At 38.0% G+C, this 243,194-nt stretch overlaps 3 protein-coding genes across 18 annotated transcripts; 2 read left to right on the plus strand and 1 right to left on the minus strand.

Moving 5' to 3' along the window:
- Window positions 1-19,958: 19,958 nt before the first annotated feature.
- Window positions 19,959-65,482, plus strand: C17H2orf88 (chromosome 17 C2orf88 homolog). Its single transcript, XM_008516516.2, has 3 exons — window positions 19,959-20,094; window positions 32,718-32,930; window positions 64,698-65,482. The coding sequence occupies exon 3, from the start codon at window positions 64,853-64,855 to the stop codon at window positions 65,138-65,140; it is 288 nt and encodes a 95-aa protein (XP_008514738.1). The 5' UTR covers window positions 19,959-20,094; window positions 32,718-32,930; window positions 64,698-64,852; the 3' UTR covers window positions 65,141-65,482.
- A 4,391-nt stretch (window positions 65,483-69,873) lies between these two features.
- HIBCH (3-hydroxyisobutyryl-CoA hydrolase) lies at window positions 69,874-168,840 on the minus strand. Of its 2 annotated transcripts, XM_008516521.2 has the most exons (15): window positions 168,574-168,840; window positions 162,046-162,088; window positions 160,925-161,207; window positions 152,382-152,519; window positions 151,327-151,411; window positions 143,820-143,900; window positions 127,335-127,387; window positions 102,417-102,495; window positions 93,782-93,927; window positions 91,736-91,822; window positions 87,435-87,493; window positions 86,635-86,716; window positions 76,130-76,249; window positions 73,783-73,816; window positions 69,874-70,959 (listed from the first exon to the last, which is right to left on the minus strand). In XM_008516521.2, exons 4-15 carry the CDS (start codon window positions 152,514-152,516, stop codon window positions 70,844-70,846), a joined length of 1,077 nt encoding a protein of 358 aa, XP_008514743.1. In that variant the 5' UTR covers window positions 152,517-152,519; window positions 160,925-161,207; window positions 162,046-162,088; window positions 168,574-168,840; the 3' UTR covers window positions 69,874-70,843. The 2 variants fall into 2 exon arrangements, with proteins under 2 accessions (XP_008514743.1, XP_008514742.1); XM_008516520.2 differs by lacking the exon at window positions 160,925-161,207.
- A 10,320-nt stretch (window positions 168,841-179,160) lies between these two features.
- On the plus strand, window positions 179,161-209,672 carry INPP1 (inositol polyphosphate-1-phosphatase). 15 transcript variants are annotated; one of them, XM_008516523.2, is made up of 7 exons: window positions 179,323-179,575; window positions 197,437-197,509; window positions 199,520-199,787; window positions 202,065-202,125; window positions 204,497-204,697; window positions 207,092-207,266; window positions 208,840-209,672. In XM_008516523.2, exons 3-7 carry the CDS (start codon window positions 199,584-199,586, stop codon window positions 209,399-209,401), a joined length of 1,203 nt encoding a protein of 400 aa, XP_008514745.2. In that variant the 5' UTR covers window positions 179,323-179,575; window positions 197,437-197,509; window positions 199,520-199,583; the 3' UTR covers window positions 209,402-209,672. The 15 variants fall into 15 exon arrangements, with proteins under 15 accessions (XP_008514747.2, XP_008514745.2, XP_070437770.1 ...); XM_070581667.1 differs by having other exon boundaries at window positions 179,344-179,575; window positions 204,481-204,697; XM_008516522.2 differs by lacking the exon at window positions 179,323-179,575 and adding an exon at window positions 185,869-186,420.
- Window positions 209,673-243,194: the final 33,522 nt, after the last annotated feature.

Below are 243,194 nucleotides of genomic sequence, written 5' to 3' on the forward strand. Positions count from 1 at the left end.
TCCACGTAGAAATTTAGGAAGAAGTTGTCCAAATTTTGCATAAGGACAGCTCAAAAAGATATATTAACCAATGTAATTGCTTCCAGTTAGATAGAGAAAGCTAAATTTATTATAAAAAATTTCCTACAAAACTGTTTGGAAGTACCACAAGCCATTCCCTGTGATTTAGTTGGGAATTATTCCTGCTGCCTAAATGGGAACTCCATCCTGTAGAATATGGATATCCCCTTAAGGAAACCTGAAGTGATGGAAGTGACTGGATTCAGGGAGATGAGTCAGGGAAGGTCTCAAACAAGATGTTTATCTTGGCAGCCTGGATATGAAGCCCATAAGAAATGTCTGGCAGTGGTCTCTTGAGATCAGAAAGAGAATGGGAGATTAGGAAGTTAGAATAGGAAGCAAGTGAGGCAGCAGGTAGTGGAGGCTAGGTGGCCCATCTGTGAGTTTTTTCCTTCTGAACTCCTTACAATTCTTTATAAAATTCCATGAAGGCCTCATTTCAAGATAAAGGAGAAGAAAATATTTTCTCCTAAAAAAGCTTAAACTTAATATTCTACTTCTCAAAAAAAATTCAAAGAGGCCTAATAGATTGACTGGAACTCTAACTGAAATTTGCCTCGCTTTCTCAAATTCTTACTGGAGAAGGGCAAGGCCTCGCCCCTCTCAGAACTCTTACATGAGATTGCTGCTTTCCTTAGTTTCTGATCACTGTATAGATGCTGGTTTATAATATTGTAGAAGAAATGGAGGAAGAAGGGGTATTAATAAGAGGTGTTTTTACAATATCCTTGACATAACTGTGAAATTGTATTTCCTGCCTTTCAAATTTCATTGATTTGTGTTATATTATAATGCCAAGGCCAAGGGAAAAGGTAGGTGTATTGTGAGGTATAGGAAAACCAGGCAATCAGAGTTAGAATTACCGTCAGCAAACTAGGAGTGAAGGAGTTTGTGGTAACGAGGCATTCTAGCAGGTGTGAGTGTGTGTCCAGGTTCCACCAGCCTGTGGTGTAACGCTCCCTTGTGTTGCCAACATTACAGTGCCTGCGGCACCCAATCTGCCTTTAGCCTCTACACTATTTTCTCAGGGTTTTTCTGACAGTGTCCCAAGAATGGTCACACAAGCTCCTTCCTTATCAGGCCTCTATGCCACCACGTCTGCTGACAGTGGTCTCAGGAGATCCTGCTTGGGGTAGCCAGTTTCATTTCCAGAAGTCCAGCAGACCCTCCACTGGGATCTTGGAGAGGTGCGCTCTTCTCCACTTGGCCACTCTGTCCTACGAGGAACAGACCATTCCCCCCACTCCCCAAGGCCTAAGGAATCACCAGGCCTAGAGCGGAGGAAATAATCCCCACTCACCTGCAAGCTTAGATGTCTTCCTGAGTCCCTGTGAGCTACCCCAGGATCTGCCTCTGCCTAGAGTTCTCAAAATACAACTGTCCCTTTTCTTCTGAAAAAACTGTAACTTCAAGGTGTAGACTTGCCCCATGAGCCCCAGGGAATATTATAACAAAATACAGTAGCCCAGCATCAGAAAATTTGGGTCGTTTAGACGTCCATGGTGCTGCCACGAGTGCTACTTGTTGAGGGTGTGATTGATTGGCCCAGGGCAGTGGCTTTCAAACTTTAGATGTATCCGAATCACCTGGAGTTTCTCTTAAAACAGAGATTGCTGGGCCCCCACTCCAGAGTTTCTGATTCAGTAGGTCTGGTGTAGGGCCTGAGAATTTCCATTTTTACAGGTTCTCGTGTGATACTGATGCTACTGGTTCAGGAACCACATTTTTAAAATCACTAGCCTAGTGTATGATAAGATCTAGAGAAAATCACAACAAAGTGCAATAGCCCAACATCAGAATGTCTGGGTCACTTTGTCATACATGCTGCACCTGTAACCATCAGTTAATAAAAGTATATTGGGCCAACAAACGTTAAGGTATTTTTAAGTAAGGTGAAAATTACCTTTATCTTGAAAATTGACAATATTCAGAAAAAATATCACATTATGAGATGGCAAATCACCTAGAAAACTGCCAAGCATCCCCATGGCATCACTGTATTCAAATTCTCACAGAGAATAAAGAGCATTTTTTTCCAGACATATGAAACAGTGGTCTTTGCACCTTGCTCTGACACTGCTATTTCAACTTGGACATCAAGGAGTGAGTTAAGTATTTTTTTCTTTAAAGGATGTTTAATTCCTTGAAGTCCTGGATTTAGCTCAGGCTCTGCTTAGATGTAAATTGAAATCAAAGTAACAATAAAGAGAACTGATAATAATGACATCAAATAAGGTGAACAAACACAGTAGTGGAGAATATAATAGAATGATAAGAAAAATAACAATTTATTTCCTTCTCTTATATGACTATGTAACTTAAATAACATCAGTATTTGTTATCATAGTTTCACTTGGTCTCAAAAATGATCTAGAAGTTGTAATCAGTGATATTTAAGAAGATAAAGTTGGGGAATGAAATGCTTCTGGCCATGTGTTACAGCTGTTAATGGATGCTGGCAGAGCCATTTATCGTCTCTGAGAGCCATCCTTAGCCTCTGTTACACATGTGTAAGTCTACCTAAGGAGGAGGTTAAGAATATGGGGCGTATAATTGAGGTGGAGAGCTTGCAATGGCCCCAGGTGCTAGCCCCCAGAGCACTAGAAGCTCAAAGACAGGGTGCAGGATCAGAACAGTTTCTTTATGACTCCTAATCTTTCCAAATTGTGTTGGTAGAGAATTGGAGAGCAGAGATTCTAATTCTGTGTTAAGGGTGGGTGATTTAGGCCTCTAGGAGAGCAGAGAACCCCTCAAAGCACAGGGAAAGGTCTGATCTCAGCGTGGGCACAGCAAGGAGATTAGTAACAGCAAGAATACAAATTGAGGGATGAATGGGAGCTGCCAGCTGACCCAGATGTCTCATCAAAATGCTTTCAAAACAAAACAAAACAGCACAACTTGAATTGGAGTCTTTTGCTTTGCTTCTTTCCACCCCAGAAATGAAATCAGATTCCTTCTCATGGCTGAGCTCCATTACTGGTAATCGAATTACTGAGTAGTACATCATCACAAATAGAAGACAGGGCTTCCGAGTGCCCAGTGTCCATTAGCCATCAAGTGGTATTGCATTAATAAACACAAATAGAGGTATGATATTACACTGTAAATGCATTTGGAGGATTTTTATCATTCTAACTTAGTGAGTGTGCCAGCATCATTTCTTTCAACTCTAGGTAGGCTAAGCTAGGTATTTAGAGAGATTAAGTCTTTCAGGACCAGCCTAGGTTACCATTTAAGGCACATGTGCAGGCAGTCATAAGCCTCCCTGGGTCTTTAGTGTTTGTCCTGAAAATAGACTATATGTGTGTATGTACATATGTATAGATAGGTAGATAAACACATCATGATCAAGAAATAAGGTTCATATCAGGAATATGTGTATCTGTGTGTCAATTCCCACTTCTGCGTAAGTCATCGTTTCAAGCATGAGCATGGTATATCCCTCCATTTATTCAGGCCTTATTTGGAACCTTTAGTAGAATTTTGTAACCTTATTGGTAACCTTTAAAGAGTACATTTTTCTTATGTATTCATTATTGATTTATGTAGGGGGACTTATTCATGTTTTTGTTACCATTGTAAATGATATCTTATGTTCTAATTTTTCAAAAGAGGAACACTACAGATTTTTACATGCTAATCTCATATACTACTTCTCATTTCTTTATTTTGAGGGTTGTCTTCTATTGGCCAGGACCTACAGTGTTCTGAATCAATAATAATGAGAATCTTTATCTTGTTCCTGAATCTAAAGGGAATACTTCTAAAGTTTTTCTAGGGAAGTTTTGAATTAGCTTCTGCCAGATACCTGGGGACATTATCTTCATTATGTTACCATAAAAGGGCCACTTTAATCCAAGTTCAAGACTTGAGATCTCTTGGTCTACCTCAATAATAAAAATCCATGCTGTGATACCACATAAGTGCTGATTCATTTCTAGTTAACTCTTAGACTCAGAGTGTAAATCTTTGAGATCCCAGCTTTTTGTGAGTAGTGTCTGGTATTAGATTCCTGACCTTGTGTGGTGCTGGCTGTTTTTTTTCCTGATCTCCTCACCCTAGTGAAGTTATCAAAATGAAAGTTCAAATTTCCTAGGATTGATAAACACTTTCAGGACAAAAGAAGATTCTGTATTGGCTTATCTCTTTAGTTTCTTCTGTCTCCCTCAGGTTTCACCTGGTAATTCCTTACAATCTTGTCAGCTCCTCATTAATTTTAAGAAGATTTAAAAAAAATAATTTATTCAATATATTTAGTTGTTTTCAACAGTACTCATCCAGATAGTATAGTTTGCTATATCAAAAGAAAAAAAGTTCCTCAAGAACCTTATTTTTTAGTTTTAATTTTATTGCATATGAGAGAATATAGACTGTATGTTGGATCTTTGGAGGTATAGTATATTACTATTTTTGCATGCATCCTCTGAAGTTTAAATAACATAGTATCATATTTCTTTAACCTAATGAACCATTTACAATGATTATTATTACAATTATTGCTGCCATCTTATGGCTCATCTTTTTACTCCAGCCATTGTTGAAGCCACCACCTGCATACAAGCATAACTTGAGAGCACGTTGTCTCAGCTGCAGTATGGATCTCTTGCTTTCTACTCCAGAGTGTTTCTAGCACCACTGTCTGGCATACCTGCAAGAACCTCTCACCGTTGCAATATATGAGAGAACCAAAAGTGCAGACAAGAACTATGGACAACCCTTGATCAATGGAAGCATAGGAGCTAGAGGACAAATTTTCCTTTTTTCCATCCCTTGGGTAGATATTCCTGGAGTATGTTCTACATGGCTCCTCAGAAGTCCCTAGTAGTTTGAGCTCCAGTTGCCCACCACGGTGATCAACTTGAAAATACAATCCTAAATTGCCTTTCCCTCCTTCTCTGTTTCACTCTTTCCAATCCCCTACTCTTGCTCCTGGGGATTCTTTTCCAAAGTAAATTGCCTGCGTACTAGACCTTGATTCAGGCTCTCTTCTTGAAGGAACCTAAGATAAGACACCAGGCTTTCTTCCTGAGTTTTGTTTCTTTATCTCCTTTCCTACCACTTACTGGATAATCAAATTTGCTTCTGCTGTTTTGAAAGTTACTCATTCTACTTTTATTCTTCTGGTGATTACCCCCAACTTACTGAAGTAGGAGGCACTATCTAAAGCTCATCAATTTCTCAGTCTTTCCCCAAACAAACCAATAGTCTTAACTGTCTCTTAATACACTTTGACCTACATCTATACACCCCAAGCTCCTCTTTGCATCATTTAGCATTTTAAATTTTAAATTTGATATCAAATTTAAATGGGTCTATTTGTAGTAATTGCTTATTTAAACATTAATAAAGTACACAATTCTTTACTCATTCACACATTAGCTCACTGCCTGCTCCTGGATTCTGCATTCTGCTCCTCTGCCTTTGGTATTTCCCTCACTGATTGAGCGTTCCTCCCCATCTCCAGGCCAAAGCCAGGAGAGCAGGAAGTGGTTCACATGCCTGCTTTTCTCACTCTCTACCTCTCCTGCATTTCCTTCCCATTAATTGCCAGGTCTGAGGAAAGGGAAAGATGTTGTTTCATTTCTCCTACACTATAATCTTCTGCTCAAAATTCTCTGGTAGTTTCCCATCTTAATCAGAATAAAAGCCAAAATCCTGAAGCAGGCCTGTAAGATCCTACATGGCCTGGCCTCTTGGTTCCTCTCAGATGCATGTCTCTAGCTCTTCCACTGTTCACTCCTGCATTCACACTGGCCTCCTTAATGTCCCTTGAGCCCCCAGGGACACTGCATTAGGACCTTTGCCACACCTATTAACATCTTTGGAACACAATTTGGGACACATAGACTAGTGAGTACTTAAATATTCCTCAAAATATAATGAGATATTATCACTTTGTTAAACTGAAAAGTAAAAGGCACATCATTAAGCAGAACACAAGTACATGTAGGAACAAAAGGCAACTGTCATCAGAGCAACTCAGAACTGCTAAGACCTGAGTCTTAGACCTAGAAAACATTGGACTTGAATCTTAACGTAGCCCCTTACTTGCTATGTGACACTGGGAAAATTTCTTAACCCTCTAATCATCCTTATACATCGGATGAGTACAGGCAGTCCTTGCTTTGTACAGTTCCAATATGTACACATTTCAGTTACCATGGTTTAGCTAAATAACATCGGTTCCCCAGCAACACAGTTCAAATTTTGGTTACCACATATAGTAACTGTGAGTAATTAGACAAAATACAAACTTTGATACTAGCTCTTCAGTTCTCCAATCACTATGTAAATAATAGATGCACATCGTGGTCAGTAACCAATCACATCACTTTTTTCAGAGTCTGTCCGTGATTGGTCACTGTGCATCTGTTATTCAATTCACACACAGACAGCAAAGTCTATAGTTGTGTTGCCTTCTTGGCAACCTGTGATAAACCCCTGTGACATTTTACAAAAATGACTAACCAAAAGAAGAAATTTGCCAAAAACATTAAATTCAGCAAAGAAATGAAAAGTAGTGATGCTGGAAATGAAATTCAAATCAAACATAAATGGAGTTATAGCAGGAATAGCTGACCATGGGAAGGTTGACATTGCTGCCGTTGGAGAGACCCCAGACCTGGAACCAGAGGAACTTAGTGAAGCCTACCTATCCACACACTTGAGGAAGGTAGTTGTGATGAAAAAGAGGAAGATGGCCCAGAGGAAGTGATGCTGGCAAAAAACTTCACATTAAAGCAAGTCTCAAGGTATTTTATGACAATGAAAGCACAGAGGATAAAATATGATACACTGATGTAAACTGAGAAAGAAGTGTGACAATTTGCCAAGAAATAGAAAAGATACTTGCTCTATAATGTAAGTTAAATGACCGGAAGGAGGCTGGAACTGTTCAAACTACTCCTAATAAGTTTTTTTACAAAGAAATAAAACACTTTAGTTCTGTATGTTTCTAATGTTTTAAATTACAGTATGATAATTTACTAGGTTTACAAATTTGTAAATTTCCCAGTACATTTAGAATCAACAGTAGGATAATTTTTAAAGTTTTGAGAAAACTTTTTTAAAGTCATGGAACAATTGTAATTTTTCCCATTGATTAGTAAGATCTCTGCACAGGAAAAAGAGAGTGATGTCAGCAACATGGCAGAGTGAGCTGTTACCTTTGTCTCTCCCCCTTCAAACAACAACTAAATGGTCATTCAGTGATCGATGGCGGATACTCACACAGCACAAGATGCCTGAGATATCCACGCAGCTATATATCTGAAGGTGGATGGACTACCCCTGGGGAGGTGGTGGAGATAGATGAGCACTCTTCAGCCCCCCAGCAGTCTTGTGCATTCATGCAACTGCTCTCCTGGCTAGAGCACCCATTGTACCACTGCAGCTCGAAGGGTAGGCGCACACCTCAGTATGACTGCGGGAACAGGTGATGGCAGCCCTGAGCCCCCGCACTTTCCCATCCAGTGGGAGAGCCCACAGTGCTGCCATGGTCCCAGGAAGTGGCTCAGGCTTGGATCCAGTGGACAGGCCCCACCCACCAAGCACAACAGCCGGTGTAACCTAGGAAGAGATGGTGGCAGATCTGCGGGCACAGACAAACAACTTGCCAGCTGCGAGACTGCCAGTAGTACTGTGGTGACCCCAAAGGTGGGATGCTTATACAGGAATGTGGGAGCTGGCAGTGGCAGCCCTGAGCACCCATATGATCACTTTCCCATTCAGTGGGAGAGCCCACAGTGCTGCTGTGGTCCCAAGGAATGGTCCAGGCTTGGACAGGCACAGTGACCATGGATCATGGCAGGCTCAGAGTACACAGCTCCTGCCTCACCACCAGTGGCAGCAGGTGGAATCCGCTACTAGATACTATCACTATGCGAAGGCACAAATCTGCTCCATCAAATAGTATGAAGAGGTCTGTTAATACTCTAGACCAGAAGGAAAAAGACAAACACCCAGAAATCAATCCTGAAGACACCGAAATTTACAATCTAAATGACAGAGAATTCAAAAAGCTATCGCAAAAATAACTCGAGTGACAAGAAAACTCAGAAAGACAGTGAAAGCTGGAATGAAATTAATGAGCTGAGGGAATTCTTCATAAAAGAGATTGAAACTATAAAGAAAACCAATCAGAAATATTGGAAATGAAAAACACAGTGAATGAGATAAAGAAAAATCTGGAGTCCTTAAATAACAGAACTGATACTATGGAGGACAGAATTAACAATTTACGGGGCAGAAATATAGAAATGTTTTAGGTGGACAAGAAGAGAGAACTAAGACTAAAAAAATGAAGAAATTCTCTGAGTAATATCTGACTCAATTAGGAAATGCAACATAGGATTATAGGTATTCCAGAGGGAGAGGAGAGGGAGAAAGGAGCAGAGAGTTTGTTCAAAGAAATAATAGCTGAGAACTTCCCAAACCTGGGGAAGGAGCTGGAATTACAAGTAAAAGAAGCTAATAGAACTCCTGATTACATCAATGTAAAAAGACCTTCTACAAGGCATATATTAGTAAAATGGGCAAAAGTCATGACAAAGAAAAAATATTAAGGGCAGCAAGGCAGAAGAAAATAACCTAAAAAGGAACCTCAATCAGGCTTTCAGCAGATTTCTCAGCAAAAACCTTTCAGGCTAGGAGAGAATGGAATGATATATTCAAAATCCTGAAAGATAAAAACCTTCACCCAAGAATTCTCTATCCAACAAAAATATCCTTCAGATATGATGGAGAAATAAAAACTTTCCCAGATAAACAAAAGCTGAGGGAGTTCATCACCACAAATCCTCCCCTACAAGAAATGATCAAGAAGGCCCTCATACCTGAACAAAAGGGGGGGGGGGTGGTTTACAAAGCCTCGAGCAAGGAGATAAATAGGCAGACAAAATCAGGAAATTGCAACTGTCTATCAGAACAGATTAGCAAACAATTATAGCATTAAAGATAAAGGGAAGGAAAAATCAAGAATAAATATAATCACTTCATTTTAACCACAGACTCACAGCACAAAAGAGCATAAGTTGTGATAATAAATTAGATGGGAAAGGGGAAAGGGAGGGAACCTGCTTAGACTAAGTAGATAAGAGGCTATCAGAAAATGGACTATCTTATCTACAAGATCTTTTGTAAACCTCACAGTAACCACTAAACAAAATATCAGAATAGAGACACAAATGATAAATAAAGAGAAACCCATCATAGAAAGCCACCAAACAGAATTGGCAGTCTGAAATACACAGGACAAGAAACAAGGGAAATACAGAACAACTGGAAAACAAGTGATAAAATGGCAGCATTAAGCCCTCATATATCACTAATCATTCTACATGTAAATGGATTGAATTCTCCAATCAAAAGACACAGAGTGGCAGGATGGATTAAAAAAGAAGACCCAACAGTATGCTGCCTCCAGGAACACATCTCAGTTCTAAAGACAAACACAGGCTTAGAGTGAAGGGATGGAAGATGATACTCCAAGCTAATGTCAAACAAAAGCAAGCAGATGTTGCTATACTTATATCAGACAAAGTAGACTTCAAGATAAAAAAGGCAATGAGAGACAAAGAAGGGTCGTATATAGTGATAAAAGGGACATTCTATCAAGAGGACATAACACTTATATATGCACCTAACATAGGAACACCAAAGTACATAAAGAAACTTACCTAAAAGGAGATAGTAACAAAAACACAATAATAGTAGGGGACCTTAACATGCCACTTATATCAATGGATAGATCATCAATACAGAAAGTCAACAAGGAAATAGTGGCACTAAGTGAAAAACTAGACCAGACAGACTTAATATACATATATAGAACACTCCATCCAAAAACAGCAGAATATGTGTTCTCAAGTGCACATGGAACATTCTCAAAGATAGACCAAATGTTGGGAAACAAGGCAAGCCTCAGTAAATTTAAGAAGATTGAAATCACATCAAGCATCTTTTCCAACCATAATGCTATGAAACTAATCAACTACAAGAAAAAAGCTGGGAAAGTGACAAACATGTGGAGACTAAACAACATGCTACTGAACAACCAATGGATTATTGAAGAAATTAAAGAAGAAATCAAAAAATATCTGGAGACAAGTTAAAATGAAAATACACCATACCAACTCATATGGTATGCAGCAAAAGCAGTCCTAAGAGGGAAATTCATAGCAATACAGGCCACCTTAACAAACAACAAAAATCTCAAATTGGGCAATCTTAAACTACACCTAATAGAACTGTAAAAAGAAGAAACAAAGCCCAAAGTCAGCAGCAGGAGGTAAATAATAAAAATTAGAGCAGAAATAAATGAAATTGAAACCAAAAAACCAGTAGAAAGCATCAATGAAACTAAGAGCTGTTTCTTGGAGAAGATAGATAAAGTTGACAAGCCCTTAGCCAGACTCACTAAGAAAAAAAGAGAGAAGGCTCAAAGAAATAAAATTAGAAATTAAAAGGAGAAATTACAATGAACACCACAGAAATGCAAAGGATTATAAGAGAATACTATGAAAAACTATATGCCAACATATTGGACAATCTAGAAGAAATGGATATGTTCTTAAATTCATACAGCCTCCCAAAACTGAATCAAGAAGAAATAAAGACTCTGAATAGACCAATCACAAAGAGAGCAAAATAGTAATCAAAACCTCCCCAAAAATAAGAGTACAGGACCAGATAGTATCTCTGGAGAATTCTACCAGACATTCTAAGAAGATTTAATACCTGTTCTTCTCAAACTATTTCAAAAAATTGAAGAAGATGGAATACTTCCTAACACATTTTATGAGGCCAATGTCACCCTGATCCCAAAGCAAACAAGGACAACACAAAGAAGGAAAATTATAAGCCAATATCGCTGATGAATATAGATGCAAAAATCCTTAACAAAGTATTGGCAAACTTAATACAGCAATATAGTAAAAGGATCATACACCATGATCAAGTGAGATTTATACCAGGGATGCAGGGATGGTTCAACATCTGCAAATCAATCAGTGTGGTACTCATTAACAAAATGAGGAATAAAAACCACATGATCATCTCAGGAGACACAGAGAAAGTATTTGACAAGATCCAACATCCATTTATGAAAAAAACTCTAAATAAAATGGGTATAGAAGGAAAATACTTCAAAATGATAAAGGCCATGCATGACTAACCCACAGCCAACATCATACTCAACAGGGAAAAACTGAAATCCATCTCTGTGAGAACAGGAACAAGACAAAGGTGCCCACTCTTGCCACTCTTATTCAACATGGTACTGGAGGTTTTGGCCAGAGCAATTAGGTAAGAAAAAGAAGCAAAGGTATCCAAATTGGCAAGGAAGAAGTGAACTATTCTTCCTCACTGTTCGCAGACAACGTGATTTTATAAATAGAAAACCCTAAAGAATTCATCAGAAAACTACTAGAAATAATCAACAACTACAGCAAAGTTGCAGGGTACAAAATCAAGTAATAAAAATCTGTTGCAGTTCTATACTCTTAGTGAACTAACAGAAAGAGAACTCAAGAATACAGTCTCATTTACAATAGTAACAAAATAATAAAATATCCAGAGATAAATTTGACGAAGGAGGTGAAAGACCTATACACTGAAAACTATAAGACATTCTTGAAGGAAATCAATGATGACATAAAGAAATGGAAAGATATCCCATGCACATGGATTGGAAGAATAAACAATAAAATTGAAAGAATAAAAAATAGTTAAAACGTCCATACTACCTAAAGCAATCTACACATTCAGTGCAATCCCAATCAGAATCCCAATGACAATCTTCACGGAAATAGAACAAAAAATCCTAAAATTCATATGGAACCACAAAAGACCTTGAATAGCTAAAGCAATCCTGAGAAAAAAGAACAAAGCTGGAGGCTTCATGATCCCTGACTTCAAAATATACTACAAAGCTATAATAATCAAAATGGCATTGTACTGGTACAAAAACACACATGCAGATCAATGGAACAGAAATAAAACCACACATCCACAGACAGCTAATCTTCGACAAAGGAGCTAAGAACATATAATGGAGAAAGGAAAGTCCCTTCAGTAAATGGTGTTGGGAGACTGGACAGCCACCTGCAAAAGAATGAAAATGGTCTAATCAAAATGGTTTAAAGACTTGAACGTAAGATGCGAAAGCATAAAACCAGAGGAAAATATAGTCAGTACACTCTTTGAGATCGGTATTAGAAGGATCTTTTCAAATACCATGACTACTCTGGCAAGGAAAACAAAAGAAAAAATAAACAAGTGAGACTTCATCAGACTCAAGAGCTACTGCAAGGCAAAGGAAACCAGCAACAAAACGAAAAGACAACCCATTAACTGGGAGAAAATATTTGCAAATCATATATCCAACAAGGGGCTAATCTCCAAAATATGTAAAGAACTCATACAATTCAACAACAAAATCAAACAACCCAATCAAAAAATGGGCAGAGGATATGAACAGATGTTTTTCCAAAGAAGATATACAGATGGCCAGTAAGCACATGAAAAGATGTTCAACATCACTAATCATCTGGGAAAAGCAAATCAAAACTACAATGAGATATCACCTTACACCTGGTAGAACTGCTGTAATTACCAAGGCAAAAACCAACAAATGTTGGAGAGGATGTGGAGAAAAGGGAACCTTCATACATTGCTGGTGGGATTGCAAACTGGTGCAGCCACTATGGAAAACACTATCGAGATTTATCGAAAAATTAAAAATAGAAATACCATACGACCCAGCTATCCCACTCCTGGGTATTTATCCAAAGAACTTGAAATCAACAATTCAAAGCAACTTGAGCACCCCTATGTTCATTGCAGCCTTATTCACAATAGCCAAGACATGAAAGCAACCCAAGTGCCCATCAACTGATGAATGGATAAAGAAGATGTGCTACATATATACAATGGAATACCGCTCAGCCAAAAAAAAAGACAAAATCATCCCATTTGCAACAACATGAATGAACCTTGAGGATATTATGGTAAGCGAAATAAGCCAGGCAGAGAAAGACAAACACCATATAATCTCACTCATACGTGGACGATGTACTAACACACGGACAAAGAGAACAGATTAGTGGTTACCAGAGGGGAAGGGGGTTGAGGGGTGAAGATAAGGGGTAAAGGGGTGCATTTATATGGTGACTGGCAAATAATAATATAAAACTGAAATTTTACAATGTTTTAAACTATTATGACCTCAATAAAATCTTTTAAAATAGGTCTCTTTACACAGTCTTGGCTTGCAGTCATTTTTACAGTCCTGCACCACCATGCAAAGGGAAGACCGCCTGTAGAATCAAAGAATGTACCTTACAGGGTTGTAGGGCAGATTAAATGAAACATGCATGTTAAGCACTGACCATGAGGTCTGGCGTGTATTAGGCTCTAAATGAATGTTGTCTATTTTATGCGATTATTACCAGATGCCTTATCTTTCAGGATTTGGGAGAGTTGGTGTGGTTACATATGACTTATTTTAAAATTATAATTGGATGCTTCATTATTTATTATTTTCAAAAATATATTTCAAACTAAATATCTAAGCATTTTCTCCAGAAACTTTCGTGATAGCTATCTCCCTCTCTCCAAAACCTCCACAAAACGTATGAGTCATTCATGGAAGCGAAACACTACAACATTCACGGGCACTTCCATTAGGAAAGGATTCAGAAGGATTCAAATGTGTTACAAATAAGGCATTATTGTTTCATTTCCTTATTTTATTTTTGTCTATCTCTGGGTTTTCCCTTTAAAAATAAAAAGTGTCAAGTTCTTTTAAAAATATGCCTGTAGGGATTAAAGAATAAGTAGCACCTGAAGCTCTTTTGGGGAACTGCTAGTGGAAGTGCCTACAATGACGACAGAGAGGTGGACTTTTGACAGGAAGCAGCACAGCCAAACTGCATCTTCTGTGGGGGTTAGGACCGGAGAACAGCAAGGGAAACAAAGAGAAAGGTAATTATGTGTGTCTTATTTAACCATTGGTCCTATATTGAAACTAGTGGCTTCAAATACCCAAAGAATAATTTTTTTCGCTGCACAATGCTATGCTTTGTGATGGAAGAAAGCTCTGAAGACGCTGCCTGTGGATGAGTGAGAACTTTTTGACTGGCACATTGTGAGTTCTGATGCTCTTGAAAAACAATGTCTCTGTGCGGAATATAGATAGGCTACTGAATTGATTGATAAACTGAGTGTGACTTCTGTCAGCTCTTGTCACAAGAGAGAAGTAATAACTGTTTACCATTAAAACCGTCAACTGCTTGTGAATAGTTGTGAAAGAAGCAGTTGAGCTAAGACTGCAACCTAGTGGTGAGTTTGTTACTGAAAACAATTGGCTGCATTCATTCTAGGCCATTGATAAATGCTGCCTTTGAATCCAAAGTGAGAATGAACAGACAAGAGAAGCGTGCCTGTGCCCTTCTTGTGAAGACTCATCTTCTAATCGTGTTGTAGTGGAGAAAGGATGGCTGCAATCGGATCCCTGAAGCTGTTCGTTTTATGTAGCTTTTTCTACTTTATCTGAAGCTCCTGTTCACTTCTCTCCGTTTGTCTCTTCAAAGGTGAAGTAAGACCTTGACAAGACCGCTGTAGCTTATCTTCTCACACTAGTTGGACTAATTTCTTCTATTTCCTTATTTAATCAGTTCCACTTTAGGGCAAACTTTTACTTGCTTTTATTTTTGTGGTTGAAGCAATTCAGATCCTACTGTTCTTTAATCCAAGTTAAGTTTTTCATGTAACGTGATTCTAAATATCATTCTTATTATTCTTTGACTCAACAGTGATGTTCAGCTTTTTACAGTTTGTTGTAGCTTTTATTTCTTAGAAATGCTTGTTACTAATTGTATTGATTACTATTTCATATTACATTGTATTAATATGGAAAAATTTGACATAGTAATGCTCAGGCTTTGTTCTTGTTAAGATAATCACCTCCCTTACACAAATATATAATATCCAAGAAAAATCTCTGGATGAGAATTTGAATCTTTTAATGATTTTATATCTTAATCTCATTTTTAAAGTCTACTTATACCTTACCTCAATTTTCCTCATTTCTCATGAATCCTTTTTAAGCATGCACTTAAAAATTAGTTTAACCATTGTTACTTGATTTTTATTGTCAAATCATCCTTGTTTCCTAGCACTCTGATTTTATTAACTTATATTATCCTTCCTTTCATATAGTTTTATTTTACCTAAAAAAACTTTACCTGTGACGTTTTTTTCTTTGTTTGCTCCTCTCAAATCTCTTTTTCTGGGAAAGCTTGGTATTTGGGTATGAGGTCTGGTTATTCTGTATGCAGTAAAATCAGTTTTGTGTTATCATAAGCGTTATCAAAAGAAATACCATTATTTTAAAATTTTTTCCACCTCAGGTCTTCTGCATTTAATTCAAGTGCATTTTCAGGAAATGTCTTGATTCTTTCAAATTTGTGTGCTTCTAAATTTTGGAGTGTGTGAATCCATAGCATTGCCAGAGCAGAGAGCTTGTGATCGCAAGACCCACCGCAGCAAGTTGATGCATGAAGCCCAGCTCGGCCAGGGAGACGATGTCCTCTACACAATTCAGAGGAGTTTTTGTTTGCAGTGTCGCCCTAATGAAACTGTTTCAGATTCTCTAGTGGTCTTTAAATAGCTTTCTACAAAGTGCAAATTTGGACTTGATTTAAATGGGATAAACCAAGAGATCAGCCACTCCGTAATCAATGCAGATATCAATGCTGGAATAGCGAATTGTCTGAGAGAGCTTTCTCTTTTCCTACCACTCTCTTGAGATCTGTGTTAGGAAATCTGTCACACAAAGATCATGGTGGCTGGCGTGGCACTTAACAGGAAATTTCTACTAAAATAAAAGTTCATGGGGCAAAATGCATTTCTACAAATTAGTAAGTGTAATACTGAAGGAATCGAAATAAGTCCCCCCACCCCATACACTTAATTACATTTTGGACGGAGGAGTCAAGTTAGTACAACAGCATGGCAAATGTCAGAGCTATTGATTTCAGCGGATTCCTTCTAGAGAGCTATACAAAATATATGACATGAGATATTTTTGATGACCCCCAAAAATCTTTTTAAAAACAATAGTGTCTTTAATAATTCAGATTTATTAAATGAGGAGATATATATATACACACACATATATATGTATGTATACTGGGAAGACTAATTGTATAGTTAAGATTTTATAAACAGAAAATCATGTATAAACATATATAAAAATACCATAGTGATCCAAAAGCATCTTTACGGTGTCCTTAAAAAAACGCTTAATCCTTGAATAAATACCTTAATTCTCATACATGAGAGAAACCCACAAGGTTTATTTTTCAGGACTCAAAGAGCTATTTTATCTGGCATTCTGAATTTATCTAAAAAGAAATTTAAGGTATACTGTTCTATATTATGTCCTTCTCTAACAAAAAAATATCTTCAGTTGATGGTTAATATTACTTAAAATCCATAGTAAAAGCTCCCGCACGCATCATTGTTTAAGGGCACATTGGAGTAAGTTACAGAGTTAGGACTTTAGGTAAGGCAAGGCAAAGCAAACAGATTTTGGCCTACAAAATCACAGATTGGGGGAGGGCAAGAGTGTTAAGAGAAAGGCAGGGAAAGTAAGTGGTTTTTGTTTAAATGATAGACATAAATAAATGACATCAAAAGAACTGTCATCCTCCTTTTTTTTTTTTTTTTGACTTTATAGGTTTAAATACACAATAGATGGCTAGAAAGAAAATATACACACTCCTCAAGTTTCTGATGTATTTGTGTATTTGGCCAAGGGCGTACATGACAGGCTTAGTGGAAGCTAGCTGGCCATGCGTCTCGGCCTGTCTCTGCAGCTTCTTGTGACTACCAGAGCCCCCGAAAGAGGGAAATCCGACTGTTAACACTAGCTGCACAAGGTATGTCTTTCCAGATCCGGGAAGCTTCATTTTGTCCTGTACTTTTTATACCAGGGACATATATTACTATTTAGAAAAAACTTAGGCAGTATATGCCCTTATTGGAAAAAACATTCAGGCATCTGGGACTCTGGTTCTTTAGCCTAATTCAGCAGTGAGCTCATGAAGAAGAAAAAGCAGAATGAATGCCCATGAGTGGTGTCCTGACTCCACCTTTCTTGGGTCCTGGAAAGCCTGCTTTTCTCCCCATACTCTTTCCTCCTTCAACCCATATTCCCAAATCACTACCCAGAGCAATAAATCGATGAGATGTAGAGAAGTGAATAATGAATTTATGGATGATAAGTCTTGGTCAAGCTCAGTGCTTGTGCAGATCAGAGAAAGATGGTAAATCTTAGAGCTATCTAAATGTACCTCTTATACTACTACAAAATAAAAATACATGTGGAAAAAAGCACCATAAAACTTATTCACCACTCATGATCAGCAAGAAGGTGATTCAAAATGAGGTAAGTTTTTTCCTGGTACATTCTGTCAGTCACATCTTCTCCCTCCTTACCTATGAGCATAATGTTTTGGATGACACTGGATAGAATAAGTCAGAACTGAGTTCCAGTCTCAGCTAGCATTTCTCTTTCTTCTTGCTACTCGGCGTTGATACATGGGCCCGTAAAGTCAGTATCACGTGGGGACTTGTTAAAAATGTAAAATCTCAGTCTTCATCCTATACCTATTAAATCAGAATCTGCATTTTAAATGACCTCTAGGTAATTCACATGGCATATTAAATTTTGAGAAACACTGCTTTATGTACTTCATAACTGGATCTCTCTTCCTTGGTTTGTCTTCAGTCAAATGATGAGGTTGACCTAGATAATGTGTAGGAATTTAAAACTGGAAGGAACCTATAAGAAGGATTAGTGGTTTAAAGCATGGATTCTGGAACTGGTATGTCTGGGTTTGATTCCTAACTCTGCCACTTACTGTGTGACCTTGGGTAGATTTTATAGCCTGTGCCCCAATTTCCTCATTTGAAAAATTAGGAATTATAGTAGTTTCTACTTCATAAAGTTGTTGTGAATAATTGAATTTAATATATGTAGAGCATTAGATTAGTGCTTGGTACAGAATAAGAACTATACAAACATCAGCTCTCACTATGAGTTACAATTCTTGATTGACTAGCATTCTAGAACATATGACTGACTTGAAAGTACTAATGAGAGCATTCTATTAGTGTGAGTTTGAGAAACTGAGGAAAGCTCCATAGAGGAAGTGGGAATTTAAAATAGATTTATGGGATAACTAAATTTGGGAACAATTAGAGACAAAAGCACTACCGGCATTCCAGAAGAAACAGACTTAGAGGCAGGAATAAACACTTGGAGAGTGACAGAGGAAAGCAGGGCTCATGTCTATGAGGTGCCAGGAATTTTGAGGAAGGCACAGGGGGACTAGAGCAGAAGGCTTGTTAGGCAGTTAAAAGACTAAGATTGGATCCTCTTAATTCAGACTAAAAAAATGTCAGCTTTAACTGTGAGGAATAGAGAATTATTATATATATATATATATATATATATATATATATATATATATAATTTTACTTTTATTTTTTGCCGAGGAAGAATCTCCCTGAGCTAACACCTGTTGCCAATCTTCCTCTTTTTGTTTGAGGAAGATTCGCTCTGAGCTAACATGTATGCCAGTCTTCCTCTATTTTGTGTGTGGGTCTCCACCACAGCATGGCTGACAAGCGGTGTAACCCCATGCCCAGAAACCAAACATGGGCCACCAAAGCAAAGTGAGCAGAACTTAACCACTAGGCCACGGGGTCGGCCCTTATGTATGTATTTTTGCTGGCAAATAGAAAAAATGAAAACATTAATAAACAGGATGGCTCAGTAGAAGAGAGCACAGAAGGAATAAGAAGCAAGATTTTATGCGACATGGAGAATATGTAGGGGAGAGGCAACTATAGCTCCAGGGATTGTAAGTCTGAAGGACCAGGAATGTGATGGTGCTTTTAGCAAAAAGGAAATATTAGAAGCATAGCTGCTTTGAGGAAAAAATCTATTTGTTTTTGGAAGTATTGAGTGCAGGTGATGGCAGTATATCCAATAAATGATTTGGCAGATGCCGTAGAAATAGCTCCATTCAGAACAGGGTCAATCATACTTTCACCTTTTATTCTTGTATTACTGAGCACAGTACTAGCCTCAATACAAAACAAAGGTAAAACCTTAAAGATCTGGGGGGTGGGCCCAGTGGCGCAGCAGTTGAGTGCCCACCTTCCACTTCAACAGCCCGGGGTTTCCCGGTTCGGATCCTGGGTGCGGACATGGCACCACTTGTCAGGCCGTGCTGTGGTGGGTGTCTCACGTATAAAAATAGAGGAAGTGGGACACAGATGTTAGCTCAGGGCCAGTCTTCCTCAGCAGAAAGAGGAAGATTGGCAGATGTTAGCTCAGGGCTAGTCTTCCTCAAAAAAAAAAAAAGATCTAAAATGATGACATAATTGTTTTCTTTAAATAAGTCAAATTCTCAGAATCTGTCTACTAAATGCTTTTAAAATGAGTTTCAATTAAATGAATTGTAGTATTGGTTTTTTATGCATCAACAAAAAGAACTTGAAAGAAAATGAGTCTCAGATCCATTATTCTGTTATTTTGGTCCCTAGACAACATTTATACTCAGTCTCAAAGAAATTAAGAACAAATGAAATATGTAGCTTTCAGGCTTTTGTAAACACACCTAGACATAGAAGGCCAAGATCTTAATCATTTTGTCCAGGAAATAGCGTAGCATGATTCAGTGTCCATGAGAGTGTGAGCCATCATCAATAATGTTTACCAGAGTCTCTTGCCTTTAATGAAACAGGAGTAGAAAAATTGATTGGGAGATGGCATATGTCTTCATAATACTGATCATTGGGTGGAAAGTGCATTTGTGAGCAAATCTAGTACTGCCTAGCAACTGTTTCTAGGCAAAGGGTGTCTGGGAGCCAGCTGTTGTTGCCTTTCAGGAGCCACCAGACTATTTCTACACACTTCGTAGGATATCTGTTTTGAATGATTTGGATTCCAGATTTAAGGTATAGTTTTTCTTAGCAACTGTTAATACCAAATATTTTCCTTTTTAGTGATTGACATAATAAACCTAATATTATTACTTTTTATCTATCTTTGAATATAACATAAGTGTACAGATTTTAACTATAATGGAATATGTCTGAAGCCAGGAGCTTTAGTGTTTTTAAAAACCATTCATGTCCATTCCTTTTAGGCCTGCCACATTCTTAAGTGGTCTAAGACTATACCCAGATTTACGCTCACTTCTGAGAGCGTAAGATGCGGTGTGAAACATGTCCCAGACACTTTAAACTTCTAAGTCTCCTCCTGGAAAATGCTTCCTGGCGCTGCTGTGTAGTCACTACTCCTACTTCCTCTACTGATCATGATTTATTGTCTTGACCTGGCCCTGCAGCAGGACATAGCTCAGCTAATAGCAGCGAAGCAGGAGTTTCCAAGGAACTAGGGAATGTGCCAGAACTTGATGAGGGGCAGACAGGCCATTTAGTGGAGCAGAAGGCTCTCCAGGGAGAAGTGTGCTCAGAAAACTTAGAGGAAGGTAGTTTCCACCGTAGCCTCCTACTGATGGAGTACTTCCTGATCGCCCTGATACTTCCTGTAGTTCACGCCCTCTGATTCTGTCCAGGCCTGTTCCCAGAGGCCCCCGCACTTCCAGAGTACTCACTTGCATCAGTCGGCCATCCGTTCGTTCCTTTATCCCCATGGCTGCTCGGAAACCTCACCCCCTTTGCTTGCCCGTTTTCTTGCTGCTGTCCAGTCTCTTAACTCAGTTCCACAGGATCCTCCAAAAGCCCTATTCCTCAACCTATGTACAGAATATTCTGTCACGTCTTTATTTTAGTTGAGACCCCAAGGACCCTACTTCATTTTCAACCCCACAGAGACTGCTGTTTGTCCTTGACCATAACCTCATAAACCGGAACCGGGAGACAGGTTAGCATCCTCTTTAGCTGCCTATGCCACTCCCAGGCCTTTCTTTTTTATTTTCATGAGAAGCCCCTGTTCATTTGGGAGATAATATGGCATGTACGATCATGGGATTGGGGTTTGCACTCTTATTTTGGAATGTTGAATGGATCACCTAACCTTTCTGAACTCAACTTCCACATCTGAAAAGAGGGGATAAGAATATCATTTTGCAAGGTTATGAAGATTAAATTTATTCCTTCTTTTCACAAATCTTTACTGATTCCTACACACCAGGAATTTTTCTAAGTACTGAACAAAATAATTCCTTCCCTCATGAAGCTTGTAGTCTCATGAGGCAAGAAACTCTTTAAAAAAGTAAACATATACGTATACATAATTACAAAATCTAATATGAAAGAAAATGTAGAGTGCTGTAACAAAGGATTCATGGGAGGTATAACTTAGATGGTGGAGAGGTGGTCAGGAGGAAAGGCCTGAGGAGCTGACGTTTACTGTGAGAATGGCAGGATCAGTAGGATTTAGGCGATGGAGCAAGGGACGGAGAGGGCACTGCAGATGGGCAGTGCAACACGTCCAGAGACTGAAAGAGGCCATTGTGAGAGGGAGAGTGTGTCACAGAGCGTGGTTAGAGATGTGGGCTGGGGACAGAATTTATGGGACCTGAATATGAAGGCCAGATGAAAGAGCTTTAATTTTATTTTAAATGCAATGATTTTAAGCAAGGGTGTAACATGATTTATGCATTTAAAAGATCTTTCTGAGGACAGCACTTGGAACACAGTACTTACTTGGTAAATGAAGTTAGATTCATATGGGCCCTGCTCTCCAATATTTATTGAGCTTAGTGCACCTGGGTCGCGGTTTTTCCCTCTGCTCCAAAATCTTGCCATCTCCCTTTGATCAGCTCAGCAAACACTCTTACTTTAGAGCTGACATCCACAACTCCAAGGGACATTCCAGAGATTCTCTAGACCAGGGGCCACCCTGCATGTGAAATCTTATATGCCAATAAATTACTCTGACCACAATTTCTGTCCTTCCAGTTCATACAGCCCGTATATAGGTCTAGGCTTCCAGAGTGGCAGGAGATGAGGGTGGAAAGATAGGCAAGAGCCAAGTTGGGAAGGGTTGCTTTGAGGCTAAGGAACTTGAAACGTATCCTGTAAGAAAATGGAAGCAGTACTGAACATGGCACTTGCTATCCCCTGTGCTTGAAATGCACCCTCAGCCCCGAGCCTCCCCGGCATCACCTTCAAGCTCCTAGTCGTCCCTTAGAGTCTATCTTGGCTCTCATCTCCTCTCGGAAGCCTTCCCTGGCGGTAGAAGGTAGGTAATCACGTTCTACGTTGTGTAGAGCTCTTGGTGTTCTTACGCTCTGTAATCACATGCTTATTTTTGGTCTCTCCTTCAAGTCTGAACTCTTTGAGAGCAAGAACCTGTGTTCTTACTGTATCCTCAGTAACTGACATAAAGGATTTCGTAAAAACTTGATTTCATGAAGTTTTCTGAGTTCTCAAGTTCCATTGAAAAATAAAGTTCCCTAATAAAAGATTGGCAAATTGAAAGTAAAAGATTGGCAATTTCCTCATGTAACATCTAAAACCATGTTACTTTGCTAAAGTTTATCCAGGTATCTTTGCCCTAAAAATTGGCACCAAATTCTAAGAAAACATCTTACTTTTACTAATTTTAATTTTTTGATTCAAATATCAAAATATATAAGAAGAATGCATAGAAGTCTCGTTCCTACTCCTTCCCACCCTTTTTCCTCTAGCTGCTATAGATGATCATTTTTATTAGTTTATTTTTTGTCCCCCAGTGTTTCTTCATGCAAATACAAGAAAATAGGAGTGTATTGTTTCCCCTCCTTTCTTTCATAAAAGATAGCCTAAAATATACACTCTTTTATTCTTTTTTTTTTTAAAGATTGGCACCTGTGCTAACATCTGTTGCCAATCTTTTTTTTTTCTTCTCCCCAAAGCCCCTGGTATTTAGTTGTATATTCTAGTTGTGAGTGCCTCTGGTTGTGCTCTTTTATTCTTCCTTTTTTTTTTAACATAAAAATGTATCCTGGAGATGTTTCCAAGTCCGTAGTTGATAGAGATCTTCTTTATTCTTTCTTGTGGATGCGTCGTTTTCTATTGTATGGATCTACCATGATGTATTCAGCTAGTCCCCTATTGCTGGATATTTGTGTTCCAATCTTTTGCTTTTACAAACAATCCTGAAAAGGATAACCTTGCACAACTGTCATTTCATATTAGCACAGATAAGATATATGCATATACATGTATATATGTTATATATGATATCTATATCTGTCTATATTCACTATCTGTACTTACGCATACTTACACACACATGTGTGTATATATATATACACATATATGGGATTCCTAGAAATGTGATTATTATATCGAGAATAAATGCTTCTGAGATTTTGGAAGATATTTCCAGAATGATATTGAGTCTTCCTATCAAAGAATATAGCATATCTTTACATTTATCCAAGTTAACTTTTTAAAAGTTTTATTTATTTTTTTTGAGATATGATTGACATGTAACATATTAGTTTCAGATGGACAGCATAAGGATTCGATATGTGTAAATATTGTGAAATGATCATCACAATAAGTCTAGTTAACATCTGTCACCACATGTAGTCACACATTTTTTTTCTTATAATGAGAACTTTTAAGATCTGCTATCTTAGTAATTTTCAAATATGCGATACAGTATTATTAACTACAGTCACCATGATGTGCATTATATCCTCAGGACTTATTTATTTTATAACTGGAAGCTTGTACCTTTTGACCCCCTTTACCCATTTTGCCTGCCCTCCCCCCCCCATCTCTGGCAACCACCAATCTGTCCTCTGTATCTGTGAGTTTGGTTTTGGCTTTTTTTTCCAGATTCCACAGATAAGTGAGATCATACAATATTTGTCTTTCTCTGTCTGACTTATTTCACTCAGCATAATGCCATCAAGATTCATCTATGTTTCATGATTTATTTCTTTTTTATGGCTGAATAATATTCCATTGTGTATATATATATATATATACCAAAATTTTTTTATCCATTCATCTCCCAGTGGATACTTAGGTTGCTTCCATATCTTGACTCTTGTAAATAGTGCTGCAGTGAACATGAGGAGACAGATATCTTTTCAAGTTAGTGTTTTTGTTTCCTTCAGATAAATACCCAGGAGTAGATCATGTGGTAGTCCTATCTCTAATTTTTTGAGGAACCTCTGTACTATTTTACATAGTGGTTGTACCAATTTACATTCCCACCAGGAGTTCGCAAGGGTTCCTTTTTCTCCACATCTTCCCAAGTTAACTTTTCTATCCTTTGTGAGTATTAGAAAGATTCTCCTTTATGTTCTGGGTATTTCTTATTAAAGTCCTAAGTATTTGTCTTTTGTTGTTATTGAAATGGGGTCTACTTGTTCCATTATTTCTGTTATTGTTTGTGTGTCTATATATATATGTATGTTAATTCTGTGTATTAATAATCTTATGTCCTGCTACCTTGCTGAATTCTCTCATTAGTACTTAGTTTCATTTGCTACTTCTTAAATTTTCCAGGTGTACAATCATGCCATCTTCAAATATAGAGATCTTTTTTATTTTTTCCAATTGTTATACCTTTAATTTTCTATAGTGTTGGAGGTATTAGGCAATCAGTTAGACAGTTTGAAATAGTCGTGGTGATTGTGGGCATCTTTGTCGAGTTCCTGACTTTAGAGGGAATATCTCCAGTGTTTCCCCGTTAGGAAATATACTAGCCTTAGGGCTGAGGTAAAATATGTATAATCATATAAAGGAAGTTTTCGTCAACTCTTATTTTGAGTGCTTTTTTTGAAAAAATAAGAGTAAATTTGATTTTTATCAAATTCTTTTTCAAGGACTATCATATAAACACAGTTTTTCTCCATGGATTTATTAATATGCTAAAATACATGAATAAATTTTGTACTATTGAACTATTCTTGCATTCTTGCACAGGTGGTGGTGGGAGGAACCCCACTTGATTAAGACACGTTATTCTCTTAATGTGCTGTTTGTTAATATTTTATTGACCTTTTGAATTGATAGTCATAAGTAAAATTGATCATCTTTTTTGCAATGGATCCGACTTTAGTATCAGTGTTATAATTTGTAAAATAATCTAGAAGTTTTCATTTTTCTAAGATGTGGGACAGTTTAAATAGTATTAGAATTACCTACTCTCTAAAGATTCCTCTGTGAGACTAGAGAATGGTACTTTTTTAGGGTGGAAGAGATATTTACAACATATATAAGCAACAATTAAGTTAATTTGCAACCACTTCTTTAGGATTTCCCTAATTCAGGCACACCGCTTTAGTATTATCTTACCATGTTAACCTTGATATTCTTAACTATGCTTATGCTGCTACAACCTAATTTATCAGTTTCAGTGGAAATTGAGCTCTCTAAAACTTCTGAATCTGCCAGGAGGAGTTTTGGTTGATTACATTTTCCTGGAAAATTATCCATTTCATCTGGGTTTATTTATTTTCATAGAGTTGTGCAAAGTAGCTTCAGAGTCCCTTTTGTTTCTGTGATTATTTCTATCTTCTTGTATCTTATATTTTTTGACTATTTGGCCTGTTTTGGATTGGAAAGTAAATTAAAGTGTCCTGTTTTTAGTGTTTCTGTTTCTCCTTGTATATTCTGTAGTTTTTACTTCATTAAAGTTATTGCTAAGTTATTTGGTGCATAGATATTCATATCTTATCTTCCTTGTGAATTCTTACCGTTAGCATTAAAAAAAAGTCTTGTAAAATTGCTGTCTGGTATGAATTCCACGTTCACTGATATCAAAATCACTGCCTGTGCTTTCTTTTTATTTGTATTTGTTCGTCCTTTTATTTTTATCTTTACCGAATTGCATTGCCTTAGGAGTGCCTCTTGTACATAGCATAGGGCTGGGTTTTGCTTTACAATAGCAGTATGACTTGGCTCATGCACACAAACCCCCAAAGTCACATTTTTTTATGTTCCACTGGCTAAAGCAAGTTTCATGACTGAATCCAGATTCAAGGGGTGGGGAAGTAAAATCCACTCTGAGGGATAATTTGCAAAATACTGTGGCCATTTGGTCAGGGAATGGGATCTATTCCAGGGAGTGAGGTGGACTGCCTGTGTAGGAGCTAACTGGGCAGTGGAGAAGAGATAGATGCCTGTAGGCAGATCTCCTCCCTGAGGAAGCTGTGCAACAGGGAGACGCTCTTCCAACTGTGCAGCAGATGCATCTTTTACCAGGGCGTACTTAAGAATCCATAAATGTACTAGAAGAGAAAGCCAGCATTTGAGCATGTGCTCCCTGGAGAACATTGATGGCCATTGAGTGTTAGCCACAGAGGCAGGGACAGCCAACATAGAGGAATGCAACTTTCTTCAGTCAAGGAGGGAGACATTTTTCTGTCCCCTCATCCCCCACTTTTGCCCCAAATACAGAGGAGCAAGAGAGAGGATGAGGAGGTGTCTGGGAACCAGACCCTTGCCTTCTCACTCTGAGCTCATAGAGCCATCGCTTTAGCCTATGTTAAGGGAAGGTAGGAGAAGAGCTACCAATCAGAGTAATGTGTTTCTGACGGTTGGAAATGGCTGAATGGCCAAGATAATTAAAGGAGTCTCTCCACAACAGAAAGGAGGAATTTAACAGAGCACAGAGTAGGGGCTGAGGAAAAGAAATAAGAAGCAGAGGTGGAAAATGCAGGAAAGAAGGGAGCATAAGTAATGGAGCAAGGTCCTCAAGGAAGTTGAAAGGGTTGGAGTCAACAGAGTCTGGACTTGAACAGGAAGAAACAAATTTCATCCTCCAAGAATGGAGGAAAAAATGTTAAGAATGGTTATGAACATAGGTGACTACGCACACAGGAGTCTGGAAAGCTGATAACCCCAATTTTTTTTTTAATGAAGCAGGAAATAAGGATGTCTGATGAGAATGAGGACAGCTTGAACAGTGAGGAAGGTTTAGAATGTTCATTGAAATACTAATGTTGAAATTGACCTAAGGTAGATAAGTAAAAATAAATTAGTTTTTTCTGTACTAGCAACCAGTTATAAAAGAGGACAAAAATAACAATAGACCATCTGAAAAAAAGTTACATAGATTAAACAATATCTGTTTTTAGATAGAAAGTTTTAATATCATAAAAGTATGAATTCTCCCCAAATTGAGCAAATGTAAGACAAGTCTAATTTAAATTGGAATAAGATTAGTTGCAGGGAGAACTGGATAAAGTGCTCTTAAAGACCATGTGGAATAATAAACGTGAACAAGAAGACCAGTAAGGAACAACTTGCCTCTCGAGATTGAAGCATATCATGACCTCCTTATTGGCTTTGGTTTTGACTTAGAAAGAGACAAGTCAGCGAACAAACTAGAGAGCTCAGAAATAGATCCCAGCACATGTGGATATTTGATACATAACAAAAATGATATTTCAGTTAAAAGGGAAAAGATGGGTTATTTTTAAAATGGTGCTGACCCAACAGCCTATTCATCTGGAAAAAAGCATATCAAGATAAGTTCCAAACTGACTAAAGAAAGAAGAAATAAGAGATTTTGTGTATATGCCAGTATTCCTCAAGTTGTTGATTAACCAAGACAGGACTGAGAACCTATAAAGGAAAAGACACACATAATTTAAAAAATTAATCCATTTATAAAGGCTTAAGTGTAAATCAAAAGGAAATGAGTGTTGTGCTTCAATAAAAACTTTAGGGGCTGGCCCGGTGGCGGAGTGGTTAAGTTTGTGCGCCCCACTTGGGCAGCCCAGGGTTCACCAGTTTCTATCATGGGCGTTGACCTAGCACCGCTTATCAAGCCATGCTCTGGCAGGTGTCCCACATAAAATGGGGGAAGATGGGCACAGATGTTAGCTCAGGGCTAATCTTCCTCAAGAAAAAAACAGCAACAACTGTACTTTAAAAAAGGGAATATGGAAGACTCTAAACATCAGATCATAAAAGCAGAGTTTTTTAGCAGAAGTTAAATTTAACCTACTTTTTAGTATGTATGCAGACCCCTCAAACAAGCAGCGTCATTAAAAGTTTAGTAACATCCTATTTCTTGCATTAATTCATTTGAAGTAAATTAAACAGTGTTTCACTTATTGAATAGGAACCAGTAAGAATTTGTTTTTATAATCCTACAGAAATATCTATATATTTTAAATGTTTTATTATGCAAACTGTAATCACATTACTTTTAATGTTATTGATTAAATTATAAATTCCCGAGGGGATCCACGGTCTCATAATATCATTAAAGAAGTTTACCTTTTTTATTCTGTCTCCATGGGTAGCATCATCTCCAGTGTTATGCAGGCACTGGGGTGGAGAGGAAGGTGGAACCGTGATCTAAAAGAGTGATGAAGCATAGCAGAGGGTGTGACCACAAGGCAGAAGCCTCAAGAAGCAGGAGAAATGCTCATGTTTGGAGACAAAAGTGGGTGGGAGAATCTTATATCCATTTTAGGGGGAGCTGCAGGAGAAGGGCTATCCTGGGGGCAGGGCCAGGGGCAGGTTTACCTTAGGACCTGGAGGTAGAGAGACTTCTATGACAAGATGAAGATGTAGGATGTTGATTAGAATGGGATTAGGATTCCAAAGGCTGCAGTGAAAGGGACTGAGATGAAGGACAATGGTGGCATTCACCAGATCTGAGAAAACAGAGGACAGGCCAAAGGGAACTACAGAAGTCTGGGGTGGCATTGAGCACTTGCCTTTCTCCCTATGCATGAGCATTGTAATTAGCAGTGATTGGTATCCACTCAATTTGGTACAAATTCTGTTGATGTTGTAATTGCCTAAGGGTCCCAGGCAGTCTGGCCTGTCATGGGTGCTTGTGTCCATGGGCCTGGTTGCAGTGGTGGAGCTAAAGGGCGTGACCTCCTAGGAGGTTGATGGGAGTTCTAGGTTAGTGAGTACTGTTGTAATGAGCCGTTGTATTCTCACTTTCTATATAAATCACTATTAACAATGGTATTTTTGTGAGTATAAAATATTCACTCTTTGGTCATGAGCTAAACTGTACTCAATTTCTGGAGATCTTTGGTTTTCTTCATTGAATTCAGGACATGCCCCATTTTGATTTGTGAAGTAGGGCTGTGAGAGTGTTGCAGTTCTGTCATATTTGTCTGTAAGTAGGACTCATTTCTTTGAGCTCCCTTTGTTTTGAGAAGCTTGGTATTCCAAGTTCTCTTGTCCCTAAGGTCCTGGGCTGATGACTGCTTTGTAACCGCTTTCTTCTAGCCAACATGACGTAAATTAATAGAGCTTGCCAATAACATTCAATATCTCAGACTGAGAGATCACTTTAAGAAAAAAGGCTGAATTCAGTGACTCACAAAACCAGACTTTTGGCATACTTGGGAGGGGAAAGTATCAAGGAGGCTAATGAAGAAAAAATGTGAAAAGGTTCAAGTTGCAGTAATCCATTCTTAAGAGCCATTGTTGGCCCCTTCTGCATGTCTGCTCTTTAACTTTTGAAACAGCTCTCTTTATCTGAAAACATTAAGCTATTATGAACTAGAATTTGCCAATGCAAAACTGGAATAATTTATGAGTTGAGAATTTCATTGCGCATAAAACTTTATCGAACCCTTTCTTTTAATGATTTAGTTTAGAGTTGCGACATTTCTTTAGATCCAGGCAGTTACACTGACAGTGGAGGTTCATTTCTGAAGATAGAACTATGAACTTTTTAAGAAGGACAATCAAGAAATAGTTGATCTTTTTCATGGATGTAGTTTTGATGTGACTTTCAATCTCAGGTTACTTTGATCTTTTTGATTTCTGTTTCTTAAGTAAGTTGCTTTGCAAACAACTACATATTCAAAGGTCTCAGAGTGGGCTGATGATATGGCCATTTATGACATCATTCTATGATCCCCACACTCTCCTCCTATTTAGGGTTTCCTACTTGCCTTGATGGCACTAGTCGTAGAAGAATGTTTTTTTAAGCCATAGGCATATCTGTCCATGTTCCTCTTTGGGGATCCCCCACCTCAAAATGCCAAGCCCAAAATATTAGTTTCTCGGCCATTTATTTATAGTTCTTATGAAACTTGTATAGCTCACCATATCGTGTGCTGAAAGGGTACACTTTGAAATTTGTTTTCTCCAATGATGTTTACAAAATATGATTAAATGAAACTTGTGTGTTGATTTTTGGAATAGGAAACAAATTGGAACTTTAGGATATACTTCTTTCTCACTTAATGCAAGTATGACTAGGCCTTTCTGTTCGACCTACACTGACTAGGTAAAATGACATCAAGGCAAAATGTTTTATGTATGTTACTAGCTCTCTTTCTTCAGCTGAGATTTCTTTTAAAGAGGAATAGGCTTTGAAAAATTAAGTATAGATATTAAATAATAATTACAAATGGATTCCAGCATGAGGGATGTTAAATGTTTGAGAGATTCCAAGACACATAAAGTGTATTAATCCCATGGATAAGTAACTTTTAATTCTTAATAGAACAGTAAAATTTTCTTAATGATGCCACATGTCCATTTGCTGTTACATAATAGTCTGGTCATGCTTTCTTTAAATCAGAAAGAAAAATTTCCTATTCTAGATTGTTTCTCTAAATGTAACCATAGTTCTATTCATTTAAATTCTGTAAATTTATAGTCACCAATTATAGAAAAAGTCAATCCTATTTAATGTTATGTGAAATAAAAATCATGTTATGGAACACTATGTATAAGAACCACTATATAAAATATGAGTGTATAGACATTTACTATAAATTTTATAAAAGACTAACAGGAAATATATCAAAATATTAAAAGGTTTTATCTTTGAAAGACATACTGGTTTTTTTAATTCTGCTTAATCTTAAAAGAATTCATAGTAGAATTAATTTAGCTTCTGGTCAATCACTTATAGTCTTAAGCATAAAGTTAATAAAACACTGATATGAAGAATGCTAAAATGTAACTTTTGCTTGGTCTTAGATGATTCATTAGAAAATCTTTGATTTATAGAGGAGCAAATAGTCTCAAGAGACTTGGAAATTTTTAAGCTTCACAAAACCAAGGCTTTAATTCAATTCTAGATTGATTATTAGATTATTAGATTTGATGGATTAGATTATCAGATTTGATTATTGATTATTAGATTAGATTATTAGATTTATAATTAAACTTTTTTCTTGAAAATATACATGATGGAAAAGTGACAAATATGAGAAGGAAAAACAATTTAATCAACTGTCAACGGTTTTCTGAGTTCCCAGGCCATCTTCTGTCAGTAGTAAGGGTGGTTTTCTGACGCTGCTCCTTACAGTTGAAGATGATTCTAAAATAGGACTTGTGGCTTGCTGTTCTCACTCTTGCTAAAGTTGTTAAGGGAACTGCCAGGTATCCAAAGTTGTCTGCCAGTGTTGTCAGCGGCTGTCACATGTGCAACAGGAGGGGGCCGGCTATGGAGGAGATACTATATTTTAGTTGCTCCTGAGAAAAGGCTTCAGCTCGTTCCGGTCACGGTGCTGGAGCCTGAGGGAAGACCTTACGCCAGCCACTCCCTGCCTCCAGAGATGATCAGTAACACTCCTATCGAGACATAGTAACTAGTCATTTTGTTTGCCTTTATCAGCCCCACATGGATGGTCCAATATGGTTGAATCCAGACTGTAGTTTATACCAGTCTTTACTTTACTTTATCTAAGTGGCACAACTATTAATTTAATAGACCTTCCATCTAAAATTATACTTGATTTATTTTCCATAAACAACACATCTAGGCTTCTCAGGCCGAAATTCTAAACATGTAGCAAGTGGACTCCAGGCATAACCATTCCATTTTTACTCTGGTCATGTCTTGTGGTCTTTGGTCTCGTGGAGAGAGCTGTTAGACTCCCTGTAGAACAGATTGTTAGTTTTTATTTTTGTTGCACTTTCATCAGCCTTTGACTCCTGGGGCAGGAATCAGTTATGAGATAAAATGCAGAGCTCAATATAGACCCCCCCCCCCATTACAGATGTTTCTGCAGAAGCAAGGACTGAGCAGGAGAAATATTCTCTTATTGTATAAGAAAATATTTGCCCATACATTAAAATAGGAATGTGTTCTGGACTTACTTTTGGATAAACAATTTTTTTTTTTTTTGTCTCAGCCTCCAAAAGGAAAAGACCTGTAATCAGATGATATGAGCTTATTATGAGGAAGCAGGAGTGACCTTAGAAGACTATTGATTCTGCTCTCTAATCACTGCCAGGAAAAAATGGTATCTGGTCAGCTATTCCAGAACCAAGGTCGTTATTTGGTAGACATCTTACTTGGTTTGTAGTTGACAGGCCTATTAATCAAGTTTCCTCAAACTCATTGCTACCTCAGATGCTCCCTGTGGTACAGAGGACGTGAGATTTAAATCCAGAGGATCTCTGGATCAAGATGGCTAACTGAGCACACGTGTTACTTCCCCCAATCCCACCTTCACTTGTCTACGCCTGCTGCCTAGTGGAGTGGAGGGTAATTAGGATAGGTTGTAGGAAAGAGAGAAGTTATTTTCTTTGAAAATCTGAGTAGTAATATGAGTAAATTTTGTATTCTAATACAATAACTTTTTAAAAATTAGCTGTGCATATGCTGGTTTTATGATAACTTTGTTTAAGCAGAATATTCTTCTCCTCAACCACCCTAGGCAATGAAGTAGTTGGGAAAAAGTGGAGTGGAAATCTTTTGAAGGAAAACCAGCCCTACATGTGGAACATAAACATAACAGAAACTTGTAATTAAAACTGTGTGAAAAGAAGCTTTGGAAAAGAAAGCATAATTGCTTATAGAGACACAAAGGAAACATCTGAGAGAAACAAGTTCCACTCTGATATCTGCTACCACATTTCTGACTGCTGAGGTAAGGCAGTGGGCTTCACACCTTTTGTCTTCTTTGTCAGTAAAATTGGAATGATAATATCCCCATGTTTACTTAATGAAATACCAGGAAAATAAGATGACTATTTAAGAGCCTTGTATAAGATGTATTGATAATAAATATAATCCAAACTTAAGTTCTGATAGACATATCAGAGGATTCCTTTGGAGTTTTCTTACTTAAGATCTTGGGCACATGGGAACAATTTTTGTTAGGAGACATTGTAATGATGATCTTTCTTTCTTCCTTTCTTCCTTCCTTCCTTCCTTCCTTCCTTTCTCTCTCTCTCTCTCTCTCTCTCTTTTCCTTTCTCTGTCTTCCCTCCTTCCTTCCTTCCTTCCTCCCTCTCTCCCTCCCTCCCTTTCTTCCTTTCTTCCTTCTTTCTTTCTTTTCTCTCCTTCTTTTTGGTGGGGAAGATTGGCCCTGAGCTAACATCTGTTGCCAATCCTCATCTTTTTGCTCAAAGAAGATTGTCACTGAGATAACATCTGTGCCAATCTTCCTCTATTTTGTATGTGGGATGCTGCCACAGCATGGCTCAAAGAGTGGTATGTAGGTCTGTGCTTGGGATCCAAATCCACAGAGCCCATGAACTTAACCAGTACACCACTGGGCTGGCCCCTGAAGATATTTATTGTCTGAAAAAAATTGTAGTAAATTCATACTATACTAAATTTATACTATACTATAAATTTATACTATACTAAAAATAGTAAATTTGAATAATTAAATATTTGAGAGTAAATTTATTTTTTTAATTCTACTGGAAATGAAAGAATAAAAGTTCTTATACAAGCAAAGACTGTTAAAAAGTAAGCAAAAGAGTGCATTGTAATAAATTAGAGTAAGCTTGTTTCCAGGTTGAAGCAGATTACTAGATCATCTTGAGGTAAACATCATCCAACTGGTGTATTTTTAACTTTGCATTTTTAGAAGTTTGATTTCTATTAGGTCATCCACAGGATATCAAATCCTACAAAATTTTCTCCTCCCTTGTGATTTATAAATCTGAGGTCTTGGCCTGGAATTCACAGCTCTCCCTAATGTATTTACCACATCCTTTAGTTTTCATCTATTTGACATATCTGAGTTCCTACTAAGTGCCAGGCACTCAACTAGGATTGAAGATACTTAACTGAAAAGATGTTATTTCTGCCATTTGAATGATGATACATAAATAGAAACCATTCATTACAATTAAGTATTTATTATTGTAGACACATATATAAAATGTAATGGGAAGATGGGGGAAAAAAATCTCCTAAATCAATGTTAGATTATGACTCGTTCCTTTGCCACTAACTGTGGACTCTTGTTTCCCCATTTTCGGAAAGAATATGTAAGAATTTTAACCAGTCACATTATACAGAGTTCCAGTTTGCATTGTGTATGTATAATTATTTTAAACCAATGCTTTTTAGGATTAGGATTACATCTATTACATTTTTTTGGCCATCATTTAGAAAGGGAGCATGAGAGGCTTAGAAAAAGCTCTGAGATCCATACAGAAACCATACAGCTGGGTCACAGCTACCAAATGAGACTCCTGATCACTTCAGGTTAGCTTTCCACCTCTTGTCTGTGGGACAGAAGAGGTTAATTGATGATTCATAGCAAAATAATAATTGAAAAGCTTGCTTTGTCTCCTTGCAAGATATTTATTTGAAAAACTTAGTTCTGCAATTCAATAGGGAGAAAAGGCTTTATTCCGGTATAAATAAGAATATGCCTCTTAAAAACAAAGTTGAATTTAATTTATGCCTAATATTAAAATTATGGTACTTGAAAGTAAAAAGAAAGTCAGTGATTAAATATACCACAAGTTTTCAACAATTCTTGAGATAAGAATTATTTTTTAACTGGATTTTTTTATTTTATTTTTTTAATTAATTAATATTTTTGAGGAAGATTAGCCCTGAGCTAACATCTGCTGCCAATCCTCCTCTTTTTGCTGAGGAAGACTGGCCCTGAGCTAACATCTGTGCCCATCTTCCTCTACTTTATATGTGGGACGCCTGCCACAGCGTGGCTTGACAAACAGTGTGTAGGTCCACATCTGGGATCCGAACCAGCGAACCCCAGGCCACCAAAGAGAAACATGTGAACTGAACTGCTGCACCACCAGGCCAGCCCTGAGATAAGAATTATTTTATTTAGGCATTTTCAATTATTATATGTAATTAGATATTTCTGAGTAGGTGTTATTGGTTCTCAGCTGGGCAGATTTCTGGAATTGACAAAATATGTAGACTTTCAAAGGCTAAAAAGAATAATAAAACTTACATTCATTGAACACACAATAAGTGCCAGATGTGGTTCTGGTACTGAAGAGCATTTCCAGTTTTGGAGCTACCATAAGTAATGATGCTATGAATATTCTTCTTTCTTGGTACACATTTGCACACATTTTTATTGGGTATGTTACTAGGAATGTAATTTCCAAACCATATAATAGACGTATATTTAGCTTTAGATGATAATGCCAAACATTTTCCAAAGTGATTGTACCAATTTTCCCTCCCATTTGCAGTATATGAGAATTCCAGTTGCTCATCATCCTAACCAACACTTGATGTTTTCATGATTCTAGTTGGTGTTTCTTACTGTGGTCTTAATTTGCACTTATGTAGTGACTATTAATGTTGAGCATATTTTCATATATTTATTAGCCATTTAGAAATCCTCTTTTGTACTCACTAAAGTTTTTAGCCCATTTTAAAAATTGAGTTATCTGTCCTTGCCTTGCAGAAGTTCTTTTTATTTTATACATGAGTCTTGTATAAGATATCTTTATTGCAAATATCTTTTCCTGTGATATGGTATGCATGTTCATTCTTAATGGTGTCATTTAATGAAAAGAAGCTCTTACTTTCAATTTAATACTATTTATCAATGTTTTCTTTATGCATATGCTTTTTGTATTCTATTTAAGAAATATTGGGGCCAGCCACATGGTGCAATGGTTAAGTCTGGCATGCTCCACTTTGGCAACCCAAGTTTGCACATTCAGATCTCAGGTACAGACCTACACCACTCATCAAGCCATGCTGTGGCAGTGACCCACACACAAAAAGAGGAAGATTGGCACAGATGTTAGCTCAGGGCTAATCTTCCTCAAACAGAAAAAAAAGAGGAAGATTGGTAACAGATGTTAACTCAGAGTGAATCTTCCTCACCCAAAACAAACCAAAACAAATCAAAACAAAAAAGAGAATATTTCCCTGCCCAGGATCATGAATAAATACTAATATGTTGGCAAGTTTTTTTTCAGTACTTTAATATTGTCATTCTGTTGTCTTTTAGCTTTCATCAATTCCGTTGAAAGGCAGCTGTCAATACCATTGTTGCTCCTTTGAGGATGATATGTCTCTTTTTCCTCTGCTGCCCTGAGATTTTTCTGTTTGTCTTTGGTTTTCAGCAGTTTTACTATAATGTGCTTAAATGTGATTGTACTGGAATTTATCCTGCGTGATGTTCATAGAAGATCTTGAATCTGTGCGTTGATGTCTTTCATCAATTTTGGAAAATTCGTCACCACTATCTCTTCAAATATCTTTATGCCCAATTCTCTCTCTCCTCTTCTTCTGGGACTCTAATTTCACCTATGATAAATATTTTCATCTTGTCCCTTAAGTCTCTTACATTTTTTCATCTTTTTTAAATTCCATGATTCAGTCTGGATATCTTGTGTTGTCTAATTTTCCTCTGCACTATTCCTCTCATAAGATGTATCTAGTCTGCATTCAATATATCTGCTTGAGTTCTTAATTTTAGTTATTTCATTTTTCACTTCTTAAATTTCCCTCTGATTTTTTTCAAAAATAGATTCTATGTGGCTTTCTATTTTTTGACTATATTAATCATAATTATTTTATAATTTGTGTCTGAAACTCTTATAGATCTATTTATTTTTCCCATTTTTCTCTTAGTCTCTGGTCCTTGTCCTCAAAGCATGTATGATAATTTTTAATTGAGTTTTAGACACTGTGATTTGAAAATTATAGGAATAATTTGAGACTCTGGATGATGCTTTTGCAGCCCCTTAGGCTGGCAAAGACTACATAATGGATTGAGCTAATCAAAAACTGGGTTTAGTCTTTGTGAGAGTTGATTTATTTCCACTTTATTCCTGGTTTAATCTGGTTAGTCCTGGAGTGTACCTCTTCAGCAGTTCCAACTGAAAGTCATGGGTGTTTGTTTGGGGCCCTCCACTTTGATGGATCCTGAATTAATTATTTTCTCCCAAACTCTACAAAATGGCTGAAAGTCCTATTCAGCTTCTCAGCCTCTTGGGTGTTGCTTACAAATTGGCAAAGTCCTTAAGTGGATATTCTGCATAAAATATCAGACTCACTTCTCAGCATTTCCATTCAAATCAGGATCTTGGCTCCTTGAGTCTTGGCTGCCTTAATAGTTCTTGGGTATTTTCAGTCTGATTTTTTTTTTTTTTTTACTTTCTATCCAAATTTTATAGTTGTTCTCACTGGGAGAGTTCATGTAATACAAACTAGTCTGCTATAATCGGAAGTGGAAGTATCTTGTTATTTATTTGTTCCAGAAGTATTTTTTGTGCCCACTATATACCAGGTACTATTATTCTAGGCACTGATAGATAATATTTAAACACTGAATAAGTTTACTCTTTTCATGGAGCTCACGTTCTAAATAAGGCAGATAAGATAAAAACAAATAAGGTAATTTTCAGTAGTGATAAAGGCTATGAAGGAACGAAGTGTGATGTGTAAAAAAGTAGCTAGTTATAGAGAGAAGGCTACTTTAAGATAGAGTAATCGAGAAAGTCTTCTCCAAAGAGGGGACATTTGAACTGAGACATGAAAGATGTGAAAGAGACAGCCAAGTGAAAAACTAGGAAAAACAGAAGAAACAGAAAGTATGAAGGCCCTGAGATGGAGAAGAGGAACATGTGGCCAGGACTCAGAGGGAGAGGAAACTAGTTGTACAAGAGGAGATTGAAGAGATAGTCCAGGCAACAGCTAGTGAACTGTATATAGCAGGAGGAGGGGAAATATAAATGGAAGAACTGAAAATGACTCCTAAATTTCTTAGCCACTATTTAGCCACTATTTATTGAATTAGAGAAGACCAAAGGAGAAGCATATTTGGAGAATGGGTATCAAGAGTTCTCATTTAAGTTTGAGCTGCCTTTTGGGCATCCGAGGCAGGACATGTGAATTTGGGAGCTACTGGCATAAGGACGATGTTAAAGCAATGCAAATAGGTAAGCTCACCTGAAGAAGTATTGTAGAAAAAGGAGAGAAGAGAACCTACACAGGCACTGGGAGACAACAATATTTAGGAATTAAACTGAAGAGAAGGAGCAGCTAGAGACCCAGGAAGAAAACCAGCATCATGTAAGCTAACAGTGTTTCAGGAAGAAGGGACTGGTCAGCTCTTATGAACACACTGAAAATTAAGATGTGAACTAAAAATTGTCCATTGAATTTGACAATACAGAAAACAGTGGTGACTTTGACAGGAACAGGCATCTTAGAGTGGTGGGGATAGAAGCCAGGTTAGAGTATGCTGAAGAACAAATAGGGACTTCCACTTCTAGCAAAATGCAGACTGAACTAATACACAACTCATCATTCTCTACACACCTAGGCATGCTAAATTCAAATAACAAATTTAAATATATAGTGGCCTCACAAGAAAGAAACAGAAATTCCCAGGTACCTCCCCAAAAAGAAGACACTGAAAACTAGAGTGGTATGCACAGGAGCTGACACCAAGCCGGGGGTTATGAGTGGGGCAAGAAGGGCAGGGGGTCATCACACCCAGAAATAGACCCTAAAGCCTAGGAGCTGAGGTTTTAGTTCACTCATCAAAATAAGAGGAGTGGTCTTGGCCTTATGCAAGGAAGGAAATAGGAGCTGAGATCCATGCAATTGATAACTGTAGTAAAGACATTCTATTGTGCCTTACCCTAGTTAGAGTCACTATTTTCTGATCTCTTACTTAGACTTGGAGAGTCAATCTCAGTTCTTAGATCAGGCTGGTTAGGAATCTGGGATGTTCACTGGAGACTTTGTGCATTGAACTTCCTTGTACATAAAGACTGGGTAATCCTAGATCTGATAAAGTAACAATGTCCCAATTATCGAACTCTTTTTCAAACTGAGCTAACCATTTTCTAAGCAAGAATTCTAATTTAAATATCTGATTGCATTACCGGTTGGTTTGCTTATAGCTATTCTTTCATTTTTTCATGACTCTCCTATCTCTAGGGCTGGCTCTATGTAGGTATTGCATGTGTGATGTGAAATGTAGGGTCTGTGGAACAGATCCTTGCTCAGAAATATAGAGGCCATGGAAAATATAATTGTTCAGAATACTTCCCCATCAACATATTCAAGTCTGATATTCTGCCACCAGGGCTTCATCAGTTTTGATAGCAACCCATCTTCTTTCCAGATCTCAATATCTTGGCAATGGATACTTCCCATCAGAGTGGAGGGGTTAGGAGTGGGATAGGAGGACTGCTATGTGGAACTATGGCCAGATTTAACAGGCCATTGTGTGGACAACTGAGAGCTTAGAAAGCAACATAGATAATAGAAGGAACACTAACTTTGGACTCAGGGCTGGGTTCCAATTCAAGTTCTACCACATATTAACAGTTACCTTATCTTTTCCATTTTCTCATATTTAAAACAGAAATTATATATACCTCACAGTGCTATCGTGGGGATTAAATGAGATAGCACGTGGAAGACTGTTATGGTTCCCAGCACATAGTAGGTGCTCAATAAATAGTAATTATCATTATTATTTCTAAGTTATAGTAGTTCCCCACTCCACCAAATGAAGTTAGCAGTTAAGTGAAATAGCACAAGCCATAAAATCTCCCTACGTGGATAGTTTCTTATGTTGAATTAGCTGGAATTCTTTGAGTACCAATTTATACAACATTTGGTAGTTGATTTGCTTTTTAGGGAAAAATCTTGAAAAGATGCTAAATGACCTCCTTGGCCAAGGACCACAGCAGGGCTCTCTCTGTCCTTGTGGATGGCACACACAGTAAGACATCAAGATAATGCCTGTGGTGCGGGAGTGGATGCAGTCCAAAGGCCAAGCTCGCATGTATTCATATTGCAAAGCAACTCATAAGATTATAGAATCTTGGCTTTGGAGGAATTTTCTAAGACGGTGTGGAATATCGCTATTCTTTTTAGAAATCTCCATTATAACATTCCAGATAGATCATCTAACTACTGGTTTAAGGGGAGGCTCACTATTTCACTAACCAGTCCATCCTGTTGTAAGCTCTAACCAATAGACAGTCCTTTCTTAATTAAACCCACATCTGCCTGCCATCTGTCTTCCCAGTGGTTGTAGTACTGCCCAGCAGAGCAATGTGGATTAAGGACAGTCCCTCATATATGCGAATACCCCTCAGATAGCTATTCTAATTCCCTGAACTTCTCCGGAATAGACATCCTAATGTCTTTAATTATGTAGCTATGCCCATTTTCAAGGTATATTTATCAAATATTTAGCTTTAATTTAAAATTATAAGCTAATAAACAAATATGCAAAATCCAGAATTCCAGGGGAAACTGAATTATTTTGATCAAATCAGGACAGATTGTTTTAACAACCAGAGTATTAAGACAGTGGAAAGTGAGTCATATTGAAAGGCACACATGCCCTAAGTAAAAAGCGAAACGTGCAGTACACTATGATGTTTGAAATAATAAATTTTGGAGCAATGATTACTGCAGTATTTATCAGGTTTTTAACAATGTCTTATATCCACATTGTATGCAAAAGAAATTGGCCTCATCTTAATGCCAGAAATGGTTATCAAAATAAACTTAGGTAAAGAAGGCTTGCAGACGCTCGGACTCACGGGCCTAAGCAGTAATGTTTTTTTCTGCTTAAAATGGGATGAAATCGTAGAAAGCACCAAAGCAGAGACACAAAGTTCAACAAATATTTAATGCCTTCCATATGCCGGGTGCTAGAAATAAGCACATAAAATACATAAAGCACATGGTTCTTGTCTTCATGACACTTAGAACCTAGAGGGGAATACAAATATAGGTGACTGTAAAAGATAACAGTAAAAAAAAAAGGATGCTCATTTATTTCCAGGCGTTTCTACCTCTTTGGGGATTGTTCAATCTACTTATGCAAGAGAAACATAGAAAATGTTGATGGTGATTTAAAGATTCCAAAATGTACTTAATTAAGTTTAGTGTAAAAATCTTCAGACAGATCTTCTATTGGTACGATGAGGCTTATGTACTGACAAACGCACATCAGTAAACCAAAAGACCAAAACTCAGACTGCGGAACTTTAAGGAGAAATAAAACACGTGGGAAGAAGAAATAGACGGCGCAGTCGACAACCTGTGTGGTCGTTAATATGATGAACAGAATTGTATTACACAGACGTGGCCGGAAGCTGCTGGTCCATGGAACTCTTCTGCTCGGCGTTAGGTAAACTCTTTCTGGGAACGTCTTCCTAGTTTGTGTGTCCAGACGTTTGATGACATTTGGAGAACCAGAATGACTCTAGAGAAGCCTAACAAATGTGAGTAAAATAAATCCTATGAGAAAAAGTTAGAGAAACATTTTTCCTCAAAAAGAGAAAGTTTGAGAGCTGATTTTATTCCTGTCATCTCTACGAGGAAGATAACGTTAATCACGTCTCATTTCAGTGACATAATACATAAGGCTAGAACAGCCTAACGATGGCTTTGAAAATATATTTTGGGCATAAGAACTTTTAAACGTATCATGATATATATTAAAATATCAAGACAGGAAACTGTCCTGGTAGGTTTGCATTTTCACGTGTTTGGCTGCTCAGGTGTCTGATGATTTGCTCTTGGATTCTGGGCAAATGTTAACAAGCAGAGGTCTTTCACGACGGTGTGATTAAGGCTTTCAACAAGATTTTGAAGCCCGCCATGGCCTGGGACAGACTAGAAGTAGTGCAAAGGGTGCCGGGAATTTCAGAAGAGGCTGACACCATTTTCATACCTCCACAGCTAGGTCATCATCAAGAAACAGGTTTGCCTATCTTGGCCTACAGGAAGTGTCCATCAGTGCGCCATTTCTGCTGCTGAACTTTTAAAGCTTTGCATCCTAAAACCCTAGTCTAGGTTCTGACATGAAAATGTGTTTGTCACCTACTCAGAGGAGATATCTGGGTCTCTCAGTCAAATCTAAATAAAATCCTAGCACATACAAGATAAGTTCACTGCTTTGGAGAGACCATTTTAGCCTGTACATATGAAGACTCGCACAGAAAACCTGGATCAGTGAAAAATATCCATGGGAAATAGCCATGTTTTCCAGTAAGCAGCAAAAGGTGGTTTTTTCCCTAGACTAGTAAACTATTATGAGAAATGAGGAGGTAGAATTTCAATTTTTATATGCATAAAACAAAATTATTATTTATTTCTCTATTTCAACATAGCTTTATCATTATGAAAGTCAAATTGTCAAAATGAGTTTTCTCATAGGTCATACCTATGTGCTGTTCCATCAGGGTTCATACTCCCTAATGGTATATCATAATGGTATTATTTTCTCTCTTTCTTCAGTCTTTTCTATTATTTCTAGACCTTTTCTGTGACATTCATAACTCTCTAACATACATGCAGGCTCCAGCTCACTGGTTGGCCTGAAGCAGAAATGGAAGCTAGAGGTGCTCAGGGTTTAAGGGGGGAAATCAGTGGAGGGGTCTACTGCCTACCCCTCTCTAAGCTGTCTGTCTGCAGTGGGAGTGGAAGTTTAGGGTGCTGGGAGTGGAAATGGGATTTCTTTACAAGGGAAAGGGTCTGGGGGCACCTTGATTTAATTCTGTTCATTGCAAGTTTCTATTCGGCATGTAATCCTCAATCCAGTTCAATACCTCTCCTCTGTCAGCAGCATGGGCTCTGGGATCAGATTGCTTATGTTCAAATTCTAATATTTTCTCATTACTATCTTTCTTATTTTTTCTTTCCATGCCTTTTTGGCAAAAAGAAAACTCGCTAAACACTTGGTATAGCCCAGACACCCTGACGCTAACCACATTCAAGTTAGGCCATCTTTGGGGTCCTTCCTCCTCTCTCCCACTTTGTTCTCTGGCTTTTTAAAAGTTGTGATCAGCACACTGTCAGAATCCTACCGTCGGTCTCTGCCGCCATCAGTTTGGGGAGCTCTAGGTTACCACCTCTCCACCTTGTCCAAGCCGGGGTGAGAGGATGACAAGAAGACAGCAGTGCTGGGCACTAACTGCCAGTTCCAGGCTGGGGTGGCTGTGAGAAAACCAGCCTCTGCCAGCAGCAGAGGCAGAGGGCGCCACGCTCCCAAGGCCTCTTCCCTCTGGGTCTTACAATCGATGATCGATCGCACCATCTTGGCCAGAAGCATGGCCCCCAGTCTGAGGGGAGGCTAAGACCCCGGTCACCTTTTGACGTCCTAAGGCCGGAGGCAGGTGGCCTCTCCAGGGAGCTTGGAGAAGCAGCTGCTCCCGCGGCCGGAGCTGGTGCATGGCCTGCAGCCGTCCCAGCCCCGGGGGGCCCTGCGGTCCGGGCCGGCCAGTGAGGACGGCCTCAGCGCGGGAGGGCCGCTCCTCGGTGCCTCTCCGCCTCGGCCTACCCGGGGTGACGGAGGGACGGCCCGTGTCGGGTGCGGCTCACTGGGAGCAGAAGCCAGCTGGGCGCTCGGGGCCCTGTTGAGGCCTCGCTCCCCTAGCCACCCCGTTCTCAGACTACAGAGGCGAGGGGAACTGACACTTGGTAAAGATGATCCCATGGATCTCTGAACTGAGTGAAAGGCAGGAAAGGAGGTGTGAACAAGTGATTTCTCTTCTGGGGGAGGCCAGAGACTCATCCCTCGCCGACTGCTGCTCCGGAAACTGAAAGAAAAAAGTACAAATTTCTCTTTTTCCGTTCTCGTCCTTAGCGCATCAAGGACTGAGACTGATCTCTCAGTGTGGAACTCAGAGGTCTCTTATGGATTATTCCAGCACCAGGTTGGTAAAGCCTTAAAGCTGGGGAAGGGAGAGGACAAGCAAATGACATCCCTTACGTGAAGAATGAGGCCTAAAGGTGGAACTTTGAGTCTGATCATAATTATTTAGCATGATATGCCTGAAATACGTAGAACTAAATATTTTTTATCTTAGTATAATCAGCTGGTACACATTAAAAATTGATTTCAGACAGGGGCTGGCCCCGTGGCCGAGTGGTTAAGTTTGCGCGCTCCGCTACAGGTGGTCCAGTGTTTCGTTGGTTCGAATCCTGGGCGCGGACATGGCACTGCTCGTCAAACCACGCTGAGGCGGCATCCCACATGCCACAACTAGAGGGATCCACAACGAAGAATATACAACTATGTACTGGGGGGCTTTGGGGAGAAAAAGGAAAAAAATAAATCTTTAAAAAAAATTGATTTCAGGCAGATCAATTAATATGTGTATTCACATTCTACGATTGTCGGAATATACCCACTCCAATTCCATTAATCATATTATCATGAAGAAAAATTACACTTCCGGGCCACTGTATTTGTATATAAAAGTTACCTTAGTTAATTTAAGTTAAAAATAGTTAAAAATAAGAATGCTTGATTCATTTAAAATCTAAAAGATTCTGGGCTAGATTTTATATGATTTATGCCTCCCAACTCCCCTGCAATCCCGGTATGTTCTTCACTATGTTCCAACATCGGGGTCGTCTACAGATGGTGAGTGTAGTAGGTTCCAATCTTTCTTTTCCGCATTTAGTTTTGCTGCTGACTCTGGGCCTCAGTGGCCTCATCTGGAACATGAAGCAGTCAGGTGACGTTATCACTAAGGTCACTAACCCATTGTAGAACACGACTACAATGGTGGCCCTTTCGTAGGTCCCTTGGGGCTTTTACTATTGCCCGGAGTCCCGCTGGGCAGATGCGGGCATCACATGCAGTGTGCAGGGGCACACACCTGAGTAACGGCCCTGTTTTGAGATAGTGACCTCAGTGCTTTAAAGAGTGGGAAAATGGCCTTTTAGATGCGTTTTGTTTTAAGGAGAAACAAGCCTGAAAAATGTTCTTGAGGAGTTTGGGGTAGAGAAGTATAAAATGGATGTGTCCGTTTAACGTTTAGGTGCTTCAAGCACTTCTGCTCTGCATACTCAGGGTGCACGCTAGTTAGCAAGAGCAGAGCCCTTGGCCCAGCCCCGCAGAATGTGGGGTGTGAGGTCACAGCAGGTTCGGCTGCTCAGCCCGCACGGAGCGCCAGAACCCTTGGCCGGGAGGGCGGCCGGGAGGCCTCGGAGCGCAGAGCCCGGGAGAGGGAGCCGCCAGGGGCTCAGAGGAGGGCCCAGGGCAGAGAGGTGACCCGCTCGCTCCTCTTTTCTTCGAACTTTGGGGGTCTGATTCCTGCTGGGGAGGCGGCGGCACTCTGGATAGGGCACTGGCGTGGCCGGGAGGCGGTGGCCGGGACCGACCAGCCGCACAGCCCAGCTCCGCCCCGCCGCCCCGCCGCCCCGCCGCGGCCCCCGGCCCCCGGCCCCGCGTGCAGCCCGCCAAGGGCTCCCCTGGAGCCGAGCGCCCACGGCTGCCACCTGCGGGTCCCGCGGGCCGGGCGCGGGGCGCGAACCCGCGAGGAGCGCGCCGCGGGCGCGGCGGCGGCGGGGGAGGGGCCCGGAGCGCGGCCGAAGGACAGCCCGTCCTCCGAGGCTGCCACTTGACTGAGCCGGGCGCGGGCGCGGAGGCGGCGCCGCTGTCCTTGCCGCCGTGCGCTCGTCTCCGTCCCGGCCTCGGCGCCCGGCCCCTGTCGCCGAGCAGCCCCAGGCAGCGCCGGCCGCCCCAGGTGCGATGGGCGCGCCGCTGCCCCGGCGGTGGGTCGGGTAAGTGACACTGGGAGGGGGCGACGGCGTGTGCGTCCGTCGGTCTCTGCAGGTCAGCTGCGCCCGTCCGATCGCTCAGTGGCGGCCCCGGGGAGCTCCAGGCGGCTGCTCCCGGACAGCCCCGTCGGCGGCCGCGCGCCCCGAGCCGCCCGGCTCCGGCCCCCGATCGCGCGAGGCAGCCCCCGCCCCGCCGCCCCCGCGCCCACGCGAAGGGCATCGCCCCGTGGGGCGCAGCTTCGCCCTCCTTCCTCCGTCCCACCTGAATGCAAGTTTTCAGGTGAAAGAATTGCCTGTGGACATTTAATTTGTATGCCAAGCTGTCAGGCTTGTGTTCTGAATGGCATATTAGCTTGTGCGCTCTTTATAGCTGTGGGAGGCGGAATTTTGATGCAAGTGGGAAGTAAATCGGAGTAGACGGGTAAGACCCTCCAGCCGTTAGCGAAGGGCTCTGAGAAGCAAAGCAGAGCAATTGGAGCTGTTTCTCGTATGTTCCGGGGCTGCCCCCGCCCCATCTTTTATGGAAGCCGGTTCACATAAAATTATAAACTAGCAAATGTTCTCAACAAAGACTCCATCTTTTTAGGATCTGGGGTATATGGTGTTTATCTTAGGGAAAATTTTAGTTAAGGATTCAGAGGAATAAGGAATCCACTTTTTTATGACAAAGTGTAAATCACATCCAGACGAAGAGTTGAATATACCTTTTGTCTTTGGATGAGGTTTTCCAGTACCTGATATAGCTACGATATGTAGAAGGGAAATGACATTATTTAGGTATTCTGCTTGACATACTCAGCAGAATGGCTTGAAAAAACAATAACTTCAGTTTTTAACTTGCTTGTTTTGCCCTTAAACAAAAATTACTTATTAAGCCTACAATCTTATAGCAAAAGAGTGCTTCAAAATCATAGACCAACCTCCAGTCCATTTTAGTATCTCCTCCACAGCGCTCCTGACACACCAGCTGCCTGCTACTGGAGCGCCTCAGCCACACGTTTTTGTTCTTGTGGGCAAGGCCTTGTTTACACGGAGCTGACAACTGCTTCCTTGGACCTGTTTCTCATTAGTCCTACTTTTGCCAATAGCCCTCCAACTTGTAAAATTATTTGTAGAATTTTTCAGCAGAGAAGATCTGAAACTTTCATCTGTCTGAAGAGTCTATGGCCAAAAAAAAAGTTAAGAAATGCAAAGTCTAAAGTGGTACAGAGTATGACTTTTGTCTCCTTTACTTGACAGCCTTTCAGACCCCCGAGCCTCAGCTGCCTCATGGGTGAAATGGGGAGGATAAGAGACGCTGTCTAGCCATAGGGTTATTGCAGCACTGAATGAGCTAATGTCCAGAAAGTACTTAGTATAGTCGCCAATTTCCAGTTTGTTACATATGTTTTCATCTTGATTGTGGCATTGATCTTGTTAATTCTACCTTGCGGTTTTGTGTCACCTGCACATTTGGTGAGTTTGTTCCCCATTCAAGTCATTGATAATACGTGGGACAGGTCCTTTTGTTGTGGTGGCACATCTGGAAGCCTGTGGTACAGTAGAAATGGTCCTGGACTTTTGGGGCCTGGTTTTGGAGCCTGGCCCTGACACCTGCTAGCTTTGTGACCTTAGAGAAACTTCTTTTCCATACCAATAAAGTGAGGGTAGTGGGCCCGCCCCACGGTGTAGTGGTTAAGTTCAGTGTGCTCCACTTTGGCAGCCTGGATTTGTGGGTTTGGATCCTGGGCACGGACCTACACCACTCATCAGCCATGCTGTGGCAGCAACCCACATATAGAGTGGAGGAAGGGTGGCACAGATGTGAGCTCAGGGCTGATCTTCCTCAGCAAAAAAAAAAAAAAAAGAAACAAAAAACAGGGTAGTAACATCTACCATTCAAGGTGCTTGTTAGGACTCAGAGTAATGTACAGTATTAAAAGTGCCAAATCTGGTGCTGGGTGGGAATCTAGACGGCCCTCAGTAGATGCTGCCCAGACAAATTAATGAATCAGCTGAACTCAGCACTGTCCTTCTTCTTTATCAAACTATTCTAGCCCATAGATCAGTCTTCTTCATAAGGACATCGTGAGAAAAATTTTAATCAAATGCTTTGCTAAAAATAAAGATCTTGCGTGTTTCCTGATCTGTCACAAAATTAAGTGACGTTAATTTAAAATGACTGATGCTTTGTGAACTGCTAGCTCCTAGCAATCCCCAATCTTTTTTCCCCCCTAACTGTTCTCTGTTTACTGATTAAATCTTGGATTTTGCCAGAGATTGGTATCAAACTAACTGGTCTGTAATGCCTAGGAATTGTAATTCTTTTTTTCAGTTTTGAATTTTAAAAATATGGGGAAACAAGTGTATTTGAGTCTCTAGCCTCTCGAGACTGCCCTCCTTTGCCATGTTTTTCCAAAGGTTGTCAGAATATCTGTCTCATGTTGCAGGTTCCCCCTGGAATATAATTCCCCAGAATTTGAAGACATAAATTCCTTTAAAGTCACTTCTTCTGCTTGTACCTTGGTTCCCTCTAGGTGAGATTTCTTGTCTTTTCCAGCTTAAAGATCATTTGCTTTTAAGAAAGCAAAACAGTTGCTGAGCAGTTCTGTTTCCTTTCTCTAATTAATTAATATACCATCTGCCCTCGGATTGGGGAATTCTTTTTAACTGGAGCTGGTTTTCCATAGTAAGTGTACTGTGAACAGCGTGCAGCAAGTCAGTGGTGGAGAAACGCAGCCAATCGTGGCATTATAATGTTGAAAGTCTGGGGAGTGATAACTAACTCTAGTCAGCATCTGATATGGGAAGAGCCTGCACTTTAAAACGAATTTATTCTTTATAAATTCAGAGTTAAGAAGTTAAGGATGTTTCACAGATGACTGAAGGTAACATAAATTAGTGAAGCTGCATGGGTGCCAGACAGAGGGAGTGACCAAGTCTTGTGACCTGGGGATGAATGCCCAGCTTAGACTATTGTCATTCAGGACAGTTCACATTTTGCGCTAACAAAACACTGGCCCAAACACTACAAGTTTGTGGCCTTTGCTTGTAAGCGCCCCGAAGGAGGCAGAATGATGTACAGTTCACTGTTTGATTCCCGACATCTAACACCCTGTGAGGCACACGGATGTTTGATAAACAGCCCAACTTTAATTAGCATTGATTAGCTGCCTCGATGTCGAGAACTGTTCTGTGCAAAGTAACAAAAGGAGAAACGAGTACTGCACTTGAGGAATATTTACTCTCATTTGGGGAGACAGGATTGTAAATGAAATAGACTGGACATCAGTTTGAGGAGAGAATTCTGAGTGAGGGTTGGAGGAACCCCGGGAAGTCTGCAGGACGAGATGGGGCTTCCCTGGCCTTGAAGACACTACACGTTTCTTTAAGCAGGGAAGGGGGAAAAGGTGCTGGGCAGAGACAAAGGGAGCCGGTGTGTCCCACTAAGGGAAGGCGGGAAGGAGAGAAGGAGCAAGGATGTGTAAAGTAAGGATAAGAAAGTGATGAGAGAGGAAATTTCCTTGGATTAGTGAAAATTAAATCCAAAAAGTAAAAAGAGGGCTGTAAAACATGTTTAAAGTAAATGTACCTCTGCCTCCACCTCGCTGCACCCCCGCCCCAGTGTGAAGCACTGTGCCATCAGCTACAGAGAATAGACACTCTACAGTGACTCCTTAGGAGTGTGGTGGATGTATCATGAAAGAATTTTTAAACTGTAAGTAGCAAAACCTTCTGAAGTCCTGCTTCTTTGCCTAGAGTCCAAGTGGATTTGGACACTGTGTTTTCCCCTAAGAATAATAGTTCTCCACGTAAGAATAATAGTTCTTTTAAGTATTCAAAATTACATATACTACTGCCTGACATTTAATTCAGTGCATAGCACTTAAACACTTCTAATTTATTATTTATGCCTCCCACTTGTTCTAAAATATTTGAAGTGGTGTCGCTACATAACATAAAGACTAACTAATCTTGACTCTGGAGGGAAGGAAAAAAACTCCTCCTCTATCCTCTTAGGTTCATTGGCTGGGCCTGCAAATAAAACTGATAATTAACAGGAGAAACAAACATTTAATTACCTAGGTATGCCTGGGAGTTCACAAAGAAATCTGATTCAAGGACACTGTCAGAATCGGGGGCTTATAGACCCTCTTAACAAAGGGTGATAAAGTGCAGGATAGAGGCTGGACAAAGGAAAAGGGATTTGGGGCTCCTGGTGGAGGTTAGTTATGGGAAGGTGACTAGGAAACGTATGATAAATAAGGGTTCTTTAGTAAGGTTACGCAGATCAGAGTTGTCTTAGGGGTAGGAGTTGTCTCCGGAGTTGTTCTCTTCCTGGGATGGGAGGAGGCCCCACCTTGACAAAGGGAAACTTGCGCCCTGCTTTTGGACAAAAGAGGGGAGGGCAGGGAGCTAATTCCTTCAGCCGCAAACAACCCTTATGCCAACGTGGCATAGTTTGGGGTGGCAAACTCTGATCCGCTTCAAGTTCCTTAACGACAGGAGGTAAATAAAATTTAGTGGCTCAGAAAAATGTCAGTGAAGGTAGTTTGATCAATTAAAATGACTAAGATTTGGGTATTTTGGACCAAGCTCAAATTAGAAACTACTTAGTAAAGTTCAGGCTTGAGTAAGGCAGAGTCTCTACCCTCCGTGAACTCACAGGCTTGTGAGAAGGACTGACACATACACCATCTGCCCCAACGGAGGGGATCCGCATTCGTAGTGTAATGTGATTACACAGGATCTACATTTTTAGGATTGTTTTTGAAGTATGTGGCTTCCACCTTTGAGGAAGATTTTGAAATTGGGGTGTCTGATGTTTCTCCTGGGCTGGGCCTTTGCGAAGGGCATTGGGAAGACTGTTCGAACCAGGGGGTAAGTTACCCGACAGTCTACTCAAATGTCAGCTTTTCCTTCCTTCCCACAGCTTCTTCACCCCTCCTCTTACTCACCATCACTTTAGTCATGGTCTGGTACTAACAGCAGAATAGCTGCCGCATTTCCACTGTCTTCATGTTTTTCCTTCCACTATCCACGGAGGAATTTGGGGCAGGTATTATTACCCTTTCTTTAGAAATGAGGAACCAGTCTCAGAGAAGCAAAGAAAAATGCCTATGGTCACATTACTAGTTAAATTCCTCTACCTTTATCTAGTCAAAAGACATCTGAAGAACTCTCTGTGGAGAATCTATAGGTTTTTCTGACTTTTCTGAGTGCTAAATGACACAAGTTTGCTGTCGTGATATCAAGTTGTTATGTTTAAAAGAACCTTAGTCAGCATCTTGGATAAATTACCAGTCTGGCACTTAGAGAAATGAGAAGTGGCTTGACCAAAAATAATTTTGTTTACCAAATCCTAAAATCTAAAACAAGTTTTCCCTTCCTCCTGTGCATATACCTTTAGGATGAATAAAAAGCACACTTTGCACCGCGTATAGAAGACTGCTGACCCCACAGCCGACCTAAACTAGAGCGTAAGATTCACGAATATTGAAGTCAATCACAGATGATAAATACCGAGTTTACGGGAGATGCAGGAGTTGCTCAGCTTTTTAATATTCTGACTTATTAGTAAACCCTCATCTTTTGGAACCAGGTCCATGGAGGGCATCTACCACAACCCCTCACAAACTTGTTCTTGGTTCTGACAGAATCCTGCATTAAACTCTCTCATCTGACTCAGCATGACAACTTCTTCTTTCTTTTTTTCTTAGTTAGATAGCCGGTAGTGCTGTTGGCAGCTTTTACTTGCTAATTCACTGCTAGCACCTGGCTATTGATATGGGGCCAGTGCTGTTCTCTCTCTTCACAAAATGGTTGAGTCTTTATTAGGATTAAATCTGTTTGAAGCAGCTAAAATGTATTGCATTAAATTATCAGTTTGGCTTTTTTAAAATGACGTTTCTGATGATAAAAATAATATGTGCATTTGAGAAAATCTGGGAAACAGAGAAGCATGAAGAAGCAATTAAAATGATCTAAATTCCACCATCCAAACAGAAACTCTGTGGATGTTTTCCTGTATTTTATTCTATTCTTTTTAAAGCATATATATTTTAAAAATTGGAATCATATATGTATATTATAGTTTTCTGCTTTTAAAAACTATCAATTCTGAAGACTGGGATGAATCTTCTAATCTTTGTAAAGTTTGTCACTGTTATTTTAGGAGGTACAGTGTAATATTTTCAATGTTTGGTGTCATTTCTTTAGCTAATGATAATTATACTTTAAATTATATGATATTACAAGGCAGGCTTATAACAGTCTTGAAAATATTTTCAGTGAATGGAAATGTAGGAAATTAATAGTTTAAATAACAAACATGTACATGTTTTTAAACAATACTTTTGTTATTAAAAGCCTGAGTTTTTTGTTTTGCTATGGATAAATAAACCATTTGACCAGTAATTTAAAAAGTTAACATATGAGCATTTCCTCATGTCACTAAATATTCTTTTAAAAAGTTACTTTTGTATTATGAACTACCCAAAAACTTGGTGGTTTAATATAACAAACACATTAATTTTACAGTTTCTGTGGGTCAGGAATCTGGGTACAGCTTAGCTGAGTGCCTCTGCCTCAAAGCCTTTCACAGCCAGGTTGTCAGTGGGGCTGCGATATTATCTGAAGGCTTAACTGGGGGACACTCCAGTTCTTTGCACACAGAAATTTCCCTCAGCTACTTTCCTCATGGGCCTCTCCATAGGGCTGCTCACAACCCAGCAGTTGGCTTCCATCAGAGTGAGAGAAGGAGTGCAAGACAGAAGTCATAGTCTCTTTGAAACCTAATATTGCAAGTGACATCCCATCGCTTCTGCTATAGTCTATTGTTAGAAGTGAGTCATTAGTCCTACTCTAAAGAGGAGAGGATTAAACAAGGGATGGGAATTCCAGGAGGCAGGGATTATTGAAGCCATTTTAGAGGCTATTTACCATAGTTATTTAACACTTCCATGACATTCCAGGATATAGGCATATAATAACAAATCTCTTATTGTGGTCCAGTTAGGTTATTTTTTCTTATTATAAAAAGGCTTTCATGGGGCCAGCCCCATGGCCTAGTGATTAAGTTTGGCATGCTCCACTTCAGTGGCCCAGGTTCAGTTCCCAGGTGCAGATGTACACCACTTGTTGGTGGCCTTGCTGTGGCAGCGACCCACATATAAAATAGAGGAAGATTGGCACAGATTCTAGCTCAGGGAAAATCTTCCTCAGCCAAAAAAATAAAAAATAAAAAGAAAAAAGGCTTTCATGAAAATTTTTATACATAAATTTTTGTCTGCAACTGATAATTTCTTTAGGATTGATTTCTGAAAGTGGGATATTTGGGTTAGGGCTTTTAATGTGAATTGTTAGGCTAATATTGAACCAATTTACACTACTAACATCTGTGTTTGAGAGTGCTCATTGCACCCCATTCCCCTTAAGACAATTCTTTTGAAGAATGAGTTTGTAAAATAAATTGTTCCATAATTAGGAAGTTTATTTGAATTAACATTTGTCATGAAATCTGAAAGGAAGGCAATGTAATGTAGCAGCAAAATCCCTGAAACCAGAATCAAATGATGTGAGTTCCAAAATAGGCAGTGCAATTGGTCTCCCATACAATGTCATCAAGGCCACAGGCTTCCCCAGACAGGATATTTAAGTATACAGTTATACATCAATGTATTCTGTAAAATTAGGAGAAATAATTTCTTTCTGTTGGATAAAATAATTATAAGACACCAGGGAAAGAGGGAAGGGAAAAATAGAAATGAGATATGCTCAACAGAAACAGAGATAGATGGGTAATTTACTCTTAAAAGCTCCAGATACTTGGTTATCACTTGTAACTTACGGCTGTTCACGCTCTGTTGCTCTCTTTGTAAGAATATAGGACTTTCTTTCAAATATCTAGATGTAAATGTCAAATGGTTAAATTATTTAAATAAATTAACATTTACTGAGGCCCTTCATTATGTTGGGCACATAGAAGTGAGATCCAAAGGTGAATAACAATTACTTATTACCCATCTTCTTTCAGAACGAATTTAACTGTATGGCCATGTTCCTGCCTTCAAGAGTCTTTTTGCTATGGCACAGACTTGTAAACAGGACAGAATGGGAAGAGTACAGTGAAGGAGACAAATATGTTATGGAAACCCTAGGGAGTGACAGAGTCATATTAAGTAGCGAGATGGCCTTTACACAGGAGGAATACCTGAGAGGGACACTTAAGAATGGGTAAATTCTTAGAGAAGAAATCTGTGTGAAGTAATACTAGAGAGAAGAAAAAAAAAAATGCTAAGAAAGCCCTTTTAAAAGAGAAAGCATTTTACAAATGTGAGACAGGAGTCTCTGGGATAAATCATTGGTTTACCATATAAGGATGATTGAAACATGATTTTCAGATTGCAGGCTTAAGGACTGAGCATTTATTTTTGCATTAGTTTTGGTTTCACGTTCTGATTCAAGCTCAGATGCCTAGTTTCAGCTACAGCATCTAAAGAATAGTCCAGTTGTAACGAACTAAAGACAATATTCTGACATTGTTACCTGGTTCTCCTCTAGGACGTGGCATGACTAAGAAATGAGTGTAGAATATAAAGTTTAAATGTTTTACAATCTTAGTGGTGATCTAGATCAGGGTCAGCTTCCTCTGTAAGTGGAAGCAGCCAGGCCTCTCTGCCTACTTGGTCTATTATCTGGGAGGAAGAAGATGGTAAACATAGTATAAATTCGTAAACTGCAGTGCCGAACAACCATGGAACAGTAGTCTTCTATCTTTGATAGCAGCACTATGGCTAAACCAGCCGCAGGTTGATGACACACGTATCTCACTGTGTAGGTATTTTGAGATCCTATGGACAATCAAGAGATGTGCTCAGACTAATAAGGAGAGTGTTGTTGGGGATGGGGTATTACTAATCTAGTTCTTTGGGTAAGGTTATATAGCCCTCTCCCCACTCAACTCCCCTTAGCTACAAGTTCAGGAAAAATACTGTTAAGGACAAAGGAGACTCACATCCAATTGCCAAACTGATTTCTCTTTTGCTGTCATTCCATGTCAAAGCACTCTACAAGTTCCCAAAGGAAGTGAGAAATAAATAGTTAAAGCCCCGGAACTGGCAATTACAGGTAGGAGGTGGCTTCTTGCTCTTCTGTAGGGCTAGAAGAACATGACCACTTAGTTTGGGCTGATTTTAGGCCAGTGTAAGATCAAAGGAAACAACACACTTATCACAGGAGGCTGGATGTCACTTGAAGAGATGGAATTTTAGACTGATTTTAAAACTTGATGTGACTGGCTCAAGCAGACAGTCTTTTATTTTATTTTGAGGAAGATTAGCCCTGAGCTAACATCTGCTGCCAATCCTCCTCTTTTTGCTGAGGAAGACTGGCCCTGAGCTAACATCATGCCCATCTTCCTCTACTGTATATGTGGGAGGCCTACCACAGCGTGGCTTTGGCCAAGCAGTGCCATATCAGCACCCAGGATCCAAACCGGCGAATCCCGGACCGCCGAAGCAGAACAGGCGCACTTAACTGCTGTGCCACCAGGCTGGCCCCAGACAGTCTTTTTAGGTATAAATATATCAGTCCCCTGGACTTACGTCTCCCAGAATGTTCTCAAAAACTATTTTGTCTATTTTGTTGAAGTAAAAATGACAGTGAAATATGAAGATGTTAAGGGTACAATCTCACAAGTTTTCACAAATGTATACACACATGTAATCAACACTCAAGATAAAGAACATTTTCATTGCCCAGAAAGTTCTTTCATGCCCCCCTCCAAGCAGTTCTTACCACTCCCTACCCAAAGAGAATCATTGTTATGATTTCTATTCATGGGGTTAGTATTGTCCATTCTTGAAATTCATATAATTGGTCTTTTTTATCTGTTTCAACATGTTTCTGAGATTCATCCATGTTGTTGCGTGTAGCAGGAGTTCATTCTTTTTTATTGTCAAGTAGTATTCCATTTCATGGGTATCCCCAGTGTGCTTATCCATTCACCTACTGACGGACATTTGGGTTGTTTCCAGCTTTGGCTGTTGTGAATAAAGCTGCTATGGACATTGGTAAAAAGTTTTGTTAGACATGTTTCCCTTTGTCTTAAATACCCAGAAATAAAATGGCTGGTTCATAGGGTAAGTGTGTAGTTAACTTTGTAATACACTGCCAAACAGTTCTTTAAAGTGGTTGTACCATTTTCCACTCCCCCCAGCAATATATGCTTTCCATATCTTCACCAACACTAGGCATTGTTGGGCTTTTTAATTTCAGCAATTTTAATGGGCATATAATGGTATTACATTGTGGTTTTGAAACACATTTTTAATTTACATACAGTAAAACTGACTTTATTTTGGTGACTAGTTCTGTAAGTTTTAATATATGTATAGATTCATATAGCCACTACCGCAATCAAGATACAGAACAGTTTTATCACCTAAAAAAGCTCCCTCCTGCTGCCTCTTTGTTTCACAATCTGCTCGTACCCCTAACCCCTGGTAACCACATCTGTTGTCTGTCTCTATAGTTCTGCCTTTTCCAGAATGTCATATAAATAGAATCATGCAGTATGTAACCTTTTGGAACTAGCGTCTTTCAAATGACATAAAGCCTTTAAGAGTCATCCATGTTGGTATCAATATCTCTGTTTTCAAATTTTGGCAATTAAGAAGAAAGCTGTGATAAACATCTGTGGTAAAGGTTCTTATGTGAACACAAATTTCATTTCTCTAGGTAAATAGCTAGGGAGTGGGACTGCTGGGTCATATGGCAAGTGGACGCTCCAACTTTATAAGAAAGTGCTAGTGTTTTTCAGATTGGCTGTGCCATTTTGGATTCCCACAGCAATGTATGAAAGTTCCAGTTGCTCTGCATACACACCAGCATTTGGTATTGTATTTTTTTATTTTACCCATTCTAATAGGTATGTAGAGCTATCTTACCATGTTTTAATTTGCATTTCTCTAATAGCTAATGATTTTGAGCACCTTCTCGTGCACTTACTTGCCATCCATGGGTGGTCTTGGGTAAAAAGTCTGTACAAATCTTTCATCCATTTTTTAAAAATTGGGTTGTTTTCTTACTTTGGGTTGTTTTGCTACTGTTGAGTTTTGACAGTCATTTATCTATTCTAGATGGAAATCATTTGTTGGGTAAATGATTTCCAAATATTTTCTCCCAATCTGGGGCTTGTCCTTTCCTTAACTGTGTTCTCCTCAGAGCAAAAGTTCAGTTTTTATTTAGTCCAATTTATCATTTTTTTTATGGTTCATGCTTTTGGTATCATATCTAAGAACTCTTTGCCTAACCCAAGATCACAAATATTTTCCATGTCATTTGTAAAAGTCTCAAAGTTTTTTTATTTTATGTTTAGATCCATGATCCCTTTTCTCTTAACTTTTGTATAAAGGGAAATGTATAGTTTTTTTGTTTTTGGGGATTTTTTGGTATATGGATGTCCAATTTTTCCAATCCCATTTGTTGAAAAGACTATCCTTTTGGCATTGAATTATCTTTGCACATTTGTCAAAAATTACTTGACCTTATTTTTGTGGATCTATTTCTGGAATCTATTCAGTTCCATAGATTTGTGTGTCTAGCCTTTCACCAATACAGCACTGTCTTTATTACTGTAGCTTTATAATCATTCTTAAAATTAGGTGATGCAAGTCTTCCAACTTTGTTCTTTCTCAAAATTGTTTGGCTATTCTAGTTGCTTTCCATTTCCATATACAATTCAGAATCAGTATGTCTGTATCTATAACAAATCCTGCTGGGATTTTGATTGGAATGTTAGAACCAGTCCGTCAATGTCTACAAAACAGCCTCCTGGAATTGTGCTGAATATGCATATCAATTTGGAGAACAGACATCTTAACAATATTGTCTTCCAGATCCTGAACACGTTTTATCTCTATTTAGGTTCTTTACTTTTTCTCAGTAATGATTCATATTTTTCATGTACTGCATACACAATACACCATGTAGTTTTCTTTCATATGTTTTGTTAAATTTATCCCTAAGTGTTCATATTTTTCATGCTCTAGTAAATGGCATTAATTTCATCTTCCAATTACTCATCACTTAAGTATACAGAAATATAGTTGATTCTTATATATCAATTTTATAGCTTGAGACTTTGCTAAAATTATTAGTTCTGGTAATTTATATAATCTTTAGGATTTTCTACACATATAATCATGCCACCTGAAAATAAAGGCAGTTTTCTTTTTCTGACAGTCGTTATGCCTTATATTTCTTCCCCCCCCTCCAGTACAATATTAAATAAAAATAGTGATAATGAACATTGTTGCCTTGATCTTACCATGGGGAAAGAGTGTTCTGTCTCTGACCATTGTTTAACATCAGTTTGAGGAAGTCCCTCCTATTGCTAGTTTGGTGAGAATTTTTATCATGAAGGGTAGTTTTATTGAATGCTTTTTCTGCATCTATTGAGATGATCATCCGATTTTTCTTTTTTGTTAATATAGGGAATTATATTTATTGACTTTTGAATGTGACATTGCATTTCTTGCATTCCTCGTATAAATCCCACTTAGCCATGATGTTAACTATTTTACATATACTGGATTCAATTTGCCATTTTAAAAAACGGTGTCAAGGTCTATGTTCATGAAGGATATTGGCTTGTAGAGTTTTCTTTTCTTAACTGTCTTTGTTTGTAGCAACAGGGTAATCCTGACCTAATACAGAATGACTTTGGAAATGTTTCCTCTTCCTCTATTTTCTGAAGAGTTTGGGTAAGATTGGTATTATTTTTCCCTGAAGCATTTGAAAGAGTTTGGAGCTCTAGTTTAGCCATTTCGGCATAGCCATTTGGGTTTCTTTTTGCAAAGGTGTAAGTTACAAATTCCATTTCTTTGATATAGGGCTGTCAGACTTTCTATTTTCTCTTGTGCCAGTTTTGGTAATTTGTATTGGTATAAAATTGTTCATAATATTCCCTTGTTAGTCTTTTAATATATATAGGATCTGTAGTCATGTCCTTTTGTTCACACACATCTTGGTAATGTGTGTCCTCATTTTTCTTGATCAGACTAGATACTTATTTTATTTATATATATATATATATATATATATATATATATATTTTTAAACCAGCATCAGTTCCATTGATTTGCTCTACTTTTTGCCCTTTTTCCTTTCTTCATTGATTTCTGCTCTTATCTATATTATGTCCTTCCTTCTACTTACTTTGGGTCTAATTTACTTGTCTTTTTCTAGCTTTTCAAGGTGAAAGCTTAGATCACTGATTTAAACCTTTCTTCTTTTCTGTTACAATCATTTAAATCTATATATTTCCCTCTAAGCTTTAAAGATGGATTTCAAAAATTTTGATATATTGTGGTTTCTATTATTTAGTTGAAAATATATTTTAACTTGTGATCTCTTCTTTGCCCCATGGCTTATTTAGAAATGTGATATTTAGTTTCCAAGTATTTAAGGACTTTTCTAGATATTTTATTTATTTTTTTAAAGATTGGTACTTGAGCTAACAACTGTTGCCAATCTTCTTTTTTCCTTCTGCTGTTTCTCTCCAAATCTCCCCAGTACATAGTTGGTATATTTTAGTTGTGGGTCCTTCTAGTTGTGACATGTGGGACGCTGCCTCAACGTGGCCTGATGAGTGGTGCCATGTCCGCGCCCAGGATCCAAATCAGCGAAACCCTGGGGCGCTGTAGTGGAGCGCATGAACTTAACCATTTGGCCACAGGGCCAGCCCCTATTATCATTTATTTATAATTTAATTCTGTGGTGATTGGAAAATATACTCTAAGATTTCAAGCTTTTAAAATCTCTTGCAACCATCATGCAGTCTATCTTGATGAATACGCACTTGACAAGAATACGCATTCTACAGTTGTTGCGTGTAGTCTTCTGTTAAAGTCAGTTATCTCAATTGAATCATAGTGTTGTTCAAAACTTGAATTCCATTTTTTTTTCTTTGGATATTCTCTCAGTTACTGAAAGAGTAATGTTACTTTCTTTCTTTAGTTCTGTTAGTCTTTCCTTCATGTATTTTGAAGCTCTATTATTAGTTGTATACACATTTATGATTATCATGTCTTTCTCATCAACACATTAAAATATCCCTGTTTCTGGTAATACTCTTGGTCTTGAAGTCTGCCTTGTCTGATACTCATACAGCCACAGCAACTTTTTTATGCTTCCTGTGTGCATGGTGTATCCTTTTTAACCCTCTTGCTTGCAACTGTATATTTGTATTTAAAGTACATCTCTTATAGGTAGCATGTAGTTGGATTTTTTTTAATGATTTTTTAGAGCAGTTTTAGGTTCACAGCAAAACTGAGCATGAAGCACAGTTACACTGTTCCCCTCGCCACACAGCCTGACCCACTATCAACATCCCACTCCACAGTGGTACATTTGTTACAATCAATGAACCCACATTGACATATTGTGAATGCTCAAAGTCCATAGTTTATGTGAGGGTTCACTCTTGGTGTTGTACATTCTATGGGTTTTGACAAATATATAATGATATATCCAACATTATAGTAGCATACAGAGTAGTTCACTGCCCTAAAAATCCTCTGTGCTCCACTTATTCCACCCTCCCTCCTCTCTAACCCCTGGCAGCCACTGGGCTTTTTACTGTTTCCATAGTTTACCTTTCCCAAGATGTCATATAGTTGAAAAGATTGACTTCTTTAACTTAGTAATATGCATTTAAGGTTCTTTGTTTTCTTTTTATGGCTTGATAACTAATTTCTTTTTAGCACTGGTACCACTGTTTATCCATTCACCTACTGAAGGCATCTTGGTTACTTCCAAATTTTGGCAATTAAGAATAAAACTGCTATAAACATCCATGAGTAGGTTTTTGTGTGGACATAATTTTTCACCTCATTGGGGTAAATACCAAGGAGCATGACTGCTGGATCTCGTAGTATGTTTAGTTTTCTAAGAAACTGCCAAACTGTCTTCCAGTGGCTGTAGAATTTTGCATTCCCACCAGCAGTGAGTGTTGCTTCACATCCTCATTAGTATTTGGTGTTGTCCGTGTTGGGACTTTCGCCATTCTAATAGCTTGGAGTGGTATCTCACTGTCGTTTTAAGGTGCAGTTCTCTAACGATATACGATGATAAACATTTTTTCATATGCTTTTCTGCCATCTGTATGACTTCTTCAGTGAGGTGTCTGTCCAGATTTGTTGCCCATATATATTTCTTTTTTTTTAAAGATTTTATTTTTTTCCTTTTTCTCCCCAAAGACCCCCGGTACATAGTTGTATATTCTTCATTGTGGGTCCTTCTAGTTGTAGCATGTGGGACGCTGCCTCAGCGTGGTTTGATGAGCAGTGCCATGTCCGCGCCCAGGATTCAAACCAACGAAACACTGGGCCGCCTGCAGCGGAGTGCGCGAACCCAACCACTTGACCACGGGGCCAGCCCCTTGTTGCCCATATTTTAATCAGTTGGTTTGTTTTCTTATTGCTGAGTTTTCAGAGTTCTTTGTGTATTTTGGATAACAATCCTTTATCAGATATGTTCTGCAAATACTTTCTCCCAGTCTGTGGCTTGTCTTCTCATTTTCTTGACAGTGTCTTAGAAGTTTAATTTTGGTGAAGTCCAGTTTATCAATTCTTTCTTTCATGGACCACGCCTTTGGTCTTTTACGTAAAAGGTCATGGCCAAACCCAAGGTCATCTAGATTTAACTATTAGATGTTTTCTTCTAGGAGTCTTATAGTTCATGTTCTATATTTAGGTCTGTGATCCATTTTGAGTTAATTTTTGTGAAGCGTGTAAGGTCTAGACTTTTTTTTTGACATGTGGATGTCCAATTTTCTAGCACATATTGAAAGACCATCTTTGCTCCATTGTCAAAGTTTAGTTGACTATGTTTGTGTGGGTTGGATCTTATTTTTTAACTAGTCTGCCTTTACTTGACATTTTTAGTCCATTTCTTTCAAATAATTTTGATCTGTATGGGTTTATGTCCGCCACTTGCTGTTTGTTTTCTAATTGTCCCATTTTCTCTTTTCCTTTCTGTGTTCCTCCTTTTCTGCCTTCTTCCGGGTTAAGTGTGTCTAATTCCTCATTGTTTTTTATGCCATACTTACATTATCTTTTTAATGCTTCCTCTGTTCAGTTTAAAAAAAACCTATCTCCCCTCCCATTTTTCTGACTGGATATACGTCTAGATTTATGTTCAAGTTCACTGATCCTTTCTTCTGCATGTCCAGTAGCCCACACAATGAGCTTTTCACTTTAGTTTTTTTTTTTTTTACAATTTCCATTTCTTTGATGATTATTCACTCTTTATGATCATTTTTCCTTTATGGCCTTAAAATATATTTAAATAGCTACTTTAAAGTTTTATTAAGTTCTGTTAATTACCAAATGCTGGGTCATCTTGGGGTTTGTTTCTAATAACTGGGTTTCTTTTTTTCTTGATCATTGGGCACATTTTCCTGCTTCTTTGCATGGCTAGTAATTTTTTTATTGTATGATGGACACTGTGGATAATACCTTGTAGGAGTCTGGATTACGTCATCTTCCTTTAAATGGCATTTAATTTTATTTTGTGTTCGAATGGGACTATTTGTTTGAACTTAGTCCAATAAGGCCCACGGGCTGGCTGCCTGTTTTTGCAAATGAAGTTTGATTAAAATATAGCCATTGCCCATTTGTTTACATATTGTTTATGGCTGCTTCTGCACTACAATAGCAGAGCTGCGTAGTTGTGACACAGACCATATGGCTCACAAATCTAAGTTATATGCTATTTAGCATTTTAACAAAAAGTTTGCCAACTCTTCCTTTAGGAAACACTCCTGACTCCTACTCACATTTCTAGAATAGTAGCTAAATGCCTGAAGTGTTCAGTGAGGTTCCTCCACTCAGGCTGCTCTGGAACTCCAAGGATTCCCCAGCACTGTCTAACTTCTGGTATCACTGTTCAATTCTGAGTCTCAGAGCAGGTAATCTTTTGCTAGGTCTTGCAGATGGTTTTCCTGTACATGCACATCCCACGCCTCAGACAAGTACTCTTGATAAGACCTTATGCAAATTTCTGCCTCCCTCCCCACAGCTCCCTCTTCTCTTGAACTGCCATCTGCTTCAGTAACCTCTTTAGCTCAGCAGAACTGCCTCTCTGCTTAGGCTCAAACTCCCGAGATAATGCTGGAAGATGCCCCAGGCAGAATCTCAGGATGATCAACTGTGGGGTTTAACATCCTGTGTTTCCTTTCTCTCAGGTATCACAGTACTGTGCTATCTATTGTTCAATGCCTGAAAATATACTTACCCACATATATTTTGTCCAGGTTTAAAGTTGTTTTGGTGAGAGGGCAAATCTGGCACTAGTTACTTTGTTATGGTAAGATAAAGCTGCTTTTGCAAAACCAAAGATCTTAGAAAACAGAATATTCTGATGATTCTGCTCATGGCTTTTAATTTATCTGATACTCACTGAATTCTCTAAGTAATCATTTTCAGGTTAACTATGTCTAATTACCTTGACTGTCCCTCATAGTACAAAATAGATACTATGTAAGTCATTACATGTTGGAGATGCACAGCCAGGACAGTTCCTGTCTTCAGGTAGTTCCGCCTAGTAAAGCAGACAAACATCACACACACCCCTGTTCCCCTTTTGAAATACATCTCTGAGCAGGTAGCAGGGCATCAGAACTAAAGGCAATTAAAAACAGAAGGCTAGATTTCCTTCCTACCCTCCACATCATCCTTATTAGGGTAGAGGTAGAGAACAAATGTAGCATTATGGGAGAAATTGCATAGAATTTATAGAAATCTAAAAAATGTATAGCAGTAAGACCTGGGGAAAGATCACCTTTTCTGGACTTTTACTTTAGTTACAAACTATTAAAACATGGATTAAGTGCTAGTTTTTACCTTCTTAAGATCAGTGGTTTCAGAAATAAATCAACTGAATTTTATTTTATGAATTTTTAGAGCTGTATTTGGCCCAAAAACTAAGATATAATCAGGGACCATAACCTCATTCATAGAGACTTTGCCTGCACTTTCTTATGACTAAACCTCCCTCCGGTGCAGTTGCTTTTTATTGTTTTAGTTTCCCTTAAGTCCTATCTTAAGAGAAATTCTTCAGTGACAACACCCAGTTGGCAAGTGTAGAAGGCACAACACAAGCACTGCAGCCTACTTACCATCCAATTATCAAACACGAGTAAGAATGAGATATTTAGGGGGAGAAACTTTTAACCTTTAGATTAATCTGAACTTTTCATATAATTTCACAGGGAGTACCTAATTCAGAAGAAATGAATAGCTTTGCCAGGTCTAACTTGTGTTGCTTAGAATTGGCACTAGTGTAAAGACCGTCATCCTGTTCCACTTGTAAACATCTGACCAAGGGACAAACCTGACAACAATAACAGCACAAGTTGTGTAGGTTCATGAGGTTGGAGGCAAGAGCAAATTTTGATATGCTTGTCTCCCTTAACAGTATAGGTCAGAGGTTGGCACACATTTTGTATAATGGGCCAGATAGTAAACATTTTAGCCTTTGCAGACCACACGGTCTCTGTCACAAATACAGCTCTGTTGTTGCAGCACAAAGGTAGCTACAGACACTACGTAAACAAGTGAGCATGGCCGTGTTCTAATAAACTTCATTTACAAAAACAGGCAGCTGGAATTTGGCCTGAAGGCTATAGTTCACTAACCCGATGAACATTAAACTAGCAAAAGTTTGTGTTTTCAGTTTTATAAAATTTTCAAGATCTTGAAAAAATGTTTTCCTGTTTTGTAAATTGCCCTTTTTACTGAATGATTATCTTTCCTATTGATAAAAGCTGTTGTTGCTGTTTCTACATGCTACCTGATCATACAGTATTTTGTATTCTTTAACTTCAAAATGAAAACTTCCCTTCTCTTGACAGATAAACATTACACGTGAAGAGTGGTGAAAGGGAACACTGATTTCCGAAGAGGCCTGCAGAGGAAAAGCTCTGGTTGGTATCACGTGGACAAAATCAGCGTTTTCTGAGGATGCTGTTGAAGTAGTCTTTGCTACTGCTTTCCTTCTCTTCATAACATGGGCTGCATGAAATCAAAGCAAACTTTCCCATTTCCTACCACATTTGACAGTGAGAAGCGGCATGCAGATGAAGAAAGGTTTATGTCGGAAGAGAGATTTCTACCTAGGATGGCTTCTCCAGCTGAGGTCAAAGAGGAAGTGAAGGAACCTCCAGGGCCCCAAATTGTGGTCTCTGAATTTGCACAGCGCCTGTCCCAGGAAATCTTGAGTGATGCCTTGCAGCAGTGGGCAGGCAATAACATCAAGTATTACGACATCCCATACATTGAGAGTGAGGGGCCTTGATGCTCTAGGATGATGACACTTTGTTGAGCTGTGGATACAGCTGGTGCTAGTTTAAACACATGAAACAAAAGCAAAAACTGCTGTGAATAAATACAAATAACTCCATCTGGATGTAAAAATATGTCTATGATAATATCAAGAGTGTAGGAAAACCTAAAATGAAATGTGTTTTAAGCAGTTATAAGTTAACAGCGGTTTCTATCTGTTTGGTCTTGGATTGAAGTCATTTAAAGAGCAACCTTTGTCCTGTGGCACCATACTAATCAGCTGTTATGTCTCACCACTTTCTTCCTGAGGCAGCGATGGTATCACCAAAGAAATAAAAACTTAAAAGTGCCCCAAGTTTCCAAATGGTTAAAGACACTCATTTAGAATAACTATTTGTTAATTTAACAAAATATCCAAGATATGAAAAGAACTTTTCTTGAAATCCCTCGGCAAGGGAATGTCCCTCAAGCCATGGCGATTAACAGTGGCTCTTGTTTGTCAAAAACATTTGTATCAAGGATCCCTCCTCCCTAATACAAATGATGAAGCACTAGGAAGCAGTCCATATAGAAGAGGTCAACCTTGAACCCTGTCCTTAATAAGATATTTATTTTTGTAGATGAAAAACATAACTATCACCTTGAACCTCAGGGCCCTAACTAACCACAGCTGTCACTGGATGACTCATACTTTGTCTATACAGCATCTTAACAAGATACAATTTACAGAGGTCATGACATTAATGTTTATTGCATTAAGAAGCCTAGTGAGAGGCCAGCCTGGTGGCGTAGCAGTTAACTTCGTGCATTCCGCTTCGGTGGCCCGGGGTTTGCTGGTTTGGATCCCAGACGTAGACCTAGCACTGCTTATCAAGCCATGCTGTGGAGGCATCCCACATACAAAATAGAGGAAGATGGGCACAGATGTTAGCTCAGGGCTAATCTTCCTCAAAAAAAAAAAAAAAAAAGCCTAGTGATATAACTATACAAGAAAACAAGTATAGGTACCTTTTATAAATAGCAAACCAGTAAATTCAGAATAACAGAAGCCCTAGTCAGCAAGGTAGAAAGCAGAACCTGTTCTCAGTGCTGAGTGTGTATTAAGCTTTAGGGTCTCATAGATGCAGAGGGCTGGTATATGGGCACTCATTCCCTTTTTTTTATTGCCCAGTGGAGCAATCACCATTCAAATTACTGTGGGATCAGATTATACATATGATTTATCATTGTATTATAAAACAAAAGATCAAACACTCCTCCAAAGAGAGTACTCTTGTATTTGTTTTTTTATGGTAACAATGCCCATGGGGTATTTACAACCATATACTATACTATTTTCAGAAATTTGGCTACCTTTTTTGGGAAGCTATTTTAACTGTCACAGCTCACATCTCTTTAAAAAATAAAAAGGATTAAGTACTGATTGAGATCAATAGTAACAGAAAATTTGGGAGTGAGGGAAGATGATACTGAAAAGACATAACTTGAGAAAATTCTAATCTAGAGACTCAGTTCCAATTTTCCTACTTCATCAAGATTTGCTACACATTGAGTTTAACTGGAAAGGGGAATTATTTAAGCCCACGGACGTTAGTTCCTTTTATTAAGATAACAGATCCTTGTCATTGAAATCCAAAGGCAGGCAGAAAAAGGCTGTGACCTCTTTAATGAGCTAAATATGTATTTGGCCTTGTAAGCAGGCAGAAATGCTACCTCTAATTTTGACAATTATACTTTGAAACCCACAATCAAGTAGAGTGAATCCTCCAAGTTACACGGGCAAGGACAGTTCTTTAAATGAGTGATGTGCCATCCTTCAGTTGCCTTTGGACACCTGGTCATTCAACTTTCATTTCACCTAATCTCAGGATTTGTACTGTCCTGTTGTACTTACAATCTAGCAATTTACAAAATAGAAAAACCACTACCACTGTTCATACAAGGATCTGAGGTCATAGGCTACGAACAGAAAGTTTCCCAAAAGTGCAAAACATATTTCCAGCTGATGAAGAAAAATTTAGGTTTTTGAGTGTTTATACTAATGACTCAGACCAAAGCCTAGAAGTTGCCATTTTTCATTCATTTTATATCTCACATAAGGACACTTTTGCTGCAAGGTCATTTGCTGTTTAAAAGATATAATTAGGTATATAAAATAATACATATTATGCTGTGAACACAAAGCCATATAAAAGCAGCACATCACACTAAATTTTTCAGCATACATAGGGACATAGACTAATGACTTTTGGTTATATCTCAATATTTTAACCTCAGGTTCCTCCTTTGCCTTGAGCCCCTCTTTCTCAGGGGTGTAACAGGGATGCCTGTCAGATCCATATCTAGCTAGAATTCTAATCTCTTTTGCCACCCTCTCTGACACTATGGCACTATGGGTGTGTAGCTGAGTACCATTCCCTCACCCCAGAATCATTTTAACAGAGTATAATATCTTATGACATACAGAGACTTATCTTGGAAATATATGCTGTATTCTACGTCAAACCATGGACAAGGAACTACAAGGAATGCATGTTCAGTGAGTCAGTGACTAAACCAAGTCGTGGCAGGCAGGAGAAAGAGCTGGCTAAACACACTTGTACTGCATGTGATACTTATCAAGATATAATTTAGTCTTGATGCGAAGAAAGATGAGAACTTCTTTGATAGGCTGAATTCAACTTCTATCATACCTTCATATTTAAATATCGGATTTACTTCATTTGGAAGGTCCTTCATGAACAATAAAAGAGTAGGACTGTTTGAGAAGGAAGGAGACATATAAAACAAAAGACTGAAAGAACCATTAGCTATTGGAAAGGGAAACATTTGTTCCAACTTATATCACAAACAGATGAGATAAGAATAGTGGCCAAATTATAAGGGAAAAGAAAGTGGGGAAAAGGCAGCCCAAGAAACAGGACTAATGTCAGGCTCCATCAGAAGATGCACCTGCAAAAACAAGTTTCCAGTCTTTTCAACTGAGGGAAAGGACACAATAGCAACTTCCTTTCTTCACCACACTGACACAGGCCCAGCCACTGAATCTCTTCCCTCAAGAACATCCAGTGCAGGGGCAGATAAGCTGGCACCCGCACAGCAAAGGACCGGCCGGTGGCCGCTGTAGAAGTGGCAGGTCATCAGAGGAGATGCGCTACTTCCTCATTGACCAAGACTCTCAGAACCCACACGTGTGCTTCACTGCTCCCTCCCCAGTGAACTGTCTTGTGTGCCATTACCTTTTGGTTACATGCCTTTGATCCGAGAGTTATCCACTGTCAGCTGCCTTATCAGTTCTTTGCAAATTACCTATGGTTATGAGCACTTAAAGCACAATTTTGAAGGAGATAAAAATGATCTTAGTCTCAAAGGAATAATTTGTGTCAAACTGCCTTATTAGTATTAAAAATAGACATACTGGATGAATAGCATGATACCCATATATCCTACTCAATATCATTGGCATCTTACGAGATAGGGGAACTATACTTTCATATTACATAGTTTTAGAAATCAAAAGTTAGAGACATATCATAAATAAAGTCAAGGAACAGTAATTTAAAAATAAAGTTCTACCAAACATATTGGTTGCTTAATCATAATGCCCTCATCCAGTACTTGTGTGACCAAATAGGACACATCTTCCTTGGAGCTGTGGACACGAACTCAGATGCGCTCCCTACATCTTACCTTGTAAAACTCAAGTTTTGTTAGCAAATCCTCTTCCCTGTAAGACTTAGCTATGAAATGGTATATTTTTTTCCAAATATTTTTGTGAAAAGCTTTTTTTGTAACTGCACAATAAAAGTCTAGTTGCAATTAACAAGCTATGAGTTCTTATTAAATAATTGAAGTAAGCAAATGCTTTTCAACATTGTGTACTTCCAAATCTTTTAATATAACGGACATTTTCTGCATTTGTAAACATGCAAAGTGAATAAAAACCCATTAATACAAATAATCTCTTTGATCAATCAGGTCCAATTTAGGAGCTTTAAGAATATAAAAATGCTTCAGGTTAAATATATTAAGAACTGAGAAAATTTAAAGCAATTCCTTCTGGACTGCAATTTCCTCATCTGTGAGAAGGGTGCAGGATATAATCTTTGATGTCTTTTTCAGTTCTGCTGCTTTTTGTTCTTACAAACCTGAAGTTCTCTTAGTTTGAGGACTTTGGGGTGAAGGGAAAACTATAACAAGTTATAAAATAAATGATAAGCTGACCTTTAATTTAAAAATTATTCTTACCTAGACTTTAAGGTCCCAAGTCTGGAACACCTTGCAGTTTCCTGTGAACCTTAAAGAAAACTTATTTTGCCAATAGTACCAATTACTGAAAGTATTTCTAGTTTGAACAAAAGTCCTTGTTTTCGATGTCTTTCTCCTGATTTGAACTGTGTAAGGATAAATAACTGTTATCACACACAAGTTTGATGTAAATTACAGAAAGCAGAGTGTCTCCATCTTAAGAGACTGGAATTTCCTAATTCCTCATTCTGCCAGATTAGCAAATACTGTGAACAACGAGAAATAATGCATTCACTTCCGCCACAGGAAGGGATTCTGATTAACTTTAGGGAAGGCCTAGGTTGGGTTAATAACACTGGAGGGACAAGCTTATAAAACCTTTTCTCTTTGCCTGAGACTTCCAATGTTATCAAAGGAACACTTCTGCCATAGTATCTCATAATTACTTTAAAATATTTATACATGGAGAAAATTCTACTATGAAGCATTAACACAGTATCCAACAAGATTTTAGGATTTTTATTTTTTATAATCTATACATGTTTATTTAATCAACATATAAACCACATACATACAAATCACTATCCAAAGGCAAAACATGAAGCTCCCATTTCAATTAGATATACAATCATGCGTGGCTTAACGATGGGAATACATTCTGAGAAATGTGTCGTCAAGTGATCTCGTCATTGTGTGAACACTGTAGAGTGTACTCACAGAAACCTAGATGGTAAGCCTACCACGTACCTAGGCTATATGGTACTAATCTTATGGGACAACCATCTTTTTTTTTTTTTTTTAAAATATTTTATTTTTCCTTTTTCTCCCAAAGCCCCCAGTACATAGTCATGTATTTTTAGTTGTGGGTCCTTCTAGTTGTGGCATGTGGGACACCCCCTCAGCGTGGCCTGACAAGCGGTGCCATGTCCGCGCCCAGGATTCAAACCGGCAAAACCCTGGGCCGCCGAAGCGGAGTGTGCAAACTTAACCACTCGGCCATGGGGCTGGCCCCCAGGACAGCCATCTTATACGCAGTCCATCAGTGACTGAAATGCCCTTATGTGGAACATGACTACTAACTCAAGAATCTCTAAAGACCTTCAAATTTTCCCATCTTTTAAAACGGGTTGGCAACTTTTTCTGAAAAAGTCCAGATAGTAAATATGTAAGGCTTTGCAGGCCTTACAATCCTGTTGCAACTACTTAAAGCAGCCATAGATAATATGTAAATAGATGAGTACAGCTATATTCCAATAAAGCTTTATATATGGACACTGATATCTGAATTTCATGTAATTTTCACATATCATGAAATATTAGTCTTTAATTTCTTTCTCTAACCATTTAAAAATGCAGAAACCATTCTCAGCTTGTGGGACATATAAAAAGAGGCAGCAGGCTGGATTTGGCCACGTGCCATAGTTTCCCAATCTCTGCTCCAAAATAATACCTTAAAAATCCAGTCACCTCAAAATTTCAAATCATTGTGTCCCAGAGATTTAAAGTGATTATTCAAATCTTCATCAGTAACTTCTTTTAAATCAGCTGGTTTCCACTTTGGACTCTGGTCTTTATCTATTAAAACTGTCAAGTGAAGATATAAGAAATGTTAGTACACATCTTTCTGGTATTAGATTTTAATTAATGAATTGACAGAAACTACCCTGTACTAGGCATATTTTTCTATAGCACATTTTTTTCCTGCAAAGTTTAAATTTTTGTATGTGTTCCTCTTTTCTTCTAAATTAGGCCCCCACAGAATTTGGATAGATAGCAATGTACTGATGATGACCCGTGTGGTAACTTTCTAACCTGCTAAGTCTGATGCCTCTAGCTGGAATACAGCCTACTGAGTGAATCCAGTAATTTAAGCCATAGAACTCTTTTTTTCTTCTTCAAACAAAATTGTAAATGAAACCTTCCCGTTATAAACAGCTAAAACCAGAGCTGGTGTGGTTTAAAGGGAAGGTGGGGGAGGGTGGAGGGCCCAGATCTGTCTTCTTAACCTCCTCCACACTGAGTTGAAAGGAAAATTACTTACGGTAGAGGGAAGGGGACTTTATGCATAATTAAATGTGGATACTGCCATTTTGCTGAATCCTCTAGTTCACACACCTCTGAATTAAAATACCAGACCACCTCCAGGTTATCATGAAACTTTACTTCTCTTATTTCGGTGTAGTCATCACTCAGTGTAGCCACATAGTATCCCCACAGGATTATAAGTATGAGGCAATCTGTAACCTCTCCTTAAACAAGAGAGGGGAATGTCAATTTCTTGGTTGTGATAGTATATGATAGTTATACAAATGTTACCATGTAGCAAAAGGGTGAAGGGTATGCAGGATCTCCCTAGTTATTTGTTACAACTGCATGTGATTCTACAATTATCTCAAAAAATTTTTTTTAAAAAAGAGGGAAAGAGCCTATACTTTGTATAGTGGTGGTAGAATTTCAACCATGCTTAAAATGTGCATAATTCTTGTGAAGAAAGAAAATATTTAAACACACAAGCTCTTCAGTGAACCTAAAAACAAAATTTAGTATTAAATGGCTAAATAATTAAAGCAGCAATCTGGGAGCCAAGGAAGCAGGCTGCCTCAGGAGGTAGAGGGAAGGTGGGCTTTGTGCATAATTAAATATGGATACTGAAGGTTTTTAAGGTTTGGCTGCCTAACTACGAGATTCCAGTATCAGATCAGTGGTGGTATTGAACACTGATGTTATGATCCCTGCCAATCTGAAAGTTTTACATTCCCTGGACAGCATAAATAAAAACAATCCTGGAACACTCTTTCTACAAGAATTCCTTCCAGCCAACGCTATCTACCTCCTTGACAGTCCACTGAAGGGTAAAAGGAAAGAGAGTATTAATCAGATCTGCATGCTGTTTTATTTCAAAGTAACCTTTTTACCTAGCATAGATGTAACAAGTTCTTGCCATGTAGGCAGCTCAGGTTTTTCAGAAGTCTCATGAGGCACCCACTCAAATTCCATTTGGTAGCTCTTAGCTCTGCTGAGATTTTTTATTTCCTTCTATAACCAGGAAAAAATTTATTCTAGATATTAAAAGTAAGAATTTTTGACAACTATCCCCCTAATTTGCTAGTTTATCTAATATGCTAACATATTTTATAATTAGCAAATTGTAGCAAACATTTCGTTATGTAAGAACACCAAACAGTTTTACCCAGAATAGATACTGCTTTCTGAATAAAGTAGCTTGATAAACACCAGTGTCATGAATCAGAACTTTGATGCTGGTTGGTTTCAACTCTTTTTCTTTCAAATATCTGACAGTAAATCTAAAAACAATACTATCCTTTTTTAAGTTTAAGAAGGGCTGCTATAACATATAATGCATACTTTAGAAACATAACTCAAGTAACCCAACATAATATAACCTCCTAAAATCAGAGTTCAAGGCTCGGATCCACATGCAGCAAGGATTTGTATGGAATTAGTGGAAAAAACGCATATTTTACTTGGTTTTTATAAAACAAATAGCAGTCTCCTCTGTCTCAACTCCATGTGTCCTCTAAAAGGATCTGAACCCACTGCTTATTTCTGATGATGTTGTGTCATGATAAAAATTAAGAGAATTCTACAACAGTGACCAGTGTTTATAGAAGCTTACAGCTCAGAGAACATAACCTTCTATTCAGATAATGTGCTATATTAAGTGATCATTAAAAACACAAGAAAATTAGATATGCAAAATACATGCAGAGGGATGAAACTTATACAACATAAATAACTAAGCTATTATTTATAGGGATATGGGCTTATACATAAAAAGAAATTACTGCAAATTTGCTGGAAACAAAAAAAATCAACTACTTCACTTGCTTTTTCTAAATATGCTGACTTTGGAGATGAGAAGCAAAAACAGAGATTAATAAGAGCATTAGCAGATGTTACTAATTATGTCATATGGTTTTCCTCAATGTCAGTGTTTAACTGCTCAGGTACAGGCAAGGACTGGCAGGGTTTGACACTGCTCGGGTTTTGCCAGGTCAGTCCAAAAGAGAGAGGAAGGGCAGGGGGCTTGCTGCCTCCCTCATTTAAGGGAATAAATGCACCTTTCAAAGGCTTCAGCAGCAGAATGAGTTCACAGGCTCACGCTGCGCTTAGCAGAGGCAGTCCATGGACTGTAGGAGTAGGATTACCTCTTACGTACAAATCAGAAGGCAGTGACCAGGTTATGTGAATTTTTTAAACAATATTGCTTTCAAAGATTCATCTTCCCTTATATGCCAATTGGCAATATTAAAAAGAAAAAACTTTGCAATCATTATAGAAGTTTAATTTTCACTGATAAAACTATCATCTTTGATTAACAGTATATGCTCACAAGTCCTATTTCCATAAATAGCCAGAAGGAAAAAAAAACTATTTGTTACTTACGTGCCCTAACGCCTTCATAAAAGTCATGGCCTCTCTGAAAGAAAATTGAGATTAAATGGAGAATTTCTAGGCATCTGTATTCCTGGTGAGCTCCTCTCTCTCCCACCCACTTTAGCCTCCCAATCCCATGGCCACAACCTGAACCATGACATTCAAAGTCTGGACCACACGGCCTTTCCCCACCCTGTGAGCTCTGACCTCATCTCTTTCTCACTCACCAACCACCCCCACCCCACTCCATCTACAATCTCCCTGCAGTTCCTCTATCCAAGCTTTGTACTTGCAGTGACGCTGACACTTGCACAGCTCACTCCCTCGCTTCTTTCAGGTTTTCACTCAAAGAACATCTTCTCAGTGAGATCTTCTCTGGTCATCCTATCTACAGGTTCAACCCCTTGTCCCTCTATATCCCATATCCTCCTTCTCACTTTTTCTTAGTACTTATAACCGTGTACTATATATTTTACAAATTTATCTGTTTACAGTCTATCTCCCCCACTACAAAGTTCCAGGAGGGCAGGGATTTTTGTCTGTGTTGTTTACCTATGGTATTCTTGGTGCCTCTAACAGTGCCTAGCACATAGTTAGCACTCTTATTTGTTAAGTAAATAAATAAATCTCTAAAGTTTTTTTGTGTGTAAATGGTGCTTTCAGACTTAAATCTTTAACCCACACCTCTTGAGTTCTAACTCCTAAATGCATTTTTTTGCTCACACCCATCATCAAGGACTATCAATTCTATCTGCTACATATATCTCAAATCCATTCACTTCTCTCCATTGCCACCACCCTAGTCCAAGCCACCACTATTCTGCAGCTGGATAACTGCAATAAACTCTTACCTGGTCTCTACATCCCACTCTTGAACCCCTCCAATGCCATCTCCATTCAGCAGCAAGAATTACCTTCTTAAAACAAATCAAATTACCCGCTGCTGAAACTCAAGAGGCTTCAACATACTCACTTCTCACCCTTCCAGTCACAGATGAGCTGACATCGCAGAGATGTCTTCCCTGACCTACTCTACTAATTTAAAGCAGGCTTCCCTTTGCCTCCCTGACTCCAGCCTGTCCCTGCATCACTCTCTTCTTTCACCAACCCTGTATGTTTCCTTTAGAGCACGTACCACAATTTGTAATTATTTCACTTGTTCTTTAGAGTCTCAGTAGCCTATAAATTCCATGAGAAGAAGGAGCATGAGCACTTTCAACAACCTAACACTCTGCACAGTGCCTGACACATAGCTAACATATTTGCTGAGAGAACGAAGGAAGGGGGAATCAGTCTAGATAGTGCACTAAATGTACAGTGAGAAACACAGACTGCGTGAGGTATGCTGGGTAGTGGTCCACAGGGCCTGCACTAGTTTCACACACCATGTGTCTGTCACTTAACAGCTGCACCACCTTATGCCACAGTTTCCTCATCTGTAAAAGGGAGACAATAGTACCTATCCTTCTAGAGAGAGTGTAAGATTTAATGGAGAGAATGCATACAAAGTGCCTAGCATATGAGCACTTGCTCATAATGAACAACAGAACTCAGCTGCCGTTTACATCCTACCAGGAGTGACTTTAACATACAGCCAACAGAGCTTTATTTATGGTTAGACAAACTATCTTAATAAATATTTCAAGGCATAAAAGTCCATTAGGGATGTCTGCTTTTTAGTTATTAAACAAAGTATTTCCTTTAGGCCATAATTTTATTAACCTAAGGGCCCTGTACACAAGACACAAAAGGGACAGTTCTGCTTTTAAAGAGTTTATCATCTGGAAGAAGAAATCACTATGACTCTGAAATGCTTCATAAAATCAATAATATTCCATGTGATTATTGTCTATTTTAAGTGTATTTACAATGGTACTTTCAATGCTAATCTATTAATTAAAACATGTAACAGACCAGTAACTTCTATTTGTACTTTATATATTTTATATATATATTTTATATATATATATATATACACACACACACACACACATTTAAACACATTCCTCGTTTTACAAATGAGGGAATTCAGCTTTAGAGAGTTTATGCTTCTTGCCCAAAGGTCAGAGACCATGCCCAAAAAAATGGTTAACTTCTATTTTGAATTCCACACATGGTTAGAGGCCTCCTTACACTTATACATGCAAATGTAACTGCTGTTTCATAAAGGCTTAACAACAATCTGGGAGCAGTACTTCCACACACCTTAAACTAACTGGCCTGTTGTTTTCATAGAGTAGATTACAGGTAGTTTTAATTTTCTTGTTTATAGTTTTCTGTATTTTACATGTTCTACAATGAACGTGTATTACTTTCATGAACAGAAAATGACAATACTTTAAAAAACAATTCTTACCATACAAGATTGGCTCAACCGATATTCCATAGTTAATACCTCTTGCAAGGTCTTTGAGGAGCCCTCCATGAGTTGTCTTAGTGTGATCTTTAATGATGTTGGAGACATTTTATTAATTACCTGGTAGAAAAAAATTTTTACTGGTTTTAGTCCAATAGCTCCTTTATCGTCTATAATAAACTAGCTGCGTTTTGATATAAATCATATTAAAATTTGCTCCTTAACAGTACTTTCATATGACAAAGTCTCATAAAAGTAAGAGTATGCCTTAGCCTAACCCTGCCAAACACCCTGCCAAGGCACCAAACAAGTTTTCCAACCTGTTACAATAACAAAACAGATCATTCCACAAATGCAGTAAACTTTACACCTATCACTTAAGTAATAAATCTACATTTTGTAGCTTGCCAGACATAAATTATGTTCCCAGCTAGGTAAGCAAACTGTGATTATGCTTAAATAAAATTAATACATATATTTCAAGCCACTAATATATCAGAGGACATTTCACTTTACAATATAAAGAAGGTGAAGTGGTATAAATACAGTAGGTCTTCCTTCGCACTTTGTGACTCTTTGAGAATGTCTTAACTACAGTCTTCACCTGTAAATAAATCCACTTACCTTGGAAATAAGGAGAACAACAATTCAAGGTACTATGAGGTGGTCTTCTATAGTACTTAAATAATTAATAAACAAGAATTATAGGCCTGACTCCTTGCCTACAATGCTATGCCACTTCCTTTTGCATTAGAATGAGTTTAGCAAAGTCACTGGACACAAAGTCAATACACAAAATTTGATTTCAATTATATTCATATAGATCAACAAACAGAAAATGAAATTTTAAAATAATACCATACACTATTTGCAACAACACTCATCAAATATCTGGCAGGGAATAAATAATTCCTTATTTCATAGGAATACACCCAATGAAAGATGTGCAAATGCAAGTCCTCTATAAAGAAGATTATAAGACATTGTTGAGAGAAATTAATGAAGACCTCAATAAATAGAGCAACATACCATATTTATGAAATGCAAGATTCAACAGCTGCTTTGCTTTTGGAGTCTGGAATTTTGTTACATGCTAGGCAGAGAGTACCTAATAACCACTTTACAATGAAAGCCTTCAGATGTGTTGTCTCAACTGAATGCTGGAGGAATTAAGCAAGTCCTGTGTGATTCCACTGAGAGAAAACTCTTGGAAACTTGCAGCTGGTTTCCTCCAGACTACACCCCATGTGCTTTTCCCTTTGCTGATTTTGCTTTGTATTCTTCACTATATTAAATCTTAGCCATGAATACGACTATATGCTGGGTCCTGTGAATCCTTCTGGAGGATCACCAACCCCAGGGATGGTCTTGGGGACCCCTGACATAGAAGGCAAAGATCCACTGCCTTTTAGCTTCCCATGCTGTTGAGAAATCTGAAGCCCTAGTATGTGATGTGTTTTAGTCTCTGAAAGCTTCAGGAGTAGCCAAAGATTTCCTAAACTGTACATAAAAGAACTAACTGCAGTGGAAAAAAAGGAATAAGCTAGATTAGTCGTGCACCACTTAACGACGTTTCAGTCAACAGCAAACACATACGATGGTGGTCCCATAGGATTAGCACCACACAGCCCAGGTGTGTAGTAGGCTGTACCATCTAGGTTTGCGTAAGTGCACTCTTTGATGTTCGCACAACGACGAAATCACCCAATGACGCATTTCTCAGAATGTAACCCCGTCGGTAAGTAATACATGACTGTACATTAAAATTTAAAATTTTCGTTCATTAAATGATACCACTGAGAAAGAGAAAAGGCAAGTAACAGATAGGAGGTAGATGTACATAGTACATCTAGTGGATAAAGGATTATATCCAGAATATATAAATAATTCCTACAAATTAAAAGTAACAATAAAAAAGATTTAACAGCCACTGAGGAAAGGATACCCACACGGCCAATAAACACATGTATATTACACATTATAATACTACATATGTAATATAAATAATATATATTAGCCATCATGGCAATGCAAATTAAAACCACAATGCAATGCTATTTTACACCCACCAGAATGACTAAAATGAAAAAGACAAATATCACTAAGTGTTGGTGAGAATGTGGGGCAACTTAGTACACGACTGTAAACTAGTACAAACAAATTTAAAAAACTATGTGACAGTAACTACCAGGATGAATAGACACATTGTTAAATTAATGAAACAAAGAAGCCATTAGACTGAGGTGGTGTCAATGCTTTAGCAGCCTACTAGCAAACCAAAACCTAATCCTGTAATGCCTCAAAGTTAAGAAATCAAAATCTAAAGACAACCAATCATAAACAGCCAACTAGACTTTCCCAAATAACGCAACCACTTCAGCTACAACCAATCAAACAATTTCCCTGGTTTGCTTACGTCTCTTCTGTATAAGTCTTTCCCCTAGCTCCTATCAGTGGAGCTTTTCTAACCACTTTCTGTTTGGTGCTGCTGGATTTGAATAAATGTTGGTTCAAGTAAACTCTTAAAATTTTTAATATGCCTCAGTTTATCTTTTAACAACACACCTGATGAGTGCAGTACTACTCCTGGGTATATACAGAAATGTGTATCTAATGGTACCAAAAGACACAGACAAAAATGTTCATAGCAGCACTACATGTAACAGTCAAAACCTGCAAATAACCCCAAATGTCCATCGATAGTAGAAACGAATAAATAAAATGTGACCTATCACACAAAGGAAGATCTCGTAGCAATGAAAATGAACAAACTACTCCTATGTACAACATGGGTGAAACTCACAAGTAAAATGTTGAACAAAAGAAAACAGACACGAAACTATATGATTTCATTTATATAAAACTCAAAAACAAAATCTATGGTGTTAGAAGTCAGTATAATGGTTATCCTAGGGGAGAGGTAGTGACTGGGAGGGACACGAGTGGGACATCTGGAATGCTTCATAATTTATTGTAGGTGTTGGTTATATTCATGTTGTGAAAATTTCTGAGCTACACATGTATGACTTATTTTTATGTACTTCAAAAAATGAATTCTTAAACTATACACCACTCAGGAAAAAACTCACTGAATTCAAGCTCTTTAGTTTAACACAAGGTCCCTTCACAATCTGGCTCCAATCATCTTTTTGGTCATATTTTCTGACACTTTATCTCCTTGTTCCCCACTCTGCATGCTCCAAACATTTGTCCTCTGAGTATGTGTTTTATTCTGTTTGGAATGCTCTTTGCTACTTGGCAACACATTTCCATCTTTTAGATTCTGCTCAGACACCTCTTCTGTGACTGTTTCAGGCTCCCTTTGTCATTTTCTGTACACCCACAATAATTTGTGCCTCTATTTTAGAGGTACATACCATACTGTATTACAATTGTTTATGTCTATTCCACTAGATCATGAACTCTCTGAGAACAGGTACCAGATTTTCATTTTTGCACCTCAGTGGCCAGCACACTACCTTACCCATTCATTCACTCATCATTCCTACAATGTGAAATGCTCTGTGATAGGTGTCTGGAAATACAGGAGTAAGCAAGCTTCTCAGGAGCTTATAGTCTGCCATAGACAGCATTCAGTAAAGCAAAAGACAGAAGCAGGAGAGAGACATGAACACATAATGGGATAGGGACAAGCAGAGAGATGTGCACAGATCTTTATGGACTGACAATGCCATTTTTATGGAGTTTTACAACATTGCCACTAAAGATCTGAAGCTGTGTTGTGTTGTTTTAAGGCTTAAATGGGAAATACCTCTTAGCATTTGTACTTTGGTTTAAAGGAATTAAACAAAAGGTAGAATTTGATCCACAGTAATAAGTTACATCATCTGTGATCTTAAAATCAAGCAATGTAAGCCACTGTTATATCCTGTTAAACAGGTCTCTGATTTTTTAACTTGTTTAAATGAACCATAGTTAAGAGTTATGTTTTGCTATGAATTGTGATTATTTTTCTAAATAATCACCCTATACATTATGTACTTTTATCTATAAATCTTTTCCAGAAGTGTTCAGATTGACAATAAACCAATAGAAATACAAAATACCTAAACTGAACAAGTCAGCCTACTTCATTGAATACTGCAGAAATATGTATTTTTAAATATATTTTCACCATTCTGAAGAGTCAGGTTATTATATAAAGACCAAATAGCACTTTAAAGAAATGGGCACCAGTATTTCTCTTTCCTCATCTACAGTAGAAGGCTTAAAGCTAGTCCAAGAAGAGCGCTTTCTGCAACCTTATCTTAAGGCTTGTCCAGTAATTTCTTAAAACCATTAACAATTTAAATAAAACGAAAAGATAGTATCTAAATACACACGTACTCCTATTTCGTGATATCCTAAATGCTCATGATAGCGTTTAAGGTCACTAAGATCCATCAGTAGACTGGAAAACTCTTTTCTCTTCCTGTCTACATAAATTGATGCATTTTCCCCTTAAGGTTTACTGTACTCTTTCCCCAAAGGCACAATGTCTCCATCAACACTGCCATTAAAGTAGCCCATTACTCTTAATAGCAATTATCAGCATACTGTAATGGGTACCTTCAGCAAATATAATGCCCACTTCTATAGGTCAAACTGTTTTTTAACATAATTTGGTATGCCATTTTACTTTTTTAAATTAGCTTTATTTAAGTATAATTTACATATAAAATTCACTCATTTTAAGTGCACAGTTCTATAAGTTTTGATAAATGAATACGGCTGTGCAACTACCCCCACAATCAAGATACAGAACATCTCCATCAACCTAAAAAGTTCTCCTTCCCTCAACTCTACCCGTGGGCATCTGATCTGTTTTCTGTCCCTATAGGTTCTGCCTTTTCTGGAATTTTATAAAAATAAAATCACATAGTAAGTAGTCCTTTGTGTTTGCCTTCTTTCACTTGGCATAATGTTTCTGAGATTCATCCATGCTGTTTCATGTATCAGTAGCTCGTCCCTTCTTACAGTTGAGCAGTATTCCACAGTATGAACATATCACAATCTGCTTACGCATTCAATAGTTAATAAGGATTAGGCTGTTTCCAGTTTTTGGCTATTATAAAGTTACTATGAACATGTGCGTACAAGCATCTGTTGGATATATGCTTTCATTTTTCTTGGGTAAATCCTTAGGGGTGGGATTGTTGGGTCTTACAGTAAGCGTACATTTAATTTTATAAGAAACTGCCAAACTGCTTTACTGCCCAGTAATGTGTGAGTTATAGCTACTGGATCCACATCCTTACCAACACTTGGTGTTGGTACTGTCAACTTTTTAAATTTTAGCCATTCTAATGGATGCACAGTGACAGCTCACTGTGGTTTTAATTTCTATTTTCCTAATGATTAAAGACCTTGAGAATTTTTTCACCTGCTTACTGGCCATTCATCCATCTTCTTTGGACGAAGTGTCTAGATTTCCCATTTTCTAGTGGTGTCTGTATCATTATTATTAAATGGTAAGAGTTCTTTATACATAGTGGATTAAAGTCTTGTTTTCAGATATATGTTTTATAAATATTTCCTCCCAATCTGTGGCTTCTTCATTTTTTGACAGTGTCTTCCAAAGAGGAAAAGTGTTTAATTATAACAAAGATCAACCTATCAATTTTTTTCTTTTGCAGCTCCTGCTTTTTGCATTAAAAAAAAAATAAATCTTGGCTAACCCAAAGTCACAGATTTTCTCCTATGTTTTCCTTTAGATGTGGTACAGTTTTAGCTCTTACATTTAGCTGCATAATCCATCTTGAATTGCACAGGGTGTGAAGGAGTTCAGAGCATGTCACTCCAAGATATGCCAAAGTGGCATACTGATTATTTTGTTAAAGGCGCTTGAGAACAACTAGGTGTAAGAAGGGCACTCCGAGCCTTCTTTTCTTCCTGAAAGCAGGAGATAAAACTCCCATGTGAAATGTACCTGCCCTGTACCAGGAGGAAGGAAGACATCCTTATCACAAGATGGAATTTGGGGCCAAGAAATCTGTACAAACCTTCTTAAACTAACCCTTATCTTCCTAGTTACTTCTCCACTATTTACTACCCAAGCCCAAACTCCTTCATCTTGTCAATTCTTCACAAATTTACTGTTTTTCTTTCTAAAAGGTATAAAAGCTTCCTGCTCTGGTCACTTATTCAGGTCTTCATTCTCTTGTACAGAATTACTCTCTTCTTTCATGTACATGTAAAACTGTAATAAAATTTGTATGCTTTTCTGTTAATCTGTCTTATATCAATTTAATTCTTAGGCCCAGCTAGAGACCCTAAGAGGGTAGAGGAGAATTTTTTTCTCCCCTATAGGTGCACGGTAAAAGTCAAGTACCTTTTTTTTTCTTGCATATAGATGTCCAACCATTCCAGAACTACGTGTTGAAAAGATCATCTTTTCCCCAGTGAATTTCCTGGAGAGTTCACAGCAGCTTTTACTCTAGTATTAATAAACCTCCACTACTAAAGTGTAAACCTTTTGGCTGATGGGAACATGAACTCTTCCCAGACGTGTATGAGCCTTGTTAACTGTTCAGACTACTGCTTTCCTGTGATTCTTTCCCTGGTTTCACGGAGTCCTACCCAAAACATGTCAAAAAAGTTAAGTCAATCTTAGGGCTCTCTTGCTTGTTTTTCTCCTCTCAGAAATCAAAGCCCTGTGCTGCACGCACTGTCCAATGTCTGCAAACACTTGTTTCATACATTTTGTCCAGTTTTCTTGTTGTTTACAGCAGAAGAACAATTCCTGTAGCATTTAATTCTTCATGAATGTCACTTTATTTTTAAATAGTACAGCATATGGGTAATTCTCAAAGATTACAGAAAGATTAGTAATCTTTTAATTTTTCTTTTTAATATTTTGCTGCTCTTCTTTCTTAAAATCTATGCCCTGGTTATCATTCTTAGTTTTCCATTTTTTCCCCCAATTTTTCAGTGTATGAATTCTTTAGACAGGGCTGTCATGTTCTTGCATGCTAACTTCAAGTATAAAGCTCAGTTTCATTTACTCTTCACAAAGTGAATATTTTAAAATCAAACAAATACATAAATTTCATATTGGTGATTAGAAAGAAGAAATTCCAAAAAATTTTAAGAGTTTTGTAGTACTGGAAAGAAACTTACATGCCCTCTAAGCCTTTAACACAAGAGGCTATCCTCTATCAATAACCAAGAAAATACTTCGTATCCCAACCCTCCAAAGGACTGTAACCCATTTAAATTCCTTCCTTGGCTCAGTGTCCTTGCTGAGAGTCTAACGGGGGGTAATAAACTCCTCTATTCATATTCCTTTGATTATTGATATCACTTACAATTCTGGAAAAGAAATACTTCTCTCTCATTGGCCCTGAAGAACGTTCTTTACTTTGGCAAGCCTGCTAGTTTCATTACCAGAAAAGGGAGACTGAAACAGGAGAGGAGTTGCTACAGCTCACCACCACAGGTCAAAAGCTCAATTAAAAAATGAGCAAAGGGCTTGAATAGACATTTCTCCAAAGAAGATACAAATGGTGAACAAGCATATGAAAAGATGTTCAATATCACTAATCATTAGAGAAATGCAAATCAAAACTACAATGAGATAATACTTCACAGTCGTTAGGATGGCTACCATGAAAAAACAGAAAATAACAAGTGTTCACGAGGATATGGAAAAATTGGAACTTTTGTACACTATTGTTGATGAGAATGTACAATGGTGCAGCTGCTATGGAAAACAGTATGGAGGTTCCTCAAAAAATTAAAAATAGAATTTCCATATGATGTAGCAATTCTAATTTCAAGTATATATCCAAAAGAATTACAGGTAGGTTCTCAAATAGATATGTGTACACCCATGTTCACAGCAGCATTATTCACAACAGCCAAAAGGTAGAAGTAACCCAATTTCCATCAATGGATGGATGGATAAACAAAATGCATTATACACATACAATAGAGTATTATTCAGCCTTAAAAAGGAATAAAATTCTGGTACATGCTACAACATGGATGAACCCTGAAGCATGCTAAGGGAAACAAGCCAGTCACAACAGAACAAATGCTGTATGACTTCCCTTATGAAAGGTATCCAGAATAGTCAAATTCATAGAAACAGAAGTAGAATGGTGGTTGCCAGGAACTGAGGAGAGGGGGAAATGGGGAGTTGCTGTTTAACGGGTATAAAGTTTCAGTCTTGCAAGATGAAAATGTTCTGGAGATTGGTTGCACAACAATGTGAATATACTTAATACTGAACTATACACTTAAAAATGGTTAAGATGGTAAATTTTACATTATGTGTATTTTACCACAATTAAACACACTCATACACAAAAACGTGAGAGCACTGCAACTGGAGTCTTTGGTTAAGGTTTCCCTAAGGTAAGCTGCCCACGAGGGCACTTAAATAGCCCATTAGCTTACATGGATTATTTGGTACCATGAACAACCTACACTAAAAGAGGTACTTAAAAGATCTGATTAATTCCAATCTTAGGCATTAAAAAAAAAAGTTTTATTAGAACTTTGAAGGAAAATCTAAGAAGAGAAAATGAGAAGCCATAAAAATAAGGTACTATAAAAATTCCATCACTTGTAAAGAATTAACAGCCTCCCTATATTTGTTATTTTTTTAACCCCATATGTTGGCCTATAGTGATTATCAGTAAAAACTTCAAAAATCTAAAGAAAAGATTTCTAAAAATCTACGTTATTTAATGTTGAGCAAGTATGTTGAAAAGATTATGTTCTTGCCCATGGACCATCAGGAACCCCTAAGACATAGAGTAGATGGTTGCAACTTGGAACATAAACATAGACTAGATCCTTGGGACGTGCAGAAGGAAGACAGGAATCCCTGAAGAGCCCATGGGGGTTAGGACCAATCCAAGAGGTTTACTGACACAAATATTAGAATGTTCTTTAAGATTTGATCCGCAAATCTTTCACCAAAGCACTATCAACTATCTTCTCTCTCAGTATTTTTTGGTGTATGTTTCTGGTTGACATAATTAAAATGAATCCTGTATCTAAGCTCTGAGGGAAGCTCAGTGGAAATTTCTTGATGCCCACATCATGTTATTTCCAGCAGATACTAATATTTTAGAGCCACATTCACACATGAGAGGTACAGATCAACTAAATAAAAATGAAAACCTGTCCTTTGAGTGAAAGTGCTTATGGTGATCCTCACTGTAATGGGTGACTTGCCAAGTACTCTTTTCTGAATGCAGAACAGTCATATTGCCAGAGGAATGGAAGGAAAATTGAAAGACCATATGAGTCCTATCCCTCAGTTTTGGGGTAGGCCAGTGATTTAAAATAATATGGTTCATTGCATATCTTTATTGCTTTAAAGTGACATCATATAGCCTATGATGTAATGTGCTGCATGACTATTTTCAAGTGAAATTACTAAGTGTATACTTACTTGGGCTCTACTGCTAAAATCAAAATAACAGGAATATTAGTTTCTCTATTACTCTGGAAACAAGAGAACCAACTTAGAGTCAGAATCCTCGAAACATAAAATTATTATCTACATTTATGCAAACATTCCTAAAAGTTGTTAAGAGTTACATTAATGTACTTTTGTGAGTTAGGGAATTATATGGCTGGTCTACCTACTCTAATTTATGTCTATCCTTAAAGGTTACTAGAATTCCAATACTGAATAAGATCCTAAGACACAAATTAACTTGGGATTTCCCCCTTAAGAATACAGTAACAATGGGAAATGTTTTCATCTTTACCAGAATTTACCTAAATGTTTTGTCATTAAGTTTCCTGACAAGTGAAATGTTAGAATTCAACCTATAAACTGAAAAATAAAGACAAGCTAAAAACATCTTTTCTTTTAAGTATAAGGAAACACGTTTTTTCTTTCCTTATCTAGAAGTCTGTAAGACTCCAAGTTTCATAATCGTTTGACAGTTCCAAGAATGTCAGTAACCCAATGTGCACTCATTTATACAAAAAAGGCTTTTCTTTTGCTGTTACCAATTGAGTCACATTGTCAAAAGATCAGTGTACCTAACACTTAAGACTCAGCTATAGCTGTAGATAGAGCCTCTTGTTAGTTTAAAAAGGATCACTTTTTTATTAAACCTTTATTAAATCAGTATATGCTTAGAAGACCATATACTGATCTGCTGCATATTAAACAGAACTGATAGGTTAATGTTACAATTGCAATATGTTATATGGTGACTATTCTCCAGTGACCCAACTCTTCTAATACAAACGCTTCTCCCACAGGACAACGGGGACTATTGGAGATAAAGCATACTTACTAAAGTCCTTCTCTGTCACATTCAAAGGACAAAAAACAGCTTAGCTTTATCATCCAGCAAGTGGACCAGGCACTTTGGTAAAGGTGTTGTGGAACCGCTTTCTGATGCTCAGCTAAGTTCAGGCAAACAAACTGTGCAGTGGGCTATGTCACCACCACGGAGCTCTGACACCCCTCGGAGAGGCTTCTCTATCACAAGAATTCACCATGCTCAGGGTTGAAATGATCCATATATTACCTTCAACTGCTCTAGGGCAAAAGATGAACCATCTTGCCGTAAATTTTCAATAATCTGTTCCACAGTATTGGCCGAGAAACAACTATAAAAAAGGAAACAAAAGATTTCATCAATGTGCAAGCAGTTTCTTCTTTCCAAGACAGCAATGAGTCTAAACACAGGCTTCCCCTAAACCCCATTTCAATAATGAAAAATTTTACAGGATGATGAACTAGAACATTGCTTCTCTGGGTAAGGGTTTACAGTCTACCTTCACTAATGCAAAATAAAGGCTAAATTTTTGCTTTTACTTTTTTGCATCTATTATATGTAAATAAATATCTTAACTGCGAAAAACCGATGCTTCTAAAATGCAGAGATAGTTGTCTTATTTTCCAATAGTTTTCCTCCCCTTGTGTCCCCTATGCCAGTGTGTCAACCTCTGAAATCACTGCACAAAATCTTTTGCTGATTGGCTTGATAAGACCTTCAGAAAAGATGACTTTACAAAGATAAAAGATAAGTTAATTCAATTGTTATCTTCTAGCCGCTCTTCCCCATTAAAAAAAAAAGAAAAAGAAAAAAGATGTTTTGCACTAAAATGAATCAGCATGACAGATTACTTAAATATAATGAATTTATTTCCCCCAAAAAGAGTGGGCAAGAAGCTACTTTCAAAGAAAAGTGAAAATAAAAGCACTATGCTATCTGATCTCAGAATTTGGTGCATTATCAAATACAATATAACTACAATGTTAGCAAATTGAATTTAATATAGTCTTTCCAAAGGGAAGATATAATTGAGATCTCTCTTTAAGTACCTGTTTATTTTGTCCATGTGTTCCTCAAGTATAAAGGACTTGTCTCGATCAATCTTGGACTGTTTGAAAACAAAAATATTTCAATTAATTTGAGGTAACTCAAATCTTTTCAAAATCCTTTAAAATTTCATATTTAATGATACACTTTGTGATAGATTATCACTTTCAGTAAAATTACAGCTAACAGTCTCATAAATAACTACCACCGTATGTTCAAAATTCAGACAGTATGTATTATTCCAAACTAGCTCTTAAAAGTGTCAAAGGCAAAAAATGTTCTTATATTTTTATTTATACATAATATATTATCATTAAAATGTGTTAATAAATGTAGGGATCGTAAGGATGTGAGAAGTCATCTTGCCCAAATTCCCATCTAACACAGAAATTCCTACCACATTCCTGTAGTGCTGACCTCCAGGCAGAGAAAACAGTACTTCAGGAAGGAACTCACAAGCGCTTGAGCAACTATAATTAGGACTTTTAAAAAAATTCTGGACCAAAAGTCAGCCCTCTCATGTTTATAGTTCAGTTAATCCCTCTTCCACCTTCATCTTTTCTCACACAGTGCAGTTTTGTGTCCCCTGACAATCCAGGTCCTTCTTATGCACAAGTTCCAATTTATCCAGGTCATTCTTAAAGTGTGGAAACACATACCTTAGCTACAGGAATGGCTGAATCACAGCAAAGTACAACAGGGCCCCACAGACTCTTGTTTGTTTTGGATACAATTCTTTTACTAATAGGACAGTTCTGGGTTAGGTTTGGAGCAACCCTATTATGCTGCGGATTTACACTGAGTAGGTAGAATATTTTCTTTTAACTGGTGCCACTGTAGGCTACACCTCTCCCAACCTGTCCTTATGAATTTGGTACTCTGGGTTGAAATCCAAGATTTTCACTTATCTCTACTGTGATATTGTGATTTAAAATAAGAAATATCCATTTGGTCTTTGGCCATATATTTGGTCTTTGGTTCCTGGCTCACAGCTCCCAAAACCCTTGAAATTTCCTAAACAGAACATCTTTTTTATAATATTTGGTCGTTTGGTCTCAGTTCCTGGAATAAAGGTGAAATGGTTGTCTTTTGTTATTCATAACAAACTCCTTTCAACCACATCATTATTTATATTAATGGCGTGACTTCTGGAAAGTCCCGAAAGATGGGGGCTGGTTGCCAAGGGAACCAACCACATAATTAAAGGGTTGCAACCTTCAGTCCCATTCCCCACCATCAACCCATCCTCCACCTCCTCATCTCCCTCCCTCCACCTCCAGTGAGGGAAAAAAAGATGGAGACTGAATTCAATCATCAATGGTCAATGACGTAATCAATTATGCTTATGATAAATCTTGCCTATACCTCCATAAAAACCCAAAAGGATAGGGTTTGGAGAGCTTCATGGATTGGTGAACACATCCACATATGGGGAGAGTGGTAGACATCAACTTCATGGGGACAGAAGCTCCTAGGCTTGAGACCTTGCCCTATGTATCTCTTCATCAGGCTGTTGGTTCACATCCTTTATTGTATCGTTTATAATAAACCAATAAACATTAAGTGTCTCCCTGAGTTCTGCGAGCCATTCTAGCAAATTATTAAATCCAAGGAGGGGGTCATGAGAACCCCGATTTATAGCGGGTCAGTCAGAAATACAGGTGACAACCCGGAACTTGTGATTGGCATCTGAAGTGGGGTCAGTCTTGTGGGACTGAGCCCTTAAGTTGTGGGATCAATCTAATGCTAACTCCAGGCAGATAGAGTTGTATTGAAATGAGTCTCAGGACACCCAGTTGGTGCTGCAGAGAATTGCTTCATGTGTGGAAAACCCATATATCTGGTGTGAGAAGTGCTGTGAATGCAGTAGTAATGTGAGAGTACAGGAAAATACAAGGACTGCTTTCTCCATCCATCTATTAAATTTCACACTGTTACTATTAAACAGATCACTCTAAACGTGAAGGGTTTTTTTTAATCCATATTCTTTTACCTAATTTATTTTCTTACTTTCAAATCAATTTAATCAAAATGCTGTCAATATTCTCATCCAGATCACTGAGAAAAATACTGAATAAGACAAGGCCAAGATGACTTTACCTACAGACTAACACTACACATTTAACAGAACTCTTTGGTAAGGCCCTTCAACCCCCGTACTCTATAATCCACCCCATATTTACCCAATTTGACAACATGAGACACTATCAAATGTTTTGATGAAATCCTCACATGCTCAGTATTCATATTTATTGCACTGAGCATTCAGGGACCCTGTCAATATGTACTCATGTTCTTCAGTTCAGGGTAATTTTTTGCACTATTTCTCTAAATACTCCTCCCCCCTCAACCCATCTTCTCTGTTACGAATTCCTAATAATTAGATATTGGACCTCCTAGAATAATATCTCTAATTTTCCTCTCTCTCCATTTTCAATCTTATCATTTTAGTCCTCTTAGAGTCTCCTCCAACCATCAATTTTAATCTAATCGGTTGCGGGCTTTTTTTCCCTTTTGCTATCATACTTTAAATTTCTTTTTATTCTTTGACTACTTACTTCTTTTTATAATATCCATTCTTATTTCATAGATGAAATATTTTCCTCTGATCTGAAGACAAGCTTTTGTTGTTGTTGTTGTTTTTTAAGTTTCCTTCTTCTCCCAACATTGTCTGCTTCCTTTGAGTGCCTTTTTTGTTTTGACCAATCTCTGTTTTTTTATGCCTGGCAATTCGTGTTTTCCTGTGTGAAGCACTAAAATTAAGAAGCTTTGTCTGTAATGTCAATTGCAGTTCTAAGATTGCCAATCATCTGATACATGATAAGATGATCAGGCAAGGACGTGGATGTTTCATTGTAGGGGTCCTCGAATGTCAGTATCTGGAGGTTTTTTCTTTTTCCTCTAATGTATTGCTTGGGAGGAGGATGGTACAGGGAGCTGAATGTTTGTGTCCTCCCCAAAATTCATGTTGAAGCCCTAATCTCCAATGTGATGGTATCTGGAAGTGGGGCCTTTTGGGGGTAATTACATAAGAGGGTGAAGCATTGTGATGGGATTAGTGCCCTTAGAGGAAGAGACCTGAGAGAGCTCACTTTCTCTCTTGGCCTTGTGAGGATACAGCAAGAAGGCGTCCATCTGCAAACCAGGAAGACAGCCCTCACTAGGAACCAAATCAGCCGGGACCTTAATCTTCGACTTCCCAGCCTCTAGAACTGTCAGAAATAAGTTTCTGTTGTTTAAGTTACCCGGTTGTATGGTATGTTTTTTATAGCTGCCCAAACTGACTAAGACAGATGGTATGTAATGATTCTGGAAGTTGACTAGGGAAGGAGGCTAGAGGTCTTCCCATTTAGTATGCTTTGCCTCTTTTAAGTAGAGTACCTCACCTACCTCTGCCCTCAGTCAGCTAGGCCTGTCTGAGTTGGTCTAAGAAGTAAGACTCTATTTTTGCGCCAGCGTATAAGAGGGTACCTGCTGTTACAGGAGGAGAACTTTTGGAGGCCTATCTGCTCCTAATAAAAATTTGCAGAGATCTTCCTGTTTTTCTGCCCTACTCCACCCCCTAGTCTTCAGAAGGACCTGGTACCTTAAAAGGGTCTACAGCAAGAACCGACTTACTTCTTATTGTCTTCTCCCACTGAAGGACAAGATTTCAGTGTTCTTAGGTCTAAAGTAGTTGCCCTCATCCTTCTGCTTTCAAGCTTCCAAAATATTGACATCTCATGCCTGCCACTGTCTCCTTTTCTGTTCTGTCTGTTTTTGTGGACTCATGCCTTTTTATTCCTTTATTACAATTTTAGGGCGGTTTTAGGAGGGAGTATATACTCAACCCACCATGTTTAACTAGAGATCATGCAGCATGTTTATAGATTCTTTGCTCTTAAAAGAAAATTTAAGTTAGGCAACATAAGTAAGGAATTAAAAGTAAACATTACAATAAACTTTATTATTATATTTAGATACATACCAGAGTTTCACTTTAGCAGCTGCACAAATAGCATCAACATTGAACCTCCATCACAGAAATGTCCTAGTCTGTTATAAAAAGCCCTTCCAAAGGCCAATCACAAGGCTACGCAGTGAAGTTCAGCAGCAGTGAGAAGACAAGCTGTGCAGCTGCACAGAAGTCGTCTTGAATCCTAACCACTGTGAAGCGCTGATCCTCCCCATCAAGCTTTAAAGTAAATAAATCCCAGTACATTTATTTACATCTACTAAGTAGAATATTCATCAACTGCCAAGTTTTCAGTCATTTCCACTTTCCCACGAATTAAAACTGAGGTTAGAAAAGTCACAAGATTACCTTTGTATGGTAAGTTTCTAAGACATCTGCAACATTTTCACTTGAAGGAGCCTTCAGGGCTGATAAATCTTCTTCTAACGTGTCCAACTAAAGGGGGGGAAGAAAAGGAAAAACAAATTTTCTTTTTAGAAATCTTATATTCTTTTTTAAAATCTCTGTCTTAAAATTATCATGTGTTCTCTTCAGCTGAGTCAGTGAAGAAAATTTTCACTGAGGATGAATGTGCACACATTCCTACACAGCAAATGGTGCTTTGCAAGGAATGGATAAAGATGGAAGGGACTAAAGAGGAGAAATAGAGACATTCATATTTGTTTCCCTCTGGCTATTGTGCACTTGAAATGTAATGCAACCAAAGATCTGAATTATAAGTTTTATTTTAATTAACTAAAATTGCCACATGTGACTAATGGCTAGCATAGTCAATGCACAGCTCTATAATATGGCCACACTTCACTGTCCACCTATATCCCTCACACACCTATCCTATGCTCAGGCAAACAGGACTTTTTTACTATTTCCAAAACATAGCTAATGCTTTCCTGCCCCTATGGGCTTGCTCATCAATGTTTCCTCTATCCAGAATGCCTTTTCCTGACAAAACTCATCTTAAGGTGTAGCTGAGCTGCAATCTCTATGAAAAAACTTCCAGTCCTTTCTTGTAAGTAAGCTCTTACTCCTTTCAATTCATTGAGTACTTTCTTTGTATTCTTTTTTTACATTTATCATACTTTACTCTGTCAGATGAGACACATGGTTATTTATTCAGTACCCATCTCTAGCCCCATCCCCAATGTGTATTACTCCTTTTTATTATCCTCTACAGGCCCTGTGAATGGCAGGCTACACACTACAAATATTATTATTAGGCAAGCTGACAAAGAGGGGAGAAGAGTGTGGATCAGTTCCTCTCCCATGCTTAACTAAATCCCACCGTAACCACAGGTGTCCCTCCAGAGTAGATAATGGAGCGCCCATGTTTGCTTCCTGTTACATCAAGGGAGGGATGAGACAGCCACCTACTCAATGTGGCTGAAGATGCCCACAACACGAGAAAGATTTGAAACTTCAAGCAAATGTGATGAAAGCCCTCATAACAATGTAAAGGGGACAAACTCCATACATTTTTCTAATGTTCCTTCTCCTATCTCAAAACACACCCCCCCAGGTTCAGATATTCATTTGGAGATCCATGTGCTTCCTGGGAAGCTGGCTTCACCCCACAGTTCCAGGGACGGAGCACATTAGCTAGGATAGGCTTGTCAGTGTATTCCACCCACTCACATAGCTCAGGGGTGATATAGGCCAGCCAAAGGAGAATAAACCCCAAACCTCTTGCTGGGAATTCTGAGGCAAAAGTACCTGAAATTGGGTTTTCTACTACATTTAGCACAAGGAGCTTCAACTACTATGGTAAAACTGCAGGTCCCATTTTTGGAGATGGGAAGACTGGGGGCAAAACACGCTAAATTCAAGCTAGGATTTAAACCCAGGCTGGCTGGCTGCATGTTCTTTGCCACTATGCTATCCTGTGCTAAGAAAAATTGGCTACACTGTTTAAAAAAAAAAAAAAGACAAAGATAAGTAACAGCTGTTCCTTGTCACAGGCATCCTTATGAAAAGTTTTTTAAGAGTATATTTTACAAATGCACTAGGGAAACTCACAACCAAGAGAACCTTTAAAAAATGCCTTTATAAAATAAAAGCCTATCTTTTTATATATAAATTTAGATTTTTAAATATTAGACTTTCTTAAAATAGGTATTAATTTTTTTCAAAAAAACAGACCGTAATTATTCATTAAAAAATACTTACTGAAGGTCCTGGGCAAACAGCCTTGAATCCAGATACAATCATCTCCATTTTGTATATAAGGAAACTGAGGACTGGCGACCTTAAGCACCTTCCCCAAGATCACACAGCTTCAAGCAGATCCAGGATTCAGATTCACATCTATCAAAAGCCTGTGATCTCAACCACTCATACGCCTCCCTGTGCAATATGAGTTATTCCAACAACACAAAATGCAATCATCCAAGCAGTTACCTTTTCAGAATCTACAAAGTGCGTGGCAATGCCTGCTGTGTACACATCTCTTCCTTTTAGCCTGAATCCTGTTAATCCAAGGAAGTAACCAAGTTTTCCTTGAAGTCGTGGCAAGAAATAACCTCCACCCACATCAGGAAATAGTCCTGTAATTAAATAACAAAAAGAGATAACAATGGTTCAAATAAAAGAAATGAATATAATTCTCTTTACTTTAGATCAGATACTCATTTCTCTCTAGAGTTTGAATCTCTGTTAGAAACATTATTAAACTAAGTACTATACAATGCAATCAATATCACAAAAGACTTGCTATAAATTAAGCTAACAATTTGGGTACTTAAAATTTTCATGTGTCATGTCTATGGAAGTCATTAAAGTATTTGATGGCAAAATGTTTTGTACATAAAAAGCAATCAATAAATATTACCTAAATTTTCTCACCACTAATTTACTTTTTAAGAATCTCTGAAATAGGTAAAAATTGAAAAATACTTGCTTTCCAAATGATAGCATAGGAAAAAATATACATAATCTAAGGCTATTATATGAAAACTGATTATCACCATTTAAATCATTTTCCAAATAGCAAATTAGCTAAAATTCACAATATTTAAAGGGATGCAATAACCATTAGTCCTACTAAACAAACAAGTTTATACCTTATAAAATCACTTGCTTGCATTTACTCTTCTTAACCATCAGCATTTTTTAAGTTCCCTTATTCCCTCCACAGGTAATAACTGAAAACAGCATATATGCAAATACTTGCCAGTACACTACTTTCTAGTGTTTAAGTGTTTAAGAACTCCTTAAACAACTGTGACCCTCTAGTTTTATAATCCATATCTTTTCTAAGACTGCTTCATTTAATTACGTTTAGATAAAAACACAAGAATTCAAATCCTTTCCAGTTCTACTTCGAAACTCGAAAGAACTGGCAGCATACTGCTATAAACAGAAATCTCTCTTAGCACCCCAAATAAGATAGGTCTAAGTTGAATTCACGACCTCCCCCTACTGCCATCATCCGCATCTAGGGGGTCACCCACACCAATAAAGGGTGCAACCAATCTAGCCTCAACATCTTCTCTCGTACCACCCCTTGAGCCCCCAACAGTGACTATGTCCTGTTGATTCCTCCTCCAAACGGTTCTCCATACGATAGCCAGAGTGATCTTTTTAATAACACAAGCCATTCTACTGCTTAAAACTCTTCCATGACTGCCCATTTCTTTTACATTAAAACCAATACCTTAATCAAACTCTTCAAGGCCCCCAACTATTCCCAACATCCTACGTGCCTACCTGCCCCAGAGCCTCGGCGGTACTCCGACAAGTGAAAACACCCTCAATCCTGAAACACTTTCATCTTTCCCAGGGCACCATATTCTCTCTTTCTGCTCCCTGCCTCAATGGCTGCTTCTTTCCAGTCCCCCTTGCTGGTTCCATTTCTTTTGTTTGACCTCTACATGCTGTTGTGCCTGGGCTTGTTCTTAGAGTATCCCCTCCTCCCTATACATGCATTTCCTTAGCTCTTATGGCTTTAGATAACATCTATATGCTGATTAGTCCCTGTTTTGGACTGAATTGTATCCCCCCAAAAATTCTTAAGCTGAAGCCCTAACCCACAATGTGACAATTCGGAGATGAGACCTCTAAAGAGGCAATTAAGGTTAAAGAAGGTTATACGAGCGGGGGCCTAATTCAATATGACAAGTGTCCTTACAGGAAAAGGAATAGAAACCAGGGACACACACATAAGAACAAGAAGGCAGCTGTCTACAAGCCAAGGAGGGAGGCCTCAGGTGGAACCAAACCTGCCAATACCTTGATCTTGGGCTTTCAGCTCCAGAACTACAAGAAATAAATGTTGATTAAGCCACCCAGTCTGTGCTATTTTGTTATAGCAGCTGTAGCAGACTAATATGCTCCCAAATCTATATATCTAGTTATGCCTTTTCCCTTGAATACTCAACTCTTAGATCTGCATTCTAGACATAACCACATGTATAATAAGCAAGTCAGATATAACATGGCAAAAACTCAACTCTTGATTCCCACCCTCCAACTACAATACTTCTTCCCTAACTGGCCTCATCCACCCAGTAACACAAGCTCAACATCTTGGAGTTATTCCTGATTCATCACATCAGAAAGCCTGTGAACTCTAAAACATCTTTCAAAACTATCCACTCTATTCCAATTCTATACCTCCACATTACTACAAGTCAAAATCCTCTCTCAATACCTGTGCTATCCAATAGAATTTTCTGTCTTGATGAAAATGTTCTATAATCTATGTTGTCCAATAAGGTAGCCACTGGCCATGGGTGGCTATTAAACACTTGAAATGTGGCTGGTGTGACTGAGATACTGAATTTATTTTATTTAAATTTAATTAATATTTAGATAGCTATATGTGGCTAGTGGCTACAGTATTAGACAGCATAGCTCTACATTAATGTAATGACCTTCTAACAAGTCTCCCTGCTACAACTCTTATACCCCTATGATCCATTTTCCTCAAAGCAGCCAGAAAACGTAAACCAGATCATGCACTCCTTGCTTTAAACTCTCCCACAGTTTCTCATCGTATTTAGGTTGAAATCCAAGCTCTTCACCAGAGGGCCCTGTGTACCTCTTTGAGAGCCCCCATGTACCGCTTCAAGAGCATAGTATATCACTTCTGCCCTTTATTCAGACAGTTGCCTCTATTTGGTTCCTTGAACAGGTGAAGTTCATTCTTACTTTAGAGTCTTTGGACTAACTTTTCTTAATGCCACAATATTCTACTCTAAGATATTAATAAAGCTACTCCTTCTTGTCATTCAAATCCCAGCTTAAAGGACAATTCCTTGGAGAGCCTCTTTAACTATCTAATCTAAAGTAACCAACCAGGACATTTATGCTTTGGACAAGATAGAGTGACAGGGACCAGACTTACCCTCCAACCTGAAACAAGTATAAAAACAGATGCAATATACAAAATAATGGTTTTCAATATACTGGACCATCAGGCAATAAAGGAAAGTGATCTCTGAATATCTGAAAACAAGATAAATCCTGTAAGAGCTCCAATTTAATGCCTTGAAAGAATTTCCAGGCCTAGCACAGTCCTTGATTTGAGGGGATGAAGCTAAGCGTCCAGGGAGATGAAGGCAGCTAGAATTCTCAGAAGAGAGTACCACAGAGGACAGAGCTGCACAGAGAGAAAACCCTGGAGATCTGCAGTGGGTCTCTTACAAGTACTCAGCTTGGTACTGATCAATACATGTACATGAAGAAACTACCTGAGGCTAGAGAAAGAACCACAAGAAAAGAATACAGAGAACTGTACTGGGACCCCGCCAAGGGCTGCGAATAGTGCCTGTTCCCACAAGTCAGACTAGGAAAACTCGTGATTCATGGGGCACTGAATAGAATACAAAGGGCTCACTTCAGCAGTAAAAAATAATTAGTCCTGGCCTGAGCACTACTCCAACCCTGCACTTAAAAAGAAATTTTCAAGACTTCAAAGGATCAAACTGTTTCCAAATAACTTAACTTCATCCCAGAAGTAAGCTCAAGAACATTTATAAGAATACAAAAATATCCAGCATCCAACAAGGTCAAGTTTATAACATTTAGAAGCCAATCAAAAATTACCAGGCATCTAAAAAAGCAGGAAAATAATACCCAAAATGAAGTGATAAAACAATCAAAATGGACCCAGAACTAACAAAAACATAAGAATTAGCAACAAAGGACATTCACACAGTTATAATTAAACATATATGTTCAAAAAGTTAAGTAGAAACATGGATGATTAAAAAAAAAGACCCGAATGATACTTCTATAGATGAAAACTAAGATGAATGTATAAACTGAAAAATATCTGAACGGGATTAAGGGCAGATTAGACTTTGTAAAAGAAAAGATTAGTGAACTTGAAGACAGAGGAACAGAAACTATCTAAAATGAAAAAAAAGAAAATTTTTAAGAATGAACAATGCATGAGTGAGCCTAACGTAAATTTAAATGGAGTTTCTGAAAAGGGAGTGGGGATACAGAAAAATATTTGAAGAAATAAGGTCAAATTAAACCTAAGTAGCTCAATAAACACAAGCATAAGAAACATGAAGAAAACAACACCAAGGCACATCATAACCATCTAACCCACAACAAGTGACCAGTAGAAACCCTTAAGAGCAGCCAGAGAAAATAAAAAGATACAGAGGAACAAAGATAAGGAAAGACGAGAGATTTCTCACAAGAAACAATGTAAATGAGAAGACAGTGTAGACACATTTTTAAAGGACTGAAATTTAAAAATCAGAATAGAATAGAATCCTATACCCAAGTCTTAAATCACTGACCTCAGCTTTCACCTTAGGAGACTAAAGAAAGAGGAGGAGATAAAACCTAAAGTAAGAAGAAGAAAGGAAGTAATAAAAATCAGGGCAGGAATCAATAAAACAGAAAATAAATGAAACCAAAAAACTCTTTTTTTGAGATCAATAAAATCAATAAACTTCTAATTAGATTGATCAGAAAAAAAGAGAGAAGACACAAATTACTAATACCTAGAATGAGAGAGCCAGATGTCCCTACCGATTCTACACATACTAAAAGATAATAAAGGAATATTATGAACAACTTTATGCTAATAAACTGAAAAATTCCTTAAAAGACCCAAGCTTATGCAAGAAAAAATAGATAATGTTGTGAAGAAGAAATCGATAACTTGAATAGCCCTACATCTATTAAAGAATTTGAATTTGTAGTTAAAAACCTTCCCACAAAGAAAACTCTATGCCCAAATGGCCTCACCAGTAAATTCTACAAACAGAGAAAAAATGATACCAATTCTACACAAACTCTTCCAGAAAATGAAGTAAGGAGTGGCATTGGTGCTATAGTGGTGAGCATAGCTGCCTTCCAAAATGAAGGTAGGATGTTCCAAGAAAACCATAGACCAATATCCCTCATGAACACAGATGCAAAAGTTCTAAATAAAATTTTAGTATATCAAACCCAAGAATATAAATAAGTATAACATATCATACCAGAGTAAGATTTATCCTAGCAATGCAGGGTTAGTTTAATGTTGAAAAACCAATCAAAGTAATTCACCATTAACAAATGAAAAAACAAAAACCAATGATCATCTCAATAGATGCACAAAAAGAAACTGACAAAATCCAAAATCCCTTCCTAATAAAAACCCTGGGTAATTTAGGAAGAGAAGAAAACTTCCTCATCCTGATAAAGGACATCTATTAAAAACACTACACATAACATTATACTTGAGTGGTGAAGGACTGAATGTTTTCCTCTAAAATCAAGAACAAGGCAAAAATGTCCACTCTCAACCTTTCCATTCAACATTGTATTAGAGGTTCTACCCAGTGTAAAAAGGCAAGAAAAAGAAAAAAAGGCACCCAGATTGGAAAGGAAAAAGTAAAACTGACTTTATTTGTAAATGACATAATTATCCATTTAGAAAATCCAATGCAATGTATAAAAAAAAAAATCTAAAGAACTAATAAGTTTAGAAAGTTTGCAGGCTACAAAGTCAATGCAAAAATCAATTATATTTCTATATATTGATGTAGTGTAAGGCCTGAGTGACAGGTGGCTTTTCTTTTTGTAAGTGCCTGCATAACTTAAGCTTTGATTATCAAGGCATCCATTTCAAAGAAGCATCCACTTCAAAGAGGGCTATCTCAAATACATTGCCAGCCACAGGACTAGATGAAGAGCCCACCAGCCTCCCTGCACTGAGCCTCCTGTTTTAGAGATCTTTGTTGATTTCAATAACTGACCATTTGGGCTACTTTTTTTTCTTCCCCATGCTGCAAATTCCTGCTCTTATGTTTTAAATTCACCAAAAAAAAAAAGACTGAGCCCATGAAACCCTAGACTCCCCACCCTCTGACCCCAATAAAAGCAGAAGCCCAGGCCCACGCTCACCTACACTCTCTCTACCCAAGACCCAGCTGTGTGGTTTATATGCTCCAGGGCTTGTAAATAATAAATAAACTCTTTTTTTCTTCAAAGTTTCCTAACGGTTTTTGCTGAAGAGCCTCTTGCAATCATAACTAAAATGGTCGGTCCAGTCGTAATCTTGTTTTGAAGAGGAAGATGTCTGTGGGATGTTCCGGGGGGGGGGGGGGGGGGGGTGCGGGGGGACGGGGGCCAGGTGAGTGTCCTCAGGCATTTCTAGTTATAGCATTACTATTGACAAATAAAAATGGCAAGCAATAGGATATATTGGAGTATATGAGGAAGCCATTTGGTATAAACCTAATTCGGCCTGACTTTTTTTCAAAAGGGCCTGACTGTGGCTATTGAGCACGCATTGCATATCTGCTTAGACATTTCCTATGGCCAGAACAAAGGCCCTTGAGATAAAGGTGCAACTTCCCCCCACATTACCATTTCCTTAGGGATAAGCATTTTTCCTTAGGCTAGGAACTGATTGCTGCACTCACCTCCCAGCTCACCTGTGACCACCCAGCTGGAGACAACAGACTGCCACCCTGCTGTGTTCACAGAGACAGAAGACCTACCTGCTATTTCCATCAATCGCTGTGCCGACAGAGCAGTCTCGCGACTATTGTAAAAGGGACATTTCAATCCTATGTGAAACATCCTCTTTGAGGGTATATAACCACCCTTATACCCCCACTTCTTTGGAGTGCTCTGTTCCTTTGTGGAAAGACTCTCCCGGGTTATAATCCTCAGATTTAAGCTCAGAATAAACTCACCCAAATTTTCACTTATAGATTGGATATGGATTATTTTCGTCGACACTATCAACAGGCTGAAACCACATAAAACAATTGGTAACAATCAATCAGAATTGAACTTTTTAGAAATATCATTTACAATAGTGTGGGGACTGGAATTGGCCACCCCAAGATATGTCTCTTTGGCATGATGATTATTTGAGGCTAGTTACTTTGCAGACAGGAAAGCAACTGAAAAGTAGAATTTACTTACCCTTTGTAAGAGACACTTACATTGTAAAGGAACTCTCCATCTGTAAAGATATCTCCCTCTGTACCAGGAAGAAGGGGAGATGACCTTGTCTCTAGAAACTCTTAATCAATGCCAAAGGCAAGGACTTAAATCTGCATTTTGTTTACTGTACTTGTGTGGTAATCTCCCATGATCGACTCCCCCTCCACCCTAAACATCCTCCTTTGTCTTTAGATATTTAAGTGGTGGTTTCGGCCATTTTGGCGAGTTGCTCAGCTTGCCTGACCTCGCCCATGTATACGTGTTATAAAGCTTTGTTTAATTTTCTCCTGCTATTCTGTCTCATGTGAATTTAATTTGTTTTCCGGCCAGACGAATCCACATTTGGGTAGAGGAAATGTCTTCCTCCCCTACAATAGCATCGAGTAATACGAAATACTTAAGGATAAATCTGACAAAGGATATGTAAGACTTATACACTGAAAACTATAAAAGCTGGCTTAAAGAAATTAAAGAAGACCTAAATAAATGGAGAGAGATACCTTGCTCATAGGTCTGAAGACTCAATATTGTTAACATGTCAATTCTAAATTGATAAACTCTAGTCAATCCAAATCAAGATCCTAGCAGCATTTTTGTTAAAATTGACAAATTCACTCCAAAATTTATATAGAAATACAAAGGATCTGTATAGCCAAAACAACTTGGGGATAAAAAAGATAAAAATTGGAGGATTATCACTACCTGATTTTAAAACTTACTATAAAGCAACAGGAATCAAGACAGTGTAGTGTTGGCACCAAGATCAAAGGCAGTCAGTGGAGAAACAATAGCTTTGTCAAAAACTGGTGTGGAAAACAACAGCCAAGACTTGAAGCAACCTAGGTGCCCATCAAGGGACGAATGAATAAAGAAGATGTGATATATATACATAATGGAATACTACTCAGCCATAAGAAATGATGAAATCTAGCCATTTGTGACAACATGAATGGACCTTGAGGATATTATGCTGAGTGAAATTAGTGAGAGGGAAATAGTCAAATACCATCTGATCTCACTTATAAGTAGAAGATAAAAACAACAAACACACACAGCAACAGAGATTGCATTGGTGGTTACCATAGGGGAAGGGAGCAGGGCAAAATGGGAGATTAGGTACACATGTGGTGATGGATTGTAATTAGTCTTTGGGTGGTGAATATGATGTAATCTACACAGAATTCGAAATATATTATGATGTACATCTGAAAGCTATATAATGTTATAATCCAATGTTACTGCAATAAAAAAAAATGGTGTGGAAACAACTGTTGACCTCAAAATGCAAAATAAACTTTGTTCTATACCTTTGATCCATACCTCACACCATATTCAAAAATTAATTCAAAATGGATCATAGATCTGAATGCAAGAATATTTCCTCTAATAATCCTTTATCTAAAATTAACTAGTGTCTCCAGTTAAATATTCTTGCTTTTGAGTTTAAGATACAATTACTGAGCTAATATAAACTTTAGATATCTTCCTATTCTAATTTCTCTTTAAATGTTCTTTCATTGCCGTATCTCACATAAGATTCTGTCAATTCCTCCAACAACAATGTAATCTGAAATGTATCAAAAGAAGATGATTCTAAAAGTAATTAGGAAAAATTTTGAGTTTTTACCTATTGCTGTTTCTGGCATTGCAAAAAGAGACTTTTCAGTAGCCACTCGGAACTGCCCATGAACTGAGACACCAACTCCCTAGAGAAATAAGGCAAAAACATGTTTAAAATTACTGTAAGAAGTAAAAGCAAAATTACACACTCAGAAACATTATAAACTAAGTAAATTATCTTTATATTCCACAAGAATTTCTTTCAGGAGATAAGACTGGAGGGAAATGCTAAACCGCACAATTTCAGAAGTTACTGGCCAAAAAACATATGGGTATCCCTGAAATCTGGAATAGATTTGTTTTAGCTAACATGTTTTCATTCAGTTCTGTGTTATGCTTCATGACCTCTTCCCCAATTCCCTCTCATTTCAAACTAGCTGCAGAATTACAGAATACTGACTGTTCCCAGAACCACTGAGTGTTGTTGTTAAGTGGAATCAATCACCAAAAAGGCACAAAAAAGTTATTCTAGTGAATTTCGGTAGCTTTAAATAGAATTTTAATGCATTTTATTTATTCACACATTTCATCAAATAAAATTAGCAACATCATTTTTCTCAGATAAACATTTAATGGGGCCAACTACATAACTCTTAAAAAACTGGTTACTAAACAAGTTTTAGAAATAACAAGTACTAGAAATAAAAATTTCTATTTTCTAAAAATAAAAAGATTTGGCTGAAAGCCTCTCTGACTTGTTGAATGTCATTAAAAAGGGCACACTTAACAGTCATCTTTGAGTAAACATATTTGAATAAACAGACATATTTGAATAAAATGAAATAACAGGTATCCACGTGATGACAAAGTATCCAAGTTTAAGTCAGGGCTCACATTGTAACATACATTTCCTACGTTATATTCTTTCGCATTACTCAGAACTTCTACTAGATTGTTTTAGTTCTCATTCTTAATCCTTTTTAACAAGTATATTCTATCTTTGACACCACAGAGTTAAAACAAAGTATTTGGAATAATGTCAGGCACTTAAGAGTCCTATAAGTGTTAGCTAAATAGAAAGGGCTTCATTTCTATTTGATTCTTCTAATTTTTCACTATTATTTCCTCAAATCGTTAAGTGTTTTCACACTCAGTTCAGCCATTTAAAAGTTCCTGAAACTTGGAAAGCTTCTAGCAAAATACTCAAAAACACATGTAATTTCTTATAAATTTTATGTTCTATAGGCTAAGCTTAAATTTTAAAAGACTATGTAAATAAACATGGAAGTGAATAAAATTCTTCAGTCACTACCTACATCCTTTGGTATCAGCATTTGTAAGTTAAATCTACAATATTTAATACTCTGTACAAGAAATACCATCATGGTATAGGTATTCTTTTAGGACACAGTCAACTGATAATATTAACCCAAATTAGATTGTATATACTTCAAGATGATATGAAATCTTACAAATTTTAATAAAAATAAAACATTAGTAATTTTATTAATAATTTCTTGTTATTATTTTAAGAGCCTATGCCTCACATTCTACTCTCCACTTTTAGTTTATCACATTGTAGCTCAAAGTTATTAGTGTTCAGGAATGTCTTGCTAAGAGAGAGTTGGACTGGATTCTCAGTTCCCCAACTATGTTCTTTTGAGTCCTAGGGCTCAGAAGAGCTGTCTCCATCCGGGGCTGCAAAGCAGGTAAGATATCCAGGCCTCATTGACTGATCCTGACTCAACTATTTGTTTTTGTTAGTACCATCAAGTCGATTCTGACTCCTAGCAACCCTGCCTAACTGAACCAGACCCTGCCAGGTCTTTTTGTACCATCCTTTCACCTTCTGCACTATACGTGCCATGTACTCTGTTGCTATTCACAAGGTTTTCGTGGCTCATTTTTTCAGGAGTGGACGGATCATTCCTCCTAGTCTTAGTCTGGAAGCTCTGCTGAAACCTGCACACCATGGGTGACCCTGCTGGTATCTGAAATGCCAGTGGCATAGCTTTCAGCATCACAACACGCAGCCACCACAGTATGACAACCAACAGACAAGTGGTATGGTTCCTTGACTAGAAAACAAACCCGGGCCATGATGGTGAGAGTGCTGAATCCTAACCAATAGACGACTAAGGCTAGCTGCCTCAACCTTACTCCTCTGGTTATTGCCTCCTACCTCTTTTAATTAACTATGAATTCCACAATCAGCACTTGACTATATTCTTCTTGATTAAATATTTACATATAAAAGGTAAAGTCTGACCACAACACCCAATCCGAGTCTCATCTCTCCCCAGAGATACACAGCTATTAATTTGGTATGTAATAAAGATATATACTTTCAGATTTTTTTCCCATATGTATCTGTAATGCGTAGTTGCACAAATGCAGATATTTATCTGACACAAACACACACATCAAACTTATTCCACAGCCTGCAAGGCTCTACCTAATATTGCCCAAGCTACCTCTCCAACTTCATCTCCCACCACTCTTCCCATGCTCATTCTACTAGCCACAGGACCTTTGTGGCAGTCCTCCAAGATCCCAAGCCTTTACAATTTCAATTAATCATATAATTTTAAAGTGAGGAAGACAGAGTAGAGAAAGCCACTGCCTGTCCCATCACTGCCCTTTCTCTATAGGAATCTGCTCTGTCCAGAGACTTTGCCCATCCCCCAGCAGTGGCTGAACCAGGGATGGGCAGCAGACCCACGGGCAGCCAATTGAGGCTAACTAGAACTCTAAGGCCTAGGGAGAAAAGGGGGAAGAAAAGTGCAGTAGACAAGATTCTTACTCTTAGGTATTTAAACTAAAACACAGTGGGCAACTGTGAGTCCGATGACAGCCAAAGAAGCTTAAAGGTCACTTGAAGTTTGAACTGAAGAAGACGTGACAGCCAAGAGAAAGCTGAAATTATATGAGGTAACAACCAAAAAAGCTGAGAAGGCTGCATGCAGCCTATACAACATAGAGAACAGAGGAAACATACAAAACGCAGCAGCAGAGATAGAGAGACAGAACAAGAAACACAGTAATTAAATTTGCCTTAAGTGCACACTTTCAGGCGAGTTTCCAGGAAGACAGCAATGCTGTGGTTTTGTCTTTGGATTTCTATTTGATCCCTGCACTTGTTTAATAACTACTCCATTCTCTTTTCTGGATCTGTAGGAGTCAGTCTCTGTTCTTTTCAATTTAAAGGAAGTCTCTTCACCACATTTTCGATTAGACCCAGACGTATACCCTGTCATGCTTCAGCAGCACACAATACGAGCCACTTTAGTCATTTGGCCTCTAGTATATATTCATCCCAATAATGCTCTGTGCTTTTTCTTCCTAACATTGCTCTGCCTGACTAGCCATTCCCATTTTACCTTCTGGGACTCTCATTTCTTTGCAAAAGAGCCACCAAACAGCCCAACTTCTCTAGAGGACCCTCTCTACCTTCTGAACTCTACCTTAAAAAGAAATTTATTGGGGGGCTGGCCCTGTGGCCGAGTGGTTAGGTTCGCGCGCTCCGCTGCAGGCGGCCCAGTGTTTCGTTGGTTCGAATCCTGGGCGCGGACATGGCACTGCTCATTGGGCCACGCTGAGGCAGCGTCCCACATACCACAACTAGAAGAACCCACAACGAGAAATATACAACTATGTACTGGGGGGCTTTGGGGAGAAAAAGGAAAAAATAAAAAAATCTTTAAAAAAAAAAAAAGAAAAAAAAAAAAAGAAATTTATGGGGCTGGCCCCGTGGCCGAGTGGTTAAGCTCATGCGCTCCGCTGCAAGCGGCCCGGTGTTTCGTCAGTTCGAATCCTGGGTGCGGACATGGCACTACTCATCAAGCCACGCTGAGGCAGCGTCCCACACACCACAACTAGAAGGACCCACAATGAGGAATATACAACTATGTACCGAGGGGCTTTGAAGAGAAAAAGGAAAAAAAAATAAATCTTTAAAAAAAAAAAAAAGAAATTTATAAGCCTCATATTCTTTCATGCAGAAACTATAGATCCTGTAGTCATTGATTCAGTTATTTTCCATTTATTTTTGTGTTACACTTTTATTTTGTATTATATTTTGTTTCAGCCATGGCTGATAAAATGAATGAAATCAAAGACTTCAAGATTTTATTAAGAAGCTATTAAAGCAAAGCTTTCAAAATATGAGACCATTGACACAAATATATTAAGAGTCAATTTAAAAAGACTTTTATCAAGCCACCTGACTTGGAGATAAAGGCTGATCCATGTTGAAAGGGGTGTAGCACCCTCATGGCAGATTCATATCTACTTTTCGTAACTTACATAAAAGAATCCATTATAGGTTGCTTGCAAGAAGTCCTCTCGAAACTTCCAAAATTTACTGTTATATTCTATTTAACCATTAATCTTAGCTGGTACTCCTTTGCTAGACTAAAAAGGCTTCAAAGTCTTCAAGTTTTTGTACATTGTACATTGGGGGAACTAATGGTTGTACAGATTTACTCCCCAAATGTGATACTTTATTCCAATTCCTAACTCTCCTCAAATACTCTTTCTGCATCCTACCAAGCACAGTAGTCAATCTCATTTTTCATCTAATTGGATATCTCACCAGCACTGGACAGAGCTGCTCACTCCCTACTTCAGGCAACTTCACTTGGCTTTGAGACGCCATACTCTCCTGGTTTTCCTTCTCTCTCTCTAGCAGCTCTTTCTCTTTCCCCGTCATCACAATGTTGACCTGCCCCAACGATGAGATGTTATCCCTCTACTCCACTTCATCTCTACTATTCTTTCTACATTCATTCTCTAAGTGATCTCTTCCAAGAGCCCCAGGATTTTAAGCACTATCTATAACACTACTGACTTGAATCATTTCCCCATTTCTGATTTCTCTAGACTTTATACCTAGTTGTCTATTTAACATCTCCACTGGGATGTCTAATATGTATCTCAACCTTCAAACATCAGAAGTAAATCTCTTGATTTCTCCTTAACCATGCTGCTCCCTCAGTCTTTTCCATCTCAGTAAATAGCACCATCATTCATCCAGGGGCTTAGGACAACAATCTCAGCAGCAACCTCTTTCTTTCAGACCTCAAATCTAACCTATGAACCTGTCTTAACAGCTCTAACTTCAAAAGATATCCTGGATTGGGTCACTTTTCACCATCTCCACCATTACTAGCTGAAGCCACTATCATCTCTTGCCTGGACTAGTTCCTCTTGCTTTTGTTCTTGCCACAATCCATTCTCTACACAGCAGCCAAGTAAGCCTATTAAATGTAAATCAGTTCATGTCATTCTCCTGCCCAAATTTCTCCAATGACTTCTCATCACATTAAAATATTACAGAAACGTTTCATCATGGCTGATAAGACCCTGCCCGATCTGATCACTCTCTATCACCGATAGTATGGTCTACCATTGCCTGCCTTCCCCACTTTCACTACAGTCAGCTGCACTGGCTTTTTTTCTATTTTTATTCTTTCTTAATTGACATATAATAGACATTCAAAAGTACACAAACTAACAAATAGTAAGTATACAGATCCAGTCAGTTATCCCCAAATGAACATGCCATGTAACCAAAACCCAGATAAAAATTATCAGAAATACCTTTATACACCCTATCAGTCACAACTCCCTCCATCCTTCAGGTAACTACTATCCTGACTTTTAACAAATTAAGATTAATTTCTTCTAGTTATGATCTAGATATAAATGGAATCATAGAGTACATATTTTTTATCTGACTTCTTTCAGTCAACATTATGTTTGTGAGATTCATTCATGCTGTTGTAATAGTAATTTTTTTCATTGTATAGCATTCCTTTGTATGAATAAACAATTTATTAATCCATTCTACTGTAAATAGTTAATTAGATTTTTCTAGTTTTGGGCTTTGCAAATAATGAGTCAATGGCCACTCTTATGCATATCTTTTGGTGCATAAGTGTATACATTTTGGTTGGGTATATATCAGGGAGTAAAATTGCTGGGTCAAAGAGTACTGATTCAGTCAATTTTAAAAGATAATATCCAACAGTTTTCCAAAGCAGTAGTACAAATTTCTACTCCACCAGCAACATATGAATTTGTTATTCCATATCCTCACCAATACTTGAAACTGTCTTTCACATTTTAGCCATTCTAATGAGTATGAGTTAGTATCTCCTTGTGGTTTCAATTTGCATTTCCTTGATGATTAAGAGTTGAGTGCTTTGTCATGTTTACTGGCTATCTGGATATCCTCTTTGGAAATGTCTACTCTACTCCACTGCTCATTTTTCCATTGGATTTTCTTATTGATTGGCAGAAATTCTTTATACATTCTGGATAAGATTCCTTTGTCAGATATATGTATTCCAAATGCCTTTTTTCAGCCTGTCATTTACTTTTTCTCTCTCTTAATGATATCTTGGAATGGACAGAAATTCTTAATTTTAATGCAGTCTACTTTATTATTTTTGTCTGTGGTACATTCAGGGTACTATTTAAGTAATCCTTCTCTACCCTCAAGGTGTGGCATAAGCATATGTTCCAAACATTCAGGATTTTCTAGTTTTCTATTATTGATTGCTAACTTAATTCCACTGGGGACAGAGAACACAGTCTGTAAGGTTAATCCTTTGAAATACATTGAGACTAATTCTATGGACAATTTTGGAAAATGTTCCATGCACACATAAAATGAACATGAAATCTGCAGTTACTGAATACATGTTAACTGGATCGTTTATTGGACGTTTAAATCATGTGCACACACGTGTTATATGTACATATCCTGAGTATGTCTCTGTTTCACCTGTTATTGAAAGAAATATGCTCAAATCTCCTAGGATTGTGGTTCTGTCTATCTCCCTTTTTAGGGTTCCCACTTTTTTGCAAGATAAAACATTTTTAAATGTTAGAAAATATCACACCAGTAGAGTTATTTCATATAGGAAGAAGTTCATTCCCATGGTTTCTCAGTTTCAGTACTAGTGTCATACTGTATGCTATGGAACTCATCAAATAATTCAGTTCAGCTTCATATTCAGTTACAAACAGAGTTTCAGATTAAGTATTTATAAAATATCTTTCTAGAGTTGACTACAGTCAATAAAATTATTTTCCGAATCTGATCTCAGTGATTTTAAGAGGGTGAAAAACTGAATAAACGAAAACTGGAATTTAGGGCTTATCAAATTGGGCCCCTATATGCTACACCCTTGGAATTAGAGTGGCCTGGATTCAGACCAGCTCCCACTTGGAGTGAAGCTAAGCTTCAAATTCTCCTATTCCTGACTAGATTGAGATGATCTAAAATTGCAGTTTAAGGTGCCCTTAGTCTAGACACCTACTAGAAACAAAAGTACATCTTCCTTGGAGGAAGATAATGTCATCCTAGGGCTCAAATAATACTCAAGTAGAAATAACTCAATTAGAAATAACTAGCATTCAATTAGAAATTATCCAACATATAAGAAAAGACCACATGACTAAAATCAAAGAGAAACAATACACAACAAAAACAGATTCATAGGACATATAAATTTAGATTGGTTAGGGGCTGGCCCAGTGGCACAGGGGTTAAGTTCGATTGCTCCGCTTTGGCAGCTGGGGTAGGCTGGTTCGGATTCTCGGCAAGGATGTAGCACCACTCATCAAGCCATCCTGAGGCAAGTCCCACATAGAAAAAACAGAAGGTGCCCGAGTGATTAAGTTCGCACGCTCCACTTCGGCGGCCCAGGGTTTCACCGGTTCAGATCCTGGGCGCAGACATGGTATCAGGCCATGCTGAGGCGATGTCCCACATGCCACAACTAGAAGGACCCACAACTAAAAATATACAACTATGTACCGGGCGGGGCTTTGGGGAAAAAAAGGAAAAATAAAATCTTAAAAAAAAAAAAAAAGAAGGACTTACAACTAGGATATACAACTATGTACTGAGGCTTTAAGGAGAAAAAACAACAAAAAAATAAATTTATATTGGTTATATCCAACCATTTTATAACTCTATAAAAGGTCCTTCTATATCAAGTAAAAGTTTTCACCATAAAATGTACCTTCATTTGATATTAAAATAGCTGCATCAGCTTTCTTTTAGTTAGTGTTGGTATCTTCTTCTATTCTTTTACATTTAACCCTTCTGTGCCTTATATTTTACGGTGTCTCAAGTCCTCTGACATTTTTTTTTTTTTTTTTTAAAGATTGGCACCTGAGCTAACAACTGTTGCCAATCTTTTTTTTTTTTTCCTTCTTCTCCCCAAAGCCCCATAGTTGTGTATCCTAGTTGTAGGTCCTTCTAGTTGTGGCATGTGGGACGCCACCTCAGCATGGCCTGATGAGCAGCACCATGTCTGCGCCCAGGATCCGAACCGGCAAAACCCTGGGCCGCCAACACAGAGGGCGTGAGCTTAACTACTCAGCCACACGGCTGGCCTGTGACACTCTTATTTTTACTTGGATTATTATTAAACAATCGTCATTGCAGCACTGTGCTGATACTGTGTAGATAAAGTAAAATGAATTTGATTCATATTTATAATCTACTATAAAGACTGCTAAGATGGATAAGCATAAATAACTGAACAAAAATAGAATATATGAACATGAATTCATACTCTGTCACAAGAATGACAACATACTTATTTAAATTTTGGCGTCTTTTAAGGCCAAACTTAGGCAATCTAAGACTTCTCCTTTTTAATTAAGCAACATAGCTAGATGAATTTTCAGACTGTTCAAATGGGAAGAAAAGCTGGCATAGCTTTATTTAAGGCTTTTAAAGAGACCTAATTATAATCACTTAAAAAGCATGATTATGGGCTGGCCCCGTGGCCGAGTGGTTAAGTTCGCGCGCTCCGCTGCAGGCGGCCCAGTGTTTCGTTGGTTCGGATCCCGGGCGCGGACATGGCACTGCTCGTCAAACCACGCTGAGGCAGCATCCCACATACCACAACTAGAAGGACCCACAACGAAGAATATACAACTATGTACTGGGGGGCTTTGGGGAGAAAAAGGAAAAAAATAAAATCTTGAAAAAAAAAAAGCATGATTAAATCCTTCAAACTGCAAATATGTTAATCAGCAACTAGAAATAAGCATTCACTTTTATATTTCCAGGTAATATTACTACTCTAGACAAAAAGCAACATTAATTTTTTAAAACTGATAATTATAAGACTATTCAAAGGTAATTTAAGATATAGTCAACCACCTCATGATTTATATTAATGGTGAGATTAATCCCCCAACACCCAAACAAGGACACGTGGAACAATTTAATTTGGTGCTTGAAAATAAAATGTTCCAGATAAGAGTACTGTATCAGTGTTAAATATCCTGATTTTGATGTCCTTATTCTTAGGCAACACATACTGAAGAGTTTAGCAATAAAAGGTTATCATGTCTTCCAACTTTCTCTCAAATGGTTCAGAAAAAAATTATTCACAGATAGATATGGGGGAGAAGAATGATAAAACAAATGTGGAAAACGATAACAGGGAATACAGATTAAGGATGTATAAGAGTTCTTTGTACTATTCTTGCATCTTTTCTGTAAGTTTGATACTGTTTCACAATTAAAAGTTTTTAAAAATTAAAAATAAATAAAAAATAAATGTTGCAAAGTAAACAGAGCCAACAACCACAGTTAAGAAAACAACAAACTCAAAAAGGCATACAATGGGGTGATGTGACTAATGCTTACACAAAGAGTCATGTATTTAAATTCTAATCAGAGAGAATGAGCAAACTCTTGCCCAGAATGAACACTGCACCACAGTATCAGGGAGTACGAGTCTTCTCTCACCGTCATTCAGGATTACAAATGGTGCTTTGAAATAGGTATATATTTTTGTTAGAAAATCAAATAGATTCTTCACTATATATTATTTCACTATGGCATAAGAGTTAATATTCTAACTATAAAATAAGTTTTATAATGTATCTCTGGGAGCACATGCGTTAGATCAGCAGTCTGATCAGCAGGTTCCACAGTAAAAACAGACTTTTTATTATGCTTCTCACATTAACAGTAATAGGCTAATACTGTATATTAATGGCTACTAATATATTGATTATATAATATTAATGTATTTTAATAGACTAATATACAGAGATCAGCAGCAAACACATTTGTTTATCCTGCTTTGGATGCTGTAATTCACGTTACTTTTGGACGGAAATTATATTCAACAGAAACAAACAATTGAAGTAGAAATATTTATTTTTGTAATAACAGTCTACCATTCCTGGAGGTAGTTTTACCTTAAATTAAAAAAGCCAGGGAGATATTTGAAAATTGTTACAAGAGTAAATCTTAAAAGTTATCATCAAAAGAAAAAAAATTCCTTAACTATCTATGGTGATGGATGTTAACTTACTGCGGTCATCATTTTGCAATATATACATATATCAAATCATTATGTTGTAACACCTAAAACTAATACAATGTTATATGTCAATTATATCTCAATTAAAAAAAAAAGTCAGGGAGTAGAGATATGAATTCTATTGCATCAAACATTAAAACATAAATTTGAAATAACTTAAAAATACATACCTCCTAAATTCTCCTAGATTCATACTCCAGGTTTTTACCTAAATGAGCACATTCTCCCAATATATGCATATTTATTCATGAGTTATATTTATACATGTGTCACCAGACTATAGCATATAACATAACACATATTATATTTAAATATCTATATGTTTAATAGAAGTTTAAAAAGAGAAGTTCTAAGAAACCATTGTCTTATAGCATATACTCAAGAACAATTATTATAGCAGGAGTACTCCTAATTGACTTCTGATTTACCAAGGATTCCCATTAACTCTGCAAAACATATTAACTAATATCCATATTAACTAGCATTCTGAAAGCTCTGCTTACTTTTTCACACACTTCATACCTCTCCGCTCTGCTGACTCTGGAGTTTACCAAATGTCAGTCATATTTATTTCCAATCTGTTTATGCCAGTTGTACTTATGGTAAGTATGTACTTTAAATATTATTAACTGTAAACTGATAAAAGTATAAAAATAAAGAATTGCTTCTATGAGAACTAGGTTGAATACTCTGGAAAAATATGAAAAAGCTGTCACTAAAAACAATTTGATATAGGGCAAAGAAAATGGTTATTACAAGTGACTTTTTATTCTTGGTAATAATATTAGTATTACTATTCTAAAACTATTACACACATTAGGACAAAGCAAATTTGTAACAATCTTAATGTTATTAAAAAAATGAGATTTTCAACATACCTAAGAGAAAAAAGATACAAATATTAAAGAAGTAAAAATCTAAATTTGGAAAGGAAATATTGAACTCAGGATGTATTTTCTCTTAAAAATAAAATACATACTCTTAGTTTTCTTCACTGAAAAGGACTAAAAACAATTATTATCTTAAGTAGTGCCCAGACTGTGACTGCTCACCATCATTTCCTACTGAAAGTAACCAGGGGTACCTTGGAGAAACAGCTGACTTTAGCTGTGGGAAATGAAATGTACAAGATGAATCTAGAATACATTCTTTACCACAAAGGAAAGAAATTGTCAAAGATTTCTGGGTCATAGAAGCCAACCTGAAAGTGCCCATTACAAATCTACTCTTCTGGTTTGCCTCCTATCTTCTGGGACCCTTCTTTTCAGTGTCTTTTATAGCGTCCTTGTTCTGCCCCTGGCCATAAACATTGGGGTTTAGGATTCCATTCTGGACTTATCTTGACTGTAACTCTATTTCTGTCACACTGATACCAGCCTAGGGCAAAGTTGACGCGAGGGAAGCCATATTGTAACTTCGAATGACCTCTCACTAACTCACTCACACCGTCTATGTTTTAACTTACACATAGTCTAGGTGATGAATATGCATACTCTGTAGATTTTATAATCCTGGCTGACACATGCACCTCCCTATAGTGACAGATGATAACTTTGTTCTTTTGAGTTTCTTAGGAATATGAGAATCTCCTCAGAGATGAACATCTATGCTGGCATTCATCATCGATGACAACTGAAAGACCTGGTATGGCATCTCCAGTTGTCAATGCCAGATGGTCAACATTCCTGAGCCCCTCCATCATAGCCCACTGTAACTGCTTAAATTTTGTGCTTGTTTAACATGTCTTTGGGACATGAGTCCACCACCTTCTTATTTTGCTAGCTAAGTGAAAAAAATCCCATTCTCGACCACTGACATCTTACCATCGACTGGTTTCAGGTTGCAGTGAGCAGAACAAGCTCTTGCTCAGTTACAACAGTTCCTTGCATCATCTCTTCTACTGACAAATTTTCAACACAGGGCAGCTCTGCTATAACATAATGAGTTCCTGAAAAATTCTCAGGTTCTGCAAAACTGCACAGAGCTTAAAGGAAAAACAGAGTTTTGTAGTCTGCTCAAAACTCATGCAACTTTGTAACTGAGTGCTAATTAAAACTATAAATGGTCCCAGGGACCTGATTTAGACCACTAAGCTGGGCAGCTCAGTATGAACAAAGAATATCACAGCATATATTTAAAATGTACAAAAATAAAGTAGAAAGAATGGCAATACTTTAATCAGAGCAGGTGCTGAGACAAAGCAGGTAGAAGTGCAGCTATGAGTCAGTAGGGCTGCCGTTAAACATGCAAGTGCCAAGAGTTGGGGTTCACCTTATGGTGGAGGTCACCTAAGGAATAGCATTTGTTTGTTAACGTTCTTAAAATACAAGAGAATTTCTATTCACAGCACAGCAACTGAGCTATCCACTTTTTTTGTTTAGTTGACGATTATATATCTGTTGCCACTATCCCATCTCCCCTTGCCAAGAAAAAAACTGCATATAAACCAATACAACCTTTGCATTACCCTAACATCATTTCCACATTTACCAATGTCTTATGAGCTAATCATGTTATAGAAGCACACACTGTAGACCATACTGTGCCTACATGTGCCCTGAAGTAATACCTCTTGCCCAGGCAGCACCCTGAGTTTCAGACTTGCATAACTGACAAAATACTGTTATTCAGACAAAACACTCCCACATGAATAGCCCACAGGCATTTCACTTAACAAGCCCCAAATTAAGCTCTCTCTTCACCCTCCCCTACCCACCCCCCAGCCACTCTTCCTCTCAAATCTTAGTAAACAGTCCACCATTCATTCCACTGCCCAGTCTAGAAACGTGGAGGTCATCCTTGCCTCTTTCTGCCCTTCATCTCTCAAATTCAATCCATCAACAAATCCCACCAAGTCTCCTCCTAAACATCTCCCTTAAGTCTATCTCATTTTCTGCCCCTTCATTATCTCTACTTTAGCTCAAGATCACCATAATCTCTCACCTGGATCCTGCAATAGCTTCCCAAATAATCTCTTTACCTCCAATCCTAACCTCCTCCAATCTACCCTTCCCACAAGAGAGTTATCTTTCTAAAATGCAAATCTGTTCAAATCATCAACTCCGCTAAAAATACTTAAATGGCTTTATTTATCTCAGGATTAACTACTGATCTGGCTTCTTGCTTACCTCTCTGGCCTCAGAATTTAACCACTATCTCCTTCATGCTCCAAAATCTAGGCACAGTGAACCCTCCCCAAACATGCAGTCTCTCCTCATCTCATTTTCACATATACTATTATCTTCTGATTCCCACACTGTCCTTCTACATCACTTACACACTTGCACCAACCATACTGCATTCCTCCACTATTCCCAACGCGTTCTTTCCTGGCTAATTCCTCTTTCTTTAAGTCTCAGCTTAAATATAACTTCATCCAGGATGCCTTCCCTACACCACCCCCAACACTAAACTACTCACACATAGACACACAGCTGAGGCTGGTACTCTTTCATGTATTTCCAGACCACTCTTGTATCTGCCTCTCTAGAAAGTAAGCTCTATAAAGAAAGAAAACTTCTGTGCTTTTGCTCACTACTTTATCCCCAGAGCCTAACCAGTATGTAGCACATAGCAGACATCCAATAAGTTTTGCTGGTTGGGTAAAACAGCTGAGAACAATCTCAAATAACGGCTAAAATCATTAATGAACCTCTAATTAGTCTTAAATGTCATGAGTCCATATATCCACAGGAGAATGAGATCATTATATGGGCGGGGGGGCTCCTTTCCCCCTTTCTTCTCTGTGAAATAATCTGCCTCAATAAGGAACAGAGCCCTCTAGACTACAAATCACCCAACCCCATAAGATGGGGATGGAATGGAGGCAGGGTAAGAATGGCACAGGGGAGAGGTGCCGCCACTTGACTGAAAACCTACGGTGCTTTCACAGTTAAAAACAAAATGAACCAAAATCCTGGCCAATATGACCACAGGAAACGGCCTAGGAAAAAGGAAAAGAACTCCCTGAGGATCTGAGGATCTGCAAGTCTGTGAAAGTTACCATGAATATCCATATGCCTGAAAAGTCAAAATTCTATTTCCCAGAACTCACTATCTTAAAGGGGGGGGGGGGGGGTCGTGGGCGCACTAGTGAAGCCAAGTCCCTAGTAAGGAAACAGAAGCACTTCCAACTGTACATAGATATCCCTGGGCTAAAAGTCAGGGGAAAGAGAGTAGAGGAAGCTGGAGAATAAACAGCCCCATTTAATAAGACAGACAAGGAGTAAGATGAAGTTAAACAGCACAGGAACATCTGTTAGAGGATAATCCATTGCATCTTCAAAAATATAACCCAATGCTCACCTATGAAAAAGGCTCACTGAGGGGCCGGCCCCGTGGCCGAGTGCTTAAGTTCACGCGCTCCGCTACGGTGGCCCAGGGTTTCGCTGGTTCGGATCCTGGGCGCGGACATGGCACCACTCATCAGGCCACATTGAGGCGGCGTCCCACGTGTCACAACTAGGAGGACCCACAACTAAAATATACAACTATGTACTGGGGGGATTTGGGGAGAAAAAGCAGAAAGAAAAAAAAGAAAGGAAGAAAAAGAAAAAAGAAGATTGGCAACAGTTGTTAGCTCAGGTGCCAATCTTTAAAAAAAAAAAAAAAAAAGAAGGAAAAAGGCTCACTGAGAACCTAAATGACCCTAAAAATTTACTGAGAGATTATACAACTAAAAGCAATCCTAATTTTCCCCTAATAAGGCAGAAGGAAACCTAGATAGAATCCCATGGGGGGAGAGGGGACCCTACCCTTCTCAATCAAGAAAAAGAAGATATCCATCCACACTCGGAGAAAGTTCAACAGTGAATACAGATAAAAATGAATGCATATAAGCACATACTCTACACACTTAGAAATCCAAGGGAAATTTCCACTCCATTCTTCTTTTCACAGCCCCTGCTGTGTTACTAGTATTTCAGTCTTGAAGGAGGCGCTTTTTTCATATCCTTCTTTGTCTAATTATTCTTCTTCTCTTAGTATATTTTATTTCTTTCTAAGACAAGTTTACCTGTCAACATAGTCCTTTTATTTTCACTTCCCAGAGCAAGTGCAGTACCCTTCTTTAGCCTCTGACTGGTCATCCTTTACCTTTGCACATCCACTTCAAGTCTAGTTTCATCACACTCGAGACTGGCTGCTTCCACCCTAAACTCCCAAAGGACAAGTAGGAATCACAGAGCTCAATTCATATGTAACTTATATTCATGTATCTGAAATCAGATCACTTTGATCTACACAACAGGCTTAGCAATAAGAATATCTATCATTAGACAAGAACACTACAAGAGAAGAAAATTACAGGCCCACACTCCTAATAAACACAGATGTGAATATCCTCAACAAAATATTAGCAAACCAAACTCAACCATACATTAAAAGTATCATACACCACGATCAAGTAGGATTTATTCCCAACATACAGGATGGTTCAAGATACACAAATCAATGAGACATACCACATTAACAAAATGAAGTATAAAAATCATAGAGTAATCTCAATACATGCAGAAAAAGCATTTGACAAAATTCAACCTTCTTTCATAATGAAAACCCTCAACAAATTAGGTATAGACAGAATGTACCTTAACATAATAAAGGCCATGTTATCACAAGCCCACAGCTAACATTATATTCAGCAGTGAAAAGCTCAAAGCTTTTCCTCTAAGATCAGGGACAAGATAAGGATGCCCACTCTTGCCACATTTATTCAACATAATACTGGAAGTCCTAGCCAGAGTAATTAGGCAAGAAAAAGAAATAAAAGGCATCCAAATTGCAAAGAAAGAAGTAAAACTGTCTCTGTTTGAACATGACATGATACTATATAGAGAAAACCCTAAAGACTCCATCAAAAACCTGTTAGAACTAATATTGCAGGATATAAAATCAATACACAAAAATCAGTTGCATTTCTATCCACTAACAAACTTTCAGAGATAAATTAAGAAAACAAATCCCACTTACAATTGAATCAAAAGAATAATACACCTAGGAATAAATTTAACCAAGAAGGTGAAAGTTCTATACACTGAAAACTGTAAGACACTGATGAAAGAAATCCAAGAAGACACAAATAAATGAAAAGATAGTCCATGCTCACAGATTGGAAGAATTAATATTGTTAAAATGTCCATACTACCCAAGGCAATCTATAGACTCATTGCAATCCCTTCAAAATTCCAACGTCATTTTTCACAGAAATAGATAAACAATCTTAAAATTTGTATGGAATCACAGAAGACTCCGAATAGCCAAAGCAATATTGAAAAAGAACAAAGCGGGAGATGTCATACTTCCTGATTTCAAACTGTATTACAAAGCTGTATTAATCAAAGCACTACAGGCATAAAAACAGACATACAGATCAACAGAACATAAAGATGCACGTTTTCGACAAAGGGGCCAAGAATATACAACAAGGAAAGGATTGTCTCTTTAATAAATGGTGTTAGGAAAACTGGATATCCACATGGAAAAAAATGAAACTGGACCCTTATCTCACATCATACACAGAAATCAACTCAAGATGGATTAAAGACTTTAATGTAAGACCTGAAACTACAAAAGTCCTTACTATTGATCTTGGCAATGATTTTTTGGATGTGACAGCAAGAGCAAAGTCAACAAAAGCAAAAATAAACAAGTAGATTACATCAAACTAAAAGCTTCTGCATAGCAAAAGAAACCATCAAATGAAAAGGCAACCTATCAAATGGGAGAAAATATATGCAAACCATTCAGCCTATAAGGGGTTAATATCCAAAATACATGAAGAACTCATATGACTCAATAACAAAAAAATAATCTCATTAAAAAGTAAACAAGGGACTGGAACATTTTTCCAAAGAAGACATACAAAATGGCCAGACATACATGAAAAGGTGTTCAAAATCAGTAATTATCAGGGAAAATACAAATCAATATGACAATGAGAGATCACCTCACACCTGTTAGGATGTCTATTATCAAGACAAGAGATAACAGATGCTGGTGAAAATGTGAAGAAAAGGGAACCCCTGTACACAGCTGGTAGGAATGCAAACTGGTGCAGCCACTATGGAAAAAAATATGAAGGCTCCTCAAGAAATTAAAAATAGAACTACCATATGATCCGGCAATCCCACTTCTGGGTATATATCCAAAGGAACTGAAATCATTATCTTGAAGAGTTACCTGTATTCCTATGTTCCCTGCAGCATTATTCACAATAATCAAGGTATGGTAACAACCTAAGTGTCTCTCCATAGATCAAGGGATCAAGAAAATGTAATGTGTATATATATAATGGAGTATTATTTGGCCTTAAAAAAAAAAAAAAAAAGAAAATCTTGCTGTTTGCAATAACATCAATGAACCCAGAGGGCATTATGCTAAGGGAAATAAGCCAGAGAGAGAAAGACACATAGTGCATGGGATCAGTTACATTTGAAACCTAAAAAAAAAGTCTAACTCATAGAAACAGAGAGTAGAATGGTGGTTACCAGGGGTTACGGGGTGGGGAAAATAGAGAGGCTGGTAAAAGGATACAAATTTTCAGTTACGAGATGAGATGAATAAGGTCTGAGGAGGGAATCCTTCCACAATGTATTGCATATCAAATCATCGCACTGTACACTTTAAATATAGTATAATTGTGCTTGTCACTTATACTTCAATAAAGCTGGGGAAAAAAAGAATCTATCATTAGACATTATGTCTAATCATAAGAATGATTATGATTCTTAGCTGTATCATAAGAATGTTCCCATTCACTGGACAAAGGTTGGCCATTCTAAAATCATTCTTTTTTTATATAGCTAAGCTACTCAATTAGTCCTTGAAATTGAAGTGAACATCACTGACAAATTGCGTGCAGGAGCAAATACATGATCAATGTATTACACATAGTCCTTCCTACCTTTACTACATGAAAAAAGAACATTGTTTGGTTGGTGAATTGTACTCTTTACAACAGAAGTCTCAAGTATGGGCAAGTGAAATGTTAAAATGTAAAATTTAGAATTTTTTCCAGGCTTTGTTAATGACTTAATATTTGATCTTTTGAAATCTTCTTGGCTGGCTTTCTCATTTAAAAATGAAATACAGGTTTCAGTGTTTTCATTACACAATGTAAACACATTAAAGAGTATTATAACAACTATTTTTTTTAATTCAAGAGATTTAAATGACATGGGGGGAAGAAGTGTACCAAAGTAAGCTAAACTCAAAAGTTTCTTTAAAAATCTTCTTTAACTTAGTTAATAAAATTATTTCATCTCTTCTTTCATAAGCTCTCAGGTTCCATTAAGTAACTAAATGTTGTTTAAGAAAAGCCAAGCATTTTATTATAATAAAAAACGGTTTCTTAAAATGTAATCTGTTCAACTGTCACTAACCACAGCAAAAACAGAATACCTTTTAAAACTGAACAAAGACATACCTTGTTATGTCTTACAGACCTTTGCAATACATTAACATAATTCACTCTTTTAGGACTGTTCATTCTTTTCTAAGAAAAGGACAGAACATGTCTCAATGACAACAATCAGTGGCAACACTTAATCTGATTCAGTAGCCTCCATTTAACTGAGCACTAGTCAATTTTCCAAGTGGCTGGTTTGTGTCCCAATAAAGTCATGTGGGTATAATACATGCTTATTGTTTCCATTCCAATTCCCAGTTCTCTATTCATTAGAACATACCCCTTCTAAATATGCCTTAAAACTTTTAATTTTCCATTATATTGATTACAAAAGCCTTTTGCTAGCAGCATCTTGAGGACACTGGGAAACTCAAAAACAATACCATATTGCACCCATATGTTGAGTTGGTTTGGGGGAGCTAACTTTGTTTCTGTTGTAAAATGCATTAGGAGGAGAGAAAAGGAAAGAAGGGAGGGAGGGAGAAAAGGAAGGTGGAAGGGAGAAAAGAAAGAAACTTTGAATCCAATTCAGGGAAATGGGGGTGATACTACATGCACAGAATAAAAATTTAAGGATTTTTCTCTCTTCTATACCTACTTAAAATTAATTTTAATTTTTTAAGCAAATTTGCCTTTCTGTTGTATATTAACTGGAGAAAATATGACCAGATGTTTAAAATAAAGGGTAAAGGAAATTAAAAATTTGTTTTCTTAGGAAACATAATGAACTATTCTTTGAAACTGCTATTCACAAAAAAAATTTTTTATCCAGTGTTTTCAGAAATGCTGGAATGACATAATCTTACCTAATTTTGGTCAACCAAGTGGAGAACCATTCAGAAACACTCATTTTTATTTTACCGTATACCAAAATACTGAGTAGAAGTTCAAATTTCTGAAATCTGAAACATAATAAATAGAACTTAGCAATCCCCTCTACAAAGTGCTGTGCTCCTCTTTATGGTGGATAAAAGAGACAGTAAAACTGTCATTTTCCTTGCTGGAAAAAATGTTTTCTATAGCAAAAAAAAAAAACAAAAAAACATGCTCTATAGCACCATCTTTTGGATTGTTCACATTTTCCTAAAATTCTTTCCTACATTATAAGAAACAATTCATTGATCAGAATCAAGATAGAGAGATAATTACTATTTGTACACCTTTTCTAAAGCCATATTTGCCCTATCTTATTCTCATACTTCCATATTAGGATTAAAAATTTATCTATACTAAAAATTATGTGTAATACTAAAACTCTACTAAAAATCCTGAAAATAAAGGCTTTTTGGATAACACACTCTGTGTTCTCAACACCTTAAGGTAGTGGTTCCTAAAGTGAGGTACCCCTACTAGTTAGAAATGCTCATTCTTAGGCCATACTTCAAACTGACTAAACTGGAAATGGGAGTGGGAGGAAGAGTCTGTGCCTTAACAAACCCCCCAGGTGATTCTAGATATGAGCTAACCTGTGAGAATCAATGTCTTAAGGGAATTCTGAATAAAGTCCACAGGTAACACTGAACCACACATTAGCTAAGAATCACTAGTAAATCAACAGTTCATCACCTTAGCTTCATACTTGGATCACCAGAGAGCTTTAAAAATGCCTGGGTCCCACTCCAATATCTGATTTAACGCTTCTGGGAGGTGAGTAAAGCCTGGGCACTGGAATTTCTAAGAGACTCCTAAGTGATTCTAAAATGTAGCCAGGATTGAGAGCCACTGACATGCAGGATTACATTTTCAAAAGCTAGAGTTCACTAAGAATCTTAGATTCAGCAAAGTTTGTAAAGGAGACATGAAAAGTTAGCCTCCCAAACCAAGATACATACAAAATCTCACTACAAAAAAAAGGGCTGGTTCACATCCAGTCTATACATTTTTCTCTTTCAAACTCTACACAAGATGTTCATATCACTATTCAGAAAAGTCTTTTAATAAACAATTTATTAAATATGTACTGAGCATTCCTAGTTGTTATGCGAAAGTTAAAAAAAAGGCATGATGATAATCCTTGCGGTTACAGACCATTCAATATAGGGGAGCAAAATTTACTAGCCCAAAATGTGTCTCTATGGCTTGATTTTTTTTTATTTCTCAGGTTGTCTTTAATAACTACTCCCACTTTCCCTCCACTCCCCCATCTCTGTCCTCCACTCCTAAAATTACGTCATTTTCAAAACGTTATATAAATGGAACCATACAATATGTAACCTTTGGCGATTATGCTAGTTCAGCATAATTCATCCAAACTGTTGCTTGTATCAATAGTTCCTTCCTTTTTATTGCTGAGTGGCATTCCCTGGTATGTATGTATCACAGTTTGTTTAACCATTCATCTGTTCAAGGTCATCTGGGCTGATTCCAGTTTTTGGTTATTATAAATAAAACTGCTATAAACATTTGTATACAGGTTTTTGTGTGTGAACTTAAGTTTCCATTTCTCTGGGATAAATGTATGGCTTGATTATTTTTAAGAACAAAAGACTCAGGAAGAAACTTCAACCTTATCCCTAACTACCTAAAAGAACTTAAGATAGAAGGCCTCTTCTAGGAAGGAGCTGTCACCATAGCTAAATATAGCATAATGTGAACCAGGTGTGGTAGACAAGGAGGAACCTAGTAAGGCCCATTTGATCAAAGTCCTCTCCATGTCTCTCTGACTATGCAAGGCATGGCAATCATTTGTTTACCAAACATTTGCTGTTCCATCTCCACATGAATTGCCTTTCTCCCCTTTGAAATCCCAAACCACAACCCCCAATATCCTCCTATGTCTTTAGCTTAAGATGGTATTTAAGGTGGTAGCTTTGGCAATTTACTTAGTTTTGTTTGATTTTCTCCTGTTATTCTGTCTCATGTCAATTTAATTCTTAGTCAGAAGAACCTGGAAGGATAGAGGAATATTTCTTCCTCTTCTACACCATCTAATACACTTAAGCATATTTCATATTAACTAGCAATTAAAGTATAAAAGCCAAATTTGGAGTACAGATTGAATTTATTGAGTCAGTGGAGGAAGAAATCACATCTAATCATAGTAGTATTTAAGACTGTCAAAGAATAGTGTAGAATTTCAGTCTTTAAGGATGAATTAGATATAGAGTATATATGGGACATGTAGGTAGGCAGACCTGATGGGAGAAAAGATACACAGATTTTGGGGGTGGGAGGGTTGACAATATGTAATACAAAAGAAGCTTTCTTATTGAGGGGTTCCTCATCTGAACCACAGAGCGCTGCAAATGACTTGACTATTTTTTCAATTTTCCCAAAAACAGTACATAACTGGTACCATTCTAGAAGCGCAGGACAGAAATAGGAGAGAAGTTAACCATTACATTCAACGGATGCCTGAGAACACTGGTTCTCACACTTAACGTAACTCAGAATCACTTGGAGGGCCTATTAAAACACATGCCGCTGGGCCCCACCCCTAGAATTTGACTCTAGGGGTAGGGCCCAAGAATGTGTATTTCTAACAAATTACCAAGTGCTGCTGAGACTGCTGGTACAGGGATAACACCTTGAAAACCATCGCCTTAGGGCACTAAGACAAATCTTGGTGGTATTCTGGTTAAGAAAGGCAAATATAAAGTATATTTTCTTTTTTTTTTTTTTTTAAAGATTGGCATCTGAGCTAACAACTGTTGCCAATCTTTTTTTTTTTCTGCTTCCTCTCCCCAAATCCCCTCAGTGCATAGTTGTATATATTTTAATTGTATATAGGTTAGTTGTGGCAATGTGGGACACTGCCTCAGCATGGCCTAATGAGCAGTGCCATGTCCACGCCCGGGATCCGAACCAGTGAAACCCTGGGCCGCCGAAGCAGAGCACACGAACTTAAAACCACTCGGCTACAGGGCCGGCCCCTATAAAGTATATTTTCATTTTCATTTTTAAAGTCATTCATACTCTTTAAAGTAAATACAGAAAACAGACCAGCAGAAAGAAGCAGCATCATCCTTACTCCCTCTATTCAAGACAACATTATCTTTGTTTTACTGCAGTCTTCTCTTTAGAAATAAATGGAGTATTCTTGGCTGTAACATACATAAGAATGTGTACAGACACTGTACCAACCTATACATGTCCTGGAGGGCAAAATGCATGGCCAATTCATCCAGATGTGGTATGCTAGGGCAATAATAGTTCTTCTCAGGCTCCTATGAAAAGAGGAAAGTTCTGCCCACTGACAGCACGAAAGGGCAGTTCCTTGATCCTTTCATATCAAAACCACTCTTATGTTATTAAATTTGAGCGATCTCTTGGTCAACTAGATCAAACATTTACTGAAACAGTTCCAACAACGGTATGTCAGCAATATATTTTCCAAGTCCTTTCATTTCTGAGAATATTTTTCTTTACATTTATACTAAATGACAACTTGGTTGGGTAGAAAACTCTTGGCTCTTAAGTATTTCACAACTTCCTCAATCCATTGACTTCTGGCAATTTTTTATTTTGTTATTATACTAATAACAAAGTCTGAAACCAGAATGACTTGACATTCCTTTGTACGTAACCTGTAGTCACTAACCACCTCTTCATCCCCACCTTGGAACACTTGAGCAGTTGTTTGTTTTTTCTTAAAGCCTGTAATTCAAAAAAACTTCTGTGAACTTTTGTCTAGGAATGCTGATCTCTTTTCATTGATTTTTATCTGGAATGCTGTGTTTCCTTTAATTATACATACCATGGGTTTGAGAGTTTTTGTTTTTAATTAAATAAAAGAAAGTCGTCTTTAATTATATCTGATCATCATTTCCATTCCAAATGCTTGATTTACCTTCCATGGAATATTTATCATTCCTTTGTTGAGTTCCCAGTATCTTTCTTTCACATTCATTACCTCAAAACGTTCATTCTCATTTTTATCCTAGTCTTTTTTTGGTGAGAGCTTCTCAGGTTTTTCCTCCACAGATACAACTTTATTATCTGTAATATTAAATTCAAATTCTTCTAATCTATTGTCTTCAAAGTGGAATGTCAGTTCTGCTACTGCATTTTAGTGTCCAGTCACCCTTCCTTATGTTATCTATTCCCCTTTTCAACCTGTTGCCCTTTCAACTGAGCTTGTCTCCTTATGGGCTATCTCTCCTATTTTACTGGGGCCATCTTTTTACATGTTACTATGTATGCCCCATACTTTTTGTTTTCATTTTTTTCCTGGTTCTTTTCACATTCACAGGGCAGCTCTTCCTTCAATGCTTCAGATTATTTTCCTTCCCCTTGTTCTGCAGTGTTTTTTTTTTTTTCAAGGAGTTCTTATTTTCCCCATGTTAATACTTTCTTGACAAAGCACAGTCAACTCATGCTTAGTACCTGCCAACAAGCAGAGAGGTATAGATTACCCTTAATCCTGTTTCCTAACCATAGCTGCTAGTGGAATCCCTTCTCAAAATGATATGCAAGATCCAAGCAATTCCCAGTGCCCAAGAGGCTTCACCTAGTGTGGTTCTACTAGAAAAAGAGGGGACTTCTTGTATTTTCAGTGATTAAATCTCTGAAACAACGAACAGGTGGAATTTTTTAAATTCCACCCTTTGGCCTCCTACTACCTACCTACATCCTATATTTTGCTGGACTGAAGTCCCATTCTGACCTCTCACTTTAAAGGTTTGTCTTTAATATAGTCAGTGCCATATGATTTTATCACTTTTTCTGTAATTATTTCACTTTTTTCTCCAACTCCCTATCAAATTATTCAAGGCCAATGACATTTAAGACTTCTTTGTAATAAAACAGATGCAAAATAAATACTTGTCAACTGATAGAAATGTAGTTTCAGAGAACTTCATAAAGTATCCAAACACTTTCACTAAGGTGAGATTTTGTGCAACAGATACGCTTTAGGGAACCACATCCCCACTATTCAGTGTCTCAAAAAAACTCAACATTCCAGTTTCTTCTCTAAAGTCGGAAGCAATCAGCTAAAAAGTAAAAAACAGCTCTACATTAAACAAAAAAAGATTCTATCAGTTCTGTTGGCTTAAAAAAGTGTACTAATTCAAGAAGCTAAAATGGCATATAACATAATTAAGAACATATTCTTTTTGGGTGGAGCTATTCTAAAATGGCTATAAGCACGTATTATATCCCAAACCTGCAAGGCTCCATCCAAAACCCAAACATGATTTTGTTACACAGAATTCTATTGTATTACACCCATCCCCTCACTTCAATGATGAGAGTAAAACAGTCTACTTACCCCACCCATTGTAATTCCATGAATAAGTGCAACATACGGCTTCCGGTAAGAAGCTGAAAGAAATAAGAGCTGTACTTAGTTGCAATGTTTAAAATCAATTCACTTTTTCCAAAAATCACCTTACACAAATTCTGAGTATTTTCCCTAAGAAATTTTTGCAAGAAATATCAAGACTAAATGTATGACTTGTAAAATATGTTTTTTTAAAATGTCAATCCATACACAATCCTGATCATCTATTCATTATTGTTTAACAACTTAATACTTCAATTTGAAATGAATGAAAGCCTTGTAAAACTCAGCTATTGAGAAATATAATTGACATTTGCCTTACAAGCCACTGATGTTTATGTAAACAAATGGGACGATTTTGTCTTTTTTATGGCTGAGTAGTATCGCATTGTATACATATACCACATCATCTTTACCCATTCATCTGTAGAATGGCTCTTGGGTTGCTGACACATCTTGGATATTGTGAAAAGTGCTGCAATGAAAATAGGAGTGTATAAATCTCTTTGAATTGTTGATTTCAAGTTCTTTAGATAAATACCGAGTAGTGGGATAGCTGGATCGTATGGTACTTCAATTTTATGAGAAATCTCCATACTGTTTTCCATTGTGGCAGCACCAGTTTGCATTCCCACCAGCAGTGTATGAGGGTTCCATTTTCTGCACATCCTCTCCAACATTTGTGATTTTTTTGTCTTAGTAATCATAGCCATTCTGACAGGTGTAAGGTGCTATTTCATTGTAGTTTTGATTTGCATTTCCCTAATAATAAGTGATATTGAAATCTTTTCATGTGTCTGCTGACCATCTGTATATCTTCTTTGGAAAAATGTCTGTTCATCTCCTCTGCCCATTTTTGGATTGGGTTATTTGTTCTTTTTGTTATTGAGTTGTATGAGTTCTCTATATATTTTGCAGATTAACTCCTTGTCATATATACGATTTTCAAATATTCTCCCCCAATTGGTGGGTTGTTTTCTCATTTTGTTCATAGTTTTCTTTGCCCTGCAGAAGCTTTTTAGTCTGATGCAGTCCCATTTGTTAACTTTGTCTTTCCTTTTCCTTGCCTGAGCAGACATGGTATTCGAAAAGATGCTGCTACGACCAACGTCAAAGAGTGTATTGCCTGTTGTATTCCACGAGTTTTATGGTTTCGGGTCTTACAATCAAGTCTTTAGTTCATTGTGGTTTAATTTTTGTTTATGGTGCAAGATAATGGTCTACTTTCATTCTTTTGCATGTAGCTGTCCAGTTTTCCCAACCCCATTTAGTAACAAGACTTTCCTTTCTCCATTGTACGTTCTTGGCTCCTCTGTCAAGATTAACTGTCCATAGATGTGTGGTTTTTATTTTTGAGCGTTCAATTCTGTTCCATTGATCCACACGTCTGTTTTTGCACCAGTACCATGCTGTTTTGATTACTGTGACTTCGTAGTACATTTTGAAGTCAGGGTGACGCCTCTAGGTTGTTCTTTGTTCTCAGGATTGCTTTGGCTATTCAAGGTCTTTTGTTGTTCCATATAAATTTTAGGATTATTTACTATATTTCTGTGAAGAATCTCATTAGGATTCTGACTGAGATTGCATCGAATCTGTAGATTGCTTTAGGAAATACAGACATTTTAACTATGTTTATTCTTCAAATCCATGAGCATGGAATACCTTTCCATTTCTTTATATCTTCAATTACTTTCCAAAATGTCTTAGAATCTTCAGTGTATAGATCTTTCATCTGCTTGGTCAAATTTATTCCTAGATATTTCATTCTTTTTGTTACAATTGTAAATGGGATTGTATTCTCGGCTTCTCTTTCTGCTAGTTCATTATTAGTGTATAGAAGCACACCTGATTTTTCTAAGTTGATTTTGTACCCTGCAACTTTGCTGCAGTTGTTATTTCCAATAGTTTTCTGATGGATTCCTTAGGGTTTTCAATATGTAGAATCATGTCACCTGCAAAGAGAGAGAGTTTCATTTCTTCCTTTCCAATTTGTATTCCCTTTATTTCTTTTTCTTGCCTAGTTGCTCTGGCCAAAATCTCAAGTACTATGTTAAATATGAATAGCGAGAGTGAGCACTCTTGTCTTATTCCTGTTCTCAGAGGGATGCCTTTCAGTTTTTCACCATTAAACAAGATGTTGGCTATGGGTTTGTCATATAGAGCCTTTATTATGTTGAGGTACTTTCCTTCTATACCTATTTTATTCAGAGTTTGTATCATAAATGGATGTTGGATCTTGTCAAACGCTTTCTCTGCGTCTATTGAGATGATCATGTGATTTTTAAACCTCATTTTGTTAATGTGGTGTATCACACTGATTAATTTGCAGATGTCGAACCATCCCTGAGTGACTGGTATAAATCCCACTTGATCATGGTGTATGATCCTTTTAATGTATTGGTGTACTTGGGTTGCCAATATCTTGTTGAGGATTTTTGCAACTATGTTCATCAGCAATATTGCCCTGCAAGTTTCCTTCTTTGTGCTGTCCTTACCTGGTTTTGGTATCAGCGTAATGTTGGCCTCATAGAATGAGTTAGGAAATGTTTTGTCTTTTTCAATTTTGTGGAATAGTTTGAGAAGGATGCGTATTAAGTCTCCTTTGAATGTTTGGTACAATTCTCCAGAGAAACCATCTGGTCCTGGACTCTTATATTTTGGCAGGTTTTTGACTACTGTTTCTGTCTCTTTACTCATGATTGGTTTTTTTCAGATTCTCTATTTTTCTTGATTCAGTTTTGGGAGGTTGCATGAATCTAAGAATTTATCTATTTCTTGTAGGTTATCAAATTTGTGGGCATATAGTTTTCATAATATTCTCTTATAATGCTTTGTATTTCTGCGGTATCCATTGTAATTTCTCCTCTTTCATTTCTGATTTTATTTATTTGAGGCTTCTTTTTCTTAGTGAGGTGGCTAAGGGTTTGTCAATTTTGTTTATCTTCTCAAAGAACCAGCTCTTACTTTCATTGATCCTTTCTACTGTTTTCTTAGTCTCTATTTATTTCTGCTCTAATTTTTATTATTTACCTTCTTCTGCTGACTTTGGGTTTTGTTTGTTCTTTTTCTAGTTCTGGTAGGTGTAGTTTAAGATTACTTATTTGAGATTTTTCTTGTTTGTTGAGGTGCGCATGTATTACTACGAATTTCCCTCTTATAACTGCTTTTGCTGCATCCCGTAAGAGTTGGCATATTGTATTTTCATTTCATTTCATGCCTCCAGGTATTTCATAATTTCTCCTTTGATTTCTTCGCTGATCCAACGGCTTTTCAGTAGTGTTATATTTAGTCTCCACATATTTGTGACTTTCTTAGCTTTTTTCTTGTAGTTGATTTCTAGTATCATAGCATTATGTTTGGAAAAGATGGTTGATATAATTTCAACCTTCTTAAATTTATTGAGGCTTGCTTTATTTCCCTATATATGGTCTATATTTGAGAATGTTCCAAGTGCACTTGAGGAGAATGTGTATTCTGCTGTTTTTGGATGGAATGCTTTCTGTATAAGTATTAAGTCCATCTGATCAAGTGTTTCACTTAAATCTACTATTTCCTTATTGAATTTCTGTCTCAATGATCTATGCATTGATGTAAGTAGGGTGTTAAGGTCCCCTACTATTATTGTGTTACTGTTAATTTCTCTCTTTAGGTCTGTTAATAGTTGCTTTATATACGTTGATGCTCCTGTGTTAGGTGCATATGTATTAACAAGTGTTATATCCTCTTGGTGGAAAGTCCCTTAAATCATTATATACTGACCCTCTTTGTCTCTCATTGCCTTTTTTATCTTGAAGTCTGCTTTGTTTGATATAAGTATGGCAACATCTGCTTTCTTTTGTTTGCCATTAATTTGGAGTATCATCTTCCATCGTTTCACTCTGAGCCTATGTTTGTCTTTACAGCTGAGATGTGTTTCCTGTAGGCAATATATTGTTGGGTTGTGTTTTTTAATCCATCCAGCTACTCTGTGTCATTTGATTGGAAAATTGAAAAATTATACATTTAGAGTGATTATTGACATATGAGGACTTAATACTGCCATTTTATTTCTTGTTTTCCAGTTGTTCTACATTTCCACTGTTTCTCTTCCTTTGTTTTTTCTGACTGCCATTTCAGTTAGGTCATTTTCTGTGGTTGTTTTCTCAGTTTTCTCTTTATTCACGAATTATGGTTCTGCTTTGGTTTTTCATTTAGTGGTTACTGTGAGTTTTGTATAAAAGATCTCGTAAATGAGATATTATGTTTTCTGTTAGCCTCTTATCTCCATTAGCCTAAGCAGGTTCCATCCCTTCCCACTTGCCCTTCTGAGTTGCTGTTGTCAAAAATTATGTTTTGTGTTGCAAGTATGTGACTAAGTTGAAGTGTTTATAGTTATTTTTGATGGTTTCCTTCCCTTTATATTTTAAGTTATAATTATTTGCTACCCTGTTCTGAAATAGAACTGCAGTTTTCTGATCTTGTCTATTTATTTCCTTGCTAAAAGCTTTGTAGACTTTTGCCTTTTTGTTTCAGGTAAGAGAGCATCCTTCATCATTTCTTGTAGGAGAGGTCTAATGATGATGAACTCCCTCAGCTTTTGTTTATCTGGGAAAGCTTTTATTTCTCCATCGTATGTGAAGGATAGTTTCGCTAGATAGAGTATTCTTGGCTGAAAGTTTCTGTCTTTCAGTATTCTAAATATAACATTCTGCTCTCCCAGCCTACAAGGATTCTGCTGAGAAATTCACTAAAAGCCTGATAGGGGTTCCTTTGTAGGTTTTTTTTCCTTCTGCCTTGCTGCCTTTGCTATTTTTCTCTGTTGCTGACTTTTGCCAGTCATATGCCTTGAAGAAGGTCTTTTAGCACCGATGTAATTATGAGTTCTATTGGCTTCATGTATTTGTAAGTCCGGTTCCTCCCCCAGGTATGGGAAGTTCTCAGCTATTCTTTCTTTAACAAGCTCTCTGTTCCTTTCTCCATCTCTTCTCACTCTGGAATGTCTGTAATTCTTATGTTGCTCTTCCTAATTGGGTCAGATATTTCTCGAAGAATTCCTTTTTTTAAAAATCTTAGTTTTCTGTACTCCTCCACCTGAAACATTTCTATATTTATATCCTGTAAATCACCAATTCTTTCTTTTTTAAGGATTCTGGATTATTTTCTATCTGATTGTGTTCTTCATATCCAGAATTTCTACTTGATTTTTTTATAGTTTCAATCTCTTTGGTGAAATATTCCTTCTCACTAATATCATTCCTGAGCTCAGTGAACTTTGAGTTTTCTTGTAACTCGTTGAGTTTCTTTATGACAGGTAATTCTCTGTCATCTAGATTGTAAATTTCTCTGACTTCAGAGTTGATTTCTGGAGACTTGGTCAGTTTCCTTCTGCTATGAATTGCTGCTGTAGTTTCTCACAGTGGTTGATGAACTAATCCTTTGCCAGTGTATTTGTAGTAGTATCAGGTTGCAGGTTCCACCTGCTACCACTCTGGGGAAGGAGGAGCTGTGTTTCTGACCCCACCCCATCTGCTAGAATTTGTGGGGGTATGGTGGGCACTCGCACCACCCAGGAAAGTGTTCACACATGAGCTCAGGGCCACCACCACCACTTCTTACAGTTGCGCTGGCCACCGCACTTGGTGAGCAGGGCTCCTTCATGGAGCCCAAGCCCTGGGCCATTCATTGGAACTGCAGTGGCACAATGGGCTCCCCTACCAGGTGGGAAAGTATTCGCACGTAGGCTGAAGGATGCCACCACCTATTCTTACAGTTTGGCCAAGGAGCATTCTCACTTGTAGGACCACCAGGAAATGGTAGAGGAGTGCTCACGTATCTCCACTACTTCCAGGTGGCCCAGTCCATTCATGTTCAAATGTATAGCTGCATGGGTCTCTCAGGCATCCTGTTGTGCTCTTTGGGAATCCTCTATTGGTCAGTGAATATCCATTTAGTTGAAGTTCAAAGAGGGAGAGATAAAGGGAAGAGCTCACTCCACCAGGTTCCTTACATCACTCCTCCAAACTCTCTTTTAAAACTTATTATAGGTTTTCTTCCATCTCCTTTCTGAGACTTGAAACAGTATATCAAGAACTTCCTGAAAATGTCATCACCCACATACACACACATGAAAATTGAGCACGTCACAATAAAAAAAAAAAGAGAGAGAAACCTTAAGCTAAGGATGGCTAACCTGAGTCCTTAATGACATTACTGAGCTGCCACATCAGTCCAGGACTACCAACCTCTAGACTTCTTGAGCAAATAAACAAACCTTTATCTGTTTAAGTCACTGTTAGGTATTCTGTTACTTGCAGCTAAATTCTTTCCTAATTATATATGTAGTAAAAGTATAAATAAACAACAGATTATCCAGATGTAAGATTAACAGTTCTTATCTCTGGATGATAGGCTTTATCAGCAACTTTTATCTCTTTTCCTTTTTGCAGTTTCCAAATTTGGTCTCATTAACATGTAATAACTGTGTCAACAGAAAAGCTATTTCCAAAAAATTCACTTCTAAACTATAATTTTTCTTGATAAGAATTTCATGAAACACAAAATAATATACAAAGGTCTCTCAGGAAGTGAAAGGCAACTGTTGCACAGTTGAGATGTGCTGTGTTAAATATACAGAAATTAGGTAGAAAAATTAGTCAAGCCATATAATTAGCCAACCTATGCCTTAGAAAGACATGTTTGAACCATACTCTCTATAAATAATGAGTAAGTGGGTAATGAAATCACTTTTCCTTACACTTTATAGTATACCTGACACTTGGGGGGAAAAAAGCATTTCTATAAGCCAGAAATAGTCAATTAGAAAATGTAATACGAAGATAGCCATTAAATGTAGTAACAAAAGAAAACAAACTACCTAAGAATTAAAACAAAAAAAAAAGAAAAGAAATAAGATCTTTATGGGGAAAGTTACAAAACATTATGAAAGGAAATGAAAGTCAATCTCATGAAAATGTTCTAAAACTGGTTTACGGTGACGGTTGCACAAGTCTACCAAAAATTATTGAATTCTATACTTGGAATGGGTGAATTTTATGTTATGTAAACTATAATTCTGTAAGTTTCTTTCTTTAAAGTCTACATGAATAAACAAATATGCCACACTCATGGATGGGAAGACTCAATAGAAAAGATATCAAATCCCCCCAAATTGACCTAAAATTCATTGTCAGTCCAATCAAAATCTCAATAGAATCTTTTGCGGAACTAGACAAAATAATTCTAAAATTCATATGGAAGACGAAAAGTCCAAGAGCATCCTAGCAACCTGTCCCACCAGACAGAGACATATCTTAAAGCTATAATAATTTGGACACTGTAGTTTTAACATAAGTACTACAGACAAATAGACCAATGAATAAGGTAGCCGAGAAAAGGACCTGGCCAAATATAGGAACTTGAAATATGACAGAGGTATCATTAAAGTTAGTGAAGAAGGCACAGACTTTTCAATAAAAAGACATTGCAACATTTGGCTTTCTAGCTGGAAAATAAAAGTTAGATGATGTCACATGCAAAAAACCTCCAAGTACATTAAAGAATTAAGAGTATAAAGAAATAAAATATTCAAACTACTAAAAGAAAATGGAACATCTTAATAACCTCAGTGTTATTAAGTGGTTTTTTTAATGCAAAAATCAGAAATCATAAATGGGAGAAGAATGGAAACATTTTTATTTCATCTCATGAAATAAAAACCTGTATATACCAGAAGATGAGTGAAAGTAGCAGACTGAGAGAAATGTACTTGTAATGTATATAATCTATAAAAGTGAAGAATCCAGAATATATAAATACCTGCAAGATCAGTAAGAAAGACAAATAATCCAATAAAAAGATGAACAAATGATAAAATTGAAAAGAAAATCTAGATGATTAACAAAAGAAAACAACTACTACTTAAAGCCACAATAAGATATTAAATATGCGAAGTTTAATGACAAAAAAGGATAAAAACACATGTAGAAAATGAAGTCTTGCACTATAGAGAAAAATTTGGAAAAAAAATTGAAGATGTACAAACTGTATGACTGATCAATTTGGCTTCTATTATTTCTAGAGAAACTTTTGCACACGGAAATTAAGAGGGCACATATAAAGGTGCAACAACGTATATTAGCAAAAATTTTAAATGACCTGAAATATTCATTAATGTAGAATAGATAAGTAATGTGGGGTATATTCACAATATTAAACAATATAGAACAGTTACATTCCATGTTATTAAAAACAAAACATGGAGGCTAGCCCAGTGGCATAGTGGTAAAGTTTGTGTGCTCTGCTTCAGCAGCCCAGAGTTCACAGGTTCAGGTCCTGGGTGTGGACTGAGCACTGCTCGTCAAGCCATGCTGTGGTAGCATCCCACATAAGATAGAGGAAGATAGGCACAGATATTAGGTCAGTGACAAGCGTCCTCAAGCAAAAAGAGGAAGATTGGCAACAGATATTAGCTCAAGGCCAATCTTCTTCACAAAAGAAAAAAACTTATGGAATGGTATATATGGTAAGAGAATATTTATGTAAATTTCAAAAACACAAGGTAATACTATTTTTGTTCGTAAATATATAATAAAAATATAAAGCATGACCTAGTAGGATACACTACAAATTAATGACAATGGTTGCCTCTGAGGAGGGATAATGACTGCTTCTGGAGAAAGAAAGAAATGGCAGTGAGGAACGGTAATTTTACAATTTGTAGGATTATATTCTTTTTAAATCAATTTTTAAAACATCAAGCAAAAATAAATATGAGTGCTTATTCATTCTGGGCTGGTGGGTACACAAGTATCCATTATATTATTCCCTGTCATCTAGCCTGAAACACATGCTTCACTAAAAGTAAAAGTACTGCTTCACTTCAGGTGCAATCTGGAATGTCAACTATAAAGAAATTTTCATCCCAGAACTCCTCAAGAATTAAGAAATCATACTTCACTTTGTAGAGAAAACTGAGATCCAAGTTTTTTGTTGTCCAAGAAAACTAGCCATATGATCAGAATCCATGTTTTCATATTGAGTGTATGACAAACAGTAGTTTACTATAGCCTACTAATGTTAACATGTGAATTGTTCTGAATGAGCAGTCAGAATAGTTTATTCCTGGCATATAGTATACAAAAGAATAAATAAGAATGTCTATTGATTCTGTGTCAAGATGGCAGTGTAAGAGTATGCTGAACTCACCTCCTCCCATGGACACAACAAATTTACAACTACTCTTGGAACAATTACCCCTGAGAGAGAATTGAAAACTGGATTTAAAAAAACCCCTCAATAAGAGAGAGTGCCAACTGAGGTGGAAGACGCAGAAATTCCTTTCTTGAGAGCAAAATGCCACCTTCTAGCCGCAGCACTTCATGGTCGGCCAGGAGCAATCTTAAGGTAGGAAGCTTTTCCTGCAGGAGTGGGGGATCTGAGAAGGGGAGCTTTACAACAATAAGCAGATTTTACACTGAGCACAACTGAGAGAAGTGTCATAATATCTGGCTTTGCTGGCTACTAACAACAATGGGAAATAACCCCAGAAAAGCTATCAAACTTAAGGGAAAGAAAAGCCTGCTCTTAAAGGGCCCACACACAAATGTATCCATTTCAGAAAGTAACCTGAAATCACCAGAAAGAAAGGTGCACAGTCCTTTGGTGAAAAGTGACTCACTTGACAGGCTCTGAGCCCATCTCAATGAGAGGTGAGACCTCTCCAAGCTGGGACCACCTCCCCAGGGACTGAGACACTGGTGGCAGCCATTATTGTGACCTAGTACAGGGGTGCTAACCCAGATGCTGGCTGATGCCATCTGAGTTATTTCCCTGGCATGTTAGCACAGGAATATGGCCCAGCTATTACAGCACTAATTTAATCCAGCTCACCTAAGGCAGGAAGCCCACCCTGGGAACTGGCCCCACCAAACAGCAAGACCTCAGGCAACTTGTGGGCCCACATAGGTAGGGTGTGTGGGACCTCTGCAGTGGGGTGTGTAGGTGCGCCTCTCTGGAGCAGGGCGTGAGTAAGGGGTGGGCATGCATTTGTAGAGTGTGTGGGGCCTCTACAGGGAGGCAAGTGGGTCCACTTCAGTAGGGCGGGATGTATGCATGGGGCAAGACTGTGTTGACAGGGTGTGTAAGCCTTCAGATAGCGGGGCTTGTCAGGTGCAGCAGACTTATGCCTCTCAAACAGCCACATAGGGGATCGGCCCCACCTTGCAATGCCTGACACAACTGAGTGTTCCCACACTTGGGGCCTGCGTACCCAGTTGCACTACTGAGAGCTGATAACAGCCCTGCAGGCTGGAAGCCTACAAAGCTGTAAGCCCTGGAGCCTGGCAACCAGCCACAGTGGGGGCCTACTCACTTAAGAGAAAAACTGTAACAGGAATGTGCTATTAGACCTTGTAGCCAACTGTGCTGAGGGGCACCTCAAGCACAATAAAGTGACTGAAGGGACCACAGCAGCCAAATGCAGCTGAGCATTACAACCAGCTGGCCAGGGGCACAGACTAGCCTTCTCAGGCACCTGCAGCAAAAGAAAGTCTGCCACAACCAACGGACACATGTAGCCCACACAGAGGACAATCCTGGAACATCTGGAACTGGTGACAAGAGGGAAACACACTGCTGTGCCTCATAAGTCATCTCTTTCTTATAGCCAGATCATCAAGATTAGGAGACATAGCTAATCTACCTAATATATAAATATAATCACAGAGAAAGAGGCAAAATGAAGACACAAAGGAACATATATCCTCAGAAAAAGAAATAAACAAAACAGAGATAAACAATCTACCTGACAAAGAATACAAACTAATAATCATAAGGAAGCTCACTTATCTAGGGAGAAGAATGGATGAACTCAGAGAACTTCAACAAAGAATTGGAAAATATAAAAAAGAACCAATGAGAAGTGAAGAATACAATAATGGAAATGAAAAATTAACTAGAGGGAATTGATAGCAGAGCAGACAATACAGAAGAATGTATCAGTGAACTGAATGAAAGATAAGAGGAAATCATGCAAACAGAACAGATAAAACAAGAAAGGATTAAAAAGAACAAGGACAGTTTAAGGGACCTCTGGGACAACATCAAGTGCCCTAACATCCATATCATGTGTGTCCCAGAAAATGAGAGAGCCAAAGGAGCAAAGAAGCTATCTGAAGAAATAACACCCGAAATCTTTGCTAATCTAAGAAAGGAAACAGATATCCAGGTACAGGAAATACAGAGAGCACCAAACAAGATAAACCGAAAGAGGCTCACAAAAAGACACATTATAATTAAAATGTCAAAAATTAAAGATAGAGAGAGAATCCTAAAGCTGCAAGAGTATGGCAACAAGTTAGAGACAAAGGAAATCACATACGGTTATAAGCTGACTTCTCAGCAGAAACCTCACAGGCTAGGTGGGAGTGGCACAAAATATTTAAAGTGCTGAATGGGAAAATCCTACAGCCAAGAATACCCTACCTGTGAAGGTTATCATTCAGAACAGAAGGAAAGATAAAAGAGTTTTCCAGACAAGCAAAAACAAAAGGAGTTTAGCATCAAGAAACTAGCCATAGAGAACTGCTAAAGGAACTTATTTAAGTGGAAAAAGAAAAGACTGCATACAGGAATAAGAAAATTATCACAATAAAAGCACTGATAAGACAAATATACAATAAGGGTAGCAGATCAACCACCTATGAAACTAATATGAGAGTCAAAAAACAAGTGTACTAAAATTATCTATTGCCATAAGATGGTAATGGATACACACGCACAAAAAAGAGTTTAGAAATGATGTCCAAAACACAAAATGTGAGAGGAGGGGAGTAAAAGAGTAGAGCTTTTAGCAAGAGGACAAACATAAGAGACCATCAACTTAATATAGATTGCCATATACGTAGGTTATTATATAGGAACCTCATGGTAATGACAAACCGAAAACCTATAATAAATAAAAAATTAAGAGAAAGGAACCCAAACATAATACTAAAGAAAGCCATCAAATTACAAAAGAAAAGAGCAAGAAAAGAAGAAAGGTACAGAGAAGAACTACTAAAAAACACAGAAACAGAGTAACAAAATGGCAATAAGTACATTCTTATCAGTAGCTACCTTAAAGGTCACTGGACTAAACTCTCCAATCAAAAGGCACAGGGTGGCCAAGGAGATAAAAAAACAAGACCCATATATATGCTGCATACAAGAGACACACTTCAGACCTAAGGACACTCACAAACTCAAAGTGAAAGGATGGAAAAAGACACTCCATGCAAATGGCAATGAAAAGAAAGTTGGGGTAGCAATACTTACATCAGGCAAAATAGACTTTAAAACAAAAACTGTAACAAGAGACAAAGAAGGGCAATACATAATGATAAAGAGAACAATCCAACAAGAGGATATAACACTTGTAAATACGTATGTACCCAACATAGGAGCACCTAAACATATAACGTGATTATTAACAGACATAAAAGGAGAAACAGACAATAATACTAGGGGACTTTGGGGCCAGACCTTAGGCCGAGTGGTTAAGTTCGCATGCTCTACTTTGGCAGCCTGGGGTTTCCCTAGTTGGATCCTGGGCACAGACATGGCATTGCTCATCAGGCCTTGCTGAGGTGATATCCCACACCTACAACTAGAATATACAACTATGTACTGGGGGAAAAAAAGAAGAAGAAAAAAAGAGGATTAGCAACAGCTGTTAGCTTAGGTGCCAATCTTTAAAAAAAAGAAAAATGGTAGGGGACTTTAACCCTCCACTGACAACAATGGCTAGATCATCCAAACAGAATTTCAATAAGGAAACACAGACCTTAAATGACACATTAGACCAGATGTACTTAGCAGATATATACAGAACACTCCAACCAAAAACTGCAGAATACACATTGTGTTCAACTGCACATGAACATTCTCAATGAGAGATCACATATTAGGCCACAAAACAAGTCTCAATAAATTTAAGAAAACTGAAATAATACTAAGCGTCTTTTCTGACCAGAATGGCATGAAACTAGAAATCAACTACAGGAAGGAAATTGTAAAAGCCATAAATATGTAGAGACTAAACAAAATGCTACTGAACAGGAACTCAGGCCACAAAGAAATCAAAGTAGAAAGAAAAACAATACCTGGAGACAAATAAAAATGAAAATACGACATGCCAAAATTTAAGGGATACAGCAAAAGCAGTTATAAGAGGGAAGTTTATCACCATAAAGGCCTACTTCAACAAACAAGTGAAGTCTCAAATAAACCATCTCACAGTGCACCTAAAGGAACTGGAAAAAGAAGAACAAACAAAGCCCAAAATCAGCAAAGGAAGGAAATAAAAATCAGAGGAGAAATAAATGAAATAGAGAATTAAAAAAATAGAAAAAAATCAGTGAAACTAAGAGCTGGTTCTTTGAAAAGATAAACAAAATGAACAGGCCTTTAGCTAGACTCACCAAAAAAAAAAAAAAAAAAGAGAGAGAGAGAAGGCTCATATAGATAAAATCAGAAAAGAAAGGGGATATTACAACAAACACCTCAGAAATATGAAAGATTATAAGAGAAAACTATGAAAAGCTATATGCCAACAAACTGGATAATTTAGAAGAAACAGATAAATTCTTAGAATCATCAAAACTTCCAAAACTGAGTCAAGAAGAAATAGAGAATCTGTATAGACCAATAACCATTAAGGAGATAGAAACAGTAAAGCAAAACCTGCAAAAAATAAAAGTCCAGGATGAGATGGCTTCCCTGGTGAATTCTACCAAACATTCAAAGAAGACTTAATAGCTATGCAATCCAACTCTTCCAAAAAAGTGAAGAGGATGGGAAGGATCCTAACTCATTCTATGAAGCCAACATTACCCTGATACCAAAACCAGGTAAGGACAACACAAGAAAAGAAAATTCTAGGCCAGTATCACTGATGAATATCAACACAAAAATCCTCAACAAAATACCAGCAAATCAAATACAACAATACATTAAAAAGATCATATAGCATGATCAGGGAGGATTTATTCCAGGGATGCAGGGATGGTTCAATATCTGCAAATCAATCAATGTGACACATCACATTAACAAAATGAAGAATAAAAATGCCATGATCATCTCCATAGATACAGAGAAAACATTTGACAAGATACATCAATTTATGATAAAAACTCTGAATAAAATGGGTATAAAGGAAAGTGCCTCAACATGATAAGGGCCACATATTACAAACCCACAGCTAATATCATTCTCAATAGAGAAAAATTGAAAGCTATCCCTCTAAGAACAGGAACCAGACAACAATGCCCACTTTCACGACTCTTATTTAACATAGTATTAGAAGTCCTAGCCAGAGTAATGAAGCAACAAAAAGAAACAGAAGCCATCCAAATTGGAATGGAAGAAGTGAAACTGTCACTATTTGCAGATGACATGATTTTATATATAGAAAACCCTAAAGAATCCAACAAAAAACTTTTAGAAATAATAAATGAATATGGTAAAGTTGCAGAACACAACATCAACATACAAAAGTGACTTCTATACACTAACCATGAAGAATTAGAAAGAGAAATTAAGAATACAAGCCCATTTACAACTGCAACAAAAAGAATCAAATACCTAGGAATAAATTTAACCAAAGAGGTGAAAAGACTGTACACTGAAAACTAAAAGACATCATTGAAAGAAATTGAAAAAGACGCAAAGAAATGGAAAGATATTCTGTGCTCTTGGGTTGGGAGAATTAACACAGTTAAAATGTCCATACTGCCTAAAGCAATCTACAGATTCAATGCAATCCCTATCAAAGTTCCAATAACATTTTTCACAGAAATACAACAAAGAGTCCTAAAATTTATATGGAACAACAAAAGACCCCAAACAGCCAAAGGAATCCTGAGAAAAAAGAACAAAGCTGGAGGTACCATACTCCCTGACTTCAAAAGATAGTACAAAGCTATAGTAAGCAAAACAGCATGGCACTGGCAGAAAAGCAGACACACAGATCAATGGAACAGAATCGAGAGCCCAGAAATATACCCTCACATCTGTGGACAGCTAATTTTCAACAAGGGAGCCAAGAACATACAATGGAGAAAGGAAAGTCTCTTTAATAAATGGTGTTTGGAAAACTGGATAGCCACATGCAAAAGAATGAAACTGGACCATTATCTTACACTACACTCAAAAGGGATTAAAGACTTGAATGTAAGACCTGAAACCATAAGACTTCTTTAAGAAATCATAGGCAGTATGCTGTTCAACATCGGTCTTAGTAGTGTATTTTCAAATACCATGTCTGACCAGGCGAGTGAAAAAAAGAAAAAATAAACAAAGGGGACTACAACAAAGTAAAAAGCTTCTACACAGCAAAGGAAACCATCAACAAAATGAAAAGTTAACCTAACAATCAAGAGAAGATATTTGCAAACCATATACCTGATGAGGGGTTAACAGCAAAGCTATATAAACTACTCATACATCTCAAAAACAAAAAAAAACCTGATGAAAAAATGGGTAGAGGGTATGAATAGACATCTTTCCAAAGAAGAAATACAGATGGCCAACAGGCAAATGAAAAGATGTTCAACATCACTATCAGGGAAATGCAAATCAAAACTACAATGAGATATCAACTCATGCCTGTCAGAATGGCTATAATCAACAAGATAAGAAATACCTGCTGGAGAGGATGTAGAGAAAAGGGAACTCTCATATACTTCCGGTGGGAGGGCAAACTGGTGCAGCCACTATCAAAAATAGTACGGAGATTCCTCAAAAATTAAGAATAGAACTAGCAAACGATCCAGCTATTCCACTGCTGGCTATCTATGCAAAGAACACGAAAAGACTAGTGCATAAAGATATATGCACTCCTATGTTCACTGCAGCATTATTCACAAGAGCCTAGACTTGGAAGCAACCTAGCTGCCCATCAAGGGATGAATGGATAAAGACAATGTGGTATACATACAAAATGGAATACTACTCAGTGATAAAAAAAAAAAAAAAGAAAAGGATGAAATCTGGCCATTTGTGACAACACGGATGGACCTTGAGAATATTCTGCTAAGCAAAATAAGTCAGAGGGAGAGTCAAATACCACATGATCTCACTCATAAATAGAAGATGACAACAAAAAACACCTAGAAACAGAGATTGGATTTGTAGTTACTAGAGGGCAAAGCGTGAGGGAGGAGGGGAAAATGGGTGATTAGGTACTTGTGTATGGTGATGGATGGTATTTTGTCTTTGGGTGGTGAACATGATGAAATCTACACAGAAATCGAAATATAATGATGTACACCTGAAATCTATATAATGTTATAAACTAATGTTATGTCAATTAACAAAATGAATATAAAAATGTATTTAAACAAATAAATAAAGTCATTACCAGTCTAAAGAAGGCCTAGTGATTACATTTTTAACAATTCATACTATGTAGCTTATTTCTTGATTCCATTTTGAAAGCCCTCAGCAGAGCACACATACCAATATAATTGTTCAGCATATATTCTTCTCTGAAGAAATCTTGAAGTATCTTCTGGTTTTTATTTCCAATTTCTGAAATTGCTACCAAAAAAAGAAAGAAAAAGAAAGAAAGGAAGAATTACAAATCAAAAGAAGTGTTTTACAGTCAATACAGGCAAATAGAACAACTTTAAAATATTGTGATATTAAGCAACAGGGGGAAATTCTAGAATAATTTATTAAAATTTTGAGGTTGCCCACACCACAGATAATATTACAGTTAGCCCCAGATGCATAGTCCAATGTCAAAACTTCTGGGCAAAAATGTTATTAAGAACTTCTTAGAAAGTGTTACACTTAAATTAGAAGTTATATATTGCTACCAAAAGCATTTTCTTTTGTTTATTGAGGAAGATTAGCCCTGAGCTAACTGCTGCCAATCCCCCTCTTTTTGCTGAGGAGGACTGGCCCTGAGCTAACATCTGTGCCCGTCTTCCTCTACTTTTTATATGTGGGATGCCTAGCACAGCATGGTGTGCCAAGCGGTGTCATGTCCGCACCCAGCATCCGAACTGGCGAACCCTGGGCCACCGAGAAGCAGAATGTGCACACTTAACCACTGCACCACGGGGCTGGCCCCAAAAAGCATTTTCTTTTGATTGTTTTCTGCAGCACCTGAAAAAACATTTGCTGGATATACACATCCTCTGGGAATATATCTTAACACAAAGTACATTTATACATACATACACAGAGAAATATATGCATATGTGTGTACACACACACAGTTCTATAGTATCTTCCATCTAGTTAGGTGTTTCTGCCACATTCATTTCACCATGAAACGTTTCTTGAGCATCTACTAGGTACTATGCACTGTTTTAGGTGTTGCAGATAATAAGATGTCAGTGTAAGATGGGTGCCCTGGAGTTTAGACTAATAAGACAGACAGACTATTAAAATACACTCTTTACGCTATGCCCAGTGTAAGGCTGGGATACTGTAGGAACGGAAGCATGAGAGATAGAATTAAAGGAAGGCTTCCCAGAAGAGATGAGTGTGAGCCAAATTCAAACAATAGGTAGGGATTTCCTAGTAAATGACAGGAAAAAGTTCCGAGTAGAGGAAGGAACACCAAGGAAGTCACACAGGCAAGAATGAATGAAACCAAGAAATACACAGTTTTAAAGGACTAAAGGAGAATGGTAAAAGGTGAGGATAGAGAGGTAAATGAGATAGTAATATCCTTATTTATTAATAATATCAATGGCAATATAACTTCTGAAAGTCATTGCCATAGCATACTACTGCCCAGCTTAATAAACACGTGCTCAGTAAATATCTGAATAATAAATACTAGCAAATAGTTTCATTTCTATTGCAATTTCCCATTATCCAGAGTTCACATCTACTGTACTCCTACTCTAGTCAATGTCAAGACTACTTTCAAAGCTTTCTCTTCCATATACTGTAAGCTTAATGCCTTTGCTGTCCTTAAGCCCTATGAGAATTACCGACTAAAATAAAAATTAAATCCATAATATACATATTTTTTCTTTTATGGGAAAGAGTTTCATAAAAATTGTGGACTATTTGCATTTCTATACATCAACAACAAACTAGCAAAAAGAGAAATCAAGAATAAAATCCCATTTACAATCACAACAAAAAGAATATCTAGAATAAATGTAACTAAGGAGGTGAAAGACCTATACACTGAAAACTATAAGACATTGTTGAAAGAAACTGAAGAAGACATAAAGAAATGGAAAGATACTCCACACTCACGGATGGAAGAATTAACCTAAAGCAATGTACAGTATTCAATGCAATCCCAACAACATTTTTGAAAGAAACAGAACAAAGAATGCTAACATTTGTATGGAACAACAAAAGACCCCGAACAGCCAAAGCAATCCTAAGAAAAAAAAAACAAAACAAAACTGGAGGTGTCACACTCACTGAGTGCAAAATATACTACAAAGCTATAGTAAGCAAAACAGCACGGTACTGGCACAAAAAGAGACACACAGATCAATGGAACAGAATCAAGAGCCCAGAAATAAACCCACACAAATAAGGACAGCTAATCTTTGACAAAGGAGCCAAGAACATACAACGGAGAAAGGGAAGTCTTTTCAATAAATGGTGTTGGGAAAACTGGACAGCCATGTGCAAAAGAATGAAAGTAGACTATTATCTTACACCATACACAAAAATAAACTCAAAATGGATTAAAGACCTGAATGTAAGACCTAAAATCACAAAACTCTTAGAAGAAAACATAGGCAGTACACTCTTTCACATCAGTCCTAGCAGCATCTTTTTGAATACTATGTCTCCTCAGGTAAGGGAAACAAGAAAAAAATAAACAAAGGGGACTACATCACACTAAAAACCTGCACGGCAAAGGAAACCATCAACAAAATGAAAAGACAATCCACCAATTGAGAGAAAATATTTGAAAATTATATCTGATAAGGGGTTAATATCCAAGACATATAAAGAACTCATACGACTCAACAACAAAAAAACAAACTGATCAAAAAATGTGCAGAGGAGGAGTGATGTCAGCATCATGGCAGAGTGAGCTCTCCTCCCAAAGATACAACAAAAAGGACATACATATTCCAACAGAGGACATCCATACAACAGAAAAGACATCTGAGAGACTGACACAGTCATACGTCAGAAGGTGGAGGCACTGGAGCACTCCGAGGAAGTGGAGTGGATTGAGGTAAGAGAATGCCTCTCTTCCTCATGGAAGGACAGTGACACAGTCACAGCGAGGAAAGTGGGGAGGCCCTCCAAGGGAACGCCATAGATCCTTGAAGTCCCTCACAGCCTGGGGAAAAGTCCCTCACAGAGGGGAATAGCTATCACAGGGGTGTCTGCATCAAGCCAACACCCTAAGAGACGAGATAGCAAGGGCAGAGTGAGACGCCCCTGAGATCATGCAGGAGAAGAAAGCACCATTCCCACCCACCCACTGCTCCAACGCCACAGCACAGCACCTTGGAGCTGTCCCCTCAGTTCGCAGTGGGTGCAGAATATACAGCTCTTGACTCCCAACTAGTGGCCCAAGGTAGAAGTGGCAATCAAATACTACCACAATATGGAAGCACAAATATATGACATCTGGTAGTATGAAAAATTACATTGTATCTCCAGACCACAAGGAAAGTGACAACTACCCAGAAATCAATCCTGAAGACACAGAAAACTATAACATAAAGGACAGAGAATTCAAAATAGCTATCCATGAAAAACTAAACGAATTAAAAGAGAATACAGATAGACAATTCAACAAGTTCAGGAGCTACTTCAAAGAGAGATTGCAACTATAAAGAAGAACCAAGCAGAATTATTGGAGATGAAAAACACAATGGATGAGATAAAGCAGAATATAGATTCCCTGAACACTTTAGCAGATATTATCAAGGAACGAATCAGCAAGATCAAGGATAGAAATTTAGAAATCTGAACAAGGAGAAAGAACTAAGACTAAAAAGAAATGAAGAAAGTCTCCAAGAATTATCCAACTCAATTAGGAAATGCAACATAAGGATTACAGGTATTGCAAAGGTGAAAGAGAAGGAGAATGGAGCAGAAAGCTTGTTCAAGGAAATAAAAGCGGAGAACTTCCCAAACCTAGGGAAGGAGATGGAAATTAACATGAAGGTTGCCACCAGATCTCCTAACTTTGTCAATGCAGAAAGAACTCCTACAAACCATACAGTAGTGAAGCTGGCAAAAGTCAATGAAAAAGAAAAAATACTAAGGGCAGCAAGGTAGAAGCAAGTAACTTAGAAAAGAACTACAAAGGAAAACTACAGGCCAATATCGCTGATGAACATAGATGCAAAAATTCTCAACAAAATATTGACAACCTGAATTCAGCAACACATCAAAAAGATCATACACCATGATCAAGTGGGATTTATACCAGGGATGCAGGGATGGTTCAACATCCTCAAATCAGTCAATGTGATACACCACATTAACAAAATGAGGAATAAAAACCACATGATCATCTCAATAGATGCAGAGAAAGCATCTGACAAGATCCAATAGACATTTGGATAAAAACTCTTAACAAAACAGGGATAGAAGGAAATTACCTCAACATAATAAAGGCCATATATGACAAACCCACAGCCAACATCATACTCAATAGAGAAAAACTGAATGCCATTCCTCTGAGGACAGGAACAAGACGAGGGTGCCCACCCTCACCACTCTTATTCAACACTGTACTGGAGGTTTTCGCCAGAGCAATTAGGCAAGCAAAAGGAATAAAAGGAATCCAAAGAGGAAATGAAGAAGTGAAACTCTAGCTGTTTGCAGACAACATGATCTTATATAGAGGGAACCCTAAAGAATCCATTGGAAAACTATTAGAAATAATCAACAACTACAGTGAAGTTGCAGGGTACAAAACCAACTTACAAAAATCAGTTGTGTTTCTATACTCCAATAACAAGCTAACAGAAAGAGAACTCAAGAATATGATCGCATTTACAATTGCAACAAAAAGAATAAAATATCTAGGAATAAATTTGACCAAGGAGGTGAAAGACCCATACAGTGAAAACTATAAAACATTGCTGAAAGAAATCAATGATGACATAAAGAAATGGAAAGAGATTCCAGGCACATGGATCGGAAGAATAAACATAGTTAAAATTTCCATACTACCCAAAGCAATCTACAGATTCAATGCAATTCCAATCAGAATCCCAATGACTTTCCTCATGGAAATAGAACAAAGAACCCTAAATCCGTATGGGACAACAAAAGACCCCAAATAGCTAAAGCAATCCTGAGAAAAAAGAACAAAGCTGGAGGTATCACAATCCCTGACTTCAAAATGTACCACAAAGCTATGGCAGTAAAATAGCATGGTACTGGTGCAGGCACAAATCAACAGAACAGAATTGAAAGCCCAGAAATAAAACCACACACCTACAGACAGCTAATCTTCAACAAAGGGGCTAAGAACATACAATGGAGAAAACATAGTCTCTTCAATAAATGATGTTGGGAAAACTGGGCAGCTACATGCAGAAGAATGAAAGTGGACCACTATATCACGCCATACAAAAAAATTAACTCAAAATGGATCAAAGACTTGAAGGTAAGACCTGAAACCATAAAACTTCTGGAAGAAAATACAGGTAGTACACTCTTTCACATCGATCTTAAAAGGATATTATTGAATACCATGTCTTCTTGGACAAGGGAAATAAAAGAAAAAACAAACAAGTGGGACTTCATCAGACTGAGGAGCTTCAGCAAGGCAAGGGAAAGGAGGATCAAAACAAAAAGACAACCCACCACCTGGGAGAAAATAATTGCAAATCATATACCCAACAAGGGGTTAATCTCCATTATATATAAAGAACTCACACAACTCAACAACAAAAAAACAAACAACCCGATCAAAAAATGGGCAGAGGATATGAACAGACATTTCTCCAAAGAAAACATACAGATGGCCAACAGGCACATGAAAAGATGCTAAACATCACTAATCATCAGAGAAACGCAAATTGAAACTACCCTAAGATACCACCTTACACCCGTTAAAATGTTCATAATCACTAAGACAAAAAATAACAAACATTAGAGGGGTTGTGGAGAAGATAAACACACACACACATACAGAAAACAAACTGGTGGTTACCAGAGGGGAAGGAGAGTACATGGGGAGGGGAAAGGGGTAAATGGGCACATGCATATGGTGAGGGAAGGCAACTAGACTTTTGGTGGTGAACACGATGCAGTCTGTACAGAAGCCAAAATGTAGTGATGTACAGATGAAATCTATATAATGTTATAAACCAATGTGATTTCAATAAAAAAATAATAAATTACCAAAAAAATAAATTATTGACTATTTATAGATTTTTAGACTAACTCTAAAACTCTGATATATCTTCCTTCAAAATATTCCAAACGTTGACTTCTTTTTCTGGTTTTTAAAAGAAAGATGTGATACCTAGTTTTGTTACTCTGAGGCTTTCACTGACATATGCCCCAAAAAACCCCTCATCTATTGTATTTTAGTCAGTCCTTATCACTGCTTACCAATTTCAAGAGGAAAAGAGTGTAAACTGTACTGCTTGTGGAATGAAGCTCTTTTACCTCAAATATTCTTAGGTTTCCTCTAATCTTATTCTAATCAATTAGCTCCATATAAATTAAAATTAAATGACATTCATACCATTTTAAAAAAATTTGCTGGGTGCCGATTTATTGTCTTAGATTATGATCTTTAAAGAAACTAAATTTCCTGGAATTGCCATTGCTTTATACATGTAACTAGAATAATTCTAGAATTTGTAACTGTATTTCTAACATCAGTATAAAATTAGGCCTAGATGCAAAAATAGCTCACAGTCAGAAGAAGTTCAAATCAATACACAAGGCTCTGCCCTTCAGTAAACTGACCAGATTATATGCTCAACTCCAGAGAAAAAGTTAATTCCAGGCTGATACACAATGTTTTAAAATTATTCATGTTGTGGGCAAAACAATAAATTCAAAAACGATTCGGTTAACAAAGATTTGTCTGAGTAATCGAAAAATTTTAACTGCAATTTTACGATTCAGTAACTTTAAATTTAATAGGTATGTGAAACTATGTCCTGAATCAAGCTTATTTCTTCTCATTCCAAATATACTGGTTTACATAAACTTATAAATTTGGTAAATAGATCAACGCAAACAATATTATCTTACAACACAAAAGAACAAATATACAAAACAAAAACATAAGGAAAAAACCATCCCTGGACACTACCAACTCCACAAGAAACAAAATACAAAATGTAAAAAATAGTTTTCAGTATGTATAAAATACTGACAACCAGTGGTGGAAAAATAAGTACATGACTTTGATCCTAAGAACAAACATTTCTTTCTTTTGTCTTTAATAGTTAAATGTGTACAGACAGATCGACCTAAATGATTAGAAAGGAGAATTAATCTTTTTATCTCAGCATGTTTATTTAAACACATGTTAGTGACAATACAATAGGATAAATGCTATAATTAGTACATTCTTGCTTTGGGACCATAAACAGTGGGAAAGCACAAAGTCATAGAAATATGTGACAGCATGTCATGTTTGGAGAACGGCAAGTCACTCAACATGGCCAGCTTGTCAGGTGAGGTGACAAACTGAACTGCTTAATATCAGCCATTCTAAAGTAAAAAGTGGATTCACCTACCGTTAACTGGACATTTTGTTTAGAATGAGTCAGGGAGAAAGATAAGATATTTGAAAGGAAGTAAGTAATTTTAAAAAATCACTCTTCTCCTCGTTTTTTCTAATATTAACTACAAAAGGTAAGTCTTTAAATTTCTCCTTTTTCTAATTTAGCTACATAAGAATGTATTAACTTTATAACAAAAAAATTCTCAAAAGTAAAGCAAATTATGAAATACTACAAAAATTTGCTAACAGTGTCTCAGTTTTATTAGGGAAAAAAAGCATTTAGGTGAGAGGGAAAAAAGTTTTTACCTCTGATATCACCCCCAGCACAGAAAGCCTTCCCTCCAGCTCCCTTTATAATGATCAGGAAAGTTTCAGGATCTTGTTCCCACTTCTATCCAAATGCAAAAGAAGATGGTATAAGCATATTATAAATACAAACTCATTAAAGATAACCCATATGTACATATACATATATATACACACATACACGTGTATAGAGAGGTATATATGGATATATATATAAAGCACAAGCTTTATAAAGCATATCTAGAAGAAGGGATCCCGACTTCATTTTCTTTTCTGACATAAATTAGAGGCAGTTACAACAAAGTTGTTAGATGAGTACATTTTGTGATTCAAATTTCATGACAGCATCTGAAATCTTTGCCATGACAATTTTGAGACCAAGATGAAAAAATATGAGCTTAATGATATTATGTTACATAAGCTTATAAATCTGATGACTACATCAACCCAAAGATTGCTGATAAGAGAGCATTACCCTTTCTACTGTGGTGATATAGGGGTCTGTTGTACTGACATATTTATAAGCAACAGCGTGAAATCACCTATAATGATCAAATCCAGAAGTGATCTGGGGTAAGGATAGCTAATAAATAAGCAGGATGAAAGAATCAAGAGTCAAAGAAAATTCAAAAGGCTACAACAAAGGACCAAATAAAAAATTAGTTAACCAGACACAGAAAAATTAACAGAGGCTCTATGAATTCTACTCGCAATTAAAAACATATGCAAAAGGAAGAGACATAGCTGGACAGATGCGGTTGTTCAAAAGGTTAATGCAATACTGGACTACATTAGTAAAAATATAGTATACTAACATGGAAGTTTCTATTTTCTTCCACTCTGGTGCAATTCTAATCTGGAACACTTGGCTTCTTTCTCTGTCTCACAATTATTAACAACATATTATAAGGTGTCCCAAACAGACACAGCGGAATGGAAAAGAGACTCATCAAATGAAGAATTAAGGAACCAGTGACCAAAGGAGAACTATTCTTCGTTCTACTAAGATATACTTTTAAAACGATCCATATAATTGCTTTAAGAAAATTACAAACCTTTAGCTGTGTATAAATCTGCCGAATCATACCGACAGTCAGTGTATTTAGTAACTTTGGTCTGTTTAGTGTTATCACTCCTGCACAACCTTTTCTTTCCAATAGTACTTCTGCTGCATCTGTGTGCTTTGACATTCTCTGTGTAAACAAAGAATAACTTTAGGATAAAATTTATTAAGTTTTTGTCACATGCCAAGACCAAAACATATACAGTGAATGCAAATCTTTCACACAATGGTACATTAAAAGTTACGTTAACAATGGTAACCAACTGAATGAATAACTAGATACATCTGCCAAAGATTTCTAAAGTCATTTAGACCGTAGATGGACAATTCCAAAGAAAATACATACCTCTTAAGTTTAATTTTTACTTCTGAGTAAACTGAGTCAACTATTTAGAATAGCACTCAATCCCAGAATTACCTGGACTATGAAATGCTCTTAAATCTTTTCATTTGTTACTGTATACCAAGCATTATGTTAGGTGCTTGGAAAGCAAAGATGAACTGAGAGGGCAAATAATTCTGACTACAGCAGATACTGACAATGTGGAAAAAAGTGATATTTGAGCTGGGCCTTGATGTATGCCAAGAAAAAGGGGGTTGAGAATCCTAGAAAATAGCACATGCTAAAACATAAGCACTGAGTATTTGGAAATATTAAGATGTTAAACATGAGTGGAATAAAGGTTGGTTGAGAAAATGATGGGAAAGTAGGCAGCATAAGTAGTTTGAGGCCAGATTATAAAACGACAAACTTACATATCATATAGCTGTGAAGAACTTGCCTATACACTCACTCAGGGCCTCATACATAATAACAATCATCAGGTCTCACTGCTCGTGTAATATAAAAGACGACTATAAAACCTGGGAGGAACACATTTTAAACTACATAGCAATTTCTCAGGACTCTGCTATACACATCTATTAGGGCTAATAGCACCACCAGACTTAATACATTCCTTTATCTAAGGACAATGCTTTAAACCTCACATTGGGACAGTGTGCAACATAAAATTCAAAGTCAGCTTAAACTGGAAAATTTTACCTGGAGAAAGCCAATTAAAATCAAACACGCTAATTAACTAAAATCTAATAAAGCCCAGAAGTCCATATTTTGATGACATTAAGCAACATCTTTACACAATGTTTAAGTCCTCTTTTATAAAATAATGTTGCATATTTAGAGCTAATTTTTCTTAAAATTCATTATCAGATAAAATAATTTATATTCACTTAAAAGGGTTACAGGAAAGGCTGTTAACCAACAGAAAAGGTTGCATCTCTTCAATTCAAATTAAAACTTAAAAACTCTAACTACAGTAAGATATATTTTTTAACCAAACTGACAAATATCAGAAAGTTTGACATCCTATAATGTCTAAATTGTGAGGAAACAGACATACTGTGGGAGAATGAATTATTACAGAACTAGGAATACACTCTGACAACACGTTTTTAAAAGCATACACACTGACAGTAATTCTTGTTCCAGAAATTTACCCTGTAGGTATATTTACATACAGGCAAAATGAAATACACACAAGGATAGTCACCACATTGTCATTTGTAACGGCAAGAGACTGGAAATGACCCAAATGTTATCAGTGGAAGACTAGTTAAATAACAGTCATTCATACATATGCATGCTATGGAGCCTTTAAAAAGAGCAAGGCAGCTACCTCTCCATACGCTGTTATGGAATAATCCCAAGTGCACAGTGTGTTTACTAGGCTGCCCACCCACTGTGTACGTGGACACAAACAAACTTATATAGAAAATATACTTCTAGATGGTTACATAAGACATTGCTAAAATAGTTGCTCCCACAAAGGAAAATCAAGCATCCGAGAGACAGAGGTGGGAAGACTTTTTACTGTATGGCCCCACCGAACTTTTTGAATTTTGTACCATACATATTTACTTCCTATTCAAAACAATATTTTAAATAATTTTTTAAAGGGCAATAGATTAGGTTTAAAAGGTACTAAGCTATATGACTTAGAAAACTGTATTCTTCATTGTCTTATCTTACTGATACTAAGGAAAAATTTTTGATAAAAGAAAAGAATACACAAAAATCACAAAAGAAACCAGACTTCCAAATGTCGTTTCATTTTCTGTAATGTTGATGAAATATATGAGCCAAGTTTACTGACCTGCTAAAGGAGAATAGATCCAAATACAGACAGAACCCAGGATACAAGGAACTATAATTTACGTCAACAAATACAACTGCAGTGGCCACATAACCGACAACAAATAACCTTTAAAAGCAAAAGCACTTACAGGGGAAAGTGTAAATGGAAAGCAATTTGGCAATGTGTATGAAGAGTCTTTTAAACATTCTTACATTGAAGAAATAATTCTACTTTAGAAATTGATACTCAGAAAATAAGCCAAAATCTAGTGAAATATTTATATTAGAGTATAATCTTGTTAAAAATATATATACATACATAGAAAATAAAAGAATGTCCATATATACATCAAATTATAAACAATGATTTGGGGCCACCTTCTTTGTGATTTTCCATATTTTTCAAATTTTCTACCATAGGCATAACGAATATTTGGTTACTCAGGAATGTCTCAAAGAACAAAAAAGGATATTTCATACAATTATTTACAATATCAAAAATACACAATAATTAATATATGGTACTCCTATCATTTAATCCATGTTACTCATATGACAACACTGTATGGTTACTGAAAAACATGTTTGAATATTCAATGGTAATAACAAGTTTCATAATATGATGCAAAGTAAAAAAGAAGAGTCAAAAACAGCAAATATGAATACATGCAATAAATCAGAAGGAAATATACCAAAATGTCTAGTGATTAGACTTGGATAGGATTGTTGGTTATTTAAATTTTCTTCTTTGTACTATGATTTCTGAATTTTCAGCAGTGATCTTTCACACAATTTTAAAATAATTTTAATGTTGTTTTTAGAGATTATACCCATTTCAATACACGACCTTGGTCATTCTGCAACTTTTCAGAAAAATATTTTTGAAAATGAGTGTAGCAAAATATAACCTAAATGATTTAGGGAAAGGTTTCAGAATTAACATTGTTAAGAAAATTAGGTTAAAAGTTAACACCTACTAGTTAGTTCTGGATGATGTTTCTGGTCCCTGTTAAACTGAACAGCTAGAATATTACAAAAATTTCTCATTTCATAGAATTTAGCAGATAAATTCTACAATTGAGGTTCACAAGTTTGGATCCCCGGTGTGGACCTACACCACTCATCAGCCACACTGTGGTGGCGACCCACATATAAAGTAGAGGAAGAATAGCACAGATGTTAGCTCAGGGCTAATCTTCCTCAGTAAAAAAACAAACAAACAAAACTGAAGATGTTCACAAAAGAGGATATAGGGATGGCAAATAAACACATGAAACACAATATCATTTATCATTAGGAAAATGCAAATTAAAACTACAATGAGATACCACCATGCACAGATTAAAATGGCTAAAATCCGAAAACAGACAATAACATGCTGCCAAGTACACAGAGCAACAGGAACTCTTGTTCACTGTTGGTGGGAATGGAAAATGGTACAGCCACTTTGGAAAACAATTTGGCAAACTCTTGTAAAGTTATACATAGACTTACCATACAATCTAGCAATCTAGGTATTTACTCAAGTGAATTAAAAACTTATATTCACATAAAAACCTATACCCAAATGTTTAGCAGTTTTATTCATATTGTCTAAAAACTGGAGGCAAACAAGATGCTCTTCAACAGGAAAATAGATAAACTACAATGGAATATTCTTTGGTGTTAAAAAGGACCAAGCTATCAATTCATGTAACAACATAAATGAATTTTAAATGCACTTTGCCAAATGGAAGAATCCAGACCCTCTATAATGTATGATTCCATTCATACGATGTTCTGTTCTGTAAAGAACAAAACTATAGAGGCATAACACAGATCAGTGGTTGGAGGTGGGAGAAGTGGTTGACTACAAAGGGGAAGTACAGGAGAATTTGTAGGGTGATGGAACTGCTGTATACGGTCTTGGGGTGGTGGATGCATGATTTACGCATTTGCCAAAACTCACAGAAACATGCATAACAAAGAGGGAACTTTAATGTATACAAATTATGTTTTTTAAAAATCAGCCAGGATGTGAGGGGATTCCAACATGGAATGCAGATGGTGACAAATAAATGTAACTGAAGTACTCATGTATGATATAACCTCACTGAAGTGATCATGGTGGTTGCAGTGGCAGCAGGGTTGCTGACCTAAATAATTTTGGAAAACAGTGGTTTGATTAGAAACTCTAAGAAAAAATACAAAAGGAACTGTACATCAACGCTCTAGTTGGTAAATCTGTTTCTCCTAGGGGGTGGTTAGCAATTCTGAAACTGCTTTGCATGTACACTGGGATTAAATAAGTAACAGATGGTGGACAGTTACAGATAATCAAGACAGGAAAGCTAGAATAAACTCTGCCTTGGATTAAAGTCAGAGACATCGGTATGAACTCATGTTTAGCTTAATATATACACATAGATAAATACAGGAACAATTATAGATATGTACGTATATGTAGGTTAGTATACAGTACACATGTGTTCTAAATATATATATATATACATACTTTACCCTAGCTCTATTCCTGGAGAGAAAGCCATGACACTCCAGTAGCAAAAAGTACTCCCAGAGCTCAGATCTTGATTTTTAAAAATTAAAAGGATGGGGTCATATCAAAGAGAAACAGGAGCCAAAATGAAGGTATTCCTAATGGCCAAAGTCAGAATAATCTGAGTAAGAAAACAAATAATAGGATATTAGATTGTAACCCAAAGAATAAAATAAATATCCATGAACATAAACAAACTTATGGACAAAGAGAACAGTTTAGTGGTTACCTGGGGGAAGGTAGGTGGGGGGTGGACACAAGGGGTAAAGGGGCACCCTTATATGGTGTCTGACAAATAACATACAACTGAAATTTCACAATGTTACAAACTATTATGACCACAATAAAAAAATTAATCAAAAATAAATAGATATCCATGAGTCCACATTGATATAAATAACTGAATAAATAAATAAATGGAGAAGAGAGAATCTTCCTTACAGAAGAACTCCAAATAATGTATGTAGACAGCACCCTTCCAGAAGGTAGAGCTTAGTCCCCTCAACTTTTGAGTGTGGGCTGAACTTAATGACTTGCTTCCAAAGAATAAAGTATGAAAAGGGAAAAATGGTAACTTTAGAGCAGAAAACCCTGACAAACACCACCTTAACCAAGTGATGAAGGTAAGCGTCACCAGCTATGTCGTGTGGATGTCATGTACTCCCCGATGCATGTGTCAAAACCCACAGATACTCTGTGGTATGATGTGATGAGAAGGCGGCTTTTCCTTTGTGATATTCTTTGCAAAAACCTTTTAACCATAGTCTAATTACACAGTCCATCACAAGCCCAGATAGAGGATATTTTACAGGCTACCTGGCCAGTACTCTTCAAAACTGTCAAAGTTATGAAAAACAAGACTGAGAAACTGTCACAGACCAGAAGAGATTAAGGAGACATGACAAGGAAATGGCAACGTAGTGTCATTGATTGGATCTTAGAACAGAAAATTAATGAAAAAATCGGTGAAATCCAAATGAAGTCTGAAGTTAATATTAATATATACCAATAATCTTGGTTTTGACATGTATCATGATAATCATATAGGTTTGCTAAGGCTGTCCTGACAAAGTACACAAACTAAGTGGCTTGAACAGAAATTTATTGTCTTTCAGTTCCAGACACTCTAAGTTTGAGATCCGGGTGTTGGCAGGACCACACTCCCTCTGAAGGCACTGGGGAAGGATCTCTCTCCACCACACTCGTTTCTCCTCCTCTGTTCCCTCAGGTAACACAGCACAGCTAAAGGCATGACATTTTCTCAGTCAACTAAGCTCAAAATGTTGGTCTTATCTTTGATTTCTACCTGTTCTCCTTCCCTCTCTACCAACAACTTGAGGCTGTAGCCAAGTACCAGAGAATCTATTTCTAAAATGACTCTCTTATCTATCCGTTACTTTCCATTCTCATTGCCCTAGCCACACAGCATTATTATAATTTTCCTTTTTTGCAGATTTCCAGGATCTTTGCCCAGTGGTCTATACTTCACACTGCCATCAGAGAAATTTTGCTACAGCACACTCCTAATCTTGTCACTCCCAATCAAAGATACTCAGTGACTCTCCATTAACTTCAAAAACATCCAAAATTACTTGACATAGGCTTCAAGTCTCTCCACATCTGCCCAGGTAAACTCTCTAGGCCCACTGCTGCACTGCATTCCTTATAATGGATACTCACAAAACCCGAATGTAACCTCCATTCTCCATCTTGCAGTTCTTGCCACCAAGAATAAGCATATTGTGTAATAGAAAGAAAAGAGATTTTGGAGTCAGATGAACTTAAACATTAGTTTTGCCACTCACTACTGTACACCCTCAGGCAAGTTACTCTCAGAGCTTCAATTTCTGCATTTGTAAAACGGAGATAATATAATCACCTCTTAGGGCTACTACATGAACTTCCACTACTTCCCATCTCTACTTGTTGAAACGCTTGATCATGCTACTAGGCCCAGATCCAATAAATTATTCCTCCAGAAAGCTTTCATTGGTTTCAGAGTCAACATCAGCCTATCCCACTTTTGTTCACTTTTGTTCACCTCTAATTTATGTATTTGGCCTTTTTACCACTCTTTATTAGTACATATTTCTATCTCTTTCATTAGACTATTCATTTCTTAGGGTCAGGAACTGCCTTTTTCGTAGTAGTATCTCAAAGTGCTTAGTTAAGTTCTTTGCATACACAAAACAAACACTTAATAAATGTCTGTTCAGATGGCACAGATTATAAATTGGTTGATACTGATTCTAGACCATCATCTGGACATACAGCATAAGAACATGCTTGCTGTCATGAAAAGGATATGTGCAGTAGCATTTCATGGGTCCAATCCGTATACCTTCATACTGAAAAGAACTACTTTCTGAAAGAAAAAAGAAGTTTTCTCCATGTCCAAGTCAAAACTATGTGGACAAAATGAACTTTTGCACATTAAATTAAAATGCTGTGTAAGAGTTTAAAATGGAAGATTATAGAGAAAGAAAAGTCTTTCTGTGAATATCTTTGTAGTAAAAATACATCCAAATCAGCCTATGGATACAAATGAGACCTCATTAATAGGTTCCACTAGTTTGCATTAGCTTGACAAACCCCATCTGCAGAAATGCAGAACCTTGGCCTCCATTCAAGGATCTTGGAAAGGTCACAAGAAATGTCACACTATTGTCACAAATCAGTCCTGTCTACTTCTCATAAGTCTGCCTACAATACTGCCATTGATGCCATATTTCCATGACTCCACTATGAAATAAAAAGGGATCTTGCTCTCTATTGGCTCTCTTAGAAGGGTCACAGAAGCACTATTTGGGATACAGCCTCTCTCTCTCTGAAGTACATGTAAAAGCCAACACTGGGACCTAGAACCATTTGGCCCTCAGGTTGTCAATGAGAGCCCAGTTTATCTGCCTTCTCTCAGTGTGGTTTATGCCCCAGTTCACCACAGCCCCATGTGATCTGGATTCTGTTATGTCGTTCTATTCTGTGTGCGTACATCTAAATAGGAATCATTGACATCGTTCTAAGTTATTTTTCCAGTAAACTCCTCAGCCCCCATGTATATCAGCTGATGAAATTAAGTAAAGGTAGGAAAGGATATCCCAGTCTTCAGATGTCCATCTCCACTTAGGCTTACCTGAGAAACAAGTCCGCAATAGTCCACAAGTCCATACATCCACAATAGCCACTTAGTGCCCACTCTACCAGAGGCTGTAGAGTGCAGGAGGTAAGGCTATGGAGCCAGCTCACCTGGATTCAAATCCCATCTCCTATTTACTAGCTGTGTGACATTGGGGCATATTAGTTAGCCTCTCTGTCCCTCAATCTCTGATCCATTAAATAGGGATAAGGCCATAATCTCTTAACAACAACAACAAAAAAACCCTTGGATCTAGATGCATTTCAGAATTCAGAAAACTTTCTAGATTTTGAAAGGAAACACAGCACACATTACATACTATATAAAACACTTCAAGTGGAGTCTAGGTCAGTAAACTGTAATCAAATGCTTTAATACTTCTGCACCAAAACAGTAATATTTCACTAGTTAGGATAAAGACAAAAAGAGCTTCAAGTACGTTAGATCAGATTTTGTCATCAAATCAAACTTTTAGTTTTGAGGTTTCAGAATTGCAGATAAAAGATCAATAGTTTTTACTCCATACAACTATAACAAGAACTAAGTGAGCTCATCCATACCAAGTACTTAGAATAGCACCTGGCATACAGTAAGTGCTATATCAAGAGTGACTTTTTTCATTCAAGGTACTTGTCAGGCTGTATGAGGATGTCTTAGCCCATTCGAACCACTATAACAAAAATACCATAGACTGGGTGGCTTATACAACAAATATTTATTTCTTACAGTTCTGGAGGCTGGGAAGTCCAAATCAAGGCACCCACAGATTCAGTGTCTGGTGTGGTTCCATTTCCTCATTCATGGATGGCTTTCTTCTCACTGTGTCATTCCTCACAAGGTAGAGGAGGTGAGGGAGTTCTCCAGGGTCTCTTTCATAAGAGCTCTGATAACATTCAAGAGAGCTCCACTCTCCTGACCTAATTATCTCCCACAGGCCTGACCTCCAAATACCATCACACTGAGGATTAGATTACAACATATGAATTTGGGGATGACACAAAAATCCAGTCTGTAGCAGAGAAATACAAAAATAAAAATTATTTCTACCTTGCAATGTGATAAACTAAGGACATCTAAGCTTTGTAAGGGTACTATTAGTACAATTGTAGCTAACATGTATAAAATGATTATTATATACCAAGCACTATGCTACATTTTTTTAATGTATTATCTTATTTATTATGCATAAGCACTCTAAGGTGGATGCTGTTATCCCCATTTTTATATATATCAAAAAGGAGGCTGAGAGAGGTCAAGTAATATGCCCAGGATTAAGTAGTGTACCCATTATTAAACCCAGCCATTCTGATTTGAAGATCTATGCTCTTATCCATAACCTTATGCCACCTCCCACAAGTTATGTGTGTCAAGTCCTGACACTATAAAATTGGGAACAATGAACCAAGGTCAACAAAACATGCCAGTACTTCTACTTCCCTAGCAATGACATTTTAAGTTACACATCATAATCTAATAATGCCAGCAAAACAAAGTCCCAAACAAAGCATTTGTATTAAAGAAATCTCAGAGCTATAACCAAAGTTTGATTTCTAAAGACATTCACAACTATTTACATAAGGGAAAAACTGGAAACCAAGTAAATATCTAACAATATAGTAATATTTTAAAAACTGTCATCTACACAAAACCATCACACAGCCAATAAAAATAATTAAATAATACTTATGACATGGAAAAATAGTCATGACAGAAGTTACAAAAAGAGCAGGCTACAAAACAATAAACACAGTACAACAAACACAATAAACAACAAACACAAAACAATCAACAAAAACTTCTAAATTTGTTGTTTTAAAAGTGTTGTTAGGCTAGGAATACAAACTTACCAAGTGTTGCAGTATGACATGAGTCCTTCTGAATGAATTAAACCTGAAACAAACGTAGAATACAATGAACACAATAACGTGGGTACTCATATCTCAATGTATAAATACTACATTCCCTTTTGCTTTAGCCTCTTCTAAATGATATTAGAAGTTAAAAAGAAAAAAATTTAAAAAGGTTTAACTCTCATTCATTGCTGGTAGGAACACAAAACAGTAGAGTCACTTTGAAAGACAGTTTGGCAGTTTCTTACAAAACTAAAACATACTCTGACCACATGATCCAGCAACTGCACTCCTTGGCATTTACTCAAATGAGCTGAAAATCTACATCCACAAAAAAACCTGCACATGAATGTTTATGGTGGCTTTATTCATATTAGCCAAAATGTGGAAGTAACCAAGAGGTCCTTCAATAGGTGAATAAACAAACTGTGGTACAGCTATAAAATGGCATATTCCTCAGCAATTAAAAAAAAAATCAGCTATCATTCCACAAAAAGGCATAGAGGAACCTTAAATGCATACTGCTAAGCGAAAGAAGCCAATCTGCAAAGGCTATACATTGTATGATTCCAACTACAGGACACTCTAAAAAAGGTAAAATTCTGGGGACAGTAAAAAGATCAGTGGTTGCCAGTGGTTTGGGGAAGGGACAGAGGGAAGAAAAGGTGGAGCACAAGAATATGCAGCGCCATGAAACTCGTCTGTATGACTGTAATGGTAGAGACATGTCATTATACAGTTGTCAACATTTTCTGCTCAATTTTTCTGTAAACTTAAAACTGCTCTAAAAAATAAAGTCCATTAATTAAAAAAAAAAGTATGATAAGGATGCAATAGGCATTCTCAGACACTGCTGTGAGATATGTAAATTGGTATTGCCTTTCCAGTAGGTAATCTGGAAACATAGATCCACACCTTTAAAATGATCATACCCTTATACCTAACAATTCCACAAGCATTTGTATTAAAGAAATCTCAGAGCTATGACCAAGGTTTGATTTATAAAGACATTCACAACTATTTACATAAGGGAAAAACTGGAAACCAAGTAAATATCTAACAATATGGTAATATTTTAAAGACTGTCATCTACACAAAACCACCACACAGCCAATAAAAATATTTAAATAATACTTATGACATGGAAAAATAGTCACGACAGAAGTTACCAAAAAAAAGCAGGCTACAAAACAATAAACACAATACACTTCTAAATTTGTTGTTTTAAAAGTGTTGTTAGGCTAGGAATACAAAGCTTAAGACACAACTTGGCAAAAGTTATCAGTAATAACAAAAGTCAGAATAGTGGAGGGTGGGGGAAGCAGAGGAGGAGTATAAGGAAACATGGAGTGTTAGAAACTCTCTATCCAGAGGAAGGTGAGAGGACTGTAGACACACGTAAAAGTTCACTAAGCTATAGACTTCAAACAGCACATTTAAGTACTTTATGCACATTGTAATTAAAGAAGTAAGTAAAAGAAACATAAGGGAGGGCAATGATTAGAAGGGGCAAGACCAGGGATTCTGGATGTTGGGACTACCTTGTTTCTTGATCCAGGTGCCAGTGAAACAGATATGTTCAATGTGTAAAAATTCATCAAATTGTATCTTTATAAAGGGCCTTTTAAAAATCTCCCAAAAGAAATCACTCTTGCCCTTGAGAAACTCAGAGAACAGTGAGAGCAAGGCATATCAAAACACTGTAGTTAGACTATACTGGGATGCATACTAAATAAGAAGAGAAATTTAAAGATGTATAAAGAGAGGTCAAAGCCGGAACAAGTAGCGGGAGCAGCCGATAAGGACTATGTACTTGTGTAGATACATATACTATCTGATGGAACTGATAAAGTGCCAATTTATTAACTTTTCAAGAATACTTTGAGACTTAGGGGCAATAGTTTAGCTAAGGCATGTTTTCAAAAGGCAATATGACCATTGTTACACTTGTAACCACATCTTAGATAACTGAATTTATAAAAAAAAAATTTGTAACCCAACTTATTTTTTAGAATTTATATGACTTCCCTTTCATATTACATTCAAATTGAATACTACTACAAAAAAGAGGGAAATCACTAATTTGCTGAAATCAGTCACACTTTTCATTCCTAGACTAGCATATTTTGAATTTGCCTTACCACAAGTGAAATATTCTTCTCCTAGCCCAGTAATTCCACAACTTGTTTGCTCATTAGAATCACCTGAGGGCTCTTGTGAGCATTCCAAAGCCCAGGTCACTACTGAGACCAATTAAAGCAAACTCTGGAGGTGGGGCACAGGGATTTCGACAGTTTTTAAACGGATTCCAAAGTGCAGACAAGCTGTCATCAAAATCACTACTTTGTAAAAAGAAAACTGAAGTGACAGATCCTAGCTTACCTAGGAATCTCTTCTAAACAGGAATTTCATATAGACTTTTAAGATGTGAACTATACTTACCCTGAAGCACCATTTCTGAAAAGTTTTTTCAACTTAACTCAATTTCACCTTTTTGGAACTTTTTTTAAGTATCAAAAAATGTAAGCATTAATTTCTTTAGATCCAGAATAACTTTGAATTCCTTAATGAGGCCAGTACCCAAATGCCAGTTTATGGTTAAAGACGGTGCTGCCAGACTGGCAACTCTTATAACAACAGTTTAAGTACTACGTACAGCATAAAGAATAAAAAGAGAGAAACACAGGCCTAGCTTCAAGTCCCAGTTTTATTAGTGGGAATTTTATCTCATTCAAAGAAAGTTAACCTAAACCTACCAAGTGCAAGTGTGAAGCACTATGCACGGCATTTATAGGTTACAAAAATCCCTGATTACTACAAAAAAAGAGAAAATAAACCTAAAGACAACAAAACTCCTTGCCACATTTCATATAATCATATTGCTTCTATTTGTTCCAATTCATACTCAGCTGTTATTTAAAATCTTATATTAACTTATATATCTCAAAGTATTTCAGTATTCAGTCCCCAAGTAATTCTGAATTCCTGCTCTTCTCTTTCCCTCCCATTGGCGTCAAAACTGCCATCTGGTGGAGGGGAAGAGAGCATGCACATCCCAGCTACTGCTAATTTACTAATTCACTTCATCACCTGAAGGCTCCTTTCCTTCAGGTCATGGTCAATTTGGCTGCTGGGAGCAGTTCTCAAAGTGTGTTTCCTGGACCAGCACCATGGGCACCCCCTGGGAACTTATCAGACATGGAAATTCTTGGCCCCGGGCTAGCCCGGTGGCTCAGCAGTTAAGTGCGCACGTTCCACTTTGGCAGCCCGGGGTTCACCGGTTCAGATCCCGGGTGCGGACTCAGCACCGCTCAGCAAACCATGCTGTGGCAGGTGTCCCACATATAAAATAGAGGAAGATGGGCAGGGATGTTAGCTCAGGGCCAGTCTTCCTCAGCAAAAAGAGGAGGACTGGCAGCAGATGTTAGCTCAGGGTTAATCTCAAAAAAAAAAAAAAGAAGAAGAAGAAGAAGAAATTCTTGGCCCCATCCCAGACCCAGTGAATCAGAAACTGTGGGGTAAGGCCCAGAAATCCATGTTTAACAAACTCTCCAGGTGATCTGATACAAGCTAAAGTTAAAAACAACTGTTCTAGAAGGAGGAGAAACTTATAATTTAGGAGATTTTTGCAATTATCCAATAAAACACACATGGGCTTACAAAATTAACTTGATAAAACTGTTTAAGAAGATGATATAATAAAAACAGTGCCTAATGAAGATTATTACAGCAGATGCAGGCAAAGTAAAAAGTGAATAAAGCAGAAAATCAAGGCCAAACAATTCAGGTATGAACTGACAAACAGCAGCTGTGGAAACAGAATGATTTATCAAGTTATTATGAAGTAAAAACCCAATGGAAAAGAAAAGAATTATGTCAAAAATGACTCCAGGATTTCAAGCCAGGATAGCCAGCAGAATATAGGTACTGAAAAGGTTGGGAAGGAAACTACCTGGTTTGTAGAATGAATGAATTCAATTTTGAATTTCTTGAGTTTATACTGCCATGAGTAGAAATATTCAACAGCAAGTAGAGAAGAGAGAATGGAGCTTGAAAGAAAAGTTAGGACACGTCAGGAAGTCACATGCAGAGATACTCACTGAGGCATAAGAACCTCTCAGCTCTCTAAGAGGAATAATTGAAAAAGATGCAGTTGAAAACTAGTGACCTAAAGGCTACCTGGGTCTATAAATGTGTTTTGCTTAGTCAGCAGTGCTTTAAAACTGCAAACATTTAAAAATCGAGATTTCAACTAAAAGTGCAGTTTTCCAGCTTTTCCAGAAAAATTGGTCATTGTGGAAACCCTGGGTCTACATTCTCTAATGGCAACAATTCCTGGGGCCGAGAAGCTGCCTCATTTAGGGCATTCTCTGTAGCTCACTAGGCCCCCAGGAGTCCCCACTGCTGCCATCTAGCGAGTATCACTCAATTGCCTCTGCTTTTGGGTTTGTGACTCCCAGCACAGAAAAAAGAAAAACCAGAAAATCAAATATTAACCCTTCAGACACAACTAGATAGAAGTAAAAGAAAAAGAGGCAGCCCCCAAGAAGCAAGAACCAAAATAATGTAGTTCGCCAGAGTAGAGAGCAGATGGAAAAAGGAATGAGCACTATTAACAACTCAAAGATCAGCCTCTTAAAGAGGCTTCCTGACCCCATCTTCCTTCCTAAATCTGGCTCTCTCATAATTGTACTTTTCCTTTGAGACACTTATCAGAATTGGCAACAAAGTATTACTTTTGCTTAAATATTTGTTTCATGTCTGCTCTCCTTTCAGACTTGACCGCCTCCATAAGAAACAATAAGAACAACAAGTCGTCCAGGTTGGCTACAGGATAACAGAAGTGCCTAGAACAGCACGGCCCAGAAGCTAGAACATAACAGTAAGTATTGTTGAATTCATGAAGTAAATTGGAGCCAAATCTTTGAAAGCCAGGCTGGAACGTTTTTATTTAATTCCCTAGGTAGGGGGGCACCTCTAAGAGATTCTGAGCAGAGGACTGGCAGGCACTGAAGTAAACGTCAACAAGATTAATCTGGCAGTCAGGTGCAGAACCTATGCCAAGAGGGAAGAGGTAAGTCCACCCCGAAAAATGAACAAAATGAACAAACGCTAACTTTGAGAAGACTGCTAAAATTCAAATGAGTAGGAAGAGATAAGGATTTAGAAATCTAGAAGGATAGCGCCAAGAAGCTGAAAGTGCTGATGAGGAGTAAGGGTTGCATTTATGTGCAAATTTATATTTGAGACGCAAATGAGACATTCAGGTGGTTGTGACTAGCACTAGAGCTCAGGATAAGTCAAAGTTAAACATACAAATTGGAGAGTTATCTTCAGAGAGAGGTGTTTTATTTGGGAACAGAAAAATGTCCAAGGGCTGAATTGGCACTAGAGCAAAAAGTAAGCAGTGGAGTGGTCGGAGAAAAGCAAGACAATGCCAGAAAAGCCAAGGAAGGCCGAAGTTCAAGAGGGACTACCCAACCATGTCAACCACAGCACAGAACCCTTATTTCCTCGCAGAAACACTCTCTGTGGCCCCCTGTTCCTTAATACACTTGTAGGCTAGGCTGTCGTAGACTGGACGACCTTGATCTCAGGCCTCCGCTTTGCTAGGGTAGCAGCCACTCCACAGCTAGCCCTGAAAAAGGCATCTCTGATCAAAGCTTCCAAACTAGTCCAGGACTCACCTAACCAGTCGGCACCTTGAAATGTGGGGTGGAATAAAGCCATCCTGCACTCTGCGAATGACCGATTCTTTCCCAAGTCAGTTAACTTAAACATGTCTTCCAATTTCTTTCTGAAATAATTTGGTATCTGCTCACAATTTCAAAAAAGCAGCAGCAATGACTCAATGGACTGATTTTCTTGGTATTTACCAAGGCTCTCCGTGAGCTAAGGAACCCAGGAATTTAAGCTGTCGCGGAAATAAGGCGGTTCTCCCTTAAAGGGTCTCAGCTCTACCTGGTAACCTAAGGCGGCAGGCAGCAGGTGCGAGCCTGACGCAGCCCAGCGCCCTCAAACGACCGCGGCCAGATTTCCTCAGCTGAGCTCCAGCTGCATTGAGCAGCACTTTCAAAAGTTAAACACGATGTGTGCACGCTTACTCCAGCACGCCACGTTGCGTGTCCGCAACACTAGGCTGAAATGTCCGGACACCTGCAGGACGGCTGGAGCCATCCGATGGACCGGAACGGTAAAGCCGCCCCACCAGCGCAGGGGCAACACTGGCCACGCACAAAACACGCCACGAATTCCTCCACCTTGAAACCCTGCGTGTCCCCCAAACTATCCTCAACTTTGAAGAAAGAAATAGGGGTCAAGGCTGAGTAGGAGCGAGAGGGACAGAACACAAAGGTGGTGCTTCAAAGAGGTGGCCAGAAAGAGTAACGGCGAGACACCGAGGAAAGCCGGGGCTCGCGTCCAAGGGAGACTCGAAATTTCGAGGAGAGGCCGTCCCCACCCCGACGCTTTTCCACGTCGGCGAGCGCAGCTGACGGGCGCGCCCTCGGCCGCTCGCTCACTCACCTCGACAGGAGCCTCCACATCTCGCCCGACCGCATCACCAAAACACGAGACTAGAGCAGCCCGACACAGCCTACCCCAATGGCTCCGCGCACCTCACGTCGGACCCGCCCACCGCCGGCGTGCACCGCCGGACACAGATGCTGAGTCCTCCAGGGGGCCAGAGCGGCCCACGGCGGGATTTTTCTGCGGCGCGGCGCTGAGGGGCGGGGCGAGAACCACTGGCTGAAGAAATGGGTTGAGGACGGGGGAAGGGAGACGGGACGGGGCGGGGCGGAGCCTGGGCCGCGGGGCGGGGGCGGGGGCGGGGCCGGGGCGGGGCCGGGGCGGGGCCGGGGCCGGACAGAAGGCGCCAGCAGAGAGCAGAGTCGGGCCGGCTGGGCCGAAAGACTTGGCTCTCTAGTGGGGCCGCTGGGGAAAAGACGTAGTGGTCTAGGCTTGGCCTGCTTAATTTGACTAGCAGGGATTGACCCGAAAGACTTCTACGGAATTTTAATTAAAAATGTAAACCTAGTATTCTTCTCTTTGAGAATCAAACAGGTGAAATATACTTGATAACGGGAGGACATCGATGTGCTTTATTCCTAACCCAACACAGCAGAACTCCTTTCACATTAAGACTGAGCTATGTCCAGTTTTTTGGAAAAGTCATAACTTCTCCATTCTTCCTCAGTGATGGACAAGAATTGTCTCATTAAGAGGTGCTATTACGTCTCACCAACTAAACTAAAAACTACTGTTATCAGTGAAAGCATAATTACATTCAGCAAGTAGCTAATGCTTAAACAAATCAAGATTTAACCTATCCACTAGGATACACTGTTGATTCAGAAGAATGTTCCTCTGCATCCAGATACACCCAGATGTCCAGCAGCAAACATTTCTTCACCACTAAAGTATTGACACGCTTATCAGAAAGAAGGAATTCAGTGAGGAATTTTGAAAAGAAAGAAGTTAAAGGGGTTAGTCTTAGTTCCTTGACATTTAAGAAGATATTGTCAAGTTTTTGATCAAAAGTTACTCTTCCTACCTAGGTCACATATAATCACCAAATACCCACTGAACAGGTGACAAACGAAGCGTCACAGAAGGAACTCCTGATCTGTAAAGCAGTTTTGCTTTTCTGGTTTTTGGATTTTTTGTAATTTATACTAGGAACTGTAAGGGGCTAGAAATATCAGAAGAAAAAAAGAGTAAATGATTCTGCCTTTGTGAATTTTATATTTCACAATAAGATACTATCTTTATCTCTAACAAGTGACTGGAAATGCCTCCTTGGATAAGATGGTCAGGAAAGGCCTTTCTGGGCCAGTAATATACAAGTGATAACCTGAATAAAGTAAATAAGATGATTGAGCCAGTCCTAGCCTGTGGTCTGGTGGATAAGACAGCCATGCATAACGATATATTATTCTCTCTAGGTAATTACTGTGACAGAATGTTAAATTGAAAGTTTTGACTGAAGTGTCAAGATATGATAAATATCAGATATCAAATGAGTTGTGAGATGGATCAAAATGCAATTTTTATTTATTTTTTTTTAAAGATTGGCACCTAGGCTAACAACTGTTGCCAATCTTCTTTTTTTTTTTTTAAGGATTGGCACCTGGGCTAACAACTGTTACCAATCTTTTTTCTTTTTTTTTTTCTGCTTTATTTCCCAACCCCCCTCCCCCCCACCCACCCCATACATAGTACATAGTTGTATATCTTAGTTGCAGGTCCTTCTAGTTGGGGGATGCGGGATGCCGCCGCAACGTGGCCTGACGAGCAGTGCCATGTCCGCGCCCAGGATCTGAACCCTGGGCCACCGCAGTGGAGCGCGCGCGAACTTAACTACTCGGCCATGGAGCCGGCCCCCAAAATGCAATTTTCAAGGAAAATACATATTAAGTTTCCTAAGTCCTTAAACCTCTGACTCATTTCAAGGATGGAGAAATTTTGAAATGTTATAAAAATGATTTTAGGAAAAGCAATTTCATACAATATTGTGCAGATTCTAGCTAAGAACTTTGGAGAAAGTATCACAAGTTGGGCTTTGAAGGATACGTAGGTTTTTTGCAAATTCAGTTTTTAAATGGCTATGGGACATCGCTATTTGACATCACCATCTGACATTGCCAGCATGTCTCATTCAGTGTGCACAATAAATGAACAAATCATCTGACCCAGCATATGTTATTGGAAAGAGCTTGGTCCAAGACTCAAATCTTCTCTGTCCCTCTAGCTTCATGTGCTTACAACATGTGTCACACAAGGTCTCATGCTTAGACGTGCCCTGCTTTTGCTTTAATACTCTGCTCTTAATTTTTGAATAAGAGGCCCTGCGTTTTCATTTTGTACTAGGCCCTGCAAATTGTATAGCTGGTCCTGTCTGCCCCTAGCACACTGCTAGTTTCATGAGCTTGGGCAAATTATGTAACACAAGACCTTTTTCAAATGTGTTTATATCATTTTGGACTGAGAATTCTAGGTGCGGACAATCCAAAGAATGGGAAAAATTTTTGCAGATGATATTTTTGATAAGGAGCTTGTATCTGGAATACATAAAGAACTATTAGAACTCAATAATAAAAAAAGATGAATAGCCCAGTTCAAAAACTGGCAACTGGGGCAGGCCTGGTGGCAGTGGTTTAGTGTGCATGTTCTGCTTTGGTGGCCTGGGGTTCGCCAGTTCGGATCCTGGGTGCGGACATGGCACCACTTGGCAAACCATGCTGTGGCAGGCGTCCCACATATAAAGTGGAGGAAGATGGGTACGGATGTTAGCTCAGGGCCAGTCTTCCTCAGCAAAAAGAAGAGGATTGGCAGCAGATGTTAGCTCAGGGCTAATCTTCCTCAAAAAAAAAAATTGGCAACTGATCTGAATACACAGTTCTCCAAAGATATACAAATGATGAATAATCATATGAAAAGTTGCTCAACATGATTAGCCATCAGGGAAGTGTAAATCAAATATGTAATGAGATATGACTTTACACCCACTGGGATGGCTATAATCAGAAAGATAGATAATAATAAGTGTTGGTGAAGATTTGGAGAAATTGGAATCCTCATACACTACGGGTGGGAATGTAAAATGGGTGGCCATTTCAGAAAAAAGTCTGGCAGTCCCTCAAATGGTTAAACACAGAGTTACCATAAGACCTAGCAGTTTCACTCCTAGATAGATAGCCAAGAGAAATGAAAACATATTCCACACAAATGTCTACAGCAGTATTATTCATAATAGCCAAAAAGTGGAAATAACACAAGTGTCTGTCAGCTGATGGATTTTTTTTAAAGTGGCACATCCATACAATGAAATATTATTTGGCAATAAAAAGAAATGAACTACTGATACATAATAGAACATGGGTAAACTCTGAAAACTCTACGCTAAGTGAAAGAAGGCAGTCACAAAAGACCACATATTGTATGATTCTATTAATATGAGTGTCTAGAATAAGCAAATGTGTAGAGATAGAAAGTAGACTAGGGGTGACCTATGGTTCCGGAGAGGTGGTGGGACAATTGGAGGGTGACAGCTAAAGTGTATGGGGTTTTTTTCTGGAGTAATAAAAATATTCTAAAATGTATGGTGGTGTTGGTTGTACTATACTAAAAGCCATTGAGTTGCATACTTTAAATGGGTGAATTATATCTTAATTCAAAAAATAGGAATTCTGGTTGCTCCACATCCTCATTACCGTTTTGCATTGTCAGTCTTTAACTTTAGCCTGCTGTTGTGTATGCAGTGTTATCTCATTGTGGTTTTAATTCGCATTTCCCTGGTGTCTAACGATATTGAACACTTTTTCATATACTTATTATCTTCTTTTCTAAAGTAACTGTTCAATTCTCTTGCCCATTTTTAAATTGGGTTATCTTTTTTTTTAATTGGTTGATGTAGTCATTATCTATTGCTGTTACAAGTTACCCCAAAATGTAGCAACTTAAAACAACAAACATTTATCACTTCTCACAGATTCTGAGGCATAGGAATCAGGGGGAGATTTAGCTGAGTAGTCCTGGTTAACAGTCTCTCCTGAGGTTGCAGTCAAGGGCTGGCTGGTACTGCAGTCATCTGAATGCAGGAGGACCCACTTCCAAACTCACTCCCAGGCTGTTGGCAGGCTTCAGTTCCTCACCACTTGGGCCTCTCTCTGGGGCTGCTCACATGTAGCAGCTGGCCTCCTCCAGACCCAGTGTTCCAAGAGGGAGAACCACCAAGAGAGAAGCCGTAGTATTTTTTGTAACCCAATCTTGGAAGTGACATACCATCACTACTGCCTTATTCTACTGGTCACACAGACCACTCCTGGTACAGTGTGGGAGCAGACTACACTAGGGTGTGAGTACTAGGAGGCAAGGATCATTGAGGGCTGTTTGGAGACTGTCTACCACTCTTGAATTTTTTTTCTTCTCTCTTTGCCAATCAGTTATCAAAACATACCAAGTATTTCTTTGAAACATCTCTCAGATTTGCCCTCTGCTCTTAACACCCCACTGCTACCATTCTAGTATCCACATGTAAGCCATTCCAGATCTAACTTCTCTCTTCTCCCACAACCATCACACTCTCCATTTCACTCTGCATTTTACTGACAACAAATCTTTCTAAAATACCACTTTTGACTTATTATTCAGCTGCTAAATAATCTCACAATTGTCCATAGCTGTGTTGTCCAATATTAGACACATGTGGTTATTGAGGCCTTGAAATGCGGCTAGTGCAACTGAGGAACTGATTTTTTTTTAATTTAAATTTAACAGCTGAAGCAATGTAAAATAATTTATATATTGAGCATGTGTTAAAATGATAATATTTTGGATATATTGGGTTAGGGAAAATATATTATTGCAATTAACTTCATCTGTTTCTTTTTTTTTTCAATGTGACTATAGAAAATTTTAAATTACATAGGTGGCATTATTATTGAACAGTAGTGGTCTATAACACTGAGTTCATCTGAGTGACTTTTGAGGCAAAAGAAACAGGATACCACCTTAGCTGCCCAACCGTATTTCTCATTATCTGCTCTCATTACTGTCACACATCTCACCTAGATGTCCCTGAACACATAATGTTGATTTTCTGCCTCTGTGCCTTGGCTCACTGGATTCCTCATACCGGAAAAGCCGTTCTTTCACCCTCTTCTAAAATTTCTCGTTCCCGAAGGCCTACCTTAGGTCTTCTCTTCCTGCAATAGTCTCTTACTCTAACCTGTACTTGGCTCTCCTTTCCTGAATTTAAATAATACTTCTAATCAGTATCATAGTTCATCACTCACTTTTTGCTTAATTGTTTGTTGAATTCTAGTTTTCTCTCTCAAACAAGCTGTACATTCCTTGAGGCTAGGAACTGCGTCATATATGTTGTCCGAATCTTTCAGAAACCTAGGGCTGGGAACACGATAAGCCGGCATACAAATTTGATATACTAGTTAATTAATTAAGAAAGAGATTTTGCATACAAATAACCCTGTGTATTTTAATCAGTGTGAACTTGGCATTAGTATGGAAAAATAAGATTGCAAAATTTATTTCTCAAAATACAGATGCTCCCTGGATTATGCACACACAACGTGTGAAAGATTATCCAGAGGTCCACAAAGGGCTAAATGGCAGGGAAGTGACCCCCTCCTACTTTCCCTTCTTGGAAATCAATGATTTGTAATCAATGAAGGGCTCTGGAGAGTCTGCCAAAATGTCACCACTGTCAGGTTGAGGCCCCTTATTGCACCCAACTTCCCCACCCCCTTTTCCCCAGGTTCCGTGACGAATCAGGGATCTCTGCCAATGCTAGGAGCAAGATGCTTACTCCGACTGTCCCAGTAGCCCACTTTTGGAAGAACTTCTGGAGTTGTGCCTTTTCTTAACTTTAACTGGCCTGGGGCTGTGCTACCTGTGGTCAGCTCTACCCTGCTTCCTTGCTCGTGGGTTGGGTTGGAAGTCTTAAGTCTCACCCCTCCTCTCCTTTCTTTCACACATCTTGGTAGGGTGCTGAAACTGGCTCATTTCACCTTCTTTTCACACCTAAGTTGACTAAAATTTTGTGAAGTGGGAAGAGCATTCTGACGTCAATGTTCTTCTTTGCCAAAGCCCCACTGCAAGATCCTGGCCTACAATGATCTCATTGGTCTCCACCTCAAGGCTGTGAATGTGGTGGTCTCAGTGTACCCCTCTGGCCAGAGCTAAATGCAGGATGCACAGAACTTAGACCACCTACACAAAGTTCCAGGTGTCTTCCCAAACAAAAGAAACTGGGTCATACAACTGGAGGCCAAGACAAAAGGCATCATTTGACTATTACTAACAAGAAGTGCAGAAAAAAGACCTTGATCCAATGACTCCAGAAGCTAATGTTAATCTCAACTTATGGATTCCAAAAGGGTATCAACACCCTTTCTTATATGGAACAAGGTGGGCAGTATCAGATACTGTGGGGCCTATGACTCAACAGCACTTCTCTTAAGGCATTTACCATTTTTGCCCTTGTATTATAGTCACAGACAAGTGGCCTTATGGACCCCAAGGTTTTGGAGATGCCCCAGATTGAGTAATGAAATCTGAATCCTTTCCCTTCCCTCATGCTCAATACACAAAGCAAGTTAAATAAGCCTTCTACAAGTGAGTAGCCACAGTATGGCTGTATGATTGTTAAGATATTGAAAACTCAATTAGTAAATACCCACCGTGCACTGTCAGCCAACCCAGTCACCCTTGCCCCAAGGAGCCCCAGGTGGGCGCTCTTGGGGAAATCAACCCAGTGCCTGCCAGCCAGCTGGCCACAGCTGTCTACACTAGACCGTATCCCCATGTGTTCACAGTGGGCCATGTCCTTTTTAGGAAAATAGTACCTCTGGCAATAGAGATTGCATACGAGAAGGCATCTGCCTGGTGGCTATCAGGCTGCTCCTCCCTTGGCTGGGACTGCCTGCTGCAGGCTGGCATGCCTAGAGTTGCCCTCACAGCACTGTGGTGTACCACAGCTGTTCAATATTTTGAGTTTTACCCTTACCCTTTTGTATGCTTCTGCTAATCATTGTGTGCAACTCAGCAAACAGGACTGGACCTTCTTCGTTATAGCAGAGTTACTGAAAGGATCACATAGACCAAAGTTGGATCTGAAAAATCTTAGAGGTTGAGCCACATCTGGGTGCCTTTTCTTCGCTATCTCCCTCTCTCTTTGGCTACATGGAATCTCATGCAGACTTGTGGGATGTCTGCTTTTCTCTTGGTGCTTTGTCAAGTCATTGAGGGCCTATTATGATCCAGGTGCTGTGTTAGGTGTTGGGCCCTGCAGCCTTGGAGGTTACATGATGCTACAGAAGCAAATATTAGGACCACCTGTCATAGTCTAGGAACCAGAGAAGTCTTCTCAGAGGAAGCGACTGTTTTAGATATAGAAAAACTCTGCACAGATGGAACAAAACATGGGACCCCAGCATTCTGATAGTAGCACTGGAAACATAGGGTGGAATCAGGAAACAAAGGGCCTGTGAAGCCACCTTTAAGGGTATTTAAGCAGAAATATGACATAATCAGATTTTTAAAATTCTATCAGTATCACTCTGAAGCATGGCCAGTGGATCAGAGAAAACACGTCTGGCTTCCCGTACCCTTTCCTGTATCTTTTTTGTGCCTTCATACTAACTTCACTTTTAAGAGATTTTGACTTGCCTTGGCTTGTCTGATTCCAAGTCTACCTCATGATATCATCTCACAATATGACTTTTAAATAGTTATCTGTTTACTTATTCATTTTGCTTTTATAACACTTGCCAACAAGCCAATCTGTTTCTTATTTTCTGAACTCAGCACAGCAATCTGATTAGCCTAATTTAACTTTTTCGATCTATGAATGCGTCACCTTGAATCAAGAGGCCATGGGGTTTAATCATCTGTTTGGATACTGGAGACGTTTATGGGTTCCAGGATTATGTGGGTTTGGCAGGCAATGATGGCTTATTTCTCAGATCATCAACCAGTATCCATGCCCAGGGTATTGATTCAAATAGCAGCTGATATAGATAGTAGCATTAATAAAATAGGAAATTTTAAAAATAAAGATGGTTTCTGATAGAAAAAAAAGTTTGTATATATGCACAGAAACATTCTAGAAGAATACCTACTGAAAATATTAATCGTGGTTATCCTTGGATGGTGGTGGAAATAAGGGTGATTCGCTACTTCTCTATAATTATTTATATTTTCTATTGCTTATCTTGAGAACAGATAGTTGTCTTCTAACAAAAATAAAAGTGATTTTTAAGGAAATACAAAACATTAAACAAAACCGACTGTCTTTTTCTTTGGGAATAGGTAATTCCCAAAATACATTTTGCACAAGTTTTTTCTTTAGTACATTGAGTTGTCACCAGGTGGTGCATATATTGCATCAAAGAAGATTGAAAGGCTTATGTTTTTCCCTAAGGTAGTCTCTCCAAACCAGATTTCTTAGAAAAAAGCTTTAATACATTGCTTAATTTTGATATTGCATGCCAAATTGTATCCCTAATAATTAAAAAAATACATAACACAGACACAACATAAGAAATAACACTGATATTATAAAAACTTTGCACTGTATTTTCAAAGAACATAAACCTTGGTACATAGTAATAGTGCAATATCTATTTGTGTATTTCTAACAATTGGAATATTTCTGATATGCAATGTCAAATTATCTTCATTATTTTAAAATATGCATATTATGTAAATACAGTCTTGAGGATCTCAGTTTAGCAATAAGTATTTAAAATTGCCACTAAAACATCCCCAAATGAGTAGATTGACCTGTCCTACCAAATTTGGTGAGTTGAATTGCAAATTCTGTGATGTTAGCAAGTCCCACAGGGAACTGTAATCAGGAAGATCTTTTGTAATAATTATGGCCGTTAAACTCTTCTGGGTTTCCCTACAATTGTTCTTATGTATGCACACATAGCAATGATAATATGTAATTAGATTAAAATTTGTTTTAAAGTATGCATATACTTTCCCCTGATGAACATTAGATTCCCTACTATTTGATATTTCTTTTGGAGAAAAGAAATAAAATCAAATGAGTGTCAAGATAGTATGCGTTTTCACTCTTATGGGAAAACTTCGAGTTCTTTCCAGAGTCACTTTTATATTGTTCTGGTGTGTGGTTGGTGAGACCTTCTACTATTCATGTCATATTCACTGTCCCAATGGAAGATAAAGAAAGAACTAAGGAAAGAGAAAATTTTCATGTCATATTATTAGAGGTAAAATCAATTGAAACTTGTATAATTTCTGCCTATTTTTAGGAGCACCAGAGTCACTTAGAGCAAAAAGGTAGAGGAAGGCAATGTTTGGTATATCTTTTTAAAATTCAAAGTGGATGAGGTAGGAAATAAATTGCAGCTGATGAGAGATTTATGGTAAACGGTATGTCAAAGATTTCTTTTTTTCAAGTTTTAAGTTTTGACTTCAACAGCAACAACAACAACAAATTAGAGATAGCTGCTTCTGTACACTGATCTCCTCAATGTACTCATTTATCAGTACATTGTTGTTCTGGAGTATGTTAAGGTCAAAACCTCCATACTCACCCAGAAAACAAGATTATCTAAAGGGATGGAGAGCGGGAGACCAAAAATGGCACTGGAGAAGTGAATGGTGACTGGGAATTTCCTTTCTTTTCCTCATCTTGACATCAAGCCATGGTCTGCACCTTTCATTTAACTCCTTGGTCCTCACAGAAGCATCTGCTGAACCGCATTTGCTGCTATTTCCAAGATAAAATTTAACTGTATACGTCAGGTAATATATTTAATTTTTCTTGTGGGAAAAGAGGGGAAAAAATGAGCTGAAGAAAGAAACTATGTGAAGTAAGTACAAAAAAAACCCCCAAACAAACCAGGAGACACGTGTATGTTCTAATTTTCCATTGTTTTCTTTCCATTTATAACATTTCATTTGGGGAAACTTGAGACTAATCACAATAAGCAAACATTTCAGTGTCAGAATATCCTATAAAAAAACTTGTGAAAAGCATTTAGGATCAAAGATTCATTATGTGTAAAGGCATTTTGAAAGCTAAAATTATTTTTTTGTTGTAAGGTATTAGGAGTAATAGTACAGTCCCATATGCTTAAATACATTTAATATGTCTCCAAATATTACCTAAATGATGAGGCACTTTATATATCACAAAGGAAATTACTTAACAAATTAAAAACACAGTATAATCAGCACAAGCGAGATCTACTTCTTGTCTCCTCTTGCCTTCCCAGTCTCTTGTTGGCTTAAGTTTTTGCCAGAATGATTTGGTAATATGAGGTGTGGAGGCAATACAATGGGTGTGGTTTAGGAAAAGAATTTGATTCCGTGTATTGGACATTTCAAAGAAGCCTTGTAAAGTTCTATTTTTGAATGCGTAAGAAATTAAAAGATTTTTAATACACTATACCCTACGAAATTAATTTCATGTTCATATTTGCCAAATAAGATCCCAAAAGTAGAATATAGAAATTGTTAACAGTTCTAAAAATAAAACTAGGCAAACTTATTCCAAAGCCAAATACACAAAAAGAATAAACAATCATGACGTAAATATTCAAGAAAACAAAGTGTACCATAAAATGTTCTTACAAACTAGAGTATCAGGGAGGATTCAACAATTAGTTGAATTTAGGGTCTTCCATGGATAGCCAAAGTAAACAGGAAAATATTCAGGAAAGTTTAAGAATTGAAGGAAATGAGTCATTGATAATATGTGTGCTCCAGAGGATAACCTTTGTACTGCACAGCAAAGAACTCGACACCTAATCAGCAGAGGCTGGGCTGGGCCGTTTACTAAGGAATGTTCAGATGAAGTGCAGGGAAAAGCAATCCAGCGTCCCCCCTCCGAACTTTTTGCTCTCCAATTTCCAGCCTTTAATTCCCTTCAGACAGAGGGGAACTCAGATCCTAAGAATCCATACACTTCAAGCCTTTGGCATTTACTATATTTTACATCTGGGAATTCAGTAAGCAACACTTCTGTGGAAAGGTAAGTGAGAAAAAGATAATTCCCATTTTATGAAGTTTAATGTATATACACTGCGTGTGTGTGTGTGTGTGTGTAGTGTGATAGAATAAAGATAAATACTCAGACCCAGTGAAACCTTCTTAGAGAAAAGCCTGTATTTCCGTACATCGAGAAGTGACTATAAATATACCTGCATGACTTGTTCTAGAAACGTACCCTTTGCTTTTGATATCTCAGCTACTTGTAGTCCTCACTACTACATTCAACTCCTCTTAGTTTATATAGTTTAGTAAACTTGTACTGGTAACTTAAGAAAAACTCAGAGTTTTAAATATTTTATCATAAATGTTAAGGATTCCTTCCTCAAATCCTTTTAAGAAATCAGAGCTATGCTTAGTTTTCATGAGAGCTATTCAGTCTTTTCTAAGGCAAGTATAAATGATTTATATTAAGTTAATGATTTAAAGGAACACAAATATAAGATTGCGCAATGTGGTGCTGGGAATAAGTTATAACTAAATCAATTCAAATGTAGTCCTTGTTTGGGTAACCCACATTTTTCTGTATTTGTTAACTGTCTAATAGCCTACAGTCAAATCATTTATTATATATCCCTAACAGAAGAGATGTAGGTGGCAAATGCTGCAAAACTCATTGTAACCCAGTGAACTACAGTTAAAACCAATTTTAAGTTTCTAGCAGCTGATTTCAAGTTATGAGTTACGGCAGCAGCAGCTGTGAAATGTTGATCTATGTAACAACAATTGGTGACATCAGTGCTGGTTTTGATGCGACCGAGTAAAGGAAATGACTCAGTCTAGAAAGACTGTGAGAGCTGCCTGCTGACACTGCTACTATTGATCCTTACTCTAGAGGCCTTAGCTAATGTGTCATTAAAAATAATATTTCAAAGGAATATTTAATAGCATGGTAAAATACTCATATATGATTAAACGACAGTTTACAAAACAATATGTTTAGTAATATTTGTAAAAATAACACACACTTTCACACAGAGAAGATGGAAGTTATACTCCAAAGCGTTAACAGTTATAGTATTGGGGTGGGTTTTGCTTCCTTCTTTATATTTTTCCCATCTTTTCAAAGTTTCCACAAACTTTTCTTCATAGAGCATTACTTTTATAACCAGGAAAAAGTCCATTAAACATAGTCAATAAATTTTATCTGAAAGCATAAATATTAAGAACATTTTGAAAAAGTGAATTTTGATGGAGAGTTACCCTATTGCTATTAAAAAGCTATGACATTGGCACAGTAATCCAAAGGAGGATAAATGAAAGAAAATAGAGGACCCAAAAATATGGCCTTAGTGCATAAACGAACTTAGCGCATGATACATGGGTCATCACAGATTAGTAGGAAAAGGATGTTTGTTCAGTAATGATGTCAGAAAAATTGGCTAGATATTTGGGGAGGAAATCAAGTTAGAGCTTCTCAAAATAACTTCCAGATTATTGAAGACTTAAACCTTAAGAATCAGATAGTAAAAATATTAGGAGATATATAAGTGAATATTGATCTGACCTTTGCTTTAAAAAGAATTTTCTAGACATAGAAACAAAGATCCATAGATTTAACAACATAAAAATTTTTAAATTTTGTAGATAATAAAAACCCTTCAATAAAATTAAAAGATAAACTAAGAAAATTATCCATAATAAATGTGACAAAGTGTCGCCATACTTACTATATTGTTAACTGAATTAAATAAGATAAATAATAAGACTACAATATTGCTAGTCTGTGAGCTCCGTGAGGGCAGAGGCATAACTGTATTGTTTACCTTTTATATCCGTTAACATAATGCCCAGATGCAATACAGGGAATTAATAGGTATTGAATGAATAGAGAAATGGTCAAACGTGAAAAGGAGGCTAAAAAGGGGGGAAGGAAGAGGGGAAAAGGAAATATAAATGGCGAATAGACATGGAAAAAAATTCTCCCATTAATAATAAAAATGTAGCTAAAACTTTGATGAGAAATTAGGAGAGGTTTTTTATTTGTGTGTATTTGATAATAGATGTGGTAATGAGATAGGCAACGTCATTCACAGTGAGGAGTGTTTTGGCAAAGTTACATTATTGACCGTGTAATTCTAGCAATCTAACCTAAAGAAATACAATAGACCCCTGATATTTATGAAGGACATATCTTCTTGACTCTTGGACTCTCCTAATCTGTGTTTTCAAACTGTGTTCCAAGGAGCCTTGGGATTCTGCAGGGTGTCCCAAAGTCTGCCTCAAAGATGAGGAAGAAGTTTCCCCTAACTCTGCATGTGACGTTTACCTCATTTATATGTCGACTTGATATAAGAATATTTTCTTAAAGATTCCACTGAAAACATCAATATTTGAACACTACCATACTGTAGTATATGATTTCTTCAATAAAATGCAATGGAGTGTTACTTCTCAAAAACTACTGGAGAACAATAATGAGTGTTACATTCCCAAAAACTAGCCTCACAGTTATTAATTCAAATTCCCACTTCAGGAAACTTGTAAATCATTCTATAATTATCTTGCGAATAGTCAAAAGTTCCGATGTAAAATCTGAGAATACCCAGGGCCTGTTGCATAAGAAATAAAAGACTCGTGTTCTATGATGTTCACCAGCGTTCTTTAATATATCAGTGTGTCCTAGCAGGAACCAACTTCCACAGATGTTTCAACAAAAGAGATTTTATTGAAGGGACTATTTACAGAAGTTTGGGGTTAGGTTTTGCATCGGGTGAAGGGAAACAACATGACATGGAGATGACAAGAGACGTGGAGGTACCCAGGCTCTTGCAAAAGTACGAAGTTGTTACCTCTGCTAGGACTGAAAGGATACAGGGAGGAGATGAAGTTAGCAGAGCAGTCGGGGGGAAGCTGCCTCGCAGGAGCCAAAATCAGGAGGTCTAAATCAGGAAAAGAGGCGGGAAGAAATACCCCAACCTTTTTCTTTTCCACTGTCCAACCTATTGTTGGTGTCACCCATTGGTCAATCCTACCTGGAAGCCAGATGGCAAGAGAGCCCAGAGGGAATAGTGTAGGAAAGTTTTACCTTCTGAAACACAGAGTTTGCTAGGGAAGGGTGGAAAAAGGATCTGGCAGAGAGCAAGTAGAAAATAACCAGCATACTTATAATAGTGAAATACTGGGAACCCTGATGTCCAATAATAGAAAAATCCTTAACTAAATGATGATATCAACCATTCTCCAATTAAGTAAATAATGGTACTCAAAAGACCATTATGTATTCAGGGAGCACAGAAGAGAGAGCCACCAACTCCATCAGGGGAGTGGATTCCCGGAAGATTTTCTTACATTGACGACTAAGGTGCTTTGTTGTTGCCCAGGAAGTTTCTTGTATCTTTGCTTATTACAGAAACAATACATATTCACTATAGGAAACACACACACACAACAAAAAACCAAGTATCTACAATCACACCCCCACCCCAAGACCACCATCAACATCTTAGAGTGTTATATCTTTCCAGATCTTTTTCTAAGCAGATATACACATGATTACGTTGTATTGGGGATAACATAGATATCTTTTTGTAAACTGTATTTTTCCACTTAATAAATCATGAATACTGTCTCATGCAATAAATATTCTGCAACTTTTAAAAATTTTTTACAAACTTGTTTCCTCATATTTGGTTGTAATTAATTTCTATCCTCAGACATTTAGTTTGCTTTCTCTTTTAGCTATTACCAAATGCACTGTGATGAACTTTCTCGTAGTCTACTCTTTACCCACATTACTGCCCTCAGGCCAATTTCAGGCCACAACCTGTTTTTCAACAGCCCTCAAGTTAATAGCTTTCATATTTTTTAAGGGTTAAAAAAATCACACATACAAAGAAGAAAAGCAACAGAGACATGAGGCCTGCAAAGCCTAAAGTATTTACCATCTGGGCTTTTATAGAAAACATTTGTCAATCCCTGTATTATGAATTCCCAGAAAGGTAACTTTTGAGTCAACGGGTGTGAACATTTTTGAGGCTTTTACTGCATTCTGCCAAACTGCCCTCCAGAAACATTGAAGCAATTTATGCCCTTCTTGGTACTGAGTCTGGTCATTCGCCATGCATCCTGTCTCAAGGGTGGCTGGCCCAAATCACTACCTTTGAGTATTCTTTTATTCTCAGTCAACTTGATGGTGCATTATTGTTTTAAGTTTTCACTTCCCTTAAAAATATGTTTGGCCATTTACATTTTTCTTTCATGACTTAGCTAATTTACATTCTTGCCCATTTTTTTTTAACAGGATATTTATATTTTCTTTGTACGACCTCTTTATTAAATAAGGATTTTACTCTCATCTTTCGTATATATTGCCAATTTTTAAATAATTTTTACGTGTCTTTTAATTTTATTCTGTGGGTCTTTTTGATAAAAGAAGTTAAAAATTCTGTAGTCAACTCTGTCACTTTTTCTTTGTAATTTTGCCCTTTGTTCCAAGCTTACTTTGAGATTAAAAGCAATTCACTTATATTTTCTCCTTGCACTTTGAAGACTTAAAAAATTTAAATCTTTTAATCCTGCTCCAATTTAGTGTCTGAGAAAGGTTTTTAAAACATGAATAGGTAATATAATACGAGTCATATTGCTGGATTCAGATTTGGCCTTACCACATAGCACATATTTGAGTAAATTACTTAACCTCTCTAAGTCACAGTTTTATTCTTTATTAAATGGAGATAACAGTAATACCTACCATAGGGCTGATGTAAGAATGAACAGCCATAAAACCCAAAAAGCACTTAGCATAGAGCCACTAGCTATTATTATAGCAGCGAGAGAACACTCCAGGCAAAAGAAATGACCTGTATAAAGGTACAAAGGTATGAAACAAGTTTGTGCATTTAGGAAACTAGACGTGGTGTGGTAAAACGGGGTGTCAAGTGTGAAGGGCATGGTTGACAGATGGGAGGGGAGACCGGCCTTAAAAGCCATGCCCAGGAGCTTGCTCTTGATCTTATCAGAGATCGGCAGCCAATGAAGGCGTTTAAACAAGCAAGAAATCTACTGAGATGTGTGCTGGAGGACTACTTCTGTGATAGCAAAGCGGGAAATGGACCAGGTTCATATCATAGTACAAACTTCACAAAAATGGCAGTCCCCTGCTCCAGACCTCCCCTCCCCAGATTCCTGCTCCCTAGAGGCAAATTCTTCCACCTTCTAACTATTTCTTCTGGTATTTGCCTCTTTACTTCTAAATATCATGTTTAAACTATTTCTTGATTTTTGCCATTATAGATACAATTATGAGACTAATTAATCAACAGTAGCAATGGCATGGACCTAAGAAGCCCTAAGGGGATGGACCTAGAAATGAATCTGGGAGAGAAGCTAGCGTCAAGCAGACTTGCTAGTGAGTGAAAGCAAGGGCATGGGATGAGGTCTGGGCTAGAGCTGTCTCAAGTTAGAAACCACAGAAGCAGGCTGGGAGCAGAAAGATGAGTTCAGTTTGGGAGCTGTAAAGTTTTAAGCACCGTTTCCTAGAGTGTGACAGGTCGAGTATAGCCCCAGGCTTCCGTCTTGGCGGTTCCTCACCGCTCTGAGGACTGAAGTGTTGACTACTTAGGAGGCAGTCTTGGGTGGTTTGGGAAAATGTAGATAAGAAAGCCTGCCAGCTGGAACTTTAAACAGAGCTTCCCAATTTCCTATGGTGGAATGAGTTACAGGTATGTAGATATTAGTCTCCTCCGCCCTCCAGGTGGAAGGGCACAGTGGAAGGGCATGAGCAGCCTCTTCTGTTTTCCCCATTTGGGGCCTTGCAGACATTATCATTTCCTAGGCGTGCCATGAAGTGAGAGGGGACTGAAGTGCTGCTTTAGAAGGCCCGATGCACTTGCAAACAACATTCAGCCTGCAGGGCCAGCTGCCAGGCCTCTCCACGGAAAACTTCATACTGCCCTTTTTTAATTTCAACCCCTCTCCTATCATCACCCATTCCTATCCCCACCCACCTTTCAAAACCACACCGAGTAGCACAGCTTAAAGGGTTGAAGAGAGGAGCTCTCTACCGGTGATGTGCTTCCTGCCAAGGTGGCCCACACCTTGTAAGGAAAGCGCCCGGGCGACACTGCTACGGTTTGAAGAACAACCAGCCCACTTGACATTTCTATTAGAACAATGGAACCCGATTGCCACCAGCAGGAAGTCCATCTTCACAGGTGCCAACGCGTCTGTCAAACCCGTAATCCCCAAAAAAGAGTACGGAAGATCGGAGGAGGAAGGTTCTAAAATCGAATTTGTGGGCGGATACCAGAAAAGAACAAAAACAGTGGATTAGGTGACCCTGGAGCCCTTTTCTTGCTGGCAGTCCCCTCTGAATCATCACGCTCCAATTGTGACGTCGCAGACGCCCGGCTCCGGCAGGCGTGGGACGCCCTCACCCAACCCGGGAGCCTCGAGGCGTCACCGCGCGTCCGCACGCGGCGGTCCCCGGGGAAAAGAGGGGGCGGCGGCCTGGCGGATGCTGAGGTCTCGATCCAGGGCGGAGCGAGGCAGCGCGCCACCCGGCTTCGCCTTCCCCTCCGCTGACCTCCGCCGCGCTCCCCGCCCTCGCCCTCGGCTGAGCCTGCGGCCAGACGCCTGGCGCCCCTCTGCTAGCCGCCCTCGCCCCGCCACCTCCTCCTCCGCGCTTTCCTCCTCCTCCTCCCCCGCCTCTTCCGTTTCTGGAGGGAAAGGCTGCACCCTCTTTCTCGGCTCCGCATCCCTGGCTTAGGTAATACGTTTTCCTCCTTAACGCCCCTCTCGCCCCGGCGCCACTGCCCCCCTCCTCCTCGGATCTGGGTCCCCGGGCTGGGCGAACAGCCTGCACCCCATCGCCTCTGCTGACCGTAGGTGAGTAAATCTGGGCCGGAAGGGCTCGTAGCCTCTCCGCCCGGCCTGTGATGACCTCTGTCCGCTGCAGCGAGGCTGCCACCCGGCCCGGCCCGCCTCGCATCGCTGCTGCAACCAGCCAGGCGGAGGAGCTCGCGGCTCCGGCGGCTCTGGCAGCTCCCTCGGCTCTGCAGAAGTGACCCGAAAGAAATAGAGTAGGAAGAAAGATTAGCAAACAACTTTAAAAAAAAATTCGATCATTAGCCTTTCTAGGTCGTAGAAGCTGGGATCTGACAGTTGTCGGGAGCAATGGCCCAGGTTCAACAGGTAGATGACGTAGCTGTCAAACGCCTCTTGATTTTGCTTTGAGAGATGCTTCTAAGTGTCCATAGCTGCCTGTTGCCGCTAGTGACCTACTGGATGAGCGTGAAATAAACATGACGGGACTATATTTAGAAAAGTCTAGCTCCTTACTTGTAGTTCTCTGCATTTTGAAAGGCGGTCTGGTGAGATCTGCATAGTTAGTTGGTGTGGCCAGAGTAGTAGATGGGAAAAATATTTCACCTGGATTTGGCCGAATCTTGTCTGCTGTTAGACGTAAAGAGCATGAAAGAAAATCCCTAGATTATTTAGTCCATCCATAGAGAATACATAAACGATTAAGGTGTGTATTTTGGAGTTTTCCAGTTTTAAAGCTAATTTTAAGGCGTTGGAGAAGCAGAAGTTTGCCCACTGTGTGAATAGTGTTCACTTTAAGAGAACAAGGGTTAAGGCTGTGTGGACAGACCACTCAAGTGCACCTCACGTGTTGAATAAAACATTTTTTTGGCTTTTTCCCTGTGATTCCTGGCTTTGAAACCAAAGAAATTGATAAGGACCAGCCTTGCTCAGCCTGATAATAGTCTAATGATGAAAATAATCCACTGAAACTGCTATCGACTGATGAACTAGCTAAGGACCTTATTTTTACCTTTTAAAACAGGGAATATAAGGGAAAAAATGAAGGCAATGGAAGAGTTCAGTTTTTCAACACGGATATTTGTTTGCATTCTTATTTAGAACCTACTTTATTTTTAAGCTTTTATGGATTTTTATACTACTCTTGAAGTTCTCAGTCACGAAGAGAATTATGTAAGATGCATAAAGTTACACTTCACTTTTTGCATAGAATAAGCTACCATTTCTTTTCAAGCTTTTGGACTAAACCACCACTTGCTTGGAAAGTGCAGCTTAGACTCATGCCATTTAATGTGAAATATCTTATTACAGATTTAAATTATAGCTATACTTGTGGTCCTGAAAAAAGTGAAAGTATGTCTTATTTGACATATAAGGCTTGTGAAACAAAAGTTATAGTTATTCTATATATATATATACTTCCCCTTTTATTTCTGTCTCTGACAACAATTTGAAAATGTCTTATTCTGTTTCATCTTGTAGATAAATTGCCTAAAAGATAATTATGTTATATAAAGTGATTAATGAAAACAAGTGTCTTCTTCATTTATTAAAGATGAGGATGGTGTATATGAGAACTTTTTCTGGATGTGTGTCCTTAATAAATGTCCTTGTTAAAACATTTTGAATCATGTAATGAAGCTAATAAAATCCTCTATGTTGATGTTTTTGTCTGGTTTGGAGTTTAGAAATAAAAGCAGAATTGACAGCACTTTGCTTCTCATCTCTCCTGATTGATGTAGAATAGTGTTTCCCAAACTGGTCTAATTTTAAAAATCACCTAGAGTGGTGGCCAAGTGTGTAGGGGGTAATAGTTATTTAAAAAGATTTCCAGGTTGCAACTTGGGACTTCATGAATCAGAATTTCTAAGGGAAAGAAGATATTTAAAATAGGTCTAAATGATAAAATTTTAAAAGGGCAAACCAAAACAAACAAAAAAGGCAAGATTGGGAAACACAGGTGAGCACTGTTGCTGGAATGAATAGCTGACGTAACCCGTTAGTAGTCCTGTACATAAAATGTTCTTAAATGGAAGTGATGGTTTTACTAATATGATGACGTCACCCATTTAGGAAACCATTTATTCCTTTTGTAGTCAAACCTTCTGGTGATTGAACATTTTTTCATGTTTCGTCTCTTTTATGTGGTATGCAATGTTAATTCAAATCCTTTAATGTTACAAGAGCATTGTATTAATGAAGTTTTGATGCAGATTACTGTGACTAGTAATCCACAGCAAAATATTGTACCTGACTTGTTACCTCTTTTGTGTTCCTAATTAGGGAAGACAAGCATGCAAATTTTAATAACTTATTTATAGCTTTTATTAAAATGACCCAACTCATTCCTAAAAAGAAAAAAAAAACTTTACTTGGGCATAAAACATGTCAATTATGTATAAAAGCAAATTAACAAAAGAGTATTAAACATCTATGAAATAATTCATTAGGATGAATTGCTACATGGAAAGTGACAGTTTCCTTTCCTTTCCTTCTCTCTTCATTCCTTTTCCTTTTTTTTGAGGGGTGGACGGGGGTTGCTTGGTTGCTTGTTTCTATTTTTAATCAACTAAATATTTAAAATCTCCTAAATTAATGTAAATATTTGCCGACTTTATCAATAGATGCTTTTTTTTTTTTGAGGAAGATTAGCCCTGAGCTAACATCTGCTGCCAATCCTCCTCTTTTTGCTGAGGAAGACTGGCCCTGAGCTAACATCCATGCCCATCTTCCTCTACTTTATATGTGGGACGCCTGCCACAGCATGGCTTGCCCAGCGGTGCATAGGTCTGTACCCAGGATCCTAACCAGCAAACCCCCGGCGGCTGAAGCAGAATGTGCAAACTTAACCGCTACACTGCTGGCCAGCCCCTCAGTGGATACTTAAATTTCTTCTTTTCTTTCCTGAGTGATCATGGTAGGTTTCCCTCAGTGCTAATGAGAGTTAGGATTAGTAGCAAAGGAGTTAAATTCAAGTGACCAAAGGAAACTGTTGTTTTAATATTGCTAAGGAAACTCTAATTGAGTTAAATCGATGCCATAATTTTTCATTAGCAGTAGCTTTTTATCCAGGATCTGATCTTCCAAGTTCTAGAAAACCCCCCTAGTTAATTCTTGGGAATTTGCGAGAATCATGTATAATCGCAGTTTGATCTGGGAATAATGAAAGGTCTGTTTTAAAAATATGGTTGATTGTAAACTTCATGAATAGCAAAGAATGGGGGAAATAGAAATAAATAATCAGATCAAGAAGACAAATATTAACCAGCTTAGACATTTTTCTATGGTTGCAAGATCAGTAAGAATGCAAGAGCATTTGGTATATTTACATACTGGTGTGGCTTTAAGGGCCATTTATATCTTTTTAGCACTTTGACCTTTTCAAGTAGAAGGTCCTATAAATATTCTTTTATCAGTTTGTGTTCCTTTAAAGGCAAGTGTTACTTTCAGTATTCTGTATTGCTGTATTCAACATTTGTAAATATCAGTCAAAAATAAACATTTGCCTCTACAAAGTGGAAGTAGAGTGATAAGAGATATGCTGCTAAACCCAGTCTGCCAAAATGATACATAATATGATCTATGACCTTTGCTTTCTTATTATAATATTCAGAGAATATATTTTAGATCATGTAATTTGTTATTGCAGAAATAAATAACCACCTTCTGAAAACCTCTGTAAAGAACACATTTTCTGTTATAATCCTAAAATTTGCATAATGAATAATCCCTGACAGATTAATTTTGTTACAAGAAAATCCTTTTAAACATGTTTATCTCTAATGGAATGAAAATCAGTAAGTGAACTTACAGAACTCCCACTGTGTGTCATGAGGAGATGGAAAAAAGGTCTATCCTGCTCTCAAGGAACTTACAGCTTATTAGAGAGAGAATTGCCGTGCCCTAAGAGCTGGCTTGGGTTGGGGGTTTAGGCCCTCCTTCTAATGTTCATTAACCCCTCCCCCCACACCCAAATCTCTGTATATAAACATACAATCTGCGTATTAAAAACCAGTGGGATTTCTGTGCAGACTCACCTTTTATGAAGCTAGGGTGAGGTAGACTGATCAGCTTAGAAATGGCATGTATGTCAACACTATTTGAAGGTTAGGAAGGAGGAGGGAGAAATGTTAAGGTTAAATAGATGGATTTACATATCCCACATTTAAGGTCTTTTCTTATAAAACCAAATTAAACTTACTATTTTTGGTTATTTAATCAACTAGGTTAATCTTGTCAAGATAATTCACCTCTAGATGACAGAGTATAATTTCAGATTCTGAACATTTCCCTGGTGGTCTAGTAGCTAGGATTCAGATTCTGATTTGGTGCTCAAAAGATGTAGTTCAGGTGCTGGCCCAGTGGTGCAGTGGTTAAGTTTGCATGTTCTGCTTCAGCGGCCCAGGGTTCGCCGGTTCGGATCCCGGGTGTGGACATGGCACTGCTCAGAAAGCCATGCTGTGGCAGGTGTCCCACATATAAAACAGAGGAAGATGGGTGCGGATGTTATCTCAGGGCCAGTCTTCCTCAGCAAAAAGAGGTTTGGCAACAGATGTTAGTTCAGGGCTGATCTTCCTCAAAAAAAAATGTAGTTCAGTGCTAGCCATCCAGATACCGCTCTGGTTTGTTTTTGTAAATGAATACACAGTATATGTAGATTTTTTATGTAAATAAATATGGGCCTATGTGCCTAACGGCACCTGGGTAATGCTCATAATATCCAAGTACAATAAACAATCTGACAAGGATGAATTCTGTATTTACAAAACTAAAAGGAAATTCGTCAGCCAACATTATTGAACACCTCTGAAGTATGCATACAAGTCATAAGAAACCACACACGTTTAAATCTCCTGCCAGACAGAGCATAGATAAACCAACCAATGGACAATGTGTTGGAGAGCTGGGATGGAGATTTGGCCTGCTCTGTTCTCCCACGGCCTGGGGAGGAGCCAACTGTTGAACTGACTCTCTTCTACAAAGACACACAGACACACACATACCTTTTAAAAAACTTTTTTTTTTAATTAGAAATACATACAGAAAAGTATGCAAGTCCTAAGTGTATAGCTTGATGAATTTACACAAAGTCAACCCGCCCATGTAACTACCACTCAGATGCAGAACACTGCCAGTGCCTGAAAGCCCCCTGCATACCCACCCCCCATCAAGAACCACCATTGTGACTTCTAACGCCATAAGTTAGTTTTGCCTGTTTTTTAACCTCAAATAAATTAAATTGCACAGCATTTAATTTTTGTGTCTGACTTCTTTCGCTCAACAGTATGTTTTTGTGAGATGCATCCACGTTGGTGCCTACAGCAGTAATTCATTCATTCTCACTGCTGTATAGTATTTTCTTATGTGACTATGTCACAGTTTGTTCCCTTTTATTATTGATGGTCATTTGGGTTATTTCTAGTGTTAGGTTATTGCAAATTATGCTGCTCCTGAATATTCTTGTACATGTCTTTTAATGTATACATGCTTGAGTTTCTGTTGGGTATGTGTCTACAAGGAAAATTGCTGGATCATAAGTTGTGCTCATATTCAACAAATTACAAATAGTTTTCCAACATGGTTGTACCAATTTCATTCACACCAGCAGTGTATTAGTCTCATTGCTCCATATCCTCACCACACTTGAAATGTTCACTCTTTGATTTTAGCTATTCCAGTGGGTATGCAGTGGTATCCTGTTGTGATTTTTAGTTGCATTTTCCTGGTTACTAATGAGGTAGAGTCTCTTTCCATATATTTATTGGCCATTTGAAAAAATCCCTTTCGTGAAGTATCTGTTCAAGTTTCTTGCCGTGGAACTAATTCTGAGAAAGTGAGTAGACACGTTAGGCATGGAAAGCAGGAGGAAGGGCATGTCAACCAGATGGAACAGCATGTGCAAATTAATGGTCTACCCAGAGCACGGGAGTAAATGGACACATAGTGGGAAATCAGCTAGTAAAATGTTAAACTTCATCAGAGCCTATGAAGTGATGACAGCAATATCACACAGATCAAAGTAAAATAACCCAAAAACGTACAGGCGGTCCCATACTGCACTACTTAATGGATTCTGAGAAATTTTTGACAGTCAAATATCTGAAAGTTGAACAAGGCTTATACACTGGAAGGACATTTTCATTTCCCGTGAGCTAAAAGATAGTATTCGTAAATCCCTGGTAATGCTTGTGGTGGTTTCCCTCCGGCTTAGGTAGCCAAGTGGGCAGGTGAGCATCTCAGACGGATATCAGGGGAGGCTACTGTTAGCAAGCTGCACCTCAGCCATCCCTGGCTGCTCCAGAAGTTGAGCAAATTGAACCCCCCGACATACTTTCTGTGGGCTCACTTAGGTTCCTCTGGCCCTTCTGCCCGGGCAGCCTCCGTTCTTTAAACTACTCCTTAAAGCACCCCTAAGTTGGGAGCAAAAAAGAAGGGGAAGGAGGTCTGAGTTTCCCCTACGAGAGCAGTGTGAGCTAAATAGAGCCTTGGCCAGCCCCTCAGCATGTGCCCACCTAGAGGGACTCCTGAACAGCTCCACTCCCTTGAGAAGTCACCACAAACACCTTCCTGTAAAACACCCAGGTATTTCATAGAAGTCTGACCTTGACCCACAACAGCAATAGCTGTCAGGCAGGGCCGCCACACAATAACAATAGCTTCAAACTGCCAATCCTTAGAGGATGAGTGAAAGATTGAATTCAGGATATGAATGGAGGGAGTGGGGTGGAGTCATTGTGTAACGGGCAAAAATGTGCGCTCTGTGGAAGTAGTGGACTATCTGCAGGAAGGAAGGGAACCTCAACGGAAGGGCTTTGACCCAGTTGCCTATTCATTAAAGAGCAGTTCTGTTTTGCTGAAGGCCCTTATCTGTGTCGTCACACTTCTGTCACTATGAACAACAAAAGGGCATGGCCAGCTTCTGGTACAACCAGGCTCTTCACACAAGAATAGACACCCTGGGCAGTAGAATGTCCACAAAATATCCTGACAAAATACCCTCCTTGGCAGAATAGTGACCCTCCCAAGCCCATCCATAAATGGTCTACCACGAAGCCAGAGTAGTCTTCCAGCCTCCAGGAGCCAAAATTTCCACCCAGATGCCCAGAAACTGAAGCAGTCAGAACTGGCCTGCATAAAGGAACTTTATTCGGGGTCATTCAGAGAATTACAAGTAGTTCCCAGCCTCTTGGGTTTAATGGACTGGTAAATTTTCAAAAAAGACTTCAGTGACCCATATAAAGTTGCCACCCTCATTTTCTCAAGTAAGAACATGTGACTGTGGTTTCTGTGAAGCTGTTTTTAATGGTCATAGCTGTCATTTGTTATCTGCTATACGCAAGGCTCCATACCGGGTACTTTTCCAGAAATATCTCATTTGATCGTCACCGTGTTCCTGCAAGGTAAGTATTATCTTCATATTACACATGAGAGGGGAGGCTCAGAGAGGGTAAGTAAATTACCTGATGCCACACAGCTAGTTAATGGCAGAGCCTGGTTTTGAACCCAGGTCTATCTGATTCCAAAACCTGTGTCTTTCCCACTACACTGTTCATTACATCTGAAATACGTGTGAATTATTTGGATATGATTTTGAGACTTCTGGTGTTCATTCTGATGAGATAATAGAATGGTCAGAAATTAAAATTGACCTCTGTCTTTGTAGAGAGATTTGGGCTTCCAGGGAAAGTCTTAAGAGCGTTTTTTTTTTTTTTTTCTGACCTACCTCAATTTATTCAGTCTTTCTTTAGCTGGATATGAATATCCCCCAAAGCTAATGAGACTATTTCTATCTGACATTGTGGTACAATCTCATGTTAAAATACAGTATCCATTTGGTCTGAGATGGTGAGGACTGTAACTTCTTCAAACCTGTTCTGCTCAAATGTAACTCGAAATAGATTGTCACAAAGCAAGGCTTATGAGAGGTTATTTCAGTGCTCACTGCATCATCAATGGTTTGGCTGTTAAAGGGACCACAGAAATGAGGAAGAGAACCCTACCCCATTTTTACTATTTGGTGAGAAAATAAAAGACAAAGAAATAGGTCGTGTTGGCATTTGCTAAGATTATCAAGGTCTCTCTTGCCGGAGAAGCATTGTGAGCTGAATTGTATCCCCCCAAAATTTGTACATGGAAGCCCTAACCCCCAGCCCCTCATAATGTGACTGTATTTGGAAATAGGCCCTTTAAAGAAGTTATTAAGGTTAACTGAGGTTACATGGGCTGGGCGGACCCAATCCAACCTGAGTGGTGTCTTAAGAAGAGGAGGGAGAGACTGGGGATGCGCAGGCAGAGGAGAGGCCGTGTGAGGACACGAGAGAAGGCAGGCGTCTGTGAGCCAAGGAGAGGGGCTTTAGGAGAAACCAAGCCTGCCGATGCCTTGGTCTTGGACTTCCAACCTCCAGAACTGTGAGAAAATAAACTTCTTTTATTCAAGCCACGCAGTCTGTGGTTTTTGTTATGGCAGCCCTAGCACACTAATACAAGAGGAATTAGATACTTGGCATGAGCTATGCCCCCTGCACCACTGCTGTGAGAGCCAGTTAAGAGAGACGTCAGCAGAACATGATGGGTGAGCTTTTACCATCCAGCAGAGATGGTTTATGGTGAGACTGAGGACCAACCAGGGGAACGGTTTTTCTGAGAGTAGAAGGGAAGTCAGGTGTCAATTCAATAGTGATTTATAATAGTCAAACTAGCAACAGCTTCCAGCTAGGTATGTACTTCTCTACTTTTTGCTATATGATATACCTCATAATAATAATATGCTTATAATTATTAATCCAATAATTACTCATTTCTTCCCTTATTAACAGCTAACAACTTAGGAGACAATTTTATTGGCTAGAGTACTGGCTGACAGTGTGGGCTTCTGCCAGCATGCCTGGGCTTGAATCTTGTCCCAGCCACTTCCTAGCTGTGTGATTTGTGGCAAATTACTTAACCTACTGTGCCTCAGTTTCTTTATCTGTAAAATGGAGATAATAGTACCTTCTTCATAGGGTTGTGTGAGAATTAAATGAGTTAATATATATAAAGTGCTTAGAAGGATATGTGGCATACAGTAAGCACCTAATAAATGTTAGCTATTACTATTTAACTTGGGCCTATCTCTGCACATGGATAACTGACGGCAGAACCATTGCACCTGCATGGTTCCACCAAGATAATCTGCCACCAGGTGCCAGCCCCCCCGAAATTGCCAGCATAGTGTTAAAGAAGAATAAGCAGCCTGAAGAACAGGAGCTATTAAATCTCAGTGTTTAGCATCACCAGGAAGCTGACTAAAATACAGATTCCTGGGCCCTGTCCCAGAGCTTCTGATCCACTAAGTTGGGGTGGAGCCCAGGAATCTGTCTTCTGAGTAGCCATCTTCGGTAATTCTGATACGGGTGGTTCTCGGAATGCACATTAAGAAAACTAATCAAAAGGAATTTCTTCTATATTCAAGGCTATGATAAATGCATAACTTACCAATTGGGAGTTTATAATAATTTTCATTTAAAGTATTTAAAATGTTTAAATAAAGCTGACTTAAGTCAATAATGAGTTTGCAAACTTTTTTAAATTCTAAAAATCATCTGAGAGGCCTGCCCCGTGGCCGAGTGGTTAAGTCCACACGCTCCGCTTCAGTGGCCCAGGGTTTCGCTGGTTTAGATCCTGGGCGCAGATATGACACCGCTGGTCAAGCCATGCTGAGGCGGCGTCCCACATACAGAACCATAGGTAGCCACAGCTAGAACGCACAACTATGTCCTGGGGGACTTTGGGGAGAAGTGGGGGGGGAAAAATTGGCAACAGATGTTAGCTCAGGTGCCAATCTTATTAAAAAAAAATCATCTGAAGGATAATTTCCCCAAGTGTTAAGAGCTATTGATAACACTGAAGAAATGCTGCATTGGAGGTAGCCCTCAGTTTCCCTGTAGACAATTTATCTCAAGTTGAGTCACTCAAGGTCAGGATGCATTGGCCCGTCCTCCCCTCAGGGTTGTGACCTGCTTGAGTGAACTGAGTTGAGGACAGAGAGAGAGATGGAAGCAGCTTACAGAGCAGCACAGAGAATGGTGGTTTGACTCATTTGGAGGAAATGGTCCATTCAGTCAGAAAGTAGCAGGCTAGCCATGCAAATTAATTCGAAAGTCTTACATGTAGATGAGATAGCTGTGAGAGAGATGTTTTTAGGGAGCTGGGACCCTGGAGATAGGTAAATAGCTAAAGAAGAGCTGGGTTCTATAGGATGGCTGGAGAAAGCTTAGTCCCAAACTGAAACTGGGCATTCAACCCGGAGCTTGACAAAGAACAATAGTGTTCCCTAGGGTCAGAATGAAGAATGATTAAGGTTGCACTCTGAGATCACTTTGGACCTGGAAAACCTGATTACTGTGTTACAACAAATTCCTAAAGTCTAAACACCTGTTAATTACAGGACTGTGGTTTATAGCTGGTATTTCTTTCCTAGTGGTCAAGGTGCTGTACTCAAGTGAGGTGAGAATGGTCATTATTGAGGAAGTAAGTCAGGTCCAAAGGGCAGAAACTCCAGATTCCTGGGGCAGCTGTGTGGAAACCGATCAGGGCTGGGGCGGTGAGCTTCCCCTGTGAGGGAAGAGCTGGGGCTGGTTCCGGAGCTTGGAGCCTAGGTGAGCAGCTCACCTGAGCGTTCTGATGGCATCATAGGGAGAGTTCCTGCGTTAACCAACAGGGTAGTGGTCCAGTGTTTATTTTAGGAAAAAAATTTAATTGGTTTTAACAAGGTTGAGTGAAAAATGACAACTCTGATATTGTTTACCTAGAAAGCTTTCAATTTGGACTCCTTAAAATCTTCATGCTACTTTTAAGATAAAAAGCTATTTAGCTACTGTTGGTTCATTGATTCTTTTCCCTTCACTTACAACCCCAGAGCGTTTACTAAGAAATCAAAATTATGGTTATTGAATTTATACTTTTGGGCCTTGTGTATTCTACTAAGATACACATGCATCTGTGTATGTATATATTATATGTAACTTATAGCATACAGTTGCCATAAATTATTTCTAAGTCAATGTGCCTCAGTTTTATTAATATAATTGTTTTCTTTAGTGTTTAGGTTCAGGTCAACCAAAGTGAATCTTTGAACGTATTCATTCCCAAAAAAAAAAAAAAAGGCATTTAGGTAAGCACTTGTTTTTATTTAGTCTTTAACTCTGTACTCTCTACCACCTGGCGGCTTTTTGTGTTATTACCATAGTAACACTGTTTGGTCAGTTGTCTCCAGGAATTGAGGAAATTCTTGTCCTTCATGCCTAATTATTGCGAGTTAATTTAATATGTCATTTCCCATTATAAAAGCAGTATATATTTATTGTAGAATATTTGAAAATTATAGAAAAGCATAATGAAAAAATCTATCCACAATTTCAGTACACAGTGATAAATACTGTTAAACATCTGTTTACCGTTAAAACATGACCTACTAGTCTTTCAATCTCTCTCTCTATGTATATATAGAGTGTATATGTGCATATAAACACAAATTGGTAACATACTATCATACTATATATATATATATGGTCATAGGTCGTTTTTTACCTTATCATTACAGCAAGAACATATTTCCGTTTTATTAAATATTCTTTGCAAACATTTTAATGACCACATAGTAGTCTATCTTATATCTTACCAATGTTTAAAATTATTTTCAACTTTTTGCTACTGTAAATATTAATCCTTCTTGTGCAGAAATGTTTTAACTGAACTCAGCCTTGCTTAACACAAATTAAGGTAAGATTGGAGTTACTGGCTAAAAGGTAGTGACAATACTAGGTATCTTGATATATTTTTCTCAAATTGCCCTCCGGAAACACGCTTGTTTGCATGCCCACTAGCAGAGTAATTTCCCACAGCTTCATACAGAGCACTTTCATCACAGCTTCTCCAAGAATGAATGTTAACTTTAAAAACAGCTCTGTCTATCTAATAGTGAAGGAGGATGTCTCATTGTTTTGATTCACTTTCCTTTTATTACTATTGAGGTTGGACTTTTTTTCTCATGGTGGTTGACTCATCTTAAAAAGACAGCAGTTTTTCAGCAACTTTGTTTAAGACAAACCTTCGATGACAATTCACAAGTAACTCCATTGCATTGACATCTTCACAGTTGTACTAATTCTCAGCCTCCTAGAGTCCATGAAGGCAACTTTTTAAAAAAGAAATAAACTGTTGATTATAATAACAAAGAGCATGGGCTTCTGTGTAAGACCCATTTTGAGCCCTGCCGTTTAGTCTTGTGTAACTCAAGAAGTTACCTAACCTCTAAGCTTCGGTTTCCTTGACTGTAAAACAGGACTGATAATCCTCTCAATAATTCTCAAAATAATAAGATAGAAATTATTGAACCTTTCAATAAAATGCAGCTACTATGAAAAAATGAGAAATCTTTCTCTCCTAATTGCAAAACAGATGCAATAGGTATACCGAGGTAGGATTGCATAACATTCTTAGAGCCAGAACGTTTCAAATCCCAACAAGTTGCATGTCTTACTTCACTTGATTGTTTACACTTGGTAGAAGAGCAGCACAGAGAGTGGGACTTTTTTCTAATAGAGGGGGAAAAAAGGTGGCTGGGAGCTTGCTTGGGCTGCTAGCCCAAGAGTGGCCTCAGAGTCTTGCGGGACACAACAGCGCTTGCTAGTGTGGTACTTAGTACTTCAGAAAGTACTAAGGACCAGGACTGAGAAGATAAATCCTCTCCCACTTCTCCCTTCTTCCCCCATAGGGTGAAAGAAAGAGCAGTACTTCAACACTGCCGCTAAGCCTTTGTGGTCATTCTAAGGCCGTTGTTAGGAATTCCGCTTTCCTTTTAACATGATGCTTGTGTGTCCTACCTGCCTGTCTAGGGATTTATAAATAAAATGCACATTCTCATTCAAAGACTTCCTTTCACTGAGAATTCAACTCTTTGCATAATGGATTTTTGAGACTATAAATTTTTTAAGATTTAAAAAGATAAGTTTCAAATTTTCGATGACACTAGTCTTCCAGCCCAAGGATGTGACTGCGATGTGTGTTAGCTGTTGAGCTGTGCTGACCAGGTTGACTGCCAGATGAGTTGTCAGCAGTGCTGCGGGCATCCTGACATCACTCTCTGAACTGCTTTCTCTTTCACATTCTTGTACTTTCCCAGGTGACGGCCCAGAGGGTGGGTGCCAATTCTCCCAGCAGCTGCAACTGAAAAGCAGGGTTCAGAAATGTCAGCTATCCTCCGGGAGCTGCTCTGTGTCTCGGAGAAAGCTGCCAACATCGCCCGGGCGTGCAGGCAGCAGGAAGCCCTCTTCCAGCTGCTGATAGAAGAAAAGAAAGAGGGAGAGAAGAACAAGAAGTTTGCAGTTGATTTCAAGACTCTGGCTGATGTGCTGGTACAGGAAGTTATAAAACAGAATATGGAGAACAAGGTAAGAAAGGTCACAGCCAAGGTAATTGCAAAATGTTCGTCCTCTGTGGTTTTTGTCCCCTGATAGAATAGCAAGCCTTTTCCTTCCTTTCTTCCTTCAGAATATGAGCACCTTGGATCCAAATAAACACCTTGGGGTTTCCCCTCCTTGTTTTGACTGCAAGCTTACTAAATGTTCATTGCAGAAAAATTTTAAAAATACAGAAAAGCAAATAAAAAATCACAGTTTTAACAGCTAGAGAGAAACTGTTTGGTATGGAATTTTTCATTTATTAGTGAGTTTCTTTTTAGTAAAGAATACATGTTCTCTGGAAAATAAGCAAACATAAGAATCCTCTTAATCCCAACACTAGAGAAAAGCACAGCTATGTTTTGCTAAATATTGTTAGAACGTTTTCCTTCTATGTGTGTGTGTGGCACATTTAATTTATTTCAACAGAAATGAGAACATACTGTTTTATAACTTTTTTTTTCTTTTTGACGTAGTCATTTAGCTAGTGGTTGCCTCTGTTTCGGGCTCATACAGTCCTGGAGACTTAAAGTCCTCCTTTATTTTCTAGTAGAAAAACATTGTTTATAATAAACAATGATTGTGATTCTAGGTTTTTCTTAAGCTGACTGAGGAAAAGAAACTGTCTTCACAAGGAGTAATCACAAACACTAGCACTAGCAGGCATTTGTAAGTGCTTACTGCGTGCCAGGCACTGTTCTAAGGGTATTAAATATATTAATTTAGTTAACTTTATGATAATTCTAGGAGGTAAGAACCATTGTTCTAATGTAATGGATGAGAAAAGGGAGGCGCAGAGAGGTTAAGTAACTTGCCCAAGGTCACACAACAAGTGAGTAACAGGGCCAGTTTTTGAACATAGGCCGACTGGCTCCAGAGTCTGTGCTCTTTGCAATACGATATTGCCTTTTACAGGATCTAATAATTACATATTTTTTTAGATTTGGAAGGATAGAACTTTATGACAGAAAGCACTACAAAATATTGGAATAGTTTCCATGACATTCTCAAATATTGGGAATCATTTAAGTGAATTCTTGACCACAGGTAGGAAGAGAGAATAAATGACCCCTTGAAATCTCTACAAACTATGCTTTTTCATGCCCTATAATATCTGGCTCCAATAAACTAAATGAAACAAGTTTATTTTTGTTACTGATCAAGAAAATTGGATGCAAGGGATGGTTGAGCAACTGGATTAGAAATGTATCAACATTAATTTTTATGGGCTAATATTTGCCCCAAAGCATTATCACAAGTTCAGGCAATTGTTCATTCATGAGGTATATGCCAGACTGATGAACAAATAAGTGATATTAATTTTTGGCTATATAAAATGTCTTGGTTTCATGCCCATGATGTCCTGTAGCCTCAGTAACAGGCCTTTGAGCCGGCTTGGGAGACGTAGCTTCAGCCCCCAATGAGTAGGCTCATTGCAGCCCCTGTTGATTTGCACTGTTCTTCATAAGAGGAAAAAATAACACGTGTTTGTGGGCACTGTTTGAGCTATTGGCCATCTGCAGTTGACTAAGTTCAAAAATTTGAAACGCTTCCTTGCTTTGGTTCCCTGAGAACATCACATATATCATAATTTAGCACATATTTTGAGAAAAATTATCTTTACTACAGAGTGGATCAGAAGCAAAATGTATCTGAAAGCTTCCTGGTCATATGGAGATGAGAGAAGATTCTTAGCTCCGTTTTTTCTATCAATCAATTATCTCCCTTCTTTTTTTGCTGTATTACCTTCCTAGTCCGAAGGCTTGTGATCCCTCCAACAGGTGCAGGAAACACACCTGATGATGAAAACAAAATCTAATCTTATCCTCTAATCCTTTCTGTCCAGTCCCAAGTAATAATTTAGGTACGTGGTCAATAATAGTAACTCATATTAGCTACTAGGGTGCTATTTAAGAGCAACAGTTAAAATATCTCCTTTAGAAACATTCTAGTTCTGTGGCCCTTGAGGAGGCTGAAGTTTCTAGAATTGTTTCTGCAAACTCAACAGGACATGAGGAAACTAGACTTCTACTACAATTTGGGCTTTCTAGAGGGGGCAAAGGAGCAGAAAATATTAAAAAACTAGTGAACTAAGCTGACTTCACTTTTCATACTTGGATTGATTTCTGGAATCGTGAATTTCTAAATTTCAGATCTAATTGTGCAATTTAATTTGAAATGTGAAAGGGAAATCTGTTCATAACTGAACATGTTTGTGGGTTTTTATGGTGGTGGTTTTTGTTTTTTGTCATACTCTGAATCATTCAGTTTCCAGGCTTAGGAAAAAAAATTTTTGGAGAAGAATCCAATGAGTTTACTACTGATTTGGGTAAGTATAAGAATCTTAATGTATTTTTATAAATTAATTATCATATGATATTCTAACTTTCAACTTGTACCATGAAATAAATGGATGTTTGGAAGCTTTTCATCTAAATAAAATAATGTGCTATTTGAATGTTAAGCTTCATTCAGTGCCTCATAATATCATGCCATTTAATTTAGAGAGATGTGGTATCTTAGAATTATTTAGCAAGTTCACATGTATTATTTTAGATATAAATCTTTAGCATTTAAATAATATATGACTTAACCTTTGGGAAAGTTGCATGGCTTTGTGAGAATCTAATGGAAGTTACAGATGCCCCCAGAAAGATGCACATTTCACAGTTGTGCAGACAATTTCAGGTCCAAGGTTTAAACCCATTCGTGGACGCCCTGGGGAGCCTAAGGCCTTGGCTGAGAATGCACAGGGGGCCTTGTCCCTGAAATGCTGTGTGTTCCTGAGTAAATCACCTCACCACTCCTCTGGTCTCAGAACCTCTGTAAAGGGAGTTGGACTAACTAAAAGGTTCTTTTTAGTACCAAGTTTTAAGCCTGATTTAATAAGTTTCCTGTTGGCCAGATTCTCCTTTGATGGACCTCCATGTTGCCTTGTGGTAGAGAGAAAAATGTTAAAATCTGATTCTTTTCAGAAAAATAAATTATTTTTAGTTTGGGTTTTTTTGGTTTGTTTAATGGTAGAAGATTAAAACAGTGAACTTTAAACACTGATCAAGTGACAAATAGTTAAACATCTGGAGGTACATGTACAAAGGAAAAGACTAATTTCTGGATTAACTCGGGAAAATTTTTCATCTCCTCCATGAGCTCTGTATTAAGATGCAATTAGTTCTATGACACTGAGTAGGAAGGAGAGAAATCTCACCTGTGATTAACTCATAAGAAATCCTATCCTTAAAATCCTATGTTTGACCACTTCATGAAGTTATTTTATTTCATCTCTCTAGAATTATAGGGGCAAAAAGGCATTCCACATCCATCTTCCTGAGAACTGAAGGAGAGAGTGGGGTCAGCATGTTGGAGGGGCAGAGACACGTGGACAAGAGAAGGGGAGGGACTGGTGGATGAGGTGGGCGCAGGCAGGAACAGATCGAGGGAATGTGTGGGAAGGAGTTTGGATTTTCATCTGTGTTGGGAATTCACTGGAGAACTTGAAGCAAAGGAGTGATGGGATACGATTTGCTGCTTTGCATGATCCCATGACTTTCGCTGAGCCCAGGGTGGGTGCTTCATCGGTGGCAGTGATGAGCATCATTATCCCCAACTTTAACAGTCTAATTTATTGGAATTTAACTAAACTTAATTGAATGTTTCTGCTGATTGAGTCCTCATTGTAATAGATTTATACTGTGCTTCCCAAACCTTAATGATGTGTGAATCACCTGGGGATCTTGTGAAAACTCGGCAGGTCTGGGAGGGGGCCTGCAGGCCTGGCTTTCTAACAAGCTCTCGGGTGGTGCAGATGCCACTGGTCCTTGGGATGCCTAGGAGCGCCAGGAGTACTTCTCTATAGACTTCAAAAGCCCCAAAGTGCCATGTTTTCTTAATTTTTAAACGTTTATATATTCTCCATTGCTGTCACTTTTTGTTGCTATTCATTTGCCTATTTTAGCCAGCCTCTTTCCTCACTTTTTTGGGGAGCAGGAAACCAGATTAGCCAAGGGTCTAAGAAGCATATTTAAAGTGATGGGAAAGCACCTGGACTTGGCAATTTGTGGTTTCATTTGGAGAAGCAGCTTTGCCTACACCCTGACTTCTAGTGGGTTCCAAAGAGGAGAGCTATTTCTATGTATGCCATTTAGAGTCAAACAGTTTCGCCACATTTAAAGATTAAGTATACTTCATCTTATATTGCTTTACTGAGCATAAACGATTCGTAGTTAAAAGCAGATCATAGAGGGAGGTAGAAGTACTTCCTGTGCTGATAAGACCTCTCTTTTCAATAACATATTCAAACACAAACAGGGTGACCTATGTATACTAAAAGGCAAAAAAAAGGATTAATTATCAAGGACTCAGGATTCAGGGGTTCCTAACTGGTCCATGAGGCCCCTTAAACTGGATACAAAATTGTGTGCACGTGCCCATGTAGACATTTGTCTGGGGAGAAGGTCCTTTGATACCTGGACTCCATCCCTCACTATTCACATTAGGTGCCTGAGTGACCACTGGGCAGCTGTGACTTTCTGAAGCCCCCCGGGTGCTGCTGGCAGTCAGCCAGGTTAGGACCCCGTGCTCTGGGTACATTGCTCTCACCTAATCTAAATGCACAGCTTCTGCTCCTCGCACCCCTCTGCGGTCCTTCTCTCCCCCGAAACTCTTGAAATGTAATGGCTTTTAGTTTGTCTTTACTCTAGGGGAAAAGATTATCTTGAGACTGTGTCCAACAGAGAAAGAAACAGTAGAGCTTCTTAGCAAAGTCCTTAATGGTAATAAGTTGGCTTCTGAAGCATTAGCCAAGGTGGTTCACCAGGATGTCACCTTTACTGACCCAACTCTGGATTCAGTGGAGATCAACATTCCACAGGACATTTTGGGAATTTGGGTGGATCCCATAGGTAAGTAGAGGAGAGTGTTTACTTTTGTTCATTTTTTGTTATTAGTGATCCTTATTTGGGGTGGGATGGGGGGTTGGAAAAATAAAAATTGAGAGTGTAGTTTAACTCTCCCAGAAGTTTCTAAAATTTTCAAGTTTTACAATGACAAATGAAGAGTTGAAGTGTATGTGTTATGATGTGTGTTACAGATTTATGTGTACACACACACCCGTACAGGCACATATATGAAGCTGAATTAACTCATCTTTGAAAGACTTCAGGGGCCAGACTGGCAAATGTGTGAGAGGAATGAATTGATCGCAGCTATAACTAATTGATCACGCTTGCCATTTAAAGAACACTCAGCTCCAGCAGATTGTTGCCATATGGGAGTACAGTCCAGATCTTCAATCTTTAAAGAGAAACCCAAATCCAGGTTTTTAAGTGAAATCACCCAATTTTTAACCACTGTCTACTAATTCAATTAAACAATTAAAATCACTATACAGGTCAGAATACAGCTGAATGTGACTCATTATCAGTCAGTTTGTGAGCCCTTTGTAAACCTTACGCATTTTTGGGGGGGTCATGATTGTGGTAGAACCATAATCTATAGCTCATTGTTTTAAAGGGTAGACCTATTTCAATGATGCTGTTAATACAATGCCCTAGATGTTAATTTTCAGAAAGCTCTTTTTTTCTTTCCCACTTGCCTGACATACTCCACCCAACACAACTGGGACCATTCATTATGCTGAGCAGGCAAACCCCTCCCACCCTCCCCATCCTACAAGCACATTAATACAACATTATAGAAATGCCTTTAATCATCAGAGAATTATAGAATATTCAGCCAATGGATTGTATATGCAAATTAAGAATCTTTGCCCAAATCTTTTATCACTTAAGGGTAAATCAGCATCAGTTAAGGTTTCTGAGGGAAAGGAACTGCCTGTTTCTTGGTCCTATCCTGAACTGATTCTGTTAGCCACCTCTCTGGATCTTTTGCCCAGCACATCCTTAACTGGGAGTTAACTCTAGTTAACATCCAACTAGCTGTTGGCAGTCTCAGCTGCTGGCAGGTACATCTCTTAAGCAGAAACGTAGCTCCTTGACTTCTTTTTCATAAGAGAACCATCTGTTTCTTCCTTTTGTGCCACCATCATTGTCTCTTTCCTCCTTCCAATTTGAGGGACCAAAAAAAGGTAATTCCACCTAGGACAGATTCCTGGAAGAAGGCTTTCCCATCCACGTTGGACTTGTCCTCTGATTAGTAAGATCTCGAAAGAATCCCGTTACTTATCCTGAGACATTAGCTTTTAAATGCTTTTTGACATGTGATGGATATTTGAGTGTTTATTACATGTAAGGTGTTATGCTAGATGCCACAGGAACTATAGACATGTGCTCTTCCTTCAAGAGTTCCCATAGAGTTGGGAAAATGAAACACAAGCAGCTTAACAGTGAAGTGCAAGAGGTTAAATAACAATTCAGTACAAGTGTCATGCAAAGGTAAAACTTGATTGGTCACCATCTTTGTTCAGGATACTATAACAAAATACCACAGACTAGGTAGCTTATAGCCAGCCCTGGTGGTCTGGTGGTTAAGATTCAGTGCTCCCACTGCCTTGGCCCAGATTCATTTCCATTTCAGGCATCCACATCACCTATCTGTTGGTTGTCATATTGTTGTAGCTGCGTGTTGCTGTGATGCCGAAAGTTACGCCACTGGTATTTCAAATACCAGCAGTGTCACCTATGGTGGACAGGGTTCAGTGGAGCTTCCAGACTAGACAGACTAAGAAAAAGGACCTGACCATCCACTTCCAAAAAAATTGGCCATGAAAACCCTGTCAGCAGCAGCAGAGCATTGTCTGATAGAGCACCGGAAGGTGAGAGGATGGTGCACAAAAGACTGGGCAGGGTTCCGCTCTGCTGTACACAGAGTCGCTAGGAATCGACTAGGAGTCAGAATCAACTCAACAATACTAACAGCAAAGGTAGTTTATAAACAACAGAAATTTATTTCTCATAGTGCTGAAGGCTGAGAAGTCCAAGATCAAGGTGCCAGCACGGTTAGGTGAGGGCCCTCTTCCTGGTTCATAGCTGGCACCTTCTCACCATGTCCTCACATAGTGGGAGGGCCTAAGGATCTCTCTGAGCCTCTTTTATAAGGCACTAGTCCCATTCATGAGGGTTCCACCCTACTGACTTGAGTACCTCCCACAGGCCCCACTTATTAATACCTTCACCTTTTGGGGGTTATGATTTTGGGGGGACACAAACATTCAGACCATAGCAGTTACCAAATTACTAGAAGACAGAAATGATATAGGGCAGAGTTTATAGATACATTCATCCTTATCTTCTAAATAATCATTTCCTGAATCTAAACAAACTTGGTTCATTTTTCAGATTCAACTTATCAGTATATAAAAGGTTCTGCTGACGTTAAATCCAACCAAGGAATCTTCCCCAGTGGACTTCAGTGTGTCACCATTTTAATTGGTGTCTATGACATACAGACGGGGGTGCCCCTGATGGGAGTCATCAACCAACCTTTTGTATCACAAGACTTACATACCCTCAGGTAAAAGATGAGCATTTTTGGTGTATTATGGTTTTTAGAATTTACAACCTCAGCTTTGCAAATTGTCATGATTGTCCCTCCATGTGGCATTCCCATGGCTCAGTACATTGGGGTATTCCTACTGAAAGTCTGCATGGTTGAATTAGAGTTCTATTTTCAGTCTTGGGTTTGGCATAATTTTTTTTGAGGCTAGGTGCATGCTGGTAGAAACTTTTAAAAGAAATGCTATCTTGGAGAAATCATAGTTTTGCATTTGGAATAGAGCAGTCCTGTTCCCCGTTTTCTAGAATCCACTCAAAACCAGATTAATAGCACAGTGTAACACTGTCTCCTAATATATTTGGAACAAGATAGATGTCATCACTATATAGCCGGTTGAACATTTATATAATTTTAGAAAAAATTCAAAACAAAATGTGAAAATTATCCAATGAAAAGATGAATAGGAATGGCCAGGATCAGAACCCGACTATGGGGTTCTCTGCTGTAAATACTGGCAGCATCACTTCCTTTTCTGCCTCCTCCCTCCTCCCCCCTTATGGACTTCTGTACGGAGCATAGAGGTGGTCAGGCTGCCAACTGCCTCTGATCATGGCCTGATGCTTTGGTTGACTCCAGGGCATGTCAGAGTCTGTGGAAGCAAGCAGCTTCTCTCCTGTGGCTTCAAGTTTTTATTGAAATAAGTCCTATATTTCTATTTATATAGGACTAAATAATTTTGTTAAACTTTGAGTTGCTTCAAGCAACTAGTAATTGTTTGCTCTTTAATAGTCATAAACTACACCTCTGAAATTTTGACATTTTTCCTCTACTCTTGCCTTCCTCCAAACTGAAAATGTGTTTCTGTTATCTTTAAAGGGTCATTAAGGGACTGTATGCAGAGATAATCGTGGCCTAGAAATGGGTGATAAAGTAGTTAGTGGAACAGATTCTGGAGTGAGAATTCCTGGGTTTGAATGCAGATTCAGCCACTGACTTAAATTCTTACTCTTACATTCTCTAAGCCTCAGCTTCCTCCTCTGGAAAGAGTCAATTACCCAACATATATGATAAGGTAAACATTGAGAAATGATAGGTACTATTATTGTTGTTGCCAAAAATACAAGTCCATCTTTCTTGGTGTTAAAGTCAAGGTGGAACCAGTGAATAAGAGAATGAAAAAGAGTTATGAAATGAAGAAAAGCTTATAAGGAGTAAAAGATTTGCAGATTGAAAAGAGAAATTATTTATCTGTTCACCTTTTTCCCTATTAAAGTTTAAAGACCAAAAGTGGCAATGAAATTTGCTGTGTCCCTAGAGGCCGGAAATCCCACACATATTTTCCCATCATCCTAGATCGATGTGATAACACTATAGAACTCAAAGCATTCCTAACCTGCAACCACACAGGCAGCTTCATGCACAGGAGTAACTTGTAGAAATGAATTAGCTAGTTGATATCCATTTCAAGGCTTAAGGACATTGAGACTCGTTACATTATATCTTTTTCATATCATTAAGTTAGAAAGCAACACGAATAATAAAAAACAAATGTGATCACCTACCGTCACTAAGTGAAAGTTCTCTTCCCTAGGTGGAAAGGACAGTGCTACTGGGGGCTTTCTTACATGGAGACCAAAATCCATTCCCTTCAGCCTTCCATCTCGAAAAGAAACAGCAGTGACACCCGGAGCCAACTGACCACAAACACCAGCTCTGAGGCGGAATTCTCCCACCAGTTTTCAGCTGTCATCAGTACGAGTGAAAAGGAGACCATCAAAGCTGCACTGTCACGTGTGTGTGGAGAGCGCGTGTTCCCAGCAGCTGGGGCTGGTTACAAGAGCCTCTGTGTTGTCCAAGGCCTTGTTGACATTTACATCTTCTCAGAAGACACCACCTTCAAGTGGGACTCTTGTGCTCCTCATGCCATACTCAGGGCCATGGGTGGGGGAATGGTAGATTTGAAAGAATGCTTGGAAAGAAATCCAGAAACGGGGCCTGACTTACTACAGTTGGTGTACCACGTGGAAAACGCAGGTGCTACTGGAGTGGATCGCTGGGCCAACAGGGGTGGACTGATTGCATACAGATCAAGGAAGCAGCTGGAGACATTCCTGAGCCACCTCATGCAAAACCTGGCAGATACACATACATAGACGGACTTTGTCCTCATGTTCTTGTAAACCAAACTGTGAAACGATTTCCTACATCTCTATCTTTTGAAGATAGCTTTGTTCTATTGATGGTCGGCATTCATCTTCCTCTTTTGAGGAGCATTTTTCCATTATGTGTTCATAATGTTAATTTCAATAAAGGAATGACAGTCATGCAGCAGTTAAATAGGCATATGAAATTCTTAATGGTGGATATTGTGCTATAAGTGCTGCTTTTGAAACACTTCAATAAACTATTGACGAGAGGAAAAAATCCCGCTCAAGTAGTAAAATTCCTCTAAACATCAAAGTGATAAGTAAAATGTCACTGAAACATTAGGGCGAGCACAAAGGGGGTTGTGCCTGGGTTTTGTTTCCTGTCTTGAAGGAAAGATCTGCAGCTTTAGCCTTTGGCAGAACATTGAGAACTGTGAATTTGATGCATCGTCTAGCCAAGTTCGTGTACTTTCCACAGTGTTCTTAAGTTTCTTAGAAGAATTAAAGCCTGGAGCACTGTGGGCTCCTTCCTCCTCTCTCTCTCATATGCTCTCACATGCACGTACACATACTCGCTCACACTCAGATACGCACACATTCTCACACACACATACACGCATTCTAGTACTCTCTCTCATCCTCTCTCATGCTCTCACATACACACTCCATTTCTGTAGGTAAGGCAGAAGGGGATAGAGTAAAGAGGTTTCTGCAATTTTTGTGTTTACTGCATTTCAAAAGCCAGAGGTAGAGTCAAATATATACAGTCCTTGGCTACTGGAATGCCATATTGAATATCCTCTGAGGTGGACGTCAACCACTTTTCCCTTTCTCTTCAGCAGCCCAGGTAAGGAGGTAGTGCTGCCATCTGGAGGGATCAACTCAGCTTGGACTGCTTTCTGCCTTGCGCCCTCTGGGGGCCAAAGAGTATTTCTGCAGCATCCTCTTCTACAAACAATGAAAATAAACTTTTTAATAGTATTTTGTTGCATACAGCAGATTAATGATTTGTTTAGTGATAGGGTTATAGTTTTTAAAAATATTCATTGTGCTTTATGATTCTTGGCTCTCAAGTTGTGTATCCTTACTGCTTACAGTCTAATTTTTTTTTTTTTTTGAGGAAGATTAGCCCTGAGCTAACATCCACTGCCAATCCTCCTTTTTTTTGCTGGAGAAGATTGGCCCTGAGCTAACATCCATGCCCATCTTCCTCTACTTTATATGTGGGACGCCTGCCACAGCATGGCTTGATAAGCAGTGTGCACCTGGGATCTGGGCTGGCCCCGGGCTGCCAAAGCAGAACGTGAACTTAACTGCTGTGCCTCCAGCCGGCCCCCAAATCTTAAAGGTGGATTTTAAGTCAAAGTGAATTCATTCTTTACAAAACACACTAAAAACGAAAATCCACACGCTAGTCTTGCTCCCCCATGTGCATCAGAATGAAGAAACAGAACATAGTTCAAGAAAAACCATTCGTTGTACACATGAACATTTATAAAGTATGTAAATTATCAATAAAATGCAGTGAAAAGTCATCTTCAATGTGATCTGAACAGGCAGTTTGTCAGTTGGGGGAAAAAGCTGGATAGGACAGGGAATCAAATCTACTCTGTGAACATCAATTACATACATTCACTGTCAATCTTTGCAGGAAAGCCAACGCCCTTCCTTAAGCAAGTGTCTGCTGATAGGTCTGCATTGTTTTTCTTGCATAAACCACACTCGTGGAGTAGGAAGTCCCCTGCTCTTACTCTCCCCCTTGCTCACTCTGTTCCAGCCACACTGCCTTCTTTCTGTGCCTTGAACTTGCCAAGCACGCTCTGTCCTCCTCAGGACTTTGCACTTGCTGTTCTCTCTAACTGGAAAGCTCTTCTCCAGATGCTGGCATGGTTCCTCACCTCCACCAAAACTTTGCTCAAATGTCACTATATCTGTATGATTTGTACTTTTCACTCTATTGCGACCCACGTTCCCCTCACCCACCCCTCACTTCCTCTCCACTTCCCTTTTTTCCTCCATAGCACCTGTTGCCTTCTAATATAAGGTAGAATTTGTTTTGTCTGTCTCCTTGCTCTTGAATGCTAGCTTCACATGGGCAGGGATGTTCATGTATCAGGTAGCCCCATTGCTTAGAAAAGTGCCTGGGCACAGAATGAGTGTAAATGAGTTATTTAATGAATGAATTGGGCTCAGAAACTGGACAAGAATTAATATGCATTAGCAACTATTTCCAAATCAATGATTTCCAAAATACTACAGAAAACTTTGCTGCAGTGCTGAGAATTAGTCCTATAGTTGGTTAAATTCTCAAACAATCACTTTAATGCTTGAAGTAACCTAGGATTCCTATGTCAGAGAATAAACATCGAAATATTTCCCAAGCTAATATTCAAGTCCTGGATATCAGCCCTGTTAAGAGTTAAGGGAGAAAGTAATGGTTAAGTCACTTTTCCTCCATTCTAATGTCCTTTTGATGGCAGGGCAGGAATGAGAGAGCTTGCAACAGCTGGAATAGGAAGGAAACTAGCCACCTCTCCCTACAGCAAATCTAAGCCCTTTCGACTGGGTTTGGGAATCAGATACAAGGCTGTGTAGATGCAGCTACCTTAGGGCGAGTATTTCTAAAAGCATGGAGCTCTTTACCGTTGGGATGGCTTACCAGCCTCATCCTTTCAAACACGTCCGTGGCGTATTAGGACAGCTTGCTGTGGGGACAAACTTATTACCAGGTTAAATTGACATATTTAGGCTTAGCGTGTAGAAGTAGGCAAAATAGTGAAAAGCCACAGAGAACTAATGTCTTCCAAACCTTAGAACATAGGAAGGAGCGCCATTAAGTGGGTCATTTGTAGCTTTCATATTATTTTTCCCCAGGACAAATATTTTTCATCAATTTATCATAGTAATATATCATAAACTAGGTCATGCATGTGGCAGGTTGGTTCTATGGTTGTTTTTTTAAAATAAATTCTAAGGATTATGATCTAATTATCCAGATTATTCTGAGAATCTAGACTTGCATTGCCCAAATGGTATCCATTATCCACTAGCTATTGGGCACTTGAAATGTGGCTAGTCTGAATTTAGATGTGCTGCAAATGGAAATACATACTGAATTTTATGAAAAAAGTAAAATATTCATAATTCATTGTATACATCTCTATAACAATTTTTGCAATGGGATAGTAGTTTTAAATTTTGGAATAAAATACCTAAACTTGCAACTTTATGAATATTATAACAAAGTAATAGTTCACTAAGGCACTAAGTTCACTAGTAAAAGCAATTAGTAATATTTAATAATCATTTTATTTCCCAGGTCCCATCTGTAAGTTACTCATTTACATTTTGTTGTTTTGTTTCTCACATTTCTCATAACTACTGATTTATTCCTTCTTTCATGCAAGCACATACTACTGTATCTTCACTGATTTAAAAATCTGTTAAAAACAACATGACAAGGGGAACAATTTTGTCCCCCATTTTTGTTCAATAGTCCACAGTGAACCACAAATGAAACTTGACATATAGCTTGCTACCAAGGAAAGAGTAAGAACGGGTGTAAGGCAAAGAGCATGGATTTTGGAATAAACAGACCTGGATTCACTGCACCTGTGATGTGATCTTAAGTTAGATGTTGAGCCACGAAACCTTTTTGAATCCCAGTTACTTCATCTGGTAAAATGATTTATGTGATCTATCAGGAATTTTGTAAGATGCAAATGAAGTAATGTGTGTAAAACATCTCTGACGTGGTAGATGCTCAACAAAACATAGCTGCTAATACTTTTATTATCCATGTATAATGTAGTCAAAATAAAAATTATCAGGAAGCAAAAACATGACAAAATAAGTTAAAAGAGAGACTTCACTTTATTCAGTTAGTAATCCAGACAATTTGTTAATAGGCTTAATTCTTTTATTGTAATATGATAACGTAATACAATATTATATTAACCAGCTAACATATATTGAGTACTACACTCCAAGTGCTGTGTTAGACATTTACTTGCATTATTTTCTTTAAAATAATGAGCAAAATTTGTATATCCCCAGCTGCCATGGCATAACATTGTCTCTTCCTCCTGACTAGATATTTGGCTTGCATTTAAAAAATCTAAATTGGTTAATGAATAAAATAACTTTTCAATATCTGCTTTGTGAAACATTTACTAGAGATTCCCTTCACCTGTTGCTCTCTATGCTATCACCTCCGACTCAGCCCAACTGTTCTTAAGGATTGGCTCCCACATTGAGTAGGATCTTTAGGATCAATGCACTTTTAATGCACTTTGTGTGCTGCCAATCTTCTGCCCTGGCTTCTGACCCCTTAGTCATAGGCTCCCTATATGAGCTTTTCAAGTGCCAATGCATGAGTATTCTATAAAGGGCTCTCTACTATGTTATAATGACAGGAGTATAAAAAACAGACTTTTGCACCTTTGTGTAAAGTCCCTAAGCTAGCCCTTCTGTCAGGAAGAAATCCAGCCAGATAAGTCTACAGTAATACTTTATATCAGTAAGCATTAGGTTTAACCATGAGTGGCGAAATGCCAAAATAACAATGGCTTAAATAAGATAAAAGTGATTTGGTAAGTGGTCCAGAGCTGAAATGCAGGTCCACCCTATAGTCCTCAGGGACTCACGCTCCTTCCATCTCCCTGCTGCCCCACCCCCAGACTGTGGCTCTTCTTCTCCGTGTAAGACAATAGGATCTGCATTTCAGGCAGCAAGATACAGGAAAAGACAAAGAAAAATGAACAGATAGGTGATTTCTCACCTCATTGACCAGAACCTAGTCATTCGACTACACTTATAAGGGAAGCTGGAAAATGTAGTCCCTATTTTGGGCAGCCATATACTCAGCCAGAAATCAGGCATTTTATCCCCCTGGAAGATGGGAAACAGGTATTGGAAGACAACTAGCAATCTCTATCACCCTCGGTCCAACTGAGCTGTCCAGGCTTTGGCCTGGGCCTGACCTCTGATCACACATTCCTTGCTCTTATTACTAAGGTCTCATGACCTTTATAGTCAAATTACTCCAATCCCCAGCACAGGCACTTATCTACTTATGATGTACTTATCCACTCATCCTCCCAAGAATTAAAAGTGCCATAAACACAAACATTCATCAAGATGATAAAGAAAGGGAACTTCCTGACAGCAAAAACACAGACGAAAATATAAGACAAACATAAATACAGTTACTCCTCTGCTGAGACCTGTGAAAAATCTCTGGGATTTTTGATTCTGCCCGTTCACCTAGAGGCCTTACTGCCTGCTCTCATCAGACCACACCTCTGCCTTTGTCTGTTAGTGCTCAGCATGCAGACACGCTCGTGTGAAGTCTGCTTTATACACCTTGCTTGGCCCCTCCACTTAGGCGTCTGCTCAGCCCAGTCCACAGCAGCTGGTCATAACTCCTTGTCCTGCATCCCTATCCCAGAGCATGTTACTGTAAGCAGCCTTAAACACAGCTACACACAAAACAGCACTGCCCACTCCATGGCAGAAAAAGTCAAACACAGATGCACACATCTGCTGCTTTCCCAAAGGGGAAAAAAAGCAAACAAAAGTTTCCTTCTTCTCCTCCAGTTTTGTTTCCATTTTTTTTCCTCTAAGTGCTAAACTCAAAAAGAGAGTGGAAACTCTAAGTTGTAACCTTTCACATCTGTAGTTGACACCTCTAATTGTGTCTGGCTTGGTACTTAGGTTGAAACACATGTTCACAAAGCAAGCCTACGTAACTGCCAACGTCCCCTTAGAATGGCAGGAACTCACTTAAGCCCGGTGTGTGCACAAATAGAGCTTCGAAACTGCTCCAGGGGAAGTAGCTGTTTTGAGCTCTGACATCGTTCTTAAAAAGTTTCATTTGCTTATTATTTCTATCTGATAATCAGGCTACAAATTCTGGCTCTGTAACAAAATGCCTATAATTTTAAATATGATTTTTCTTTTGTAGGCTATATTTTCAATGCTCCTGATCTCAAAGGAGCCATGATCATGCAGGATTAAGAGCGTTCTCCCTTTACCCATTAAAAAAAGAAAAGAAGGGGGCTGGCCCCGTGGCTGACTGGTTAAGTTCGTGTGCTCCACTGCAAGTGGCCCAGTGTTTCGTGGGTTCGAATCCTGGGCGCGGACATGGCACTGCTCATCAAACCACACTGAGGCAGCGTCCCACATGCCACAACTAGAAGGACCCACAACAAAGAATATACAACCCACAACGAAGAATATACAACTATGTACCAGGGGGCTTTGGGGAGAAAAAGGAAAAAATAAAATCTTTAACAAAAAAAAAAAAAGAAAAGAAAAAGAACCACTCCTGGGCTGGCTTCATGGGCTTCTGACTTGTACAGTTGCAGAAGGCTCCTCATTCGTAAGGTCACTGTCCTTGTTTCTGCTTTTGCCATCTTGAAATTCTTAAAAATTTTATCTTTGAACTTCTCCGTTAAGTCGAAAGGACAGTGGAGCATGCGCATGAACGGAGGCGTGACGTACAGTGTGTGTCCGCCCCCTTTCCCTGCAGCCCCATTCACGTGGCGGTCACGGTGACCAGCGAGCGCAGAATTCCGCTGGACCCGTGATGGATGGAGTTCAACGAGATTCAAAGCCAGAACAAGTAAGTCTATTACATTTATGACGAAGTGGGGCTCTGACAGCCCGCAGGACCAGAACTTGCTTCCAACGCAAAAAGAAAGCAAAGGCATTGTAAGACAATGGACGACCAAGGAAATTTAACGTACCCTTTCTTCTTTGTGTTATTTTCCTGTATTAACAAATCATGTAGGCTGAAAACGACAGGAAGGAAAGGGAAAGATAGGGCCACTCATAGTTTCTTCTCTTTCCAGTCCTTCCTTGCCAGTAAGCTGAAGGTAGAGAGGGTTGGCAGAATGTATTCATGTCAAGAAGCGAAATAAAAACAGTTGAGTTAGTTTCACACACTGTTTCCACAATTCTGGTGAGAATAAAATATGTACTCGTGAATGAGCTATGAAAAATGAATTGGGTAATTTTGGTGATTCCACCTATAGTCCACCTTATATCTACCCTTAAAACTGGCATTGCACAATATAAAGAGGAGTGGAAAATTCATGCAAATGAGTTAAGTTTTAAAGTTTTCTTCACCTAGAATGACATTAAATAGCAAATAAATAGTACCATGACAAAATGAGAGAGAAATGGTGGAAGAAAGGAAAAATCTTTTTACTTTAGTATCTTAAAGAAGCTTTTCTCCTGCTTTCTGAGCAAGGAGCCCCACATTTTCATTTTCCCTGGGTCCCACAAATTATATAGCCAGCCCTGAACTGGTCCCATTTCGACCTCTGAGCTCACTTGTTCTTTCTGAATTTTTGTGTATTTGCTGCCCAAGCCCAAACCCAACCCACTGGTGAGCCAGGTCTACCCCAACTGGGAATTGAACGGTCTAAGTTATATGAGAACTGAGATGATAAGAGAACGAAAGTGTGTTTTGTGTACATTTCTCACCTAAGAAGTAAGCTGGCCCTTTATGCTGTTACATCCTCAAGCACATTTCAGCATATTCAAGCATTTACTGTAAAATTATCAACACTCTCCACCAGGTGTCTCTAGCAGATTTGAGCAGCCATGTAAGTAACCTTAAAGGCAAACTGGCAAAGTTCTTGTCTTGGGTTTTTCCAATGGGTCACTTTTCACCTACATCATCATGTTTTAAATATGCCATTTTCCTTAAACAACTCGTTCCTTTTATTGTGTTTTATTCTTTTCGTTGCATGCTTCTTAACTGGAAAATATGAAGTAAAAAGAAGGGAAATTCAAGATCCAAACACAACTCCTGTTGACATTTTAGTCAATTTCCCTAGAGTTGTTTTCCTTCTATGCATAAAAGAATGAAAACGTGAGCAGCAGGTTAGGAGAAGATATGTGTAATATAAATCTAGCAAGGGCCTTGTATCCAGAAGATGTAAAGGGCCCCTAAAAATCAATAGGAAAAAGACAGAGAGCCCAATTGAAAAAGGGCCACAAGACCCTTTACCAAAAAGAGTATTTAAATGACCAATAAATGTATGAAAACGTGCTCAACATCTCTAATCATCAGGAAAATGCATTAAACCAACCACACAGAGACACCACTACACCCACCAGAATAGCTAAAACTTAATATCAAGTATTGGTGATACTTGAACTAAACTAAAAGCCTCTAACATTGCTGGTGGGAGTATAAATTTGTACAACTACTTTAGAAAAATATGTGGCAATATTTAATAAAGCTGAACATATGCTTATTCTATGACCCTTTTCTAGGTAGATAGCCAACAGAAATGCACATAAATGTACATCAAAAGACATGTATAAGAATATTCATAACAACACTGAAACTGAGCATGAAGAAGTTAAAAAATCTTCCTTAGAGGAAAAAAATTTGAGATAAGCTTTGCTAACTGCAGCCGTGCATATTCAGCATAATCAACTGTTGTTTAAGCCTAACCAGGTCTTTCTGTCCCTCCTTAGTATGTGAGTGAGCTGTCTTTCCCAGGAAGTCAAGGTCCAGACATGAAGATTCAGCCTCACAAGGCCAAACGCAGGCTGAAGATGAAAACTAATCAGAAAAGTCCAGACAGTCAAGGGAAAAGAAATTCAGTCTTCAAGTCAAAATGCAGGCTGGTGGGAAGGCACCAAGCAGCATGGCCACATGCTCCCCCTCCCCTACCTAAAACCCCAGCACAGGCTCTCCCTCCTCTACCTGAAACCCCTTACCTTCTTCCCTTCAAGGAGGTGGATCTGAGTTCTAACTCCCATCTCCTTGTCTGGCTGCCTTTTGATAATAAACCTCTTTCCTTGCCACAAGCCTGGTGTTTCAGTTTTTCCTTCACTGACCCTACTGTGTGGTGGGTAAAGGAGCCTGTGTTTGGGTTTGGCAACAATCTGTTGAGTCAGTCGGGAGGCTCTTTGCCTGTGGCTCTGCAGCCCTGACTGACTGGGATTTCCTGGAAAGCAGTCCAGCAGCTGCCTAGGTGATTTGCCCTAGGGACTGTCCCCAGTACTGTCTGTCTGACCCAGCACCTCTGGCCCTAGGTGCATTTTTCTTGTGGCAAGGAAACAGGCTCTAGGTTTGTTTGTTTGTTTTGGCTTCTGGTTTGGAACAGACATCCTTTTGGTGAGTTTCCTTGTTAAAACTGACAAGTCCTGTTTTTCCTTTCTATGTTTGCCTCTGTTTCAGGGGTTTTATTCCAGGTTACTGGAGTTTGTTCAGGTGGAACCCTGATTTGTTGAAAGGACTAATTCTTGGTTCCATGTGTTTTGATACCTGTGTGGATATGTGTGAGTGTTTTTAATGTGTGTGTGTGAGCGGTGCCATAATGCGAAACTCAGATTTGGTTCTCAGTGGCAGACCTCTGGGTTACATATTGCAAAACTGGGATGTTTTCAGTTATAAACCTATGAAAAAGAAAGAGATAAAACAATCAAATTTGGGGTCTCAGCTTCCTCTCCTGGTCTTACAGATGTTAATGAAAACAAGTTAACAAAAGAATAAAAAGCAGCTGAGAAAAAAATAAAGGGACTCTTCTCAACGAGGTGACAATTTTTAAAGGTTTTTTTTAAAAAAAGGTAAATAAGACAGTGGGGTAAATAAGACAAATATTAAAAGGGGGAAGAACAAAGACGAATCAGAAAAGGGAAGAGTCACAGGACTCGTCTCAGCAGGATGGAAATCTTTAGCTGGTTATTAAAAAGAAAAATAGGATAAATAAAATGGACATGAATGAAGTTAAAACAAAGGTTTTAATAAAACACTGACTAAGGTTGGGTGAGCTAAAAGGACCCCCTACTGGCTGCCCAAGATGAAGGGACCTCAGATAGGCCCGTTCTATTCACCCCAGTTTGGAAAAAAAAAATTTTTTTAAGCCAGAAGGCAGGAAATCACAATGAGAAACCTGACCATCAACTGTTTGGGGCAACAGACTGCTAAGGTTGATAATATTATAAAGATTAAAATGTTTGAGCTAATATATGAAGAGGTCATGTCAACTTTGGATTTTTGTTTTTGGAAATGGATGTTATGTCTGGCTGGGAATGCTTCCCCTACACAATATTATAAGACCAAGACTTAATGGAATCCTAATGAAAGTGTCGATGCAAAGTAACCAATAACCATCCTATAGATGAGAGAAAAAAAGAGTTTACGTGAGCCAGAGTGAGGATTATAACCCGGGAAGGCTTTAGAAAGCATTCTTGAGAAGCACGGTTTTCAGTATGGTCTTACATCTTTTTAGAATAAAGAACATACATTAAATACAACCAGGATACATTTTCATCAAAATTTCAAAGAGGTGTTCAGTTGCAAATTAGGAGGTCAAAATGACCTGATCAGGAAAGGGACTAATCCAGGCCTTATCAATAAGGCATTACCGATAGGGCGTAGGAGGGGAAGTATGCATTCTTATATTAAGAGAGTGCATTCTTTAATGCTTAAGCAGATGTACAATGTATGTTTGATGGGCCGTAAGTCAGGCTTTTTAGTTCAAGCTGAATCAGTTTTGAACCTGAATAGTTACCCCATATACTTCAATATGTGAAAATCTCTTGTCATTTCCCCTTTTGATCAATAATCTTTCAATAGAAAGCATTTCTGGTCAAAATATTGTCCCTCAGGGGCTGGCCCACTGGCACAGTGGTTAAGTTTGGACATTCTGCTTCAGCAGCCCAGGGTTCACTGGTTCAGATCCCAGGTGCGGACATGGCACCACTTGTCAGGACATGCTGTGGTAGGCACCCCACATAAAATAGAGGAAGATGGGCATGGATGTTAGCTCAGGGCCAGTCTTCCTCAGCAAAGAGAGGAGGATTGGTGGCAGATGTTAGCTCAGGGCTAATCTTCCTCAAAAAAAATTGTCCCTCGGTACCAGGGTGGTTGCTGCCTGCCCTGGGTCCATCATGCCCCCTGGTGCTAGGCCTTTATTTCATTGATTTGTCCAGTATCCATGTTGAGGGTAAATAGTCAAATATAGTGGACAAGCACAGAGGTATATATTAACAGGTGAAGTGTTTCATAGGTTATGCAATTTGTCAGTTATTTTAAAATTATTGCACAAACATTGCACTTGTGCTTTTACATGACTTCCTATAGTTACATTGTTTATAACAATTATAGAACAAGTAATCCAGTACTTGAAATGATTAGCTTAAAAATGAATTCTTAGGCATAGCCTTAATAAGAAAAGGGGATTTGTCCAGGGTTGTAAGATTGATCAACCATCTCAAGTCGCTGAGCAATCATTACTCTAGCTTGTGTGCCAATCTTACAACACTGAGAAAATAGTAATTAGGTTTGAATATTAGGACTAATACAAGAATTCCAAGGAATAATAGAAATAGGAATTGCAATCCTGGTCACAAATGGAAGCCAATACCGGAAGGGAGCCAACTAAACAAATCAAGCCCAGGTATAGGATCGCTTAAGGCATTCACCTGCTTTTTTCATGTGCTTTAGCAGAGATGATACATTAGAGGAGGTGTAAGGTATAAAAACACAGCATTCAGCTTGAATGATATATGTATGTATACCACATTGGGATGCTGTAAGAATATCTAAGCCCATTCTATTTTGAAGGACAGCCTTTCTCACTAAAGACATTTCAGTATCTAACAAGGCCATTCCTGCTTGACTACTGTTAAGGGCTTCTGTACGTGATATGACATCCTCTAGCCCCAAAGAAGAAAAAAGTATAGCTAGTTGCTCTGTGGGCATACCAGTGGAACACTGAATGAGCTCATCTGGCCTGAAAGAGAAGGAGATGGCAACAGATGCTGGTTCAGTCTGAATCCTTCCCTGCATCCAAGGGAAAATCAGGGTGCAGTGTTTTAGCCATATAGGCAGTACCCAAGGCCAGAGATTTGTTCCACATGACTATTGAATTCCATTAGAAGCCACCCAACAAATACCTGGCCTTCAAGACCAGTCTGTTCCAAATCAGTTACTTTCTTTAACTATGATAGTATGTTGAAACCTCAAGTGGAACAATTATAAAATAAGTTTACAGTTTAAGCCCCACAAAGGTTTAAATGAGCAGATACAAGGTTGGAAATACAGACGTGGTCCAGAGTCTTGGGACAGCTGTGTAAAACAGATGCCATCTTCTTCTCATTCTGGTTTGGAGATATTTGTTTTGGAATATTGAAGTCGGGTATCAAATAAGAACTGAAACCAACTCAAGTGGCGAGCCCTTTTTTTAAACAAGAAATGTGAATCCAAGAGTCTATGCCTTTTGATTCTGCAGTGCATGGATTAGTTAAAAGCACCTGGTACAGTCCTTTTCAACAGGGCTGCAAAGAGTCTTTTATTTGATGCCTCTTGCATAAATAAATTCTCCAGGTTATAGCCCACAATATTTAAGGTCTGGGAGCTCCCTGTGAAAAGAATCAGCTACCAACCTTTCATTTCTGTTAAACATCTCAATGAGACCCTGACAAAAATGTAATATCTCCCGTAAGCAAAGTTGGTTCATATATTTCCTCATCTAATAACAGAGGTCATCATATTATTATTTCAAAAGGAAACAGCCAGTGTTTACCAAAAGGGTGTAGATCTGAGATTAAAGAGCACTAGTGGGAAAGCTTTTGGCCATGAGAGAGTAAATGCTTCTGAAAGCTTTGTCAATTGAGTTTTGATTGTGCTGTTAGTTCTTTCCACCAATCCTGAGGACTGGGGGTGGTAAGTGCAGTGGAAATGCTGCGTTATTGGCCAAATATTATAAATAGATTTAATTATTTGTCTGGTGAAATGAGTTCTCTGGTCACTGTGTAACTCAGAAGGAATTCCTCAAACAGGAATTATCCTTTTCAATAATAATTTAGCTAAAGCCATCACTCTTCTGAAGGAAAGGTCTCAACCTAATGTGAGAACATACAGATCATTAAAAGATATATTTATCCTTGAGATGGTGGCATTTGGACAAAGTCCAATTGCCGTACCTCAAAGGGTCCCTTAGGGAAGGGAAAGTGCCCTTGTGATTCCTGAAATAGTTTCCCTAGATTATATTTTGGGCATATAGCACAACGAGTATAGGCTTTGTGAGCCACTGTGGGAGAAAGTTTCCAAAAGTATTGTTTTCCCCATAAAATCATCTTTTTGGGTGACCAATGGGTTAATTGGTGTATATGCTGGAAAAGCGGCAATTGTGCTCCAATAGGTACTATGGGTTTTTTATTGGGCCTGAACCACACCTGTGATGGCATGTCAAAAATTCCCCCTTTTGACTGCCTTATTGGTTTCTCTTCTTCCGTGGTGATTTCTTGAGCCTGTAGAAGGAAATCTTTCACTTGGTTACAGAGTTAATAGAAGGTAGTGGGCATTCTTGAGGCTGGACAGCATATCCAGCTTGATAACTTCCTTGCTTATTGTTTAAGTAAGATCCAGCTGTAAACCAATTAAATAATAGAATGCAGTCATGTCTTTTCCTCTTGTGATGTTGGGAGCAAGGTAGCAGGATTAAAATAGTGAATAATATTTACCTACGCAATATAATCTAAGGTTTATCATCATTTACTTGACAATGTTTCCCATGCAATTTAGCATACCAAACAAGCCTAATTCGTATTCCCACTTTTATAAGAAGAGAGAACAAATTTCTTTGAGAAGTCCCAAGGGCCCTCTGAAAACTTTCAAAGAAGGTCAAAATAAAGACTTCATTTAGGATGTGAATTTTGGGGAGCTTGTCAAAAATATCAAAAGGTTTTAAAACACCTGGTCATAGGAATGCCCCTATGGCTGAGTGGTTAAGTTCACGTGCTCTGCTTTGGTAGTCCAGGGTTTCTCCCGTGCAGACCCTGGGCATGGACCTAGCACTGCTCATCAAGCCATGCTGAGGCAGAATCCTACATGCCACAACTAGAAGGACTCACAACTGAAAATATACAACTATGTATCAGGGGCTTTGGGGAGAAGAAGAAAAAATAAAATCTTTAAAAACACTTGGTCAAATAAGGTCAAGTGTCTGCTGATCTTGTCACTGTGAAACCATGCTTAAGTATCTATTCAAACAAAGTGACAGCCAAAACAGTGAAGGGCAAACAGAGCATTAAAACAGTCAGGAAAAAAAAAATCTTGATAGAGAAACCGCAGTCTTTTTGAACATAGGAAATTTTAACCAAACACAAATCTTCTGTCCTTTAGGTAAACTTACTCAAAAATAAAGAAAAACCTTTTATAACCTCTTTATCAAGAGCAGACTGGATTTTAAGAAAATTATCCCTTTTAAGAGAGAAAGCCAAGTTCTAGTTCTTGTACCAGCTTACTTTTTATATTAAAACTCATTTACTTAATTAGATTCATTTCAATCTTAGCCAACTTGACCATGTACATAACTCCTCAGGGTTTTACTTGCATCAACCTTCTGTCATTTTCTTTTTTACATTCAGAATTTGTCCCATGCTTTCTTTTTTCCCTTCTAGTACTTTAGGACAAATTTATCCTTCTTAACAAAACAAACAAAAATGGTTCCATTCTTTATTCCTTCTTTACTGAAAGCATACATTTTACTTTCCTTGAATACAAAGATTTTTTCTTATTAATTTTTAGTGGCTTTAACTACACATATTAATTAGAATTTTCAACCCTTACAGACGTTAGTGAAAACTAAAAAGCAAGCAATTATAAAGTGTCTGTGGCTTGGCAAGTTTATAAACACTTTTAATAATTTCTAGAAGCGTGCTTCTTCATAGGACAATTTTTAATAGAACACAAGACATGTTTACCAATAGACTCAAAACACCTTTTAGTTATTCTGTAATAAGAAGCCCAACATAGATAAACTTATATTTGGTAATTGATGTCTAATATTTTATCTTATTTAGGGATGATCTATATATTTAATGAGTTTTTATCAGGTAATAACCTAGCAAAACTTCAAAGTTTCAAGTTACCAAAGAGATTTTGGAAGCTATTTTAAGTATATACACAATAGCACATAATTATTGTTAAAAGTTCACTCAACACTCACCTTTTTCACATCTATTTAGTTACTTGTTCCCAATAATTATTTAGATTGCCTACAAGACTTCATGAGACATTAGACAAGAGTAGCCATAATTTTAAGTTATTATTTTTGTTAACTGGTTTTGTAATAGAGATAACATCAGCTTATTTGAACAATAAAACATAGACTAAAGGCTGCATGTCTGTATCACATCCAATGCAGATAACTCTGAGGACAAGTGTATTTTAATGAAACCAAAAAACTTAAACAAGCTTTTATTTACCAAAGATTATTTCATATTACATTAACTTGAAAGACATTTGGATTAACTGCATTTAGAAAAAATTTTTATAAGTGGTTACTTTAAGTCAATTGAATGGAGCTCTTTAGAAATTATGCCATCTGGAGGTAAAAATATCACATACATGTAACATACATATAGTGACACATACATGGAGACTCCACAGTTATTGTCTTCAAATTACTGCCATGAGTCAAGTACCATAATATGAGGCTCCCTAGTTATGAATCCAAATTTTGTTTTAAGCTTTTTTTTTTTTTTTTTTTTTTTACTAATATTGTGGAGAAGACACTCAAGATGCTAGATTTAGGGTGAGGCTGTTCTTATTGCCCTTTTTCTGGCCTTTTCCACTTGTTCTTTTCTTCAGTTTTAGGAATTGGTGATGAGCTAGATAACAGTTCTCAGAGAGGCAAGGCCATAATCTTTTTTGAGATAAAGGAAGTGCATGGAATCTGAACTGCCTCTGGAACCACTTTTCCAGTCTTACAAGGGCTTGTAAATTGAAGACAGTTGTTCTACCTGTCCAACAGCATCACCCTAATTTGCTGTTTTTGCTCTGGGTGCTTAGTTTTATTTTAACTTAGGGAAAGCCTGGAAAGAAAATTCCTGTCGGGCTCTGAATATCACCTTCCAGTTTGGCCAAATTTCTGATCCTAAGTTGCTAAATCCTTTTGAATACCTTGTCAGGTTTCAGGACAAACAGTAACTCTCTGGCAGGATTGAGCAGTTCCAGTAATCTTTGAAGTAGCAGTTTCCCAGAAAATCTGAGTCTCATTAACTCAGAGAGTAGATTACAGGGGTGTCTGTAAAGTCATGGGCTAATATTTTCCTTTAATTAGTATTTATAACTTAATATTCTATCAGCTTTTTGCAACAAAACTTTCAATAAGATTTTGCTGGTGAAAGAAACCAAATCTCCACTCTTGCTGAGCTTCCCCACTTCAACTCCCCTGAAATCCCTGATCTAAAATTGAGCAAGTGGAAATAAGTAAACTTCTGAGACAATTTGGAATTGTAATAGCCATTCTGGAGAATCTCTGTTTGAAGTCCACCTTAAGAGTCACCCTTAAAAGAAAGGATTCAAAACCTCTCATAATGGGATGCAATCTTGATTAATATGCAGAAGCTTCTAAAAGACAAAATGATTTCAAAAACAGCAATAAAAAGAATGCTTATGACAAAAAAGAATCTTTAGTAAAAATCTTTGGCAATCTGAACAGGTCCATTTGCTGGGGAGCAACTTGAATCCAACTGTTCTTCTGAGTTTTGTACCTAAGACTTGGCTAAAATTTTAAAGATTTCTGTTTGTGTCTATCCGTATGTAGGTCTCTCTCTATATATTTATCTGCCTCCAGATGATATAATTTCTAAAGTATCTCTATCAAGTTGGCTTAAAGTAAGTGCTTACATAAATTGTTTCTAAATGTAATAGAAATTAACACAAATGTCTTTCAACTTAACATGATATAAAATGATCTTTGGTAAATAAAAGCTTATTTAAATTTGTTGGTTAGATTAAAATAAGTATAAATTCACAGTGACAGCAGCATCATGGTGGAGTGAGCTCTCCCCTTAGACTCTTACCCCTAACTTACAATGAAAATGACATTCATATACCAATAGAGGACATTCACACAACACAAAAGATGTATGCCTGAACACATATGCCATATGCCTGAAGACACAGCCATATGCCTGAAGGTGGAGGTGATGGAGCCCCCTGAGGAAGTGGAAGGATGTAAGGGGAACCTTCTCTGTCTCCCCCAATGGGAGTGACCCTGAGCTCCTAAGAGTGTGGCTCTGGGTAGGTGGCATGGCCCTCCATGAGAACACCTTCACTCTCCAAATTCCCTCAAAGCCCAAGGGAAAGCCCCACACAGAGGTGACTAAGCTATTGCCAGGGTGTCTTCATCAAGCTACACCACAGGAGAGCAGATAGTGAGGGTAGAGCAAGAATACTCCTGGGATTGCACAGGTGAAGGAAAGCGCCCCTCTCCCTTCTGGCACTCCAACTCAGCTGGTCAGCCAGAGTGCCCACACTGATAGAAAAGCAGCAGCTGGAGCAAGTAAGCTGAGGACTGTGGCAGGCTCAGAATACAGAGTTCTTGACTCACAGCCAGTGGCGGCAGGTGGAAGCGGCAACCAGATACCATCACTAAGTAGAGGCACAAATCCACACCATCAAATAATGTGAAAAAATGTATTAAATCTCCAGACCAGAAGGAAAATGACAAGCACCCAGAAATCAATCCTGAAGGCACAGAAATTTATAATCTAAATGACAGAGAATTCAAAATAGCTATCATAAAAAATCTTAAAAAGTTACAAGAAAATATAGAAGGCAATTCAATGAAATTAGGAACTTCTTCACAAAGAGATTAAAACTATAAAGAACCAATCAGAAATGTTGGAGATGAAAACCACAAGGGAGGAGACAAAGAAAAATCTGACTCCCTGAATAATGGAGCTGATATTATGGAGGAGCAAATCAGCAGTCTGGAGGACAGAAATATAGAAATGCTTCAGATGGAGGAGGAGAGAGAAATAATGTTAAAAAGAAATGAAGAAATTCTCCAAGAAATATCAGACTCAATTAGGAAACACAACATAAGGATTATAGGTATTCCAGAGGGAGAAGAGAAGGAAAATGGAGTAGAAAGCTTGTTCAATGAAACAATAGCTAAGAACTTCCTAAACCTGGGCAAGGAATTGGAAACACAAGTGAAAGAATGTAATAGATCTACTAGCTATACAAATGTAAAAAGATCTTCTCCAAGGCATATAGTAGTAAAGTTGGCAAAACTCAATGACAAATAAAAAAGAATAAGGGCAGCAACACAGAAGAAAATAACTTACAAAGGAACACCTATCAGGCTTTCAGCAATTTCTCAGCAGAAACCTTAAAGGCTAGGATAGAGTGGAATGATATATTCAGAATTCTGAAAGACAAAAACTTTCAGCCAAGAATACTCTATTCAGCAAAAATATCCCTCAGATATGATGGAGAAGTAAAAACTTTCCCAGACGAACAAAAGCTAAGGGAGTTCATCACCACAAGACCCCCCTACAAGAAATGCTCAAGAAGGCCCTCATACCTGGAAAAAGAGAAAGGGGTTACAAAGTCTTGAGCAAGGAAATAAATAGGTAGACAAAATCAGAAAATTGCACCTCTCTATCAGAACAGGTTAGCAAACGATTAATTATAACATTAAAGATAAAGGGAAGGAAAACATCAAAAATAAATATAATCTCATCATTTTAACCACAAACTCGCAACACGAGATGGAACAAGTTGTGACAACAATAACTTAGAAGGGGAAGAGGAAAGGGATGGAATTGGCTTAGTCAAAGGAAATAAGAGGCTATCCGAAAATGGACTATCTCATCTACAAGATTTTTTTATATAAACATCATGGTAATCAATAAGCAAAAGATCAGAACAGAGACACAAATAATAAATAAAGAGAAGACTAAGAAAACCATCATAGAAAACTACCTAGCTGAATTGGTAGTCCACAATACACAGGATGAGAAATAAAGGAAATGCAGCAGAACTTGAAAACAAGTGATAAAATCACAGCATTAAGCCCTCATATGTCAATAATCACCCTAAATCTAAATGGACGGAATTCTCCAATCAAAAGACACAGAATGGCAGGATGGATTAAAGAACAACACCTAACAATATGCTGCCTCCAGGAAACATATCTCACCTCCAAAGACAAACACAGGCTCAGAGTGAAGGGATGGAAGATGATACTCCAAGCTAATGGTGAATAAAAGAAAGCAGGTGTTGGAATAATTAGACAAAGTAGATGTCAAGATAAAACAGGTAATAAGAGACAAAGAGGGGCAATATATAATGATAAAAGGGACACTCCACCAAGAAGACATAACACATAAATATGTATACATCCAACACAGGAGCATCAAAGTACATAAAGCAACTATTAATAAACCTAAAAGGAGATATTAACAACAATACAATAATAGTAGGAGATGTTAACACCCCACTTACATCAATGGATAGATCAACCAGACAGAAGGTCAACAAGGAAATAGTGTATTTAAATGAAAAACTAAACCAGATGGACTTTATATAATTTATTTATATATATATATATATATATATATATATATATAACACTCCATCCCAAAACAGCACAATATACATTCTTCTCAAGTGCACATGGAACATTCTCAAGGATAGACCATATATTGGGAAACAAGGAAAGCCTCAATAAATTTTAAGAAGATTGAAATCATATCCAGCATCTTTTCTAACCATACTACTATGAAACAAGAAATCAACTACAAGGGAAAAACTGGGAAAGTGACAAAAATGTGGAGACTAAACAACATGCTACTGCACAACCAATGGGTCAATGGATCATTGAAGAAATTAATGGAGAAATAAAAACATATTTGGAGACAAATGAAAATGAAAATACACTATACCATCTCATATGGGACGCAGCAAAAGTGATCCTAAGAGGAAAATTCATAGCAATACAGGCCCACCTTAATAAACAAGAAAAATCTCAAATAAGCAATCTTAAACTACACCTAACAGAATTAGAAAAAGAAGAACAAACAAAGCCCAAAGTCAGCAGAAGGGGAAAATAATAAAAATTAGAGCAGAAATAAATGAACTTGAAACACATGAATTTGAAACAAAAAAGGCAATAGAAAAGATCAATGAAAAAAAGAGCTGGTTCTTCAAGAAAATAAACAAAACTGACAGACTCACTAATGAAAAAAGAGAGAACTCTCAAATAATTTAAATTAGAAATGAAAGAGGAAAATTTGCAATAGGTAGCACAGAAATACAAAGGATTATAAGAGAATACTGTGAAAAACTATATGCCAACAAATTGGACAATCTAGAAGAAATGGATAAACTGTTAGACTCATACAACCTCCCAAAACTATATCAAGAAGAAAAATTGAATCTGAATAGACTAATCACAAGTAAAGAGATTGAAGCAGTAATCAAAAACCTCCTCAAAAATAAAAGTCCAAGCCCAGATGGCTTCTTTGGGGAATTGTACTAAACATTCAAAAAACATTTAATACCTATCCTTCTCAAACTATTCCAAAAAATTGAGGAAGATGGAACACTTCTTAACACAGTCCACGAGGCTGACATCACCCTGATCCCAAAGCCAGACAAGGACAACACAAAGAAGGAAACTCACAGGCCAATATTGCTGATGAACACAGATGCAAAAATCCTCCACAAAATATAGGCAACAAAATACAGCAATACATTAAAAATATCATACACCGTGATCAAGTAGGATTTATATCATAGACATAGGGATGGTTCAACATCTGCAAATCAATCATTGTGATAACACCACATTAACAAAATGAGGAATAAAAACCACATGATCATCTTAATAGACACAGAGAAAGCATTTGCAAGATCCAACAGCCATGTATGATTTAAAAAACTCTCAATAAAATGGGTGTAGAAGGAAAGTACCCCAGCATAATAAAGGCCATATATGACAAACCCACAGCCAAGATCATACTCAATGGGGAAAAACTGAATGCCATCCATCTGAGAACAGGAACAAAACAAGGGTATCCACTCTCACCACTCTTATTCAACATGGTGTTTGAGGTTTTGGCCGGACCAATTAGGCAAGAAAAAGAAATAAAAGGAATCCAAATAGGCAGTGAAGAAGTGAAACTCTTGCTGTTTGCAGACAGCATGACTTTATATGTAGAAAACCCTAAAGAATCCATCGGAAAACTATTAGAAATAATCAACAACTACATCAAAGTTGCAGGGTACAAAATCAACTTACAAAAATCATTTGCACTTCTGTACTCTAATAACGAACTAACAGAGAGAGAACTCAGGAATACAATACAATTTACAATCACAGCAAAAAGAATGAAATATATAGGAATAAATTTAACCAAGGAGGTGAAAGACCCATACAATGAAAGCTATAAAACATTACTAAAAGAGACCGATAACGACATAGAGAAATGGAAAGATATTCCATGCTCATGGATTGGAAGAATAAACATAGTTAAAATGTCCATACTACCCAAAGCAATCTACATATTCAATGTAATCTCAATCAGAATCCCAATGATATTCTGTATGGAAATAGAACAAAGAATCCTAAAATTCATATGGGGCAACAAAAGACCCCCAATGGCTAAAGAAATCCTGAGAAAAAAAGAACAAAACTGGAGTCATCACAATCCCAGACTTCAAAATATACTACAAAACTATAGTAATAAAGACAGCATGGTACTGTTACAAAAACAGACACAGATCAATGGAACAGAATTGAAAGCCCAGAAATAAAACCACACATCTATGGACAGCTAATCATTGAAAAAGGAGCTAAGAACATACAATGGAGAAAGGAAAGTCTCTTCAATAAATGGTGTTGGGAAAACTGGACGGCCACATGCTAAAGAATGAAAATAGGCCATTACCTTTCGCCATACACAAAAATAAACTCAAAATGGATTAAAGACTTGAAGGTAATACCTGAAACCATAAAACTTCTAGAATAAAACATAGGCAGTACAACCTTTAACATCAAGCTTGAAAGGATCTTTTTGAATACCGTCTACTTGGACAAGGGAAACAAAAGAAATAATAAGCAAGTGGGTCTTCATCAGACTCAAGAGCCTCTGCAGGACCAAAACAAAAAGACAACCCACTAACTGGGAGAAAATATTTGCAAATCATATATCCAACAAGGGATTAATCTCCATAATATATGAAGAACTCACACAACTCAATATCAAAAAAAAAAAAAAAAACCAACCTGATCAAAAAATGGGCAGAGGATATGATCAGACATTTTTCAAAGAAGATATACAGATGACCAACAGGCACATGAAAAGATGATCAACATCACTAATCATCAGGGAAATGAAAATCAAAACTACACTGGGGCTGGTCCCATGGCCAAGTGGTTAAGTTCACGTGCTCTGCTTCAGCTGCCCAGGGTTTTGCTGGTTTGGATCCTGGTGCAGACATGGCACTGCTCACAAGGCCCTGTTGAGGCAACATCCCACATGCCACAACTAGAAGGATCCACAACTGAAATATATAATAATGTACTTGGGGGATTTGGGGAGGAAAAGCAGGAAAAAAAAAGAGGATTGGCAACAGTTGTTAGCTCAGGTGCCAATCTTTAGTAATAAAAAAAAATCCCCTACACTAAGATATCACCTTACACCCATTAGAATGGCTATAATCACCAAGGCAAAAAATAACAAATGTTGGACATGTTGTGGAGAAAAGGGAACCCTCATAATCTGTTGGTGGGAATGTAAACTGGTGCAGCCACTATGGAAAACAGTATGGAGATTCCTCAAAAAATTAAAAATAGAAATACCATATGACTCAGCCATCCCACTACTGAGTATTTACCCAAAGAACTTGAAATCAACAATTCAAAAAGACTTATTCACCCCTATGTTCATTGCAGCTTTATTCGCAATAGCAAGACATGGAAGCAACCTAAGTGCCCATCAACCAATGACTGGATAAAAAGATGTGATGTATATATATATACAATGGAATACTACTCAGCCGTAAAAAAGACAAAATTGTCCCATGCACAACAACATGGATGGACTTTGAGGGTATTATGTTAAGTGAAGTAAGCCAGACAGAGAAAGACAAACACCATATGATTTCACTCATATATGAAAGATAAACAAACACATGGACAAATAGAACAGTTCAGTGGTTACCAGGGGGAAGAGGGTTGGGAGTGAGCATAAGTGGTGAAGGGGCACATTTATATGTTGACTGAAAAACAATAATGTACAACTGTAAAGTTCACAATGTTATAAACTCTTATGACCTCAATAAAATTTTTAAATAAGTAAAAAATAAATATGTTTTCAGAGTTATCAACATTGGATATGATGCAAACATATCTCTTACAAAATTGTTCAGCAAAAACTAATAACTTAGAATAATGGCTGATTTTGTCTGATGTCTCATGAGGGTTTTCTAGGCAATCTAAATGTAATTATTGGGAACAAGTAAACTAAATAAATATGAAAAGAATAGAAGTTTTGGGGGTTAACTTTTAAACAATATTATGCTGTATATGCTTAAAACAACTTAAGATGATCAATAACTGCTTTAATGTCACACCAAGTTTTTTGTTTGTTTCTTTTTTTGATGAGGAAAATTGCCCCTGAACTAACATCTGTTGCCAATCTTCCTCTTTTTGCTTGAGGAAGATTGTCCCTGAGATAACATCTGTGCCAATCTTCCTCCATTTTTTGTATATGGGTTGCCGCCACAGCATGGCTTGATGAGCAGTGTTTAGATCCATGCCCAGGATCTGAGCCCATGAACCCAGGGCCACTGAAGCAGAGTGCGTGAACTTAACCACTATGCCACCAGGATGGCCCCTGGCACATGAAGTTTTTGTGAGTAATCAAAACATAATTATTGGGAACAAATAATTTAGATAGATAAAAATGTGTAAGAGGTTTGGGGTGCAATAATTTTGTTTCATTGTATATACACTTGAGAAACAGCTTCCAAAATCTTTTTTGTTAACCTAAAACTTTAGAGTTTTGCTAAATTAAGTTAAATGAAAAACTTTGTTGAGTATCTAGGTCATTTCCACACAAGATAAAATATTAGAAATTGTTTGTTGAGCATAGATTTGTCTATCTTTGGTTTCTTAGAGAAACTAAAAGATGCTTCCGTTTATTAATAAACATGTTTTGTGCATAGTGAAAAAATTTTTATAAGAAAGCACATATTTCTAGAAAGTCTGTAAACAAGGAAATTAAAATGTATGTTTTCAGTAAAGAAAGTATAAAAATTAGAGACATTTTGGTTTGTTTTGTTAAGAAAGATAAATTTATCCTAAAGTACTAGAAAAGAAAAAAGAAAAGAAGACATGGGTCAAATTCTGAATGTAAAAAGTATGTGACAGAAGATTTGTGGGAGTAAAACCCTGAGGAGTTTTGTGTATGGTCAAGTTGGATGAGATTGAAATGTATTTAATTAAGTAAGTAAGTTTCAATATCAAAGGTAAGCTGGTGAAAAATTGTAATTTCGCTTTCTCTCTTAGGAAGATAATTCTCTTGAACTTTTGGTCTGCTCTTGATAAAGTGGTTATAAAAGGTTTTTCTTTATTTTTTGAGTAAGTTTACCTAAAATACAGAAAGTCTATGTTTTGTTAAAATATTTTCGTATGTTCAAAAACTGAGGTGTCTCTATTAAGGTTTTTGACTGTTTTAATTCTCCATTTTATTTGACTGTTTCTGTTTTCACTTTGAATGGACAACTAAGCATTGTTTCCTATGTGACCAAATGTTTTAAAACTTTTTAGTATTTTTGATGTACTTTCCCCAAAATTAAGGTCTTTCTTTTGAATTAAAAAGAAAACTTTGAGAATTTCCAGTCAGCCCTGAGACTTCTCAAAGAATTTGTTCTCTCTTTGTATAAAAAGGAGGATATTAAACTAACTAAACTTATTTGGTATGTCAAATTACATGGGAAGCATAATCAAATACATGATAATAACCCTTCCTAGGTTATATTGTGTGAGTAAATGTTATTAATGTCTTTCTTAATTATATAACATTCCAAAAATTATGAGCTGTCCTTGTTGTCAGTCATAATTCTAGTTGTTATCTTAAAGTGTTGTATGTTACAGAAATAGCTATGTCTTTGTCAATTGTCGTTTTTAAATGGTTTATGATTTTCTGACAGTTGCTATTTTACTCTGATGTTTTTGAAAATGTTTCATCTTCAGAGAGATTCATCAAAAGAACTTTGACACATGCTCTAAAGTACAGGTTTCTGATAAACTTTCAGATGTTAAAACTGAGCTGGGTAAGAAATTACAGAACTGTAACAGAGAAAACAATGGCCTCATGAAACTGCTAACAGAAGATCAAAAGTTGATACCATGGGACTGAATAAATTGATGAGGGTGATTATAATTTTTATGACTTTTTGTTTTAAATATTGCTGATATTTTAATATTTTGTATTTCCAGATTCAAGGAAACTTTTTCTGTTTTCTCTTAAACCAACTATGAGTTATAGCAATTTGTAGGCAAAATCGAAGCATTTATCTTTTTTTCCCTGTCTGATCCATCCAGAATTTAAAAGCTCTTGATGAGTAAGTGTTGTTATCTTCATGGCAATATAGTTATTACCTAAGTTCAATAAGAATCTGTTCTCCTTACAGCAGGACACAATCTGAAACTGGTTATAGTATCAAGGCTTTGACTGGAATGTCATATTTGAGGAAATATACATAAACTCAGATATGACCATACAGCTTTGAGAAGCAAAGATTATACTTTATGGAATAAAGCTACTTAAAAATATTGGCCTGGTACCTTGCTTACAGGGTTCCCAGAAACCTTACCAGTCACTTCCCTGGTATGTGCAAGAACCTTGGGATATTTTGGGGAACCTCAAGAGAAGAGAGGAATTCACCCAAATCTGTAGGTATTGCAGGCATAGTCTGCTGACAAGTTCTTGACTTGATTTTCCTGGCCTTGAGAGGTCTTTAAAATTCAATCTGAGATTCCTTCTAAAAAGTTCCAGCAAAGCAGATTTAAAAAAGCCCATATGATTAATTGCTATTCTTGCTGTACTTATGTAAATAGTTGGGCAAGTTTATTAAAGACTTACTTTGCAAACCAATAAGTCTTAATTTGGCTAACTTTGGTAAAAATGAGGGTAAGTTTAGAGAGAAAAATTATGTTTCAATAGAAACTGTAATACACATTTGTGGATGTTGGATTTTGGTTCTGTTAATTACCTTCAAGGTTTTCATTTTCCATATGTAAATTGGACTGGATCCTGAATTCTTTGAGTTTCCTCAAATAGCTGATACAGATCTCCAAATTAACATTTTCAATTTTTTCTTTCCTTTTCATTTGGAATCATTGGGAACTAAAACCACCCTTTTTCCTGAAGTCCTGCAAACTGAAGCTGGACATCTTGATATAAACCCAAGAGAGAGTACCATGATAGCCTACATTTGGATAATCTTCATGCCTGTTGCAGTGGAAGTCACTCAAAGGGTTTACCTGAATGTCTGATGACATCATCAGAGACATTTTAAACTGCAGGGGATCCTTCAACCCTGACACCTAGAGATCTTCTTGACTGACCATCCCCTGGGCTCAGAAATTGGTTTATAATTTGCTCCAACCATTAACCTTGTTTTTCTTTTTATTTCTCTAAAAATGCTTCTTATTAAATACATGATTACTTGCTTATGCAATATAGGCCTAACTTTGGAAGACCCTTTCTGTTTCAGAGATGATCCAAAAGACCTGAAGGGAACTCAAACTAAGGAACTAGACACTGTCAATTGTTTCTCTGTACCATCTTTGTCATGGAGACCGGGTTGTATTGAAATCCTGGTCTTCATCCATGCTGGATGGGACCATATGAAAAATGCCACAAAGAACAAGAACCATGCCATAGAAGTACATCACAACTGGGATCTCTCAAATGTTGGCTGGCTTCGTACTCTAGACACTAACTTCTCTGAATGGTCAAATGAACCCATGACAGAGGACAAGTTGTTGTTCAGAAGACAGTCTCCTAAAGATAAGTAATAAATGACTCCCAGGCTCTTACCTTACTTGTTGGGCTATTAGACAGCAGGCTACTTGGCTACATTGTATTTCACCTGAAGTTCTAGGTATTAACCTTGACTGGTTTACAGGCATCCTCTCCTGGATTCCTCAAGGATTGAAGTCCATTATGGAGAGGATACTAAAATTTAGGCTGTCTATTTTGCTAATCTGTATTGTCATCTATGTAATTATAAAACGTGAACTTAAGTGTTGTTCCAAAGTCATTGAATGGAATACTAAAATATTAGTCATGAAAGCATATCTTGCTCTCCACACCTGGTACCCAAAAATATTTTAAAATAAAGGTAAAACAGTTTCATTCCTCTGATCCTGATCTTCACCCTTTCACAGCAGGAAGTAGCTAGAGCAGTCTTCACCCCCCATTCCCTAAGATTGAGGAATGATCATAAGAGGTGGGGATTGAAACTGAGCATGAAGAAGTTAAAAAATCTTCCCTAGAGCAAAAAACTTTGAGATAAGCTTTGCTAACTGCGGCTGTGCATATTCAGCATAATCAACTGTTGTTTAGAACCAACCAGGTCTTTCTGTCCCTCCTTAGTATATGAGTGAGCTGTCTTTCCCAGGAAGTCAAGGTCCAGACATCAAAATTCAGCCTCACAAGGCCAAATGCAGGCTGAAGATGAAAACTAATCAGAAAAGTCTGGACTCAAGGGAAAGGAAATTCAGTCTTCAAGGCCAAACTCAGGCTGGAGGGAAGGCACCAACCAGCATGGCCACATGCTCCCTTCCACCCCGAAACCCCAGCACAGGCTCTCCCTCCCCTACCTGAAACCCCAGATAAAAGCCCCTACCTTTTTCCCTTTGAGAAGCTGGATCTGAGTTCTAACTCCCGTTTCCTTGTCTGGCTGCCTTTTCATAGTAAACCTAGTAAACCTCTTTCCTTGCCACAAGCCTGGTGTTTCCATTTTTTTTCTTTATTGGCCCCATTGTGTTTGGGCTCAGTAACAACACTATTCATAATAACCACCACCTGAAAACTAAGCAAATGCTCAACTGCAGGAGAATGTTTAAATATATTATGGTATGCTGAAATAGAATGAAACAATATGGATTAATCTCACATACATAATGTTGAATGAAAGAAGCTACACACAAAGGAGTATATACTATATGATACCATTTACATGATGCTGAAAACCAGGCAAAACTAATGGAATGCACTGTCAAGATCCCCCTTCAGGAAGGAAGGTCTCAGAATGTTCCTCAACTGAAGAGAGCTACCTGGTCCAAGATTTTATCCACAATGCAGGGGCTGGGTATAAAGGCCCTCACCCCAGTTTGGGATAAGTGTGAAGGGCCATCCCAGCTTCATAGTTCCCTGTAGAGTTAGTTGAAGACTTTGTTGAGATTGCAATTCAGCCTAACTTCTACCTCTGCCCAATCATGCTTCTTTCCACCCCTTCCCTCCTCTTCTTTTCCCTCCCAGAAGTATTGGTCCCAGCTGCACTGTAATCTCAGAGTCTGCTTCCCTGGGAACCTAATCTTCAAAGTCAGAGTAGTAAGTATGTTTGGAAAAGTAATTACTGGAAAAGGGTAAGAGAGAGCTTTCTGGGTTGCCAGTAATGTTCTATATCTTGATGGTAGATAAGCAGGAGTGTTTATTTTGTAAAAATTCATTGAGCTATACACTTAAGACTTGTATATTTTACCATATGTATATTTCAATTAAAACACAATAAAAAAATAAGCCAATGAATACACTTGATGAATGTATATATTTGGACACATCTTTAATTATGTCATTAAGATAAACTCCTAGATGGCTTTGAGACACCTGTGGTAGTTTAAGAAAATTTAGACTGGGGGTTGTAGTCTTATCTCTGCTGCTATGGGTGATGTGTGACTGTGGGTGGGGCACAACTCCCTGTGCTGCAGTCTCTTCATTGGCAGGACACTCACAAGGAGCCCTTCTAATGCCAACATTGTATAACTGATTCCCGGTCAGGCCCTTATTTCCCTTAAAAGCCTCTGGTGACTTTCTACCAGCTCCTAGGCTTTAGCTTGGCATTCAAGAGCTTCTTCCTGCCCATTCCCCCTCTCCCCCGACATACAAAAGAAATAAGGAAAGAAAAACAAATGAGACTGTCAAAATCTCTCCTTAGATTTTGAGACTCTTAGCACCTAGCTGCTTTTTGCTATGTTTCTCATCCTTTTACCCTGAGCTGGAACTGGAACGACTTAGGAACTGGAAAAGTCTTGAAGGGAAATTGCATGCAGAGCGCCAGGCTCACTGCTCTATATTCTTCTTTTCCCTGAGATCTTAGGCTCTCCGATACTGGCTGCCCAAAGTCTTGAAACTCCCATTTCTGTCTCCCCACTCTAGTGAGACAGCTGCAAGATGGAGCTCTCTCTGTCTCTGGGTCCCACAATGCGAATTTGAAAATATCTAGGGCTAAGCAAAGATTTCTTAAACAAAAGACTAATCATAATGGAAAAACTAGAAATAACGGCAATGATCATCAATAGAAGATTGGTTAAGATAAATGTGATATATATATGTTTAATGGTATATTATGCAAACAATTAAAAGTAAGTGTTAGATGCATTGATATGAAAACATACTTATGGTACACCGTGATAATATACTGTATTGCTAAGTAAAAAAAATCATAAAAGATTGATCCAGTTTGCAAATTTAAAAAATATTTTTAAAAGTCTGTAAGTATATACACCAAACTATTCATGGTAACTACACCAAGGGATAGAAAAGAATCTTCATTTTCTGTGTCATTATAGTTTGTTTCCAATATACAAGAATTACTTTTATAACTAGAGAAAACAGTGAAATAAAGTTGATACAACATTTCTTAAGAAAAAAGTAACATTTGAGCTACAAGTAATATATACCCTCTAGAACATAGGCTTGATGAGACTAGGACCTTTTTTATATGAGGCTATGTTCCCAGTGCCTAGAACAGTGTGAGTCACAAAGTAGGCACTTGGTAAATATTGGTTGAATCAATGAATATGCCCCAAAATATTTTATGTGAATGTTAAGACACTGGAGCTGGTTTCCTATATCTAGTTATCTCCATAGGAGTACTGCACACTGTATCATGGAAAAATATTTTAAGGAGGATAGCTTGAATATAGGCATGTACTTTTCCTCAAATAACCTAAATTCCTGAAAAATGATTTAAATATATTTATTTCTCTGCTAAGACTGCAAGCTCCTTAATATCATGACCTGGTCTTTCTGTGCTCTTTATCATTTTATTTCAATAAGGAATGTACCAGGACTTTGAATGCCTAATAAATATTAACTAAATAATTGCTCAATTATTTATATTTCATTACTTATTTATTATTAATGATGAAAATGATGACTTGGGTCTTTAAGGATGTAAATTTTATTTTAGCAATATAAATTTAGTAGAGAGTCAAATTTCAATATAGTTAAGTGAAGATAGATAGAATTATTGTTCCTTTTACATTCTTTGTGTGCCATGTGATAATATTTTTAATATAGGATACATAGAAGAATAGTGATATTACAATCAAATTTTCAACAATAGTAACACAAAAACTTATGTTTACCCCACAGGGCTTTTTGCTTTAAAGGGAAACATTGCTTACTGTATAATATTTTAAAAGCCAGAAGATGAAAACACTTGACACACAGATTATGGAGAATTACAAAAATGTTTAGCTAGAGACCTTAAAGATAATGAATTCCCAGTTCATTCATTTTATATAAGAGGCTCTCACACCTAGAAAGTTTCAATAATCTGCATGCAGTGAGGGAACTCAGCCCCCTGAGGACTCAGGGTCCCACAGTGAACAGTTGAGATGTTTTTGATAATAAACACTATTTGACTTTAATCAAAAACATCTTAATTGTTTCATACTTTTATTTTGAGATATATTTTAAAATGCCATACAGCAAAAGTTTTAAATTCTATTTGTACAAGTCTGTAAGGACACAAATATCTCCTTGTTGTTTTTTTAAATTTAAATCCACAATTACAAACATATTGTTTACCTACAAGGCTCTCCTGAATTATATGAGTTTATTATCACGTAGAAAAATATCCAGTATGAAAAAGAGTCATTTTGTGTAAATTAACTCATTAGTAAATTCCCAGACAACTAAACGTTAAGATGGATCATGCCAACACTTGTGGCATGAAGAACATTATTTTCAACTGATTGCTGGTGAAATAGAAACCAAGGCATTACACTGAATCAAGAGGAAATGATGCCACTTTGGACATGACTGTGATAGCTTCTCTAGAAAGGCATAATCATCATAAATACATTTCACTTGATTCCCAGGGTAACACTTTGAGAAGGATACTGAAGAACTAGAAAATGTTCAGAGGAACTGACCAAAATAATGAAGATTTTCTTGTTACTCCGAATGATGTCATTTCCCCCCCATCTTATAGTGTTTGTTTTTTAATTTTTTTTGAGGAAGATTAGCCTCAAGCTAACATCTGCTACCAATCCTCCTCTTTTTGCTGAGGAAGACTGGCCCTGAGCTAACATCTGTGTCCATCTTCCTCCATTTTATATGTGGGACGCCTATCACAGCATGGCTTGCCAAGCAGTGCTATGTCTGCACCCGTGATCTGAACTGGCGAACCCCAGGCCGCCGAAGCTGAACGTGCGAACTTAACTGCTGCACCACTGGGCTGGCCCCTATAGTGTTTGTTTTTTAAATGATATTTGAGAAATACTGAATTCTGTATATTAATTTTGCAAATTGCCATATTACATAAGCCCATTATTAATTCTAATAAATCTTCGGTTTGATTCTCCTAAATGTTCTAGGTATACAATCAAACAGTACAAATAATATGACTTGTTTCTTCCTTTCAAACTTAACCCATCTTTTATTTTCTCATTGCATTGGCTAGAAGTTCTAGAAGAATGCTTCAGGAAGCGTGTGGAGGATGAGTGGAAGTAGGCGTACTTTTCGTCTCTTTAACATGGACAGATTATTCTTAGTAATGAGAGTTTATTACAAAAATAAACAGCAACTTTATATAGCAAGGAAAGGAAATTTCCTAATTTGCTGTACAATATCTTGGTCCTTTGCCAGCATCCAAAATGGGGCACTCCTGCTGAGCGGAGTTTTAAATCAAGACTACTCTGAGGCACTGACTTCCTTGCAGTCCAGAACTGCAGAGTTGCATTTGGCTTATAAAATAAGATGTGGTCCAGGCAGTAGTGGCCCGGAGGGAAGGGATGACTTACTCACTGACACAGAACATGAGCCAAGCCTCCCTGCCTCCCTAGTTTTGCTGAGTTATAATTAACGTACAATAAACTGCACATATTTAAAGTGTGCATTTTGATAAGTTTTTACAAACCACTCCCATAAGCATCACCACAGTCAAGATAAGGAATGTATAAATTCTCACGCCATCCCACTCCATTCTGGCCAGGATGTGAATCATCACTTTGTCCAGCATATCTACGCTGTGTACGCTACCCGCCTGTTAGTCACTTAGTAGCCCTCTCAGTCATCAGATCGAGTGTCGGGTATCTCAGTGCTTGTGTTCAAGTAACCCTTATTTTATTTAGTAATGGTCCCAAAGTGCAAAGGTAGTGAGGCTGGCAATTCAGATATGCTAAAGAGAAGCTATAAAGTGCTTCCTTTAGGTGAACAGGTGCAAGTTCTCAACCCAATAAGCAGAGAAAAAACATCCTATGCTGAGGCTGCTAAGATCTACAGTAACTTTTATTACAGCATATTTTTATAATTGTTCTATTTTATTATTAGTTATTGTTGTTAATCTCTTACTGTGCCTAATTTATAAATTAAACTTTATCATAAGTATGTATAGGAAAAAACAGTATAAATAGGGTTCGGTACTATCCATAGTTTCAGGCATCCCCTGGGGGTCTTGCAATGAAATCCCAGTGGTTAAGGGGGGCACTAATGTACTGTAGGTTTATAATAAGTTTTGAAATTGGCTAGTGGACATCCTCCAACTTTGTTCTTTTTCAAAGTTGTTCTGCATACTAGATCCTTTGCATTTCTATGTAAATTTTAGAATCGGTGCGTCAATTCTGCCAAAAAGCTTGCTGAGATTTTGACTGGTATTGCATTTAATCTATAGACTAGGGGAGAAGTGACATCTTAATAATGTTGAGCCTTCTAATCCAGTATTATGGTAGATTACTTCTATTTACTTAGGTTTTAATTTCTCTCAGCAATGTTTTGTAGTTTTTAACACTAAAAAGTTTTTTCAACTAAAAGTTTTTAACAGGTCAAAAATACAAGTATTTTATATTTTTGATGTCATGTAAATGGTAATGTCTTATAAACTTAAGTTACTTATTCACTGCTTGTACAGGGAAATACAATTGATTTATAAATTAATTTTTGTATCCTGCTAACTTGATACTGTCACTTATTAGTTCTACTAGTCCTAGCAGCTTTTATTATAGATTTTTTAGGGTTTTCCACATAGAAAAACATGCTATCTGTGAATAAAGACAGTTTACCTTCTTTCTCTTTCCAATCTGGATGCTTTTTATTTATTTTCCTTGCTTTATCACACCAAATAGAACCTCTAATACAATACTGAATAGACATTGGATTTTGTCAAATGTTTGTTCTGCAGCTATTGAGATGATCAAATGTTTTCTTTTATTCTGCCAGCATGGTAAATCACATTGATTGAATTTTAAGTAAAACCAACCTTGCATCCCTGGAATAAACCCCAGTGGGTCATGGCATATTGTGGTTTTTACTATATTGCTGGATTCAACTTGCTAAAATTTCATGAAGAATTTTTGCATCTATGTTAGAGATATTGGCCTTTGTTTTCTTTCCTTATAATATCTTTGTCTGGTTTAGAGATCAGGGTAATGCTGGCCTTATATATTGAATTGGGAGAGTTCCCTCCTCTTCAGTTTCTGGAAGGGTTTGTATAGAA

This window comes from Equus przewalskii, chromosome 17 (genome assembly GCF_037783145.1).
Source record: "Equus przewalskii isolate Varuska chromosome 17, EquPr2, whole genome shotgun sequence".
In the NCBI taxonomy this organism is placed as follows: Eukaryota; Metazoa; Chordata; class Mammalia; order Perissodactyla; family Equidae; genus Equus; species Equus przewalskii.

Excerpts from the sequence above, each read along its gene's own strand:
- C17H2orf88 (XM_008516516.2), top strand. The coding sequence starts at position 64,853 with ATGGGCTGCATGAAATCAAAGCAAACTTTCCCATTTCCTACCACATTT.
- HIBCH (XM_008516520.2), bottom strand. The coding sequence starts at position 168,608 with ATGCGGTCGGGCGAGATGTGGAGGCTCCTGTCGAG. Across the intron at positions 102,496-127,334 it reads ATGGAATTACAATGGGTGGG|GGAGTTGGTGTCTCAGTTCA; the intron begins GTAAGTAGACTG and ends TTATTTCTCTAG. Across the intron at positions 93,928-102,416 it reads AATGCCAGAAACAGCAATAG|GACTATTTCCTGATGTGGGT; the intron begins GTAAAAACTCAA and ends ATTTAATTACAG.
- INPP1 (XM_008516525.2), top strand. The coding sequence starts at position 199,584 with ATGTCAGCTATCCTCCGGGAGCTGCTCTGTGTCTCGGAGAAAGCTGCC. Across the intron at positions 199,788-202,064 it reads AACAGAATATGGAGAACAAG|TTTCCAGGCTTAGGAAAAAA; the intron begins GTAAGAAAGGTC and ends TGAATCATTCAG. Across the intron at positions 204,698-207,091 it reads AATTTGGGTGGATCCCATAG|ATTCAACTTATCAGTATATA; the intron begins GTAAGTAGAGGA and ends TTCATTTTTCAG.